Here is a 288358-nt window from a genome sequence, read left to right on the forward strand (position 1 = left end):
CTATAAAGTTTACCTCGAAAGCGCTTAGTTTCTGTGCTATAAGCGCTTAAAGTCTATCCTGTACGTATGCAACCCAACACAGCAAACGCTTGCTCTGACATAACTAGCAGGGGCGCGTGGCAGGGTTGCCACAAGCGTTCCTCGTTAAGAGAGACGACTTAAAAACAACAACTTGGGAGTCTTGCCTGAGCAAAATCGAAAACATTAATGATACTTGCGATGTTGTAAGAAGAAGGATTCACAGTATTTATAAACTGACCAAAACAAATAATGGGCAGATTGAAATTCAAGATTACTCATTCTAAAATATCTTCATAATTGATTGATTGATTTGGCTTATTTTAATTCGCTTTTCTGCCACCTTTGGCTAATCGCGAAGATGAGGATGATAAGATGAAATAACAAATGACACCAATGTCTAAACCAGGATTTAAACCCGAGACACCTGGCGCCGTAGCGAGCTGTGCTAACCTCATCACCACGGAATGTTTCGTACATCATGCAATATCAACAATTGCAAGGGACACGTGATATAGGGGAAATCCACGAACGAACAAATGTAAGCATGATGTGTTTGCTGCCTCGTTTCGAACACGCAGACTGAAATGTAGAAATTTTCAGCGAAAAATGCAGTCTCGACCAGGACTCGAACCCGGGTTATTACAATTTATTTGAAAATTATTCCTATCTGTAATAGCGTTATTGCTAATCGTGTTTGTCTCATAAGAAAATAATTGCGAGTCTCTTTTCATTTAATGATTGATTGATTCATTGCTTGATTGATTTGCTTTATTTTACTTAGCTGTTTGTGTCACATTTTGGCCAATATACGAAGATGGTGATGAGTGATGATATGATTAAATTGATGAATGTACACTCACAAACATACATGCCCAAGTCGGGATTCGAACCCAAGACCCCTAGCTTATTTTAGAAAACAGTGGCAACCTATAAATTTTACCGACAACTGATATGCATGTAAGAAAAATTATGTGTTTCAAAAATTGGTATCAAGAAAATTCCAACGATTATTTGCAATACTAGGAACATGCGAATTAAAAACTTTCTCTCCCCCCTTCTCTCTCTCTCTCTTTCTCTCTCTCTATCTCTCTCTTTCTCCCCACTCAAACTGGTTAATCTTGAATGCTCTATTAAAGAAGTTGTAGGAAGAAATTAATATTTCACTGAAAGGAATTACATTGAGTTCGGTGCATACTTACTGCCTGTACTAGTTTGTTCTGCACTTCACGATATCGTTTGATATTGGTACATCAAGAGAAATCCTCGTAATTTACACTCTTTTCATGTGTGCGAATTAGTTTTCTCATTTTGTGTCTTTGCTTAGCATTCTTATCATGGAACGTGAAAAAAAATAAACAAAAGGAAATCATTGAATACACGTCATAAATTGTACATATTTATCATTCATTGTAGCAACTTGATATCAACATTGAAATGTAAGAGTAATATTTTCGGAAGCCACCAAAATGTCAACTTTTAGTTCACCCTGGAAACAACGCTTTTTAGCAAACGAGCGAGATTCTGACATCTAGATGAATTTCCGGAATAATTCGTGTGAATTTATATTATTCTCATTGTACGTAATTTTCCTACACTTTCGGGCAAATAGTAAATACGAGGACATAAGATTCAGTGACATTTTTGTCCAGGTCGAAACTCGTGTCCGGAACATTCGGTAGAGAGGGATCATGTGTTGATCACTAAACGTACTCAGTCACCGAAATGGTTCAAGAATATTCATCTGCCGGAGATTTTTGTTTCTTTTCAGCCTGCTTTTTATAACGAACTCGATTTGCAATAGCGCTAGTTCACTTTATTTCTAATAAATAAATTGTAATAACATTACAGTCTGCGTGTTTGAAACGAGGCAGCAAACACATCATGCTTACATTTGTTCGTTCGTGGATTTCCCTTATATCACGTGTCCCTTGCAATTGTTGATATTGCTTGATAAAGGAAACACTCCGTGGTGATGTGGTTAGCAGAGCTCGCTACGGCGCCAGGTGTCTCGGGTTTAAATCCTGGTTTAGACATTGGTGTCATTTGTTATTTCATCATATCATCATCATCTTCGCGATTAGCCAAAGGTGGCAGAAAAGCGAATTAAAATAAACAAAATCAATCAATCAATTATGGAGATATTTTAGAATGAGTAATCTTGAATTTCAGTCTGCCCATTATTTGTTTTGGTCAGTTTATAAATACTGTGAATCCTTCTTGGTTCTTAAATTCTTATTTATATTTTATTGCTCGAACCAATTAATATTGCTCAAACAATTACATTACATTTACATGTAAATGTAACGTAATCGTCTATTTCGAGTGTTTTTGTCGATTTGTAGTACCTGAAAAGTTTCAAAAGATGAACAGAATAGTGTGTTAACTAACTGCTACGATCCTAGCTGGAGTTCAATACCAATTCAGGATAACAAAACTGTTGGAAAACAAACTTTGTATCGAAACTTTCCAGGATTTATCCATGCTCTTAAGCCGCGTTTACACCGGGGTTGCTCACACATGTTACCAGCAAATGTTGTTAATATTTCGAAAATCGCTTGTGAATTTCTTATCAACATCTCATGTTTTCAACAGATTTCCCGTGTTGGAAACAGAAATGTTGTTATCCACTAGAAGTCGGTACAGATCAAAGGGCACTTCCCCTACAATTAGCTCCTGTCCGCAGTGAAGGTCTCACCCAGAATCTTCGGTCTTCTCTGTTTCGACAAAATGACATGCTGCCACAGAGAGTACAACGTCCTCCACGGTCGGCATCTTGCAGCCAAAATGTTAACAAAAGTTATTAACAAAAGTAAAGTGAAAGTAGTGTTACGGCTACCAACATTTTGACAACATCTGTTGTTAACCGTGTTGGTAACAAAAGGTTGATAACGTTTGCAGGTAACATTCGGTGTAAACGCGCCTTTATCCATCCCGTCCCCCTTTCTCCGTAACGGTTGCCATTTGGCAGACACTCTTTATTCCTCGAACCCCTCCACATGTAGAATCTTCTGTGGCTAAAATTTATACACGCACGTTGCATAACTGCACTGTCGTGGTTTTTGAGAAAAGAATTGTTGTAGAAAGGACCTTAAAATTCCCGTGATGAGAGTATTGATCGAGGCAGAAACTGTAGTTGAACCTGATACGCTTTGTTATAGTTAGGCCTAGTGGCCGTAGCGGTTAAAAGTTGGGTGATTTGTTAATTACAAAGAAAAAATGTTTTTCGTACTTTTGTACTTCACGCTTTTTTTACTAGCAAATGTCTGTGTTCCTTGTAACTATTCTTTTCTATTCAAACGTACGTAGTTGTGGAGCAAAAAACTGTGCATGATGACTAATTGCGACTTAAATATAGGGAGAAATGCAGAGCTCATCCTCATATTCGCGATTAGTCAAGAGTGACAGAAAAGAAAAGTGAACTACATCAAAACAATCAATAATGTCCAATTACCATCCTTTTCTCCGTTATTTAGTTAACGATACGATAAGCAGTCTCAAGGTCATGTTTCATGATGCCGGGGAAAATATATTCAGCTTCTGAAATATCACTTAAACACGTGGGTAATAGAATTCAAAACTATACGCTCTCCTATCCCTTCCCCTCACACACATATGCAAGCGCAGACTAATTTATTTGGGAGTGTTAAGGGGTGTTTCAGTAGCCTATCTGGACAATGTTACCTTAATTGTCATACGTTCATTTCCCCCTTTCACAGAAACCATTTTACCTTATGGTTTATGGGTATGCATAATCACCTTAGCACAGGTTTTGCTATTATTGTGACGGTATTTATACTATTTATATGTGCCGCCACTGAAAATCGAGTCCGAGACATCTTGATTACGGTGACTGCTATATCAGTTTTGCACCCCCCCCCCCTCGCTGAGGAACTGATTAATGAGGCTATATATAAAACCAGTAGCGTAATTTCTCGTGCAGTTTGTAGTACGCTAAATATTTACACATAAAGAAATCTAATTAGAATTCAGTAATACAATTGTTATGCAAGAAAAACTGCATGCTATGTCGAATAAATTGAATAAGAGGAATATAGTCGAAATTATCTTGTACTTCGCCAAAATGTGTGTCTTGGAGTCTGACCCTGAACTGCATTTATCATACTAACGAGTCTCTGGTGCCTGGGTTGTATCGTCCATATAGGTTTCTGATTGTCACTTCATCAATCTGATCGTATTTCCATCCACCCTCATCTTCGCAAATACCGGCAATGAATATTTGAAAGAAGCGCTGATCCAGAAACTGTCTGTTTTCATTTCTTCAGCTTTGGTTTCAAGTTTGGTCCTGAAAATTGGTTAACTCGGATTTGCAACCAGCCAAAGGGATGGCCTTTTTCCTCTGGCCCATTTCTTTCAAGAACTTTAATAAATAGTCGGGCTGTTTGCTTTGCTTTATATCCAGTGTAAACTCACTTTTCTCGGGGGCCACATATCTTCGCTTACCTACGAACCTTTGAATCCTTTATTAAATCTGTTTACAATTTTAAATCTCCTCTCCTTGCCTTCTTTCGTTTATATTTGAATTAAACTTTCAATTTTACTTCCAGGTTATTAGTTCTTATTAGCGTTGGGCAATATATAGTCACGATATTTTAGAACATATATCGTGTCAGCGATATATCGTCACGGCATTTGGCGATATACCATTTGCCTCCCCCCAATAAATCAAGATTACATTCTGATCTACCAGCAGCCTCTTACGGTTAACAACATTTTACTGTAGTATGCAATTTTAGACTAAATATTTGGTCAAAATTGCCTGTTTTACCCTCAATTTTGCAAAAAAATATTTCTTGCTTGCTTCGATTGTAATATAAACTTTTCTACACGTCACATTATTTTGAAAGAATTTGCGACCTATTCAATTAAAATGTTTCCTATATAGCTATTTCTATTTTTTTTATTTTACGTCACCGATCTATTTCGTAGATGAATCCAGACAATGATGTGGAATGATAAAATGTTGAAGGTAGAATTACGATGTCCATGACTCCATATTATCGAGTCTATTCTTTAGATTTAGCTATACTTTGTATAACATGTATTAACGCAATCTTTCAAACCAGAATTTTGGTAACTGTTTGAGACCCTCAACATTGGCCCATGTACGCAATTGGATCTCCGACGCTGTTTTTTCTTGCTTGTGGGCTAGGGGACGTCAAGGAAGGGGAGGGAGTGGGTGACGCCGTTTTTGGCTGATTCCAGGGTTGTCGCTTGAAAGTACGGAAAGGAGGGAGACTATGCCATTCCTGTTTTCTCTGTGTTGGTACTATTTGAGGGCAATTGACCTGAAAGCGAATGATTGTCTCCAGTCGGATTAAACATTATGGAGACTCGAGTTTGAGCTCCAATCAAAAAATTAACCAGTAGAGCTACGTATTTGAATTTCGTCACGATTGGACCACAAGTTTTTTAATTACAGAATCTCAAAGAGAGCGTAGTTTGAAAAACACCAAAAAAGCGGCATTTTATTTGGTTCTCACGAGGATAAGAAATTGAAGGCATAATTGAAAAAAATAGTTATTATAGCTTAACTCACAATTCAATAAGTTAACTGGTTAATTTTTAATTCGAGAGAAAACTCGAGTAGCCATAATTTTTAATTGGACGGTAGTTCGGCGGAATCTTTCTTTATTGTTTCATTTATGACGCAGTGTTTGTGCAAGAGATCGTGATGATTAGATATAATGAGATATCGCTGTTCGGGAACAGCACATGTTAACGGCTTGTAAAGCAATCGCCTGTTCTCTGTCACCTTAGCACATTTTAAATCTTAGCGCCTTTCAACTCATTCAGAAAAGTGTCATGATGTTTTAACTTGATATATAAATAGCAGATATTAACATATTAATTAGTTTAATAATTTAAATGAATAATAGAAATATGGGTACACATAACACGTACGCAAAATTAAAAAGTATTTAATAAATTGTGTTTCAAATCGGAGAAACTTGAATTCAATTTATCATCATAATTATTTTCTTTCTTTCACTTTCCGATCTCGGAATGTAGTCTTGAGGCTTGGGCCCCCTTCTTTCGCAGTGCGGTGTGTGCGAAGTCACCTATACCACTAACACTGCGTATATTTTTCGGGCGAAGAGAGACAGCATAGAATTGTTGCAGTAATCAGGTCATCTTATCATATTATGCCCTATAACTCCACAGTCCACACTCCCGTGATATTCAGTCATGGCGCAATGCACAGGGAACAGATGTACTTTACTGCATAGACAGGTCCCTAGCTTCCCCCTTCCCTGCATTGAGGGAGCTGCTGCTATGCCACTGGTCACCCCTGAAACCTACTTTGTTCTTTTCTATGTCTTATATTTTGTTCAGTTATAAACCCACGAAATGATTCCCTGTTCAAAAGGGACGTGGGGAAGGGAGTTACGGACTGTTAATTTGTGCAGTTATGGACAGTACGAAGCTTTGACGTTGGCCAGGCCACTGTTTTTTAGAAGTCATTTGTATTTGATATTTATTATTTATTTTACGTATCTTTTCTTCCATTTTTGGCAATTCACGACGATGAATCTTTATTATGTTAAATGGATGAAGAGACACTCGCAAAACAGCCTCGTCCAGGCTGACGGGACTCGAACCCGGAGTGTACGATCACCCAACGCACTCAACAACAGAGTCGAACTTTTATAAATGGAGGAATTCATTTTTTCGCACCATATTTCTCAGGAAATTACGTTACGACTATGCGTCAATCAGTGACTGAAAATATGAATACATGTTAATAATAAGTTGAGATATGATTATTTGTGTGTAAAATATTTGTGTTCGACATAAGAAAGTGAAGAGAAAAAGCTGTACAGTTTGATCGGGTGAGCAGGCTCTTTCGTTGCAGCTGTACGGGATTAAGGGATTAGCGAGCTACCGATAAGTAGGTCAGTGGTACAAACATGGTTCGAACGTCGATCTCTCCTTCTCAGTACGAAGCAGCCGAAATAGGCTGGAATAAAATACTTGAGAGCTGCTTCAATGAACTTTCTTATGAGGGAGCAATAGAATGTAGTTTTTTTTTTATGTGGTACCATATAGGCAAGAGTAGAATAAAAAATTTGACATGTTGTATCATAATGTGGAGGAAAGTAAACGAACCATGAAAGAAATGAGCGTCCGGCTGGAAGATAAATTGGATAAGTTAGAAATTAAAGTATATTAATTGAAAGAGTAATGTAGTTTAATGTAGAAAGATAGGTCCAATGTTCCATTTGTAACATTTTGACAATCTACTCCGTCCGCAGTCAACCACCGGTCACAGGTCTTCTTGTACTGCATTTGACATGTTTAACTCAATGTAGTTCGGCGAAAAGAAAAAAAGAAGCAAGCACTTCTTATCGCTATCTTGCAGGAAGAAGAGGGACAGAGCAGAAACGTTTTTAATCCTCTTAGCTTCTTACAGAAGGCCTGATTTTCCTGCATTTACTTGGGCCTCTCCGATGGCGCAGTGGTTGCGTGGTCGCCTTGTAATCAAGGGGCCCCGAGTTCGATACCGGATGGAGACACACAGTATTTCGGGTTTAAACTTTAGGTCCAGTCCCGATTTGCCTTACTGTGCATAAAGTGGACTTAAAACACCAAATCAATCAATCCTGCATTTACTTGAAAGGCAAAAACGTATCAGCAGCAAAGGAAGTGAATTATCCGATGTATGATTAGACGTCGAACTCCACCTAAAAGAAGTAGATATAATGATTTTGATTTTGATGTTAGAGCTTGAGCAAGATGAGAAATTCACTGGCGCTGTTGCAAAATTGTCAACTGTAAGGGAGTTGCCAGAGCCTGCTTGACGCAATGAGCTCTTTACCATGTAATCCTGCCTCTGCGTTGCCAAAATGTTCAGCATTTTTCAACAGATGGTCGTCACCTTTATTCAGTATTAAAAAGTATAATCATGAAGCTTACGCATCGAAAGTAGAGATGTGATATTTATCGCTGTTGAAGCCTTTGTCGACGAAACATTGATGGAAACTGGCGACGTCTCGATACTCGGGTGAAGGCTATACGGAAGGGAGGGAAAAAAACAATTGACTGTCAGTAACAGACATATTTTGGATCCATCGCAAAACAATACTTAATGTGCCTTCAATGTAAAACACACGTAATTGTGAACTGAAATGCAAAACTTTTACTGCTACTAAGTTTCTTCAGTGTATGTATGTTGTTTGTGTGTGATTTGATTTTGTTATTTTGCATCGCTTTGCTATCACTTTTGGCTAATCGCAACGATGAAGATGAGTGATGATACGATGAAATTACGAAATTGATGCAGGAACACTCACAAAGAAAACATATGTCGTTACCATTGGCGTCGTAAACTCTCCTAACCACTCCGTACGGAGGTCGGCATGTCTGTGGATCTTTTTTACGTAAGTTTTTAAGTCAACATTTATGCACAGATAGGTTAAACGGGACTGGACCTACAGTTTTAAAATAAAATCCGAACCACTATGTCTCTTTACCGGATATCGAACATGGTATGTATATACCTATAGAGAGGAAAGTAGAATTGTAAAGGTAGAGTTTTGCAAAATAATGTGCAGATGAAACTTTCCATAAGTCACTTACGACAGATGTTTAAATATACAATTCAGCTGGAAATGATAGACCAATAACTGGTTCATAATATTTCTACATTTGCGCACTTTTAATTTAATTTGTCAAGTTTTGGGCTGGGTATGCAGTTCTGGTTTTGTTGTATCCACGGGATTTTCGTCCTTTGCTCCGCCTGTCTGTCACAATTACAAGTATTATACATTCATTGGACAAACCATTCGTTATATTAATACTATGCACGTTCTCTCCAATAACCAAGTACGAAAGTTAACTTTTGCATTTCAAACCCCCTCAACCTTTGGCTCAGGGCGGTTAACAATTTGAAATAAGACATTCTTACTTTTGTTTCTTTGCTTGTCCTTGTAAATACAAGATTTAAAAAAATATTTGTAAAATAATAATAAATTTAAAAAAAACTGGGAACGAAATGTTCGATCACAGGCCAGTTTCATAAGTAAAGCGTCAAAGAAAGGCAAACGCTGTCTGGTAGCTATTGTCTTTGTTTTGATTCATAGTTCTTTAATTTGCTATCTCATTGTTGATAACTTTAGCGAAAGGGAAAACTATTTCACTTTGCAAAAGAGCAATTCATAAATAATCTCTAATAATAATCGTCATGTTATATCGCCTGACTAATTATTTTGTTAGACCTTGCTTGTAGCCTGGAGCGAAAATTAGATACCGGTCAAAATAATTTTTACGCACTACTCTGGCAGCCCGATGAGTGGAAGAAGGGGAACGACTTGACGATTACTGCAGCAGATAACACTCACTTGTGCAAGCAGTAGAAGAACTCTGCCGTTGAAATATCGAACTGGGCCATTTGTAGTCACTGGCACTTCTGGGTTGTAATTATTAGGGAACGGAACTTTATGTGCTAAAAAACTCAGAAATATTTATTTTTTATGTTTCATAAATGTTGAAAATATGTGATAAAAACAGGAAAATATGTGACAAAAATAAAAACATTTGGTAACAAAAACAAACTATAACATGCATTTTAAACACCTGAAATCAGTTTCTAAATGATTACCTCTTAGCGACCTATTTTTTGGAAGAGTTGCAGTGGATCACCATAGTTTGTTTCCAAATTCTCCATTGTAAATCTGTCACGATTATCTCTAAATAGCATCTTATATTGTGAGAAAGATCGCTCCACGTCACAAGAAACAATTCTTGCATATTTGAAGCACGAAATGTCACTAACGCTGAAGTTTTCCAAAGCTTCCTCTTCCTCTACTTCACTTTCCAAAACACGTGCAATTTGGCACAAAGTTTGAAAACCTTGTTTTTTCCCAAAAAATTCTGTACATTTAGACATTTGCACTCGTGCGTTAGATCCAGTGAATTCTTTCAGTTTCGTTTCTACTATACGCGGACGATTCAAGCTTTCGTATGGAATTGGAGAGAAAGGACAGGTTTCTTGAGATGTATGCCAATTCGACTTTTAAGGAGGGCTCCATCAACAGTTCTTGCAGAATTCTTCTTTGTGGAGATCATTTACAACAGATACAATTTTTTCAAAGTTCTGGGCATAACATTTGCATCCAACCAAGTGCCCCATCGCGTAACTACAGGTGTAGGGGGAAGGGGAACTTCAGGACATTTTTGTTTAAAAATGTCTATTCTTCTAGACGACTTGATAAAAACTTTCTTCCCATTTGAAACCAGTTCATCGACATTGGGATAAAGAGCTCTTATCTTTTCACATATTCTATGCAACGCATGAGCCACACATGTAACGAGCACCATTTTGGGGTAGCTAACAGCAAGGCCTACTGCATGTAAGCTGCAGCATCTGTCAAGAGAAGAACATTGTCAAATTTTATGCCTTCCGGCCACAATAGCTGCATTGCTTCATTAAAAAGCCTTGCTATCGTTACGTGTAGCCAGCCCCAGCTACTTACAGCTATTTTCTCCCAATAGGATCGTAGGCGAGGTGCCAGAAGTCTGCCAGCGAGGGTGCTTAAAGACAAAACAAACCTAACACTCTCGATATGAAAGAGGTGCGGAGAATAAACATTTTTCCTTCGAGGATTTCGAGGTAGATGAAGTCAATGAGCGATTTTATGCATTTAAAATGAAAATTCGCAAAATATGTATTTACATACGGAAAACTGGAAAATATGTGTTTTTATGTAAAATAAAATTTGCTGTGTTGACATATAAGGCTATGATCAGAATTTTGGCAAAAATGAGGGTCTCTATCTTATCGCAGAAAAAACATTTATTTACCTGAAGTTCCTTTCCCTTAATTATCCAACTGAAAGTCAATGAAATCGTTACAACCCAGAACTGTTAGTGACTTACCATGATGCAACAAAAGACAAGTACAAAGGCATGCTTTTCTAGGATTCGAACCCTGTAACGTTACCCTTGCGTTCTACACGTAAACAAAGACGGACTAGAAGTAAAATCTAGATCTAGCATTTTTGTTTTTCAGACTGTCCAGTATTTGACGAAGAGAAACATTCCTGTTTTAATTTTTTATTGAAGTTTGTTATGAGGAGAGCGTATAAGCAGCAGATCTTTGGCTGCGACTAATGCTAATTCCGTGTTAAAGAAAGGGACATGCTAGTATTAAATTCTGTGAAGTTAGGTATTTTTTCGTGTTAGTGTAGTATTTTTTTTGTCCCTAAGTAACTTGGAGTTATGAATTATAATTTGGCTGTTATATCTGTAGGGCCTCCCCGATGGTGTAGGAGGAACGTCCTTGCCTTGTAATCAAGGGTCCTGTGTTTGATGGAGACACATAGTGATATGATTTAACTTTAAATTGTAGGTCCACAATGACTAGCCTATTTATATATAAAGTGGGTTTGAAATAAAGCTCAAGTCAATTTAACTCACCTGATTCATCTAACCTATTAAGCACAAAACATTAACAACATTTAGGACAGCTGTATTATTCGTAAATCCTCGTAACTTCTTTTTCTCTTAAATTTTACAATTATTTTACACTTCTTCTTACAATCCAGTAATATAGTATTTTTCCCAGTGCTGACATTTTTCTGTACATATATTAATAGTGGACAAAGAACGCTGTCACTTTATAATCAAGCTTTGTAAGCAAGTGGTCCCGGATTGGATGTCAGGTGGAGGCACATAGTCCGGATCCCATCCAGTCCCGATTAGTTTATCTGTTTAAAAAGCGGACTTGCAACAAATATTTAGCTCTTTACCTGAGCAGTAAGTTGTTGATCTGAAATAATTCTACACATGTTTATGTAATTTATTTATTTGTATTAACATCATTAGAATTAAATGCAAAATTAACATTAAAAGTTTTCCTTCTAAATGCTTTGAATTCAAAGCTTTATTCTTCCATAGCATTTGAGCTTCAGAGGGAAGCAGGCATGAGAAGAACGCTTGGCACCTCGAAGTCTGGACAAGACTCCGCGAAGATTAGGGATGAACAAGCGAAAATAACTAACAATTATACCAACACAAAATTAGATTTATTAAATTACTTTAATTTTGTTACTTCCAGTTTCCAAATGCAGCAGTAGGCAAGTTGTCTATCATTGTGAATATTATGCACATTGTTGTATGCAACAAAAAACGAGGATTGAAAGAAAAGCTCTAAGAAAACCGAACACAATATCAGAATGTCAAATAACAGGCACACAGTAGTGATAAGAGAGATGGGAGAAGATAATGTAACGCAACGTGCACACGTCGCGAAAATTGGCTGCTAAGGCCTAAGAGCCTTAAACCTGCCCTCCTAACCTAACAACGTAGGCAGTATTAGAATTATAATTGTAAAAAATATATACCTGCTAGTTGCTTAGGAGTGTAAAGTTTGGTGCAGTAAGCAAATTTTATCATCACTTGATCCCGAGCGGCGTTCACCGACAAGAAAAACATAGACCGGGTGTATTTAGTGCCCACATCAGTGAATTTCGAGTTCAAATTTTGTCATTGTTGACGTGCATTTTGTCTATTTCGTATTTTTTTTTTTAAAAAAAACAACCAACACTGTATAAAATCTCAGGAGCTTAGAGACCACCGTCGCGGGGGCGGCTGCTATGCCACTGTCATAAAGGAAAGAAATCGCTATCTTCAACTCAAGGTTTTTTCCTTCCCCAAAGTTTCCTGGTGGGAACCATTACCAAAGGTACATTCATTGATCTCTCTGTTGTCTTGTATATAGGAAAATGTATTATACGCATATACGAGTATCAATGCTAATATCCCTGCGTAAATATTTGTATGTTGTTTCTTTATATTTTTACTTTGAATGCACACATTTAAACAGAAAGTTCGGCAAAAGACAACGAGTTTTGTGCGCGGCCTTGCCAGCTGGAACTGTGACCAAGGATTATAGAGTATTATAGGAAGAGCATTCCGATACACAGCGGTCTCCCATTGGCCAGGAGCCGCTACAAGCTCTGACGTGACCAAGAGGTATGTCAAGCGTGCGAGTCTCGCGTAGCAAGGCAAACTTACGGGAAATGTATTAAGTTTTAATCGTACATATCTTGGTTCTATCAACCATTTACAGTAGGGTATTAGGCAAAAAGCAAGGAATAAGACCTAGGCAATAATATGAAGAAGTTTACAGCACGTAATAACAATAAATTGCGTTATACAAATCAAGCAAAAATAATCATGACTATCATCAAGTATCAAATATCAAAAAGTAATCACGCTACATTGAAATCTAAAGTTGCTTGTGGGAAAATAAATGCAATTTTACGTATGAAATATTTCGCTACGCCACCAACACTTATTATCCTTCATACCTTCAAATTTCCACAGATGTTTGTTATTTATAATGGCGTGTTCATAATAACTTATATATGTCTAGTATATGTAGGATGCAGCTGTTGATATTTGACGTCGCTTTCTACGTCTTTATGGTAACCGCAACATTAAAAATGAATGATGAAATGATAAATTTGATGGGACCGTAGGCAAGATGAGTGTGGACACTCTGTTCAAATCAACATTTCCCACGTAATTCACTGTCCACAAACTATGGGAAAACTGCAGAAATATTATACCTGAAGTGATTTGTGTTTAGAAAACCTTAACTCAGATATATTTTATTTTTGAAAATTTGAAATATGTTTCTAGACATTGTAAAAGGATAGAATCTAATGTCGTGGGAAAACGTAATCCATCAATAAAAGATTAACTTCCTCCTCCCTTTGTGGATGAATTACAAAGAAACTCGTGCCAGCTCGATAGCCAATGTGGTCAAGTGTTTGATTTTGGATCCCGTCATTAAAGTTCCCGAGTTCGAGTCACTCGTGGGCATGGATATTCTTTGTGACTGCCCTTTCATCAATTTCATGTGATCATCACTCATCACCGCGATTAACCAAAAGTGGTTAATCGCTTGTCGCCTGTTACGTGTCGTTTGTCGCTTCAGTGTGAAATTTCCCTTACAAAGCGAGAAGCTGGAAGCGACAGGCGACAAGCGATATGGAGAATTCACACAGAAGCTGTAAGCGACAAGCGACACCATGGACGGTATTGAGAAAACGGGCCAGTTTGAGCGACACACAAGCTTCAAGCGGCACGTGCGGTTTGTTCTGTCGCTTCTGTTGGAAAGGTTCACTTGATTACTGGGGGTTCGTTTCCAAGCGACTCGTGTCGCTTGTCGTCTGTTGTTTGTCACAAGGTGTGAAATCTCTCTAAAGCTAAACATTCACTGCGAACAACGGACTGAGACAACAGGATTATAAAAGCCCAATTCGAGCAATACGCGAGCGACAAGCGACACAGGCAGCTTCTCTTATCGCGTGTTTCTTTCCTCTCGAAGCTACATTAAGCTATTATTGTATTGTCTTCACCTAAGGAAAGGAAGAAAATGCTTACGCAAAGGCAGTATCCGCAGAACTTTTGCAAAGCCACTCACTACATATTTTCTGTGCACACTCAGTGTGCACTATAATCTACTTAAGCGATCCTAAAAAAAATATTGCTGAAACTAAGTTTTCACCTTTTTCAACGTTCTGAAATGTCAGTCACAATACAGCTGTTAAGATCCTTGCGCCCTGGGCGTGATCAGATTTAGGATACCCTTCAGTCAACTACAATAGATTGATTGATTGATTTGCTTTATTTTACTTTGCTTTTTGTACCACTTTTGGCTACTTTGCGAAGATGGAGATGAGTGATGACATGATGAAACTGATGAATGGATATTCACAAACAACCAAGCCCGAGTGGGATTCCAACCCTGGACCCTTGGCATCGCAGCGCGATGTGATAACCACTTCCCCACTTAACTAAAATTATACCTCTGTTGGAATTATTTGCTTGGGGGAGGAGGAGGTCGCATCACGTGGCTTTTGCAAATATACTATATTTCAACAATGAAAGCGAAGGAAAAAGTCACTTATTTCATTCCTTTTTAAAATGACGATAGTGTTAATTTTAGAAGGCCGCGGTGGATCAGTCGGTAACGCGTCTGACTACCAAGCTCAAGATTCCGGGTTCGATCCTCGGCCGGTTCAAATCCGGGAACTTTTCTAACGTTGGAAGCGGTCCCGGCGCCCACCCAGCGTCGAATGACAGGGGAAAGTGGCATGATGCTGATCACATCACCCACACTCACGACCGGATCAAGAAAGTGTGGGGCGTTACCCCCACACCGCCTATACGCCTTCATGGCGTGGTGCTAAGCACAGGGGAGCACTTTACCTTTTGATAGTGTTAATTTATCAGAGATCCAGTACAGTAAATTTACAAGAATAAAATCGTGTCTCTTAATGGAAATTTCAATAGAATCTTTCATCTCAAACAAATTCAATATTAATTGAATAGTGCATAATTGAATAAATGTTTAATTGAAAGTAGAGAGTATAAACTTGATGTGAAGTTTACAGAAATGTTTGTTTCGCGAGTGGAGCGAAGAAGAAAACGTTTTCTAAATCTCATCCTTTGTAACCACCCAATCACGATAACTGTTGGTCACCTGACCTCTACTTCCACGTCATCCAAGAAATCTGCTGGTGCTTCTTTGGGTCCAAGTTCATAGACAATTAGCCTTTCGTTTTTGCGCCTTTTTTTTACCGGACTCCGCTCCTTTCTTATTTCGGGATTTCTCCCTGCAGTGAAGCACGAGAAATACGAGTTCCACCTGCGCCAAAAGCAAGCATACAGTCACGTTTAAATATCGTGTGTGGATGTCGATCCCCTGTCTCAAACGCGGGATACAATAAAGAACCCTTTTTACCACCTTGTTGCCTCGAAACACTTCATCCTTGCGATAGGCAACCGCAGGGAGCAGGCAAGGTTGAATGAATGAATGATTTGATTTATTTTACTTCCCTTCTTGTGCCACTTCTGGCTAATTTGCGAAGATGGGGATGAGTGATGATATGGTGAAATTGATGAATGAACACTCACAAATATCCATGCCCAGGCCAGGATTCGAACCCGGGAACCTTGGCGTCGTAGCGCGATGTGCTAACCACTCCGCCGGCCGGCGCAGGCAAGGTTGAGACCAACCTCTTCTCAGCCTTTCATATACAAGATTATGAAACTTCGAGTGACGTTATGAGGTAGTAACATTGCAGCAATGTGTCCTCTGCGTCTCTGTGTTGATTCAGTGCCATTTTTCTTTGGAATCTCTTCCCGTCAGCATGTCATTGTAAAATACGAGTGTATTTGTTCTGACAGACAGTTGTAACTCGTGTACAATAAAATATATCACATATTCCTTTATTGTTCCTAGCTTACTAGAAACATACTTTGTACATTTTTCAAACTTTACAAAATATTTCCTCTTTAATATGCTGTTGCAACTTACATTTGAAACTTCTTTCGTGTAATATTCATTTTGTTGCAGCCCCACCTCGCCCGTGGCGGAGTGGTTAGAACATCGCGCTACGACGGCAGGGAACCCGGGCTTGAATCCCGGCCTGGGTATGAATATTTGTGAATGTCCGTTCAATCCTCCGTACTTTCACGTGTCGCCAAAATAGAAAAACGCAAATACAATCTATACTTGGACTCCCTTTTCGGTTGCCGTTTTTGTTGTGGATCCCTCGCTGTTCTTTTGTTTTCAATCCAGCGCGTCGTTAGGTAGTAATATGCAGGTGGGTCCATCATACTTGTTTCGGCGATTTGAAGTGTGACGTCAGCAGGAGTAGGTTATTACATACTTTTAAATATCAAATTCAAATAACGGTTTCACCTTATTAATGTTGTGTTATACAGGGAGTCCATAAAGTCCTGCAAAAAACTAAAACTCTATAACTTTTTAGCTGTTGCGTTTAACAATATACATTTTTTGGGTGAGAATGGTGGAAGTTTAAAGTTTTGTTCTGGCCACACTGCTCAGTGACGCTTGCACTGGTAATCACGTGATCATGTGACTTAAGGTGGCGTCCATCCAGAAAAAGGAACAGTGTGTTCTGTGGTTTGCAGAGTTAAATTCTTGGGTTTCAGTGCAGAGAAAGTTCCAGACAACATTTGCACAATTGTGGAATTTGGGGGGTTGAAAATCCACACGAGTTTTAAGTGCAAATTCGGGGTAGTCCCAAAGTGAATGTGTGGTGTGCGATTTCAATGGACCACATCATTGGTCCATTTTTCTTCGAGAAAGACACATAAATGGCAACAACTATCTGAACATGCTACAGACATTCCTTGTGCTAGAACTTAATAGGTTAGGCATCATCAATGACGTCCACATGCAACAAGATGGGGCGCCGCCGCATTTTGACCTTGAAGTTCGGCAGTTTCTTAACGAACAATTTCAAGGTAGATGGATAACTGAAGCGGGCCCACACCTTGGCCTGCAAGATCACCAGACTTGTCACCTTGCGATTATTGGTTGTGGGGACATGTAAAGACCGAGGTGTATTCACAGAAATCAGCTAATCTGGATGACCTAAAAGAAAAAAATAAGAGATGTGATTCTGAATATCCCAGGAGAGCACCGTCAGCATGCAATTATCGGTTTCACAAAAAGACATCAACAGTATTTGGACGTGAATGGTGCACAATTGGAGGTTTGGCGCTGAACCTAACAAGCAGGAAATAAACTTTGAACCTTGCTGTAAATACACACAAAATATTTTGTTAATAAACTTATTAGTTTTCAAGTTATAGAGTTTTAGTTTTTTGCAGGACTTTATGGACTCAATATTATTTTCTATTTTTTTTTTTATTTTCTACCTATTAAAAAGAAATTGTATCGATAATGATGCATGATTTTTATATGAAGTACACTCACAAATGAACCAACATGTCCTGATCAAGACTCGAACCTTTAAACTACAATTTTGCCCGACCCTGTGGCCGAGTGGTTAGCACATCGCGCTGCGACGCCAAGGGTCCCGGGTTCGAATCCCGGTCGGGCTTGGTTGTTTGTGAATGTCCATCATCAATTTCATCATTTCATCACTCATCCCCATCTTCGCAAATTAGTCAAGAGGCACAAAACGCGAAGTAAAATAAACTAAATCAATCAATCAATTTAAATTACAATTTCGAAATCGCGAGTCGACCACTCAACCAACCGAAGCGACTGCCAGAGGCAGTGGCGGCGATTGGGTTCCAAAATTAGGGGACAAGGTGTAAAAAGTGGGGGTGGGGGCAAGGACAATTTACTTTCCTTTGGTACATAAGATTTAGCATAGTGCGGGTACAAAAAGTTGAAAAAAGTGGGTGGGGGCAACTACATCCCTCGACCCCCTAATCGACGCCACTGGTCAGAGGCTTTTTCGAGTCCCTTACCTCTACCTCATAGCGCTGATGGAACCAGTCGGCTGTTGCCTCAAACATGGCCTAAAGGAATACGTAGAAAGGTAAACTGAAGTGACATCCAACCCAGTCACTAGTGATTCCGTCCATGATATCTGAAATCGTATCCAAGTTAAACGATTTATGCTGAGCCCTGAATGTCTATGATACAGTGATTCGGACCCCATTTTCAACTCTATATCCAGTCCCTATTAACCCCGATTAGTGGCTCTAATCGGTTTGGTGTCTGACTGCCACAAGGGATACAAGAGTTCTATTCCCGGTGTGGGTGATCTAAATTAGGATTTTTTTTCCGGCCTTGTCACCGACTTAAGCGGCTCTGGGGGCTATCCAGCTTCAAATCAGTGTGTACCTGGAGGCAAACCTACAGGTTAAAGGCGGCGCTGGTGCTGATCACAACACCTCCAAAATGGCTGAGATCGAGAATGTGTGGAACCCTAACCCAGTTCCCCTGAATGTGGCACGGTGCAGTATGCACGGGGAAGTTACCTTTACGTTACCAAATACTTTCAACTAGACAGAGATACGAACAGAGGGTCTGTTAAAAAGGTTGTTATGTATTATTACAATATAACTTAATTCCAGTCGGGAAGGACGCGGACGCCTTGTAAAAAATGAGTACCAGGTACGATTCCTGGCGAGACACAATGAACCGTGATTTGAATCCGACATTTGAGAATAAAGTGAATTTGAAACCAATTTGGCTAATCAGAAAGACTAATCCCAGAATCACGTAAAGATTTCTCAAAATTGTAAGGGCAATTACGCTGTAAATGTATGGGAATTACAAATCTATTTATTAATTCTATAATATAACACATGGGGGAAAAATATAAGGACAGATAGAATAGGGAGAAAGAAGGGTGGAACAGAGAACACTGGAAGCTACGCATCTTGATTCTGTGGCGCCATCTTGTCCGAATCGAATAACGTTGCAAGAGGCTCAACGATTTGAGAGATGGTTTGATAAGGTACCATCTGCTGCAGCCTGACTAAGCTTTTCTGTTGTTTGGTGTAGTCACTTCAGGCCACTGGCGTACGCACAAGGAGGGGGCTAAATGGGCTACAGCCCCCGATATTTTTATAAAATAAACAAATGAAAGCAGAAAAGTCGGGAACCCTCCATTAAAGTATTCCCCGATAACCATTGTTGTCTTTTAATAACTTTTAAAACGAAGGTTTAAAATCGTATTTGGAGCTCATATCTGATAAAAAAAGGGACATTATCGAAATTGACTTACAGCGATGTAGTTTATTCTATGATCCAAGAAAAGATATAATCTCTGAACCAGCGTTCACATTCAGCTGTAGATATTGGAACAATTTTGATATAATTCACGTAAACTTTGAGTGACGTGGCAATGTGTTGTGGAGTTTCTTTGTATGTGCGAAGATTGTTAACTACTGACGCACACATCCTTTCGCTTACAAAGTTTGCCTGACATCTCACACACCTTCACAATTATCTAAATACCATGTATGTGCATTTTATGGGACTGTATGCGAAAATATACCTGAGTCTTCAAACCGGCTATTCATATTATTCACGAAAGAAGAAAATGCTTTGGAATATGGTTATCCTTAACTCCGAAACTACCGTCCTTCAAGGTGAATCAATTGTTTTCAATGCGTAAAGAGTAGCCATGTCTAAATATCTAAGAAACTGAACTGACGAGACGGAACTGAACGGTTCCAGATAATCACGAACCGGAAGCCGTTCCGGTCGGCTACGGTCCATTTCGAGCACTGACCTCACCTTATGCTTCGTCTGTGTTTGTAAAATAACAATCTACGTGTAAATATTTTGTGCCAAACTTCCTTTGTTTTCGTTTTTGTAATCGGTGTAAAATGGGCGCACAGTACTGTAGGTACTAGGTAAATAAACAAATAATGTGGTGTCCTGAACTACGTTATTTGGGTTAAAGGTATTTTACCAGTATTGTATGAAAGACGGAATTGTCCATTTCCATCATCAAACTGTGCGCAAGGGCAGGAAACAATAAACTGAGAAAAGAAGAGCGCGTCCAACAGCAAGGCGCCTTGAATTCCAGAGGTTAGGTTACGATGAACAGAAATGTATAGCTTACACTACGTACAACACGGGTTAAAATATTGAAATAAGATATATTAGTATTTTAAACGTAATAGTTTTGTAAGACAGTAAATAAATTCTCAAGTCCGACTTTGCCACCCACCAAACACCCCCTCGGGTCCCAGCTGTGAGTCGCGCCCTATAGGTTGAGAAATGATGCGATCCAATGCCTTATTCCCCTTAGCATTTGAGTCGGACAGAAACAAGTTTGGGAAGAATGCTTCTGCAAGCTGTGTCAGTGCATGGCTCCTGGAAGTCTGGAGAAGGGTCGGCGAAGAGTAGGAATCAAGGAAGGAGAAAGATAACTTTTGCTTCCACAAATTAAACTTGCAGTCAGTGGCGTGCCCAAGGGGGGGGATTAGTGGCGGTTATAACCCCCCGTTTGGCCCAGCATTCCTAAAAGAAAAATGTCAAAGGTAGGAAAATATGACAAAATGAGGTCAGACTGCCAAGACAAAGTATACGTAACCCCTCCTTTTGTAAACTCCTGTGCACGCCACTGCTTGTAGTAGCATACTTTTAGTTGCATTCTCTTATTTTAAGTTTGCAGTTGCACCAGCAGGCAAGTTGTCCTTCACTATGTTTATAACTATGCCATATGCAATACAAAATTTAAGGATTGAAAGAAAATACTGTGTGGGTAAATACCCCCAGTTTCTATAATAATAACTTGGAAAATCGCTAAGGAGACCTAGGACAACGGCAGAATATAAAATTGCACGGCGTACTTCGGCGACAACATAAAGGGGATAAGTTCTATACAACCTCTCACCTCACTGAAAGCAAGTTCAACATAAGTACAATCAATAAACGATCTTTCAAACCCATATATTTTATCTTCATATGTTTTTATGGGTATCACTGTAGTTGAGCCTGTGACATTTTGTAAGCTAAGCCTAATGGCGGCAAGCGACTAAAAAGTTGGGAGTTGTGTTAATCACGGAGGAAAAAAAAAGTTTCTCGTACATTTTTAAAGCGCACACATCGCGCTCTTTTACTAGCAGATATCTGCGTTTCTTATCGCTTTTATTTTCTATTCAAACTCATGTAGTTGTGGAAGAAGGGTTTCCTTTAAATAACAGTGCGTGATGACTAATTCGACTAAAATAACGGGATAAAACTAGAGTTCATCTTCATCTTCGCGATTTGCCAAAAGTGGAAGAAAAGTGAAGTAAAATCAAATCAATTAATCAATTAGTAGTGTGTCATTACCGGTCGAGCATCCTTTTCTCCGTCGTTATTTAGATAACGATACGATACGCAGTATCAGTCATGCATCATGATGCCGGAGAATACATATTCAGCTTCTGGAAATGTCACTTATACATTTGGTTAATGAATTTTTCAAATATACGCTCTCCTTTCTCTCTCCTCCCCTACACATGCGCACGTGCAGACTAATTCATATGGGAGTGCCTAAAGGGGTGTTTCAGGTGACTATCTGGACAATGTTAGCCTATTTGTCACAAGTTAATTTTCCCCTTTCACAGAAACCATAAGGTGTGTGAAGATGAAATTTTAACTTATGGTTTATGAGTATGCGTTTTCACATGAGCACACGTTTTCTTATTTCTGTGAAGATATTTACGTTATTTACACATAAATAAATCTAATTAGAATTCAGTAACGCAACTGATATGCAAGAAAAACTGCATGCCATGTCTAGTAAATGGAATAATAATAAAGAGAATATTGATATATTTTACCTACTTTGTGATGAATACTATAAATGTTGTGAGGTTGAAAAGTTTGTACTTCGCTAAAACACGGGACGTTAGAGATTTTATTGCCACAGCCAATTCCTGACGCGCACTTCTTCTCTGTGGAGGCAATGGAAACTGTTTGAGGAAATCTAATAAAACAGGGGAAAGTCAAAATAGTACTACAAATAACTAAGTTGGTACTTTCTTCAGCATTCCTTGGCACTTTCTATTTCTTTTCAACTGATAGCTGCACTGAGTTCACCATTCGAAGAGAAATGTACAAGAACCAGATAATTATTTATTATTACCCACACAGATTGATTTGATGGCCCCCAACAAATGTCAAACATTTCGCTAATTTCCATCATTGTTGTTTCTACTGCTTGACCACTCTAGAACAGATCCTATTATTTTTTCTGTTTTGACTGAAAATAAAATAAAGTGCATCCATAAAATATTTAGGGTACAATGACTATCTTTCTTAAAAACATCTTGAAGAGCAAGCTCGAAATTATGACTCAAACAGTGTCATTTCATTCAAAGTACACGTTCAGAGGGGGACATTTTCTTCCCATGGTTGGGAATGAAAATATTAATGTAGAGCAGGGCATGGGAAAAATAGAGGGGGGGATACCCCGGTTCACCCCTTCATTCGAATACTGCTTCATCCATCCGATCCTATTATCATTCACCTTCATCTTCGTGATTAACCAAAAGTAGAAGAAATGCGACGTCAAAAAAATCAAATCAATCGGACTCTACTTCAAACCCTGTTTTCTCTAACGTAGACTGTTGCACCACTACAAACATCGCACTGATTACGTAGATCATTTTGCAAATTATTGTGGGTATTTTTAGCATTGTATTATTATTGTTTTGTCAAAATAGTTTGCTTGACCATCGTTAAGCAATCAAGGATTTCCTCTTATCACTGGTGAATCCCGAACGAAGGGTCATCTTTCTAGGCGGATTCCAGCTTTGGCTGCAAGTCGTTTCACTCTTCTGGCTTTAACTTTAGAAAGATGCGACCATTAAAATTCAAATCTCGAGACAGCAGAGGAGACATTATTTTCATTATTATAATGGTTGTTTCTACATTCTTAATTTTTTGAGGAATACATTTTGAGGTGTTCATGCACCACTGGCAACCAACGTGCGCACTCCTATGCCCTCACATATCAATTTTAATTTGCTTCATATGTACAAGACGTTGTTTGAAAGTGTGTTAATATCGGGTGTTTTATAGACGAAAAAGTATATATATATATATATATATATATATATATATATTGGTTACTGGGACTCCCTGTTGGCGTAGTAGTAAACGTCGTCGCCTTGTAATCAAGGAGTCCCGTGTTCGATAACCAGCTGAGACATAAAATGGTTCGGATCCCAGTTTAAACTGTACGTCTAGTCCCGATTAACCATACTGTATGTAAAGTGGACTTAAAACACGAACTCGATCAATCTATCAATTTGTTTACTGAAAGGTGCTATTCGGAAATGAGCAAAGCGTTTTCGTTACTTAAAAAAAAATATCCAACTTTAACCAACAAAATTATAATCGAAACGTTGCTTTATATATATCTCGGCTATGACTGCCTGGAAAAGTTAAAGGACGCCACGATTGTTAAATGTCGGTCAACTCATTATATTAGCACAATAAATTCTGGGTTCGAATTCCTATGTCAGTTTCATCTGTCTATGTGGCAAATAAATAATCAATTAGAGCCAGAGATATACGTATATAAAGAGACAGTAAACATATCATTTTGGGGGGAGGGGTACTGACTGCATTTACGCACAGCATCGGCAGTATTAAAAACAAGGTCGGTAATTGCTTTGATAATATATAAAAAGGTAAATAAAAGCAAACGTTGTTATTCACTTTGTTGATTTCTGGTTAAATATTTTTTTTACTATTTCATTATCGGAAGAAAAAATTCTTACACTCTACAGAAGAGAAATCATGTATTAATTTACGAATAATAGTAACCATTTTATATCATATGCATATCATTAACATTGTTCTGTTAAGCCTTGCATGTATCCTGCAACGAAATAGGACACCTGCCAAAATACTTCATCGCAACCAACGCAGTGACTCAAAGGCCAAGACAGTAGAAATGCATGTTCCAACGAACATCAGTGGCTTAACCGTTATCTGTTTCACTACGCCTGGAGTTGTCTTGCTGAGAGCTCGAGTTTCTGTTTCCCTTGTAAGTGACTGAACACGAGTAGTCCGTACTTATGTATATACACAAGCAACAGTGGCGTGTGCATGGGGGCAATTAGTTGGGAATACAGTACTCCCAATATGATTCAAGTTCGCTGTATTATTAACTTCAACTGCAAATAAAGATGGCGAAAAAGTGTGAATGTTTTCTGCTATCGCAATTGTCCCCAATGGCGTAGTGGTAACGGTATCACACTTAATGGTGCGGTTCGGCGTTTGATCACCATTAGAACCTCAGCGGCTGTTTCCATTGGATGATATTCAGCCAACAACTTCCCCGAAAATTGTTTGCGCGAAATCACACCCATTGCAATGATTACAGCAAACGTTTCTGAGCGTGTTGCAAACACTTTATAGGCATTGCACCTTCAGTGATTGTGGCAGTGATTGAAAGTGCAAATATAACGATTATATTCTAAATGTAGTCCTGCATTTTGTTTAGTCTCTCAACAATGACAAGACTATCTATTAGACTAGATAAAACGATGTGTAGGGCCTCCCACATTCCTCACTCGCGGCTAATTTGGAGGTGCTGTGATGTGAACAAGAAAAAGCATTGATTCAATATTAACATATTATTTTGAGGTTTAGAGAATGATAAAATATGACGTGTGTAACACTCGTGAAATAATTCGTTCTCTATTTATTAATGATGATAATTTTGCAATTATTTGCAACAAAAGAAGAAATTATTCATTAAAAAATTCCTTCTTGAATTTTAATGTTAAAAAGTATCAATATCTATTCATGTTACTGATTGGGAATGATCTACCAAAAGCGCGGATTTTCATAAATGACTAGCATGTGAGTCAATATGGGAAAACAACCGTCTCCTCGAATTAATAGCACGGAGTTAGTGTAGAAACTAGAGCCCCTGGTAGCAGTAGATTTTTCATTTATCCTTTATTAAAGTTCAAGTTGCTGCTTCTCATATAGTACATGCATGCGAAATATTGAGGACAGAGTGCTGAAAACAATTCTCCCCTCTTTCTTTGTTGCCACTAGCATTTCTAGTTTTAGATGAGAGTATTTACGTTTTGAACGAGTTTCCCCCTTCCCTTGAAGCAACAATGCGGCGAATTCAGCAGTTTTTCAACAACCACCCCTTCGCCCTCTGTGATGTCCCCAACTTAAAATATATATTAGCTTCAAGTACATTAACTTGACATTACATTTGTGTGAAAATGTAAAACAATTTACCAATTGATTTTAGGCGAGTTTAACCACAAATATTTAATTTTCGTTAGTTATAACTGCGAAAGTCAGTTAACAAAGCAACACCTTTAATCCACAATCATGCAATTATAATTTATTATATTTTAACTGTTATCCCATTTTTCATATGTCCCTGGTCATTAACACTGTGTTACACATACATATCTGTAAGTTGGACGGCAGAAATACAACAACTTGAAGTATGGGGGCATACATACTATTCACCTTGAAACCACATCAAAGTTACCGATATGGTTGAATGCTCGGCGGAGACCTGAAGGCGCCAATGCAAGTCTTATTCATCTTGCCACTTATATCGTGTGCGTCTCGAGAATCACTCCTGCAAGCACAAAGTATTTCAGGTCGGCTCTGTGGCTGAATGGTTAGCGTAGCGTGCAACAAAACTCGGTGTCCTAGGTTCGCATCCTGGAAAACCTGGACATGAAATTATTTTTGTTCCAACAATCTGTTTCATCATTGATCCTAACCTTCATGTTATATGGGATATCTGCGAGAGGAATCCTCAATTTGAGGAAGACACAGCCATTTGCTGGTGTTATATAGAGATTAATTCGACTAATATTACTTCTCGCTTTTGTCTCTTTTGGTCAATCGCTAAGATTAGGATGGAATTGATGCGAGGGCAATAACAAGAATATATGGGCAGTACGCAACAAACAGACTGAATCTGAGTCTAGACGCGAAAGCACCGATTGTCTGCAAAATGTAGCCCATCCAGAGCGGGATATATAGAATTTGGACTATCCTTCATTTTGGGCACTGTAGACATTTTTATTAATAATTTGTTCTCATGGTACTTAATTTTCACTAACTGCAACATGCTCTGTACTAATAACACTTGTAAAGTTCAAAACATTGATACATCTGATTAAAAATTACTCATTAAACTTCGTTTTCCTTTGAAACAGCCACTTTCAATATATATTTCGCCAGACAACACTAATACCGCACACGCACTAAAGGAAAACGAATCAACACTACCTTATGGTAGCCACACTGCACGCGAACCGGTAAATCGGTAAACAATGATGTTGATTTTGGTCGCCAATATCCCCCCAATTGACTTTTATTTGTTGGCATTCAAAATGTTTACATTAGTTTTTTTCGAGGAACAATTACTTATATTCGAACAATAGAGTTGTACATACTGTTTGTATGATCTAGGTGACGTTTGAAAATAGGCCATGGTGAAATAACTTATTTAATTGCTAGATAGTCCTTCGTTAACGAAATAAGCAAGTAAAAGGATTTGGCATGTTTCAATTTGCCATGGTTTTTACTTCTGCCCCTTCAGCATCTCATTTTTGTCTGGCCCTAGGTTATAGTCTAGGATAGCCTAATGGCAACCCCCCTTCCTCCCTGAGTCCAGGACGTGGAAGAGAGGTTGACATTTAGGCTCTTGCAGGAAAGCCATGCATTACACCCCGCTTCTGTTATCGTTATTTAAGGAACCCTCTCCATTTTATTTGCGGGCAGTATTCCCCACGCTTTCAGTGCCGTACTCACAAATGCAGTAAAGGGATGTGAACATAAGGGGGTTATAAAGGAGTCCCGGGTTCGAATCCCGGTGGAAGCACATGTGGTTCGGATTCCACTTTAAACTGTAGGTCCAGTCCCGATTAGCCTTACTGTGCATAAAGTGGACTTCAAACAACAAATCAAATCAAATCAAATCATAAGGGGTTATCAGATATTTCTTACCACTCCTAGATCATGCCATATTTTCCTAAATTTTATTTTTATTTTATTTTAAGGAAAGTTGAGCAAAAATAAGACTACCTAGTTCTAAAACTCCTTCTAAATACGCCACTGTTCTTAACTTTACAGCTGACATATAATAATACCCATCTATCACCCAGTAACAGAATTCACCTCCGATTAGCGTGAAACACAATAATAGCATGTTTTGTTAATATTTTCTCGCCACTTATATAAAAGTAATCATCTCCATAACAGCTGCGATGAAAAAACTCCGTGGCGAAACGGCCATGAATAACAAAGGCCCTTAAGTGGTTTCCTTATAAGTTGACACGTGGTCAGCACATCGAATCCCTTTGCCGCTGTTATCTTTATTCTTTATTTCACGTAGCTCCCAAATTGCCTTCAAGAAACCGAAATGTTCGGTAATGGAATTGAGTTCTAAGTCTACTTTATGAAAAAAAGATGGGCTAATCGGTGCTGACCTATAATTAAAAGTGGTATGCGAACCACAACGTGCGTAAGTCCAACAGTAAGGGAGTGGTCGGAGCGTGGGTGACGCAAGCAGCTCTTTACAATGTCATGCTACCCCTGCGTTGTCAAAATGTTAAGCATTCTTGAACAGATGGTCGTCGCCTTTATTCAGTGCTAAGCATTTGTATCATCATGAACCTTAGACATCGAAAGAAGAGATGTAATATTTTTCTTTTTTGAAGCTTTTGACAACGTAGCAATGAAGGAAACTGGCAACAAGGCGGTACTCGGCTAAAAGCGATGTGGAGAGGAGAAAACAAATGACTGTCAGTGACGAATCTACATATTTTTGGCCCATCGCAAAGCATTATTTAAGTTGCCTTGAATGTAAAACAAACACACTTGTGAAAGGAAATGATAAAACATTTCCTCCTGTTCAGTTTCTTCTATTTATGTATGTTGTTTGCGTGTGTCTGCAAAGATTTGGTTTTGTTATTTAGCATCGCTTTTTTACCATTTTGGCTAATCGCGACGATGAGGATGAGTGATGATAGGATGAAATTAGGAAATTGATGCAGAAACACTTACAAAGTACACCCACGTCCAGGGGGAGATGCGAACCGTAACCATTGGCTTCATAAACACTGTGCTAAGCAGTCCGTGTGGAGATCGGAGTTTTTTAATGTATAGTTTTAAGTTCACTTTTTTGCACAGATCGGTTAAATGGGACAGGACCTATAGTTTTAAAATGACATCCGAACCACTATGTGCCTCCACTGGATATCTAACATGGTATACCTCTGTAGAGGGAGGTAGAATTGGAGAGGTACTGTTTGGCAAAATCATGTGCAGATGAAACTTTCGATAAGTCACTTGTGACAGATGTTTAAGGATACAATTCAGCTGGGAATGATGGACCAATATCTATTGCATAATATTTCTACATTTGCTCGCTTTTACTTTTAATTTGTCGAGATTTGGGTTGGGTATGCAGCGGTTGTTAGGTAACTAAATCACGTTTTATGGTTCCCAATGTAAATAGTACTTTCGTTCTATCCACGGGATTTTCGTCCTGTCGCAATTATTAATCATTCATTGGACAAACCATTCGTTAACTTAATATTACGCACGTTCTCTCCAAGAACCAAGTACTAAAGTTAACTGTTGCATTTCGAAGTCCCTCCCACGTTTCGTTTCACGCTACGGGGTTAAGAATTTCAAATAAGACGTCCTTATGTTTCTTTGTTTGATTTTTCTTGTAGATACAAGATTTAAAGAAAAATAATATAATATATAATAACGAAATATTGGATCACAGGTCTGTTTCCTAACTAAATCGTCAAAGAAAAGCAAACGCTGTTATTAATTTCGTTGATTCATAGTTCATTCTTTGCTATCTTCTTTATGTTAATTTTAGCGAAAGAGAAAACTATTTCACTAATTAATCTTTAATAATAATAATAATAATAATAATCGCCATGTTATAACACATGAGGTATAATTTTGTTACACATTGCTTGCAGCCAGCAGCGAAAATTACATACCAGTCAAAATAATTGAAAGCACTACTACTCTCGCAGCCTGGCAGGTGGAACAAGGGAGTGTAGATTACTGAAGCAGATAACATCCTTTCCTGCAAGCAGCAGAAGAGCTCTGAAGTTGAATTATATCGATCTGAGGCATTTGTACATCTTATCATGAAGCAAGAAAGGACAAGTGCAAAAACATGCTTTTCTGGGTTTCAAACACTAAAACTTTAACCTTTCGCGCTACACGTAAACAAAGACGGACAGCAAATAGAGAAACGCTCGTTTTTTTTTTATTTAATTTTTAGTTGATCTTTGTTATGAGGGAAAGGGTATATGCAGCAGATCTTTGGAAACACTCATATAGTTTGCAGGTAATGATAATTCCGTGTTAAAGTATTATATTCTGTGAAGTAAGGTATTTTTTGGGGGGTCAGGGTAGTATTTGTTTTGTCACCAAGTAACTTGGAGTTCTAAATTATAATTTGACTGGTACAGTCCGGCCAAGGGAAACGAAACTAGCTGGAAACTACGATTCCAAACGCGAGAAGGGAAGCAGGGAGAACACCACCCTGTGGCTCTTGCTTGCTATAGTAAAACCACAAGCAAAAAAAAACTGCTCAGACCAGCAAAGCCTGTGCACCGTACTCCTGCGAGGAGAGGAGGGGGAGAGTGGACCAGGCTTCCTTATGGCACGAGCTGAACGGAAGAAGGGAAAGCTGTGCTGGGACATTTCGTCCATGGTTTTTTTCCTTGTGGTCGCTCTGTAGGGTTCGCTTGCTGTGTTTATTACTGCTTTCTGTGTTGTGTTTGTGATGTCTCTTACAATTCGTAACAAACCGTTTCGAAGTGGAACAAAGAAAACAAAGACGTATTGGTCCCTGTTGCACATTCTACAAAACACCCTTGATATAATACACAATGCCACAAACCAATCAGTTACTACATGTTCTTTACTGTATTTATAATAGTTTGCATAATAATACTGTTGATACTATTCTGATTACTGCTGTGTACATTTGTGCTAATTATACGATTTACTAAGGATACCAATTTAATTGAATGACCGAAAATGAAGTTCCATGTTTACAAACAAGTTTATCTACTAATGTGACGTAGTGAATACTTTCCTGATATGTTCCGTTTGCTTATATAGTATATGGATGGTTATTTTTTTTAATTCTGTACCCTTACATAATTCGTAAACATCTATACGTATTTTGGCGGCGATGTTACTACGTTTGAAACTTCATTGTTTTTTCAACAGCTGACGATTTTCACGAAACCCGCTTCCTGAACAAAGTGCCCCTATTTTGCCAATGCGCACTTTCGTCCATGGTCTCAGCTTAAGTAGCTAGACAGTATGTCTGTAGGGCCACCCCGATGGTGGCAATCTCTGTGCCTTGTAAGCAAGGGGTCCTGTGTTCGATGGAGACACGTAGTGTTATAATTCAACATTAAACTCTAGGTCCACCATGACTAACCTATTTGTACATAAAGTGGATTTATAATAAAACCTCAAATCAATTTAACTGATTCTTCTAAGCTTTTAGGTCCAAAACATTAACAAAATATAGGATATATATTATTCGTAACTCCTTTTCGCTCTTAAATTTTACGGTGATTTTATACTTCTTTTTTTTAAATCCTGCAATATTGTATATTTCCCACTATTGAAATTTTTCTATACATATATTAATGCTGGACTCAATTTCCAATCAAGCTTTGTAATCAAGGGGTCCCGGATTCGATGTCTAGTAGACACACATATTGGTTCGGATCCCATTCAGTCCCGATTAGTCTATCTGTTCACAAATTAGACTTGCAACAACCCATTATCTCTTTACCTTAATATCCAGGAACAGTAACTTGTCGATCTGAATTCTGATTTGCTAATTCTTCACATGTTTACATAGTCTACGGTATTCTTTTGTATTAAAATCGTTAGAATTAAATGCAAAATTTACTTTAGTTTTCCTTCAAAACGCTTTGAATTCAAATCTTTATTCTTCCATAGCATTTGAACTTCATTGAAAAACAAGCCTGGGAAAAACGCAGCGGGCTGTTTCCATTGCATGCATGGCGCCTCGAAATCTGGACACGAGTCTGCGAGGAGTAGCGATCGACAAGCGAAAATAACAATTATACCAATACAAAATTAGATTATAGCAGTATACATTGACTTGCATTTTGTTACTTCCAGTTTGCAAATGCAGCAGTAGTCACGTTGTCATTGTGCACATATTTTGATTGAAAGAAAAGCTATAAGAAAACCGAGGACAATGTCAGAATGTCAAAGAATACGGCACACAGTAGTGACAAGAGAGAGGGGAGAAGGTACACGTCGCGAAAATTGGTTGCTATTGCTAAGACCCTTCATTCATTTCTGACATTCACTTGCATCCTCGCAATTAGCCAGAAGTGGTAGAAATGCGACGTCAAATAAACTAAATAAACTAACAATAAGTATAAAACAATTGCAAAAAACATGCATGACACTTCGAAATATGGATTTTTGAATTTAGTAATCCTCTCTCAACAGTGGCGTAGCAACATATAGCGAAGCCCTGGTTGAGATTAGAATTCGAGGCCCCAATCCAATGGCAGAAATTAAATGGAAGTGGGGGTGAGCAGTCGCTCCCCTCTTTTTTCAGAACTGTGCTAAACCTTATCTGCCAAGGGAAACTAAACTGACCTTGTAATTTTTGTTTTCTAATCATTGATGCGTGTTTACAAGACATTCCAATTTAGTCGGAACAGTCTATTCTTTCAAATCCCTGTCCCAATATCTTTCAAACTCAAGTCGTAATTTGACTAAATGTTTCGAGGTTTTATTTTGGAGGCGTTAACCCCCATTTAGACATGTTCTTCATTTTAATAATGATTGCTAATTATTAATAATAATTAATTAATAATTATTTCTTCCCGATACTTTGGACCTTAACATTGCAACTCTACAATTCTACAATTAGGAAAGATAATAGTAGACAAATTGTTCACCACCATTTTAATTCTCTCATTACTCTTTAGTGTTGACCATGGGACGAGACGGGACAGGCTTTTAAAAATTCGAGACGAGACGAGATTGACCATGTGTCATAAGACAAACGAATATTTTCGAGACGAGACAGCATTTCCACGAGACTACACGAGACGAGACAGGCCAAAGTCTCGTCTCGTGGGCAACACTACTCTACATCCTGTGTTCTTCTAAGGGGTCATTGATTCTTTTGATGCGAAGCTTATGTTGACTGCGTTTCTATTTCAACCCATTATCATGACACTGTGGAAAACAGACTGAATGAAAATACAGTGGAGATGGACATATTACTTTTACCGTTGGGTGTACACTGAGCACTATACGAGCTACGAGCTAGCACTAGCTCGTACAATAATATTACCGAAACATTGGTGGTCACATCCAGTACTCCCAACAGCATTTCGACGACCAGGGTCGACCACCTGGTTAGCACAACGCGCTACGACGCTGTGGGTTCCGGGTTCGAATCCAGGGTTGGGCATGGACGTTCTTTGTGAGTGTTCCGTGATCAATTTTCATCATATCATCACTCATCCTCATCATCGCGATCAGCCAAAAGTGTCAGAAAATCGACGTAAAATAACCTAACTCAACAAATCCAATAGCATTTCGGATCTTCTCTTTTGTTCCACATTTTCGGATATGTCTCCAACCTCCTCAAAAAAATTCTGGGTACGGGCCTATTCTAGGAAGGAAGGAAACAACGCAAGCGTTTAAATGTCTCGCGCTTGCTTCGTGCCAGTTAGAGGTGTTTGTTGTTAACTTATTAAAATCGGGAATGCAAGGTCAAGATATTGAAGAGAATACAAGAAAAAGGACGTTCTATTCAATGAAAGAATAAATGTGTAAAAATGTCTAAGCAAGTTATCGTAAATTTTTCCTAACTGTTTCACATGAGAAATACGACGATCATTTTTTACTTCTTTCGTGCCCCTTAGACTTAAGACCTGCCTGCCTGTATGTTATGCCTCTGATTGGACGTATTCATTCAAATTATAACGTTTAACTAGAATTTAAAACCAGATAAATACAGAATGTTTTAATATTACTGCCCACAAATAAAATAGCATTTTCCATGCCCCCCTCCACTTCTATTTATAACATTTTTCGTATCAAGCTCCTTTAAGCGCGAAGTCCCGTGCCGTCGCGCACTTCTTCCACCCCTTGCTACACCCCTGCCTCTCAATGCCTTGGATTTCCTCGAAAGTGAATATTCTTTACGTTGCTAAACTAACATTTTCCCCCTAGGATAGTGAAATGATCCACATTAATGAAGCGACTGAAGAATGCGACGTATGTTTACGTTAATTTTAAGCGTTTTTCTACGTCGTAGTTTAATCGTTAATGAGCATTAATGGTGGAATCCGAATGAACACGATGATATATTCATTCCTCACCCAGGATTCAAAAGTAGGGCTTCTGGCTTCGTAGCCACTTCTTTATGGAGGCTGGAAGATAAGTAATGAATACATTTGATTAGATGATTTTTAGCGTCGCTTTTTTCATTTTTGGCTAATCCAAACGACGAGGATGAGTAATAATATGATGAAATTGATGAAGGGCACCGGCAAGGGAACACCATGCCATGTTCCTCCACCGCGTGTCGAACCCGCGACCCCTAGATACATCAGAGCGTGGTGTGTATCACTCATGTATCCTTCACTACGGTAGAGATCGAGAATGTGTGGAGCCATATCATTTGCTCGAATGGTGTCACGGCAGACTGCCATACACAGGGGAGAACTTTACCTCTTGTAGCAGTCGCCACATATATTTTGATTTCATAAAATCTTCGCTGTCCCTTCAAGTACATTTGCTTCTGTAATTTTGTAAATATTGTTATATAAAGACCACACTGAGGGAAGGAATACGCTATCTTTCACTAAACCTGAATACTGTGTGACCATTTACTTCATTGCATTATTAATTATAAAATGCAATCAAATACACGGCTATAAATTATCAGGTTTAGAAACGGGAAGAGTATTTATGTCGTTTACATTTTATTTTGCCATCTAGAAAGTAATGTTTACTACAGTGGATTTAATATTTTCGTTAAGGTCATAGAAGGCAAATATGTTGTTTCCAGGCATTATATAAAAAATTAAATCGATGTCTTCAACTCGAGCTTTTTCCCTCAAAGTTTTCTGGTGGGGAACATTATCAAATGTACATGTCATTGTTCTCTCGGTTGTTTTATGCATAAGATGGCGCAGTGGTAGCGTCGTTGCCTTGTAATCAAGGAATCCCGAGTTCGATAACCGGTGGAAGCTCATAGTGGTTCGGATCCCACTTTAAACTGTAGGTCCAGTCCCGATTAGCCTTATTGTGCATAAAGTGGTCTTAAAACACCAAATCAATCAATCAATTATGTATAAGCAAATGCATTATACGCATATAATAATGCGAATATCTCTGCGTAAGCATTTGTATGTTATCTTTTTACATTTGAACTATGAAAAAACACACGCAAACCGAAGTGACGAGCAGGACACAGTTCCTACTTTGTGAAAATAACGCAATGGAGAGATCAAGCGTAAGATACCGTGACAACAGACACAGGGGGGAAATGCGCGGTGAACTTACTACAAGCAGGGAAGCGATTGTTTTGCCCCTGCGACGTTGTCGGGTGAAGACTTTCCCCTCTCATTTAGTCGCACGTTAAACAGAGCGAGCGAGTACAGAAGACGTCAAATACGTGTAGCATGCAACGTCGCAAAAAGACATCGCAGCTCTCTGTCCACGGTTTCGGCGCGGCTGCAGAGGCGAGAGTGAAAACTTCGCTTCACTTATCAGTGTTGCCAAACACGACTGTTAAAAAAGAACTGCATTGAAATTAAATGTAGTTAAGGATTGCAATCAAGCCGTTAACTTTGAGAAGTATAAACGTTTGTCTTCGTGGTCTACGAATAGGGATCCTATGTTCGAATACCGTACGAGTCTTGGGATGCTTTCAGACCGAAGTGAGAAGCGACACGTGTCTCTTGGAAACAAACACTCAATAATATATGCTATGCTGCACGGGTAGTGTTACTTCAGTGAGAAACCCCTCGTTGCTCGTCGCTTCGTCCCAATGGAACTTTCGTACCGAAGCGATAAATTCACCTTAATATTTCAAATCCCTGACTACTGTCATGAATATCTGATTGTGTGTGTGTGTGTATGTGTGTGTTTTGTTGTATGTTCGTGTGCGTAGGTTAGGTTTTTATTCCCGTATGTATTTTTTTATTTTTTTTTATCATTTTTTTTCTTTCTAATTTTATATTTCTCTTTTTATATTTTAAAATTTTCCTTTCTATGTAATGGTTTAAACGTTGTTGTAAACATGGTTAAGTGGTAGAAAAGGCTACAAAGCCTTAACTTCGCCATGATAAACAAGACGCAATAAATAAATAAATAAATAAATAAATGACTTTGGAAACAAAAATTCTTAAATAAATAAAACTTTCTAACAAATGTGATATGACAAACTACACGTGTCACTTGCATGTTTCACGCACTGGAGACGTTATCGTGTTGCTTCGGTCTGGTGGTCATGCCTACGCATTGAATGCTTTCTTGCAGAGAGATTTTAAACCGAAACGACAGGCAACAAGTAGCAAACGACGGTTGCAAATGACACTGAAGTTCATACCGAAGTGACAAGCGAAAAGAAAGACAAGCCACTTCAATCTTCAAGTAAGCATTCACTGTTAAAGCCCGAATACCAGACCTAGGCGACCCAATTCAGGATATTGACAAACGGAAGTAACAGGTGAAACTTGCTTCTTCGTTTCGAAACGTGTCGCTCGCTTCTCGGCTTCCTCTTCTGAAAGTCATGGATGTCATGCAGCGTGTCGCCTTGGTCTGTTAGAGCATTTGAGAAAAACGCTTGCTTGTAGACAGAGGTATCGTGTCACTTGTCACTTCGATATGAACACCCCCTACCTTTTGCCGGATCGCTTGTCGCCTTGGTCAGAAATCTCCATTCTTATCCTCATCATGGCCGAAAGGAGACAAGTAACGAGTTTCTACTGATAAAATCTGATAACTCTACTCTTTGTTTCCTGGTAATGGAAGAAAATGAGCTTTACAAATGGATTTCTGTTTACCAGTATTATAGTAAAACCCAACTAATAATTTGTTATAGGCACATATAGAAGGGTCACATTTGGAGGAATAAATTCTATTGTAGCATTTTGTTTGATTGCAGGATTAAAGCCGACCCCCGTGGTGGAGTGGTTAACACATCGCGCTACGACACCAGGGTTCCCGAGTTCGAATCCCGGTCTGGGCATGGATGTTGTGGGAGTCGATTCATCAATTTCATGATATCATCACTCATCCCCATCTTCGCAAATTAGCCAACAGTGGTACAAAAAGCGAAGTAAAACAAAACAAATCAATTACAATTACACTTGGAGGGTTAGAAGATAATAGAAAAACAGATCTGGTTCCAAAGTTTTAAGTTGGCAACATTGACAGCTCGGAAGCAACAAGACGGCCAGGCGAGAGGGGAACCCCGTGGGCATTTGCACGTACCTTTCCTCGCCTCTCAACCCCCTGGGATGTTCGGTACCAATACATGCGAAATAGATCCAAGATTTTACACACCCACACTTCCTTGTCCAAGGAGATGCGATTAAACACCACACTTTTACACAGACGTGAAGCTTCCAGAGCTGGCAGAGTTTAACACACACGTTAACACACAAATCGAACAAATAGCGACTTTTTGGTACCTTCGAAATACTTCGCGTACATGTCGAAAGGGGTCTCAGGAGTCTCGCAATGGTCTTTTCTTTGTTGGGACCGGCAAAAAGTCCCAACAATTTTTTTGGTCCCATTAAGAAAGGTCTTTAAACATACGCTGGTTCCCACAAGAATATATCTGCGTACTCACACACACACACACACACACACACACACACACACACATATATATATATATATATATATATATATATATATGTGTGTGTGTGTGTGTGTGTGTGTGTGTGTATTAAATGTTTTTGAAAAAATTATAGTTGCTACATATCGATATTCGGTTTTGAAATTATGATAATTCTGTAAATATAATCCCACATATATTCACTAAAATGCTAATCTCATTTTGCACTACTGTATCGTAACGGTATACTATTGATTCATTTTCATACAAATATGGCGCAGGATAATACCTCTCTCCTCAGTCTTCCACCCTTGAAGTTAAATATTGTATACTGTCTGGTTATTTTACTTACTTTATTTGTAGACTTTTCTTCACTTTACTTTAAATTGAAAGGGATATGGTGGACTCAGAAAAACGTGTTACTCATGCAATTATTGCAGGGAAATAACACCACAAGATTAAAATAAAGTGGTATGGGAAGGAAAAAACTTATGGTATGGAAAAGGATGGAAAGGAAAGAAACCAGGTAAATTGCTGTTGACTGATACTAAAAATCATTTACAAAGAAAATTACTGTATGTATTACTTGCTTCAGTCTCCATTTTTTCAAAGGATTAAACATGGCCACATGTATCAATGCACTCCAAAATTTGAACTCATTCATTCAATATCGAAAAGAACAAGAGTTAAATTTCAGATACATGCCTCATCTGGATGGGAGCTACCATTTAATTTCTATATTTTCTAATTCTCAAATAACAAGAGTTTTTTTCTGACACATAACTGTTTGAATATGTTTTCCCAATCAGGTTGTCATCAGATTATTATTACGTCGTAATATTTCATTTTAAATTCAGCATAACGCACATAGTTCAAATATCTTATAACACCAATATCCATAGAATACACATCAATTCGGGAGAATACTTTGGTATTAATTATTATAAAACGCTCATTACCTCACCTCATAAATCGTGTTGAAGTATTTCGACACACACGCATATATATATATATATATATATATATATATATATACGAGGGGTTAGTGAAATGTTTTGAGCCTCACAGAGAAGGGGTGTTACAGCGACAATTTCTTATTATGTATTCTCTACATAATCACATAATCTCTATAATGACCCCCCAGATCAATCCACTTATGCATTCTGTGCTGCACTTTGCTTACAGTAATCTGGTAGAATGATTTGTCCTGAGTCTCACACCACTGAATGACCTCCTTCGTCCGTGTGGAAGTGACTTCCTCGAATTCTTCATAGCAGGGAAAATATAAAAATTGATGGGGCAGATGTGGCAAATAAGGTGGATGGGGAAGTGCGGTGAAGCCACACTCGACCAAAGGAGACTGTGCAGTGAGGCGTTGTCGATAGAGGCACCGGAGAACGGCCCTGTCGATCACTCTCTTCTCTGACACTTCATTCAATTTCAACCTGACAAAAATTTAGAAGAAAACATGTGAATTTCATAAAAGTTCTCACAGACTGTCCTAAAACTCAAACCTCACAGCCTCCAAAATTTTAACTATCAAACATTATTCCTTCCATGTGAGGTTCAAACCTTTTTACTCTCCCCTCGTACATGCCTAGGTTTTGGATACAGTAATCTTCAAAGAGAAACTTTAAGAATCGAATTTGAAAGAACCTCTTAGAATATGTTTCGAAGTTTCTATTCAAGCGAAATATTCAGAAACAGAAAACGTCTATGAAAAGATATCTAAGCAGATATTTATTACCTTCAGTGTCCGTTGTGGATCTGAAATGGTGGCTAAAGCATAATCATTGTATGCCGTTTCAAATTGTATAACATTACTTGTTTTGTTTATGGTGTTCGTGTAGACCCTTAAAAGTAGAAAAAAGTAGTAAGAATAATTCCACAAATATACACTTTAGTAAAGAATGTTTGAAAGAGAATTGCAACTGAAATAAGATACAAAAATTTGTAGAATCAGGATGAGTTTCTACATTGTTTTGTACCTATACATACTAACCACATCAAATATATTAAGTCAGTGGTTCTCAAACTGTGGTATGCGTATCCCCAGGGGTACAAAAACAACTTGAAGGGAGTACGCAATCAGCTCCGAGAGTGGTTTTTCATCCATGGTGTACCTAAAAAAAAGTACCGAAATAGACTAAATTTGAAGCTGAATCTCCGCTTGAAAGTTCCAAGTGCACAAACAGACATCAAGAAACTGTATCAGGCTATGCAGGCACATCCTTCTCACAAGAAGCTCTCAGGATTTACAATAATATCTCCAAAATCGTGCTTGGCAATTTGTTTACAAATTTATTTTTGTGCTTTACCTTTTTCAATAACACTGGAAAAAAATAAATGAAAATTAAAGCGTTACACATGACAAAAATATTTGAGTACCACTGCATTACGTGATATAGAAACACCTTTGTCAAGCCAATTTATTGTGCTCTATTGCGGTCTATTTCATTGCTTCTAGACATCTGCATTTACTTGCTATACGCTCTAAAGTCATTGTAGTGTTTCGGAACAATACGATATTAACAATAAGGAAAATAACAATCTCGAATTAACGAACAATATGAACAATTCCTCGTAATACAGGGATATTAAAAAAAGACAAAACTTTTTGTGGAAATGCAGATGATTAATATTTTTACTACATTTTTCCTTGTTAGATGCTGAGTAAAAGTGAAAATTTATGTAATTGAGGCTATAAACTGCATAAATAGCTGATTAGGTAAAATTGTTGCTGTAGACATGTGATTAGCTGTGTTTTTTTTGTCTTGTTTTTCCTCGCAGTCGCATCTTCATAACACGTTCTTATGACACAGTGAACAGTGACCGATACATACACATGGCGTGAGAGATTTTTTTTACACTAAACAGGCAGAGAGGTTACACCATACGTGGTTTGAACAGGATAGTGCTACAGCCCATATCGCCAACAACGCAATGGCGTATTTGGTACACTGCTTTCATGGACAAGTAATCTCTGGGGGTCCTGGCCAGCTCAGTCTCCAGATTTATCATCACCCGACATTTTCATGTGGGATTACCTCAACGATGTTGCCTACGTAACACATCCCCACACTATTCCAGAATTGCAGGAACATATTCAAGACTATGTTGATGCAATTTCACAGCAGATGTTAAAAATAGTCTTTATAAACATGATTCGCCGTATTCAACTGTCTGAATCTCACAATGATGAACATTTTAAGCACTTATTGTAAATATTGTATAATAAATCGATTTCACATAGGTAACTTTGCGTCTCTTTTTGATCACCCTGTAGCATGTTCTGCTAGATCCAATTCATACTCAGATCTCTACATAGTTAACTTTAAACTTATCTCAGTAACCAATATACCGTGGTGATAATTTTCACAAAGTTATAACAAAATAGCAATCTACTCCAATATTGTTAAAATGTATAGACTCATTTCATCATTCGTCGCGAGTAAAGCTCCAGTACTTACGCCATAAGAATTCTGGAGTATGTTTACACACGTGTTTTCTTCTCGTCTCGAAAAAGTTAAGTTATCAAGCTAATAAATAATGACAAATTAATAACTGCAATGTCTGTACTTACTGCTCGTCTCCTAGTTCAGTGTTGAACCCATAACATAGACCATTGTCTGTCCATATAACTCTGGGCATGTAACAACAATTAGGAATTGTTAATGTACTTTGAAAATATCTCTCCTCGCCAGTTAACATAACCTAAAAATGAGTAATTGCAAAGTATAGTTATTACTAAATAATAATTCATGTGTCTTCCTGAAGTTAATGTCACCTCCATTATAAAATGATTATTTATAATAGGAACAATGTGAAACTTGGTGCCAAATTCTATCAAGAGTTGTGAATAAGGTACGCCTAATGAAAGTATTGCTCCTCATTTGGTATACATTTCCGCTATCTTTAATCCAATTTTTTAATTCATTTTGGAAAATTTCCTGTGGCAGTAATTTCACGCCACCTTATCACAGCCAGTTAAGCGTCTTCCAAACGTCGAAATATTCCCCACGAAGGGTGTTTTCTGAAGGGTAAACAGTGAAACGTCTGAGGAAGCCAAATCCGATCTGTAAGGGGTTTGGGGCATCACAGACCATCCCATTTCGGCAATAGCCTGTGAAATCCCCATTGAGGTGTGTGGATAGGCATTATCATGGTGTAACACAACATTATGAAGTATAATATCACTTATTTTCTTTCTAATAGCTTCTTCAATGGCTGTACATAGTGGGCGCTGTTTATCGTTGCACTTTATTAAAGTACAGGGTGAGTCGAATGTGAGGAATTATAAGGCAAATGTGTGATGACCATTTTCCGGGGAGGTGAGTAGGTCGGCGAGGTCCCGTTGAGTGGCCCGCGAGGTCCCCTGACCTCACACCAATGGATTACTTACTAACTATGGGGTCACCTGAAGGCAATGGTTTATTCCAACCAGACCTACACATCTGCAAGCTTGTAACGTACGCCGGGTTTACTGAAGGAGGGATGTATGTAAACAAACCGCGAACGTTAGAAGCTTTAAAGGACAACATTTCTGCTGATATCGGGAACATCATTGGTGAAACACTGTAGAGAGTCGCGGCGAATATGCAAACGTGGGTTGAGGCGTGCCTCCTTGAAAACGCCGGATACTTCCAACACATTCTCTGATCACAATCAACAGTACACTATCCAAGGTACGTACGTCATATATGAATTACGTTAATATCTACATGGTATAATTCACATAACAGCTCATTTCGTAGGGCCGGTTCTATAAGAATCACCCTGTATTATAAATAATGTTCCTTTCTGCAATTTACAGGCTGTCAGTTACAACAATTTACTGTCATATACAACAATATAATGAAAGAATGTTTTCACAAGAGACAGTAGATTGATTGGTTGGTTGATTTGGTGTTTTACGTCCACTTTATGCACAGTAAGGCTAATCGGAACTGGACCTACAGTATAAAGTGGGATCCGAACCACTTGTTCCTCCACCGGTTATCGAGCCCGGGACCCCTTGATTACAAGGCAACGACGATACCATTGCACCATCGGGGAGGCCCAAGAGACATTAGAATCTTGTTGACTGGGTAGAGATTTGCCAGCGGAAAAATATTTGATCGGGACGGGATTGAAGAGGGAGCATTAATAATCCTGGCATTCGGGACTGAAAAGATTCGTTATTTCCTGACAAGGTCGGAAAACCTTCTGGACAGGAAATTTTCAAAATTTACTGATGCTGTGAAATTCTCTAATTGTTGCTACACATTATTTAATTTTCAAGTCTTTGTTTTTCAATTCTTGAATAATCACTGTTAACTTCAAGATATTTCAGACACTTACCCTGCAGAAATTATCAAGAAATACCCTACCTTGAATACGATTTTTGGTAATTAATTCTCGTCTGTTCGGGATTACGAAGAGTTAAAAAATAACTTCCCGAAGTCGGGATCTGATCTTGATAACTCACACCCCAACATTTTGAATTTTTCATTTTTTTTACAGTATCCTTCGGCAAGTAAAACATTGATCAAAGATACCTTAAAGGATAGTAAATAAAGTGGTCTCTGTTCGATATCTGTGCTTTGTCAAAGAGTACAAAAATACAACAAAGTCTTCATCAACAAAGTGATAAATGATCGTGGAAAGAAGCAACGTGAATTCAGTTTCTATCTATGCAGCAGACTGGAGTTAGAACTTGTACATAGCACCAAAGCATTTTCAATTTATTTTCAATTTTTTTTATTTTAAAGTACAATAATAATAGAAATAATAAAAAAATGGAACACGTTTCTATGACTCAAGAGCAAGATATGAAATCTTACTCTGAGAAAAAAATTCTGCGGGTGGATTGCTTCATCTCCATAGACTCCCGGAGTTTTCAGTGGTTCTATGGACCCATACATTCCTCTCTTTTCAGAAATGCAGTGATTTCTCTTTGCTTTGCTCTGTCATCCATGTTGTTTATTTGCGAATTTCAAAAAATATATATATATACACAGTGGTAACACACTACATGTCAGTGCAGTTCTATTAAAAACAGTAAAAAAATTCAAAATATATTTATGAGAAGTCATTAATTTCAAGATACTCTTCATAAAATTAAATGCTCTCTGACCAAGGAAAGTACGTATTATCAGTGCTATATCATTTGAAGAACAGAGAAATCGTAGCAAAAATTGAAGCTAACAATGAAATTATAATAAATTCAAATATGAGTTCATTCGATGTTAGCTTCACACAATACAGAAGTAGCATTAATACAGAAAATTGAAGTAACAGTCTATCAAAGAAGCTGAAATAGCCAAATTGTATGCCATCTGGAGAATATATTAATCTTTGTCAACACAACATGAACACTCTTGGGTATTTCCACATTGTGATTCACTGATCAAATTATTGATTTCTTATTTACTACATACAAAAACTCTCTGAAATAGCATTGAGGTAAGATACGATTATTAAATTTTACACTGCATTTATATCAAAAAACACCAGAGCAGATGTTTCATTCCCGGAACGATATGCTAGACAGTATATCTTGTGTTATGAAGTAGAATGATCAAATGATGATGATCATGATTACATGATCAAATGACATTTTTACTTATGTGGTATTTACTATTAGTTTTGACGGTCCTGTGAATCCGCTCAATATAATTATATGTTTATTGAAATTATTAATTTCATATTATACAAGTCACTTTCAAATAACAGTTAAAAAATGTATGATAACTACCTTGTACAACGTTAATTTTGTTTTATGTTATTTGTTGCGCTATACGCTGTATAAATGAAGTAATTTTTGGAATTCTAACGTTGTTATAGCAACGAGAATCAATAGTCACTATGTAGCAATTGATATAATGGAATTGGAAATAGATAATAGTGAACTGCATATTGGTCAGTTATTTTAATAATACTTAGAATCATAGAAGTTGTACCTTCTCCTTCGCGTTATAATTTGGAATATTTATGATCGAAATGTAATCGTGCAAATGATTGACTAGTGAATATCACAGTATAATTGGTGGTCAAGTATTGTGGAACGTTACCAGCACGATCTTGAGGAATGTATTTTGTTTTAGTGTTCACTTACACCAATGTTCTCGTGAATCTAGTTTGTACATAAATTTCAATTATGTACGCATCGACCTATCCTTATAATCTGAGATCCAAAACAAGTTTTACAGCCAGATCTATCAATTGTGGTGATGAACCTGATGACTCACAAAAAAAGAATGGTGCCATGGATATGGTGAAGTGCTGCAAAGTTCCCAATAAGGAAAGGTTGGTAGCTTGTGAAATTGTGGTCATTGGTTTCATATACAATGTTTGGGTTTGTCCGATAAGCATTGGAAATTATATCAGTTAAATGAAAATTATTTCTTTAAAGATTGTGATCCATCTTATGATCCGTTCAGTATTGAAGCTTTCGTGCAATGGAAACGAAGCCAGGAAAATGTTCAAGACATTAACATTCGTCCTTCTGTGTTGACCGAGACGTCAATGGAAAAAGTAATGTGTTCCTTTTCAAATGTTTGATCTGCTTGCAGATTTAAGGAAAATCAGCGAGTCCCAACAGGTGGAATTTACAAAAATTAGGGAAACTCAACAGTCTCAAAAGCTTGAGTTTACTATAATGACGGAAACTCAAGAGTCCATGAGGCAAACTCAAGAGTCTCAACTTGAGTTTACAAAAATCACGGAATCTCAACGGGAAACTCAAAATTCACAACAACTATTAACTGAAGTTGCCGAGTCCTGCAAATTAGCAACACGTTCATTACACCAGGAAATGGAAATGGAAGTGCAAGGGCTAACAGAGAAAATCGAGGAAATCAACACTACTTGTACAGAGAATTCTGCTAAACTTGCTGGATTGAATGATCAGATCACAGAATATCAGAGCAATGTTTCAGGGTTGTCTCGGCAAGTTCAAAGACTTGAAGTCGTTGTGAACAAGGACGAAATAACAAATAACGTGGAGAGGCTTGTGAAGAAAAGATTACTAAATTAACATCTAATATTTCGACTAATGTTGAATCAAGTAATCCTGTACATTTTTATAGCTCTCACGTGAACGGTAACTGTCAACCTAGTATTCCTGCACGGAACCTAACCTCTCTGAAATCATCTGATTCTTCAGCCTGTGATGTTTCTGATGACGAACACAATCGCATAGCTTCTTCACAAAGACACAAATGTTCTTGAATGTATTATTAATTGTTTCCAAGGACCCGCAGAAGGTTAGTATAATACTAATGTTGATTCGTTCACATCGTGCAAACAATTTGTTGACGAATTTCTGAATCACTAGACGTCTTATTCGTTAACTCAGGCTCAATTGACTGAACTTAGAAGCCGTAAATATGATCCTAAATCGACGAATAGTATGGAAGTTTTTGCTATTCGAACGCATTCAGCATATTATAATTTAGTTGATCGTCCAAATGATGCAGAAGTTATTGATATTTTAATCAATCAGTTGCCCACACCTATTGCACAAACTATATTAGCTGCTAGATTAGATAAAATGGATGATGTAATGCGTTACTAAAGAGGTGTTGGATTTAGTGAATTCAAGATCAAACAAGAATCTTAATGTTCATGATAATGTACATGGAAAAAATTTCCGACAGGGTGGGAATAATTCTAAAAGTTTTACCGACAATAATAGTGCAAGGGCAAAACTGAGAGTTCCAGGTGTTACTAAACGTTCATCGTTTGCGAACGGTGATCAATCTAATGAAAATGAAGGTTCAAGACGTAACGTAATACCTAATGATAGTGTTCATTTTGTTTCTTCTAGCGATGAAAATAAAAGAATTAAGATTCCACGTACATATGTTCCATCTGTTGCTGAAACCCAACAATCAAACTCCAATCAAAAGACGAAGATTTTTTACAGGAATAATAATTTTGGGAAACCTAACCTAACTAACAGACCATATAATAGTTAAAGATGTAATGATGCAGGAATTCAACATTTCCGGCATAATAGAAGTCCACAAATCTGTCAATACTTCAATAATAATGGTAGGTTTTTGTGCAACAGTTTCAATGCTAGAAACGAGCAAGAACAACAGCAATTTACACTGCGTTCTAACTCTCAGTTCTCTAACGATAATTTCCACTCATTCCAACCATGCAGTGTATGTGCCAATTGTGGATATTCATCGTCTCAGTTGTCAACGGGAAACTGTTGTAATGCAACTACAGTGTCGAATACTCCATTAAATGAAAATGCTTCATTTTTCGATCTAAGAGAAACTTCTGGTAAACAGTTCATTTCTTCTGCCCCTCAAAAAACATTAAACGAACGTCGCGGGTGAACGTGAACCAGTTTGCGCGCACTAATGTAAAACAGGATCAGTCTAAATCATATCGTAGTGATATGGTACGAAGAAGAACCTACTTGGACTTTAAATGATCCTGGCATACATACTCCTATTACTGATCAACCTCTGATCACAGGAACAGTTTGCGGTATTAGCATACAATGTGCCATTGACAGTGCAAGTCAATGTAATTTGATCAGTTATGAGTTATAGTGCAGCATAAAATTTATTATTCCGACTGCCAAATTGATTGCAGTGGATCAACCTAAGTTACTGCAGTTTGTAGAACAATCTCTCAAACTGCAGTGTTTTGATTTGACGTTATATCATGTCCCAGGAGTTTTTAATAATTTTGCTGATACGTTGAGCAGATTTCCGTCTTGTACTGCTTATTCTGCACTAGATGATAAATTATATATCAATCAAGTAATTGTGGAAGATTCACAAGATGATACTTCTTCTATTTGGTTAAATGCTCAACGAGCAGATGAAAAATGTAATAATATAATTTCTCACCTGGAAGATAGTACAACTGATAAAGACTTTTCAAAGTATCTTCTTCACAACAAAATTATTTTTTATAAACCAAATTCAGATGAAATTTGTAAACTTGTAGTGCCACGTGAGCTTATAACTTTGGTATTGCACAAAATGCATGATTTAAATGGATATTTTGGTTATCAGAAGGTTTTAGCAGCTTGTAGAAGGGCATAGTTTTAGCCGCAGATGAGAAAATCAATTAGAAATTACCTGAAAGATTGAAGAACAATATTTTCAACATTTCCTGTTTGTAATGTATTATTATCAGATTGTGGAAGCCAATTTACAGTCAGTCACATAATTATTCGGACATACAGTAAATTTCTAACGTTTAAGAGCGGGAAGGGAGTGAAATCTGTGTATAGCGTTGAAGTTGATTTTCGTTTAAAAAATGTCACGTTTAGCACAAAATTGGACGATAAAAATTTAATAAACGAACAGCAACAACAATGTAACGAAGGACGAATCCCTACCGTTGCAAAAATAGTGCCACAAAATTATTCGGACACATAGTAAATGTTAACCTAAATTTGCGATACAGTGACAATTTCGATTTACGGATTGATTGATACTCTGATCATATACTTATATTAACTCTGGTTTCCTGTAGGTTTCTATAGCAATTACGAAAGCGTTTTGTTTAACAAAGTTGTGATATAAGAACATTTTCTATGTAGAAATGGGGCGAAAAGGAAAGGAAAATTAGTGATATAGCAGTTAGTGATATAGCACCACGCTAAGGGTAAAACTTACCGTGCAATTGCCTCAATGTTGAAAATGAAAAAAAGTACTGTTGCAGATATTATTAAGCTATTTAAAGATGAAGACAGGATCGATTCCCACGGTCATACAGGGAGACCAATATTTTTTTCCCCCAGAGAAGAGACAGTAATCGTGAGGAAAATTAAAAAAAAATCAAAGATGAGTGTGTGCTGAGGTAGCTGAGGAATGTGGAAAGCATAGTCATCCTGAAACTATACGAAGAGTGCTCAGAAGGGCAAACTATCATGGCCGTGTAGCCAGGAGAAAGCCATTTGTAAGTAAGCCAAACAGGACACAAAGACTGGTGTTCGCAAAGGAACACTTAGGAAAGGATCAGACATGATGGAATCGGGCAATTTTCACTGACGAGAGTAAATTCAATATTTGTGAGTCAGATGGGAGGGTAACAGTGTGGTGTAAACCAAATGAGGAGCTCCGAGGGAATGAAAAACTAAATATGCTGACCAAGGCAGTAATTTATTTTATTAAAAACATAAACTAAACGTAACGTTTCAACCTTCTAGCAAGGTCTTCATCAGACTCTGTATCAAGTACAAAAGTAACAGGATACAAAAACAGGGCATTATATATACACAAACATTACTCCCTCCAGACTATTTAGAAAGTTGTTTGGAACTTTCTAGCTGGTGACTTTCACTTGCCAACTTTACTTTCACCTAAAAGGCTAAACACAATTACTTCCATATAGAATGTGGTTGGACTTTTAAATCTCACGCTCTTTTCCCTTCATTTTTCTTCCTTCTCCTCTCCTCTTTCTCTCTTGTCCTTTCCACTCTTTCTAACATCTTCTTCCATTCTTTGTTTAACTTAAGTCCCCCATTCCAGTTCATTGTGTCTTCTTCACCTTTCTTCTCTATTTCCTTGGCTTCTTTCCATTTTCTCACAAGCATTCTCTTCTCCCTTCCTATCTGCTTAGCCTCATCCCACTGTATGTCATGTCTTGTTTCTCTCGTGTGTTTAAATATTGCATTTCTCTCTCTCTTAAGTCGTACATCATCCCTATGTTGTTTCAACCTGTCTTTCAGCCTTTTTTTCGTTTCTCCTATGTACACACTCTGACATTCTTTACATTTCACTTCGTAGATAATCCCTTCCTCTTCCTCTTCTCTGTTTTCCTTTTTCTTGTTTGCATTCCTCGCTATTCCTAATATGCTTCTCCCTCCCTTCCTGTAAGTTTTAATTCCCGCTTTCTTAAGCACTTTGCATATCTTTTCTGTGGTCTTCCCCATACTCCTTATTCCAAACCATCTCTCTTTTTCTTTCTCTTTCTCTTTTTCTTTCTCTTCCAATTCTTCCCTGCCCGTTTTCTTCCTTCTTCTGTTTATATCCAGTCTATCCTGCTTCTCATAGCCATTCTTTTCCAGCTGTTTCCATAGGCTATTTATTTTGCCTTCTTTTTCACATTCATGCATGCATATTTTCTTGATTCTGTCCTCCATATTCTTTATAAAATTTATTTTTGTCACCTCACTTACATCACTTCTTTTGTGGCAGAATACCCCTGCTGCACAATTCTTCTGATGCCAAGCGGTTTCAATTTCTTGTCCTCTCTTCCTTTTCATCAATATATCTAGAAAACTTTACTTTGTTTTCTTCTTCTATTTCAAGTTCCAATGAACTGGAATGGGGGACGTAAGTTAAACAAAGAATGGAAGAAGATGTTAGAAAGAGTGGAAAGGACAAGAGAGAAAGAGGAGAGGAGAAGGAAGAAAAATGAAGGGAAAAGAGCGTGAGATTTAAAAGTCCAACCACATTCTATATGGAAGTAATTGTGTTTAGCCTTTTAGGTGAAAGTAAAGTTGGCAAGTGAAAGTCACCAGCTAGAAAGTTCCAAACAACTTTCTAAATAGTCTGGAGGGAGTAATGTTTGTGTATATATAATGCCCTGTTTTTGTATCCTGTTACTTTTGTACTTGATACAGAGTCTGATGAAGACCTTGCTAGAAGGTTGAAACGTTACGTTTAGTTTATGTTTTTAATAAAATAAATTACTGCCTTGGTCAGCATATTTAGTTTTTCATAATCATGGAAACAAGGCTTAATGGTGTTATAATCCGAGGGAATAATTTGCAAGCAACAGTGAAGCACGGGGGTGGTCACGTAATGGTTTGGGGCTGCATGTCGGCCCAAGGCGTTGGTAAATTGGCTTTCATCGAACAGACAATGGACAGGTACCGTTACCTTGACATTCTGTAGTCAAATCTAAAGACTAGTGCTGAAATGATGGGCATTCTTTGTAACTTTATGTTTTATCAAGATAGTGACCCGAAGCACACTTCCCGCGTAGTACAAGAATGTTATTGTACAACTGCCCAAAAGTGCTCCATCCTCCACCGCAGTCTCCAGACTTGAACGTCATTGAGCACCTGTGGTGTAACTTGGAAAAAGAAGTGAGGAAAACACCTATAATCTCGAAGGCAGACCTCAAGGAGAGACTTCAACATGAATGGACCAACATATCGTCAGTGTACACCAGAAAATTGGTAGATAGTTTGAACAAATCGTTTATCCGAGGTGTTAAAAATGAAAGGGATGCATACCAGATACTGATATTTCTGTTCGTTGCTTTTCAAGCGTGTTTTCCTGTTTCTCCTTCCATGTGTCCGAATAATTTTGTTTAACACACAAAAAATGTTTGTTTTGTTTAATGAAAATATTTTACTAATATATTATATTAAACATAATTGAAGATAATTAACAGTGTTCTCATATTGTGTTTTGTTTGTTAAATAAATATTAAACATTTATCATCGTATTATATCACGACTACGTCAGTAAATATTCAGAAATCTTATCTGTCCGAATAATTATGTGACTCGCCGTACATCAAAGGAGTGGAAAACCTACATGGATTCAAGGAAAATCAAGCATATTACTACCACTACATACAATCCGAATCCAATCCCATAGAGAGGTACAATAAGGAGATTGTTAGGTTACTGCGGTTATTCTGCAATGATAATCACACTAGTTGGTATCCAAAAATAAATTTATTATTCAGTTACTAAATCATTCATGCTCTTCAGTTACCGGATTATCCCCAACTGAACATTTCTTAATGAAGATATGAAGTACTCAATATTTGAAGAAGTTGGCTGGTCAGAACAAATTAAATCTTTACCATGCAATCGCAAATTGTTTTTAGCAGAAATCAGGACTAGACAATCTAGAATAAGTAGAAAGATTAAGAATGCATTGAACTCTATCAAACTTCAACTAGGAGATTTGGTTATGATAATAAATAGGCAAGTTAGTTCTAAGATTCACAGCCACATTCATAAATTGTTCAATTTGTATATTGGGCCATTCCTTGTCAAGGAAATTAAGGACAATAATGCAATTCTTTATACAATGTAGCAGAAATATTATGACAAGGTGAACTTTTCAAATCTTCGAGTGTTTAACTGTTCAGAAGGAAAGAGGAGTCAACTTTTGTCTGAGAATTAAATTTATGAGAGTAGATAATGGAAAAAGGAAACTTTTCTGTTCATTATTTTGTACAATTGAATGTTGTATTATGTTCTGATTTGTTATTACCTGTTAGGCACAAATATGTTTATGTGCACGTTGTTGTCGAATGTCAGATAATATTGTGCAATTTTAACTTTGTTTTACTTATGTTCACAAACATATGAATGATTTGTAAATGAAAACTCCTCTTCAGTGTTTTGTAGTTTTCATTTTTCCCGGAGGAGGGGAATGTTGTGACGGTCCTGTGAATCCGCACAATATAATTATATGTTTATTGAAATTATTAATTTTATATTATGCAAGTCACTTTCAAATAACAGCTTAAAAAATGAATGATAACTACTTTGTACAAAGTCAATTACGATTTATGTTATTTATTGCGCTTCACGCTGTATAAATGAGGTAATTTTTGGAATTCTAACGTTGCTATAGCAACGAGAATAAATAGTCACTATGTAGCAATGGATATAATGGAATTGGAAAAATATAATAGTGAACTCCATATTGGTTAGTTATTTTAATAATACTTAGACCCATATAAGTTGTACCTTCACCTTCGCGTTATAATTTGGAATATTTATTAACGAAATGTAATCGTCCAAAGGATTGACTAGTGAATGTCACATAGTGTGGCTCCTAAAACGATGTCTTTAATTGATATTGCATAAGCTGTAAATAAATCGAATTGAAAACGAAATGTTTATTGCAAACAGTATTAAACTAATTACACTAACCAATAGTAATGGACTAGCTAAAATCTTCATGTTGGTCAGCAATTACAATATTTTAATAATAATAATATTAATAATAATAATAATTATTATTATTATTATTAATATTTGAATATCGTGCATGGTTTTGGTGTTGATATACCATTTAAGGTATCAACGAATCAAATAATTTTGCATTGCCAAGATTTCTAATTTCAAATATTACACTTTTACACAATTTCATGATTTTGATTACCTGTTTAACCAAATCACCCAGTTGAATTGAAGGTAGTGTCAATTTGCTGGAAAATTCTTGAATAGTCCTTAAACTTTCGGCGTCTACTCTAGAAAGAGCAGTAACAAATCTTCTGTACAAATTTCCATCAGTTTCACTGCTTTTGTCTTCGACTAATGCACTGTAATTTGAAATAAAAAAATATTATTTTACATGTACAAGATATGTGCATGCAAAATCTTTCTTACAAAATGTGTGTCACTTCAAACATTCGAATTTGTTAAAAGTCAGCATCAGGACTAAAATAAGCTCAAAGTCTATGGAGTAAACTATATACAGTTTCACGTTTTACATATGTGTGTAGCTTTAGTAAACTAGATATTTGATAATCGTAGCAAGGAATATATATTTTAGTAATTTCTTTACCACTCACCTCTCTACAAATGCATTAATTTTATTAGCATCGGTGACATTTTGAGGACAGACGGTCAATGAAGGAAATGTTGTGGACCATTCATTGTAATTCTTCTCAATTACAACAATTGTTGGGTTCTCTTCGAATTTTGTCCATGATTTGAATGTAAGTAAAGCAGCAAATACTAAACTTGTGATGAATGTAGCCAACCATAAAATCCTGTTAAAGGTAGACGAAATTAATGTATGTCAAAAAGATATACATGTACAAGTGTGTCAAAAGTCCCTTAACACTCAACGTGGATTGATTGAATCTGGTTGATTTAAATCGCGATTTAAGTCAAGGTTAAAATCAGGTGATTTTTAAAAAAAAATCAGATTTAAATCACTTTAAATAAAACAAGAATTATAGAATAATGTACATAAGGATTTTGTAGATATCAGAATCACTTTTGGTGAAAGTACATTAATGTCGTAATCATTTAATGGTGTTCATTAGGCTCTAAAAAGAAAAAGAAAGGAAAAAATATATGTACTGATAATGAGAAGCTCATACAAAATGACATGAAATATGTAAATTCTTTTGAAATATCGTAGCGTTCCTCTGCACGCGGGGATCTTAAATAGGGATTTAACTTGCCCCTCCCGATTAGTACTTGTTGATGGTAGAGACAGCCCTGAACGGGCAGGTACAAATATCTAACTATTCATTAAAATAGACTCATGATTCGTTTCTAGACTGAAGTGAGCAATGCGAATGGCAGAATGGGTGTAGACTAGCTTACCCTGTTCGGTTTAGAAATAAGACCAGTAGCTCCTGCTTCTCCGATGATTCCAGATTAAAAGACCTCGTGTCGCTCTCATGCTCACGTATTTATTTAAACCCTCGCTTGGCCTCTCGTCACCTCTTGCCAGAGGCCAGTGTTCTTACCATTTCCTGTGAAAGGCTTACCCAACACATTTCTGAGCAGGAGCTGACAAGGTCTGCCAGGGTCAATATTTCTTAATCGAACGGGGTATGGTACGATATATACAAAATACTAATCATGTTAAATCATAAGTAGTGTTATTATCATGAATCTGTAAATAAACATTAGGGTAAGGACGGGGCAAACGGACACCCTAAGCACAATTTTCAAAATAACTGTGAAACATTTTATTGAAGAATGAAAATAACTATTGTCATAAAAGGTGTGATCCTTCAGTTAACACATGATAGCACATAGTATGCAAGCAAATGAACATCTGTCTCAAAATAGTCTGATCAATCCCCGGATTCGGCAGTGTCCGTTTACCCCGCACGTTCGGGGCAGACGGACATTTGATCGGGGCAGAAGGACACGTGATGATTTATGAACTATCATCACTCTCACAATAACAACACACATAATATGGGTCATTTCCCTTTGCCACACAATTTGCATGGAGCCAGAGAGAACACTCTAAGCACTACACCCAATTTTGACCCTGGTTGTACACATCTTTGCATTTACGGCACTCATCACTTGTGGTGCGTTTAAACTTCTTTGATTTTTTGCTGCAGCTTTCAGTTCTTTGTATTTGAGGCAAGCGATGAAGGAAGGATCCCTCAATACATGTGATTGCCCAGTTTTGTGTTTCTTGCTGCAGGTCCCAGAAGTTGATGGCAAGGGTTTAGCTCCTCAAAACTTCCACGAGATGCCACATCCTCTTCTCTTGCTGTAGGCTCTGATGATCGCTCATCTTGAACATGGACAGTTGCAGGAACAAAGACATGCCCAGGCAGTCGTTGTGGATTAACGGGATATATTCCATAAGCATTGGACTCATTTACAGCATTGTTCGTTCTCGATGTCTCACCATCCTGTAACAAGGGCACATTGTATTCGAAACACAAACATTTGAAGGGTACAAAATGCATTCTATATAATTCACACTTGCCATTTCCATTACTGAGTCAAATATGCATTAGTATCTCAATCAAAAAGTACCTAACAATAGTTAAATGCAATACAATTCATCTATGTCCGTTTGCCCCAACGGCAACCTGTCCATCTGCCCCACTTGTAGCCTTTGACTTTACATTCCGAAAAAGTCCACCAGATGGCAGCACAATGTTGTCAACACCTGTGTATATATATGAAGGAATCACTGCCTTCACCACACTTCAAATCACAACTTCGGCGGGACCATAGTAACCTATGCAATCCTTGTGTTCGCAACTCATTTTTTAGTATTCGAGGTTTTGCACGTCCTTTTTCTGCTTACCTGGTCAGGTTTTTTATGCTGGATTCGCGTTTCTTCTTTACGATTTCTTCCGATGCTCAACATAAGCACTGTTGCTAACTTCAAACCGAAAATATTCGTACTTTTCTTAGGGGATGTCCGTTTGCCCCAGTGTCCGTTTTCCCCGTCCTTACCCTATAGTTTCATTAATACACTCAACAAACAATTTCATACTAGGTTCATATATACGACATCAGAAACAGAATAATGTCCAATTATAACACAAATAAACCTTGTTTCCATGATATGAAAAACTCAATATGCTGACCAAGGCAGAAAATTTATTTTAAGACATAAACTAAACTTAACGTTTCAACCTTCTAGCAAGGTGATCTTCAGACTCTGTACCCAGTACAAATGAAACAAGGTTCAAAACAACAACAAGGTACACAGAAATCACTCCCCTCCAGACACAAGATTATTAGAAAGTTGTTTTCTCTCTAGAACATTCCAGCAGGCGGGCTTCCCTTGTCAACTGTACTTCCACATGACATGGCGATTTGGATAAACATTTCCTTTCATCTGGACAGTGGTAGGACTTTTTATCTCATGCTCATTTTCGTTATTCTTTCTTTCTTCATTCCTCTTCCTTCTTCTCTTCTCCTTCGCTCTTGTGCTTTCCACTCTTTCTAACACCTTCTTCAATTCTTTGTTTATCTTCAGTTACCCATTTCAGTTCATTGTGCCTTCTTCTACAAGAAGGTTGAAACATTACGTTTAGTTTATGTTTTAAAATAAAAAAAAATCTGTTTTTTTAGCATATTGAGTTTTTCTAAATAATGTACAGTGAGTCACATAATTATTCGGACATACAGTAAATTTCTAACGTTTAAGAGCGGGAAGGGAGTGAAATCTGTGTACATCGTTGAAGTTGATTTTCGTTTAAAAAATGTCATGTTTAGAACAAAATTGGACGATAAAAAGTTAAAAAACGAACGTCAGCAACAATATAACGAAGGATGAATCCTACCGTTGCAAAAATAGTGCCACAAAATTATTCGGACACATAGTAAATGTTAACCTAAATTTGCGATACAGTGACAATTTCGATTTACGGATTGATTGATGTATGTATACTCTGTTCATATATATTAACTCTGGTTTCCTGTAGGTTTCTATAGCAATTACGATCGCGTTTTGTTTCACAAAGTTGTGATATAAGAACATTTTCTATTTAGAAATGGGGCGAAGAGGAAATTAAAGTTCATTTGAACAACGTCTGTTAGTGATATGGCACCACGCTAAGGGTAAAACGTACCGTGCAATTGCCTCAATGTTGAAAATGAAAAAAAGTACAGTTGCAGGTATTATTAAGCTATTTAAAGATGAAGACAGGATCGAGTCCCACGGTCATACAGGGAGACCAATATTTTTTTCCCCCAGAGAAGAGACAGTAATCGTGAGGAAAATTAAAAAACAAAACAAATATGAGTGCTTCAATGGTGTGTGCTGAGGTAGCTGAGGAGTGTGGAAAGCATAGTCATCCTGAAACTACACGAAGAGTGCTCAGAAGGGCAAACTATCATGGCCGTGTAGCCAGGAGAAAGCCATTTGTAAGTAAGCCAAACAGGACACAAAGACTGGTGTTCGCAAAGGAACACTTAGGAAAGGATCAGACATGATGGAATCGGGTAATTTTCACTGACGAGAGTAAATTCAATATTTGTGAGTCAGATGGGAGGGTAACAGTGTGGCGTAAACCAAATGAGGAGCTCCAAGGGAATAATTTGCAAGCAACAGTGAAGCATGGGGTGGTCACGTAATGGTTTGGGGCTGCATGTCGGCCCAAGGCGTTGGTAAATTGGCTTTCATCGAACAGACAATGGACACGTACCGTTACCTTGACATTCTGTAGTCAAATCTAAAGACTAGTGCTGAAATGATGGGCATTCTTTGTAACTTTATGTTTTATCAAGATAGTGACCCGAAGCACACTTCCCGCGTAGTTCAAGAATGGTTATTGTACAACTTCCCAAAAGTGCTCCATCCTCCACCGCAGACTCCAGACTTGAACGTCAATGAGCACCTGTGGTGTAATTTGGAAAAAGAAGTGAGGAAAACACTTATAATCTCGAAGGCAGACCTCAAGGAGAGACTTCAACATGAATGGGCCAACATATCGTCAGTGTACACCAGAAAATTGGTAGAAAGTTTGAACAAATCGTTTATCCGAGGTGTTAAAAATGAAAGGGATGCATACCAGATACTGATATTTCTGTTCGTTGCTTTTCAAGCGTGTTTTCCTGTTTCTCCTTCCTTGTGTCCGAATAATTTTGTTTAACCCACAAAAAATGTTTGTTTTGTTTAATGAAAATATTTTACTAATATATTATATTAAACATAATTAAAGATAATTAACAGTGTGCTCATATCGTGTTTTGTTTGTTAAATAAATATTAAAGATTTATCATCATATTATATCACGACTACGTCAGTAAATATTCAGAAATCTTATCTGTCCGAATAATTATGTGACTCACCGTATATTTGCATATATTTTTTATTCGCTTTATTGAAACTATTCAAATATTTTACTGCGCCGTTTACTAGAAAAAGCCTCTATAAAATAAACATATAGGCTATCTGTATATATGGTGCCAAAATCCATACAAGCAATATTATTATTTTCCATTTAAAGGAAAAAAAATATTTAAATTTTAAAATATGATCAAATAAAAATCCATGATTTTTATCCACCCTGCTTAACACACTTTATAAAAGGTAAGGGAGTTATGCTGGGTACAAATGAGAATGAGCAGTTCTTGGTCGAGGGGACCATATTTGTGTGTGTCAAGCAGAGGTCCGCCACATGTTTGTCGCCATACTGAATTCAACTAAAAAAAATAAATGTAAAGTGGCTGATGTGATATATCAACTCAGGCTAGAATTTCACGAGAAAAGCCATGGTGAAGTTTTCTTCAATGTATTTTTAGAAGTTACATACATATCTTCCACTTATGCTATCAATTTTCCATTATGCACCTTCAAACGTTTCTTCCATTTACGCAGAACCTGTTGCAAAGAAGCAAATGTGGCAACATATCAAGCAAGAAATATGCACAAATATTTTCAATCTATAATCCATAAATATAATCTAGTCCTCTATAATCGCTAGAATACGCCGAGAAAGTTGTAGCTCTGGTGCTCAAGAGCAGAATTTTGACTGGGCGAGTTTCCTGAGGACCAGCACTTTACAGAGAGCATTTCTGAAGCAATGCACTTTTGAGGGTAAATACAGCGAAATAAGACCATATTGGGTACCATCGTATTTACTGCGTCAAAATTTTGCTCGTGTGCACCGCAGATTGTAGTCCGCGAAAAAAAATATATAAAAATAAAAAGGCAATCACCTGTTATTGGAGCTGCCTTGGTCTAGTCGGGTGGGTGATCTAAGGTAGGAATTTTTCCTGCCTTGTCCCTGCAGAAAGTGGCTCTGAGGCTCACCCTGGGGGTAATCCTTGGCGGTAAAGGCTGACAAGGCGTGGTGCTGATCATATCACCACCAAAGTGGCCGACATCGAGAATGTGTGGAGCCCTACCCACACATACCCTATAAATGTCTTCATGGCACCGTTCCATGCATCACAAACTTTACCTTTTACCCTTACCTTACTCACCTGTTACTTGCATGGTAACTCGATCCATTGAAAACGAAGTGATTTTACTTTGTTTTAATGTTTTTGTACTAAAATAACATTCTTCACCACAATGAAATTAACATTTCTTTATTGTGCATTCAAGTCGAACAGGATCGCGAAACTTACATAAAATTAAGAAAATATTTTTTTTTATTCTTTGCAAAAATATAAAAAATAGCTGCTCCGAGAAGTCATTTGTCTTTGTTTTAAATTTTTGTGTTTAATACGTAACTGACTTGACTCATTTGTAGGATTTATGGAGAGAGAGAGAGAGAATAAAATAATATATTTTTAAATCAAGAGGAATAGATAGGATTACATTTTTATAACTTCCATGAAAATTATTTCCAATTGGCAAAATGCATAATTTACATTTAATACAAAGAGCATTTGAATATAAACCTTACCTCTCTGAAACAAATATACTTTTTTCTCCTGTGTATGATAATCCATGGAAAGACGTTTCTTTCAAATAATCTCTGACAATTTTCATGATGGTCAACTCCAGGCGGAACAACTGTCGACTCAGCTACATGTTCTGTAAGCATTTGTAAGGGATAAAGGCTCTTTGTTAGTATATTTGATATAATAATGTGTTATTTACATACTTAACTGACAAGCTTTTAATTAAGTGATGCATTTGGATTTTTATGAACGAAAACTTTCATTAACACTCTGTTCTCTTAATTCTTAACAAAGTACAAAGTACATATATTCGAGTAGGAGTACATGAACTACTTGAAGGGGGTACGAAATTAGTTCAGAGATTGGTTTTTTATCCATGGTGTACTTATAAACAAGTACAGAAATAGTCTAAATTTGGAGCTGAATCTGCTCTTGAAAGTTTCAAGTACACAACCAGACAACAAGAAATTCGGTGAGGTTATGCAGGCACACATTCATCACTAGAAATTCTGAGTATTTTACAATATAGACTCCACAACTGCTCTTGACAGTTTGTTCATTATATTTTATTTTACTTATTTGGTTTATTTTACTTCGCTTTTCTTCCACTTTTGTCTAATTGCAAAGATCGGGATGAGTGATGATGTGATGAAATTGATGAATGGATACTCACAAACACTCATGCCCAGGCCAGGATTCGTCCCCGGGACTTACTGTTTGTTTACAAATTTATCTTTGTCCTTTACTTTCTTTCAATAACTCTGGAAAAAATATATGATAATCAAAGTTTTTTATTTACTTCTTAGCATCCATGTGTTTCACATATTTTTGTAACTAATCGTAAAGATTGTAAACGTAGGAATACCAAATATAATGATAAACGTAGGATTCTAATGTTTATTTATTTACTGTCTTTCCATATACAGCCAGAATACAACTTTGCTCTATTGCAGATACACGCCTCCAAAAATTTCAAAAATGCCCCACCAATCAAGCAGACAAGAAATTTCCCAAAACCCGCTATTCGGAGAAAACTTGTGGTGAGGTACATTAGACGTTAGACAGAGATTCCAGAGAGTGCCTAGGTGTTTGTTGTTGAATGGAAATCTTGCCTATATTACATTATCCAAATGTAGGATTTGAATTGAAGACCTGATCAAAAAGGGAACCGATGTAATTAGAAATTCATAACAAAATATTTTGTGAAACAAATTCCAGTATTATCGTTTGTGGTGTTTGCTTATACCGATTATCACTTTCAAAGCTCCACCACATTCTCCTCGTTGCATTCACGAGGAGTTTTGCGTCAAAGTGTACCAGACGCTCGGGTCTCGTCATCGGGCAGATAGAACTGGCAACGTTGCTTCCCCTAGCGGGAGATCTGTGTAACTCAACGGAGAAGGCCACGCCTGCGGGCGAGGTTTTCTTCGGAGAGAAAAGCAGTGACAGTTAGTGATGGGTTCAAGCCGTTCATTTGTGTGAGTCTACTCATGAGCGCTCGCTCACTGAGAAGAGTCGTTCAAAAGAGTCGTCAAGCTTCTTTTTCTCGAAACACATGCCTGAAAAGGGGAAAGGGGGTAGGAGGTGTTGAAGCAGATGACTGTATTTAAATAAACGAACACAACGGAACGTATCAGCCTCTGTCCTTCAAGATTAATAAATTGTATTGCATTTTTGTGTATGTGTGTGTGCGTGTAGCCGACTAGATGGCCAAGATTCTGAAGTAATCGACAAAAGATCTTGCGACAGAAGTTCCCGGGTTCTAGTCCCGGTCTGGGCAAGGATATTCTTTACGAGTGTCCCTTCATCTATATCATCACGCATCATCCTCATCGTCGCGATTGCTTAAAATTTGAAGAAAAGCGGCATAAAATAAGAAAAATACAAATACGAGTCTGTGTGTGTGAGGATATACATTTATATGTAAACAGTAAACACACACACACAAACAAAATTTATTGCACATACTTGTTTTCATTACTCTGCCTCATGAGTGAGATTTTCTATATTTGTATCTTGTTTCAGTTTGCATTTCATGCTGCGGATAATGCAAATTATGCAGTACGATAGCACGCACAGAAATGTTATATAATTATATCAACCTTTTATTAGTAATAACGTGCATTTACATATTCTTCCTTTTTTGCATTCGATCACTGGTTTTAATATCGCAACAAATGTGAGAAAGCGAGTCAACAAAACGCACTCCAGATCTGCGCTGCGACACATGCTTGCCGACTCTTTAAACAGCACGAAGGGTCACAGCACAGTCCCACGACTCTTTCCCTATCATTCGTTCACGACTCTCCTGGCAGCTCGAAGAGTCACGGCACAGCGCCACGACTCTTCTCCCGCCGTTCGTTCACGACTCGCGAGTCGGCACGAAGAGTCATTGAGCACCTTAACGACTCGCTCGCCTTAGCGACTCTTCTCCTCCCTCACCGTTCACGACTCTCGAGACGGCACGAAGAGTTGTGGAGCACCTTAACGACTCGCTCGCCTTAGCGACTCTTCTGCTCACTCGTCGTTCGTTCACGAGTCGCGAGCTCTCTTACACAAGGCGCGGCGGCTGCAGTCTCGCCAGCAGACTGGGTCTACAGTTTAAAGTGGGATCCACCCGCTCCCTCTTCGCGGATGGCTAACAGCTGTGTTTAAGAAATTTATATCGCTCTTGAACATTGTCCATGTCCGTCCCAGATAGCTGTCATTCAATATAAGTTTCTGCCAATATCATAATGTATGATCGAATTTCTATAAAGCGGGCTAAATTATACGTATGTATTTTTTTGAATGTTGCTTTCCACTAGTAAAACACCTTAACACGTAGGCTAACCGCAGATGGCCAACAGCTGTTTATATCACTCGTGAACATGACCCATGTCCATCTTACGTAGTTGTTCCTAATTCTGCAGTCATTCAATAAAAGCTTTTTGCAGTATCATGTACGATCAAATTTATGATTAAACTTCTATATTTACTTTTTAATGCTGTTTTCATTAGTAAAATATTTACACGTTTACATTGTCAGACAATGTTTAAAGTTCACTTTATGCTCAGATAGTCTAATCGGGATTGAAGCTACATTTTAAAATGGGGTCTAAATCACTGGGCAAGGTGCCTCCACCGAGGATCGAATCCGAGAGAGGAAGCGATTTCATTACCAGGATTTAACAAGGAATGAAAGGATGGCTGAATAACATAAATAAAACAAACTCCATGGTGCATGATCTTTGTTTTTTGGTTTCTATGTTGGCCAGCTTGAAATAATCTTGGAGTGACAGATAAGTGGTGTCGCCCTCCTCAAAGTAAGCCTATTGACACCGAAAGTTCCGGGTTCGAACCCCAGCCCAGAGATGAGTGGTAATCTGTATTTAACCTCCTGTCAATTACTATAATCCTCCGTCGTTGCCTTGTAACGATACCTGGTGGATCCAACTTTAAACTGTAGATCCAGTCCCGATTAGCCTATCTGTACGTAAAATTAATTCATCCTCGCTGTCAATACTAAGTAAATAGGTATAAAAGATGCATAAAATACAACAAAGCGTGTTAGGCAGTTAAAATATTAAAATTGAATTAATAAATTATAAAACATAATTACTCCATGCTAATTTATAAGAAATTATAGCATTTTGAAAAATGTTTGTTCCTTAATGGGAAAATAACTAGTAGCTTATTTCTTCTGTTCATTCTCATGTTAACAGATTTGTTTTCTTGGATAAATAAAATTGAATGTGTAAATTAAAAGGTTTACATGTGCACGAAGCGGAAGAGCAACTCGATCGGGTATCGTGGTGAGACAAGATGACTTGGCACATCGTTTCAACTCGTGAATGAGAATGCCTATCTTGTTCGCGATTTGATTTCAAGTTAAAAACACCTGTCTGGTCTTGTTCGCTTATCGATTTCTAAAGCATAAATCGGTATCGTTACTCCAATGAGACAAGATTCTCGTACAGTAGATTTTACACAGAGTGTATCTCATCACCTCACCAACTTTGGAAGGGTTGGCCCTGTTTTCATTGCGATTTTGTAATGTCCTGCTACTTGTGAAACTGATTCACTTCCCACAATTTCAGTCGCCTCTGTGGAGGAGTGGTTAGAAGTGCGCTAAGAGGAATCCCGGAATTGAGTGTCACTTCAACAATTGTTTTCTGATTCACCCTAATAGCATACTGGTTAACACTGTCATATATTAAAATGGTTTGCGTGGCAAAAAATGTTATAAGTCCACTTTTATGCTCCAATAGGCTAATCGGGTCTCCCCGATGGCGTAGTGATAACGTCGCCGGTAATCAAGGGGTACCATGTTCAATACAAAGTGGAGGTTCGGATCCCACTTTAAACTGTAGGTCCAGTCCCGACTATTCTATCTGCACATAAAGTGGACTTAAACAATAACAACTCAAAATAGGCTAATTGGAATATTGTAATCAAGAGGTCTCTGCCTAACACCTTCCCAAAATTTTCACAAGACTCCCCTAATATTTTTTACTAACATTTAATTTTTTGTAATTTTAGTGCTAATTTTGTTTGGACATCATAACTGGGTATAGGCTTCCAGAGGCTTGACTTCCGGCGAAGAAACGCAATGGTTTAGCCGAATTTGAATCTACAGGACAAATTTGTTTGCTGTTCTTCGTTGCCCGTCATGGCTTGGGGTTGCGAGCTCTCTCTCTCTGCAAACAACACTCGCGAGCTCGCGAGTCGACTCTTTCCTTCGTTCAAAGAGTCGACTCCTTCCCCTCTCATCGTACACGGCACGTTTCAGCCAGCTTCACTCAACTAGGGGTAGGGAAAAGAAACAGAGAGGACCCCCCTCCCTCTCCTCTCCAGTCCCCATTTGCTGCCCGCAGAATCGACTTGCTTTCTTCCAAAAATTCCGGCCGCCAGGCGAGTATACACTTGGGCATGCGCCTTCCTCGCAAAATTTGTGGAAAGGAGAGGGAATAATAGTTGCTTGGCGGGCGGAGGAGTCGTGGCACACATACGACTCTTTGAACGTGTCGTTCAATTCTGGTGAACGAGTCGTTCACCGCTCACAAGAAAGAGTCGTTACTTTTGAACGACTCGTTCACGAACGACACATGACTAGTGACAGTTGTGGCATACACTCGAAAGGAGCTCTCTTCTCCTTGTTCGCACACAGGTGAAGGTGGTTGGACGCGGGTCTACATGTGGATTTGACCGTTCCTTTTGACTGCTGGGTTTCGACATGGAGTATTAAGTATATTTATATAATTCATTTTTGTTTGGAGTTAATGATCGGTCCGATTTAGTTTATTATGATTTTATGTAATAGCTTAAATTATTCATTTTCGTGCTTCAAGATTTAATTTTTATATTCCATGCAACCACAGTAAATTTCAATAGCTGATTTCTAGAATATCTCGGACAAAAGGACATATCCGATCACCTAAACCCGTGCAAAATGCCAGAAACTTAATTAAATGTGTGCTTATCTTCGTACCGTTTTTTAAATGGTATGTAGGGTAAATGAATTATTTATTGCGCATGTATGTTTTACTATTCTACGTACAGTGATATTTGTGAAGACTTATTTTGCCAGTTGTTTGGATGACAGTTACGAATTGTACAGGCATTAGAATTGTTATAATAAATTTCCCACAAAATTGAAGTCCGACGTTTTCTAAAAGTTATTATTTGAAGACCAATCATTCCAACTATCTGTTGTTTTGGGGGACAAGCGTAACAGAAGTAATAAATGAGGGAAAGGAGATATGTTACGTTCTTGAATAAGATACAATTGTAGTTATAAAGCTTCTTGGTTCTGCATGTTGAATCGAATCCGTTGTCGGGGCTAGATGACCATTATTACGGAAACCGATGGGTAATCGCGACTGTAGAGGAATGGGGAACGAAACTGTATGATTGAGATCGGGTGCTCGGGATCCACGGTATTTTGTTAGTCAGCATAAAAGGGGGCCCAAAACTTGATATCTCTGTGGCTATATCTGGATATTCTATTTCGGATGGATGATTAGTTTGTCACAGAGGTAATATATGGTGGTTTTGAGTAAAAAGGGGAAAGGTTTGCAGGTTTGCTTATTTTCCTACAGATCTAGCTTTAAGACATTTAACTTTTGCTTTACTCTAAATTTGGCCAATGCTGATGTGAGGTGGTCATGAGCTTGGTGGTTTAACAAAACATATTTGTATTTTTGGCTTCCAAAATTTTACCACCTTGTTTCAATGCCACGACCACTTCACACGTTTCATCAATTACAATGAATATGTGTTTATCTTTCAAATATAAAACAATTTAATACTGTATAAATTTCAAAACTTAGGATATATATAAATTGTATTTCTTTTAAAAATGGTATTTAAGGTAAATCTATAAATTAAAAAAATAGTATTTTAAGGGTTCAGTTCATCTACCTTCTTCTAGCAAGCATTTTGGAACCTTACAAAGTATAAAAAAGACTTGTTCTGTTCGACAATTATTAAAACTTTCCAGCAGTTATTCACATAAAATATTATAAATATTGAATTTTCTACAAAACTACTATTTTTGTTCTTCAAAAGGAGATTTGTTGATCTGTATCATAAAAAACTTTACACTATTTGTAGAATTTCTGAAGAAAGTGGAAGTTGACAGGTACACCCCCCCACCCCCGTTCCTGTGATATATCAAATCAAAATTATCTAATATGGCGGACTCTTTTCAAGATGGCGGCCGTAAGCATGAAGATGACGATTTGCTATTCGACTGAACATGTCTTAAGTGGTTCAGTGTCTCTCAAATGCTTTAGGACAACGACATTTTAAACTAGGCAACCCAAATTACGTTAGGCGCTGGTGGGTGGCGTGTAGAGTTAGGCTCAATTTCAGGGTTGCCAAATGCACAATAGATATTTATGAAATACGCGAAAGTAATAAATCCAAGTATTATTGAATAAAAGCCTAACTAAATATTAGTACTACATTTATCGCAAATAAGAAAAACTTTCTGAAAGAAAGAAAATCCATTTTCTAGTATTTCATCGCTGATGAGCCTAAACAAAGAAAAGAGGAGAGAGAAAACGAAAAGAAACAACAAATGAGAGGAGAAAAGAGAGAGCGAAAAGGGAAGAGGAAAAGTAAAGGTGTTAAGAAAAGATTGGACAGAAGTGGATAGGAGAAGTAATGAGGAGAAAAGGAAAAGAAGCAAGGAGAGATGAGGAAAATGGAGCAAAGAGGAGAAGAGAGGAGAGAAAGGGATGAGAGGAGAGGAGAAGAGGAGGTTTGAGAGGGAATGAAGAGACGAGAAGAGGGAAGTTGATAATGGAGTAAAAGAGAGAACATGAGAAGAACGAAAATAAGAGGAGAAGAGTGCAGTGGAGTCGGAAATCTAAGACAGGAGAGGAGATAAGAGGAGTGGAGAAGAATGGGATGTGGACAAGAGGCGAGAACAGGAGGGAAGGCGATATGACATATAAGCAGAGAAAAAGAATGGGAGATAAGAAGGGGAAGGAGAGAAGAAAAAGGAGACTAGAGGAGAGATGAGGTATTTGTAGAAAATATCGTCTCAGCGTCAAGAATTGATGCATTGATTAAAATATCGACATGAAACATTCAATAATATTTTAAAATGAATTGGAGAATGTATTAGATAGGTGCGAAATGTCTTTTGGCTGATTACAGAGCGAGATAAAATCTGCTACGTAAGATCTTTGATTCTACCTGCGATAATACCAGCAAAAATATGAATGTAATTTTCATATTTATAAGAATTATCTAATTTTTCTCCACTTCTCAGTTCGTTGAAATGGAGGTTTTGTTATTTACCTTTCCTCCCCTATCGTTAATTCCAAACACAATCATTTCGTTTCACACTGCGTGGACAATGAACACAATGGAATATGTCTAAAACATACGAAAAATTTATGCCACCTAAGGATTTGAACCTACGACCATCAGGTTGACAATTTACAACGGTAACTACTACCTTTGCTCAGGCAATACTCCCAAGTTATTCCTGGTAGTTACGTCAGAGGAAGCGTTTGCTGTGTTGGGTCGCATACGTACAGGATAAATTTTAAGCGCTTATAGCGCAGATACTAAGCGCTTTCGAGGTAAACTTTATAGGGAAAAGTTACTTGTTTTTATGATACCTACCAGTACCCAAGCGTTGTTGAACGAGTTTTGCGACACTATATCATGTCGGCGATATATCGTCATGATATTTGGTGATAAATAAATATATATATATATCGTGGAGACGATATATCGCCGATATCACGATACGGAAAAGAAGATCGTATCGTATTGTGTGACGATATTTACTTGATGATATATAGCGATATTAAATTTCCGATATCGTCCATTCACTCGAAACAATCCATGAAGGCAGGAAAAATCAATTATAAACAGGGTGTCATTTTAATGGCGCTCACGGGCCACAGAAACATAGAGACGACATCAAAACAGACAACTTTTCTCAGTAACATTTTTCTCGTTTATGCGTCATTTCGACGCTACAGTCGTTCAAAAATGTCTGTTTTGCCGCCTGAAAGTTGGCAACCCAGCATAACATTTGATTGCATTTGTGATGTAATTTTCTATCGTGAAACTGCGCGTGCCAGGGTTGCCAGAAAACATATATTCTTTGAAAAATGACATAGCTACAATCAGCCACATTATGTACCGTAAAACAAAGCAAGAAAACGCGTTCAATGACCAACGGGAAGTGAACCAACAATAAGAAAGATGATAAAAAACAACGTTTACAAAGGAATGGTTATATCGGATTTTGTCTCAGCCTACATGTATAATATTTGCAAATCTCGTTGCCAAGTTAACATCTACAGTTTAGTCTATCTACTTCATCCTTCTGATAGTAGTTGTCTGTGACACACTGAACAGTTGACAAAATAGAAATGAAATATTCCAAAGGTAAGCAACACAATATAATGTACAGTGAGAGTAAAAAGTGTTTAGACACTGCAGTAGTTACGTTAATAATGGATTCTCTTGGCGTTCTGGATGATGGTAGGTGAGCGGGATAAAAGTGTAATGGTTCTATCTCAAATTCTTTCTTTCTTGACACATCAACGAAATAAAAATATCAAAACATAAACAATCCATGAACAATTATAACAAAAATGCCAAATTATGGGCACAGAAAATCTTTGGACGCTTAGTTAAAAACATTAAAAAGGACTTCTATGAAACATGATCAATAAACCTGGACTGCCATACACGTACCACTGACCCCTTCAACCTCTGGGCTCGCAGCTGTCAGTTCGGAAGTCTCAGCAGCTCTGCCTCATTGAACACGATAGTGCAACATGGGTTCCGGAAGGAGAGAGTTCACCGTTTTTGAACGTCGGCATTTTTCCGGCTACACAACCAATGCAAATCGTTAAGGTAGATAACAGGCTTGTCCGGAATTCCTAAATCAACAGTGCACGTGATCATAGATTGCTTTGGCGAAAGAAAAACAGTAGAAAATAAGCCTAGGAGTGGACGACCAAGAGTGCTTTCTATGCAAGACGAACGGTTTATCTTGCGAACTATCAAAAAAGAGCCCAAAACTAGTGCTCCGACGTAGGCTGCAAGCCTTCCAGACCGAGGTAAGCAAGTTTCCTCCAGTACAGTTCGTAATGTATGCCGACGAAATGCCTACCATGGACGTGTGGCAAGGAAGAAATTTTAGGTTAGTAAAATAAACAGAAAGAAGCGCCTCCAATTTGCCCTTATAACCGCAATTACGATGCAGACTTCTTGAACAAGGTCGTTTTTTTCGGACGAAAGCAAATTCAACTTATTTGGGTCGGATGGTAGACATATGGTATGGCGGCAAAGAAATACAGAGTTGGAGCCGCGATAATGTCAAAAACGGTGGCGGTTCACTCATAGTATAGGGTTGTATGAGGGTTGCTGGGGTCGGTAAATTGCATTTCATAGAGGGGACGATGGATCAGTACATGTGCATTGATATATTGAAGAATAATTTGAGCGCTGGTACGGCTCAAATGAACTTGGGTAATGGTTATTTGTTTCAACAGGACAACGATCCTCAGCATACCGCCCTTAATACTAAATGGTGGCTGTTATATGACACCCCAAAACAACTTCACCCCCCTCAATCCCCAGATCTGAACCCCATAGAAAATTTATGGAGTGTATTAGAGAAACAGATAAGAATATGAAACATATGCAGCAAATTCGACCTAAAATTAGTATTTCAGGAAGAATGGAACGCCATTTCACCTCAGATTACTGCAGATTTGCTTAAATCTGTACCAGACAGGCTCCGGGCAGTGATTCGTGCCAAAGGAAATCCAACAAAATATTAAATGCTTTTGTTTTTGCAGAAAATATGGACAAGAATGGCAAGTGTCCAAAGACTATTTGTGTTCAAAATATGTGATATTTTCGTTATTAATGTTTATAGATGGTTTAATTTTTATATTTTGTATTTTCCTGTTGTATCAGATAAACAAGTATATGAGGTAGAATAATGTGGTTTTCATTCCACTCGCCTACCTGCACACACAACACCGAGCGGTTGTAAGAAATGTTGTTTATTTTGATATCCTCTATACGTTTCTGTGGTCCGTGGGCGCCATTAAAATGACACCCTGTATAATTTATAGTTGCTTAATTGGAAGCACCGGCGTATATAAGCTCATAATAAACCGTACAAAAAGGGGCTATCTGTAGCGTCGGACTTCTGGCTACTGTTAAGTGGCAACAGTGATGATCAGCTTACCCAACTGCAAGGATGAGGACCCTCTCACACTCAACGATGCCACACTGAACGCTCTGACAGAAACAGTAAGACAAAACTGTGTTCAATTGTATTAACAAAAGAAGATCGATTTCAGTGTTCTTTGCTTCCTATCGCTTTTGCATACTCACTGCCGTGTTTCGAGGTTTTACTACTTGTTTGTTTTATCTTCAGTAACAATACAAATGCTGGTAAATAATACCTTGCAGATAGCTACAAGACAATGGGAAAACAAGTGATAAGTTCAACCGGAATATTCGCGCATCATGAGGCAAGTGACATAAATGGTTGAAAATACAGGGATATAAGAAGGAGTAAAATATACTCTCCGGCTACTGTGTTTATCTACGCACCGCATGCACATGTAATACTGTAGTTTGCAACTATAAACATGGCAGTATATTCGCTATTGATTCATCGTTAGGTTGTTACTGTGTTTGTACAGTGGGATCCATAAGTAATTACTAAGCAAATTGTCCATCACCACGTTTACTCCCTTTGTTTTATACAATGAGAGCTTCAAGAACTGATACAAAACACCAAGCAATCTGCTTACAACCTCTGAACCAGCATACTTAAGAATATGTGAGTTGTGAGTTGCTGTTTTAAGTCGACTTTATGAACAGTAAGGCTAATCGGGACTGGACCTATAGTTTAAAGTGGGATCCGAACCACTTGTGCCTCCACCGGGTATCGAACCCGGGATCCCTTGATTACAAGGCAATGACGCTACCACTGCGCCATCGGAGAGGCCCTATACGTAAGAATACAGCCCTTAAAATTACGTAGGATGAAGAAAAAAACTAACGAAAATAGTCATGGACAATTTGCTGAGCAATAATTATGGGTATCACTGTACGTGTTTCAGCCGTATTGTAACAACGTGAACCTCGGATACTTTCGTTAACAGAGTACCACAATACCACAGGGCATTCATGTATCATGACACAAACCTGTAGATATCAACCTTGCAACGATATTTGCAAATATATGACATGTAGCTGGGCGTAAACAGCCAGATGTAAGTTGTAAGTCCAATAAAAATTGTTGTTGATGATATTTGAGGGTTGAGTTATATTTGATTTTAAGAGGAAAAATGGCGTATTGGTTCAATAAGCAAGATTATTGGCTAGATTGAATCGAATGTTATGTGGATTTAATTGAAGGACTTGTGTCAGTCCTCCCGCACTGGTGCAAAAATCCGAACAAGGTAAATTTCGGAATTCATTTGTTCGTGCATGAACTAACCAGCTACCAGTCGGCACCACCATCGATGCTAAATCCTAATTTTCTCATTAAAAATTTAGTTTATGTATCTATTAATCAATGATCATCACTTGTACGTGATTTTGTATTTTATTAAATGCCTTTGCCTTCTTAAACATGCATAAGAAAAATCGTATTTTTAAAGTCACTACTTCTACATGACGTAACATCGTTCCATATGATCTGTCATGGACGTACACTAGCTATTTTAATAAGGATGTAGAAGAAAAAAGAAAAACATTGGCTTATTGTGCAGATTTTTATTGTAAAAACTGTCAGAAGACGAATGCAGAGATGTATTTTTTTCGTGTTCCGTCAAATCCTGAAAGGTTAGTTATTTATGAATTCTGCTCGCTCTTTATGTAAAAATCATTTACATGAAGTTAGTTTCCACCTATGATTCCCACGGAGAATAATTCCTAGCATGTATTCGTATTCTGTATTTTGCTTCATTTAAATAAAAGGCCATGTGTTAAAAAAAACGTCTGAAAGGGTAAAGGTTGGATTTTGTAACTTAATGCTATTTATTAGTTACATAGGAGGATAGGAAGGAAGCCAACGAGAATAGTGGGAATAACTTGAAGTTTTTTTGAAGTTCAGAAAAGCTCATTTGTGCATGTTATAATGTAGAAAGTTGCAAGTTATCGCGCTTCTGTTCGCTACTGCATGAAGTTTATTTCTTCTAGCATATAAAACTTTGTCAACATGTACAGGAGATGAAAAAAAGCGTGTAAATATTAAAGCGATGAAACCTAAGGTAACGGTTCCTATCGTTTTATAATTTTTTATAAAATTCTCTAAGCAGGAAGACTAATTATCGTAGAATTTTAGCAATCATTGTCACACGAAATTTGAACATTTTTTAAAGTAATTAGCACTCTTTGGATTTTTTAAAAATAAGTTATTTATGTTGAAAAAACAACTTAAAAATTGTCTTACACAAGCATGTGCGCTTCCCAAGGACAATGTATTTTCCATTGACAAGCGACTGTAAGTATCGTAGACTAGTAGGAATTAATGTAGAAGTAAATCGGAACCTTAGTAGAATTAATTTAGGGAATTTGTTTATAATGTTAAGAGAATCAAACCTGGCCTGCCTAACCAAACCATAAGGAATCGTTAAAGCTCCGCAGTATGTGTTAACAGAAGTAATTCGAAATCGGACCATGTTAAAATTGCATTCCTATCATGATGAAATTACAATAAAACAAAATAAACTTGGGCCAAACTTGACATACTTAAAACGTGCAGATTGGAACATTCCAAAGCACATAGGAACATCAAACTTACTCACATAAGGATGAAGTGTGATGAAAATAAAGTTCTGCAAAGAAAACAAAGTAAGTAATCAGAAAACATCAATATGTACTTATAGACATGAGAATATAATTAATGTACAAAATTCATGTGTGGCATGATGATATTGGAATTTCACAATCAGCACCTTGCTCCCTGATTGAGGTATGAAGTAGCAATGAATGTAAATTCACACCAGATAATATTCTTTCCCTTTGTGCATTAATTTCAAATAAGTTTCTTTACACACACATTTAAATTTGAAATAGACATGCAATTCATATTTACAAGTCGAAAGTAATCACTAATTTTGGAAACCAAATGAGTGTAACTAACCTACAAGTGCAATATATGCAAAATATTTTACCAACATTTACACATGTGTTACTGCAGAGAAAAATTCTATCTCACTGGTGCCACGGGAGGAAGATTTTGTGTTTCAAATCACATTTTAATCTATGTGCTTTAGTCCAACACTACAGAATTATGGATGTTACTCCTATTATTAATAATAATATATTTTGTTGATGGAATCATCTAATTATACCTGTAGTTAATCTTTTTCAGAAATATGTTGTGTCATAACATTTTTCTTGGAAGCACTCCCGGAGTAGTTTCCATGATCCATTCAATGACAAAAATTGCATTGTTAGCCAGTTGTAGGTTAGGCAGTAAGCTTCAGTGACTCTTTCTAAAAAATAATGTGGTAAAACTTTGCTTCATAGGTTAGGAAGTTTAGTGCAATATCTATAATATTTTTTTATTTGCACACTGTATGCTACCATAAGAATTAGTTGCGATGAGAAATAATGTGAAAATTAAGTAAAAATAAATCAACTGAATGGTGACAAGCTCGTAAGATTTTCCGCAATAGTTGGGAGGAGCTATCATAGAATGGACCCTTATACATTTGACACTACTTTATTCAACAGATACAGATAGTGATCTAATGCATATTCATTTCAGTAACTTTTCTCTGTTATGACACGCTTTGACCTTAGCTCACAAACAACTCTTGCATCATGGAATTTATCTTTCTTGAGTGACATAAAATGCAGAATGATTTGTGTTGCATAGTTATATGTTTCTAAAATAATTTTTCATCTTTTATTTTTCTGACTGACTAGAAACATGTGTGACATTATTTACGTAGAAGCTGATAATGAGTAGCAGGAATTTTGTCAATATGTCATCCACTGTGGGTGAAACGTTGCTGTTCATTGGTTCATCTCCAAGTGACATATGTCGCATGTCACTTTGGTGAGAAATCTCTCTAAATTGCAAAATATACTGTTGGTTTCTTTGACATCAGCTTTAAAATGCATGTGCAATATGTATTCTGAATGCATGGATTGTATCATCTTCAGTACTGTATTAAGTATTGAATATGTGAAATACATGTCTGTGCAGGATAAGATGTTTCAGTGGTGTATTTATAATTCCATTGTGTGTGTGTGTATAGGAGTGGGGGGGCTGGGAGTGTGCTTATCTAGCTTGATCCTACATACTCCATGACTGATTTGTTTTGTATTCTAAGACATTCATATTTCGAGTCCAGGTTTTTGTGTAATTATGAAATATGTAATGCCATATGATGAAATTGTAGTCAATATGTAGAGTGGTTCCAGTAAGTAACTTCGAACAAAATTCGCTTGTATGACATGTTCCTACTCTCATTCTAGATTAAAAATTAGGGATGTTTGACAAATACTAAATGAATAAGGATGCAGTGATTAGTTAATATATCTTACAAACATCCACACGTTTTTAGAAATGGGTTGAAATTACTCTCATGCAAACCAGAAAAGTGAAATTTTATGCAACTTCGATTGATTGATTGATTTGATGTTTTAAGTCCACTTTATTCACAGTAAGGTCAATTGGGACTAGACCTACAGTTTAAAGTGGGATCCAAGCCACTATGCGTCTCCATATACAACTTCGAGATGAGGTGGTTGCTATATAGGCATTCTAGGTTAACTTGTGTAAGGTGATAAGAAGAAATAGACTAATAGAATTAAAACAATTACAATTTTATTCCAGAAATTATTCTGTTTGATAACTTCCCCAATGAGCTGTGTCACTCATACCTATTATTTCATTATATTCTCTCATGGCAGATGGCACTGAACTAGTTTCTATGTTGTATTTTCAAAAATATTGTTTCATCTACAGAACACTGAATGTAAGTAAAGTAAAAAAAAGTTAGTTATGATATAAATTAACTGTAGTGGAAAATATTTATTTCACGTACAGCATAACATAACCCATGATTCTACAGAATCGTTTCTCAACCTATAGGGTGCGACCAACTCCTGGGTCCTGAGGGGACATTTGGTGGGTCGGGAAGTTGGGCTCGAAACTTTGTTAACTGGGTCTTAAAAACCTATTACATTAAATTACTTAGATATATTGTTTGAATAATTTAAATTCAGACCGTGCTGTTTTAAAAAAGCAAATATATGATTATAAACTGGGTGCATACCCCTACAAAGTAATTCCGCTGGTTCCCATCTTATGGGTCCCATGAAGTGTAATATCCTTCAAGGTGGGTCCCCGACTGAAAACGGTTAATATCCAATGTTCTACAGCCCTGGAAGGGCCTTGGCCTATCAACTGACTTACAGTCTGCCTCCCACAACCGTACCTAGAGGTGTGGAGATCTTCAACCAGTAATCGGGTGACGTGGGGTCAGCACATCGAACCCTCAGCTGTTATAGGAGATTTCCCAGACTGGGTTACGCTACTCACTTGTAGGTCCCCAATTTTCTCAGAATGGTGGGTTGCCACCAGTCCTATACACAGGCTGAAAACCCAGAGACTGAACCCAGGTGGACTCAAGCTCATAAGAAAAAACTGTGTGATGAAAGCCCCGTTAATATATTACATCACATTTTAAGTTTGGAAAACAAGTACTGATTATATATACAAAGGCTGTTTCCTCGCTTGGCAACACTGCCTATGGTTTCGGCACTAGTCGCGTCGTGTAGGATGACTCATTCTGTTTCGGTAGCAAGTTGTCACATGTTGCGAAACCACGTTAGTGAGCAGCTGTGTTGATTTACGTGGAACGTGTTTCGTTTACCCCTCCAGGTTTTTGTGTATAACATTGCTTTTCGCGATGAGTATTCAAGATGAAAACGACATGCCATAAAATTTTGTTGGCGTTTAGGGAAAAGTGCTGCGGAGCCATATGCAATGTTTCAATAGGCATATGCCGATCAAGACAGACTGAGTAGAGCCACAGTATTACCAAGGAGTCATAGGGACTCTGCGGCAGCACGTAGCAAAAAAGAGGCTGCATTTGAAGAACTCCTTCATATTGCACCACGATAACGCACGCCCGCATACCGCGCGGGCTTTTCAGGATTACGCGACGAAAAGAAAAATAGAAATTTTCCAGCATCCAGCATACAGCCCGGATCTTGCACCCTGCGACTTTTGGCTATTTCCACTTTTAACAAAGAAGTGATCACCGCAGCGCAAGTTTTCTTCAGTTCGCTACCTGACGATGAATTTTCAAAGACATTCACAAAGTGGCAGGAGCGTATGGACACTTGCTTAGCTGTCAATGGTGCATATTTTGAAAAAGATGTACGTCTACTCGATATGGCTGATTCTGAATAAAAATTTTGTGGTTTGTAATTTTTTTGTTTAATTTTAATGATTCTTGGAGGGGTCCATGTACATGCTTGTCTTTTAACTGCTACGCAGTCACGACTTTTTTTACCTACTGCGCTCATTTTAGTCTCAATCAGCAGCTAATAAACCAAATTTTCACCCTAGTACATTTGCTAGCCAATGGAGGTCACTGTTTTCAGTAGTTGTATTCAACCCGCTTCTGCGCCCTTAAGTGAGTCTTAGTGTTGCCAACCCACCCCAAGAAAATTTCACCATATGATATTTTACAGGCGAAGCTAACCTACCAATAGGAGTTGGCAACACTGACTAGTCGCTTCACAAACCTTTTTGTTTTTTTAAACATTTTGCAATATGATATTTCACAGGCGAAGCTAACCTACAAATAGGAGTTAACGCTAACTGGCGGTGCAGTGTTAATGCTTTCTCTTCTTCTTCTCCTCCTATCTATCTTTCCCCTCTTCTTCTTCTCCTCTGTATTTTCTAGCATACTGATCTATTGCATGCTAACCAAACCTCTTGGGAGGCAGGCCACGGGTCCTCCACATGTATGTATGTATGTAATGCGATTTGTGGGAAGAGGGAGCCAAAATTTTTGAACTTACGGCTGGAAACATATTTCTATAACATATTTACGTTCGAAACAAATTCATAGATAGATATTGTTAAATATATATTAATATTTTGCTATTAATTGTAAATATATATATACTTATTGTATTTAGTTTTTTGGTATCGAAAAGCGACTGTCATCGTATTTGAAAGTTATTTTTCCGTGGACATCTAGAAACGACAAATTCGTTCCCTCTGCGTGCTAACAATGTTGACAGAAAACATAAATTTAACAATAGGTAGGGCCTTGGACGGCGGAAGTTATACTTCCTGTTTTTTTCAGTAGCTGAACGATGGAATTCCTCACTGGCCAAAATGTTAACCTTACAGCTAGAAAATGTTTCTATAAAATAACAATGCCTATGAATCTGTTTGGCTTCAGGAAGCAAGCTATGGAAGTGCCCGTCCAGCCTACGTCGTCGAGCTTCAACGAGCTCTTGCCTTCCATGCTATCTAAACTTAACGGTCTGTTAATTATACACTTGAATAGCATCCTGACCCAGTATGACGAGGATGTGGGCAAAACGTTCTATGTATTCAACAACAACTTAAATTATTACCAGTTCCCCATCTCCGACAAACTTAAGTTCAACATGAGTCCCGAGAACAAAGGGGAAGCCAAGGTTTCCTCAGGCAAGAACCTCTATCGCATCAAGCATGATAGGATGGATGCGACTACAACGTACGATGTGTCTGCTGGCGATCGCCTGTACGTGGAGCTCTTGGACGACTACGATAAACTCATCCCTCTTTTCATAGAAATGAAAATCACCTACCCTATAATAAATAACCACAGTGGTAACAATGCCTAACGATATTTTTGGTCACACCAAACGCGACGACCACGGCGAAGAGCTTCTCATGCTCGACGTCAGGGTCAAGAAGTTGCGAAGCGACCTGCAGGCTCTGCAGTCCACGCTCAACTCCAGCCTCCAGTCAGAGATAGCCAGCCTGCAGTCTCAGTGCCTGGACCCCGTACTCAAAATTGACGCCGAACTCAAATCGCTGTTGCAAAAGTACATCGACCTCGCGTCAGTAGACAACTTCGACAACTTGGCACTGAGCGTAGGCAAGCTCCAAAACGAACTCGTGAAGCTGCAGCAAGCGCAAACTTCTGACGTGGAACAGCTGAAACGACACTTGCAGGACCAAACGAGCACCATCCAGACTGAACTGCAAAACATTATCCAGAGTATAAAAACTTAAGATGACTACGATCGCGTGAATGCCAGTATTGCCAAATTGCACAAACAGTTTCAATCGTTCGAAATTCCTACCTTGGAAAGCATCAAGGCTAAGCTTCAAACGGACGCTTTGCATGCACCCATCAACGAAGTTAAAACTAAACTCCAAACGCTACAGGACTTCATCAACAATCTACCTTCGTCCAGAAAGCTGAATGCTATTGCCCGTAGCGTGGCCAACATAAAACTCCAACTTGAGACCTACGAGGATTTCGGGAAGCTGCAAGGTACCATAGCCCATATTGAGGATGCTCTCGCCGTCATCAAAAATGATCTGGCAAACGTACACGAAGCACTGGAATCCAAACCTCCTGGCATCAGGGATACTCTAGCCAGCGTCCAACAGCAGATCACCAAGTTGGAAAATCTAAACACCGAATCCGAGTTGTCGCATTTTCATAACTTGATCGACGACATACAGGCTAAGTTGGAAACTTTGTAACAATCCACCCCCACCCAGGACGACATAACACAATTACAAGAAGGCATACGCGCTGCTGCTGCTGCCTCGGAGTTGGACGCGATGAAAAAAGCTATGGAGTCGCTCCAAAACACGGTGGCCACCCTGCCTACCTCGCAGGAACTGAAAAGCGTGAAGAGGGCTTTCAACCAAATACTCAAATCCGACGACATCAAAAACATCCAAACCGAAATTGAATTGCTTCGGGAGTCTGTTGCAACCTTACCCACCAACCAGAACATAAGCGAGCTACATAGCTTGTTTGCGGAAATTAGAACCCAGGTCCACGACCTCGCAACCCAGAGCTCCAAGTTGACACTCGTGGAAAGTCTACAGCAGATTATCGCCAATGTGAAAGAGCAAATTGGCAGCATCGAAGCGAGCCAGGAATCGGCCATAGCCAATTTCAGTACCCAACTACATGACTTAAACGAAAAATTCAAGAGTCTATTGTCGATGTGAAGATCAAGCCCGGTAACGACACTCTTGTCCGTGCTATCGAGGAACACCTGGAATCGGTGAACGGTAGATTAGAGGATGTGGAGATCGAGGTTCGAACCAATGTAAACACCCTGAACGGCAGCATCGACAGTCTCAAGTCCACTGTTGTCATCGAACTGTACAGCATTCCAAACAGGGAATTTTCCTCGCTCTTCCATCCGGGTGCCAAACTCTACATGCTGACCCCTACCAAAGGCTATCACCAGTTTTTCCTCGCTGGCACACTTCATTTCGTCAAGGTTTCATACTGGTCTTTGCCTCACGCAACCCACTACCCAACCATGACGGTAACGAACATCAGTGACGAGCCTAAAATAAGAGGAGTGGAGTTGGTGGATTTCACCCACCCCGAAACTCGAGAGACTGTATATGCCGAAGATGCCACTCAAATTATCGACATAGAAATAGGTGACAAGCTGTACATAGAAAACCCGGCATTGTCTACAGCCAGAAATCCCATCCAAGCTATATTCTTATTTTCGCGCAATGTCTAGGCAGGCTATTGTGAAAGAGCTACACAAAACTGTACGGCGAAACTACAAACGACTGGCGGTAGTGACCAAAGGCATGGACGACGTGTGGGGAGCTGACCTTGTGGAAATGAGCAGTGGCAACTTAAAAAATTTACATAAAATCAACAAGGGGTACAAGTATCTTCTCACCGTTATAGACACATTTTCAAAATTTGCGTGGGCTTTTACCACTCAAGGCAAAACAGGAAACTGCGTGGTGGAAGCATTCAAAAATATTTTCGATGAAAGTGGCAGGCGACCTCGATTTCTTCAAACGGACAACGAAAATAATTCTACAACTCTGTCTTTCGACAATTTATTCAAAAACAAAATATTCAACATTACTCCACCTTTAGTCACATCAAAGCCAGCATAGTGGAACGTTTCAAACCGAACTCTCAAAACACGGATGAGGAAACAGTTCACGCTGCAGGGGAATTACAAGTGACTCGACATGCTTCCGGAACTTGTTAACAGCTATAATCACAGTTTGCATCGCACGATAAACATGAAACCAGCTGACATCAACAAATCTGACGAGCGACGTTTAATTTCTACGGTTTATTGCCCAAAGTACAAATTTACAAGCAAGAAACCGAAATTCAAAATTGGAGATCAGGAGAGAATCAGTAAAGTTAAGCGTGCGTTCGAAAAAAGGCATCACAGAAAATTGGAGTACGGAACTTTTCACCGTAGTTCGAGTCTTACCCGGAAACCGTCACACGTATATTATAAAATATAATCGCGACGAAATTCTGAAAGGAAGATTTTACAAAGAGGAACTTTCTAAAACAAAATACCCCGACACGTATCTTATTGAAAAAGAATTACATAGAAAAGGTGACAAACTGTTGGTGAAATGGCTGGGACTCGAGGAAAAAAGTTGGATAGACGCAAACGAGGTGATTGTGTAACGGGTGCTTGGGATGTGGTACGGCGACTGCCAGATTTTCCATCGGAACGTCAGGATAGGAAAAAATGGCGATCTTCTACCCGACAACATTCGCTGCCTTATTGTTGGACCTTCTGGATGTGGAAAAACAACGTTACTTATTGTTAATTTTCTTCTTGCACCCAACTGGTTAAACTGGAAGAACAGGCACCTGTATGTTTTCTCCAAAGGTTTCGAACAATCGAAGTATCGCCAGCTGTCGAAACTGTACGAGGGACTAGGCATAGCCATATTTGCTTCTGAAGTGATACCACTAGACTGCTGTCTCGAGAATTCGGTGGTGGTTTTTGACGATGTGATCCTGGAGAACCAGAACGAAATTCGCAATTTTTTTACTCACGGTCGGCACAGAGGCATGGACTGCTTCTACCTTGCTCAGACTTTTTCCAAAATCCCCAAGCAGCTACTCCGAGACAATGCTCATTTTGTTTGTTTGCTTCGTCAAGATTACACCAATTTAAAACACGCTTACGATGATTATGTAGGTGGGGACATAAACTACAATCAGTTTTCCAAATTTTGCTCTTCATGCTGGAACCAAGATTGATATGGTTCGGGGTGAAGGACTTGGTAATGAGGATTAATAACCAGACGGTGAACAATTAATACATTTAATATACACTGGACGTTATGTCCGAAGCATTCAAATACATTGAACCATGATATAACAAACATTACACAGAATATATCTGCTTATGATTTTTCTTCTTCTTGCCGTGAAGACTAAGCCTTGTAGCCATACCTAGACCGTATCATCCCTCCAGGTGTCCCATAAAAAAATCAGATATGCTGATGACCGTATCGATCTGGTGGGCGGCGAACCCTGGTAGACCTTCTCGGAGATGAGTGAGGTGTGCTAGGACCTGGTCCTGGGTATCCGGCTCTGCCTGGGATAGGTTCTGGTACTGTTCCACCGGCGTTTGTTGAATTTCTATTTGGTATTGTAACGTTGAAGTCGTCGTCATCTCCAGTGTCACGTGAAACACGTCTCTTCAACCACCTGGGATGTACCACTCGTTTGATTCCATCTTCCAACATTATCTCGTAGAGGATACTATCCCCAATTCGACGAATGACAACTCCTGGGATGTAATTTGGAGTACCATGCTTAGGTGATTGAACCCAAACTGCTGAGTTGATGGTGAAAGTACCATATCTCGATGAAGAATCGTTCTGAAATTTTGCTGACTTCCTCGGCTTGAACGGAGATTCACTCGACAGAGGCAGATTGTTTGGTTCCCACCAAAATCTTGGTCGGTATTTCAAGACCGAAAGTGCCGGCAGGCTTCCTTTTCCACCCAGTCGCGTGTTCCGAAGGATGAAAAGAAGGTTGGCGATCCCCATATCAAGTTCAAGCGTGCTGAGATTGGGTTTGTCAGTTATAAGCTTGACAAGAGCGGTTTTGACAGTACGAACGTATCGTTCGGCTAAGCCGTTGCTAGGACTGTGATAAGGTGGTGAAGTAACATGTTTGATGCCATTCTTAAGGCAGAAGTTACGAAATTCGAGAGAAGTGAACGTTGGGCCGTTGTCGGATACGATAGTATTTGGTATCCCTAGCGTGGCGTAAGATTGCATAAGCCAGCGGATCGTTTCCTTTGTGTCCAATGTGTGTAGAGGCCATACTTCTGTCCACTTGCTGAAGGCGTCTACTATCAGTAGGAACTTACGCCCTTCAAAGAAAAAATGGTCTATATGCCATCTCTCGTTCACATACGAAGCGAGAGGCCATGAAGAATCGGGTCCGTTTCGGACCTTAGGAGCGTTTGCTCGGCATGTATTGCAGCTCGCTACAAAATCCGTAATCTCTGCTGACATGCCTGGCCACCAAAATCTGGAAAGACACAACTCTTTCATACGAGTTGAACCAATTTGTCCATCGTGTAAAGCTCTAAGAACTTCATTCCGTTTAACTGTGGGAATGATAAGTCTACCCGACCACATGAGCGTTCCCTGCTCGTACGTTAGGTGAGCTCTTCTTTCGAAGAAAGGTGCGAGCTTCTTCCGTTCGGTAGACGTGTCGTGTTGATCTGGCCAACCATTTACTACACAGGAGACAACTAATGAGAGCAGTGGGTCTTCTGAAGTGGCGTTCTGTATTGAGTCTCGAGAAAGAGGAGCTACAGCGTCTTCAATGGACCCGAAATATGCATGAAGTTCTTCTTCTCCAGCTGGTATTGTGTCACGTGTTTGCGTAGGCAACCTGCTTAGCATGTCAGCTACTTCTACCTTGCTGGAATGAATTATATTATATTGGTATGAAGATAAAAGTAGAGCCCATCTCATCAATCTATTGGATGAATGTTTTGAAATGGCTCGATCCGGAGAAAATATAAACTTTACAGCACGTGCGTCTGTAACAATCTCGAACTTGAATCCGAGTAAAAATTTGTGAAATCGCTTGATACCGTGAACTATGGCTAGAGCTTCTCTCTCTACCTGGGAGTATCTCCGCTCCGTCTCACTGAAGGTGGTAGAAGAGCAGGCGATGGTCTGTAGACCGCTATCAACTCGTTTACACAATTGTGCGCCACAGCCGAAAGGAGAGCCATCAGTGATAAGTACAACTGGCTTTGTTGGGTCGAAAGGCACAATAGGATTTATCTGTCGAAGTTCCGCCATGATGCTGTCGAACTCGTGTTGACAGTTATCGTCCCATTTCCAAGAGACGTTTTTCTTGAGTAAAGAAAGTAAAAAGTGAAGTTTCGAAGCTAAGTTCGGTACAAACTTTCGATGAAAGTTGATCATCCCGATGAAGGAACGTAATTGTGATTTGTCTTGAGGTGGGGGAGAATTTAGGATGGCCTCCAAGTTCTTGTCTGAGGGCCGTATACCAGCGACGTCAATCTTGTATCCTAGGTACTCGATAGATGAGGTTAGGAATTGGCTTTTGCTTGCGCTCGCTTTGACATTGTGTTTGGCCAGACGATTCAGGACATCACACGTGCGTGTGAAGCATTCTTGCAATGTTTCACCTCCGATGATGACGTCATCAAAGTAGAAAGAAACTCCGGGAATGTCATCTAGAATCTTCGCTAGGACCATTTGAAACAGATCTCCACTTATGTTTATGCCAAAAGGTAGTCTGTGAGGTTTATATAAGCCCCAAGGTGTGTTGACGACAGTGATGCGTTTGGCAGCTTCAGAAAGTTCCAACTGTCCGTAAGCCATTTGAAGGTCAATTACCGTAAAGTATTTACACCTGGCCAACTTAGAGAAAATATCCTCGACTCTAGCAATGGGAAACTTGACGTTTTCAGTCATTTTATTCACCGTTCCTGAGAAGTCAGTGCAGAGACGAAGTGAGCCATCTTTCTTGGTAACAACGACAAGTGGTGAGGCCCAATCAGAATATCCGACCGGTTCCCATAACCCTACTTTCACTAGATTTTGAATAGAATCCTGAACACGGTCTCGAATACCGTAAGGAACTTCGTAATGTCTACGAAATATTGGTGCAGAGTTGGATCTCAGTGGTATATCGACCAAATAAGGTGTAATTGGCATGGACAAATCACCATCAAAGATTTTCTCGTATCTAGAAGAAATTTCTCGCCTTAGGTCGTCGGCACCAGCGTTAGTAATAGTACCTTGTACTGTGTTAGTTGAAAGAACACTGGCCGTAACTAATAATCGCCTCCAAGATGGTTGAATAATGTCCAACCATGTACGACCGATCAATGGATATAAAAGTTTCTCCTGACAGAGAAAGACAGGTAAAGTATAATCCATATTGTCTAAGTATAGTTTGACGGATATTTGTGCTGTAACACGAACATATCCTTCGTTTACACCTCGTAATCGTAGGCTAGAATTACATTTAACATAGTGTGGAAACAACTGATCAAAATACTTCTCGTTGAAAAGAGTAACAGCAGACCCAGTATCTACTTCACATTTAACAATACACTTATTGATTTGGAGATTTATTATGAAGCTATCCGAACTGATTTGGTGCTCCAAAATGTGTTGAGTAGAAGTAATCAGTGTGGAATGATGACTGAGCGCACAAGTGTTGAGATGGTTGAAGCTGAACGTAGACAACTCATCGGGTGTTGTGCTCCGTGAGGTTGAACTGGACGTTCTATTCACGGCTCTATCTTTTTGCTTCTTTCTGCATCGTATATTCCAATGGCCTTGTCGTTTGCAGTAGCTACAGATTGCGTTTCTTGCCGGACATAGACCTTGTGGGTGATTCTTTGTGCAGTTGCCGCACTGGGAGTGAGGATTTTGCTTGGTAGCAGTTGTGTTCTGAGGTTGATTGTAGCTCTTCTGCCTCGTTTCGCCCGAGCGTGAACTCTTTGAAGCGCCTGTGTGGCGATCTGGATTCATCCGCGTCAAATTTCTTGAGCTGGTGGCAAAAGTCACAGAATCTGCATTGTACTTATTCGAGAATAATTTAACTTCTCGTTCTAATAACTCACAATGCAAAGCAATTTCTTGACATTTAGCAAAGGAAAGATCACTTTCAGATAATAATCTTTTTCGAGTACTGTCAGATTGTACACCAACAAGAAATTGTTCAACAAGTGCCTCATCTAAATACTGCTCATACGCACATTTGGCTGCTTGTTGTTTGATTTTCACTACGAATTGAGTAAGTGATTCTCCTTGAGATTGGATACAATTTCGAAACTTGAACCTCTCTGTAAACTTGTTGGTTTTGGGCCTGAAGTGCTGAACCATTTTGTCGTGAATGACAGCATATGTTAGATTACATGGCATTTCAGGAGCCGTAATATTGCGAAGTACTTGAAAAGCCTTAGGACCTATGACTGCTAAGAGAACTGCTGCTTTTCTTTCATTTGCCACATTCTGGGCGAGACAGAGTTGATCAAAACGCATGAAATAACTCTCGATATCTTCATTTTCTTCAGCAAATTCGCTGAATGTAATGTTGAGAGCCATGTTATCGAAACTTCAAATTACATTAACTGATAGAAATCACTGGCATGTATGAAAGTTACGATGTGTAACTGAAACTTGCATGTAGAAAATTAGCAAACTTAAACGTTACATGTAAGACCGTCTTGTTGATTTGCTACAGAAATCTTACTTGTTATAATCCCGTGCCGATAAAGTCATCCTGACGATACGATTAGAATCCTTCAAATTTTCTATTCACTGTCCACAGCGCCAAATTGATATGGTTCGGGGTGAAGGACTTGGTAATGAGGATTAATAACCAGACGGTGAACAATTAATACATTTAATATACACTGGACGTTATGTCCGAAGCATTCAAATACATTGAACCATGATATAACAAACATTACACAGAATATATCTGCTTATGATTTTTCTTCTTCTTGCCGTGAAGACTAAGCCTTGTAGCCATACCTAGACCGTATCAAAGATGATTTCGGATTTGTCACAATAGACATGACGAGTAAACCCAATAACGGAAAATACAGAAACAAAATTAATAATTTTCTAAACGCTGCAACGTTACAAGAAACGTCTTGATCTATTTTAAATAACTACACACAAAAAGAAATTAAACGCAAACTTGCAGACGACAACCTGAAGATGCGTAGCTACCTGGCAAAACGGTTTAAGGGTTGGAAATCCGAGAATCGTGGAATTTACGAAGAGAAAAAGCGCCAGGACCAACCTATCATCGATGCCATCAGTGGACTTGGTAAAGAGATGAAAGATGTCACCGAGTAAAACAAAGAATTAATCAGCAAGTTTGTGCCACTCACCGCTCAAAATTATACCATACACACACCGATATCCAGCATTCACACTACTCCGTTTGAACTTACTCCGGCTCCGAGACGTCAGGCCCTAGGCAGTACCTCTTCGGACAAGCTAGTCGAGCTGGGTCCGTTGGCGAGGGATTACCTAAGCACCAGGAAATTCGAAAAATACGAGGTGTTCGGATTATACCCGACCATGAAACTTAGCGAGGGTGTGGTTTGGAAAATTGGAAAATCGAAAGTCACGTTCGAGGTTGACGACGTGAAAATCAATTTGGGCGAGAAGAACAGCTGGACTAGGTATCCCGGCACAGTGGGACTGTGGGAACTTATCACTAAGAAGCAACCTAAAAATTATACAGTCGAGGATTACCAAAGTTACACAGAAATTTTAATCATGAGGGACACCCTGTACCAAAACAACGATGCGACACAGAATCGCGTGAAATCTAGCAGTGGAGAAAAGTACAGGAACCTCATCAAGCCAATATGGACCCAGCTCAAGACTGGCAGCGGTGTCAAACTCTACAATACCCTACCTAAAGAGTTTGTTTGGGTAGACGACGTAAGGAAACTTGTAGATCGATTGCTGGTTATCGCAGGCGAAGAAAATGCAGGCAATGGCAACTTCCACAACGAGAAGGTGGGCATCATGGACATGATTAGTACCAAGCTTAGCAACTTCATTGTAAACGACAGCTAAGGTATAGGTTATCTTATCAAAATCATCAACACCCTACCTCCCAAATTCTGGAATGTGGCCGCGGGTCGAGGTCTCGTGAACGATATTATCAACAAGCTACCCTTCGAAATGCACCTGCCAGGTTACCAGTACTGCGGTCCGGGTACCAAACTCGAACAGCGACTGGAAAAAGGAGACAAGGGTGTGAACCCACTGGACCCAGCATGCAAGGATCAGGACATTGCCTACAATACTCACACAGATCTCGACGCACGTCATGATGCCGACAGGAAGTTGGAGCATGCAGCTTTCGGGAGACTCGTCAGCAGAGATGCCTCGCTAGGTGAACGGGTTGCTGCATTGGGTACGACCATCGCCATGAACACAAAACGAAAATTAGAGAGGGGGCTGTAAATAAATAACATCCTGTGAAAAAAAAGCAACATGTATATCCAACCTATCATCACTTTATTGCATTAGGGGGGCAAAGCCTTACCTTTTCACGATATATCACCATGAAGCCCAAAGGTGTCGTTTACCAAATACCCTACGCAAACCTCAAGTCTCTCGGAGCTCTTGATGGATTGCTTAACAAAAAGCAGCGCGAGAAGAAACATTCCTGCTTGGCAAAAGGTCATGGAATGAAATTGCTGCTTAGCATTCCTCAGTTGAGGAGGTTACAAGGTTCGCGAAAGCAGCAGAAGACTGGAGGTTTCATATTCAGCATCCCGGCTATCTTGGCAGCATTGGGTGCTGTAGGCAGCTTGGCAGGAAGCAGTGCCGCTATTGCAAAGACCGTCATCGATGCAAAAAAGAATAAAGCCGAGTTGGAAGAGCAGAAACGCCACAACCTGGCTATGGATAAGAAGGGGAAAGGTGTGACCAAAAAGCGAGAAAACAACCTCGAAGCTTTCAAAAAGTTTTAAAAAAAGAAGAGCCCCTGTCCAACTTCGATATTGAATCTCTGATCGAATTGTTGGGGGTCAAGCACTTCAGGGGCGTTTTCATGTCTGATTCTCTACCTTCTGTTGTGAAGAAAAAAGAGTGTGGTGTGGTTAACCTAGACAGTTACGAAAATCCAGGTACACATTGAATATGCTACCTCAAAGCCAACAACAACAACAAAGCATTTGTTTTCGATTCATTCGGAGACACGCCACCTGCTGGGTTGGGAAAGTATCTCAGTGTTGCCAACCTCTACTATAATGACGAACACATTCAGGGTTTCAGCGATGTGAACTGTGGCCATCTCTGCGTTTCTATGCTTGTCTTCCTCTCGCAATTAAATAACCCAACAATCGAGGATTTCCAGAAAGCATTGTGGCACCTAAAGCACTATGGGAGTATTCCATCTCCCAAGCGAGACTTCGCTTCTGAAACTCACATTGCATGACGATATCATCTATCCTAAATCTATTGCTCTTCGTGCATTCTACAGCATGTACCTGATACCTAATGTGACGGTACACAACAATACCATCAAAATTGGCAGCGAAAAAATCAGCATCACCCCTGGCCAGTACAACATGTCTTCCTTGCAGGCTCAATTACCAAGAAGTGTACTGCTGTCGCAAAATTCTGTAACTCACAGGGTGGAACTGGTGTCTGCCACAGAAACAGTAGACCTAGGTACCATCGGAGAGATTTTGGGATTCAAGAACAACACAAAGCTCGAACCTGGCATCAAGCACATTCTTGCTAACATTCCTAAATCTCTAGCCATCGAGACTCTGAATATACATTGCAATGTGGCAGAAGGTATCATCACCAAATCCTCGGACGGCATCCCAGGGAGTCACAAGCAGACAGGTATTATCGCTACGTTCAAACCAAACTCTGAGTTCATGGAGCCAATTACCTACACCCCCTCCCCACCGATATACTTTCCTGTATCTCGTAATCGCATAGACAACATAGAATTGGCAATTACCAACGAGAAGGGAGAGGTGGTTGATTTTGCAGGAACTACGACCACTGCCGTCGTGGAGATTAACATATAATAAATAACCATCATGGAGCAAATCGAAAGTTGCGAGTTGCAGTCCTTCACTCCCAATCGTCGCACGTTTGCCAACATCAACGAAGCGAATCGATAGATAGAATACGACGTGGACGTCGGGGATGGATTCATTCACCCTCACAGAGCTGATTTGTATATCAAGTTTGATGTTGTGAAGAGAGACAACGGCGAAGCATTCCTTGCCAATGCAAATTTAAGACTTGTAGATAATTTTGTGCCGTACTTATTATTCTCGCAGGTGGAAGTTAGAAAGCATGGCACCGTCATCGATAGGGTTGACTAACCCGGGATTACCTCTACAGCTGTGGGAACACTGAAACTCTCCAAGACCGATGCAGCATACTACCAGGCAGGGGGATTCGAAGCAGGTACAAAAATCAAAACTCAAAGTCAGTCAGTACTGTTTCGCATGCGCCTGCTTCCTGGCTTATTCTCCGACTACACAGAGATTATGTGGAAGGCTGGTATGCGCGTCACTTTTCGCAGAAGCGCAAACGACAACAATGCACTGATGCGTTACAGCACCTTGAGTGCAGACGGTTCAGCACTTTCCAACACACTACCTGATCCTGCCAAGTGCATCATCCAGTCCATGGAGCTGCGCATGCCCGTAGTGGAATACGAAACTAACTACGCTCTCAAGTACGAAGCAGACATTTCGAAGAATCCCCAAGTACCCATCCAATTTTAGGGTTACCAGTGCGTGCAGAAACCTGCTTCCGGCAACCATTTTAATTTCACGTGACCACACAGTTTAACAGCATACGGAACGATATGCCAGAGTTTGTGGTCCTGCTCTTCCAGACGGGGGAGGACAACAACGAAGAAAAAGATTCGAGCCAGTTTGACAATTACAAGATCAAAAACATCTACCTCAAAAATGGCAGGAACGAGATATTCCCGCGTGAGAAATACAACCTGAACAATGCAAACAACGACTACCTGAAACTGTACGAGGCATTCACAGCTTACAAGAGAGTGACCTCCGGCTTCGTGGACGTGTACTACAACCCCAATGAGTTCATAGCTCGCAGACCCATGTTCGTTATTAACACATCGAAGAGAAAGCAGGTGGTTGTTAACGATCGCACCAACATCAAGATTGTCTGTGAGTTCCATGACGCCTTGCCTGCCGATACTCTATGCAGCGTCATTCTTATTGCAGAGAAAACTTTTGTGTATGATGTCAAGAATGAAAGAGTGACCGAACAGTTTTAAGTACAAGAAAAACAAAAAAATTGCATAATTCTATAAAAATTATACTGACCGTAGGTTCAAACATTAGATTTTTTGTTAACCTGCAACGCAGTGTCCAGGATGTTCTGCGAAGAACATACTTCATCATCTTACATTTGTGGAGAAGATTTTTTGAGGATAATCTGGGAAAAAAATTAATTTTGATGCATTTTAAAAGTAATCACACTTGAGTGCACAAAAGAAACTGCCTCTTTTGGCTCTGCGTGTGCCCCATTTTCACACCGTATGGCATGGCAGGGAGTTAGTTCCATAAAAAAATCCTAAACCTCCACCTGTTTGCATTTGAAGATAAACACTATTGTTCTAGTATCTTGGCTATATTAAATTGGAACTTCTGTTGTTGTTATTTTTTTGGTTTTTTCATACATACTATTTACTACATTTGAGGCATGTCTTACTAGTTTCTAGACGATGGTGGCCCCACGGGAGCGTGTGAATCCCACATTTCAGAACACACCTCTTGTCGTCGCGTGCGACCAGGGCAACCTTTCTCAACTCGTTGGTTGTCAACACATGGTCGACACTCTGGATGCGCTTCTCCACTCCTTGAATTAGCGTCCTAGTTTGAAGAGTTTTAACGTAATCCTCGAACTTGAGGTGCTCTTGGACGACCTGCCTGCCCACACCCTTAGCTTTTTTTGTGATGGAATCTTCTGTCCGAATAGCATAGGCTTTGTCGCGAAGACCGGCAAACTCAAGAATTACATCTCCGTCCTTCTCGTCTTTGAGTTTGCCAGGCACCTTCTTGTTGCGAGCCAGGATATTGTATCGGTTCGGCTGAGAATAGCCTGACGTGTCAAAGAGATTCACAAAAGTTGGTACCTTAGCTATATCCCTATATGCGTCGTCCGTGCGAACGTGATACACCAAACTATCTGTGTCCGTGTAGAGTAGGCTGATATTGTCGTTATAGTGCTAGCGTAGTATCCCATAATATATTTGAAACATGTGCAGCTTGCTTAGGTCTAATACTGAGGCACCAACATAGATTGGCTTGTTGAGCATCACCTCGCTCTTCCTCATATGCACCAGAGCAAGCTGCTCATTGTAAATAGTACGTGACTTGAATAACGGGCTTGCTACAAGCTTGCGACATTGTGCATTTTTAGATATTAGCCTCACATCCACACGATTTCGCACATTCTCCATGGTTTTCCCAAACACTGCGTTGTTCATTAACTTGAAGAAACTGCAGCTCCTCAGAGAACTCAAGGTCCACCTCGGCAAAAAACCCGCATTCCACATCGCTGAAACCTTCAACATTAAATTTGGATGTATCAGCCCACCTGAACCCTCCGGAGGGGAGTGGCAACATCATGGAGTGTCCGTAGAGGTTTTTGACGTCTGTGTACATGATGTAGCTGGACGGTTGGGAGGGGTCGTAACCGGTGGCCATGTGGTGATTGTTGGCGTGCGAGTTTCGCTGCGACACCTGGACCATTTCACCCCGGACGGCACCTTCTACAAACAGCATCATGTCCACGTCCGAAAGAATCTCAAGCCTGACTTTTGTAACAAGGAGCATGGCCGACCATGCCAGTCCAGGAAGACTGTAGAAGTATACAGCGTCCAGCTTGTAGATGGTCTTCGCAGTTGCACGAAACGCCTGGATCACATCAGCGAGGAGCGTCACATCTAGTTTTAGGTAGGCATCGTGGTAGTCCCCAAGATTTTGGCAATCCAGCTCGCTCCACATGGACTGAGCATGGTTGTAGTCGTCCTCAGAGATGCCTGAGCCTCGCAGCTTGCTGTAGAAGTTTGCTCGAGGAGGCAGCGACTTCTCCGCAAACTTGGTAGAGTCGGTGATGTATTCGTAGGGGTAGACCCCCTTACGCCTGAAAAGACCGGCGTCCAAGTTTGGAAAGTTGGCAGAGGTGATGAGCATTTCCTCGTCGCTGAGCTTTTTCGCCAGGGCATCGAGGCTGGCCGGGAGGAACCTCAGCGAGTTGAAGAAAACGAAGTTCGATGCGAGAGCCTAATTCTGGGATTCGCACCCACTTGCTCAAGCTAATATAATGCTCCCCGTTCTGCGCCAGGACGTTGATTCGCATGTCGTCGTACCCAAGATGTGGCACCAGATGGTGGAAGTCGTACCCCGAGCCATTGTGGAAAAACACAGGGATGAACCGCGGGTCCTGGGCCAACAAATTACACCGATTGCACCAAGAATCAATGTATCTACCGTTGAAGTGATCATGGTGTTGAACTTTACGGTTGTTGGTGCTAAACTCACAGGTGCACACAGGACAGGTAGTAGCCTCCTCGTGCTCGATTTCGTCGTCAGGAGACAGCGATTCTATAGACTTGGGGGTCAACAGGAACTCCCCTATCTCGTTGGCTTCCACAACCATCCTTTCTAGAAAATGTTTGACTGCGTCGGTACAGCGATACACATAGGGCTCGGGGTCAACAAGTCGGTCTCGCCACACCACAACATAAGCATAACTCGAGGCCTCGTGGAGTTGGTAGGGGGTAGTAGAGGAAATTTTGGGATTGGGATCGCATGTGGAGATAGGTTTGAGGAAGGCCTCGAAATCGGTGATGATGATAGCAGGGTGCTCTACCATGGCACTGTGCATGTGAAATATTTCTACAGTGCCAGGTTTGGGCAAGACTGCCACCCCTATCTCGTTGGCATTGCAATAAAGTTTGTGGCGAGCGAGCTTCTCGACACCAATGTTGGAGCCTCGAACATGTTGCTAATTGCGTTGATCCTGTCCGTCGAACATTGACAAGCACCTGCGACACACCTCGACGTGGTGACTATCACTGCTCTGTTGGCTCGAAACAAGTCTAGAGAGGGAACGAATAAGGGTGTAATGGTAATGGGTCTCCTCCTTGATGAGTAGGAGATGGATTTCTCGAGCATTATTGTTGTCTACGTCGCTTACCCGAATAGGGTACACCATATTTTTCACAGTGAGGCCATAAACATTGATAGCCAACTGCGGGTTGTATGTACGGGCCTCGAACTTGCGAATATCCGAGACCTCCACAGGGTAGTCGATCCCAACCATCGCATCTTCCAGCTCTGGCTCGTACTGCTTGTAGTGGTTAACTCGGTATGGATGTTTTTTCCGGTGGACAGGGTGCAACTCTGCAAGCACCGACCAGAGAAAGCACTTGGCGTCACTGTTCTGAATATTCAGGACGGCCTTCTTTGACACAATAGTGCGTGGTAACGGAACGTAGCTGGACCCGGAGAGAGGCACAAACTTGTTAAGTTTGATACACAGCTCGTGAGGTTCACCACACAGCGAACCTCCTGAACCCACAGCTTGATGCTCCTCCTGCTTGGCCACCAGCTCCTCGGCAAACTCGTTGTAGATGGCCTTTAGGTTGTCGACATCCGCCGGATGCAGCGTCTTCGCCTTGGTATTGTGGTAGAAGCTATGAATTTCATCAGACTGCTTCTTGTATTGGCAGCATAGCGATGCGTAGAATTTGGTGGAGTGCGTTGCAAGCGCATCGCTGAGGATGGAAATAATTTTGGCTTGCACGTTCTCCAAAAAGCTACGCACGTCACATGAGCCCTCCGAAGTGAGGACAAAGTTCTCTAACAAACCCTCGAAAGCAGACTGGTTCGCTTTCACCACAGGCTTGACGCGTTTGGCGGATGGCGGCAAGTCGGCTTTCGCTTTCCTCTTGGTCGAGCTAGTCGACGGTGCTCCGACGACTTTGCATGTTGTTATATGCTTTTTTAGATTACCAATAGTGATTAGTTTATCGCACCTGGGACATGGTTTTGTAGCGGTCCAATGCTTACCAGGTACACAGGTACGGCAGTGTCTTTCAAAATTTTTACTTGAAACACTAGTTTCACACATGGTGCAAATTTTTACCGATTGCATCTTGTTGAAAAAAATATTTGTGGGGTATAGTATTTTATATATATTTAGAGGAGTGCCACAAATAAATGCTTTGCAATAAAAAAAGCCTTGGAAGGCTAATTCACGATGGTGCTGGGTTGGGTGTGTGTTATTTATGCATATGCTATTAGTAGTAGTATTGGCTATAATATAAACCCGAGAAAGTATGAACCCCCCTCAGGCAGATTTGGCTACACTTAAAACTAGCTCAACATGCCCATATGAGCTTTTTGCTCAAGTATGGAACCCTGTCTAATCCAAGATTTTTGTAAAAATGCCTTCGGGAATTTCCCGTGAAAGTATGACCCCCTTCAGATTGATTTGGCTACACTTACAAAAGCTGCATCTGCCAGATTTTTGTCCATCAGCTTGTCAAAAATATGCCCCTCTTGATATTGTTTTGGATACACTTAAAACTAAGCCAAAAAGCCACCCACACCAACCCACACCCACCCAAACATATTTACTTCCGGTCCACTTCCGGTTTAAGTTCAATTGGGCACCAGGCCCAACTTGCATATCTAGTACTAAAACAATGTAATATGCAGAAATCTTCTAGAATTGCTCTGTGACTCTCTCATTTCTTACATCATAAACATATGATTTTTCACCTAAAAGAATAACACTACATATAGTGTCATCAGGGAGTGTATCATGGAATTCACAGATAATTTTAATGTTTGTCCTGTCATTAACCACAACTTGTTTCCTTTTTGAAGTGTTGATGACAAACATGGGTCTCTGTGCTTTGAATTCATCTGCTGTGTAATACATGTCAGTATTGCCAGTAGTGACCCTTTTGTATGCTGTAAATGCTTCATATAATTTGAGGAAATCATCCTTGGACATGTCTAAATTATAATTTTCTCTAGGAAATACCTCATTTCTGCCATTTTTAAGATATATGTTCTTGATGTTGCAGTTATCAAATCTACTTGATTTTTTTCCTGATTATTGTGTCTTCCAGTCTGAAACAGTACCACCACAAAATCTGGCATGTCATATTGTATACTGGAGAATGAGTTTGTAGCATCAAATTCATAATAGGTACCAGTGGCAGGCTTCTGTACACATTGATATGTATAAAATTGTAAAGGCACCTGTGGATTTTTTAGGATATCAGCTTTGTATTTAAGAGCATAACTGGATTCATATTCAACAACCGGGATTCTTAGCTCCATAGTCTGAATAAGGCACTTGCCCTCATCAGGTAGGGTATTAGGCAGAGCTTCCCCTGTAGAGTTTAATGTACTGTACCTCATCAAAGCATTATTATCATTGGCAGCTCTTCTAAATGTGATTCTTAAACCACCCTTCCACATAATATCTTTTTAATCTGAGAAGAATCCTGGCAACAGGCGCATAGGGAACAGCACTGTATGGCTCTTAGATATAATTTTATCACCAGCCTCAAATCCACCTATTTTGTAGTAAGAAGCCTCGGTTTTGGATAATTTTAGTGTGGCCAAAGCTGTGGAGGTAATGCCGGGATAATCCACTCTGTTTATAACAACACCATGTTTTCTGATCTCAATTTCAGAGAACAGATGTGGCACAAAATTGTCCACCAATCTTATATTTGAATTTGCCGGATAATCTGTACCATCGAGCTTTACAACATCAAATTTGATGTATAGATCTGCTCTGTGAGGGTGTATAAAAACATCCCTTACATCAAGATCAACCTCAATCTCTGTGTTGGGTTGATTTAAATTTGCAAAGGTCCTCCTGTTTGGGGGGAATGATTGTAGCTCATAACTCTCAATATTTTCCATTTTTTTTGTATGTATTTTTATTTAAATATTAATCTCTATGATTGCAGTTGTTGTGGCTCCAGCAAAATCAACTATTTCTTCTTTTTCATTAGTGACCATCAACTCAATGTAATCTATTCTGTTATGGCACACAGGAAAATATAATGTTGGTGATGGAGTGTAGATGATGGGCTCCATAAATTCAGAGTTAGGTTTGAATGTTGCAATGATGCCAGTTTGTTTGTGAGTGCCTATGCCATTTGATTTGGTGATCATACCCTCGGCTACATTACAGTGAATATTCAGAGTCTCTATGGCTAAGAATTTAGGTATATTAATAGCAGTGTGTTTAATGGCTGGTTCAAGTTTTGTGTTGTTCAAAGCCTAACAGCTCTCCTATAGTACCCACTGTCTCTGTAGCAGACACAATCTCTACTCTGTGAGTGACAGAATTTTGAGTTAATACTATACCTCTGGGTAATTGAGCATTTAAAGTAGATGACAATGTTTTGATCACCAACTGCAATTTTGTTGTTGTGGTGTGTAATATTAGGGATCAAGTACATGCCATAAAATGCTCTTAGAGCTATTGCTTTGGGATACACTATATCATCATGTAATCTAAGTTTCAATATTGAATTTTGGCTGGTGAGATGGAATACTCCCATGATGTTTTAAATACCACAGGGCTTTTTGAAAATTTTCAATTGATGGTTTATTTATTTGAGACAGATATCTAAGAACAGATAAACACAGATGTCCACAATTAACATCTTTGAAATTTTGAACACGGGCATTATTGTAATAAAGATTAGTTGATTTTAGATATTTTACTAAATTTTCAGGTGGAACACCTCCAAATGAATCAAACACAAGTGCCTCATTTTTTAAATATCTAAGATAACATATCCAGTGAGTGCCCTGATTTTTGTACTTATCCAAATTAACTATGCCACACTCTTTGTTGAGTGGTTGTTCTGGTAAAGAATCAGACATGCATACACCTCTAAAATTTTTGATGCCCAGTGGCTTGATTAAAGCTTCAATATCTTGGTTTGTAAGCGGCTCTTGTTTTTTTAAACTTATTCATGGCTCTCTTAACACCTTTGCCTTGTTTCTCCATGGCCAGGTTATGGCGCTTCATTTCATCTAATTCTGCCTTATTCTTCTTGGCATCTATTACTGTTTTTGCTATGGCAGCTGATCCCCCAGCCAAGCTCCCAACAGCCCCCAAAGCTGCTAAGATGGCCGGGATAGTAAATATAAATCCACCCACATGTGATTTTTTTGTAGATTGCTGTAATTTTTTTAATTGGGGGGTACTAAGTAATAATTTCATACCATGGCCCTTGGCAAGACAAGAATTTTTTTTCTTGCGCTGCTTTTTGGTTAAAAGACTATCAATAGTTTTAAGAGATTTAAGACCTGCATAAGGTATCTGATACATAACACCCTTGGCTTTCATCCTAGGTTTATTATATATATATATATATTCACAACCCCCACCCCAGTTTTTGTTTGGTGTTCATAGCTATGGTGGTCCCCAATGCTGCTATTTTTTCACTCAAAGAAGCATCTTTGCTTACAAATCTACCAAATGCAGCCTCTTCTAATTTCTTGTCTGCAACATGTCTCTTGTCAAGATCAGAATGTGTGTTGTATGCTATGTCATGGTCTCTACAAGCAGCATCTAGGGGATTAACACCAGGGTCCCCTCTGTTAAATCTATGGTCCAATTTTGTACCGGGACCACAATACTGATAGCCTGGAATGTGTAGTTCAAATGGCAGCTTGTTTATGATGTCATTAACCAGCCCCCGACCCTCAGACATATTCCAAAATTTGGGGGGTAGAGTATTAATAATTTTTATAAGATATCCAATCCCCTTAGTGTCATTCACTATAAAATTAGACAATTTTGTGCTTATCATGTCCATAATTCCAACCTTTTCATTGTAAAAATTGTGGTTGCCAGCATTTTCCTCCCCAGCTATGACCAGCAACCTATCTACAAGTTTCCTGACATCATCAACCCACACAAATTCTTTAGGCAGGGTGTTGTATTGTTTGATTCCAGTACCTGTCTTGATCTGTGACCATATGGGCTTGATAAAGTTGTTGTATTTTGCTCCACTGCTAGACTTGACTCTTTTTTGTGTGGGATCATTGTTCTGGTATAGAGCATCTGATTTTATAAATATTTCTTTGTAATGCTCATAATCTTGATCTGTATAGCTGCCAGGCCTTTTCCTAGTCATCAGTTCCCACAAACCAGGTGTGCCAGGATATTTAACAAAACCACCTTTTTCTCCAAGATGAGATTCTGAATATACAATTAGATCATCTCCCATAAATGTTACTCTGAAATTGCCAATTCTATGTATGATGCTACCATCACGCTCTGTGTCAGCATATAAGCCAAAGACCTCATCTTTGTTGTCTTTAGGTGTGCTTAAATATTTTTGAGCAAGAAGACCCAATTCAATAGGATCCTGAGCAGCTTCAATTCTTCGAGGAGGAACAGTACTAGGTGCATGAATACTAGAAAGTGGGGTGATTGGATAATCTAATATGTTCCTAGCAGCTACAGGTACAAGCTCTGTGATCAAATTTTGATTTTGCTCTGTAACAGTTTTGATATTTTTACCTAATTCACTAATAGCATCAATAATAGGCTGTTCTGTTTGCTTGTGTTGTTCATAGATTCCTCGGTTCTCTGATTTCCATCCCTTAAATCTTTTTACAAGATAATCTCTTAATTTAAGATCATCAATGATTGGCCTTTTCATGGTTATTTATATATGTTTCAATGTCTAGAAAATTGTTGATTTTATTTCTGAATTTGCCACTATTGTGTTTCCTTGTCATATCAATTGTGACAAATCCATAACTGTCCTGGTTCCAGCACCTACTGCAAAACTTAGAAAAATTATTGTAGCTCAAGTCCCCACATACATATTCATCATGTATGTGTTTGAGGTTGGTATGATCTTGATGAAACACACATATAAAATTGCTGTTGTCTCGGATCAGCTACTTCGGTATTTTAGAAAAAGTCTGTGCCAGGTAGAAGCAATCAATGTTTTTGTGTCGGCCCTGTGTAAAGAAATTTCTAACCTTGTTTTGATTATCCAGTATAATGTCATCAAACACAGCAACAGAGTTATCAAGACATTCATGGAGTGGCTTAACATCTGGTTCAAAAGTGGCTATATCCAATCCATCATATAGCTTCATCAGCTGCTGATATTTTAATTGTTCCAAGCTCTTAGAGAAGACATACAAGTGCCTGTTTTTCCGGTCTAACCAGTTGGGTGCCAATAAAAAATTATCAATCATTAGTGTAATTTTACCACAAGCTGATGGCCCAACAATAAGACATCTAATATTATCAGGCAGCAGCATTCCATTTCTCTTATTCTGCTGTTCAGGCTCTAGCAGCCTTTTTATAACATCCCAGGTGCTCATAGTATCACTTTGTTTGCCTCGATCCAACTGTGTTCTGGGAGTCCTAGCCATTTCACCAGTATCTTGTTGCCTTTTCTGCGGATGATTTTTTCTATGAGATATGTGTCAGGCTGTTTAGTTTTGCTGAGTTCTTCTTCATAAAACCTGCCTTTGAGAATTTCTCCTCGGTGATCTTTTATTATATATGTGTTAAGGGTCCCAGGTTTAACTTGAACCACTGTAAATAATTCAGTGCTCTAGTTTCTGGTAAAGTCTCTTTTGAATAAGTGCTTATATTTGCTGATTCTTACTTGATCACCTACCTTGTATTTGGCTTTTCTTATTGTTGGCTGGTATCTAGGATAATAAACAGTGCTGATCAATTTTTGCTCATCACATGAAGTTACTTCAGAGGGCTTCATGTTGATTGTGGAATGGACCGAGTTGTTATATTTATGTAGAAGTTCTGGTAGGATTGTAAGCCATTTATAATTACCTTGCAGGGTGAATTGTTTATACATATGATTTTTTAGGGTTTTGTTGAATCTTTCAACAATAGAGGCCTTGAGATCACTGTAACTCGAGTAATGTTGTATTGACTGGCTTTTAATAAATTGTTGGAACACCGAATTATAGAATCCTTTGCCATTATCTGTTTGCAAATAGCGCGGTGATCTTCCACTCTGATTGATGATTGTCCTGAAGGCTTCTGTAACACTTGCTCCAGTCTTGGATTTGAGTGGCACAGCCCAGGCAAATTTTGAAAATGTATCTATGACAGTGAGTAGATACTTGTAGCCCTTGTTGATTTTGTCTAAGGTTTTCAGCTGTCCACTTGCCATTTCCACCAAGTCGCACTGCCATAAATCATCTATGCCTTTTGTAACCACTGGCAGTCTCTTATAATTATGTCTGGCTTGTCTGCGTAATTCATCAACAATAATTTGTCTAGACATGGTTTGTAAACAAGAATATTGCAACTATAGGGTGTTCAGCAGCTGATACTACAGGATTTTCTAAATACAGTTTGTCTCCTATTTGTATATTAAATTCCAGAGAACCATCATCTTCAGCATAAGATGTTTCTAATGTATTGGGGTCTGTAAAATCCTCTAACTCTACACTGGTGACCTTTGCTTTGTTGTCAGCATTTGTTATTGATAAGGTGGGGTAGTGGTGTGCCTGTGGTTGTAGCCAATATTTGATCTTGATTGGTCTAAGTGTGCCCCCAACAAAAAACTGGTAATAAAATTGTGCAGGGGACAGCATATATATTTTGCCACCTGGTGTAAATGGTGAATCATATTCTTTGTTGGGGATACTGTACAATTCAAGAATTACTGTATGTTTAGGATTCTCAATTATACCAGTTATTTCTTTTTCTGCTGTAAGCAATCTACTTGTTACAGATTCAAGGTGCTCATTGATAGTCCTAATAACATCATCATGGCCTGGCTTGATCTTTATGTCCACAACAAGTTTCTTGTATTGTTGCACAATTTCTTGTAGCTGGGTGGCAAAAACAGACAAAGCATTTGCTTGATTGGATTCCATGGTCCCTAGCTGTTGCTTGATATTAGCTACAATTTGCTGTAAATTTTCAACAACTGCCAATTTTGAATTTTGAGCAGTAAGATCATGGACTTGTCTTCTGATATCCTCAAACAGGGCATGCAGTTCATTAATATGTTGATTAGTTGGTAGAGTGGCCACTGTCTGAGTGAGTTGTTTGATCTCTGTCTGGATATTCTTGATATCTTCTGATTTCAATATGCGATTCACAGCTCTCTTAATATTTTTAAGCTCCTGTGATGTAGGCAGATTTGATACAGTATTTTGCAAAGATTCAAGTGCCAATTTTACATCATTTAATTCAGAAGCATCAGCCACACCACGCATAGCATCTTGAAGCAGGGCTATATCTGCCTGAGTAGGTGTTGATTGTTGTAAAATTTCAAGCTTTGTTTGGATATCATCGATCAAGTGATGAAAATGAGATAGCTCAGATTCAGTGTTGAGGTTTTCAAGTTTTGTGATATGTTGCTGGACACTGACAAGGGTGTCTACAATACTAGGCAAGCGGGATTCTAGAGATTCTTGTACATTTGTCAAATCACTTTGCACTGCTGCTATTGTACCCTCAAGATGGGTTATGGTACTTTGAATTTTTCCAAAATCTTCATGTTTCAAGTTGCAGCTTAATGTTGGCAACACTCCGAGTTATTGCACTCAAAGCTTCAGAAGATGGCAAGTTGTTCATAAAATTTTCAAGTGTCTCAATTTTTTCTTTAACCTCGGCTATGGCATTGTTCAGAGGGTCCAGATTAGGTATCTGGAGTGATTGAATCTGTTCCTTTAGAGTGGAAATCACTAGATCAAAATCTTTTTGTTATTTTATGCTTTTGACAATTGTTTGGAGCTGTGTCTGGACATTATTTATCTGCTCTTCCAATTGTTGTTTCAATTGCTCAGAGTTGGTGGCCTGGGTCTTAAATTTGGCTTGAAGAGCTGCTACAGCTTCCTCTAAATTTTGAAAATTATCCAATGTAGCCAAATCAGTATATTTCTCAAGCAGCAATTTGAGTTCAGAATCAATTTTAAGAAGAGGGTCCATGCATTGTGATTGTAATTTTGTAATTGCTAGTTGAAGACTGGCATTGAGTGTGGTTTGTAAAGCTTGCAAATCACTTCTTAATTTTTTGACTCTGACATCAAGCATCAGAATCTCATCACTGTGATCTTAATGTCTTGTATGGCCAAATATATCATTAGGCATTTTGATATAGTGGTTATTTATTATTGAATATCTAATTCTTAATTCTATAAAAAAAGGTATAAGCTTGTCATAGGATCCCGGGACCTCAATATATAAGCAGTCACCAGCAGAAACAGTATATACAGTGCCAGAAATCATGTTTGAGTGCTTTATTCTATAAATATTTCTCCCTATTGAAATCTTGACATTACCCTCAGCGATTGTAATAAATTGTAATTGACCACCTACAGGTAATTGGCAATGATTTAAATTATTGTTAAATATGTACAATGTTTTACCTGTTTCATCATCAACATCTGTAAGTATGCTGTTCAGATGAATAATTAACAAAGCACTTAGTTTAGATATTATATCAGAAGAGGGTTGTGGTGTTGGCAGGTCCATAATAGCCTGTTTTTTGAACCCAAATAAGTTCATAGGCATGTTTATTTATTTCAAATCATGCTCTGTAATTGGGCATTGTTTGCCACTTTTCAAATCACAATGACCCCATGGTAAAGTATGTATGCCACATGACAAAATGCATCTGTTATCATCATGTGGGTCCAGAGCCACTTTTCTTACAACATTTGTAGCCAACAAGTGATCCACACTCTGAATTCTGCATTCTGATGTTCTGATTGTGCTACATGATTTGAGGCAATTTTTGTAATCTTCAAATTCAAGCTCTTTGTCAACAGTTACTCTGCCAATGCCCTTGGCCTTTTTTGCAACAACACCACTACATGTTTCAAAACTGTACATCTTGGCCCTTAACCCAGCAAATGCCACAATAACATCACCAAGTGTCTCATCTTTTAACTTGCCAGGCACCTTTTTGTTGTGGGGTTGAATCTTTGTATGTTCACTGGTATCAAAATATTCAAGCAATGCAGGCTGGGACATATCTTGATAAACATCTTCTGTTTGAATATCAAGGATAAAACTATCTGTGTCCATGTACATCAGTTTTACACAATCACCATAAAAAGGCTTCAACACATCATAATACAATTTTAACATGTGTAATTTGGCCAAATCCAATATCACAGCCCCTACATAAATAGGCTTATCAAACTTAATCTTTGTTTTTTTCATGTCGAAAAGTGCCATATGCTCATCATAAATTCTTCTGTAATTGAAGTTGGGCTTTGCTATCAATTTTTTGCTCCGGCTGGGGTCAGTAATTAATTTAACATCAGTATGTTTTCTGACATTTTCTATGGTTTTGCCATACACAGAATTGACCATCAATTTAAACAAAGATTTATCAAATTGGTTCATTGCAGATGTTCGAAGCACTGTGTTTGTATCAATATATGGATTCAACCATCTTGAGTGCCTGAACCTCAAAACTTTGCCAACTTTGGTCACTTGAACACCATGATGCATCAGGAACTGCAGGTTTTTGTAATATATGACATAATCCTGTTTTGGCTCTAGAGTCATCATCAATTTCTTCTGTTTAGAGCCACTTAACCTCAGGAATTGGGGGAAGATCTGAAAATGTGTTGTGTAAATCATCAGGAATTGTCAGATCAACTTCTAAGAACAGCCCATAGTCATTGTCATCAAAATCCTTAAGATCTTCAATATTGAAATCTTCAACCCACTCAAGCCCTGCATATGGCAATTTATCCATCGTAGCATAACCATACAGGCTGTTTGCATCCACATAAAGTATATAATTTGATGGCAGTGCAGGGTCATAATCGGGAATATACTTGTTATTTGCTCTGGCATATCTCTGAGAACATTGCACCATGCCTCCTCTTATACATTGTTCCATAAACAGATACATGTCCTGATCCTGAATGAGATCCAACTGCATTTTAGTGTTTAAAAACATTGCAGACCATGCTAGGCCTGGAGCACTGTAAAAATACATTGGATCCAGCTTATAATTTTCCATGGAAGATTTTCTAAATGCCTGAAGTATATCAGCTAAGAGAGTGACATCAAGTTTTAAATATTCCTTGTGATAATCACCAAATGTCTGGCATTTTAAATTGTTCCACATCAACTGAGCATGGTGATAATCATCATCAGTGATTCCAGATGCTCTGATTTTGCTGTAAAACTCTTGTTGTGGTGGCAGAGAACACTCATCAAATTTAGAAAAATCTGTAACATAATCATATGGATATACACCCTTCCGCCTAATTAATTTCAGGTCCTGATTTGGAAACAAAGCACATGTGATTTTGAATTGATCATCAGATAATTGAGTGGCCAGTGTAGAAAGGCTAGCCGATAAAATTCTGAATGAATCAAGAAATCTTAAGTGAAAGGGAACACCATTAACTTTAATTTTCTTGCTAATAGCAATACATTTCTCATTATTTTCTGCTAAAATATTTAAATTCTGCTTGTCAAACCCCTCGTACTTGATCAGATGATGGAAATCATAATTGGATGCACCATGGCAAAATATAGGGACAAATTTTGGTCTCTGGATCTTAATATTACAGCTATTAAACAGGGCCATTAAGAATTTACCATCTGTATGGGAATGGTGATGCACCTTGATATTTGTATCTGAAAATTCACAATCACAAACCGGGCATTTTTCTGCATTATTGAAATCTTCAATCTGATCCTCTGTTAAAGGCAACATAGGTTTTGATTTTAATAAGATATTAGATGCTATGTCATGGCACTCATTTTGTATTCTATGTGCAAATTCTTTGATGGCATCTGCTCCCATGTATAAATATTCTTTACTAACCACACCATCCTGTACAATCACATAATAAAAACTAGAAGGTTCATGTAGCTGGTATGATGTACTTGAAGATTCATCAGGATCTGGGCTGCAGAATGCAAGGGGTTTAAGGTTTGATTCAAAATCACAGACTATATATGCTGGGTGGTCCAACAAGGCTTCAAATTTTTTGAATTTGGCATTTTCACTTGGATTAGGCATAAGCATATGAACAGGTTTATGATTGCCACAGTATTTCAGATGCTCAATTAACTTGTTTTTAACAATTTCTGTATTCACTTCCCGAACCCCATTCACCATTTTTCTACCATCAAATACAGTTAAACATCTTCTACACAACTTGAATATTGTCTTAGATTTCTCTAGTTGTGTTCTAATTAAAGCTTCAAGATTATGTATCAGAGTTTAATGGTGTGTGTCATCCCCTTCAATTAAGAGCAGTTCAATCGGAACAGCAGAATCATCATCAAGTGTACTGATTCTGAGAGGATCTATCAAGCAATTGCCACGGCCAGTAGAACAAATAAATACATTAATAGATAATTGTTTACCATTGATATCCCTGGCCTTTTTTTCAAATTTATCAATATTCTGAACTGACATTGGATATTTTAACCCTCCATTGCTTCATCAAAATTGTGTTCATATTGTTTATAAGAAGTTATTTTCTCAGGATGCCTTGAAACTGGAAACAAAGCAGCTAAAATACACCACAAAAAGCATTTCTCATCATTATTTTCTATGTTAACCACGGCTCTTTTGTTTTTAATATTGGCAGGTAATGGCAGATATGTAGATCCTTGTAATGGGCTGAATTCAGAAATATTAACATAGAGCTTGTGTGGAGATCCGCATAGGCTCCATCCTGACTCTTTTGCTGCAAATTCAGAGTGTTTAATATTCAATTGATCTATCAAGCTGCTTATTATTTTGTCTGAATTTGTATTTGAATATATAGCTACAGTTTCTGTTATGTGGGGCTGTGTAAATTTTGTGCCATTTGGTTTCTTATATTGTGTAAACAATATGAGGGACAGCTTATAAGAGCCATTTTGTGCATTTAGAATTGCCTGCACATCAGGATTTATACTGTTCAAAAAATTCTTAATATCACATTTTTGCTCTGATACAAACCGGTAATCCCTAAGTTGGCCATTAAAACTGCTATGGATGGGTTCATAGCGTGTCTGTTTGCCGCTCTAGCATTAACAGTTGCTTCATGCTTCCTTTTCAGACCAGATGTAGATGGTTCTGGGGGCAATGTTGATGACTGTGCAGAACAAGTATCTATATGTTTATATGTGAAATATTCCATGCTATATTTTCTATGGCATTTAGGGCATATTTTTGTGGGAGTTCTGCATTTGTCTGGATTACAATTCTTTTGATGCTTAGCCCAATTGGGGCTGGATATATTCTTTTTGCATTGATTACAATATTTTTGATTTGGCATTTTTGTTGTTGGTTTATTATATAAAATTTCTTGGGGTTCAAATCAAAATTCTATGCTTAATAAAAAATATCAGTTGGGTTCAGCAGTGTGCTTTGTATAATTAGTGTGTGTGTGTGTGTGTGTATGTGTGTTAATATTTTTGGCTTTGGTATTTATATAAAATTTCTTGGGGTTCAAATCAAAACTCTATACTTAATAAACCTATGACAGGTTGTATAAAGCTGATAGCCTACATGCACAAAGATAGAATAAGTACAGAAGCACGGCCCAGCACAAATGCATGTCTACACAGGCATGTCCTAGAAAAACAATGACCTAATACCATGTGTCATGTATAACAAACTGGGGCAGATATAAACCTTTTTCTAAATATGAGTGGATTACAACAAACAAGCAAAATGTGTCAAATATCAGACCTGTATGAGGAGCAATGCAACAACACATCTGTACTCCTCAGCCACTCTCACAATACTAACTGATGTGTAATGCAAAACTCTTGCATCATAATTTGTTGCATAATATTGGGTAATAATTTGTTGCACAACATAATGCCAAAGCTCTTGCATCATAATTTGTTGCATAATATTGGATAATAATTTGTTGCACAACATGATGCAAGAGAAATAAACCAGAAGTAAACATGTGTGTGTGTGTGTGTGTGTGTGTGTGAGGGGTTTGTGGGTGTGTATGTGGGTGGGTGTGGGTGGCTCTTTGGCCTAGTTTTAGGTGTAGCCAAAAAAATATCAAGAGGGGCATATTTTTGACAAGCTTATGGACAACAATCTCACAGATGTAGCTTTTATAAGTGTAGGCAAATCAATCTGAGGGGGGTCATACTTTCACAGAAAATTCCCGAGGGCATTTTTACAAAAAATCTTGGATTAGACAGGGTGCCACACTTGAGCAAATACTCATATGGGCATGTTGAGCTAGTTTTAAGTGTAGCCAAATCTGTCTGAGGGGGCTCATACTTTCTCGGGTTTATATTATAGCCAATACTACTACTGCTATTCTTGCTTCTTAATCAATCCTGTAAATAAATGAAAAAAAATAATTATGTTTGTGTATAGAAAAAACAAAAATATTATGTGTACATAATTCTATTTAAGTTTTTCTACCAAACAATCTCTTTTTTTCTAACCCTCAGCCCTCTTGGCGTATGAAGTATAAATCATAATTTCAGAAAAACAGAGTTATTTCCGGTCCCCATTTTTAAAATCAAACCATGAGCATTATTTATGTTTATAGTATATAGCAGATAAAACAAGAATGGGTTTTCTACAACCCATAGTTTATGAATTACAAAACCTCTTAGAAAATACATCTTGAAATTTTAATCTAAAATAACTCGAAAACAGCAAGCACTAGTCATCATCTCTCCAATAGGTTGTAGAGTACTTCTAATTTTTTATCGAATACTATTAAAATTTTCGAATTAGGGTAAAAACTAAGCCGGCAAATCAAGTTTCTCAAAAAATAAAAAAAATGTCTGTTTTTCCGAAACTTGAGGGGGTAGAATCGATTTTATTTGCTAGTCGAATAGTTCTCGTCGAATCCTATCCAACAAGCCTAAAATCATCATCCTAGCTGAATTAGGAGCCAAGAAAATCAATGTCTTGGAAAACGTCTTAAGATTTTTGTCTTAAGAAAATTTTCTTGACAGACCGGAAGTAACATCTTGAGATACCGGAAGTCGACTTTCTTAAAGATTAAGATATTTGTCTTAAGACGTTTTCCAAGACATTGATTTTCTTGGCTCCTATGGGACCTAGAACCATGTAACTTTGGTCTATGTATATACTAGTACTTTTCCTACATGTTCACTCACCTTACAACCCACCCGACCGAAAAATAAAATTCACCCCTTGCGCGCATGCGCACATGTATAAATTTAAATATAGGCTCGATTTAAAAAAAAATATATCACTTTTCTTCTTCTCTCTGGCCAAGATTGCAAAAAACTGCAGGAATAATACCATAATATTTTAGACTGTAGGTCCAGGTCCCGAGCCAGACAACATATTTTGCACTACAACACACAAAAATAAATTTCATATCTGTGCATATGGGAAGTCCAATACATAGTTGGCAATGTGTGATGTGATCAGCACCAAACATTTAATTTGTATGTATGTATATTTAAGTTCCGTGTTGCAATCATGAAATTAAATTTTAATTAACTTTTTCTATCCATCTTTCTCTCAATCTATATAGCCTGTTGATATTTGGCACAGTCATTGCGAGTCGGCCATTTTGTTTACGTAGCAAAAAAACAAAATACCAAGCTATTTTTTTTTTGCGAATGCTCGCTGTGACCACAAGCTTAATTGGATATAGTTGTCGGATTTTATTTAATTTTAGGTTTAATATCAATAACCGTGCATAAAAACTAAATATTTTAAATAATAATATTCGAATCACTATGTACTTCCACTAGCCTCTGCGATGGCGCAGCGGTAGTGTCGTTGCCTTGTAATCAAGAGGTCCCGGGTTCGATACCCGGTGGAGGCACAAGTGGTTCGGATCCTACTTTAAACTGTAGGTCCAGTCCCGATTAGCCTTACTGTGCATAATGTGGACTTAAAACATCAAATCAATCAATCAATCAGTACTTCCACTAGATATTAAACACACGAATCTCTTCGATTACGCCCCTCCATTTTCTTGCCTTCCTCTAACAATTTAACATATTTTCGACTTTTTTATTATTATTTGTTTGAAATATGCCCCGCACACATATTTCCTACCAACAGCGGCACACAGAAGAAAGAAATATTCCAGCTACCCACATACTGAAATAAGCAATATACAACGAGTTTTAAGAATTCGCGAATATCATATTGCTCACAAATTCTTAAATAACTAGTTGTATATTGCTTTTTTTCAGATTGCCTCCAAATATATAAAGCAGAGAGAGACATGAAAACACCTTCTATATTCTCTCTCTTTGTATGTTTGTAAGTATATTTTCCTCCACAATACATAAGGGCTGTTTGGCTTTTCAGGAAGTTACCCTCCATCCACAATCCCTTACGTCTGTTAGGCTTTTCAGAATCATCTCACAAAAGCAACGCCATATTTATAAATCAAAGCCAACTCATGCAAGCTAAGAAGCAAAGTTACTCACTTTTTGGAAATCCTGCTAAACTGTTCTTCTTCACCGAAGTTCAAAATGAAACAGAACTTTCCACACTAGAGCATTTAGTATTATCCGGTTTCCCCCCTTTCCCCCTACATTTCAGCCACGATTTAAAATGCTATTAAGTGACGTCACTATTTCTCAACAATTGCCAGGGTTACTACTGTAACCCTGTAGCCACATAGCATCGTTTGTATTGAAACATGAACAAAGCAAATTGTATACGCCAGTGAGAAATGCCATATTTATTGTTCAGCTACTGAAAAACCAGGAAGTATAACTTCCGCCGTCCCAAGCCCTACCTATTGTTGAATTTCTGTATTCTGTCAACATTGTTAGTAAACGCAGAATTACGAAGTTGTAGGTTTCTAGATGTCCACAGGTGAAGCATAATTTTTCAAATACGATGACAGTCGCTTTTCGATACCAAAAAACTAAATACAATAAGTATATATATTTACAATTAATAGCAAAATATTAATATTTACTTAACAATATATATCTATGAATTTGTTTTGAACGAAAATATGTTATAGAAATATGTTTCCAGCCGTAAGTTCAAAAATTTTGGCCCCCTCTTCCCACAAATCGCATTACATACATACATACATGTGGAGGACCCGTGGCCTGCCTCCCAAGAGGTTTGGTTAGCATGCAATAGATCAGTATGCTAGAAAATACAGAGGAGAAGAAGAAGAGGGGAAAGATATAGAGGAGGAGAAGAAGAAGAGAAAACATTAACACTGCACCGCCAGTTAGCGTTAACTCCTATTTGTAGGTTAGCTTCGCCTGTGAAATATCATATTGCAAAATGTTTAAAAAACAAAAAGGTTTGTGAAGCGACTAGTCAGTGTTGCCAACTCCTATTGGTAGGTTAGCTTCGCCTGTAAAATATCATATGGTGAAATTTTCTTGGGGTGGGTTGGCGACAGTGAGGCTCACTTAAGGGCGCAGAAGCGGGTTGAATACAACTACTGTTTTCCTATACAGGAATTAGTTTCACCTTCTCTGCGACAGCCATTGTATATATCTTTTATTCCAGTATATTTCATACCTACAAGCCCCCAGCCGATTTGTAATGGTTTCGTTAGATGAATAGCGCTAATGTTCCATCAGTAGTTTTTAATAATACGTTTTATGTTTTATTCTTATTTCCTGAGACAAAAACTTGAAATCCTGTCTTTTGTTTCCCTGGCATTTTCAGCATCAACCCCCCCCCCCTCTCTCAGGGTACTCCACTGATATCAATTGCAGAGAAAGTTAATGCAATTGTCTTTCGTTTTATGAGGCCATAGACAGATGAATGGAATTTTCTACATTGGTAAATCAGAAGTGTCTACATCTTGCGATTGAATATGGTACACAAGGGAGAAAATTACATCCGATTCCCCTATAATACTAGACATTCAGTGGCGGCACTAGAAACAGTTGCTGAAATTAAGTGTGCTGTATCCTGCAGATTGCCACCCACGTTAAACTGTGCTGCAATTGTTATGAAGAGAAATAGACAATTTGGGAAATGTTGCAACATGGCTCCAGCGCCCTTTAGAACACTTTGGGTAGCGCAATGATCCGCTCACCCCACCCTTCCATTCCTGCTTTTATTTTCTGCTAATAATTCGGACATATCTTGTAAGGTTGTAGTATTTATTTCATTTAAGTGCATAAAAATGTTCTACAAGGATAAATACCATTGTTCAGTTAATGCAGGGGTCCTGGGTTCGAATTCCTGTTAGAGCTTTCTTTGTGTCATCAATTTTTCATAGCATCGTCGCGATTAGCCTAGAATTGGAAAAATGCGAAGCTAAATAACAAACAACGACGAGGGAGGGGTAAAATGCATTGATCTACGAACAAAGAAATCGCCGTAGAGTTTACATAAGATACAATCGCGATTTGCCCAAAATGTCAGAAAAGCAACGCATAATAGGGAGAATACGAAATAAAAATACTTATTACCACAGATAATACACGGACCATTTTTCATGCACAACGGAATGATTTACGTGCTGGAATTTCAGGAACTTGAAATTATTTTCATATGTTGTGCTTCTGGGCTACTAATTCTGTATATCTTGTAACTTAGATGTAGAAATCATTTAATCGTAACATGCATTAACTGAACAATGGTATTTATCCTTGTAGAACATTTTTTTGCACTTAAATAAAATAATTAATTCGACCTTACGAGATATGTCCCGAATTATTAGCAGAAAATAAAAGAAGGAATGGAAGGTTGGGGTGAGGGGATCATTGCGTTGAGACGCATTCAACTGTCACTGCCAAGAGTAAGATATGATTGGCGGAGAGGTTGCTATGGCAACGCTTTACGTTTCGATACAGCCGTAGGGTGGCTCCACATGCCCGGTTTGGTATACGCACAGATTACAAAGGAGAGATAGGAAGTAAGCGATCTTATTAATCTGTGCTTGTGTAGTAAGATGAAGTAGTGTTTAGATTATTATCTATTGTGATAGAAAAGGACAAAAGTTGATTGACAATAATCAAATTGATTACAATTTAAGACGTTTAATATCCCTTTTGGATTGTATTAGAGATGTGCTTTAACTGTCTCGTCTATTTATCATAATGGATCAAAAGGGAAGCAATATTGTTGAGGACGGACATAGTGCTATATGTAATAATACTATAACCAGTGATAATATTGATATAATATAATCTGATTCAAAACATGAAGAAAATGATGTAAATGATGTTATGGACATTTCACACAAAGTAAATGGGCCGAATAAAAGAAAGAACAATACAATACAAAATGAAATGGGTAACAAAAGTTTTAAGATGGAACACACTACCAATCATGAAGAAATAATATACCAGTATGACATAGGTGCCAACGAACCCTATTTAGTGATAATAGAAAGTAGAAACCAACAGTTAGGAAATTTGCATCCAGTTAAAGTTGGATATATGTTGATGGATAATAATGTGAAAGTAAAGTATGTAGATCAAAGTGGACGAAATAGAGTTCGAGCATTATTCAACACGTCACAAGAAGCTAATAACTTTGTGAAAAATAAAGTGTTATTAGACAAGTTAGGAGTAAATGCCAGAATTCCTAAATCTTTAGTGGAGAAGGAAGGCCTTGTGTTTGGAATACCCACAGAATTTGAAATGCAGTATTTGGAAAGCAGTATAGAAAGCCCAGTGCTAGTGACTAAGATGGAAAGAATGAAGAAGAAAATATGGCGGAATGATGGGTCATTTAAGCTTGAACCTACTCAAGTCTTATGTGTAACTCTTAGGGGGACAGTTTTACCACAATACATAGCAGTTGGAAAACAAATAGTTGAGGTAGTGCCACGTGTGAAACCAGTGTTGCAATGTAATAGATGTTTCAGATTTGCTCACACAGGTCAACAGTGCAAGGGTAAAAAATTGTGTTATAAATGTGGCCAAGATTATCACGAAGGAAACTGCGAAATGAGTGAAACATGTATAAATTGCAAAGGAGATCATAACGCTTGCAACAAAATGTGCTCAAAATATCAGGATGAACATCATTTAGGTATATTGAGTTTGTCCGAATTTCGTGGTAGACAGCATAAATATTATCAAATACCTCATTACGAGTTAATATATAATTTACATACTAAAGATACAAGAGGTGTAGGTTTATATATACATGAAAGTATAAAATTTAAGAGAGTAACATTACAAGAATTATTAGGGTTGATAAAATTATTTAATGTAGAATTAATAGCAGTGAAAATTAAGATGAATACATTAGAGTGTACAATAATTTCAATTTATATTCCATCGAGTTATAAATCTCAACATATTAAAGTAACACACTTTAATGAATTATTATATACTGTCCACGACAATGTCATTATCACAGGTGATATGAATGCTCATCATTCATGAAGCATGGGGTTGTAATTATAGAGATGCATTAGGATGTAGTATTTTGGACTGGATTAGTGATCGATCATTACATTTCATGAACGATGGGTCAGCTACTCATTATCCATGGAATGGTAAATCACCAACAGCCATAGATTTAACTATTGTGTCAAATAACATAATAAATAAATTGTTTTGGGAAGTAGATTTTGTGAATAGGGGTAGTGATCATTTGCCAATTTTCAGTACACTGTTAAATGATGCACACTCAGTACCTAAAATATATTCATTACCAATTAGAAGGTGGCAGATTAAAAACATCGATTGGGAATTATATTCTGTAATTTTGGACTCTTATATCTCAATGGAAGATATTAAACAGGAACAAAACATAACGTGTCAACGATATTTACAATTAATAACGTATGCAATGGATATTGTAGCTAAACGGAAGAAAATTAATAACAAAAACAACTTTCCTACTATAAGTTGGTGGAATGATGAGTGTGAAGATGCAAAAGAAGAAAGAATAAAATTGTCTGAAATATTTGCTGAACAACCTTTGCCAAATAATTGAATAAATTTAAAACAAGTAATTGCTAATTCAAAACGTATCTTTAATAAAGCAAAAAGGCAAGGATGGGAAGAATTCTGTGAATCATTATCACCATCTGTTAAAACAAACGCAATTTGGAGGAAAAAAAATTTAAAAAAGGACATAAAACTAGAGTTTCACCTATAACAACAATTTGGCAACAACATTTTGAAAAACGTTTACACCTAGTTATGTAAGAAATAAAACCCCCGAGATTATAAATAATATAAGTTCCAGTGATGAATTTTATTCAAAAATATCATTGCAAGAACTAAGAGAAACTCTAAGTAATATAAAATCAACTGCATCAGGATACGACGGAATAACGTATGAAATGATAGGACATCAATCGGACAATGCATTAAAAGTATTTGTAATATTTATAATAATATTCTGAGAAGTGGAAATGTGTCACAAAACTGGAAAACACATCTGATACTACCTATACTTAAATCAACTAAAGATCCGAAAGAAGCTGAATCATATCGACCAATTTCGTTGGCTCCTACAATTGAGAAGATATTTGAAAGATTATTATTATAAAGATTAGAGTGGTATTTTGAGAAAGAACAATATTTTTATCCCTATCAGTTCGGTTTTAGGCAAAACAAGGGTTGTATTGATGCATTATCAACATTAACATTGCATGTTCAAAATGCAATGTATAAGAAACAATATACATTTGCTCACTTTATAGATATACAAGGTGCATATGATAGCGTTGATCCTCATATATTAATTGATATGTTAAATCAGACAAATACTCCGAAAATAATTATGAAGATAATATGGAACCTGATGATAAATAGGAAAATATTGTTTTGGTTTCAGGACACACTAAGTGGGCCACATATCACTTCACAAGGATTACCTCAGTTAAGTCCACTGAGTCCATTATTATTTAATATATATATGAGAGGAATATTTCAATTTCATAATTCTACAATAAAAACAATTCAGTATGCAGACGGCTTGTGTATATTAGGTTCATTTTGTAATCCATATGAAGGTATTCAGAAAATAGAAAATATATTTTATAAAGTGAAATGTTGGCTGGAGAGGATGAACTTTATCATATCACAGAAAAAGTCAGCAGCTGTATGTTTTAATAACAAAAGTGAACATAAATATCCAAATACGTTGACACAAATTGCTGGTATTCCATTTCAAAATAAAATAAAATATTTAGGAATTAATTTTGATAGAAAATTAACGTGGATGGATCATATAAGGTATTTACAAGCTGAAGGTGAAAAAATTTTCAACATGCTAAAAATTTTAGGAAATACTAATTGGGGTACTCACCCAAGAATAATGCTTTTATTTTACAAAAACTTTTTTAGGCCTAAGCTAGAATATAGATGCAGCATATATGGAAATGCTACAGAAAGAATTCTATCTAAGATAGATAGTTTAGAAAGAAAATTCTTGAGGAGATCATTGGGTCTCATGAATTCAGCTCCCAATGTAGGAGTTTATTTAGAATCCATAGGAAAACCTTTTAAGTATAGATGCAAATGGATTACAGATAAATTCGTTTTCAAGTGCTGGGAAACACAAGAACATCCAGTAAATAAACTTATGCAAGACCAATGGATTTTATATCAAGAGAACAAAATAAAGGGACAATATTCAACTTTCTTACAATGTAAAAAAGAATTTCAAGATTTATTTTCTACAATAATAACGCATAGCAAACATCCAATTTATGAAATTTCATATGATCAAATACCGGTAAGGAATGTTTCATTAACAAGTTATACAAATATTCAATTATATTTACAAAATTGGGAGAATTATAGATTCATATACATAGATGCATCAAAAAATAAAAAAGAAGTAGGATGTGCTTTTATTGACTCTTCTAATGGAAATATTAAAAAGTTTAGACTACCTGGAGAGTGTTCTATTTTCTCGGCAGAAGCATATAGAATATATCGTGCATTGATGTACATAAATAATATTCCAGAAAAAAGGATATTAATATTAACAGATGCTAAAAGTGTTTTGTACAGTGTGCAATAGTAGTGTAATTGGATAGTTTCTACGCCACACTTTGTAGGTATGCATTTGTAGCCTCTGTTTTTTACAAATCGAATATCAGTTTTTGACATATTTTGACAATTTTTTGTCGATGATTTTGCGTTTAGCGATGTTTTAGTAAAATTTCCCTTTTTTCCCACTCACACTTAGTAGGTATGCATTTGTAGCCTTTTTTCTTTATCAATCGAATATCAGTTTTTGACATATTTTGACAATTTTTTGTCGATGTTTTAGCGTTTAGCGATGTTTTAGTAAAATTTCCTATTTTTCCCACCTCATACTTGGTACGAATGCCACGATCTTACGTGATATAATTTAACCTATCCTTTTTTTTATTACGTGCTAAACTACACGAGGGCCTCTACATGCTTTGTAGTAGTGGTGATGGACGGGTTGACAAACATTAAGTGAGGATCAAAAAAACCTCAAAAACTCACTTTCTCTCCAGGTTCCGCGCCTCATTTATTGCGCTGGCGATGTTTCACAGCGTAGAAAACAGCACCAAAACTTCAAAAACTCATTTTAATTAATTGAGGTTCACCAAAACCTCAAAAAAAAACAACTCACTCTCTCTCTCCATGTTCTGCGCCTCATTTATTGCGCTGACGATGTTTCACAGCGATGAAAACAGCATCAAAAAACTTTAAAAAAAACTTATTTTTCTTCCACGTTCCGCGCCTCATTTATTGCGCTGACACAGCGTGATGAGTAAATGCACTTTTTCATCTTTGAAGGATGAATGCACCTTATCGTAATTTTGCAAGTCCGGGATCATGTTTCTATATCGTGACCTTTGTAAACCTCTCTGTCGCACACACACATATGCGCGCGTGCCTGTATTGTGATGCAAGCAAACAAACAAAAATAATAATTGTTTTTTTTAGTAGACCGAAATGCTCGCCTTAATGGTTTTTTCTTGTAAGGCATAAGCCTCATTTTCTCGCAGTGTTGCCAACAACTCACTCGATCTCGATCTTACGTGATATAACTTAACCTATCTTACGATTTTTTTTTATGATCTTCAGTGACCTATCATTTATTTTTTTCATTTGCACACCGAACTGTAGTAGACCCAAATGGAGAGAGTTCACCAACCGAAAGTGGGGCTCGACTTAATGGTTTGCTCTTGTAAGACACAAGCCTTATTTTCTCGCAGTGTTGCCAACATCTTACTCGATCACGATCTTACGTGATATAACTTAACCTATCTTACGATTTTTTTTTATGATCTTCAGTGACCTATCATTTATTTTTTTCATTTGCACACCGAACTGTAGTAGACCCAAATGGAGAGAGTTCACCAACCGAAAGTGGGGCTCGACTTAATGGTTTGCTCTTGTAAGACACAAGCCTTATTTTCTCGCAGTGTTGCCAACATCTTACTCGATCACGATCTTACGTGATATAACTTAACCTATCTTACGATTTTTTTTACGATCTTCAGTCACCTATCATTTTTTTTTATTTGCACACCGAACTAACTTATATTATATTTTATATAACCGTGTTGATTTTTTTTTTAGTATGTGGCAATCTTTTAGGATTTTTTTTCTTAAACTGCTCCGTGACCCTCTCGTTCTTCACGTCGTACGCGAAGGACTTCTCTGCGATCAGGATGACGCTGCATAGAGTATCGGCAGGCAGCGCGTCGTGGAACTCGCAAACGATCTTGATGTTGGTGCGATCGTTGACCACCACCTGCTTCCTCTTCGTCGTGTTGATGACGGACATCGGCCTGTGGGTTTTGAATTCGCTGAGCGTGTAGTACATGTCGACGTTTCCCTCGGTCACGCGCTTGTAAGCGGTGTAAGCTTCGTAAAGTTTTAGATAATCATTTTTGGTCATGTCGAGGTTGTAATTCTCGCGCGGGAACACTTCATTCCTCCCATTCTTGAGATAAACATTTTTGATCTTGGAGTCGTCGAATTCGCAAACAAATTTTCCTAAGTCTTACCGTTTCCAAGATAACCCCACTTCCGGTCGCCATTTTGGATTTCCGAGCATAGGTTCTATTCATACTTTTTCTCACATATAGGTGTACGTGATGAATCCGCAAACAGATTTTTCCTAAGTCTTATCGTTTCCAAGATAACCCCACTTCCGGTCGCCATTTTGGATTTCCAAACATAGGTTCTATTCATACTTTTTCTCACGTATAGGTGTACATGATGAATCCCCAAACAGATTTTTCCTAAGTCTTACCGTTTCCAAGATAACCCCACTTCCGGTCGCCATTTTGGATTTCCGATCATAGGTTCTATTCATATTTTTTCTCACATATAGGTGTACGTGATGAATCCGCAAACAGATTTCTCCTAAGTCTTACCGTTTCCAAGATAACCCCACTTCCGGTCGCTATTTTGGATTTCCGATCATAGGTTCTATTCATACTTTTTCTCACATATAGATGTACATGATGAATCACCAAACAGATTTCTCCTAAGTCTTACCGTTTCCAAGATAACCCCACTTCCGGTCGCCATTTTGAATTTCCGAACATAGGTTCTATTCATATTTTACTTACATATAGGCGTACGTGATGAATCAGCAAACACAGTTTTCCTAAGTCTTACCGTTTCCAAGATAATCCCACTTCCGGTCGCCATTTTGGATTTCCGAACATAGGTTCTATTCACATTTTACTCACGTATAGGCGTACGTGATGAATCCGCAAACAGATTTTTCCTAAGTCATGAATTGGAGGGTTCTATGGCAACTTATATTAATTCTCGTAAGAGAACAGAAAACACAAAAAAAAAAAAAAAAAAACAATACTGTGGTCACTACAACAAATAGTCTTCTTCAACCCCTATCCAACAAACCAAAAAAATCATCATCCTAACTAGAACCATGTAGCGAAACAGGTTCGAGAATTAATCGTTTGTTACCTTCCAAGCCTTGTGCTCGATGCGGAAAGATGATCAGCATTGCACATTTAAGTAAACACCTCAAAATTTGCAAACCATCGACCGGACAAGCATCGAAAAGGAAAATCGATGATTCAGAAACGGAAGCTTCCACTTCCAAGCAAATTAAATTATCTAATGAACGCAAACCAATTACATCTGCATTCAACGACCAACTCCAGGATTTTCCAATTAAGTCAGAACCAGGCCGTGACATCCTTAGTTTCTTGGATGAAACAAAAACATCTGTACTAAATATTTTAAAAGATAAACTTGAAAACAACTCTATAAAAGTATACGTTGTTCTGTTTTCTGAATACGAGAAAGTTGATGGCACAACGAGTATTTTTTATCATCGTACAAAAAACCAGACACTTTATTTTGCTGACGTCGAAAATTTGGACAACTTCTATTATAAAGTTTCCAACGAGCTGGTTAAGAAACATGACGATTTCGAGGCTAAAGGGTCGGGATGGTCTCTATGTGGAAGTCCTCACACGTTAACTGTTTACGTGAACCAATTCTCGCCTCTTCGTGCATCCAGCTACGTTCCTCTTCCACCGAACATTCAACACAAGAGGGCTGTGTTAAATATACAGAACAGCGATAAAAAGTGTTTCCTTTGGTGTATATTGGCTGCACTGCATCCTGTTTATTGGTCAAATCATCCAGAACGGGTTTCTAATTACAAACAATACGAGAGCGACTTTCAAAGTGTAATGTCTGACATTGAATACCCGGTGACACTGTCGGATATAACAAAGTTCGAAAATCGTGCAGGAAAACGCATCGCTATTAATGTATATTCCTTCACGTCAGATAAATATCTCGTGCATCCCGTCAGGATAAGCGATATCGACGATGACGATGCTTGTGTAATAAATCTTCTTCTCATTTCCAACGAGGATGTCTATCATTATACGCTAATTCGTTCTCTATCGTGTGAGGACTTCCACATAGAGACCATCCCGACCCTTTAGCCTCGAAATCGTCATGTTTCTTAACCAGCTCGTTGGAAACTTTATAATAGAAGTTGTCCAAATTTTCGACGTCAGCAAAATAAAGTGTCTGGTTTTTTGTACGATGATAAAAAATACTCGTTGTGCCATCAACTTTCTCGTATTCAGAAAACAGAACAACGTATACTTTTATAGAGTTGTTTTCAAGTTTATCTTTTAAAATATTTAGTACAGATGTTTTTGTTTCATCCAAGAAACTAAGGATGTCACGGCCTGGTTCTGACTTAATTGGAAAATCCTGGAGTTGGTCGTTGAATGCAGATGTAATTGGTTTGCGTTCATTAGATAATTTAATTTGCTTGGAAGTGGAAGCTTCCGTTTCTGAATCATCGATTTTCCTTTTCGATGCTTGTCCGGTCGATGGTTTGCAAATTTTGAGGTGTTTACTTAAATGTGCAATGCTGATCATCTTTCCGCATCGAGCACAAGGCTTGGAAGGTAACAAACGATTAATTCTCGAACCTGTTTCGCTACATCTTGCCCTGTGTACCGATAAATTGTTCCTTGAGATTAGCTTCCCACAAGTAACACATTCAGTTTTATCATTTTTACGATTGAAACTGGTGCTGGATGCCATTGCTTTTTCGAAAATCACAGAAATCAAAAAGTCTAGTATATAGCGATACAATTTTCAGGTATGTTATTTATATAGAATTTCTTGAGGTGAAATAGAAAATGCACGATCACGTCAAAATTCAATCTGGTCGAAATTACTATGAAAAACCACGTGAATCACCTTTGAACTTGAAATAATAGATGGTATGTAGCTTCAAAAAAAAGTTAAATACCTATTTTTTTTACAAAAAACGAGGAGCGCTGCAACAGGACGTCCGTACCCTTCGGCTGCTCTCACGAGACTGACTGATCTGCAGTGTATGCCGTCTTATATAATAAAAGCGCGGACCGTATTGAAAACACCTGTAATAATTAACCAATCAGAAGACGCCACGTTAGATATGACTCATCACATTACGTCATAACTTGTTGCAACAGGTTGTGTAATAGTTTACTCCCTTATAGTTAATACAACGAAGGGCATTAGATATGAGTCATCACAATGTTACGTAATAACTTGTTGCAAAAACGTTGTGCAATAGTATACCCTTATAAGTAATACAATTAAGGGGTGCTTAATATGAGTCATCACAATGTTAGTTACATGGTTCTAGTTAGGATGATGATTTTTTTGGTTTGTTGGATAGGGGTTTAAGAAGACTATTTGTTGTAGTGACCACAGTATTGTTTTTTTTTTTGTTTTTTTTTGTGTTTTCTGTTCTCTTACGAGAATTAATATAAGTTGCCATAGAACCCTCCAATTCATGACTTAGGAAAAATCTGTTTGCGGATTCATCACGTACGCCTATACGTGAGTAAAATGTGAATAGAACCTATGTTCGGAAATCCAAAATGGCGACCGGAAGTGGGATTATCTTGGAAACGGTAAGACTTAGGAAAACTGTGTTTGCTGATTCATCACGTACGCCTATATGTAAGTAAAATATGAATAGAACCTATGTTCGGAAATTCAAAATGGCGACCGGAAGTGGGGTTATCTTGGAAACGGTAAGACTTAGGAGAAATCTGTTTGGTGATTCATCATGTACATCTATATGTGAGAAAAAGTATGAATAGAACCTATGATCGGAAATCCAAAATAGCGACCGGAAGTGGGGTTATCTTGGAAACGGTAAGACTTAGGAGAAATCTGTTTGCGGATTCATCACGTACACCTATATGTGAGTAAAAATATGAATAGAACCTATGATCGGAAATCCAAAATGGCGACCGGAAGTGGGGTTATCTTGGAAACGGTAAGACTTAGGAAAAATCTGTTTGGGGATTCAACATGTACACCTATACGTGAGAAAAAGTATGAATAGAACCTATGCTCGGAAATCCAAAATGGCGACCGGAAGTTGGGTTATCTTGGAAACGATAAGACTTAGGAAAAATCTGTTTGCGGATTCATCACGTACACCTATATGTGAGAAAAAGTATGAATAGAACCTATGCTCGGAAATCCAAAATGGCGACCGGAAGTGGGGTTATCTTGGAAACAGTAAGACTTAGGAAAAATCTGTTTGGTGATTCATCACGTACGCCTATATGTAAGTAAATATGAATAGAACCTATGCTCGAAAATCCAAAATGGCGACCGGAAGTGGGGTTATCTTGGAAACGGTAAGACTTAGGAAAAATTTGTTTGCGAATTCGACGACTCCAAGATCAAAAATGTTTATCTCAAGAATGGGAGGAATGAAGTGTTCCCGCGCGAGAATTACAACCTCGACATGACCAAAAATGATTATCTAAAACTTTACGAAGCTTACACCGCTTACAAGCGTGTGACCGAGGGAAACGTCGACATGTACTACACGCCCAGCGAATTCAAAACCCACAGGCCGATGTCCGTCATCAACACGACGAAGAGGAAGCAGGTGGTGGTCAACGATCGCACCAACATCAAGATCGTTTGCGAGTTCCACGACGCGCTGCCTGCCGATACTCTATGCAGCGTCATCCTGATCGCATAGAAGTCCTTCGCGTACGACGTGAAGAACGAGAGGGTCACGGAGCAGTTTAAAAAAAAAAATCCTAAAAAAAATTGCCACATACTAAAAAAAAATCAACACGGTTATATAAAATATAATATAAGTTAGTTCGGTGTGCTAATAAAAAAAATGATAGGTGACTGAAGATCGTAAAAAAAATCGTAAGATAGGTTAAGTTATATCACGTAAGATCGTGATCGAGTAAGATGTTGGCAACACTGCGAGAAAATAAGGCTTGTGTCTTACAAGAGCAAACCATTAAGTCGAGCCCCACTTTCGGTTGGTGAACTCTCTCCATTTGGCTCTACTACAGTACGGTGTGCAAATAAAAAAAATAAATGATAGGTCACTGAAGATCGTAAAAAAAAATCGTAAGATAGGTTAAGTTATATCACGTAAGATCGAGATCGAGTGAGTTGTTGGCAACACTGCGAGAAAATGAGGCTTATGCCTTACAAGAAAAAACCATTAAGGCGAGCATTTCGGTCTACTAAAAAAAACAATTATTATTTTTGTTTGTTTGCTTGCATCACAATACAGGCACGCGCGCATATGTGTGTGTGCGACAGAGAGGTTTACAAAGGTCACGATATATAAACATGATCCCGGACTTGCAAAATTACGATAAGGTGCATTCATCCTTCAAAGAAGAAAAAGTGCATTTACTCATCACGCTGTGTCAGCGCAATAAATGAGGCGCGGAACGTGGAAAAAAATAAGTTTTTTTTAAAGTTTTTTGATGCTGTTTTCATCGCTGTGAAACATCGTCAGCGCAATAAATGATTCGCAGAACATGGAGAGAAAGTGAATTTTTTTTTTTGAGGTTTTGGTGAACCTCAATTAATTAAAATGAGTTTTTGAAGTTTTGGTGCTGTTTTCTACGCTGTGAAACATCGTCAGCGCAATAAATTATTCGCGGAACGTGGAGAGAAAGTGAGTTTTTGAGGTTTTTTTGATCCTCACTTAATGTTTGTCAACCCGTCCATCACCAATACTACAAAGCATGTAGAGGCCCTCGTGTAGTTTAGCACGTAATAAAAAAAAGGATAGGTTAAGTTATATCACGTAAGATCGTGGCATTCGTACCAAGTATGAGGTGGGAAAAATGGGAAATTTTACTAAAACATCGCTAAACGCTAAAACATCGACAAAAAATTGTCAAAATATGTCAAAAACTGATATTCGATTGATAAAGAAAAAAGGCTACAAATGCATACCTACTAAGTGTGAGTGGGAAAAAAGGGAAATTTTACTAAAACATCGCTAAACGCAAAATCATCGACAAAAAATTGTCAAAATATGTCAAAAACTGATATTCGATTTGTAAAAAACAGAGGCTACAAATGCATACCTACAAAGTGTGGCGTAGAAACTATCCAATTACACTACTTGCAATCTTCATATAAAAAGTTAAATAAGGCATCAGCATAGGTACTTTACATAATAAGATTGTATGGTAAGTTAACTACAGAGGGAAGGACAATTCATTTTGCATATGTACCAGCACATGCAGGGTTCTATTATAATGAACTGGCAGATAAAAATGCTAAAGAAGCAAGAATTATGGATCACAGAACGAATATATTATAACAGATATGTTACCAAGAGTTAAAAACAAAATTCAACAAGATTGGGAGATATGGGTTAAACAAAAATTTACATATATGGGTCATTCATATAAAAATGTACTAAATTTAAACAATAAAACTCCGTGGTTTTATACATTTAATATACCCAGAAAGTTTTTAGTTTTAACATTAAGATTGAAATCAGGTCATACGTTTAAATCAACATTTATATAAAATTAATTTAGTAAATTCACCGATGTGCAAGTGCAATCTAGATCAGGAAGATGCTCATCATGTTATATTTCAATGTCCACTTTATACCACTCAAAGGGAGACGTTATTCAAGAATCTAATAAAAAAAGGAATACCTCTCCCAACTTCTTTATCCTGTTTAATATCGTCACCAGATGTAACAATTGTATTTATCATTTGTAGATTTTTTCATGATATTAATATAGACATATGAAAATTGTAAATATTCAAAATGTGTAACTTGATATAGTCACCAGATAAACGATTGTATTTATTATCAATTTTAGATTTGTATGATAATGATGTAGACAAATGATGTATAAGAAAACTGTATATATTCAAAATTTGTAATTTGTGTAACAATATCATACATGACATATTTTAGGACACTTGGTGTAGAGCTGGTATAACAGCTAAAACCAATAAAGTATGAATGAATGGAAGAATGATATTTGACATGTCGGCTGAGACAAAATGCGATATTACAACTTCATTTTGAATGCATTTTTTACCATTTTTCGCATTGTTTGTTCACGTCCCCTTTCCCCTGGGATGACTGCTGAGCTTCTGACAGCTGTGGCGCCAGGATTATTCATCTAGGGGTGCTGAGGGGGTGCGGAAAGAAAATTAGGGGGTGCGATTTTGAAAGTAAGGAAAGCATGAAACACGCATACAATCTTTCAAAACTGGGGAGCCAGGTGCCAAACCTGTGGAGGAAGAGGACAGTTTACTTCCCCTTGGTAGATAAGGTTTAGCATAGGGCGACGGCAAAAATAGCAAAAAGCGGGGTGCAACTGCATCCCTAATCACACCCACGGATTAACATAAATTACTGACTGAAATCAAAATATATGTGTGAAATATAACTTTAGATTGACATTCATTTTCCAGGGATGCTGCCCCCCTCCCCCTGGACGTCCATGATGATATGTATTAAGTCTTCTACTCCAAGAAAGTGGCCATACATTCAGATACACGTTGCAGACTTATTGAACTATGTAGCGAAATATAAAAATAAAATCATCCTGCCCTTAAAAACACAATTGTTGAACCTTTTCAATGTAACCAATGAAGGCACAAAATACATAGTACTAATTTCACTGGACGTGCCACAAGGCAACAGCGAAGAGCACAGCAACTGTGTCATCTTTAAAATCCCTTCTGCCGCACCATACCCAACAACGAACTGTAAAATTTCTTCGTGAACATTGGGCCTCTTCCTAACAGTCTTTGAAAAGTTTGAAATGGTATGTTTACTAGACATGTTACGTGAAACAAATACATAGAACGTATTAAGAAGAAAACTACCCTTCATGTTACAACTAGCATTAAATAATTTCCCGAACACCACCTCGTCAGAGAGACCTGGTGATACCTTAAAAGCAGCTGAAATGTTTACTCCAGTGTAAGGAAGAACAAGTAGGCGCAAAACAAACAGTTTATCAACAATGCATAAAAGACAAAATAACATAACTTGAATTAAGCTATAGGCAATTAAAAAAAAATCACGAACAGGCCACTTGAAGAAACAAAAGAAGATAAAATTCATAACAAAATGCTGACGAATGGAAAAGAAAACGGCCGCTGATCTTTACAGAGGCTGCCGCCAGTAGAGAAAAGTATCGGCACCTCTTTCAATGCTTGCCTATTGGATACAATAATAACGGTCTTTCTTCATTACCTATTATTCGACGCTCAATATGACAACATGACATAAAATTACACATTAATATTAGTGTTTTCAGTTGAACGTAGGGGGTGATGAAGGGGGTGCGAAAGAGAATTAAGGGACGCGCAAACATTTCCTCGTACTCCCATTGCTCCGCCCCTGGCTTCTGACGCTGCTAGGTCGTGATATCCTGGATCATGATACTAAGAGACATGGTAGGCTCATGCGCATCGCCGGGGGTTCCCCGGGGCCACTGTAACGTCAAGCGGTGAGCAACTCGAGATTTCGCCCGCTACATCTGGCAGTGAATCTTTGTCTCTCGCTAAGAAATAGACGTTTCTTTCTTTACTGAGAGTTTTCTTCAAAATCTCTTGTGCTGTGTTCGGATGCAATAACTACAACCGTAAGACTAAAGGAGGAGCTGTTAGGTATTTTAGATTTCAGAGACATGAAAATGTACGAAAACAGTGGATTTCGCTTTGTAGAAGCGTGTGTACTTCACACATACATGTATACCATAGGTAAAATGTGGAGCATTTGGAATTCCATTTTAGACGCGAATATCGAGTTTTTAATATAAAATTTGCCTAAATATTTATTTATTTATTTATTTATTATTTACTTTTTACAATTTATTACTATTTCAAAACAGGTTTCAAGACCAGATAACAATTCCAAAACATTTAAAGTTCTGGAGCTTATTTTGAGCTCATTTTGAATTTAATGGGACGGAAATCATTAGTTTCTAACATGAACATTGCGAGCAAAGCTACATGTATTCATTCTAATGCATTGCTATTTAAAGGAGGTTAGGAGCATTCCCCCTCCTCATTCCAAATCAGGAATAATCATTTCCCACCCACTGAATATGAAAATCATATTTTTAAATATATCGTACTCACAGAATTCCACTTCAGTTGAGTTCATTTTAGAACCCCATAGCTATATATAAAATATCATTAAACTAATTTATGACAGATACTATGTACCGTATGCAGTGCCCTTTAGTCAGACTTCTAGAAGGTGTTTTACAAGTACTAGTCTATCAAATACGAAAACTTTGACGTATATTAACAGGACATTTTGAACGCTTGTTGAAAGCTATAGAGTTGTGTTGCCTTTTTTTAAAAAAAAATCTGAATCGACATGATTCCCGATCAACTCGCAAGAGATCTAACTTTGAAGTATGTGTAAAGCATTTGGCATAGTAATTATTTGTAATGTAATTAGCTGTATCTTATTATGCTGGTCAAGCGCTGCAAGTACTATCATTGCATATGCTAAACTGAAATCCTTCATATCTCCGAGCAAACAAAGTTAGAGGAAAACCATACACTCGAAATGGTTTGAAAAGCTAGGTTTCTTTCGGATATAGTCGTATAGATACAGATACGCGTGCATACGTGTGTTTTATGGTGACATGTTAATTCCTCGTTTATATCAAAAACTGAACTTTAATGTAAGCGAAAGCAAGATTTTCGCATCTACAAAGAAAATTCAATACACATTCCCACCTCACTCGAAGACCTTGTGAATCAAATCTAAATTGTACCGATATCTACAGCTGAGTGTGAAAGCGGTGTCAGTGCCATGAACTTTACCTTAACTGATTAGAGAAATAATTTAGAAATTTTAAACCTGCTTTTTATTTCAATACTTGTAGACTCGCAGTGCATTGTTGCAATGCAGAAAAATTTGCAACAAAATTAATCAAGTCATAAGCATTACAGTGTCCTTGACAAGCCAACTGGCAAATCATCGAACCTGCAGAGTTTCATTAATTTCGTGCATTCAATTGAATAATGTAATTTTCTTACAGTTTGACTTTAGAATTTAACTTGAAATTGTGTTTTACCTGCTGGAAATTTTTTTTTGTAGATTGGGTCTCAACCAATAGAAAACTAAATATCTGCTTGAGCCAGAATTTTCAGATATTTTTTCAGTAAAATGCACTATATACTCCATACAGATCAGCCATTTTATATGGCTTGGATGGCTGTTATCTTAAAATATATTTATTTTATATTTTCATATGCAAGAGGAAACATGAAAAGGTTCATTTTATTCTGTTTAAAGCTTCCCCTTTGCAACAGTTTTTAAGCCTTGTTTGTCGTTATGAAATATCAATGTACTTCATAGCCTTAGTTACTCTTGCTATAAAGTAGTGTGTTGTTGTAGAATATTGTAATTGCAAGAGCTGTAATAGAACACACTAAAAGGTTTTGCTAAAGTTTTAAAAAGCAGAAAAAGCAACTTATTTTTATTACATGCAAAGTTCCCATGTATTCAGTTTCGTTTAACTATGCCTTTTCTATGTACAAAAGGTCTGCATCAGAGTGTATCTGATTTCATGAATACAAGTTTCATAATGTACACAATCACCTCCCACTTGATTTAGAAAACTTGCATTGCGAATATATTTTTCAGTGCTGTTCTATCTGAAATCTTAACCATGTAAATACCTCCAGATTTGGGTACAAATTAAGTTGTAAAATGGCATAATCATGTACTTCACTATGCAAATAGGTTTACTTTACTCATTTGCTCACTGACAGTTCAAACCTATTCATTGGTGTATTGGAAATGTTGCGATCTTGTAATCAAGGGATTGCAGGTTCAATACTCAGCAGAGGCACTTGATGGTTCAGATCCCACTTTAAACTGTAGCTTCTCAGTAGATAAAGACGACCTCATGTCTTATATTGTCGTGTGAGAACCAGAGGAACGTAACTATAAATAAGCCGTGTTTGGAGCCAGATTCACCCATGTCCAGCTTTTCTCATTAGTGGTAAAGAGGATTTAAGTATTTTGAAATTACTGACTTTTTTAGATTCAGACATAATCACTCGTGAAAATTACATAAATTAGAGTTAGGTCCATCTGGTTCTCGTACAAAAATATGTCAATACTCATTAATGGGAGGACGTCTTTGAACAGACTCCCCATTAATATATTAGTCAAATCTTAATTATTTCAACATCAAGGGGACTCTGTATTTCATTTTCAGTCTCTTGAGAGATTTTTTTATTATTATTATTTTACCTTTTGATGCTATATTTCCATTTGCATACGGCATCCAAAATTATTTTTGTTACATCATCTACTTCAAATGGTAAGGGTGATTCCCCGATGGCATAGTTGTAACATATTTGCTTTGCAATCAAGGGGCTCCAACTTTGAGAACCGGTGAGGCATAGTGGTTCGGACCCTACTTTAAACTGTAGGTTCAGTACCAATTAGCCTATCTGTGCACAAAAGTGAACTTAAAACTCCACTCAAAGAGTAAGGGAAATCCCACCCTTAGATTGTCATTATTATTCATAAATCTTTTCTCGGTGCTATAACGACTGAAAATTCCACTTCACTGAATAAATACTTTTGAGGGATTAAAGTTGTTTTACCAATCATTAAATAGCATCTAGGAATACAAAATTTACATGTTATAGACATTATAATTTACTGAAAATGTATGAAATGAAAACATATCTTTGGTATTATGTGCCAATGCTCAGAGTTTCCAAAAAAGTTCTGTATTGTACTCGCATAATTTCCACAACTTGGATCTCTGTGTAAATTTTTATAATGCCAGTTCTGTAATTTCTTTTTGCTGTTAGGCATTAATAAGTTACAGCATACAAAATGTCATGCAATTACTGTGTTCTTCCTGCAATGGAGGTGCCATCTAGTTAAGAATAACAAATGGATAATAAACAATGGATAACTCCTGTATTTTCCAATGTTTGATTTGTTCGTTCGATTTTTCAATTATTTTTTTTTTTTGTAAATAACATTTGGGGTAATAAAACGCTCATACGAAATCAGCCCTCATTCACCAAACCCCACATTACCCACCGAAAATCAATATTCTGCCATTAATTGAGAAGTTGGCAACGCTTCCGAATGTTGAATGATTTTCTTTTCTTTTTTCTTTCTTTTCATTTTTGCAAATTTTATAGATGTATTAGAAAGTAATTTGGAATACTGGAAACAACATGTGAAGGTAAATTTGAAGCTTGGAGAAATGAATTAGCACTGTTAAATTCTACACAAAGATATTATTTTCCTGAGATATTGGATTTTTAAAGTAGCTTACACAAGCACCTGTGATTTGCAGCAAATAGCCATTCTTGGTTTCCGGTTATGTAAGACACGGAGTTTTAGCAGATTTTCATCAAGGTTCAAAGGGAGTTTTGTGCTTGAGACTAGATGTTTTGTTCACTTAGAGATATTGTTATAATGCTAAGAACCCTAAACCTGAATGACCCAACCTTTCAACGAAAGTATTTAGGAATGTTTTATTAATTCTCAGAGCCTTAAATCTAACCTGCTTAACCTAACAACGTAAGACACCAATCACCTGTTTGTATCAAAGACAAGCAAAACATTAATTTTAGGAATATTTATGCATTTTTGCCCTTAAAATTCCTAAAATATTATTTACCAAGAAAAACTGAAGATACAAGCTTCAGTATGTTGCAATGTATATATATATATATATATATATATATATATATATATATATATATGAATGACTTAAGATGACCGGACCCCTCTCCGATTTTCTTCACATTTGGCGTATTTACTAATTGAGGCCTGCTAATGACGAATCTGAAGTTAAAATTTGTCGGAAACGTTTAGAAATTGCAAAATAATTGCGAACCATGGACGCTTACGACACGAATCATTGGCGCTAGCCCCACGAACCATTGACGTGTGGTTAGGTTAGGTTAGTTAAAATTTAGTGTCGTGGTAGTATCAGGATCTAGAAATTGCAAAATAATTACGAACCATTGACACTAGGCCAACGAACCATTGACGTGTGGTTAGGTTAGTCTCGGTTAGGTTAGGCAAACATAGTTAAAATTTGGTGTCATGGTAGTATCAGGAATATATATATATATTTACTTGTGAAACAAAAAAATTCGCGAAAATCGATGGTTTCCATTCCGAAAACTAAAGCCTTATTTTCGCTTATTTTGCAATTTCTAGACGTTTCCGACAACTTTTAACTTCAGATTCTTGATTAGGAGGCTTCAATTAATGAGTATGCCTAATATGAAGAAAATCGGAGAGGTGTCCGGTCATCTTAAGTCGTTTCATATATATATATATATATATATATATATATATATATATACACACACACACACACACACTCCCAAACAATCATGTAGGTATGTATGGAAGGGAAAAATCGTTCTTCACACGAGATGCAGCAAGAAATCACTAAACTATGAAGCATGTGCTAATACAGATAAAAAATCGAGCAGTGTAAAAAATACCTTTGCACCATTAATTTTTAATTTAACAATCGGAACTTGGACCGAGAAGTTACCACATATCTGTAACACATATCATAATAGATTTGAAAGAAACAACCCTCCCTCTCCCTGTCTTCTATGCAGTTAAGTTAAGAAAACTACCATTCCATATTTAAGAAATATCGGCTGGCCATTCATAACATTGTACAACTTTTCTCTTTCTTTTTTTAAGTCTTGACGTTATTAGCTAATTTGGTAAGTGCATAGGTTTGTTTTACATTTACGATACATTTCGGCATTTGTCATGAGACAGTAAACAAACCACAATCGATTTTTAGGAAGATCGATCCATCCTTCGCGCCTCTCGATTTTAATTCTCGCAATCTGATTGGTTTTTTGGGTGTAGCTTCTACGACAAACTTGTTTGGAGTGCATCACAGATTAGGTATCAGTCGTTAACGACCAGTCGGCACTCATTAACGGGCAGTCAGAACTACGATTTTCTCTCCGATCACGAGTTAGGGTGATAACGATATGGCCGTTTCCGTGCTCATGTATTCAGAGTCGGGACTAATCATCCAGAAACGAATCGTTTGCGAGATAATTGCAAATGTATGGTTACGACCTGCCAGTGATTTGATTGTGTATGCACGTTTTTGTGACATAATTGTGAATGTGTGGTTACGATCCACCACTGACTTGATTGTGTATACACGTCTTTGTGACATAATTGCGAATGTATGGTTACGGTCCGCAACTGATTTCATTTGTATACATGTCTTAGTGACATAATTTCGAATGTATGGTTACGATCCGCCACTGACTTGATTGTGTATACACGTCTTTGTGACATAATTGCTCATATATGGCTACGATCCGCCACTGACTTGATTGTCTATACACGTCTTTGTGACATACGTAATTGCGAATGTATGGTTACGATCTGGGTAAAAATTTACTATCCTTCGGACACCTCTATTTTTTTGGTTTCGTCAATTTTTGACATTCATACTTACGTATCTGCTTCGCGGAACATTCCTGAAGGTGTATTAACGTTGTTTTGATGAAATTAATTGCAATTTTTCACATTAGCAGAACATCTTGTTTTTCCTTGCCTGAGACACAATATCGCGAATACACCTTCCTACATAATTGCGCGTCCGGCTTCTCTTTTGCCAAATTTTTGACATTCGAACTTACGTATCTGCTTCGCGGAACATTCCTGAACGTGTATTGACGTTGTTTTGATGAAAGTAAGAGCAATTTTTCACATTACGACTACTTCTTCCTCCTACCTTTCCGTTTGCCTCACACACAACATGGCGCGGACACCTTCGTAAATAATAACGCGTAGGAATGACGCATCGGCCTTTTTTTTCTCTCGATTTTCAATTGTTATGCAGTGTTTCAACCTTCGGAACCCAAGAAATGCCCGTCGACAAACTTAATCATATCTATTTACGAATATTTTTTTCGAAACCAATTTTTAACTATTGAAACCTTTGCGTGGCCCTACTAACCTATCCACGCGCCAATGGTTCGTGGGGCTAGCGCCAATGGTCCGTGGGGCTAGCGCCAATGGTTCGTGGGGCTATCTTTTTCACTATTGAAACCTTTGCGTGGCCCTACTAACCTATCCACGCGCCAATGGTTCGTGGGGCTATTTTTTTCACTATTGAAACCTTTGCGTGGCCCTACTAACCTATCCACGCGCCAATGGTTCGTGGGGCTAGCGCCAATGGTCCGTGGGGCTAGCGCCAATGGTTCGTGGGGCTATCTTTTTCACTATTGAAACCTTTGCGTGGCCCTACTAACCTATCCACGCGCCAATGGTTCGTGGGGCTAGCGCCAATGGTTCGTAAGGCTATATTTTTCACTATTGAAACCTTTGCGTGGCCCTACTAACCTATCCACGCGACAATGGTTCGTGGGGCTAGCGCCAATGGTTCGTGCGGCTATATTTTTCACTATTGAAACCTTTGCGTGGCCCTACTAACCTATCCACGTGCCAATGGTTCGTGGGGCTAGCGCCAATGGTTCGTGGGGCTATCTTTTTCACTATTGAAACCTTTGCGTGGCCCTACTAACCTATCCACGCGCCAATGGTTCGTGGGGCTAGCGTCAATACTACGCACTCATTTCCAAGCTCTAGATCCTCATAATAACACACGAAATTTTAATCGAAACATATATTCCAAAAACTGCACATGGTTCTCCACGCCCGGAAGAAACTTGACCACACACCCACCACACGCCATCCTTCTACCTCCCGTTCCACCGTTCTAACTCTCGTCGCAAACGCAGACAGTTCGAAACACTGGATACCAACAAAACACAATCACGACGCGTCACGACGGTGTACGAAGGTGATGGTGTACGAACGTGATGGTGTAGGAAAATGTACGCGCCAACCGCTATCTCCGTCGGAGAATTAATTTTGAACAAACAACATGAATTTCATCTATGAAACATTCCCACATCACACAAAACACCTTCCCGATGTTCAACAATGCTACAGGAACTAATTACGGTAAGTAGTTTCTTCTGTAAAAATAAATAAATGTGTCCGAAGGATAGTAAATTAGTACCACGATCTGCTACTAACTTGATTTTGGCCTAATGCTTATAGGCTTACCTGATATAGCATAACATGTGCGAAGGTCCCATGTTCCGTGAGTCACTGATGTATCCTTGTGGATGTGCGATTTACGGGATGACATCTATTTAAAGCTTCTTGGTAACCGTGCAGCCTCCTGTGCATCCCCGATAGCCCAACCAGAAATGAAATGCATATCCGCGTATTCTTAGTTGTCACAAGGTTGTTCCATTTTGACTACATCAGCACAACTGACACTCCTCAGACTAGTGACGTACCTGTTATGCCTTACGTTCTGTACAGAACCTACGGTTTGCTTACAACGCCCCCATTCGGCAGTGTTCAGTTTTAAACAAAGAAACTTCGGAGTGCGCAAGGAGACAAGCATACGATATGTACAAACAATCAAGTCAGTGACAGATCGTGACAATACATTCGCATTATGTCACAAAATACGTGCACAAACAATCAAGTCAGTGGCGGATCGTAACAATACATTCCTAATTATATCACAAAAGATGTGTACAACAATGAAGTCAGTGGCGGATTGTAACCAAACATTCGCAATTTTGTCACAAAAGACGTTTACAAACAATCAAGTCCGTGACGTATCGTAACAATACATTTATCACAAAAGACGTGTACAAACAATCAAGTCAGTGGCGGATCGTAACCATACATTCGCAATTATGTCAAAATAGACGATTACAAACAATCAAGTCAGTGGCGGATCGTAACCATACATTCGCAATTATGTCAAAATAGACGATTACAAACAATCAAGTCAGTGGCGGATATTAACCATACATTCGCGATTATGCCACAAATGACGTGTAGAAACAATCAAGTCAGTAACGGATCGTAACCATACATTAGCAATTATGTCACAAAATACGTGTACAAACAATCAAGTCAGTGGCGGATCGTAACCATACATTCGCAATTTTGTCACAAAAGACTTGTACAAACAATCAAGTCCGTGACGGATCGTAACAATACATTCCCAATTATACGTATCACAAGAGACGTGTACAAACAATCAAGTCAGTGGTGGATCGTAACTATACATTCGCAATTATGTCACATGGGACGTGTACAAACTATCAAGTCAGTGGCGGATCGTAACCATACTTTCGGAATTATGCCACAAAATACATGTTAAAAAAAAACAATCAAGTCAGTAGCGGAAAGTCACCATACGTCCGCAATTATGCCACAAGAAACGTGTACAAACAATCAAGTCAGTGGCGTATTGAAACCATACATTCTCGATTATGCCACAAATGACGTGTAGAAACATTCAAGTCAGTAACGGATCGTAACCATACATTACGAATTATATCAGAAGAGACGTGTACAAAAAATGGAGTCAATGGCGGATCGTAACCATACATTAGCAATTATGTCACAAAATACGTGTACAAGCAATCAAGTCAGTGGCGGATCGTAACAATACATTCCCAAGTATACGTATCACAAAATACGTGTACAAGCAATCAAGTCAGTGGCGGATCGTAACAATGCATTCCCAATTATATCACAAAAGATGTGTACAACAATGAAGTCACTGGCGGATTATAACCATACATTAGCAATTATGTCACAAAATACGTGTACAAACAATCACGTCCGTGACGGATCGTAACAATACATTCCCAATTATAATATATCACAAAAGACGTGTCCAAACAATCAAGTCAGTGGCGGAACGTCACCATACGTCCTCAATTATAGAACAATAAAACGTGAACAAACAAATCAAGTCAGTGGCGGATTGTCACCATACATTCGCGATTTTGCCAAAAATGACGTGTAGAAACAATCAAGTCAGTAACGGATCGTAAATATACATTAGGAATTATATCAGAAGAGACGTGTACAAATAATAAAGTCAGTGGTGGATCTTAATCATGCCTTAGCAAATATGTCACAAAATACGTGTACAAACAATCAAGTCAGTGGTGGATCGTAACCATACATTCGCAATTATGCCAGAAAAGATGAGTACAAACAATCAAATCAGTGGCGGATCGTAACCATACATTAGTCATTATGTCACAAAATACGTGTCCAAACAATAAAGTCAGTGGCGGATCATAATGAAGTCTCTTTCTTGTTGACCTCCATTATATACACTTTTTGTTTACTTCTTTTATTAGCTAACTCGATTTTTATGATATTTTTTTTATCCTTGATCACTATCCAACATTTGATATACCTTGATTTGGTAGTTCTCTTATCCACTGCAACTCAACTATTATCAGTAGTCAGTATATTGTTCCTGTAACAGAAAATCTGATCCAGTATACAGATATTGTATGTCCGTATTGTATTGCTTTGTTGTATCATTTTATTGTACTGATTTATGAAATAAGAAAAGATAACGGGGGTACTATAAAATTCCGCGAATATGACGCCCTGATTTATTTCAATGCATCAGGGCATTAAGTGCATGTATGCGGTTAGAGGTTGGGCTTCTTATGGGGTTTCCCCTTTTTCTTCCCTTTCAGATTCGAGTTCAGGCTGGAATTTGAAAGGAGTATTGTCTACTAACAGAAATAAAACCTTTCATGTACCATCCCCCCTTCTTCGGTTTGACATTCAAATCGCCACCACTGGCCTTAAACATACATTTTTCAGGTTGTATATTTACCTCTATATCAATAATTTTACTTCTCCCGAATATTATTCTGAATACGTGCCTGCCTAAGGCATTGGCCAAACTATAGTTGAGTTACTTTTCTTATTTCTGTCTTATAAATAATGTAAGTAGTATTTAATTACTGGAATCTCATATATCAAGGTTGGAGAGAATGACGCAAGTAGATATTCAGATATACTCATTTCTATAGGTAATTAATTTTGCCAAGTAGTGAATATACAGGGTGTTTCATAAAGGAACTTTATAAATTTGTAATTATATATAAATTTATTCACACGGCTCACAGAGCTGGTTTTGATGTCAATTTGTAGCAAAATACATCACGTTTTGACTCACGTAGTAGCTTAGGTCCGAATCACAACACCGCTACTGCTAGCGACTGTTGTTCCAAAGTGGTTTCCAGTGAGTGTTTGCAGAGTTTGCAAACTCACTTCCAGCAAGACGGCGCACCGCCGCACTACCTCAACGACGTCCTCAGTAACCGCTTTCCAAATCAGTGAATAGGTCGAGGTGGGCCGATTGCTTGGCGACCTCGCTTGCCAGACCTGACACCTTTCGATTTTTACTTCTGGGGATTTATGAAGGATAAAGGTTTCAGACCACCCCTACCTGCTACATTCGCTGGTCTCAGAGCACGAATCTACGCTGCAACTGAGGAAGTTACGCCTGACAGGGTGCAGCGGGTTTGGCAATAAATCCACTTCAGATGGGATGTCTGCCACATTACCAATGGAAGTCACATTGAACCTTTAACTTATAGAGTAAAAAACTTGAGTTATTTTGCTACAAAATGACACCAAAACCATCTCTACAAGTCGTGTGAATAAATATATATTTAATTACAAAATTGTAAAGTTCTTTATGAAACACCTGTATTAATAATAAAGAACCTATTTGTTTCAATGTGAGTATATAGGGTGTAAGGGGTGACCTTCTATGCAGTACACCCAATTGTCAACCTCACTTCAACGTAGTATACCCTGGACTGCTTTTGCATCCTAATGAGGCTCTGGCGACTGGCCCTATGGCCAGTATAATTCTGGGTGTTGTACTGTATTTTGTCCTTCTGTGTGCTGAGTGCCCCCTTTAAAGCCTCAGCTTGTAACCTAAGTCAGAATATTTTAAGGTTCTAATTACGCGACGTTACAGTTATTTTATTTGTTATGGTAAGGGGCTGGACCCCGTATAACATAAAGAGTATACAAACATGCTGACGCACCTCAAAAAACTTTTAAATTCAAATACAATGTGAGTATATTATATTATCATATCAACATATTGTTGTAACAAATACCAAAAATCATATTTTGACCCTAGCAATGCCAAGGTATTTTTTGTTACACGGATTACCAAAGGGGGAGGGGGCTCAGAGGCCCATAAATGAAAGTTCAATTGAACTGGGCTGATGTGTGTTTTCTGTTATTTGTACACATAAGTTAACTAATTGGACACTACTTTCATATTTTGTTATGGATTATACATGAAAGATAAATTACATAATGATTTTTAGGCATTTATAGTACATAAATCACTGTAACATTTATTACTTTTCTTCAATTACAATATTTATACTTGGAACTATGGTTAAACTGTGCAAAATTCTAGCAAAGTTTTTTTCTTCTTCTTTTTCTACTACCCATACATTCATTGTTTCGAATTGTTACTATAGTTTAGCAATTGAATATGTCCTCTCGTGTATTGAAATACCTTTAAAACATCATTGCAAATCTTCCCTTAGAATTACCAAGGGGTGGGTCTTTGAGGCCCATAAACAATATCAACGAAATAAAGTAACTTTTTAATGAACTTTTTTGGGAAGAATCACGCGATGTCATTCTAAATATTGCAAAGAACAATTACTATTTTCTATCAATTTTTACATTGATGGATATACATGTAATACGCAAAAAATTAATCAGTGGGCCTAAGATCCGTGCCCCCTTGGTATTGCTAGGGTTAAGGTAGAATTAACACTGAACAGATTTTGAATTTTTCAACTTTTTCTGTACATGGAAAATAAAATATAAAACTAGGTCACAGCGAAATAATTGTGTCATAAGTGTAACTGTTTTTACATTGTGCCGGTTACGGGTGTGTTTATTTATGTTGATGCAGTACATAGAATGCTAACAATGCCGATTGCAAATAGGGCTACAATGGTTAAAACTTTCACTTTGTCCTTGTATTGCATAGTCGTCCAATTGAAATCATAGATGGTTTGAGAATCAGGAAATATATTAGTTCTGCGATACTCATCAGACTAACGCCAAGAATAAGGCCGGCAACTTCTCCCAGCGCCACTGCAATAACAAACATATCAGTTATTACAAAACATAACAAAGATTTATTGCAAGTACACGTTCTTCGACCTGTTTATATTCATATGATGCTATGAGTATACACGGTGATTCAGAATTCCTATTACCCACTTCTAGGGCTTGTATGGGACTTAGTATACCAAGTTTTGATAAGGAACCCTTCTCCGGAAAAGTACCGTTTTGGTACTACACAGATGACAAGATCAAATAATTTTACATCTCCCGCTTTACGGTAGGAAACCCACATTGACAGAAGGCGACATCTTCAGTCACCTGATGTCATGTGTGTTGCTTCCAACGTCCTCTGTTTACAATCTCTTTTCACAGCACATGTGGTTCCAACATGATGGCGCACCAGCACACTTTTCCCATGACGTCCGACAACATCTCAATCAAGCATACGGGGACAGGTTGATAGGTCTCGGTGGACCAACTCCTTGGTCACCGCGATCGCCAGATCAATCTCCTCTTGACTTTTTCGTATGGGGCCACATGAAGAGTCTTGTTTATGAGACTCCTGTAGTGTCGGGGTAGCCACATCGAGCAGCTCTTGTAGTGGCGCAGGTAAAGCGGGAGATGTGAAATTATGTGATCTTGTCATCTCTGTAGTACGAAAACGGTATGTTTCCGGACATGGGTTCCTTATCAAAACTTGAACTACTAAGTCCCTTCTACAACCCCTAGAAGTGTATAATAGGAATTCTAAATCACCCTGTATATATGCACAATCAAAGAACGGATAACCTGAGTGTACTATATTTTCACACAGAATAAATTGGAAGGTGTCTCTTAAGTGAAAGAAGTGGTATTCTGAATTTAATGTACCAAACAATGTTAGAACTTCTTAATTGTTAAGTAAGCCTTGGAATGATGAAAAAACTCTCTCAGGCTAGAAGTTACTTCTACCTTGATGATGAGAGTGATGTTAGCTCTCGAAAGCTTGGAATCCTTTCCACGTCTCACCTTGTCGATAGCCCTAGAGAATCTTTTCAACGTTTTTAACTCTTGTTCTCAATATCCATTATTTCTTTAAGGAATGGTGTACACAAACACACTCACCATTAATTACAAGGCGACGATGCTACCACAGTAACTAGCATTTGTTATTTTATACTGGAATTATACAAATATCGGTATCTTTTGGAATCGGTTAGGGTATCAATATCGCAAATAGTGGTATCGGCTCAGCTGTAAAGTTGACAACATACGAGAGCAGCACACTTTCAACAAACCGTGCTGATACGTGGGCTTGGTTGGTTGGTTGATTTGGTGTTTTAAGTCCACAATGCACAGTATGAAAAATCGGGACTCAACCTACAGTTTAAAGTGGGATTCGAACCACTTGTATCTCCATCGGGTGTGACACGAGGGCGTAGGTAGGGGTGGAGAGGGGCACTGGCGTACTAAGGAATTTTTTTTCGGATTTTAAACCCACATTTTGAGCGTTGTTCATAGACAAAAGTGGTAATCGACTGTCTTTTTAAGAGGGTTTACATTCACCACTACAGTTCTTCCGTAGATCTTTACAGGGTTCATTTGAAAACTTTTGATTTTGAAAGTAAACCTTTGGCAGAGCATTTTCTTGCCTATAGTCTGCCCTATGGTGACGTAATCATTGCTTGAAAAATTCAGCTAATGAATGCTTTCTTCTAATCTGGTAGGCTAATTCACTTTCTACTATTCTACTGATTAACATTCTATTTGCAGGTGTAGGGGCATAAAATGTATGCTCCGTTGAAAATATATTTTAACGCCGCAAGAAAAACTTTTGTGAACTATATGTCTTTCTTAATTTATCATTCTTACTGCGCCCCTCTGCACCGTGAAGCTTTGCTAGGGTGTTATTTACGCCACTTAAACCTTAGGGTTCATAGCATCAGAAACAGAATCCTTCCACCTATCTACTATCCTGGCCAACATCAAGTAAAACTTTCCCACTATTTCCTTTAGGTCCATCTTGACCATGTTATATTTACATATGTGTGTGTGTGTGTGTGTGTGTGTGAGTGTGTGTGTGGTTCAGGTGAAGACAACTAATTACAAGGGTTCCTTTTTGTTCCAATACAAACCCATATCACAATATAAGGTGATAGCATTTTGGTTTCTGATGTAGTATCAATTCTGCTTTATTTGCATATCAGATATTACATAAATGGATGTCTTGTGGTTGCGTCAACCAAGAAGCTCCGTATTGAAAATCATGCGTGTACTAAATCTAGTCACCATGGATATATTTGTGTTAAAATTTGTTTTATTCTTTTGCTATGAACATAAAGCAACAAATCAATCAAACACACAAAGAATTATCTGGAAATTCTCGTGCAATGAGAATGGTAATCTCACCTATAAGATCTAGTTGGCTCCGTACTACCCTAAGTTTGGTCAGTTCCTTTGGCGTCTCAAACATCATTTTGAACTTCTTGTATCCATTGTACATGTTCCTGTAATGTTAAGAATGGCAACATACATCATCTGACTGATTGGATTATTATTTTGTAACTATAGTAGGTCTATATATGCAGAAGGAATAATTTGTATAACATTTATGTTCAAAATACCGCAAATAATGTTGTTTTTGTCAGAATCGGTACAAAAGTCATAGGGAGTACATGAGATACGCTATGATTCGTGACTCGCGAAGTGTGGACTGAGCAGCTTGGAAGAAGTGTGGCAAGCCTGGAGGGTCAGGGGTGTGGAGGAGGCAAGGGGAAACTCTGACCTTGAGCTGACTGTTTTCGTGGCGAGAGCTATAGTGTTTTAACTAAAAGTTTTGGGTTTGGGAGACTAGCTGGCCTATTCAACTCCCTCTGAGGAATTTGTTTAGTGTTCCCTTACATTGTTCCTCGTTACCGCATTTCACTTTTCCTGACACACCCTTTTTTTTAACTTTGAGGTAAGGATTTTAGATTAGAGGGGTTTTCCCCGTTTCTACTGAAGGGTGAATAATGACTGTATGTGCAGAAGCAGTCAAGAATTTTAATTCATCATTACTTCAAATGTATAAGGGAATATACCTAATTACGAATCCGTACAGCCAGCAGCTTGAAGATTATTTTCTGAAATTCATCATATACAGTATGACCACAAGAAGTGAAACTTCTCTATAAGTATTGTATATTCTCGTCCTTATGCGTATAATCAATGTGTATCCGACAAATAGCCAAATGCCTATTGTAACCCCCTTAATTATAACTATTATATTGGTTTCCATATTGTTGAAACTTGAAATGAAGGACTTACTTGATATGTTGATAACGAAGGAAATGAACAGAAACCCTGGTGCAGCTTGATACGCAGTCACAGTAAAGCACTGCTCCGTCATTTTGGGTTGTGTCCACTGGGTGTAGGAACTCTGTGAAAACGGGAAATATAATAGAAAAGTTCAATTCTCTCTCTTTCTCTCTCTCTCTCTCTCTCAAACACACACACACACACACACACACACACACACATACACACAAATGGCTTGTTGTTTATTGATTTGGTTTATATTACTTTCATTTTCTGCCACTATGATGGAAATTCATGGAAGGGACACTCACAAAGAACACCCATGGACAGTGCGGGATTCAAACACATGACCTCTGGTGTCATTGTCTCTGTGCTAACTATTCTGCCAGGGATGTTACCACACACCTACACAAATACGCATACATTGGGGTTACCCTTTCCAAGATTCCCAAAGGTCAACTTCATTTTCTTGGATTGCATTTTGCGGACTGACGAGGCACTACGTCTGGTTACATGGCCTCTATGGGACTTGGGTTGTGTGGTTCTATGTGTGTATGTGTTTGTGATTGTCCCATTATCTATTTCATTTTATAACAATTCATCCTTTCCTTCGAAATTAGCTAAAAGGGACATAGACCCGATAAAAACACACTCACACACACACACGCATACGCATACATTTATAATATATATATATATATATATATATATATATATATATATATACACACACACACACACACACACATATACACACACACACACACACACACAAGTGTATGTATCCAGTGGCGGCGATTTGGTTCCAAAACTGAGGTTGGGGGCAAGGTGCCAGAACTAGAGGGGCAAGGTCAGTTAACTTTCCCTTGGTACATAAGGTTTATGATAGTACGGGGGCAACTGCATCTATACGCAACCCTCCCCCTAATCACATACACTGTATATATTAGTAACGATTTAAGGATTTGCAAGCAAACGTGTTACAATCTTTGGAACTTCATCTTTCGCATTAGTTAGCAACAGTAGATGTGCTACAGATTCAGATAACTCGGTACCAGACGAATATCGCTTGTTGCTAAGCTCCTTTCATATTTATGCAAATGTACTTGAAATATAGTGCTATAAAATCTTCCAGTTATGAAAAACAATGAAGCTCCAAAGACATGTGAGAATCTTTTCGAAATTACCATTTGTGAATGGGTTTGAAATCAAAAAGGGTGCAAAAGAAAGGAGTGTTAAGTTAAAAATAAGTTGTTTTTTTCGTGCAAATATAACAACTAAGAGTTCAGTACAATATAATTTAAATCAGTGTCGATTACCAAACTTCAAACACGTGCACGAAACTACAACGTATGGAATAACTCACATTCACAATTTATGTTTCAAAATAGGTATAAATGTGAATGTTAAGTCCATTATCAAAGAACTGAATTGCTGAACATGAACTAGATATTTTGCTTTCCACGAAAGTATTCTCAGAAGTAGCACTTCAGGGACTTATTTCTGCATGCTACCAAAGTGAGCAACTTATACCTGAATAGTGTGTCCTGTTATTCAGCAAATATGTTTCTATATGGAACAATCACAATCTCGACTGTTGTGATGAAAAGTAGTTTAAAGTTTTCTACGTGCGAAGGAAAGTTAAATACACAAAAATTATTTAAAACATATTGTTAGCACGGCCTGATTGCGTTAATACTTTAATATGTCTTTTATTTTGCAGTTAAAAACGCTTCAAATTAAATATTATCATACCTTCATGCATTCTATAGCAAGGGTCAACCACCTCTATTTCCTGGCAGAAATTGTCGAATTCTGAAAATAAATGTTATTCAACATCAGAAACTAATCATGCTAGTGGAAATTTTTCATGTTATGTCTTCATTTCAAATAATTTGTCATAAAGTATAATTGGTACGTTTTGAGAGCATAATGTGCAAGTAGTTTAGTTTTCATAGTAAAAAAGGTACTTGATAAGAACCAGTATGGCTCTGCTAAATGTAAATCATTAATGTCATCAGTAGAGCAACATTTTATATAAAACAATATGTTGTTCACTGAGATTATAAATGCTCTATATCCATTTTTTTTTTTCTCAGGAGAGAACTTTAAAGTTTGACATGATATATTTTTAGAATCTTTCTTACCATTGTGCTGAAAGTTTGTATCGTTGCAAAGGATGATATGTTGAATTATCTCTAGAAAGCAGAATTTGTTTCGTTAGGTACTTATGCTGTAATTAATTACTGAAATTTAATATAGAACAATTGCACTCGACACAATTTTGGTTTCAGAGTGCCAGTGTTCTATCTACCAGATATAATATTGAATTCTGGAAACGAGAAGGAGATGAAACAATTTCATTATAAATTTGTCCTTCGGTAGCAAAATAAAATAAATAATTCATATTTTGGAAATGAATTAACTACTTTGATTCCACAATTATTCAAACTCTTTGTCTATTAACAACAAAAGTAAGAATCGAAGACCACTACCATTGTTAAGCAGCTCCCACAAGTGACGGAGGTAAGAATGCAAGTGGTTTATATCACACTCGGATGGCTCATCTAGTTGGGTGAGGAAATTGTAGTACGGTTTCATGGCTGTACGAGTTTTCATTCTCGTGGCTGCTTCCAAATTCTGTACATTGGCTAAAAAGACTCTCAATATATCACTATTGGTTGTATGTAGGCATTAGATAATAGCCGAGAGGAATCAATTGTATCCTAAATAGACCACAGCAAAAATAACTCGATTTGCTTACAATTTGGAGATAAAATATTTGCATTCTCAACGGACGATGTTTTATATCTTGATGTAAGCAAAGCATTCGATTAAGTACATTACAAAATATTATTATGCAATTTTTTTTTTTTTCAGAAAATGTGTGCAGATGGTTTGGCAGCTACTTGCAAGGAAGAATATGTAGGGAAAAATACAATGAATGTTTTTCAGAAATAGCACACATGAAAAGTAGAGCTAGACCATTTCTACTTTTATTGTTTATGGAGACAAATTTATGGTAAATAAAAAGTGAGGAGAGTGGTAAATAAAATGTTAGTCAGCGGTATATACCAGCGGTGGAAAATAAATTGGCACACACTTTTTCATCATGAAAGGAAACAACATACAAAGGAGCTATAAATTGATAAACTACTTCATTTTTATATACTGTTTACATACACACTTAGCTGTCCAACCAAAAAGAAAACATCAACACAAAATCACTTCATTTCTATATTTGGGGGAAGAATGGAATGCAGCTTGACAGGGAGCGAAGTTTTCGAACTGAGATTATGTGCATGGGAAATCCCAATTTGCAACGTCTTCCTGATGTGATCGAAGGTAAAACGTTCTTCAGCTGCAAGTGGTAGGAAACTTTTGGGAAACGTTTCGTTACAAATCGACAGTTTGCGCGCACAACCTTGATTGCCGGTTTTCGCGTATTTTCTACTTAATTTGATGATATTTGACGGTTATTTCGCGAAAAACCGTTCATTTCGTGAAAAAGCACACATTTCGCATTACTTCGCGGATAAAACTCAAGCATATTTCATCATCGGGGGTGTAGTTACGTGCAGAATGTTCAAAATTGCATCTTTTTTCAAATTTCGCGATTTCGCACATCGCGAAAATTCAATGTCCCTAATTATTGATAAAGATGTATTGGAAGCTGTTACGTACCCAATAGGACCAAGTAATGTGAATAGTTTGCCAAAGACGAATAGAGATGTCAGCACCAGGCGTGCAAGGTTAAGAATTGGCATAATATATATGAATAACTATAAATAAGAACAAAGGAAATTGGAAAGATGAAAAAAAATAGAATATATTATAAGAAGACAAAAAATAAATATGAAAGAAGTAAATTAATATATATATCTTATAAATGAAATCAATGATCATATGTAAGTTAATATGAAAATTAAGGAAGTCAAAGCAATGATACAAGTTTGTGTCTTTGAACAGATATTGCATCTGTTTGGTTGATTTACCATTCCCGTAGCGGAAATTTTGTTTACATCAGTGGCGAGCGCGTTCCGATCGACGCCCCACAGCACTTTTTGGTTGCGCGGTTTAACCGTAGCACCTACTTGGATGCGCATGTCAATCGGCTGCACCAAGTATACACTCTGTTGTACCTAGTTAGTGGTGGCGCGTTCCAATTGCAGCCCTAAGGGAGGATATTAGTATTATTCCCAAAGCTTAAAGGAAAAGGTTGGTGAAGGATAAAGGAATTCGTTAATTAGTCAAAACCTAAATAAATTGAAATCCAGAGGGAAGTTCACAAAGGAGACAAGAAGGAAGTCCAGATCCAGACCGTCCATTGAGAAGGAAGTCCAGATCCAGACCGTACATATTGAGAAGGAAGTTCCGATCCAGACCGTCCATTGAGAAGGAAGTCCCGATCCAGATCCTCCATATTGAGAAGGAAGTCCAGATCCAGACCGTACATTGAGAAGGAAGTCCCGATCCAGATCTGCCCATTACAATGAAGGAAGAAGATTGAGATGAAAATTGACTGTAAACGAGAAAATTATAGAAGAATGTAGCTTATCATGTAAAATTCTTACTCCATGTATCCTGTGTTTAAATAATATATTCGCTTAAACGTCTCCATTGGAAGGCATCCTGTCTGGTTTCGTTGTCTACAAAGAACCCTACCCTGTAGATAAGCTAGCTGAGTTTTAAGTTTAAGGTTTATGTACCTTTGCACCAAATGAAGGTAGCAAAGCTACTTACAGTTACTTTTTAGGTTCAAGTAACTATTACTTTTTAAAATCATTGCAACTAGGGCTCGGAAGTTGATGACCTAACAAATCTCAAACAATGACCTGTAGAATGACCAAAAATTGTAAATGATGACCTAGAACTTGCAAAAATACCCTAAAATAATTCTTACTCTTAAAATCAAAGCTTGATTATTCATATATTACAAGAGTAATATATAAATCCATTCCTTGGTGGTCCCAACTCCTGAAGCAAAGGGAGAAAAGCAATTAAGTGCTAATGTATTTTGCAGGGGGGCCTTACACGATAGAGTAATAGGTCTGCATCTGAAAATACAGTACATCACATTATATACAAATGTATATATATATATATATATATATATATATTTTAAAATATTATGAATAATTCTACTTTAAAACCACAGATGAAAGTGATCAGAGTGGTCAGTAAAGTAGGCGTCACACAAAGTATTTTAAATTTTGTGGAAGAAAACTAAATTTACGACAATTAATAATTTACTCCATTGCCAAACCTTTGAGATAAAAATTATATTGTGCTCTTGCATTGAAAATATTTTCGATTGAGGGCGAACTAGCTGCAAAGATTAATTGATTCATTTGCTTTATTTTACTTCGCATTTTGACCCCCTTTTGGCTAATTTGCGAAGATAGGGATGAGTGATGATATGATGAAATTGTTGAATCACCACTCACAAACATCCATGGCCAGGCCGGGATTCGAACCCAGGAGCCCTGGTGTTTTAGCGCGATGTGCTAACACCTCCACCACGGGTGCCGGCTAGCTACAAAGACTATGCCAGGAAATTTTAATATTTAACTTATGCCAGGAAATGTGGATAAAGAGTGTAAGAGAGAAATAAACCTCAAAAATGAAGAAAAATGCGACACAAAATACTGAAAAATGACCTGAAACACACAAAGCCGAAAAATGAAAAAAAATGCAAGATTAGAACAATGTTTTTTGTTTCTAGCTGAAGGGAAACGGACTGATATCAGGTTTAGCATTGTTTTAAAGGCTCAGAAAAAATAGTTGTTCCCTAGTTCTAATTAACTCACAGTTGCATTTTGAACAGAATACAACTACTTCTAAAATAATTAACTTTTCGAACAATGAATAGTAGTAGTTGAAGATTAGACACACACACAGGAAATGTACTACGTAGGAATCTTCAGCGAAAAATGTAGGCTCGACCAGGCTCGAACCCGGGTCTCTGGCATACCGTGATGTTGCAATGGTGCCATTGCTCATTCCACTTTTTTTATTATTTACAATTTGTCTTTCATACAGTAATTTTACAGTTTTTGGATAACAATAGTTCTTTCTACTTTAACATTCAATCAGCACCTTTAAAAAATGTGCGAATAATATTTTTCTTTTATCTTGATTCACTTTATGATATTCCTGTTTCACATATATTAAAAATTGATCATGAAAATCTAGACCTTTATATATGCAGACAAACAATATATAATGTCCAACCTGCCATTGCACACATACGCAATTTAGTACATGGAAAATACGAAAACGTAGGTAACATTATGTTATGCACAGTAAACGCATTTGGATGGGTGAGACAACATTTTCCTAATAACACACATAGATATTTCGATGTTTCACGTGTCCGTATGCATTCACTTAGACAGTGTGAAATCGAACCATTTTGTTTACACCTACCACATAGTGGGTCTTGTAACAGTTTTTATTTATGTAGTTTCTCTTCCGTTTCCACTATATCCTGTACCACACAGTACCACGCAGATTTTACCAAGGGCGATAAATGTGGTGCTTCAAAATTGTTCCATATCTTGTAAAGATGGATCTATTATTACCATAACAGTATTGATGGACACAGATCATTCTATCCATATAAGGCAAAAGACGACGAAGTAAACATCGTGCAAAAATTTTATAATCTGTGCAAAACAAGGATATAGGTCTATAGATTTTTACTACCGTAGGGTTAGGAACTTTGGAAACCAGGACAATTACACCTGTATTGCTCGTCCTTCCATAGCAGTGTTGATTATATACTGCATTTGTCCAGTCTGTCACCATATTACCTACAAGTGACCAAAATCTTTTATAAAATTCTATGGGAATACCATCTATTCCTGGCGATGAGTTATTCTTCATTCCTAGAATCGCTTCGTACACCTCAAGAGCTGTAAAGGTCTTTTCAATCCGCAAGTCCGCAATTTCCGGAACTTCTTGTAAAAATATTTGTTCTTGGGCTGGATCATAACTTGTTCCTTGATATCTAGCGTAATAATCGCGGTAAAAGATTTCCATTATGTCAGTCACATTACTATGTTCAGAATTACCTTCGTATATTATCTTATGAATCGTTTTGCGTTTTTTCACGATTACGTTCATGTAGAACATGACTAATATTGGCCATTTCAAGAGAGTCAAAAGGTAACAGTTTACTACGTATTTTACACCCACTTCTTTTTTGCGCATGTAATTGCAACAATATTGCCTGTACTTGTTTAAGGTTCTGTTGCACTTTTCCCCCTCTTACCCCTTCATCAGTTTGCTCTCTCAACACTTTATAATAAAAATTGTATTTATTATTCCAATCCTGGTTCCGTTCTCTACTATATTGTCTAAAAAATCGTGTGATAGCTGGCTTTAGATATTCATCCCACCACATAATTATATTTATTTGTTTCGCCCTTAATCGTTCCCAATACTTCCATTTCTCTTGGAATTTGTCAGCAAAAAGTGGATCATCAAATAAAGATATATATTCATTTTCCAATATCCATACCCATATTATATATTTGGCAGTTGCATTTTTACCGCTATTATAATTGCACTATGATCTGAGAAGCAAGTTGGCACCATATTAACATTAGTGATATTAGTGATAATTGATGGTGAAACAAAATCTATCTAACCGTGAAGCACTCCCATCCTTTACATATGTGAAGCCTGCACTTGATGGGTGCAAAGTGTCCCATGCATCTTTCCATTGAAATCCAGTTACCAACTGTTGCAGCGCATTGGATGTATTAAATCCAGAGCGCTGGTCTTTTGGCAACAAATCACAATTAAAATCGCCTCCACAAATAATATGTTGCTTATTACCTTGAAATTCCGTCGCTACTTCAGTTGCGAAAAATTCATTGCGTTGCTGCCTTTGATTACTGCCAGAAGGCGCATACAGATTACATATCCTCAGGTTTTCCACTTGTACAGTTGTAATTCTACCACTCGGATGGTATTCTACATTTGATACAGGTATATTTTCTCGAACTAATACAGCTGTTCCTTGCACTGAATAAGTGGAATTATTACAGACAATATAACTAGAGGGTAACTCATAATTAGTTATTGCTACTTCTTGAATGAGAGCAATATCTATAGCGAACTGAATTAGAAAGTCCCCTAATGCACTTTGTTTTGTTTTGTAGTTTGTTTATGTTTATACTAGCAAGTCTAATGGTGGTAAGCATTACTATGGATATGTAAACACTTGCTTTTACAATACTGTTAAATATATAAATTGTTTTACTGTTTTTAGGTCTACCATACGCACAAGGATTCTTAAAAGGAAAAAATAGCTATATGTTATACTCTGACTATGTATGGAATATTTCACACCAATCACCTGATCAAACATAATATACCTTTACTCATTTTACACATACTATTTCTGACTTGCATTTTTACTTGCACCCACACATTCACTAGACACACTAGGGGAAACACTGAATTTCAATCCGATCACAGGTTGTAAATGAACACTCGGGGGCAAATTTGTCACACTTTGGGATCTGGTTATACGCACTGGGGAGGGGGCTATTGCCTGCTGCTTCACATTCTTCTTGTGGTGGATGTCAGGTGCCACATTTTGTTGGACTTTTTTCTTCTTCAACTTCTTCTGTTCCTGGAGTATCTTCACATTTGATTTTCTTTTGGCAGTGTCCTTCGTTCCTGTTGTGGTTTCACCAAACTGAACCTTGCTTTGTTGATCTTCCAGTGTATGGGATCCTCCTGCTTCGTACATTTCAGTATTCATTTCACGATTATTCGTAGTGTCAGACTCGAGCATCTGTTGATCAGTTGTTTCCAGACTGTCGTTCACTAAAACGTTATCCCGTACATCACTGTGGCAGTTGTCTAAAGATGCCACCTCTTCCGCCCACGATTTGCTGTGGAGAGACACAGGTATAGGTGTTTCCTTGGTGGGATCCATTTGGTTTTCTAAAACATCAGCTTGTTTCGGATCTATTTGCAGATTTTTATCACGTTCATTGTTCACAGTTTTTTCTTGCAACTGCATAGGAATTGGGAACACTGTAAATTGTGTGTCAGCCTTTTTTCATGCGCTGAACTTTGGTAAGGTGGTCTCTGTACCTTTGCTGGATATGACTGCTTAGGCTGTATTTCTACAGGAGTAGCACATGCTCCAATATTATCTTGTATCACTCGTTCACCCATAGCACCACGTCGTTGTGGACAAAACCGTGCTGTGTGTTGAGTGTCTTCACATATTTTACAGGTAGGTTTCTGTCCATAATATGTTGCCCAATATTGTATGCCCTGTATTGATACATAGGACGGGTTTGGCTTATTCAGAACCATTCTCACCAACTTAATGCCTGTACGAGTTTTATAAATATGCTCATCCGAATATCGCTCGTCCACCGGAGGGGTCTTAATTTGACCATATTGCGCAAGCACTGTACGGATATGGCTGTCGGTTACTTCCATTGGTATAACATGTAATCTCACTAGTGTAGTTGTCCTATAAGCCGTGTATAATCTAATTTCATGTTCATCATCGTCATCACAATACACAAACTTCCTTTCAAATTTATTAATTAATTGTTCGCCTAAAAGACGCGTCGCTAGATTAATATATACACACTTACGGTATTGGTTCAGTTTAATACTTAATACCTGGTCTTCGGTCAATGCAAGAGTATCCCGTATCCAACGATGAAGCATCAACGATGATGGGCACTTCTTCACACTTGAAAACCATAGCTTTAGCGTATTTACACGACGAATTTCCATTTTTCTTTCAATTTAACAACTTCACGTAACTTCCAAATTTACGCGTCTCGCGTGGTCTAGCACTCCAGAGTCCCGATGACTCACCGGTTCACAAGCAGAGGCACGGCGATGTTGCTCGCGCGAGCACTTCCGCTGAACTCACCACTGAGCTACCGAGCCGGCCTGGCCTCGCCTGATTTTTTGCTGTCGCTGTTTACCTGCGTGGAATCGTCTAAGCCAGTACTACCGCAACGACATCTGTTGACTTTGAAACACAGCAGACTTCGACGTTGCCTGGTTCCTCCCAGAGTAGAGTTGTTAATTATTGAAGATTAGGCACCCAGGGAGGAACCAAGCAACGTCGAAGTCTACTGTGTAATTTGGCTTTGTAGCTCAGTAGTCTACCTCCGTGGTGGAGTGGTTATCACCGCACGCTACGACGTCAGGTGTTCCGGGTTCGAGTCCCGGGTAAGACATGGGTATTTGTTTTTGTCCAAATGATAAAAGCTGAAAATTGAGGAAAACTGAGAAATGAAAAACTGAGAATAAAGTGAAAAACGGGGAATAGCTACTACCGCTTAGGGTTATTCCTTTATTAAAAAACAAAGTGGTTAGAGCAATAGCACTGTATGCCAGAGACCCGAGTTCGAGTCCTGGTGGAGCCATAATTTTTCGCTGAAAATTTCTAAGTGAATAATAGTAGTATCTTCCATTATAATAGTTTCTAGAATATTAGTTCCACGTACCTCTGCTTCCCAAGTGCCAATCGCTGCAGTTACAGAGCTCCAACATTTTCTCCAATCGACACTCAGAGACGCAAGCACTGAAGCTGTACACGGGGAAAGCCTTTATTCCCTCATTCTCCTCGGGGAATCGACAGTTCCTTGAATCAAGTGGAATGTTTTTCACTTCATCTTCAGCTACGACCTCGGACAATCTGAACCAGTAGTAATAGGCTCTATCAACACTGAACCCTTCGGAGAAGCCGTCTTTATTGTAGTACGGAAGTTCTTCAACACCCACTGCATACACCTAACGTAGAGTTGAAACAAATATATTGTGACATCGAGATGTTAGCTTCAGTTTGAAGTTTGAGCATTCGATAATTCAGTTTGAATCTCTCTTTAATTTTAGCCAGCAAAATGAATAAGATTTGGTCACAAGCAGTTTTAACATTGTCTAATGTGCAGCAAACTGCGGTCTCCATAAGTAGGTGTTAAAATCCGTTTCTGCCTTCATCGTTTGAAGAGATTTGATCTTTTGAAAAAGGGCGTGGCCTAATAGTAAATAGCATTCTGATTGGCAGAGAATTTGGTCAGAGTGTTTCTATTTGTATTTGCTGGTGTTCAATTTGGTGCAATGATATAGTACCTGTATAACCAAATGGTTCGTCGAATAAAATCTGTGGAGTGAGCGAAGGATAACAAGTATCTGGGCAAGTAGCGACGCGAGACGGCTCGACCAATGAACACGTGCGAAGGAACGTGATTAGGTTAAGGGTAAAGCGACTATAGTTACCAGCCTTGGCAGAAGCGTGTACTGCTTAAGCTTCGCTCATGCACCTTCTCCTCTTCTCTGCCTATATACGCGACTTTCATCCAGAGACTTTGGGAACAGAGTATATAATAAGCAAAAGGTGTGATCGAGAAGAAAGTATATTAAATTTCAACCCGTACCCTAACGTTGGGGTGTTAGAAAGTTTCTTCAAGAAGTCTACCTCGAAACTTATTTCGAGTCAGGAACTTCAAATCGTATTGATTAATGAAAATAAATCTATGAATTTTAATACACAATTGTAAAGTAATTTTTACGTAATTTCCTCAGTTTTAAATGCTCATAATTTTAAACAAATACTCATGTGTTAACACAAATTAGATACTAAATTCAGCTCAACTTCTACTCATATTAATTTGATGTTATTTTATGATAATAAAATGTTGTTATTATTAATAAAAATATTTTATCTCTTGAATAAATACTTACGACAATGAATATTTACGCAGGTACCAGGTGGTTATAATTAAAGTGACGGTGTTGAGAGTGGTACAGCACAGGCTGTAATGAGAGTAGCAGCCTGAAACTTCGTAGATATGCTAATGAAGCAATGCGCTCGCGAATTATGAAAAAAAAAAAAAAAATAGTTCCAATTCTCGCCACCAGGGTAAAAATGGCGCTGTAAGCAGTCAAAACGTGGAATTTTCCGTAACTCTGACGTCAGAGTCGGTGACATTGCCTAACCATTGTGTGAGCTCCCTGGTTTTTGTTGGTGACAATTGTTGCTTTTTCCTTTAGTAATGTTCATGTAATTCGAATAGTGAAATTGTAGCGATATTTTATTAGAAAGAGTATTGTTTTCTGCGATTTATAGTGCTTTTCCTGTAACTATACCAAGTTTTGACTGCTTACAGATTCATTTTTTACCCTGGTGGCGAGAATTGGAACTATTTTTTTTTTGCATAATTCGCGAGCGCATTGCGTAATTAGCATATAGGAAGTTTCAGACTGCTAATCTCATTACAGCCCGTGCTGTACCACTCTGAACACCGTCACTTTAATTATAACCACCTGGTATATCCAATAATTATGTAAAATTATGAAAAGTAACCTATTCGTAGGATATTTACAAACTATACAAACACATTTGAATGCATTTTGATCGACTTGTAATAAGATTGTGATACAGTAATGTTCGAGTTGCAACTAAATAAAATTGAAAGATGTGGAAAAACTTCTCGAATATCTTGTGTTCAAGGGGCTTACCCTGCAGATTACATAACTTCATGCATTCCGTGCATTTGTCATGGAGATAAACCATGCCTTAGCTTACAAATTTACATACAAAAATAGCGTGTTACATTTATATACCATGAATATTACTTCCTTGAAATCACAATTCTATCAATAGAATCATTATCTTATGCTATAACACCAGATATGCAATGCGTTCTAAAGGAACATTAGTATATTGGAAGTCAAGAATAGAGTATAACTCACCCTGATACTGCGTAGAGACGTGTCAAAATCAAGAACTCCACTATTTCCCGCAGATATCCTAATCAAGTCGTTACCATTTCTGAAATGATTAAGTTATTTATGTCAAAAGTATATAAAGAAGTAAGGAACATTTAAGATGTGCCGCTTATAACTCACACAGGCATTGTTCTTGATTTATTCACTTCATGTTCCTGATTAGGAAAATGATTATAGGTTTGTTTCACCTTCGTCACATACTGTTGCATTGGGGCCTCGAGCAGCCGTGATTGAGGCCTCTTCTTGTAAGCATACGGAATTCAAGCCGGTGACCGGAAGATACGAACACAGATATTCTTCAAGAATTATGTAATGATAATGGTATAAGATTGATTACTTTTGCAACCTCAAAGAATGTAATTGTGAAAACTACCACTTTTAAACATAAAGATATCCATAAATATACCTGGTCTTTTATAGATGGTAAATCTCATAATCAGATAGATAAATTCTCATTGATAAGAGAAGGCATACTAGTATAATTGACGTTCGTATACATAGAGGTGCTGACTGTGCCAGTGACAATTATTTAGTAATTTCTAAATTGAGAGAAAGACTCGTAGTGATAAATCATAAGCAACAAAATCTGAAAGTTATAAAATTTAATACAGGAAAATTTGCTGATGAAAGAATTAAGAAAGAGTACCAAATTAAACTGTCAAATGGATTTGATGTTTTGCAGGATTTAAATGATGATGAAAATATAAATGAAACAGACGTAAATAAGAATTGGGAGCACATACGTAATGCAATAGAATCAGCAGCTAAAGAAAGTATAGGATACCATAAACCAAGAAAAAGTAAGCCATGGTTTGATAATGAATGTCATATCTAATAGAAATAAGAAATCACGCTAGACTTAGGTGGTTAAATAACTCTGATGATACAAATCTAAGCAATGATAATAGAATAAAACGAGAAGTTAACCGCAAGTCTATAAGTAAGAAAAGAGATTACTTCAAAAACAAAATTAACGAAATTGAAACAAACAACATAAACAAAAATATCAAAGTTTATATAAAGTTGTAAATGAATTTAGAAAGGGGTGGCAACCTAAAGTAAACTTGATAAAAGATAAAGAAGGTGATTTTCTAGCTGACCCAAGCGATATTGTAAATAGATGGAAGAACTACTTTAATGACCTTTTAAATGTTCATGTAGGAGATAAACACGGCAGAACATTTAGTTCCAAAACCTAACTTGACTGAAGTTAAAGATGCTATTAAGAGACTAAAGAATAACAATGCACCTTTCATTGATTTTATACCAGCTGAGTTAATTAAATATGGTGCAAATTCGTTAATATGTCAAATTCATAAATTGTTTAATATTGAATAAAGAAGAAATTCCTCAACATTAAAAATAATCCATAATTGTTCTGTGTTTAAAGAAAGTGATAAAATGAACTGCAATAATTACCGTGGAATTTCTCTACTCTCAACAACATATAAAACATTATCTAACATTCTTTTAACAAGACTAACCCCATATGCTAATGAAACTATAGGTCATTATCTATGTGGATTTAAACGTAACAGATCAACTACAAATCAAATTTTTCACATCAGACAGACACTTGAAAAAAGTTGGAATATGTTCAAAGTGTCCATCAGCTATTCATTGATTTCAAAAAGCATATGATGAGGTCAAAAGAGATAAATTTTACAATATATTTGTCGAGTATGAAATACCTAAGAAGCTTGTTAGTATGATAATAGTATGCACCAGTGAAACAGAAAGTAAAATTCGTGTGGGTATTAATGTGTTTGAAAAATTTACAATTCATGATGGGTTAAAATAAGGAGATGCATTATCTCCATTGCTCTTTAATTTTGCCTTAGAATATACTGTTAGGAAGGTAAAAGAAACTAACGAAGGACAAAAATTAAAGGTTATGACTCAGTTGTTAGCATATGCAGATAATGTAGACTTATTAGGGGATGATATAAATACAATTAAGAATAATGCTAAAATATTTTTCAAAACTGCTAAAGAGGTAGGTTTGGAAGTTAACAAAGAGAAAACTAAATATATGCAAACAGACCGAAACCAAGTGTTAGGTAATTATCAAAATCTAATTATTGATAACAACTAGTTTGAATCAGTTTCCAAATTCAAATACTTAGGAGTAATATTCGTTGTTGCCTTGTAATCAAGCGGTCCATAACCGGTGGAGGCGCGTAGTGGTTCGGAACCCACTTTAAACTATAGGTCCAATCCCAATTAGCCTTACTGTGCATAAAGTGGACCTAAAACACCAAATCAATCAATCAATCAATTACGAGTAATATTAACAAACCAGATATTATGAGAATAACTAAATCAAGAAGACTTAGGTGGGCAGGCCATGTGGCACGAATGGGAGAGGAAAGAGGAGTTTACAGGATTCTTGTTGGGAAACCTGATGGTAAGTGATCTGTAGGAAGGCCAAGACGAAGATGGAGAAACAGCGTTGAGATGGACCTAAAGAAAATCGGTAGGGATGGAAAAGAGTATATAGATCTTGCTCAAGATAGGGACAGATGGAAGGCCTGTGTTGCTGCAGCCATGAAACTTCGGGTTTAAGAAGGCTGGAGAGTTAGTTAGTTATACATTCTTGATATAAATCAAATATGGAGTTGATGTCGATGTAACGAATGCTACGTGGTGGCTATTTCTTTGAAAATGACAAATAAAATTAGCCGCAAGCAGTGGGGTTGTGCTCATCCCGACGTTGCATGAAACCAACCCACCTATAAAGAGGCACGGTACAGCTGTACAGGCATTGTCTATACAATCACCTCGAACCTAATTCTTAAGAATTTTATACGTAGGAGAGTAACAATTAAAGATATTGTTGCTGGAAAAAAAATCCTTAGTATCATAAGGGTTTTTCGGCACGTGTTGATCCTTTAGTTTTACATAATTAAATTACATTTGTACTGCAGTATATGTAGAGATTAATATATGACACTAAACATGAATAGTAGAAACAAAGTCTCACCTTGTGTGAAGGGAATTCAGTGCCAAACATGGACCCCACTCCGCCCATATTGGTCTGAATCGATCGCAACAGTCAAATGGTTCCTCATTCCAGAAACAGTCTCTCAAAATTTCTTCGCATGAAAACATTCTGTAACTTAATAAATAAATACGCATATATCCTTTCCATGATTTTTATGAAATACTTGTCTGAATATTAATCAAAATGGTGCTTCAGAAATATAAAAATTTAATTATACATTGTCTGCATTACACTATACTAATTATAACACTAAGTTTCAAGAAATGTCAGAATGGAAATGAAATTTATCCTATTGTGAGTTTAGATACAGTAACTTAAAGCCACTGTTCTGATCGATTTTGTTATTTTTCTTTTCCTTATGTGTGTGTTTTATGTGTTAATTCTTTCCCCTACAAAGGATTAGTATTCTTCTGTGTCATCTCTTCAACATTCAACGAAGTTACACATGCAATTCTTACGGAATTTTATGAATATTTCTGGTTTATTGTTTGATACCATATTCCCATTCGTTGTGCTAAACGATTTTTTTTATTTGATTAGATATATTTTATTTTACTTGGCCCTTCTGCAACCTTCGGATAATCGCGAAGATGATGAAAGTTGATTATATGGAATTGGTTAAAAGACAATCACTAACACATATACACGGAACATTACATAAGCTCCAGAGAGGATTATGCTGACTGTGAGTCCAGACGCTGGAACCTCGTTAGTCCTTATGATTCAGTCAAGGTTGTAGGTGAGGAAGTTCACCCTGGTATTACATACAACATAGACTGCATTTTGAGGAATACCCTATCTTCTACGGTATGGTATCCATACTCTGAGTGTCTGGAAGCGTCTTGTGTGTTACGTTCACTGTGAATGGATTACGTAGAAAAATTAGATTGTTTTATACCAGATAACTCTTTATTCTTTAGTGAAATGTGTGTGTCAGAGCTAAGAGAGTAATACTCACAGGCGTCTGTTGGAGCAAACGAAGACAGCAGGCAATGTGAAGTTCCAGTTTCCAATGTCCAATTCCACTGAATAGTCGACAGATTTGTGATAAAATATGTCCCACAAACACAATTCCACGGTGATGGTAAAGCCAATGAACGTGATTATTATCATTGTCCAGAACAACCTGAATACAAACATTTCATGAAGTCATTTGTAAGCAATCGTTCATGCGGTAACGCTTTGCTTTGAAAATAAGATTAAACGTAAGAGTAAAATATTTTTATTTAATCAATTTCATAAAAACGTCTTAACAAAATAATACAGCCTAGTTTATTTCAATATTCATATATTCAAGACATGGTGGTCATTAAATTATTTTACTCTTTAAGAATTGATTACCAACTTTCTTGTCATTAGTAATCATGCACCAGAAGTTCATGATAACGAAAAATAACTAGCTGGCAAAAACGTCAACTTACAAAGACGTACTTGGACATGAATTCTTTTAACAAATTAAACGTACTGATATTAACATTCGGAATGCGCATCTAGACAATATTTTAATTAAGTAGACAGAAACAAACAATGATATATCCTAAATTTAAACACATCACAATTAATATAATGGAGCTAAACACACTTCAGTAGCATTCCACTCATTGCAAATAGATTAGTCTTAGTGCTAATTTTCCATTACATTTTCTACTACGTCCACTTTGCACGAATCATTTTATCAAAGCTTCAATCTGACAAAGGGTCATTCACTTATTCTACTAGCTGCCTACTCCTCTTAGGTATTTCAGATATGCAAAGTCAAACAGAGGAGAATGACACTCTTTTGATTGACTTGGAATAGTCAGGAGCAGCTTTTCGTTTTCTCTGCAAACAGATTGAGTCTGCCTGACTCAGCCTGACAAGGAAACTCAATGCAGACTTACACTCCGTTTTTTGATTTCATCTTCAAATTTCACGTTAGACAGGTAATTATCCTACCTTAACATGAATGATTTAGGTTCGAAGGTTTTAAAATCCAAGTGTTGACTATTTGTCATTTCTAGTTCTTTATTAGTGTATATTGTTACAGTAGTACCTCTTGCACTTTAGCACAAAGCTCACCATGAGCAGCAAGTTGCTCTACCGTAAAGGATGAATGATTAGTGAGCTACATTGATTGACCCAATAAGATCACACATACCTGAGGGTATGAGACGTTGTCATAATAACACATATTGCAATTGTACAATTTTGTGTAATGGTCTTTTTTGTATAAATCACTAATAATTACTTTATTTACCTTTCAAATCGTGAAGATTGATTTTTGGAAAGGTACTTCATTCCATGGAAAGATGTCCTTTGTGTGTAATTTGCAAATATTTCTGAAAGATGTTTCGACAATGTTCCACAGATGTTTTTAATCCTGAAAATAACCAAGGTATGACATTTACGTTAGCAGATATCTTCCTTTTGTGAAAGAGAAATTAAGATGGGTGGCTATTTTGTTTTCGGTGCTGGTTCCTAACGTGCAGTAAGATAACTTCAATGAAGTATTCATGACTTCCCAAGATATCGTAACTTCACCGGCCATACCCGGAAACACTATCCTAAGCATTTCTCAACTCCCGAAAGAACTATAAATAGGGTTAACAACCTGCCTCAGGAGGAGAAGCCAACAAACCGTGAAGGATCGAGATCGGGTCGCGGAAAGCGCGACAGTGTCCGACGGGGAGAATCGTCTACAGGACCGCCCAGAAGCCGCGGGGCTCAAACCAGGGCCTGTCCAGAGGCGAGACGCCTCAGGCCAGCCAACGGGACCAACGCCCAACCGACCGTTCCAGCGTCCAGGTGATCCGGAGATAAGTATCTGCCCCTTTATGATGCTAATCCTTCTCTCCCAACTTCTCCCTCTTAATAATCTATTGGAGTGCTTGCCAAAATAAACTCAGTCACTTAACTGTTCAATTAATTTTTCTTTAATTTAACTGCTCTACCTCTGACTCGTCCCTAGGTGATCAACGGGTCCTACCCTCTAACACAGAGGGTGAAATCCGTTACGACTAAGGTTCCAACGCCCTCAATTGTGTCTCCAGGGAATAGCCCTGGGACAGCAACCCTAGCCCGTAACTTTAAGAAACTTGAAATATTACAGTTTAAAATCTTCCAATTAATAAATGAATATTTGAGAAAATAAATGTGTTCCCTTACTTGCCAGAGAAAAAAAAGGTGTGACAAAATTCTAAACTATTTTTATTGATGGATATTACATGTTTCTAATACAGGACTTGATCCACTCTATATTTGCCAGACAATATTATTAGAAAGGGTTCCAATGTCCTCTACGTTGCTCAATAAAAGTAAGACTTAAGTTGAAAAGCGACTATAATGACTTTCATTACTCGCATGAGATACGAGGGTTGCTATTTATGTATCCGCAATAACAAAAAAAAATATTTATAATTGAAAATGGTTTTATTGTTTTTCAAAATATTCTCCATAATGATCGATGCACTTTTGAATACGTTTGAACCAATTCTCATAGCACTTCGTCCATTCCGATTGAGGTATCACGAAAACTTGCATTTTGAAAGCATCAATTGCTTCTTCTGGCGTCGAAAATCGTTGACCTTGTAGCTTATTCTTCACGTACGGGAACAAAAATAAATCATTGGTTGCTAAGTCAGGGCTACATGGCGGATGATCCATCAATTCAATGTTTTCACCTGCCAAATACTGAGTTGTTTGGACCGATGTGTGAGAACTCTCATTGTTATAGTGAAGAATGATTCTTCGTCGCTGGTTGTTTTTTCTGATTTCCCCAAAGACTTCTGGCAAACAAATGGTTGTGTACCATTCAGAATTGACGGTTCTACGATTCTCTAGTGGCACTGTAGCCACATGCCCATTTCTCCCACCAAAAAAAGGCGACCATTTGCTTCGAAGTGCTTCTTGCACGAACAATGTTTGTTGGGTTTGGCTCATCTTGGAACACACACACGGTCGACTGCTGTTTGCTTTCGGGCTCATATGCATAGATCCAAGATTCGTCACCTGTGTAGATGTTATACGCGGCTTTTGAAGCACCACGATTGTATTTTGTGAGTGTTCGTTTGCACCAATCGACACGAGCCTCCTTTTGAGCGATTGTAAATTATGCGGGATCCAACACGAAATAATCTTCTTCACGGCTAAATGTTCATGCAATATCTTATGTATGCTAGTCATACTAATGCCCAGGGATGCCTCAATCTCACGATATGTTACATGACGATCTTGCGTTAACTGTTCTGGCACAGCATCAATGTTTTCTGGCACAACAACCGATTTTGGACGACCTTCTTTAGATTCGTCCGTGAGCGAACGACGGCCACGATTGAATTCACTAAACCAATGATATACAGTGCTTTTAGATGATGCTTCATCGCCAAAAGTCGAAGTGAGTTGATCGATGCACTGTTGTTGAGATAATCCACATCGAAAGTCGTGGAAAATCATTCCTCGAAAATGTTCTCGAATTAATTCCATTCTTAGCCTCCGATGAAATTTCCAAGTCTCTGTAACAAAAAAAAATATCATCCGTAAGCACAACGTTCTGGGTACATATACCATAGAAATGTCCAACTTTACGATGGATATATTATATGTTACCTAGCAACATTAGTGTTGCCAGTTCCGGATACATAAATAGCAACCCTTGTATTGATTGATTTGTATAATCTTGCTTCACTTTTCTTGAAACTTTTGACTAATCGCAAAGAAGAGGCTGAATGTTAATGGGATGAAGTGGAGACCGTTACATACAAAGATGAACATAACACTAGACAAACCTCACAGAGTATTATACAATTCCTATATTTTGATTTCCTTGCATGTTTATTATTTCAGCTGAAATAAAATTGAAGCACTTTTCAATTTGCCCTCGTATATTGTTGGTGTTATATGGGCAACTTTAAATAAATATTTGAAATAACTTAGGACTTCAAATGTTCAGGGTATCAGTAAGAAGAAATGTTTAAAGCAGGTCCTTGGTACCGAATTCAAGGAGGCTGGTCTATGTAGTCCTAACGTGGGTATAATATAACCAAAGAAGAAGGCCCCTACCTTTATTTTTTATTTTATATCTAGCATTTAGATTTAACTTCAACATCTCCTCTCTTTGGAAATAAAATTAATAAAATGAGTATTAGTAAAGTTAGTTGAAAGTACACACTTTTACATCGCATAATTTTATCTTTCTTATTTAACTAATCTAAAACTGGTGCTTTACCACAGATCACACATGATAAGCAAAATTCATACCTGATCTTAAGTTTACTTTGAAGAGTTTGTGTAAAGTTACCATGTAATGGCTTTGGTAGATGAGGAATATACTTCCAGGGGGCGCTGGAAAAACTTATATTTCGATTTCCAATAGGGAGGCCATTCAGTCCAGCTAAACGTTGCCTCTTCCCTTGTTTGGTTTTGAACAAAGCACAGAAAGGGTGCAAAGTGAAGAAGTATAGAAGCTCCACCAAGGAAATAAGACTTCCTCCGACAAAAAAGCTGAATGTTCCACCTAAGGAAGCTGAAAGTAGAAATAGAATTGAATGGCATTATTACAATTTGATATACAAGTAAGAAGCCAACACTCCAACACTCAGTCCCGACACTCGAATTTCTTGTGCATAAGATGGCTCAATTTATATTAAATGGGTGCAGTGTAGTTAGTTGTCTAGGGAAACCTATTAAAAAAACGACAGTGATTTTGACTTATGCAGTGCAAAACAGAATGGAAAGTGAAGAAATAGTGAATTTTGATTTTCATACATACTCTCTCTCTCTCTCACTCTCTCTCTCTCACACAAACACACACACACACACACACACACACACATATATATATATGTGTTTGTGACGCTATTTCTGATGCCATTAATGTATATTTTAAATTCAAACATTCATGGGGCATGAAAATGGCTAGAGGCAGTAGAAGTTTGAATTTGATTTAAATTAAAAATATAAGTGTGAAGACTAAAACGAACAAAAGGCAGTCCTAAAGTTTTGAATAAGTCATGAGATCTAAATGTTACGGTTAGCTCTGATTACAATTGTTTCACTGGCTACTTTATATTTTTCTTTCATTTCACTTCAGTTACTCAGTTATTGAAAGAACGATTTGATTATCATATTTTTCTTCTACAAGTACTATATTAAATATACTGTGCTGTTCATAATTTTAAAATTCTGATATTGGTACTCTACGCAGAGGCGTCTCCTGAACGCATGCGGTGCATGCTGCGCATGAGTCAATTGTGGGAAAAATGACAGCTTGCTCTGCTACGACATTAATGAGCATCTCTACGTTCTAATTTCTTGATAAGAGAAGTATTTATTTTACACGAGACCGCTCAACTAAGCTCATATTTCATTTCTTGGATCTGAAGTGACGCATGCGTCAATTTTGGGAAAATAATTATTAATTTCTTTCACTTTAGATCCAAGAAATGTAATATGAGCTTAGTTGAGCGCTCTCGTCTAAAATAAATACTTCTCCTATATAAGAAATTAGAATGTAGAAATTCTCATTAATGTCGTCGCAGAGCAAGCTGTCCTTTTCCCACAATTAACGCAGGCGCAGCATGCACCGCATGCGTTCAGGAGACGCCTCTGACTCTACGTATGCAATAATCTGACTCTTGATTTCTTTTTGGTGCCTTCTACAGGAAATACTTTCCCAAGAACTCGATTAAACTAAGAATTTGAATTAGCTACAGTTTCATTAAATCTAAAACTTCATTTGTGGGAAATTCTAAAAAGAAAAACTCACTCAGATACTCGCTTAAAAAGGTGCGAGAGTATATTACTATATAGAGCGTTCGAAAAGTCCCCGAACTCGAAGTTTGATATTTTTTTTTGGTTATAATTTATTGAACTTGTCAACGTAATGAATACACACATTAATTTGTAAACTAAATGTGATAATGCTGCAAAACTCTGAAATAGGTAACACACTGACAAGACGGCAAACTGCTTTCCGCGCGTTGAAATACACGATTAGAATATTATTATTATTATTATTATTATTATTATTATTATTATTATTATTTATTATTTCCACAGGGTTACAATTAAGCCATACAACATTTCATTTTGAACAAAATTAATACAAATAATGACTTGATGCCCTATATAGTAAAAAAAAATATGCAAAAGCTACATCTAAGGAAAATGTGATGAATTTACATTAGTATATATAGTGTTCTATATTAGAAATGAAATAAAGAAAGTTTAAGAGTTATACACATTTAGAAGAAAAGAAAGTGTAAAGGTGTGTGGGTTTGGATATGAGTGTGTGTGGAATTGCTGTTCGAAGTACAAGGATGAAAATTTTAAAATATATGTGAGTGGGTGGCGATGGTGAGGAGGGGGGGGGGGTAAGCACAAAATAATATTGCTGGAGTTAGAATTTATAGACATGTGAACGTAGAAGACGACAGAACTGCGCTTTGCTGGTACTGAGTTTGATATTCGTCCGGAGTGAATTCCAGGTTACCGCTGCTAAGTACGAGAAAGACTTCTGACCAAATCTGCTTTTGTTGGGTTTGGGGATTACAAGGTCTCTATGTAAGGACGATCTGTTTTTTCGGGTGCTGAACTCTGAGCGGAGCTTAATCCTATGATGCAATGGAGATGATTTGTTATGTATGCTATGGAATACCTTATTCAAGTAGATGTAGTGTATTCTCGAAGTGACTGTAGGTATATTGTAAATCTTGCGCAATTGTTGGGAATTATATTCTTGGGGGTGCATGTGTATGATTCTTAAGCAATTGTTTTGGATAGTTTCAAGTTTCTTCAGATGAGTTATGTTACCGCCAAATATAAGACTAGCACCATACTCGAATACGGGACGAATAAATGAAAGGTAGAAATGTCCACTCAGATTTCTATTAAGATATTTACGAATTTTTCGAAATATGTAAATATGGTGATAGATTCTACGAATATAGTTATTTATTTGATAATTAAAATTTAGCTGAGGGTCGATAATGATTCCGAGATATTTTAAATGATTGCTCAAAGGTACTCTGGCGTCATGCATCGTTTTAGCCGGGATTCCCTTAACCGGTGTGAAGCACCATGGCCTTCGCCTTTGCAACGTTAATTTCAAGTTGTTCATGTTGTACCACGTTAATACTTTAGGGAATGAGTTGTCCATTTTCTCCTTTACATCCTGGTACGTATCTCCAACATGGACGAGAAGGCAGTCATCTGCGTACAGAGAAATCGATAAATCTGAATTTATTAGTGTGATATCGTCAAGAAATAGGTTGAATAATTTTGGGCCAAGTATAGAGCCTTGTGGAATTCCTGCAGACACTGACTGGTCGGTGGAAAGTGAACATCATACTTTCGTTGATATTTTTCTATTTGCGAGAAAACTTTCCATCAAGAGAATTGTTTTGCTATTGAAACCAAATCTGTTCTTTAATTTTTCTATTAGCAAATTGTGATCAACGGTATCGAAAGCTTTGCATACGTCCAGGGAAATTAATCCAACTAGGGAATTGCTTTTCTTGTCCAGTGTCTCGCGCCATTCATTAATTAAACTAAGTAATAATAATTGCGAGGATACATCCTTCCTGAATCCATACTGTCGATCAGACATCAGATTGTTGGCTTCCAGGAAAGTTGTCAGTTGCTTCTCTATTACTTTTCCCATAACTCGGCTTAATGTTGGGGTTAAGGAAATCGGCTTGTAGTTACACGCTAGGGTAGGAGATCCAGATTTGTGAATTGGGGTTATTATAGAGTGCTTCCAGCTCGTTGGAAATTGGCCACGTTTGAAGGACGTGTTTATTATGTCGGCGAGGGGCTCCGCTATAAGTGGGGCCAAAACCACCAGAACGCTGTTGGGAATGCCGTCCGAACATCCTGCCTTTTTTACGTTTAATTTATTAAGAATTGCCAAAACTTCATCGACCGTAACAGATTTTAATGTGAACTCTTCAATTTGTTGGACAACAGCTGCATTGGGGTCTAAATTTGAAACAATCATCTATTGCGGTCTTAGCTGGTGTCGGATCATCGGGATTTTTCCACACATCTTTCACATGATATACTCAAAATGGGCTTCCAACATAGCGATTTGCTGTGTGCGCGTAAATCTTAACGTACACTGAGATACAGATCAACGCGGCAACAGTTCTGAACAGTTTCGCTTCCGGCGTCTCAGTTGGCAATAACCCTTATGATAACCTGCAGACTTCTAACAGGAAATTCCGTGCTTCGGTTCCTCGCGTTTCCCTGTAGTTGGCGTTACACCATTTGGTTTCAATAGAAGCAGACAACAGAAGTTGTGTTGCCGCATCTCTCCGGGTTTCTCCGTGTCTCAATGGGCGATGTGCATAAAAGGCATTGTTGGCCAACATTTATTGTAAGTCTCACACCCAGGACTGTAACAGCGGCACTGCTCTAAATATAGCAAATTCGTTCTTCAAGGTTATGCCAATCCCTACAGGCAGGCTTGCCAACTCAACCAGATGAATGCCTTATTTTCTTTTTTTATTTTAGTATGAAACGTGAGACTCAAGATTCCAGAGCAAATAAAAAAGAAAACAAGACTATTAAATAAAAGAAAACCTCCAGCACAGAACTAGTTTCAAAATGTTAGAACAACACAAACCTATGAAATGTTACCAGTCTTAATACATTTATAGTGTTTAGAGTTTAATCCATTGTCTCTGGTAGTAGTAGTTCAACCACAAAAAAAGAATTCTAGGATCATCTGTACGGACTTCTGAATCAATTAATTATTGGGATCTTTACTTGGAAAATATCACAAAGGGAAAGCACACGCGGCCTAGACTTGTCACATTTTCCAATGACACTTGAACAGTATTCAACTGTGAGAGGAATCCGACACACAAGCTTTGACATGTAAGGCAACAAACGTCGGTTGATTAACTACCACTGTGGTGAATCGGGACTTGTATATCCCGTTTCGCCACATTCTTCGGCCCACCCTGTATAGAGGAATTAGACCGATGCGCGAGATTGTCAGTTCGCGGAGAAACTTTGTTTGTTTTCAAAGAAACTCGCATGGCGGCGACTAGACTGCCACCTAGCGAGCTTCTCGTAGTTCAAGTTTCCCTTGTTGAGCGGACCAGTGTTCTCTCCGGGCCGATTCCGATAACAACAACTCCAGCAACGGTGTTCCACGACGTGATAGCAGGCTGGGTCAAAGTGGCGTGACTCAGCTCTTATCTTCCGATACACCTGAGAGCTTTGACTAGCACGTGGAATCCTTGCAACACGGAGTTAAGTATTATTACAAGAATGGTTTAGTTATCGGGTTACTTTAATAGACATTTTTTTTTTAATAATTCATCTTTTTTTATTTAAAGTTTTTTTTTTGGCGAAACATTCTAACTTCATTTTTTTTTAATAATTGCCCCGAGTCTAATTCCTCCAAAGTAAAAAGTAGTCAAAAGAAGGATGCAAGTGATAGTGGCAATCCAAAGAAAAAAAGAATCTATGACGTAGATCGTCATTGTAAAAAAAAAGGTCGTTGTGAAAATCTGTTAAGAAAAGGGGGGGTAATTGGTAACTGTTCTTTTCTGGAGAGAAACGAGTTTTAAATGAAAATACATTGTTAATACTGTTGTAACTAATCAAATAACTGTGCCACTTGTTAAGCAAAAATAAAAGGTATTTGTTGAGAAATTATCTAACTTTACTTTCATGTAATTACGCAAAGCGCGGGGCGCTTTTTAAGATAAGTCCACCCCTCTTTCAACATAACTTCTTGTGTAGCAGATTTATTATATTTTCTTTTGGCAAAGGGTCATAAAAAGGGGGGGAGTCGTATTTTTTTTTTTTTTGATTGCTCATATACATGTCAGTTCGTCGGGAGTGGGACTAGACGAGCCCGCTATAAAACTCCCGACCAGCTGGCGGTATATGGAAGATATTGGAGCGACGCACTACTTAACACCAAAAAAAGGTAAAACTGGGATTAGTAATTTTGACTTGTGCCCATTTTGATGGTTAGGTCCTTTTGGTTTTCTCCCTACAGCACCGAAGCCACCCGAGGTTGAAAAACTTAATATATATATATTGTAAGTATATTCTTTTGTGGAGGGTGTGTTATTTCTTTGTTTTACAGGGAGATAGCCAGGCAAAAAAAAGCACGTACTTCCAAAAAATAAATAATGGCTTCTGACGGATTGTTCCAAACAACACCGAAAGCGAGCAAGACGTCACAAACTATATGGTAGCAGGCACGGCCACGTTTCCCGAGGTGCTTTCGCTCCAGTGTTGGACTTCCGCCTTTGACCAACTGCCTTTAGTTCTGTTAAACAGGTTTGCAGTGGAATTTTTTGGGGGAATTGAATTTATTAGTGATTTGTTGCTAACTTAAATGTATTGCCTGCCGAATTGCAGAATTTTCCTACACCCACTATCTTTGATTATTAATAGATTTTTTTTAAGGGTTTTAAATTGTTTACATTTCAGTTCCGATTCCCATTATTTCCTTAAAGTTTGACCTTCTGTGATTTTTTTCATTATGTCACAGCTTCGAGGCAATGTCCAATTGGACCCGTCCACTACACCCAAGCGGGTGGATTATGTCAAGGTGCCTAAGGTCTTGTTTGTTAGCCCCGAAAGCGGGGGAGAACCTACAACGGACGGCAAAACGGAGCAGTCTGTTTCTCAACCTTCTTCTTCATCAGATAAAGTTACCTTACGTAACCTTGATGCAGAAATTGATGAATTGCCTTCATGTGATGGGGAAAATGTTGATTTTTTGTTTGACTTTGTTTTACGTTTGCAATTACTTTTTAGTTTCAATATATATCCTGACCAACTTGTTCTCCGTAATGTTATTAGAAAGACTACTGGACTTTTGAAGACGCTTTGGCGTGAGGCACTTGCCGCCTCCGCCTCTTGGTTTGCTCTAAAATGTCACATATGGTCAACCCTGGTTCCATCAAATACTGTATCTTTACTTATTAATTCTCATGTTTGCAGAGTACAACACGCTACAGAATCATTATCTGCTTACGTTTCTTCGGTCATTGATTGTGCCAATGCCTTGAATTTAGTCTGGGAAGAAACACTTTTGATTGATGAAATTTTTCAAAATTTACACCCGAATACACGGGGTTTTCTTTTATTTCAAACCAAACCAAAGAATTTAGCTGAATTGCTCAAATTGGCACGGGACATTTCTCCCATGGAGCGAAAATTTTATAGCGCTCCGCCATCGGATGAAAGGAAAATGAATGCAAATACACATAGGTTAATCGCGACGACTTCAAATAATCAATTGGCTTCAGGCACCAATTTTAGAGGTGGTAATTATAATGTAAGTGGTATGTCTAGGCGTAATGTTCAGTGCCGTCGCTGTTCGAAATGGGGACATGTACAGGCTACTTGTAGAGTTCGTATGCCTAATGAAACCCCCCAAAATGTTCGACGATAAGAGCAGTTTTGTTAACTTATATGTCTTGCTCTGTAGAATCTTGTCACCTTTATCTGTTCAATATTGTTTTCCAGAGTGTATATATTTTTTTTCTCTATCTGTTCTCTATCTTTTCTTCTTTCTTCCCTTTTCTAATTAGTAATTTTGGTTCTTTTTATTTTTTGCATGTACATTTCCTGGAGAATTTGATTTGTTGATGTGGCTTATCAACCGGTTGTCAGTGATCAGTGCCACTAGATTCTGCATGCTACGCTGCGCCTTCTGTTTCCACCTGCTTCTCGTCGCTGCTATGGATTTTTGCTTCAGTACATCTGTACGCCCCTGCTTCCTGGTATACTGCATGGATATTGCATGTTTGGATCTGGACTGGATTTTTGGATCTCCGCCTGGAACGTTATTTTGGTGTTCATGGATTGCACCAAACCGATGAATTTTTTGGGAATTCAGGTATGTCTGAAGGAACGCCTGTGGTTTTTATGTGTGAATTTTGGCTCGTACTCTCCTTGGAGTCACACAAGTGAATATTTAGTGCTTCGATCGTGGTGGTGATCCACCTTCTCCTGTGTTTTTGGGCAGTGCTACTTATATAAATTTTTGCCCTGGTTATTGTGAGAAGAATTTTCGCATCTTCGTCGTTGCGATCTTCAGTATGGTGTTTTGGAAAGTGTATTATTGTCTTGTTTCCTTCGACATGGTTTGGTCGAAGCTTGACTAGATTTCCAGCACCCTTTATGTTCTTCGTCTGAGCGTTGCTCTACGTTGTTTTGTTCGCAAGATGACGCTGGACTTCCATATTTATTTACCTTTGCTGCGGGATGCGCGAAGATGATGGAAAACCAGATCGACTGATAAATTCTTCATCCTTCAATGGATTCACCATGGTGTGGAATTTTTGGGACTTGAATGCCGACCCTGTGGGTGTGTTTTGGTGGTCACCGCTGGATAGTTCTGAGATGTCATTCATGCAGAAACTTTACGGTGCACTGGACACTTCTTTTCCTTTTCAGGTGGATCGTGCTACTTTGATGATATAATATATATCCATATATATGTGTGAACTTAGATATTTGGCCACAATTTGTTGTTCTCCCTTGGAGCTTTTTCCTTTTGTTATTGCTCCAGGACGATATTTTAATCAGAGTATATATTATGCATGTAATCTTTGTTACTATCATCATGTTTTCGTCCAAGTGTCAGTTTTCAGTCTCATTATGTGTTCGCAAGGCCCTTGCTTCATTTGCATTTATCATATTTATTGGCATATTTTTGTGTTCATTAGTTATATTTCTGCCTTGGTATTTTTTGGTCTCAACTACTTTATATTAATGGTTCCACTTATGCCTATTTTCATATTTATTGGATATATATTCCATTATTTATTATATCTTGTTTCATATTAATTTTTTAATTGGGCTAATCGGGATATAACAAAATATTGGAAACAAAAAGTTAAAAAAAAAAACAACATCGAACAAAGAGTTTTTTGAAGATATATGCTACATGGCTATGGGTTTATACGCCTTTTTTGGCTTTGGTACAAGTGTATTGTTTGCTATTTGGTGCCTGAGTTTTTCTTTTTCGAAGGTGGGGGAGGTTGTGGTGAATCGGGACTTGTGTATCCCGTTTCGCCACATTCTTCGGCCCACCCTGTATAGAGGAATTAGACCGATGCGCGAGATTGTCAGTTCGCGGAGAAACTTTGTTTGTTTTCAAAGAAACTCGCATGGCGGCGACTAGACTGCCACCTAGCGAGCTTCTCGTAGTTCAAGTTTTCCTTGTTGAGCGGACCAGTGTTCTCTCCGGGCCGATTCCGATAACAACAACTCCAGCAACGGTGTTCCACGACGTGATAGCAGGCTGGGTCAAAGTGGCGTGACTCAGCTCTTATATTCCGATACACCTGAGAGCTTTGACTAGCACGTGGAATCCTTGCAACACGGAGTTAAGTATTATTACAAGAATGGTTTAGTTATCGGGTTACTTTAATAGACATTTTTTTTTTAATAATTCATCTCTTTTTATTTAAAGTTTTTTTTTGGCGAAACATTCTAACTTCATTTTTTTTTAATAATTGCCCCGAGTCTAATTCCTCCAAAGTAAAAAGTAGTCAAAAGAAGGATGCAAGTGATAGTGGCAATCCAAAGAAAAAAAGAATCTATGACGTGGATCGTCATTGTAAAAAAAAAAGGGCGTTGTGAAAATCTGTTAAGAAAAGGGGGGGTAATTGGTAACTGTTCTTTTCTGGAGAGAAACGAGTTTTAAATGAAAATACATTGTTAATACTGTTGTAACTAATCAAATAACTGTGCCACTTGTTAAGCAAAAATAAAAGGTATTTGTTGAGAAATTATCTAACTTTACTTTCATGTAATTACGCAAAGCGCGGGGCGCTTTTTAAGATAAGTCCACCCCTCTTTCAACATAACTTCTTGTGTAGCAGATTTATTATATTTTCTTTTGGCAAAGGGTCATAAAAAGGGGGGGAGTCGTATTTTTTTTTTTTTGATTGCTCATATACATGTCAGTTCGTCGGGAGTGGGACTAGACGAGCCCGCTATAAAACTCCCGACCAGCTGGCGGTATATGGAAGATATTGGAGCGACGCACTACTTAACACCAAAAAAAGGTAAAACTGGGATTAGTAATTTTGACTTGTGCCCATTTTGATGGTTAGGTCCTTTTGGTTTTCTCCCTACAGCACCGAAGCCACCCGAGGTTGAAAAACTTAATATATATATATTGTAAGTATATTCTTTAGTCCGAAGCAAAGTAGAATATGCAGCAGAAATATGGGCTCCACAGGACAAAAAGTACACGCATAAAATAGAAATGCTACAGTCTAAATTCGTAAGGTACGCTACTTATAAAGAAACAGGCATATATCCCCGATACGAATCATACACTTCCCTCTGTAAACACTACAACCTGCCTTGTCTCAGCAAAAGAAGGAAGATGAAATTGATCTGTTTCTTATACAAAATCATGAACAATAATATTAAAGTGCAACATCTTCTAGAACAAATACACATACGTGTTCCTATCTCCAAGACACGATCCAAAGGGGGCCTCTTTTACTGTAGTAACAGAAGATCGAACATTATAAATAAATCACCTATCAGGAGAATGTGTGAACTGTACAACAGATGTTCCGAAAGGGAACCAAAATTAGACATATTTCACATGCCTATTGGGACATTCAAAAATGTTATTCAAGGAATGGAAGAATAAATGTCAACAATGTAAACATAAACGCAATATTTGTAAATATATATTTATTTCGTAGTTTATACTCAATTACATATATGTACGTACTTTCTAGTGTGTCAATTATTTACAGGTCATTTATTACACACATAATTAATATATTTCTTTAATGTAAATAACTTCTATCCTTGATTTATCCTTGTTTATTTTATTTCCATATTTTATGTAATTTATAATATATTATATCAGTATCTTATATATATTGTACATGGTGGTAAAGATCTGAAATACTGAGTGTAAAGATAAATAAGAAATGTAGAACACTGTAATTGGGCATTCGCCTGTTGTGTTTAGTAATAAATAAATAAAGGATGGAATTTCAATTCCGTTGATCTTGCAGAGGTGATCTACCGAAGTGTCAAGGGTGAGTTGTGAGTTGAAAGCCAGAAACTAGTTATTTTCTATAAACATTTTTCTTATAGTAAAATTGATATTAGGTCTAAATATTTCAATATCTATTCTTTTAATTTAAACTATTACCGGATGTGATTTTTATAAAGACAAGCCTGCCCCCTTCATTTAATATTGTTTACTTAAAAATTATACAGGGTGTTTCAAGAAGAATCGTCCGATTTCGGAAGGCTATGTTTGGGAAACCAAAGAACATAGAACCTTGCAGTAAGTTGTAAAATACATGCTGGAATATAAAGTTTTACTTACAACAGGTTTTACTTTGTTGAGGGTAGGTGCCTTTCTGGCGCAGCCCCAGCAACGGAAGGCATTCTGCGTGCTCTGCTTCAGCAAGTGTGAGTTTGTTAAAGTTGTGCAACGTCGAATACTGTGAGCAGTAGGTGGTGCAGTACCGTATTAACAGCAAAAGTCATGTTGCATAGTTGTGGCAAGCTCATATTTGTTGGGGCGGAGCACGCAGAGTGCTCTTTGTTGATGGGTTGCTATCTTGACGCGAACTAAAGACTGAACTGTTCATTGGTTTCCTAAGTGTGGCCTTTTGGGGTCGGATGGTTATTTTTGAAACACCCTGTATATTCAGTGCTTCGGCTATCTAAATGGTCACCGCACCACACTGCTACACTTTTGACATGATCTGTACACATAAGATTACGTGCAAAAAACACAGGCGTTGGCTTTGGAGGAGGCTGAGCAAGGCACTTTCTGCTTCCCAAAATTCCTCAAGAGGTAGGTGTGTGTGTGTGTGTGTGTGTGTGTGTGTAGAATAACGTTCACATCAGTCCCCCACATCTCCAATTTATTTGAAGTTTCCGTTACTAGCAAAAATACCACTTGCCCAGTCATTTATCCGCACTTCTCTGAACACCCCGCCCACAAATTTTCTCAACGCTGCCCCAAAATTTTCACAAACGCCCAAGTTTTGGTCATTTTGTCTCTAAATTTCTAAACACCCTCCATAAATACGAACTTACACCTAAACATCCCCTAAGGAAAATTCTGCACTCATACTGCTAACCGCAACGTGATTCTACATCAACAATTTTACAATCAAGGAAAACTTGAACAAGGACTAGTTAAGAATAAACATCTTGCGTGCGGAAAATTCAACTTAACCTTTGACACTACTGCATCATAATTTTTCCCAATGATGACCTTCATTTCCTTTACTTTGCATCAAATCAACATAATAAGAACTAAGGGTTATCAAATAATGACGTAATGATGTAACCAGATTTCATGCTTGGTAAGATATCCCTTCAGTGAAAGAGTTCTCTCCGAAGAATACAAATGGAGGGATTTTTGTAGTAGTGATTTCTGTTGTAAATACCAGGTACAGTATTTGCATTTACGTTACTTCAGAAGTAAACGTCACTAGTTACGAGGATTTTTAGTTAATTATAGTAGCGGGTATAATCATGCAGTGGTTGCAAAGAAAAACCTACTGGATCACTTTTGAGCATATCGCCCCATGAAGGCGCTCCGAAACGCAACACCGCCAAGAATTTTTCCGTTGTCTACTTCCTATGAAATCAAATGTTAATAGTGTGCCTTTCTGAAACACGCAGTGTTGAATTTCCATGCGAGAAGTATGGAGGTTTCTACAGAAAACCTTTTTTTTTCCAATGGCGTCGCCTCTGAAAGCGCTCTCGCATCATTCCGGATGTCTTCGTGTAGTTCCGGCATTATTTTTAATCAAAAGGAAATGCTATATTTCCAAACACACAGCGGTTGGGTGTGGTGCGTTATGTGGGTCAAAATCTCTCGGAAAGAGGCAGAAAATATTCCAGATGCCACCGCAGTTCGGGGGCCCATAGCCCTACTACAAGATGAAATTACGGTGTGTAGAACTAAGTTCTAAAATAAGTGGGATATATAACGCCATGGCTCTGTGTCTCTATCAATGAGAGTCTTGTTGTTGACAGGGATGCCGGCCCCCGTGACGGAGTGGTTAGCACATCGCGCTACGACGCCAGGCGTCCTGGGTTTTCGAATGCCGGCCTGGACGTGGATGTTTGTGAGTGTCCTTTCATCAATTTCATCATGTAATCACTCATCATCAACATCTTTGCAAATTAGCCAAAAGCGGCACAAAAAGGCAAAGTAAAATAAAGCAAATCAATTATTGACAGTGTTAGTAGTCATATTGTCGCCTACATCATATCCCAAAAATAACAAAATATAAATATAAATATATAGTTTTTTTTGTTTTGTTTTTAGTTTTTATGGCCAAAATTACTACCTAAAATGAAAAAAGAATAATACTTTCCATCTAATGAAAATTAGTTCCAGCATTTAGTAAATCACATTTATGTAGAAGATATGTACTAAGTTTTGCCAATATGTTCTTTCAGTGATGGACTGGCAATTGTTAGAAGGGTTTATTTTTCCCAGATAAATTTTGGGGCAGTCTTGTAGAGATAAATGTGTTGTGTTCCATGTAAAAACATTTATCAGTTACGTGTAGGCTGCACAAAAAAAAAAAAAAGGTTCAAGAATTGTATTAACTGTGAAAAGATTATTTTGATAGATCACCATCAAAAACTCTAGCATATTTGCTAGATAATAAATTAGCTCAATTTCTCAATGATATTGAATGATCAAATAGGAAGTGGATAAATTGATTTTTCGCTTATCTCTGCGAGAAAGGCTGAATTTGAATTTTATTGGCTGAAGACTAGGAGGAATGATGCCATGGAAATTGGCCCTCTGCTTCCCCCTCTCAAGTTTTTGCGTGGATTCACCCATGAATATCATTCTTACGAACGGAAGATTTAAAGAATTAAAATTCTTATTCCTTCCTTTATCACTTTCATCATATCATCACTCATCTTCATCTTCGCGATTAGCCAAAAGTGACAGAAAACGAAGGTCCACTATTATTTGGGTATATACATATACATTTTTTTGCTATGTGTTCTACAGCTCTCAAAGTTTTAATAAGTAGTAGTATATTGTTCCTCCATTCATATCGGGGGTTAGGCGTAGAGCTGACAACTCTGCACTGTAAAAAGACATGTCAAGAAACAGAAATATAAGGCCATGGATGTTCCCAAGGTAAAATATTATGGAGGTAAAATAGTCCCCCGTTCGGATCTCCGGGTGGGGACTACTTTGGGAGGTCCCTGGACTAAGGATAAGATCTACGTTAGGAATAAGGATATTAAATTAGGCACCTGGAATGTTCTGAGCCTTTACCGGCCTGGGGCATTTCAGTGTACAGTTAATGAGATAGTCAAGTATAAATTAGATGTAGTAGCTGTCCAGGAAGTTAGGTGGCCAGGAGAAGGAAATTGTAAAACTAAAAATTATACTTTTTTCTATGGTGGTACTGAAAATCATAATTTTGGAACAGGCTTTTTCATAAATAATAGAATTATCTCGGCTCTTAAAACAGTAGAATTTATTAATGATAGGATATCATATGCAGTTTTACAGGGTAGGTGGTGTAAAATTATTTTAATAAACATACATGCACCAACGGAAGATAAAGATGATAATACTAAAGATGATTTTTATACAGAGTTAGAACAGGTCTTTGATAAATTTTCTCAGTATGATATGAAAATTCTGTTAGGTGACTGTAATGCACAGATTGGCAAAGAAGATACATTTAAACCCACGATTGGTAAAGAAAGTCTTCATGAATTAAGTAATGATAATGGTATAAGATTGATTACTTTTGCAACCTCAAAGAATTTAATTGTGAAAAGTACCACTTTTAAACATAAAGATATCCATAAATATACCTGGTCTTCTCCAGATGGTAAAACTCATAATCAGATAGATCATATTCTCATTGATAAGAGAAGGCATACTAGTATAATTGACGTTCGTACACATAGAGGTGCTGACTGTGCCAGTGACCATTATTTAGTAATTGCTAAATTAAGAGAAAGACTCTCAGTGATAAATCATAAGCAACAAAATCTAAAAGTTATAAAATTTGATACAGGAAAGTTTGCTGATGAAAGAATTAAGAAAGATTACCAAATTAAACTGTCAAATAGATTTGAGGTTTTGCAGGATTTAAATGATGATGAAAATATAAATGAAACAGACGTAAATAAGAATTTGGAGCACATACGTAATGCAATAGAATCAGCAGCTAAAGAAACTATAGGATACCATAGACCGAGAAAAAGTAAGCCATGGTTTGATAATGAATGTCATAATCTAATAGAAATAAGAAATCAGGCTAGACTTAGGTGGTTAAATAACTCGGATGATGCAAATCTAAGCAATTATAATACAATAAAGCGAGAAGTTAACCGCACGTTTAGAAGTAAAAAAAGAGATTACTTGAAAAGCAAAATTAACGAAATTGAAACAAACAGCAAAAATAAAAATATCAGAGATTTATATAAAGGTGTAAATGAATTTAGAAAGGGGTGGCAACCTAAAGTAAACTTGATAAAAGATAAAGACGGTGATTTTCTAGCTGACCCAAGCGATATTCTAAATAGATGGAAGAACTACTTTAATGACCTTTTAAATGTCCATGTAGGAGATAAATCAGAAGTAAATGAAGTCCACACAGCAGAACCTTTAGTTCCAGAACCTAACTTGACTGAAGTTAAAGATGCTATTAAATGGCTTAAGAATAACAAAGCACCTGGCATTGATTTAATACCAGCTGAGTTAATTAAATATGGTGGAAATTCATTAATATGTCAAATTCATAAATTAATTTGTTTAATATGGAATAAAGAAGAAATCCCTCAACAGTGGAAAGAATCCATAATTGTTCCTGTGTTTAAAAAAGGTGATAAAATGAACTGCAATAATTACCGTGGAATTTCTCTACTCTCAACAACATACAAAATATTGTCTAACATTCTTTTAACAAGACTAACCCCATATGCTAATGAAATTATAGGTGATTATCAATGTGGATTTAAACGTAACAGATCAACTACAGATCAAATTTTTCACATCAGACAGACACTTGAAAAAAAGTGGGAATATAATCAAAATGTCCATCAGCTATTCATTGATTTCAAAAAAGCATATGATTCGGTCAAAAGGGATAAATTATATAATATATTAGTAGAGTTTGGAATACCTAAGAAGCTTGTTAGTATGATAAAAATATGCACCAGTGAAACAGAAAGTAAAATTCGTGTGGGTAATAATATGTCTGACAAATTTATAATTCACGATGGGTTAAAACAAGGAGATGCATTATCTCCATTGCTCTTTAATTTTGCCTTAGAATATGCTGTAAGGAAGGTAAAAGAAACTAAAGAAGGACTAAATTTAAATGGTGTGACTCAGTTGTTAGCATATGCAGATGATGTAGACTTACTGGGGGATGATATAAATACGATTAAGAATAATGCTAAAATATTTTTCAAAACTGCTAAAGAGATAGGTTTGGAAGTTAACAAAGAGAAAACTAAATATATGCTTACAGGCCGAAACCAAGTGTTAGGTAATAATCAAAATCTAATTATTGATAACAACTCGTTTGAACCAGTTTCCAAATTCAAATACTTAGGAGTAATATTAACAAATGAAAATTATATTAAAGAGGAAATAAAAAGTAGGCTTAATTCAGGAAATGCATGTTACTTCTCTCTTCATAAACTTTTGTCTTCTCGTTTAATATCTAAGAAACTAAAAGTTAAAATATACAAAACAGTAATTTTGCCTGTAGTATTATATGGATGTGAAACTTGGTCCCTTACATTAAAAGAGGAACATAAATTGAGAGTATTTGAAAATAAGATCCTTAGGAAAATCTTTGGACCTAAAAGGGATGAGGAGACAGGTGAGTGGAGAAGGTTACATAATTTAGAACTACATAATTTGTATTCATGTCCAGATATTATTAGAATAATTAAATCAAGAAGACTTAGGTGGGCAGGCCATGTGGCACGAATGGGAGAGGAAAGAGGAGTTTACAGGATTCTTGTTGGGAAACCAGATGGTAAGAGACCTGTAGGAAGGCCAAGACGAAGATGGAGGGACAACGTCGAGATGGACCTAAAGGAAATCGGTAGGGATGGAAAAGAGTATATAGATCTTGCTCAAGATAGGGACAGATGGAAGGCCTGTGTTGCTGCAGCCATGAACCTTCGGGTTTAAGAAGGCTAGAGAGTTAGTTTTTAGTTATATTCTTTTGTGGAGGGTGTGTTATTTCTTTGTTTTACAGGGAGATAGCCAGGCAAAAAAAGCACGTACTTCCAAAAAATAAATAATGGCTTGTGACGGATTGTTCCAAACAACACCGAAAGCGAGCAAGACGTCACAAGACATGAAAAACTTAAGAATGGCACTTACGATTCAAGAAAGATTTTTCCAAACTATTCCTTAATTTCACAATGTACAACGATAATATTAGCAATTAGGAGACTTGCTGTGAAAGCCAAAAAAACAATTCCTGCAATATCAAACAAAGTTTCTCACGCAACTTTACAAGGCTGACATTATCTGTATATAATATTATCAGCATCACTGAAAAGTCAGACTGCTGAACGACCCAAAGATTTACAGACAAATTTTAGCCTATTCCACATTAGTGGTCCGAAGAATCCATCTGACGTACTTTTGAAGTTTTTAATGCCTATGAAGCATTGAAAGATTGCATGGTAACAGGACCTCGGATTTCTTAGACACTTTGGACAGTATCGAACAAGAAGAGAGGACATAGGTTGATGCCTGGAGAGCTTCAAAAGCATTTTCAAGTAGAATCTGAGCTGTTGCTGAGATAGCCATCATATATAAAGTGATCAGTGGTGGAATCAGGAATGTTATTCCACGGTTTCTTTTCGAAGACCACGTTAAATAATTTCAAAGATCCGATGAATCCCTTTGTTTCATACAAAGGGGTGATCCTATTGCTGAATATACGATCATGTTTGAGTAGATAATTCCACAGCAAAGGTTGCATATTTTTCAGTCAGTTAGATACAATAAATGAGTTGTCTGTTAACCTCTCAAGCATCATTCCATAGCTGGTCGAACTTAATAACTACTTATATAGAAAAGGTATGTTCGATACCCGGTGGAGGCACATGGTCGTTCGGATCCCACTTTAAACAGTAGGTCCAGTCCCGGTTAGCCTTACTGTGCATAAAGTAGACTTAAAAACACCAACTCAATCAATCAATCAGAAAAAGTATTTTTCACTAATGACATTGCATTGACGGTATTAACAAACTACACTTATAGTTTACATGCTTGTTGCTTTCGAAGATGTTACACGAAGTTTGATTAAAATTACATCGGATTATCATATTTAATCATGATTATGACTTAGAATGTGTTACATACTTACACATAGTTTTGATCTAATTTGATTTATTTGCATTCGTTTGATCAAAAGTTTTAAGCAACAAATGCTATGGAACATGCCATTTTGATTGAAATAAAAAATAGTACAACCATTGATTCAATAAAAGTAATAAAAAATATTAAATAGATAAAATTTTGAAAATACATATTTGAAAAAATTCAAGAAAATTACTCACCAAGAAGCTCCATAGATCCATACATGACGTCTCTTTTCCACCTGGTTTCAGCGTATGGAAAGTATTTTAGTTTAATTGTGATGTGATGTTCAGAATTTCTGAAATATAATTTGACATAATTAATATTGTCACACTGAACGAAAAGTGTGCGGTTGTTATTTTCCATTCTGTTTTTTAATGTGAACAGTTTATTTTTTCTAGAAATTGTTCATAATAAAGTTTTGAACAGTCGTATGTATTACTAACTCTATGATATGAATATTTAAAATTAAATTTTCTTTCTTTAGGAACTCCACAAAACAGAAGAAATTGATTTGTTATTCAAAGCTATAGCAATGTTAATTAATAAAGTATAAATTTTCCTTCAGTAAACATAATCAACATCTCTTCAGAAATTTCTATTACACATTTTCAATGTAATTTTACGGAAATATACTGTGATAACAAAATTATTTTATATGTAAACTTCATAAAACATGACAGCGATGATCCGAAGCCATTACACCATATAATAATTACCATCATTATCAAAAATATTAATACGTGTGTGGTTTATACGGTGATGCGAATCACTCCTTAGTTTTCTTTTAACACAAGAAAGTTAACTAGAATCGCCTATGTCAGAGGCCGAAAATAACTTCTCCCCTAGATTCGTCGCCGACCTCCATGACGGAATGGTGAGAACAATGCGCCACGATGCCAGAGGTCTCGGCTTCAAACTCCGGCCTGTGCATTCTGTGTGAGTCTCCCTTCATCAATTTCATCACTCATCCTCGTCGTTGCGATTAACCAAAAGTGTCAGAAATGTGACGCTAATTGACATAATTCAAATCAAAATTCTAAATTTGTTAGTTTATTTCATGTGCTGTAAGCTAAGTTTTCCCACATGTCTATCACTGTGAGCTTATTAACTTTCTAAAATATTGAAAGAAAATATTTTGTTGTCTCCGTTAAGGTTCTGGCTACATGATTGCAATGTAACATAATACAATACAATTTTCATCTACATTGGTGACGAATGTGCACAGAGAAATCTGGTCTATGTAACGAATGTATCAATTCAAGTCGAATACTTCACTAGTCAATAGATCGGATCATCCTTTTCCTGAGAAAAGCACTTCTACGTTTTTAGAATGCCATGACCAGTTCACTCTGACTTTAAGATATGTTTCCACAAATAGAACAACAAAAACTTTCATTTTGTGCTGAATGTTTTTCTCCGTTCAATACATATATGATTACAGATTCCTTATTTAACAGTATTCTCATGAATACGTCACACCTCTGTTAGGAGTATTTTATGACAATAGATTTAATCTTGAAACTTAAACTATCTTAAACTTTCATTTTCTGCTGAATGTTTCTCTCCCTTTAATGCATATATGATTACAGATTCCTTATTTAACAGTTACGAGCTTTTGTAAAACTTTTTTGTTAAAAGACATTAGTTGACATTACTTACTTGCTCCTATCCCATGGCTCCTCGTAAGCAAAATACCGTTGTTCTTCACAAGTTTGGTAACATATGCCGTTAATTTCTGCTTCATTATGTATTAAATCTGAAACAGAATTAATACATAATATAATGACGATGTTACATAATGTTTGCAGTAAACGCAATAGTGTCAGTTCTTGCATTTAAACAAGTATTTTATTTAATATCTTCATTCATTCAAATATGAAGGAAGCATAATTGAGAGAAGTGGAGGAATAGATGAGGAGGTAAACAGAAGAGGACAAATGGGTGGTGGACTATATCAAAGCGTTCGACGGTTAGTATGGAACAGGGATGCATGTACCTATGTAATGCAAGAAGGTAATATATGAAACATACTATGTGCAAATAATTATGTTTGGAGGAGAGACTTGGACAATGACAGAGAGAGACAAAAGAAAGATGCAGGCAGTAGAGATGAAATTCTTAAGGAGTATATTGGGGAAGACTAGAAGGGATAGAATAAGGAATGAGGAGATCCGACAGACAGTGGGTGTGGTGAAGCTTCAGGACAGGATAGATCAGATACAGATGAGATGGTTCGAACACATGAAGAGGATGAATGCAGAAATATTACCAGTCAGAGCTTACCATGCACAAGGAGTGGGAATAAGGCCAAGGGGGAGACCAAGATGTCGTTGGAAAGAGCAGATGGTGGAGAATGTTAGGAGAAGAAGAAAAGATTGGAACACCTTGGCAAGAGAGGAATGATGGAAAACCAGGAAGATATGGGGAGGCTTGACTTCTGCCAGAGGCAGGAAACGGCGAAGGATGATGGTGATTTTTTATTCAACCCCATCATGTTTGATATACACAACATCCACTTTTGAAGTCCTTCAGATTTATGTTTCTTCCCCCGAGCGCAAAGGGGACAGGTTAGAGATACTTTCCAACCATTGGCATACGCAGAGGGGGTTCTGAAGACACTGCAGCCGCAAAATTAGAAAAGAAAATTCAATTGAAAGCAGTAATGAAACCTTTAAAATGATCACCGATTGCACCATCCAGTTTCACATGTTCAACCTCCCCGAAGAAAATTATGCGTACGCTGATGTTTCCAACGTAGTCCTTGAAAATCAACTGCAAGAGACAACATTAAACTTGATGTTCCGTTCCCGTAACTGCCAGTTCGGCATATTTTACGGACTATGCAGCCCTATCTCCTAATGAATGAAGATTGTATCTTTATATGTTGGTTTTGGTGAAACATCCACCAACTCGCTACGTACAGGAAGTAGATTTGTTGTCCACCGACAACAGTTTCCAGTATCTAGATGCTTTGATTGCATCTAAAAGCGAAACAAAAACATGTAACCATAAAGAGTTGAGTTGGTGTTTTAAGTCCACTTTATGCACAGTAAGGCTAATCGGGACTGGACCTACAGTTTAAAGTGGGATCCGAACCACTTGTGCCTCCTCCCGGTATCGAACCCGGGACCCCTTGATTACAAGGCAATGACGCTACCACTGCCCCATTGGAGAGGCCCGTAACCATAAAGAGAGGGGGCGGGTGAAGAGGGGAATCTTTCGATAAATAACAGTGACCGTTTTTTTATTCTTTCGTTTTTTCTTTCTTCATCCTGTCTTTCGACTTGGCAGTCAATTTTAGGTGACAGTAAGCATTATTCATCCAATTGATTAGAAAATATGACATCACATGAGCCACAAATTTTCTTCATCATGTTTCAGAGATCGAAAATATAGAAAAAAGGATCAAGATACGAAAGAATTACCGAAATATGTTGTTTCACGTAAAATAATTTAGCAAATATGTAAAATATATAATATCCTGGCAAATATATAAAAATATGTAACATACAACTTAAGCAAAATCATGTTAGTTATATACTTCGTTGACGTTTTCCTGTTCAAGGTATGTATCTAGAAAAGAATGGAATATGTAATTACATACAAATCCAGGTTCTAAAAATCATGAACACCATTTAAAAATTTTACTTTTAAATAAAACCTAATTAAATTAAATAAAAGCAGAGAAAACATTAAGCAAATGTGGACTTCTTTCATTACCAATGCTTTAAATGTGATCATTTAAATTTCTGGTCGCCAGAATACAACGACTGCTTTAAAGGAAAATAAACTCTTCAGTTCTGTTCCAAGGATTTTCTAAAAGTAAGAGAAGTTCAGTACCCACCTTGATTTTCTGCAATACATAATAATCCATTGACATCGCATTCCTTGACGTTCCCTAAAAATATTATGTTTGTGGATAAATACAAATAATCAAAATATATTCTACACATTAGTTACTTACAATATGCATTAAAATGTTAATGAAAATATTTTTCCTCCATACAGAGTTCGTATTGGCAGCCAGCACTTGACACTTGGTGTCTTAAAGATTTTAAGTGGTCAACCAAAGTTCCCACGTTCAATTCCCGGCGTGGGTATGGGTGTTCTTTGTTTTGATTGATTGATTGAATTTAATTTAAAATTTTGGTTGCGTCAGCACATAGGCTATAATATTATAAGTTATTGACAGGCTTCATTGGTAGACATATGCACTACATTCGTGACACAAGTTTATATCGATTTAGATAAGGCATTGCTTACACCACATGCCATCATTTCACTAAGTATTGAAGACCAGTTTTGGCATGTACTTAGTTTGTTCTCAAGCTTTCACCACATCATGTGGCTTTCTCAGGAAAAGTTTGTCCCTCAGACAAAGCAAATTTCATATGTGTACCAACTTGCCAGCCAGAGTTGGAGTAGGATAGAGTTCCAGGGTACTGCTTCGTCTTTTACCTTTTATCGTATTTTTATCTTACCTTTTTAACCTTTAATTTACCTTCCCATGTCTTAAATCCTTACTATACTTGTCCTATCTCCTGAGGAAGCCTCATGATGTGGTGAAAGCTTGAGAACAAAGTAAGGACATGCCAAAATTGGTCTTCATTACTTAGTGATATCGTTTTGTTTGTGAAATAATATGCAATTTATATTAAATATAAACTTTAAGATCAACAAATGAAGCCAAGTTAATGGTCTTTGAAATAAGCAATATGAAGAATAATATACAAATATAAAGATAACAAATTGGAATGGGAACAGTCATAACAAATAAGAAACGGTTGGGAGGACTAATTATACAAATTATTATACAAATAAGCAATAACATACATAGCTTTAATAATATTACTCTATTCTGTTAATGTTAAATGTACCCAAATTTACACTTGATCTATATTGGTAAATTTTGATTTTTACGAAATTGATTATTACAGAATGTTATTAAAATTGTTAAAGATGTTAGAAAGAATAACATTTTCCTTCATCATTACTGTTCTGTAAGGATAAATTATTTAATACGTACAGCACATACGAATTGATAACAATTATCTGCTTAAAATTTAGCACTTAGAACTTCACAAACTGTAAGATTTTGCCCGAATAAAATTCAGTATCAGAGTTCAAAGTACGAAAGTAGAAAATAACTGCAATGGTTTTGAAATACTCTTTTGCAAGGCACAAAGGAAGAATACAGGAAATCAAGACTACCTTCAAGGGGTTTTCTTTTAAGGAGAAGTAACCAATAATTTATATAAAGAACAGTGACTACTCTTCAAACTAATCTTCAGGCACTGCTTGAATATCAAATTCTGACATTCCTGTTACGAACGAATATTAATTCTACTTCAATTTATCAGTAAAACTACAATAATGAATATAATATATCTTGATTGCGTAATTTTCTACTGGTATTCACGTTCTAAGATAGCGGCACGAAACTAGTTTGTTTTCTTCATGGACTCCTATCAATGATATAATCCTACTTTAAAATACTGCAAAAATAACAAAGTAGGGAACATATAAAAGACAGAATTGTCTGGTTGCCATATCTAACATTTAAAGTTTGTAAGCAGTAACCTGGAAATCGGCATGGTGGTTATAAGAAAATTGGAAAATTTTGGAAAAACGACGAATGTGATGTTGCTATATTTAACTTTCTGAGTCTAGAAAGCCAGAAAACGTATTACGTATAAAATAAATATTCTCTTTTATTGAGTACTTTGTACACTGCAAAGTGAAAGCAAGTTTTCAGTAATGAACAATGTTTAGTCAGCAAATAAGTAGAAACAAGATGTATAAATCTTCATAACCGTGATAAACACAAAATGTAATATTACCTTCTTGCATAGGAGCATATCCCCAATTTTATGGTTTCATTTTGAAAAACAGGGCTGCGAACAATGCCTTACCGATGGCATTTGATTTGATGTTTGTTACTTAGCGTTGAATTTTGGCCATATTGGCTAATCGCGACGATGATAATGAGAGAATTGATAAATGTGTAATGACAAGAAAAACATGATGTAGCGCGCTGTGACTCGATAACATAGTGGTAACAACGTCGCCTTGTAATCAAGGGACACTTGGTTCGATACTCGATGGAGGGACATAGTGGCTCGAATCTCACTTTACTTAGGATTTAAACTGTAGGTCTATTCCCGATAGCGTATTGTTGAGTCTTAAATCCACCAGAAGTCCATAACAAAAGGCATCTTTTCAACATATGTTGAATGTATAATTGCAATGTATATTGTGATAAATTAATCTTTAAGCAAATATAAATTGTTAATTCTTTTTAACAATAAGAGACATTACTTTCCTTTATATCTATTCACAAGAGCATAAAAATACAACTTGGAAATTCATTTCCAAATGAACAACCTCTTATTCATATACAGGGTGTACAAAAAGTCAAATTACGCCTTATTTGAATTGTAGACAAACCTGCAAAATGTTATTTTAACTGCATGCGTATGATGAGAGGATGGTATACCATTAAATCAGACCAATGGCCACCATTTACTCTGTGTGCACACCGCCATATTCATGGCACAGTATTATTCGCCTCCAGATGCGATGTGAAATCCTCCGTAACTTGGCTGGCGTGAAGGAAGCAAACGCACTGCGAACAGCTTCTTGAAATTCCTCAGTTGTCTGATAACGATTATGGGCGACTTTCTGTTTGATTTGCCCCCATGGTGCATTATCACAAGATGTCAGATTTGGACTTCGGGGTGGTAAATTTGGCGATCTTCGTCCAATTCGTTTGTCTCTGAACACATCATTGAGGAATTCTCTTAAAATGGCCACCCCGAAATCCAGATCTGTCATCTTATGTTACGGAGGATTTCACATCACAACTGGAGGCAAATAATACTGTGCCAAAAAAATGGCTGTGTGCACACAGATCATCTGAAGAATATAGTGGTCATTGGTCTGATTTAATGGTATACCATCCTCTCATCATGAGCATGCTGTTAAAATAACATTTTGCAGGTTTGTCTACAATTCAAAGGGGGGGGGGTAATGAGAATTTTGGTACACCCTGTGTATGTGTGTGTGTGTGTGTGTGTGTGTGTGTGTATGTGTGTGTGTGTGTGTTTTTTCTGAAATCTAGCATCTAATCATATATTCACTTCATAAACGTCTATTACATGACAAAAAGTATCATTTCGTATACAATATCAGAGGAGTAACGAATTCCATATATGCAATATTCCTGAGGGCTCGTGGACGTGAGTTCACCTCTCAACGCCTATTGGTGCTGGTTTGAGTCGCGTTAATGGCATTGGTGTTTCCATTGTGTCTGTTTCTCTATCACAATATATTTATTTCCCATAGTTTTAATAATTTGTTACCCACTTACCTAGGATTTATTTAAAAGTAAGGATCATCAGAAATGTACGAATGAAGGCAAGGTAAAGTTAATTGAACAGGAAAATACAAATTGAAACTGATAGTTAGTTGAAAGGACAATTGGTCATTGTTTATTACAATTATAGTAATAACTTGATCGAAATACTTAGTTTGGTTTTACATATTTTTTTGTAATTCTTTTTGTGCACCTTTCCATTTCTACTTGAACAGGTATAAATGAAAACTCGGTATGATTTCCTTCATTATTTCAGTATAGACTTTCCATGATTATCGAGGCTTATGATGCATAGAACTAGCAATTAAGGATTTTTCTATGTTGTTGTTGTATATTGATTTAATAAATCTAGTCATCTTATAATTCCATTAACTGAGACTGGTTGGAATGATTTCTCCATACGAATGGGCGTATGGAAGGGACGTAGAAAAGCTGGGCCACGCCACCCGGAAATGAAAGTCGATCCAAAAGTACATATTTCAAGCATATAATTTCATTTAAGTCACAGCAATATACGTTAATTATTACAAGGGCGTTGCAGTAACATGATAACTTCAAACTGAAGCAATTTTGTAAAGGGAGAAATACTATTATGGGGAAATTCTGCCCCATTGTCGTCGTCCTCCCCCCTTCTCCCTTGGAAATATACCTGGCTTGTTCCTTCCTGAAAAAACCTGAAGACGTCTATGTATTAGCGCTAAAAAAATCAATAAATGTCCATATATCACCGTTGACAAGCACACATAATATACACGTAATGATACAAAAGAACCAGCTTTCAAATGCTTCTTTTTATGACAGTGAAGAGAAGAACAACAAACGTAAGTAATGAGTTTAAAAGAGAAAAATCTAGCCAGAATTGGTGTAGAATAAATCCAATACAACTGGCAACACTGGATCTGTCTGGCAAAGGCGATGTATCTGCTATGTGCGGATGAGACGTCGGACGCAACGTGCAGCGCAGCGAAGTTCTCAACCCTGAAAGCACAAACAAGCTAAGTACCAGTTTCACCCTCCTCCCCTCTTCAAACGGGCACAAGACCAATGCGCAAGCCGATTCGACTGACGTCAGTCAACTGCAAGTAACACGGACAGTGGCGTACGCAAGGTGGGGGGGTTACGGGGTTTAAACCCCCCCTTGAGCTTGTGAAATATTATGAAAAATGATGTGTAAAAAATTAAATGGCCAATTTCTCACAGTCAAAGATCTGGGACAATAATATTACTATTAGAAATTATTCTACTACTACTACTACTACTAATAATAATATAATTTGAATTATTATTTCCATGCATCATGGAGAAAAGCACAGCATTTTAAACACACGCGTCTTTCAGAGTGATGCCTTGAAAATAATCACGAGTTTATGAGGTTAGGTTAGGGTAACTATGATTTAAAAGAGAAAAAAATTGTTTTGTATCTCAGTTGCAACAATGTTCAACACACTGGAGTACAAAGGATTTTTTTTTTCGGAACGGGCTGGAATAGTAAATTTGTATAGCAAATGGCTTCGATTTGGAGGGCAGGATAAATAATAAAATATTTCGTATTTTTGGAGGTTTTCAGTCTATTAAAATTGTATTCAAAGACAAAAATGGTAATCTGGATTCACTTTAAAAGAGGTTTCGCATTTACACATTATGATTTTTTAAAGCTTTTAACGGATTTTTATTTGAAAATTCTGATTTTATCAAAATTTCGGTAGGGGCTGAGTAGTATCCATCCCCGCCAGTGGCTGTCGCTATTTAATATTCGCAATTCATTTGCACGGGTGTTAATTAATTTGCACGTACTTAGAACTAATTTGCATGTACTTAGAATTTATTTGCAAGTACTTAGAATACTTTACATTTATGTATTTGCATGTTTATAACTTTTTATGAATATATAATTATTTATTTTATGAAAAATATGTATATAGAAGGTGATTAGAGGTACTAAACGCTATGCATAAGGTTTTATATTCATTACTGCAAAGTATGTAATGTATGAAACTATAATATTAATGTTTATAGTATTGAAAATAAGTTTTCTATGTTTTTTGAACCGCTATGAACGGTGGTAATGGGTGTAGGTACAGGTTCAATTACGATTGGGGACGGTCCCGGTACTCGAACCCTCGATATGTAATATTATTAATTAGTACTATGTAATAATGTATGTTATTATTGTATGAAAGACGATGGTACGACACGCCAGACAGAATACGGTCTCAGAATCTCGACTCCGCTCTGATCCCAGACAGAGAGAATGAATTAATATTCAGCGCAGGTAGAGGAGAAAGGAATTTAGGGAGTGTGCGTTCAAGGTCAAATGACGTCACAACGTCAGGACAAAGAACGAACCTGATTGACCAATCAGAGAACGCGTCGGTAGGTTATCAGAACCAGTTTTCCCAAGGTCAACTAGTACGCAAGAACAGGGGAAAGCTATGCAATACTGTAGGGCAGGGGAGGGATTGATCCAGACAACAAAGGATGTCTGAAGCTATGCGTCGCTTGTAGAACCGGTTTCAGCCGCCAATTAATATTCCGCTCAGGGTTTCCCCAAGGCACAGGACGCTTTAGCGCAGGGTTTTCTTTATCTGTACTAAGAAGAAGGGAGAGCTATCAGGGACGGGGCCTACAGTTTTCACCATTTGCTTTTATCACGGGGAAACGAACCTAGGACCCTTTGATTATTGATTTAGGTAGTAAATGTATGTTACTGTGTGCTATTTAACTTAATTTTGAGTTTATTTTTTACCAAACTTTGACTTTATGTCAAATCTTTTACAAGTTTTTATGTATTTTTACAAAAATAACACTATTTATACTATTCAGTAAACATTTTTTATAAAATTTTGGACTCACAAAGATATTTTTACAACTTTTTAATTTATTATTTTACAAGTTTTTATGTATTTTTACAAAAATAACACTATTTATACTATTCAGGAAACATTTTTTATTAAATTTTGGACTTACAAAGATATTTTTACAACTTTTTAACTTATTATTTTACAATTTTATACCTATTTTTAACCTAAATAACACTATTTATACTATTCAGGAAACATTTTTTATTAAATTTTGGACTTTCAAAGATATTTTTACAACTTTTTAATTTATTATTTTACAATTTTATACCTATTTTTAACCTAAATAACACTATTTATACTATTCAGGCAACATTTTTCATTAAATCTTGGACACACAAAGTGTGTCTTGTCAACTTTTAACTTATTATTTTACCAAAATAATACAATTTCATCTGTTCAGGAAAGACTTTTAGTTGCTTTTTCGACACACAAAGGGTGTGTTCTCAACTTTTATATGTTTATTTCACAAATTTATACCTATTTGTATCAAAATAACACTATTTATACTATTCAGGCAACATTTTTTCATTAAATTTTGGATTCACAAAGACATTTTTTTCAACTTTTAACTTATTATTTTACAACTTTATGTTAATGTTTTATCAAAATAACACTATTTATACTATTCAGGCAACATTTTCTATTAAATTTTGGACTCACAAAGATATTTTTACAACTTTTTTAATTTATAATTTTACAATTTTATACCTATTTTTACCAAAATAATACAATTCAATCTGTTCAGGAAAGACTTTTAGTTACATTTTCGACACACAAACTGTGTGTTCTCAACTTCTATCTGTTTATTTCACAAGTTTAGGCTTATTATTACCAAAATAACACTATTTATACTATTCAGGAAAGACTTTTAGTTATATTTTCGACACACAAAGTGTGTGTTCTCAACTTCTATGTGTTTATTTCACAAGTATAGGCTTATTATTACCAAAATAATACAATTCAATCTGTTCAGGAAAGACTTTTAGTTACATTTTCGACACACAAAGTGTGTGTTCTCAACTTCTATCTGTTTATTTCACAAGTTTAGGCTTATTATTACCAAAAGAACACAATTCAATCTGTTCAGGAAAGACTTTTATTTATATTTTCGACACACAAAGTGTGTGTTCTCAACTTTTATTTGTTTATTTCACAAGTTTAGCCTAATATTTACTCAAATAACACGATTTGAATGTGTTTTTTTTATTACATTTTGGACTCTCAAAGACACACACACACACACACACACACACACACACACACAGAGAGAGAGAGAGAGAGAGAGAGAGAGAGAGAGAGAGAGAGAGAGAGAGATTTTTTCCAAGTTTACAGGATTATTCTCTAGTTTACACAAAAAACACAATTTAGATGTGTTTTGAATTATATTTTGGATGCAAAAGTATGTTTTGACAAGTTCTACCCTTTTATTTTACAAGTTTAGGCTTATTATTACTCAAATAACACAATTTAATCCAGTCAGGAAGGATTTGTTATTATATTTTGGATGCACAAAGAGAGGTTTTCAACTTTTTTATTGATTTTTTGCAGGGTATGTATTAATTTTTATTTATTTTGTTTTGTATCATATATACATTTACAAATTTTTAACTTAGAGTTTAGTATTTATTTAATTTTTTCAAAAACACTAAAAAAAGTACTTTTAGATAAAATGTAAGCCACAGAATATATTATTATTATTATTATTATTATTATTATTATTATTATTATTATTATTATTATTATTATTAGGGTTTACTGATTTCCACTATGCTATTTTTGGTTCTGTATTTCTATATGTATTTATTTAGGGCATGTTACGCCTGCTACGTAGGAAAGTTTGTTTATTTTAGAGTTTGCTGAGTATTTTGTTACTGTTGTACTAGGTAAAAGTTTTCTAAATATATCAGATAGGGCTCTGTATATTTTTGTTTTTGCTATTTTGGAGATGATGCGATGAGATCAGCACCACTCTTCATCTGCTTTTTTATTTTATGTACCCTAATATTATTTTGAGGCTTAGTGAATTCTAGAGCCTATTTATGCAGGAGAGAGGGCTTGAAAATTTTGATTTCAGATAACCCACAACTATTTGTCAGAGTATTTTAAAGGATATTTTATATTTATTATGTGCCACTAGAATATCAAAGCTTGCTTAATTTTTATGTCTGTAACGCTGTTATTGTATTTCTAGCTAAGGCTTACTGGATAAAGTACACGAAATGTTTATCATTTCAACTATTTGCTTTTATACGAAGCCAAATTTTTAGTGTAACGAAAATTATTGTGTGTCTATAAAGACTGAAATCCCTTTCCCGATGGGTCCATAACTGGACGCTTACGAACATTGTTCCTTTTATTTTAAAAAAATATAACCATTTATCAATATATTGACAATTCACAGGACAAGACGAAGTTCACAGACGACTGACTATATGGACCATAGGTCCACTTGCTAAATTTTTTTCTATGCTAGAAGAATAATTTAGCCTTATAGCCTTTTTCAAGGTATTTTAGAAGTATTACTGGGTTTTTTGGGTGCATCAACACTTGGGTTATTTCCATTTGGTTTATTATACGAGGCTACAATCACTATCTGAACACTGAAATCCTCAGATTGAAACTTAAAGCTTAGGCTGTAACTAGGGACTTAGTATGTATATAGACAATTTATAGGACAACACGAACCTTACAAAGGATTGTAGGTGACGTAGGACCAGACGCCAGAGCTTTGTTAATCTTCAAGAAGCATTTACAGCTAATATTACGAGGAAATGAGGTTGATTTTTACTGTTTCACAAGAATGCTATCTTTTATACACCCAATATTTGCTTTTTCAAGTAACTACATGTACCAGAAGTACTTACAGGCCAACCCTAACTAGACTTTGACTTATTCTATATCAGGTGCTAAATTTATAAAGAACTATGATTGTGTATATTTCTGAGGAAGTACGCAAAAGCAGATTACCCGATTAAAGTATCTGAAAAACAGATTTTTCTATGTAAGTATATTTTTATTGACTGGATTATTTAACAGATCAAACAGGAGGACTGCAAAATTCATTAAATGTAGTTGTATAGTATAGGTGCTTTCAGAGATATAAAAAAACAAATATAAGATTTCGCTTTTTTTGCTTCTGAGGCTAATCGCGACGCTAAGGGTAAATGGCGAGGAAATGTAACGGAGGAGAAACACTCCCAAAAGTTATGGGCTGCATGTAAGTTAATACCACAGAGATATTACAGTAGGTGTAGGTTCTACCACCAGAACTTTTCTATTATAATAATACTGGTTATGCTGTACTGTTAGCTAAAGATGCTGATATTTGAGAAACTTAAAAGCTTATTTGCAAAATTTTAGATAAATAATAATCTGTTAGACTGTAAACATATTTTATATCCATTCTGCTAAAGATCCGATGACAAAATTTAAAAATTGTAATCGCCCAGACAGGGACTCGAACCCTGGACAGATAGGTTAAAAGCCTAATGCTATACCAACTAAGCTATCTGGGCACAAGGTATTTTTTTCTTGAAAAGTTAGTTATGTTAAGAAATATATTGAAACATTTGAGAACACTTTTGGTCTGGTTCGACAGAGAAGGAGACAACATTTCCAAATTTTTACAGACTGGGTGTATTTGCCACTATAGAGGCCTTCACTATATGTAATTCGAAACGCTAAAGTTCAGCTAGCTTCCAAAATCCAAAATTGAGGTAAAGATTGTGTTTGGCGAGATTAACAAGTTACAATTATATCCAGTTACGGACAAATAAAGCTAAAACTCTCAGATTTACTGTACTAGCCAAGTTTTAGTAACATTTTCCTTCACTATAGTACTAATACCAAAGAAATAGGTATATTTTATTTATAATTTGACAAAATGTACTAGTATTTAATTCACAAAGTTAGGTAAAAAAACAGTATTTTAAAAAACTATTGTTGCTGCCTTCAAATTTTATGTTATTTAGCCACTAACAACTGGTTTACACTGTTTGACATCCTTTAAATAGCAAAAGAAGGAATTATTTGTTTAGTATTTTTACTACTTTATATTTATTTAAGAAAACAATTGTACAGTTTAACTTAATTTTTAACAAATTGTTACTAATTTATATATCAAAGTTATGTTATTTAGAGTGTTTGAAGGCGTATAAAGTTAATATTTGTACTTATCAGTGCAACTAACAATTATATTTTACACACAAAAGATAATGTTTACAGTTAAATCACTTGAATCAGAGAATAATATTTTACAGTAATTGATTCATTCAGCACTAGTCAGTACTTTTATGCATCAGAAAGTTTTCTTAATTTTCTATTATGCATGCTATTTTGTGCTATTCTTAAAATGTATTTCTAAGGCAAACTGGTTTAATTTTCTGCTTATAATGGAAAGTTGACATCGTTTTCGCACAATGCTTTGTACATTTGTTATATTCACTACTTACAATTCAAATATTATGCTTATTTAATGTATAACTAACTAACTCTCTAGCCTTCTTAAACCCGAAGGTTCATGGCTGCAGCAACACATGCCTCTCATCTGTTCCTGTCCTAAGCAAGATCTATATACTCCTTTCCATCCCTACCAATTTCCTTTAGGTCCATCTCTACATTATCCCTACTTTTTGTTTTGGTCTTCCTATTGGTCTTTTACCATCAGGTTTCCCAACAAGAATCCTGTATATTTTTTTTCCTCTCCCATTTGTACCACATGATCTACACATCTAAGTCTTCTTGATTTAATTATTCTAATAATATCTGGACATGAATACAAATTATGTACTTCTAAATTATGTAATCTTCTCCACTCATCTGCCTCCTCATCTGTTTTAGGCCCAAATATTTTCCTAAGGATCTTATTTTCAAATACTCTCAATTTATGTTCCTAGCTTATACTGTAGTTATTATATCTTTTTCTATCAGCTTATTTTGAAATTAATATTATTAGGTATAGTCTTTGATTTATAACTATATTGCTTTTTTTTATCAATTTATCTAAGAGTACACACAGACAAACACATGTGTACACACTTTTATGTAAATAGATATGCCTTTTTTCAATATTTTAGTATGAAGATTGCACTTTAGCTATTTAAGCAAGGGTAGGAAAGGTAGGATTTCTGAGAATTTGTTGCAGGATTTTGTTGTCCAAGTATAGATGAGAACTGAGCTGGGAGACTGTTTTGAACCTTTTCATGAGAGTTTGCATGTGAACTGTATGCAAATTGAGCACTATTGACTGTGCATGCTTCTAAGTTTTGCTGTTATTTTACATCAAGTCTGTGAGACTGTAGTCAGTTTTCCCATTTCAAGTAGTTTTTATTGATTGTATTTGTATATGTTGTGGGGACTTAGCAGTTTTATGTTATGAGGCACTTTGTTGTAGAATATTTTTACATGATTGCTTTGAGATATTGAGTGTCTGCTGTTTTACTTGTAATTATTTTCCTTCTTGTGTTGTGTATTTGACTATATTTTGTCCAAGTTCGTAGTATTTAGAATAATTGTTATTGACTTGTAGATGTAGGGAGTAATAATCCTTTGCAAGATGCCCTATACTTTAGTCTGAACATTATTCTTAGTGTTCACTTTTGAAGCCTTAGTATTCTGGTAGTATTATTAATGTAGAGGTAAATTAGGCTGAAACGTAGGCATTTTTTCTGATAAATTATACTCACTTAGTTGTTTCAGCAGGTAGAAGTTGCATGATGGTTTACTGCTGATGATGTTCATTTGCTCTTCTTATGTACTACGTATGATGTAGCTTATTTGAGTAATTGGAAATATACTACTGAAAAAAAGATTGCTTGTCTATTTTATTCCTATGTTGTTGAGTTTGTCCATAAGCAAGCCATGTTTTTACTCTATTCTATGCCTTGGAAGAATCTAGATATATTGTGTTTGCAGTTTTATGTTTCTCTAAGGTTTCAGCTATGTAGTTTTTTAAACTGTGCTATGGCTTAACTATTGATTTCTCTTTCTGGATGCCATGTTGGTTTCTGTGTATTCCTCTTGCTGCTTGAATTTGACTTAGGTTGTTTGCTTATTTTCTTAGATCTTTATTTGTTTATTTGTTCAGTATTTTTTATTTTTTAAATATTCTTTTACATAAAAAAAATCAAAGTACATTGTTAAAGTCCAAATGTGTTAAAATTCAATTTTTCAAAGTTAAAGTTTTAAAAATACAATTTTATAAAATTAAAAGTTATAATAGTATATTTTGTTAGTAGAAGTTTTTATACTAGAGTAAATTATACTAGGGTAAATTATTTTGTTGTTAATGTAAAATTTGTTAGTTAATGTAAAATTAAAGTAATTAAAAATCAATTTTTCAAAGTTAATGTTTTAAAAATACAATTTTCTAAAATTAAATGTTATAATAGTACATTTTTGTTAGTAAAAGATTTTACACTAGAGTAAATTCTTTTGTTGTTAAAGTAAAATATGTTAGTTAATGTAAAATTAAAGTAATTAAAATTAAAATAATAACAAATGCTGAACAAATAAACAAATAAAGATCTAAGAAAAAAAGCAAACAACCTAAGTCAAATTCAAGCAGCAAGAGGAATACACAGAAACCAACATGGCATCCAGAAAGAGAAATCAATAGTTAAGCCATAGCACAGTTTAAAAAACTACATAGCTGAAACCTTAGAGAAACATAAAACTGCAAACACAATATATCTAGATTCTTCCAAGGCATAGAATAGAGTAAAAACATGGCTTGCTTATGGACAAACTCAACAACATAGGAATAAAATAGACAAGCAATCTTTTTTTCAGTAGTATATTTCCAATTACTCAAATAAGCTACATCATACGTAGTACATAAGAAGAGCAAATGAACATCATCAGCAGTAAACCATCATGCAACTTCTACCTGCTGAAACAACTAAGTGAGTATAATTTATCAGAAAAAATGCCTACGTTTCAGCCTAATTTACCTCTACATTAATAATACTACCAGAATACTAAGGCTTCAAAAGTGAACACTAAGAATAATGTTCAGACTAAAGTATAGGGCATCTTGCAAAGGATTATTACTCCCTACATCTACAAGTCAATAACAATTATTCTAAATACTACGAACTTGGACAAAATATAGTCAAATACACAACACAAGAAGGAAAATAATTACAAGTAAAACAGCAGACACTCAATATCTCAAAGCAATCATGTAAAAATATTCTACAACAAAGTGCCTCATAACATAAAACTGCTAAGTCCCCACAACATATACAAATACAATCAATAAAAACTACTTGAAATGGGAAAACTGACTACAGTCTCACAGACTTGATGTAAAATAACAGCAAAACTTAGAAGCATGCACAGTCAATAGTGCTCAATTTGCATACAGTTCACATGCAAACTCTCATGAAAAGGTTCAAAACAGTCTCCCAGCTCAGTTCTCATCTATACTTGGACAACAAAATCCTGCAACAAATTCTCAGAAATCCTACCTTTCCTACCCTTGCTTAAATAGCTAAAGTGCAATCTTCATACTAAAATATTGAAAAAAGGCATATCTATTTACATAAAAGTGTGTACACATGTGTTTGTCTGTGTGTACTCTTAGATAAATTGATAAAAAAAAGCAATATAGTTATAAATCAAAGACTATACCTAATAATATTAATTTCAAAATAAGCTGATAGAAAAAGATATAATAACTACAGTATAAGCTAGGAACATAAATTGAGAGTATTTGAAAATAAGATCCTTAGGAAAATATTTGGGCCTAAAACAGATGAGGAGGCAGATGAGTGGAGAAGATTACATAATTTAGAAGTACATAATTTGTATTCATGTCCAGATATTATTAGAATAATTAAATCAAGAAGACTTAGATGTGTAGATCATGTGGTACAAATGGGAGAGGAAAAAAAATATACAGGATTCTTGTTGGGAAACCTGATGGTAAAAGACCAATAGGAAGACCAAAACAAAAAGTAGGGATAATGTAGAGATGGACCTAAAGGAAATTGGTAGGGATGGAAAGGAGTATATAGATCTTGCTTAGGACAGGAACAGATGAGAGGCATGTGTTGCTGCAGCCATGAACCTTCGGGTTTAAGAAGGCTAGAGAGTTAGTTAGTTATACATTAAATAAGCATAATATTTGAATTGTAAGTAGTGAATATAACAAATGTACAAAGCATTGTGCGAAAACGATGTCAACTTTCCATTATAAGCAGAAAATTAAACCAGTTTGCCTTAGAAATACATTTTAAGAATAGCACAAAATAGCATGCATAATAGAAAATTAAGAAAACTTTCTGATGCATAAAAGTACTGACTAGTGCTGAATGAATCAATTACTGTAAAATATTATTCTCTGATTCAAGTGATTTAACTGTAAACATTATCTTTTGTGTGTAAAATATAATTGTTAGTTGCACTGATAAGTACAAATATTAACTTTATACGCCTTCAAACACTCTAAATAACATAACTTTGATATATAAATTAGTAACAATTTGTTAAAAATTAAGTTAAACTGTACAATTGTTTTCTTAAATAAATATAAAGTAGTAAAAATACTAAACAAATAATTCCTTCTTTTGCTATTTAAAGGATGTCAAACAGTGTAAACCAGTTGTTAGTGGCTAAATAACATAAAATTTGAAGGCAGCAACAATAGTTTTTTAAAATACTGTTTTTTTACCTAACTTTGTGAATTAAATACTAGTACATTTTGTCAAATTATAAATAAAATATACCTATTTCTTTGGTATTAGTACTATAGTGAAGGAAAATGTTACTAAAACTTGGCTAGTACAGTAAATCTGAGAGTTTTAGCTTTATTTGTCCGTAACTGGATATAATTGTAACTTGTTAATCTCGCCAAACACAATCTTTACCTCAATTTTGGATTTTGGAAGCTAGCTGAACTTTAGCGTTTCGAATTACATATAGTGAAGGCCTCTATAGTGGCAAATACACCCAGTCTGTAAAAATTTGGAAATGTTGTCTCCTTCTCTGTCGAACCAGACCAAAAGTGTTCTCAAATGTTTCAATATATTTCTTAACATAACTAACTTTTCAAGAAAAAAATACCTTGTGCCCAGATAGCTTAGTTGGTATAGCATTAGGCTTTTAACCTATCTGTCCAGGGTTCGAGTCCCTGTCTGGGCGATTACAATTTTTAAATTTTGTCATCGGATCTTTAGCAGAATGGATATAAAATATGTTTACAGTCTAACAGATTATTATTTATCTAAAATTTTGCAAATAAGCTTTTAAGTTTCTCAAATATCAGCATCTTTAGCTAACAGTACAGCATAACCAGTATTATTATAATAGAAAAGTTCTGGTGGTAGAACCTACACCTACTGTAATATCTCTGTGGTATTAACTTACATGCAGCCCATAACTTTTGGGAGTGTTTCTCCTCCGTTACATTTCCTCGCCATTTACCCTTAGCGTCGCGATTAGCCTCAGAAGCAAAAAAAGCGAAATCTTATATTTGTTTTTTTATATCTCTGAAAGCACCTATACTATACAACTACATTTAATGAATTTTGCAGTCCTCCTGTTTGATCTGTTAAATAATCCAGTCAATAAAAATATACTTACATAGAAAAATCTGTTTTTCAGATACTTTAATCGGGTAATCTGCTTTTGCGTACTTCCTCAGAAATATACACAATCATAGTTCTTTATAAATTTAGCACCTGATATAGAATAAGTCAAAGTCTAGTTAGGGTTGGCCTGTAAGTACTTCTGGTACATGTAGTTACTTGAAAAAGCAAATATTGGGTGTATAAAAGATAGCATTCTTGTGAAACAGTAAAAATCAACCTCATTTCCTCGTAATATTAGCTGTAAATGCTTCTTGAAGATTAACAAAGCTCTGGCGTCTGGTCCTACGTCACCTACAATCCTTTGTAAGGTTCGTGTTGTCCTATAAATTGTCTATATACATACTAAGTCCCTAGTTACAGCCTAAGCTTTAAGTTTCAATCTGAGGATTTCAGTGTTCAGATAGTGATTGTAGCCTCGTATAATAAACCAAATGGAAATAACCCAAGTGTTGATGCACCCAAAAAACCCAGTAATACTTCTAAAATACCTTGAAAAAGGCTATAAGGCTAAATTATTCTTCTAGCATAGAAAAAAATTTAGCAAGTGGACCTATGGTCCATATAGTCAGTCGTCTGTGAACTTCGTCTTGTCCTGTGAATTGTCAATATATTGATAAATGGTTATATTTTTTTAAAATAAAAGGAACAATGTTCGTAAGCGTCCAGTTATGGACCCATCGGGAAAGGGATTTCAGTCTTTATAGACACACAATAATTTTCGTTACACTAAAAATTTGGCTTCGTATAAAAGCAAATAGTTGAAATGATAAACATTTCGTGTACTTTATCCAGTAAGCCTTAGCTAGAAATACAATAACAGCGTTACAGACATAAAAATTAAGCAAGCTTTGATATTCTAGTGGCACATAATAAATATAAAATATCCTTTAAAATACTCTGACAAATAGTTGTGGGTTATCTGAAATCAAAATTTTCAAGCCCTCTCTCCTGCATAAATAGGCTCTAGAATTCACTAAGCCTCAAAATAATATTAGGGTACATAAAATAAAAAAGCAGATGAAGAGTGGTGCTGATCTCATCGCATCATCTCCAAAATAGCAAAAACAAAAATATACAGAGCCCTATCTGATATATTTAGAAAACTTTTACCTAGTACAACAGTAACAAAATACTCAGCAAATTCTAAAATAAACAAACTTTCCTACGTAGCAGGCGTAACATGCCCTAAATAAATACATATAGAAATACAGAACCAAAAATAGCATAGTGGAAATCAGTAAACCCTAATAATAATAATAATAATAATAATAATAATAATAATAATAATAATAATAATATATTCTGTGGCTTACATTTTAGCTAAAAGTACTTTCTTTTAGTGTTTTTGAAAAAAATAAATAAATACTAAACTCTAAGTTAAAAATTTGTAAAAGTATATATGATACAAAACAAAATAAATAAAAATTAATACATACCCTGCAAAAAATCAATAAAAAAGTTGAAAACCTCTCTTTGTGCATCCAAAATATAATAACAAATCCTTCCTGACTGGATTAAATTGTGTTATTTGAGTAATAATAAGCCTAAACTTGTAAAATAAAAGGGTAGAACTTGTCAAAACATACTTTTGCATCCAAAATATAATTCAAAACACATCTAAATTGTGTTTTTTGAGTAAACTAGAGAATAATCCTGTAAACTTGGAAAAAATCTCTCTCTCTCTCTCTCTCTCTCTCTCTCTCTCTCTCTCTGTGTGTGTGTGTGTGTGTGTGTGTGTGTGTCTTTGAGAGTCCAAAATGTAATAAAAAAAACACATTCAAATCGTGTTATTTGAGTAAATATTAGGCTAAACTTGTGAAATAAACAAATAAAAGTTGAGAACACACACTTTGTGTGTCGAAAATATAAATAAAAGTCTTTCCTGAACAGATTGAATTGTGTTCTTTTGGTAATAATAAGCCTAAACTTGTGAAATAAACAGAGAGAAGTTGAGAACACACACTTTGTGTGTCGAAAATGTAACTAAAAGTCTTTCCTGAACAGATTGAATTGTATTATTTTGGTAATAATAAGCCTAAACTTGTGAAATAAACACATAGAAGTTGAGAACACACAGTTTGTGTGTCGAAAATATAACTAAAAGTCTTTCCTGAACAGATTGAATTGTATTATTTTGGTAAAAATAGGTATAAAATTGTAAAATAATAAATTAAAAAAGTTGTAAAAATATCTTTGTGAGTCCAAAATTTAATAAAAAATGTTGCCTGAATAGTATAAATAGTGTTATTTTGATAAAACATTAACATAAAGTTGTAAAATAATAAGTTAAAAGTTGAAAAAAATGTCTTTGTGAATCCAAAATTTAATGAAAAAATGTTGCCTGAATAGTATAAATAGTGTTATTTTTTTACAAATAGGTATAAATTTGTGAAATAAACATATAAAAGTTGAGAACACACCCTTTATGTGTCGAAAAAGCAACTAAAAGTCTTTCCTGAACAGATGAAATTGTATTATTTTGGTAAAATAATAAGTTAAAAGTTGACAAGACACACTTTGTGTGTCCAAGATTTAATGAAAAATGTTGCCTGAATAGTATAAATAGTGTTATTTAGGTTAAAAATAGGTATAAAATTGTAAAATAATAAATTAAAAAGTTGTAAAAATATCTTTGAAAGTCCAAAATTTAATAAAAAATGTTTCCTGAATAGTATAAATAGTGTTATTTAGGTTAAAAATAGGTATAAAATTGTAAAATAATAAGTTAAAAAGTTGTAAAAATATCTTTGTAAGTCCAAAATTTAATAAAAAATGTTTCCTGAATAGTATAAATAGTGTTATTTTTGTAAAAATACATAAAAACTTGTAAAATAATAAATTAAAAAGTTGTAAAAATATCTTTGTGAGTCCAAAATTTTATAAAAAATGTTTACTGAATAGTATAAATAGTGTTATTTTTGTAAAAATACATAAAAACTTGTAAAAGATTTGACATAAAGTCAAAGTTTGGTAAAAAATAAACTCAAAATTAAGTTAAATAGCACACAGTAACATACATTTACTACCTAAATCAATAATCAAAGGGTCCTAGGTTCGTTACCCCGTGATAAAAGCAAATGGTGAAAACTGTAGGCCCCGTCCCTGATAGCTCTCCCTTCTTCTTAGTACAGATAAAGAAAACCCTGCGCTAAAGCGTCCTGTGCCTTGGGGCAACCCTGAGCGGAATATTAATTGGCGGCTGAAACCGGTTCTACAAGCGACGCATAACTTCAGACATCCTTTGTTGTCTGGATCAATCCCTCCCCTGCCCTACAGTATTGCATAGCTTTCCCCTGTTCTTGCGTACTAGTTGACCTTGGGAAAACTGGTTCTGATAACCTACCGACGCGTTCTCTGATTGGTCAATCAGGTTCGTTCTTTGTCCTGACGTTGTGACGTCATTTGACCTTGAACGCACACTCCCTAAATTCCTTTCTCCTCTACCTGCGCTGAATATTAATTCATTCTCTCTGTCTGGGATCAGAGCGGAGTCGAGATTCTGAGACCGTATTCTGTCTGGCGTGTCGTACCATCGTCTTTCATACAATAATAACATACATTATTACATAGTACTAATTAATAATATTACATATCGAGGGTTCGAGTACCGGGACCGTCCCCAATCGTAATTGAACCTGTACCTACACCCATTACCACCGTTCATAGCGGTTCAAAAAACATAGAAAACTTATTTTCAATACTATAAACATTAATATTATAGTTTCATACATTACATACTTTGCAGTAATGAATATAAAACCTTATGCATAGCGTTTAGTACCTCTAATCACCTTCTATATACATATTTTTCATAAAATAAATAATTATATATTCATAAAAAGTTATAAACATGCAAATACATAAATGTAAAGTATTCTAAGTACTTGCAAATAAATTCTAAGTACATGCAAATTAGTTCTAAGTACGTGCAAATTAATTAACACCCGTGCAAATGAATTGCGAATATTAAATAGCGACAGCCACTGGCGGGGATGGATACTACTGGGCTGAAACACCATCGGCCATCCCTCTACGTACGCTAGTGTTCAACGAACATGTATTTTTGTGTGTGTGAACAATGAGAATTAACTAAATAAAGTTATTGGTACGTTGTAAGAGGCTAATGTATAGACAAAGGCTAGGCGGACAAGAATACAGTCACTAATTCGCCTTCCCATTATATTGTTTACCACATATCGTTCGAATGTCTGTCTTTAAAATGTCGCACCTTGTTGACTAGACAATTATTAAAAAGACAATAAGCTTAACTATTGTAAAATGTTTTGTTGGTAAGAACAGCGAGATAATCCAGATGTGAATTATCGGCGACATTTATGCGGGGGAAAATCCGGAAAAATTACAACTAATTTCGGGAATCGAATCCGGATCTCCCGCGTGATTGTCACTTGTCAGACGCTCTACCGACCAGATGAGTTCCATAAAGGTAAAGTGCTCCCCTGTGCTTAGCACCACGCCATGAAGGCGTATAGGGGGTGTGGGGGTAACGCCCCACACTTTCTTGATCCGGTCGTGAGTGGGGGTGATGTGATCAGCATCACGCCCCTGACCGCCTTTACCCCCCAGGGTTTCCCCCAGGTACCCATGTTATTCGACGCTGGGTGGGCGCCGGGGCCGCTTCCATCGTTAGAAAAGTTCCCGGATTTGAACAGGCCGGGGATCGAACCCGGGACCTTGAGCATGGTAGTCAGACGCGTTACCGACTGAGCCACCGCGGCCAACCAGATGAGTTCCATACTTTGATTATTTCAATTTATTTTAATATATTTTCTTGTATTTAAGGATCTTCTTCACCCTTGAAATGTCTCACCTCGTTGACCAGACAATTATTTCGTAACAAAGAAACAAATAATGCTCCCAGGATTTGATAAAAATCGAATGACTAGAAAGTAATTTCGTTCTATTGTTTTCATAAATACTATATTTATGTAGATCTCTATTACTTAATAGTAGTAGTAGTGGTATTTGTAGTATTATTGTTTAATTCAGCTAATTTATTAATTATAAGTATTATTAATTGTAATTATTATTATTTAATTAAAGTATAATAAAACAATGGTAATGTGAATTTGGAAAAAAGTTCTAGAAATAACACCCCCCTTAATGAAATCCTGCGTACGCTACTGAACACGGAATACGGCACAAAACGAAGCTGTTGTATGGGTGAGGTGGGTCGGACAACTCCGCAAAGCAGGGAAGCCGATTGCTTGAAATGATTCGTAACCCATTCAACACATAACATTCAAACTATATATCTAAGAGCCACAATACAAAATAGTACATCTCAATACAGAAATACTATTTACGTAATTCATATTTCAACTGATATCAAATGAAGAATTTACGTACTATTATAGCTCTCTCTCTATTGAGCCAAAACAGCATTCTTCACAGAAAAAAACTGGTTTGTTTGGAATTACCAAAAAAGTTTGGTTGAGCTGTTTGGTTATGCTTTTTGTTTCCGATGTCCAAATGTTGCTTGTAATTACTAAATATTTTTGTTTAAGAAAACCAAAAAATTTGGTCAGACAAAATATGGTACTCGTAAACAAAATGATACATATGTAAGTAAAGAGAAACAAAACGTTTGGTTAAATTTACTATATGTGCGTGAGCGTGCTATCGAATTTGAAATAACGATTGTCCAGTTTCGTCGAGTGTGGCATGAAAGTCCCTTGTCGAAAATTGAAACTGATGTAGATAGGTAATTACTCGAAGCGAGTCTATATGTTGCTGTGTAACCTAATATTCTGAAAAAAAGTTCAGAATATACTTACTTTATACTGAGTTTCCTACACCGGCCGCTAGATGATTCTGTCAAAATGTGTACAAGAAACATAAGTTTCTGTACTACAAATAATGGTACGTTTGATCATAATCATAGTGAAAAATTTTGCTTTAACATTTTTCGAAAGATATGTGAACATCAAAGCTACAAATTAAAGAAGAAAATATACTGCAGTGAATAAAATTGAATCTCCCATGAGCAACCTTTTGATTCTGGACTGTATAAGTAGAAGGTAAGTGTGCCCAGAAAAAACAAACGCTCGAAAATTGGTTAGTTCACGTGAATTTTCCATTCCAAATGTGTATTTTGAGATCAGTTAGTTTCTACAAACTATCCACACTAGCTAAAATTAGCCATATAATAACATAAGTAATTATGAATAAATTATTTAACAAATCGTTTGGTAAATTTGACTAAATTATTTGGTTTTTCTAAACAAATGGGCTACATTTTGTTACATTTACCAAAATAATATTTGGTTTTGGTAACCAAAAAATTGTTTAGGACAAACAAATAGAACTTGACCAAATCTTTTGGTAATGGTGAACAATTGTGCGGTTGATGCCTATTTAAACAAACGTTTTGTTCACTACAACCATTTTTTTGGTTAATCCAAACAAACATTTTTCTCTGTGTTTATTGTTTTACCTATGTTTAATGTGTATGATTGATTGATTGATTTAGTTCATTTTACTTATCTTCTTTGTCGCTTTTGGCTACTCGCGAAGAAGGGGATGAGCGATGTTATGATTAAATTGATGAAGGGACACACGGAAAGATTGTACAAGCCTGTGCCGGGATATGAACCACCCCACGGTGGTAGGGTGCTGTGCTGTAGAGCGACCACAAAGAAAAACGATTCGGCCCAAAGTACCCGCGCACCTCCCCCTTCACCCGTTCCACTAGGGCCATAAGGAAGCATGCTACACTCTGTCCCTTCCTTCCAAACAGACAAACCACTAGAGTACGATGCACAGGAGTGTAGGCTCTTTTGCATGTGCTTCCACTATAACCACTCCGTCACGGAAGTCGGCTTTAATGTACTGCACATTCCCATTATTCATACTTGCATTACAACATTCGTGTATAAAAACCTCTTAACCGGATCAGAGCGCGCTGTCAAAAGCACCAAGCTCCGGAGCGGAGTGCTGTTGTTTCAGGATCCGCTCCGGATCGGAGCGTGTGTCATAAAAAGCCGAACCACTCCGCTCCGGAGCGGAATGCTGTCGTACCACTCTCCGCTTCAGAGCGATGAGCGGAGTAGAAGCGACGCTTCGGAGTCGCTCCGGAGCGCTCTTTTAGTACGCTCCGCACGCCGCTTCGAAACCCATGAAAGATGAGTACTTACCTTCACGTTTGTAAAAATGAGGTGCACAACCACAGTATTTTAAGTTCATATTTAATTCCTGGTCCATCTGGCAAGCTTTGTAAGAATAGTATTTACTGGCTAGCAGCTTTCTTTCATCTTTGAAGTAGCATTTCCTTTGTTCCGGACGAACATTTCTCACTGCTGGCGTGCTCACTATTGCATCCACTGTGTAGTACCAAGTTTTATGCATGTAACCTTGTATGTGTTCCAGGAGATCTGTCGTCTTTGGATAATCAAATGGTGTATGCAAAAAAATCTGGAAGATATTTAATGTACAATCGTGGCTTTATGGTGAAGGTATTTTTTCCATGACTAGTATAATGCACATAGCATAACAATTTGAAAATGTATACTTGTATCAATTTACTACAGAGGACTTAGAGAGGGACCTTAGGGCATCCGCCCTAGGCGCCGCGTTCTTGAGGGCTTCGGTCAGATAACAGTTGGGCTGAAAAGTTCGTAGGCTGACTCATAGATGGCGTTACTAGAATTAAATCCATGGGATTTTTACTTAGTACTAACCTTCAAAAGATACGTGTATAAATTTCACAGCTGCCGGATAATTAGTTCCAGAGATATAGCATTGTGAGTGAAGCAGCTTTTGTTATTGTGAAAAAATGGATAAAAAAGAATTTTGTGTGTTAATAAAGCATTGCTTTTTGGCGAAAAAAATACTGTTGAAGCCAAGGCTTGGCTTGATAAGCATTATTCGGACTCTGCACCAGGAAAATCAACCGTTGAGAAGTGGTTTGCTAAATTTAAACGAGGCGAAATGAGCATCGAAGACGATGCACGCAGTGGACGCCCCAAAGAGGCTGTTACCGACGAAAACATCAAAAAAGTCCACAAAATAATTTTAAATGATCGTAAAATGAAGTTGATCGAGATAGCTGAGACTTTAAAAATATCAAAGGAACGTGTTGGACATATTGTGCATGAATATTTGAACATGCGAAAGCTGTGTGCAAAATGGGTGCCGCGCGTGCTCACAATCGATCAAAAGCAACAACGTTTTGATGATTCGGAGCAATGTTTAGCGATATTCAACCGTAATAAAATTGCTTCCCCATCCACCATATTCTCCAGATCTGGCCCCCAGTGACTTTTTCCTGTTTGCAGACCTTAAAAGAATGCTCGCTGGAAAGAAATTTAGCACTGATGAAGAGGTAATCGCCGAAACTGAGGCCTATTTTGAGGCTAAAGAGAAATCGTACTATAAAAATGGCATCGAAAAATTGTATGACCGCTATAATCGTTGTATCGCCCTCGAAGGCAACTATATTGAATAATAAAATCGAATTTTGTCAAAAAAATATTTTTTACTATGTTAGCCTACGAACTTTTCAGCCCAACTGTTAAAAATACTGTTTATTACGAGTTTATAACACGCTGGTGCTTCTACTTGAGAAAGTTATCAGATTTTCCCTGACCTTTAAAATGTTTTTGGCATAATTAAAAATGTCCAAACTAATCAAATAATATTCTAAATAGTATTACCTACATAAATTCGTGTTCAAACATTTCAGTCAAAAATACTTAATTTGCACTGTTTGTTAAAGTATAGAATGAAATTATGATGTGAAAATGAAATCATGTAAATTTATTACAGCTTCAAAATTCAATGAAAAGTAAAGATGACAAATTACCACTTTGCTAGATTAAATTATAGTTTGTTAACGAACACACCTAGTTTTGTATTTAATTATATTAATATCGCACTAATGGCTAATCGGAAATGAAAAGAAACTTTACTTTAGAAAATTTTATTAGCCACAGAAAATTCTCAGTTTTAACCTTCATGTTCAGCTTATTGCTCAATAATATTATATATATGTATGTATATATATTAAATGTAATCATATTTATGTTGTGATTATATAGGACAACTATATTTAATAATAATAATTTCTTCAGACTTTTGAAAAATTTTGATTACTACATATTGATATCCGGTTTTGTAATTATGGTATTTACGTAAATATAATCCTACATATATTCACTAAAATACTAATCTAATTTTTCTCCAGTGTATCATAACTTCCCAGTTTGAGAATTAACAGCCTATTATAGATACTATATTGATAACCAAAAATTCAATATGCTGACCAAGGCAGAATTTATTTTATTCTAAAAGATAAACTAAACGTTACGTTTCAACATTCTAGCAAGGTCTTCTTGATAGTGATTTTTGTGTATATGTTTCTTCTTGTTTTGTACCTTATTTCATTTGTACTTGGTACAGAGTCTGAAGAAGACCTTGCTAGAAGGTTGAAACGTAATGTTTAGTTTATGGTTTAAAATAAAATAAATTCTGACTTTGTCAGCATATCGGATTTTTGGCTATCATGGAAAAAATGCTTAATGGTGTTATAATATTGATTCATTTTCATCAAATATGGATAATTCCTCCTTTCCCTAGCTTCCATTCTAGCATTTAAATAGTGTGTACTGTCTGTTTATTTTACTCATTTTAATTGTAGATATATTTCCACTTCCCCGTCAACTTATCATGGACTGTAAAAGCGACTGCAAGAAGTCCTTTTTTACTCCACTCAGAAAAAGTGTCTCTCTGCGTAGTACTAGCCACTCCAATTCAACTCCAACTACCCATTCAATTACTGCAGAGAAATAACATGACAATTTAAAATGAAGATGGTATGGTAAGAAACAACTGGTGACATGCGATAGGATGGTAAGGAAAGAAACCAGATAATTTCCTGTAGATTAATGTTGAAAATCATTTACTATGGAATTCACTGTTTGTCATATTTGCTTCATATTTTCAAATTATTAAACATGGCCACATGTATCAATGCAAAAATGTTAACTCTTTCATTCATTATCGAAAAGATGGTGGTGCATTTGCTTTATTTTACTTCGCTTTTTGTGCCACTTTTGGCTAATTTGCAAAGATGGGAATGAGTGATGATATGATGAAATTGATGAATGGACACTCACAAACACCCATGCCCAGGCCGGGATTCGAAGCCGGGACCACTAGCTTCGTAGCGCGATGTGCTAACCACTCCACCATGGGAGTTAATTATCGAAGAGAACAAGAGTTGCGTTTCAGATACATGCCTCATCTGGATGGGAGCTACCACTTACTTTTCTATATTTTCTAGTTCTGAAATAAGAATAGTATTTACCCGCATCATTTTCTTACACATATAACTTTTTGAATATGCCTTCATAATCAGGTGTGCAGCCAATTATATTATTTCATTTCAAATTCACCATAACACGCATAGTTCAAATATCTTATAAAAACCAATGTCCATAGAATACACATCATTTCTGGAGAATACTTTGGTGTTAATTATTATATATCGCTCATTTCCATACCTCATAAATGGTGTTGAACTATTTTGACAAACATATACATACATGTTTAGGATTTGGACACAGTTATCTTCAACGAGAAATTTATGTAAGAATCGAATTTGGAAGAACGTCTTAGAATATGTGTCGAAATTTCTATTCCAGTGAAATATTCAGAAACACAAAACGTTTTTGAAAAGATATCTAAGCAGATATTTATTACCTTCAGTGTCCGTTGTGGATCTGAAATGATGCCTGAAGCATGACCATTGTATCCCGTTTTAAATTGTATAACATTGCTTGTTCTGGTTATGGTGTTCGTGTAGGCCCTTAAAGGTAGAAGAAAGTAGTAAGAATAATTCCACAAATATACACCTTAGTAAAGAATGTTTGAAAGAGAATTGCAACTGAAATAAGATACAAAAAATTGTAGAATGAGAATGAATTTTCCATTTTGTTCTGTACTTATACATACTAACCACATTAAATACATTGAGTCAGTGGTTCTCAAAATGTGGTATGCTTACCCCCAGGGGTACATAAACTACTTGACGGGAGAATGCAATGAGCTCGGAAAGGGGTTTTTCATACATGGTGTTCCTAAAAAGAAAACAAGTACCAAAATAGACTAAATTTGAAGCTGAAACTCCGTTTGAAAGTTCCAAGTACACAACCAGACATCAAGAAACTGTGTCAGACTATGGAGGCACACTCTTCTCACTAGAAGCTCTGAGGATTTACAATAAAAACTCCAAAACCGTACTTTACACTTTGTTTACAGATTTTGTTTTGTGCTTCAGTTAGGTGGGCAGGCCATGTGGCACGAATGGGAGAGGAAAGAGGAGTTTACAGGATTCTTGTTGGGAAACCTGATGGTAAGAGACCTGTAGGAAGGCCAAGACGAAGATGGAGGGGCAACGTTGAGATGGACCTAAGGGAAATCGGTAGGGATGGAAAAGAGTATATAGAACTTGCTCAAGATAGGGAAAGATGGAAGGCCTGTGTTGCTGCAGCCATAAACCTTTGGGTTTAAGAAGGCTAGGGAGTTAGTTAGTTAGTTTTACCTTTTTCAATAACTGGAAAAATAAATGAAAATTAAAGTGTTCACACGAGAAAAAAGTTTGAGTACCACTGTGTTACGTGATAAAGAAACAAACACCTTTGTCAAGCCATATTTTGTGTTCTACTTTTCATTGCTTCTAGACATGTGTATGCTCGTGCTATACGCTCTAAACTCATATTAGTGTTTCACAAAAATATGGTAATAACAATGAAACCACTTTAACGATCACGAATTAAAAAAAAATATATGAACAATTTCTGGTTATACACAGTGATCAGAAAGAGACACAACCTTATGGGGAAATGCAGTTGGTTATTATTTTTAATACATTTTTCTTGTTAGGTGGTGAATAAAAGTGAAAACTCCATTAATTGAGGCTATAAGCTGCATAAATAGATGATTAGGTAAATTTGATGGTGTGAGAGTTTTTTGACACTGAACAGGCAGAGAGGTTACAACATACGTGGTTTGAACAGGATAGTGCCTACAGCTCATATCGCCAACAACGCAATGGCGCATTTGGTACACTGTTTTCATGGGCAAGTAATCTCTCAGGGGTCGTGGCCAACTCGATCTCCAGATTTATCATCACAAGATATTTTCTTGTGGGATTACCTCAAAGATGTTGCCTACGTAACACATCCCCACACTATTCCAGAATTGCATGGACATATTCAAGACTGTGTTGATGCAATTTCACAGCAAATGTTAAGAATTGTCTTTATAAACATAATTCGCCATATTCAATTGTGTGAATCTCACAATGATGAACACTTAAAGCACTTATTGTAAATATTGTACAATAAATCGATTTCACGTTGCGTCTCTTTTTGATCACCCTGTAGCATCGTCTTCTAGATCCAATTCATACTCGGATCAGTAGTATGATTTGTGATACAACCAGTGCGAGAAATGATGAACCCCCCTCAGGCAGATTTGGCTACACTTAAAACTTGCTCAACATGCCCATATGAGCCTTTTGCTCAAGTGTGGTACTCCGTCTAATCCAAGATTTTTGTAAAAATGCCCTCGGGAAGTTCCTGTGAAATGATGAGCCCCCTCAGATTGATTTGTCCACACTTACAAAAGGCACTTCTGTCAGATTGTTGTCCATAAGCTTGTTAAAAATATGCCCCTCTTGATATTTTTTTTGCCCACACCTAAAACTAAGCCCTAGCATCATGTTATGCATCAAATTATGATGGAAGAGCTTTTGTTTTATGCAACAAATTATGATGCAAGAGTTTTTGCATTGTGCAACAAATTATGATGCAAGAGCTTTTGCATTGTGCAACAAATTATGATGCAAGAGCTTTTGCACTACACATCAGTTAGTATTGTGAGAGTGGCTGAGGAGTACAGATGTGTTGTTGCATTGCTCCTCTTATTTTTTTTTAAATATCGCAGATTTGTATAAATTGAATTATAGCTTTGTTTGATTCAATATATAGAATATTCTAATATATTGAACAAAGGGTTTATATTTGCCCTAGTTTGTTATACAAGATCAATACATGACACATGGTATTAGGTCAAAGCCTTTCCATGCACATCACGACATGCCTGTGCAGACATGCAATTGAGAAAGGTCAGTGCTTCAGTGGATCAATACTTATTCTATCTTTGTGCATGTAGGCTATCCTGTACAACCTGTCATAGGTTTATTAAGTATAGAGTTTTGATTTGAACCCCAAGAAATTTTATATAAATACCAAAGCCAAAAATATTAACACACATACACACACATATACACACACTAGGTATACAAAACACACTGCTGAACCCAACTGATATTTTTTATTAAGCATAGAATTTTGATTTGGACCCCAGGAAATCTTATATAATAAACAACAAAAAAAATGCCAAATCAAAAATATTGTAATCATTGCAATAAGAATATAACCAGCCCCAATTGGGCCAGGCATCAAAGGAATTGTAATCCAGACAAATGCAGAACTCCCACAAAAATATGCCCTAAATGCCATAGAAAATATAATCTGGAATATGTCACATATAAACATAAAGGTACTTGTTCTGCACAGTCATCAACATTGCCCCCACAACCATCTACATCTGGTCTGAAAAGGAAGCATGAAACACCTGTTAATGCTGGACCAGCAAAGCAGCCATGCTATGAACCCATCCATAGCAGTTTTAACGGCCAATTAAGGGATCACCGTTTTGTATCAGAGCCAAGATGTGACATTAAGAATTTTTTGAACAGTATAAATCCAGATGTGCAGGCAATTCTAAATGCACAAAATGGCTCTTATAAGCTGTCCCTCAAATTGTTTACACAATATAAGAAGCCAAATGGCACAAAATTTACACAGCCCCACATAACAGAAACTGTAGCTGTATATTCAAATGCAAATTCAGACAAAATAATAAGCAGTTTGATAGATCAATTGAATATTAAACACTCTGAATTTGCTGCAAAAGAATCAGGATGGAGCCTATGCGGATCTTCACACAAGTTATATGTTAATATTTCTGAATTCAGCCCATTACAAGGATCTACATATCTGCCATTACCTGCCAATATCAAAAACAAAACAGCCGTGGTTAACATAAAAAATAATGATGAGAAATGCTTTCTGTGGTGTATTTTAGCTGCTTTGTATCCAGTTTCAAGAAATCCTGAGAGAATAACTTATTATAAACAACATGAAAATGATTTTGATGAGGCAATGGAGGGTTTAGAATATCCAATGTCTGTTCAGAATATTGATAAATTTGAAAAAAAGGCCAGGAATATCAATGGTAAACAATTATTTATTAATGTATTTATTTGTTCTACTGGCCGTGGCAATTGCTTGATAGCTCCTCTCAGAATCAGTACATTTGATGATGATTCTGCTGTTCCGATTGATCTGCTCTTAATTGAAAGGGATGATACACGCCATTATACTCTGATACATAATCTTGAAGCTTTAGTCAGAACACAACTAGACAAAACTCATAGAATATTCAAGTTGTGCAGAAGATGTTTGTCTGTATTTGATGGTAGAAAAATGGTGAATGGTGTTTGTGAAGAGAATGCAGAAATTGCTAAAAACAAGTTAATTGAGCATCTGAAATACTGTGGCAACCATAAACCTGTTCATATGGTGATGCCTAATCCAAGTGAAAATGCCAAATTCAAAAAAATTTGAAGCCTTGTTAGAACACCCAGCATATCTAGTCTGTGATTTTGAATCAAATCTCAAACCTCTTGCATTCTGTAGTCCAGATCCTGATGAATCTTCAATTACATCATACCAGCTACATGAACCTTCTAATTTTTATTATGTGGTTGTACAGGATGGGGTTGTTAGTAAAGAAGATTTATACATGGGAGCAGATGCCATCAAAAAATTTGCAGATAGAATAGAAAATGATTGCCATGACATAGCATCTAATGTCTTATTAAAATCAAAACCCATGTTGCCTTTAACAGAGGAACAGATTGAAGATTTCAACAATGCAGAAAAATGCCCTGTATGTGATTCTGAATTTTCAGATACAAATATCAAGGTACATCACCATTCTCATACAGATGGTAAATTCTTAATGGCCCTGTGTAATAGCTGTAATATTAAGATCCAGAGACCAAAATTTGTCCCCATATTTTGCCATGGTGCATCCAATTATGATTTTCATCATTTGATCAGGTATGAGGGGTTTGACAAGCAGAATTTAAATATTTTAGCTGAAAATAATGAGAAATATATTGCCATTTTATTCTGGAGGTGATCAACAAGGAAATCGTGGTGTGGGAATAGTGCTAGGACCACGTGTGAAACATAAAGTTATAGCAGTGCGTTATGTGGATGACAGGATTATAATGGTGAAACTTCAAGGAAAGAAGAAAGACTTAGTGTTAATTCAAGTGTATATGCCACATAGTGGGTTGTCAGAAGAAGAAGTGGAGGAAAACTATGAGAAGATAGAGGAATTGATGGAAAAAGAGAGAAGGGGATCGTGCATTATCGTAATGGGTGATTGGAATGCTGTAGTAGGAGAAAGGCAGGATGGAAGTACAGTAGGAAGATATGGATTAGGCGAGAGAAATGAGAGAGGGGAAAGCCTGGTAAATTTCTGTAAAAGAAACTCCCTAATTGTTGGAAACACACTGTTCCAGCAACATAAGAGAAGGAGTTACACCTGGATATGTCCAAGAGATTGTAAAAGATACCAGATAGATTACATACTGGTACAAGGAAGATTTCGAAATTGTTTGAAAAATGCGAAGACATTGCCAGGAGCTGACATTAATTCAGACTACATCTTGCTAATAGGAGAAATCAATCTTACATTGAAGAAGATAACCCAAAACCAGGTCAGCAAGAAACCCCATTTAGAGAAGCTAAGGGAAGAAGACGAAAGACAAGAATTTGCAGAACATTTCCAAGGAAACTATAATAAGTTTAAAGCTAGTTGTAACAACAAGGATGAGATGTGGGATGGAATAAAAAGCTGCTTACAGAAGACAGTGGATGAAACAATAGGCTACAGGGAAAGGAAAAGTGCAAAGAAACCATGGATTACTGAAAGTATGCTGGAAAAAATTGAAGAACGGAGAAAATGGAAGAATGTAAATACAGAAGAGGGAAGACATAATTACAAGATACTGAATAACCAGCTAAGAAGAGAAACTGACAGGGCAAAAGAACAATGGATGAAACAAAAATGTGAAGAAATTGAAGAACTGGAAAAAAGAGGAAGGTATGACTTGATGTATCGTGAAGTATACTGCTTGGGCTTCCAAAAGAAGAAATGGAAAACAATGTGGATGATAGAAGACGAGGAAGGATGTGAAATCACAGACAAAAAAGGAATATCGAATGTGTGGGGAAAGTACGTTGAAGAGCTCTACCAGAAAGAGAATCGCCCAGACAGTCTGAATGTAGAAAATGAAGACGACGTGCCTGATGATGAGAAAGGATACTATATCTTGAATGAAGAATTTGAGCAAGCACTCAAAGAAATGAGGAATGGGAAAGAAACGGGCACTGATGAAATTCCTGTTGAACTTATCAAATGCCTGGAAGATGGAAAAAGAGAAATACTGCACTTATGCAATGAAATCTATGAGAAAGGGGATTGGCCACAAGATTTCACGGAGACTGTTTTGGTACCTCTGCAGAAGAAAAGCTGCCAGAAAATGTTCTGAGTACAGGACAATCAGCTTGATATCTCACTCAGCAAAAATTATTCTAAGAATTCTGAACAGACGCCTATACTCGAAGGTCAGTGGCGAGTTAGAGGAAGAACAGTTTGGTTTCAGGAAAGGAAGAGGTACAAGGGATGCAATTGGTTTACTGAGGACCATTGGGGAAAGATATTTAGAGAAAGGAAAGGAGGTGTTTGTAGTATTTGTAGACCTGGAGAAAGCCTTTGATAGAGTGAATTGGGTTAAACTTTTAGAAATTCTGAAGAAAGTTGGTGTAGATTGGAAAGAGAGAAGACTTCTAAGCAACTTATACATGAATCAACGAGTTAAAGTGAGAACAGGAGATGAAATGACAGAAGGCTGTGAAATTGGAAGAGGAGTACGACAAGGATGCTGCCTATCGCCTACTTTGTTTAATATCTATTTAGAAGATATAGTGAAAACTTGTTTCCAGGGCACAGGAGGTGTCAAATTGGGAGGAAGAAGAATAAACTGCATAAGATTTGCTGATGACATGGCATTATTCGCTGAGGATGAAATAACCATAAATAGTATGTTAGAAGAGTTAAACAGCAGATGTGAGCAGTATGGGATGAAGATTAATGTAAACAAGGCAAAGGCAATGGTCATAGGACGGAAACCAAGGAATATTAATGTAAGAGCAAACAGTTAAAGAAACCCTGAAAGTGGATAGCTTCAAGTACCTCGGATGCACTATAAGCAGTGACATGAGCTGCAACCAAGAAGTGAAAATGAGAATCGCAATAGCAAAAGAAGCTTTTAACAGAAGAAAAAATGTTTTTTGTGGACCCATGGACATAGGTCTAAGGAAGAGATTAGTGAAATGTTTTGTGTGGAGTGTAGCACTATATGGTGCAGAAACATGGACGTTGAGAAGAAATGAAGAGAAACGACTCGAAGCTTTTGAAATGTGGACATGGCGAAAAATGGAGCGTGTAAAATGGACAGACAAGGTAAGAAACGAAGCCGTACTGAAAAGAGTTGGTGAAAAAAGATCTATACTGGAGACTATCAAGAAGAGAAAAAGAAACTGGTTAGGACACTGTCTAAGAAGAAACTGCCTGCTAAGAGATACCTTGGAGGGAATGGTTGAAGGAAGAAAAGTCTGTGGAAGAAAGAGATATCAGCTTATGGATGATATTAAATTAACTGGGTCGTATGCTATTACGAAGCGTAAGGCAGAGAACAGGGAAAGCTGGAGATTGCAGTGAAAAACCTGCCAATTAGGCAGAAAACAATGAATGAATGAATGAATGAATATTGCCATTAGCAAAATAATTAAAGTTAATGGTGTTCCTATTCACTTAAGATTTCTTGATTCATACAGAATTCTGTCTGTTAGCCTGGCTACACTGGCCAGTCAATTATCTGATGATCAATTCAAAATCACATGTGCTTTGTTTCCAAATCAGGACCTGAAATTAATTAGGCGGAAGGGTGTATATCCATATGATTATGTTACAGATATTTCTAAATGTGATTAGTGTTCTCTGCCACCACAACAAGAGTTTCACAGCAAAATCAGAGGATCTGGAATCACTGATGAAGACTATCACCATGCCCAGTTGATGTGGAACAATTTATAATGCCAGACATTTGGTGATTATCACAAGGCTTATTTAAAACTTGATGTGACCCTCTTAGCTGATATACTGCAGGCATTCAGAAAATCTTCCATGGAAAATTATAAGCTGGATCCAATGTATTTTTACAGTGCTCCGGGCTAAAACACTAAAATGCAGTTGGATCTGATCCAGGATCAAGATATGTATCTGTTTATGGAACAATGTATAAGAGGAGGCATGGTGCAATGTTCTCAGAGATATGCCAGAGCAAATAACAAATATATTCCTGATTATGATCCAGCACTGCCATCAAATTATATACTGTATGTAGATGCCAACAGTCTCTATGGTTATGCCATGATGAAAAAACTGCCATATGCAGGGCTTGAGTGGGTTGAAGATTTCAATATTGAAGATCTTAATAATTTTGATGATAGTAACTATGGCCTGTTCTTAGAGGTTGATCTGACAATTCCAGATAATTTACACAACACATTTTCTGATGTGCCCCCAATTCCTGAGGTTGAGTGCTCACCTGGCTCTAAACAGAAGAAATTGATGATGACTCTGGAGCCAAAACAGGATTATGTCATATATTACAAAAAACTCCAGTTCCTGATGAATCATGGTGTTCAAGTGACCAAAGTTGGAAAAGTTTTGAGGTTCAGGCACTCAAGATGGTTGAAGCCATATATTGATACAAACACAGAGCTTCGAACATCTGCAATGAGCCAATTTGATAAGACCTTGTTTAAATTGATGGTCAATTCAGTGTATGGCAAAACAATTGAAAATGTCAGAAAACATATTGATGTTAAAATAATTACTGACCCCAGCCGGAGCAAAAAAATTGATAGCAAAGCCCAACTTCAATTACAGAAGAATTTATGAAGAAAATATGGCATTTTTCAACATGAAAAAAACAAAGATTAAGTTTGATAAGCCTATTTATGTAGGGGCTGTGATATTGGAATTGGCCAAATTACACATGTTAAAATTGTTTTATAATGTGTTGAAGCCTTTTTATAAGGATCGTGTAAAACTGATGTACATGGACAAAGATAGTTTGGTTCTTGATATTCAAACAGAAGATGTTTATCAAGATAAAGCACAGCCTGAATTGTTTAAATATTTTGATACCACTGAACATTCAAAAATTAAACACCACAACAAAAAGGTGCCTGGCAAGTTAAAAGATGAGACACTTGGTGATGTTATTGTGGCATTTGCTGGGTTAAGAGCCAAGATGTACAGCTTTGAAACATGTAGTGGCGCTGTTGCCAAAAAGGCCAAGGGCATTGGCAGAGTGACTGTAGACAAAGAGCTTGAATTTGAAGATTACAAAAATTGTCTCAAATCATGTAGCACAATCTGAACATCAGAATCCAGAATTCAGAGTGTGGATCACTTGTTGACTACAAATATTGTAAGAAAAGTGGCTCTAGACCCACATGATGATAAGAGATGCATTTTGTCATGTGGCATACATACTCTACCATGGGGTCATTGTGATTTGAAAAGTGGTAATCAATGCCCAATTACAGAGCATGATTTGAAATAAATAAACATGCCTATGAACTTATTTGGGTTCAAAAAACAGGCTATTATGGACCTGCCAACACCACAACCCTCTTCTGATATGATATCTAAACTAAGTGCTTTGTTAATTTTTCATCTGAACAGCATACTTACAGATGTTGATGATGAAACAGGTAAAACATTGTACATATTTAACAATAATTTAAATCATTACCAATTACCTGTAGGTGGTCAATTGCAATTTATTACAACCCCTGAGGGTAATGTCAAGATTTCAGTAGGGAGAAATATTTATAGAATTAAGCACTCAAACATGATTTCTGGCACTGTATATACTGTTTCTGCTGGTGACTGCTTATATATTGAGGTCCCTGGATCCTATGACAAGCTTATACCTTTTTTTATACAATTAAGAATTAGATATTCAATAATAAATAACCACTAAAACAAAAATGCCTAATGATATATTTGGCCATACAAGGCATGAAGATCACAGTGATGAGATTCTGATGCTTGATGTCAGAGTCAAGAAATTAAGAAGTGATTTTCAAGCTTTACAAACCACACTCAATGCCAGTCTTCAACTACAAATTACAAATTTACAATCACAATGCAAGGACCCTCTTCTTAAAATTGATTCAGAACTCAAAGTGCTGCTTCAGAAACATACTGACCTGGCAACATTGGATAATTTTCAAAGTTTAGAAGAAGTTGTAGCAGCTCTTCAAGCCAAATTTAAGACCCAGGCCACCAACTCTGAGCAATTGAAACAGCAATTGGAAGAGCAGATAAATAATGTCCAGGCACAGCTCCAAACAATTGTCAAACGCATAAAATCACAAGAAGATTTTGATCTAGTGATTTCCACTCTAAAAGGACAGATTCAATCACTCCAGATACCTAATCTGGACTCTCTGAACAATGCCATAGCCGAGGTTAAAGAAAAAATTGAGACACTTGAAAATTTTATGAACAACTTGCCATCTTCTGATGCTTTGAGTGCAATAACTCGGAGTGTTGCCAACATTAAGCTGCAACTTGAAACATATGAAGATTTTGGAAAAATTCAAAGTACCATAACCCATCTTGAGGGTACAATAGCAGCAGTGCAAAGTGATTTGACAAATGTACAAGAATCTTTAGAATCTCGCCTGCCTGGTATTGTAGACACACTTGTCAGTGTCCAGCAACAGATCACGAAGCTTGAAAACCTCAACACTGAATCTGAGCTATCTCATTTTCATCACTTGATCGATGATATCCAAACAAAACTTGAAATTTTACAACAATCAACACCCACTCAGGCAGATATAGCCCTGCTCCAAGATGCTATGCAAAATGTGGCTGATGCTTCTGAATTAAATAATATGAAATTGGCACTTGAATCTTTGCAAAATACTGTAACAAATCTGCCTACATCACAGGAACTTAAAAATATTAAGAGAGCTGTGAATTTATTATTTATTATTATTAAAGTAGAGTTACAATTAAGCTTACATTTTTTTACATTGATTCCGAACAACAAAAACAGCTTTTTGCCCTACATGAATTAATATACAGTTGTGCTATTTGTTTATAAGTATACATACAATGGAATATTATAAATTTATATAATTGAAAAATATAAGAAATAGACTAAAATAAACATTTTTTGCAGCTACGTTTTATGAAGGAAGAAATGAGGTAGAATAGGCACAGTGTCAGTATTCATAAATTAATGTCCTAATCTGTTGTTTAAATGTGGCCAAATTTCTCTCCTTTCTGCAATTTACAGGCAGTTGATTCCACGCTTTACTTGCCAGTGATGACAGGGATTTTGATCCGTATCTTGCCTTGTTACATTTTGGTACTCGGATACTGTTGGTGTTGTTGGATCGCAGATTGGGATAATTTATATTACTAGATATCATTACTTTGTCCTTTAATAAGTGGTGGTGCTTGTTAATTGCCTGGTGAATTTTTAGTAGAAATGCATATTTTCGTCTGGATTCCAGCGTGGGTAATTGGAGTTCTTCTCAAAGATTCTTCTCATATTGAAATCAGAAGATATCAAGAATATCCAGACAGAGATCAAACAACTTACTCAGACAGTGGCCACTCTACCAACTAATCAACATATTAATGAACTGCATGCCCTGTTTGAGGATATCAGAAGACAGGTCCATGATCTTACTGCTCAAAATTCAAAATTGGCAGATATTGAAAATTTGCAACAAATTGTAGCTAATATCAAGCAACAGCTAGGGAGCATGGAATCCAATCAAGCAAATGCTCTGTCTTTTTTTGCCCCACAGCTTCAAGAGATTGTGCAACAATACAAGAAACTTGTTGTGGGCATAAAAATCAAGCCAGGCCATGATGATGTTGTTAGGACCATCAATGAGCACCTTGAATCTGTAACAAGCAGATTGCTTACAGCAGAAAAAGAAATAACAGGCATAATCGAGAATCCAAAACATACAGTAATTCTTGAATTGTACAGCATCCCCAACAAAGAATATGATTCAACATTTACACCAGGTGGCAAAATATATATGCTGTCCCGTGCACAATTTTATTACCAGTTTTTTGTTGGGGGCACACTGAGACCAATCAAGATCAAATATTGGCTTCAACCACAGGCACACCACTACCCTACCTTATCAATAACAAATGCTGACAACAAACCAAAAATCACCAGTGTAGAGTTAGAGGATTTTACAGATCCCAATACTTTAGAAACATCTTTTGCTGAAGATGATGGCTCTCTGGAATTTCATATACAAATAGGGGACAAATTATATTTAGAAAATCCTGTAGTATCAGCTGCTGAACACCCCATAGTTGCAATATTCTTGTTTTCATATTATGTCTAGACAAATTATTGTTGATGAATTACACAGACAAGCCAGACATAATTATAAGAGACTGCCAGTAGTCACAAAGGGCATAGATGATTTATGGCAGAGCGACTTGATTGAGATGGCAAGTGGACAGCTGAAAAATTTAGACAAAATCAACAAGGGCTACAAGTATCTACTCACAGTAATAGACACATTTTCAAAATTTGCCTGGGCTGTGCCACTCAAATCCAAGACTGGAAAATGTGTTACAGAAGCCTTCAGGACAATCATCAATCAGAGTGGAAGATCACCGCGCTATTTGCAAACAGATAATGGCAAAGAATTTTATAATTCTGTGTTCCAACAATTTATTAAAAGCCAGTCAATACAACATTATTCGAGTTACAGTGATCTCAAAGCCTCAATTGTAGAGAGATTCAACAAAACCCTAAAAAATCTTATGTATAAACAATTTACACTTCAAGGTAATTATAAATGGCTTAATATTCTTCCAGAACTTCTACATAAATATAACAACTCGGTTCATTCCACAATCAACATGAAACCCTCAGAAGTAACTTCATCTGATGAGCAAAAATTGATCAGGACTGTTTATTATCCTAGATACCAGCCAACAACAAGAAAAGCCAAATACAAGATGGGTGATCAAGTAAGAATCAGCAAATATAAGCACTTATTCAAAAGAGGCTTTACAAGAAACTGGAGCACTGAATTATTTACAGTGGTTCAAATTAAACCTGCGACCCTTAACACATATATAATAAAAGACCACCGAGGAGAAATTCTCAAAGGCCGGTTCTATGAAGAAGAACTCAACAAAACTAAACAGCCTGACACATATCTCATAGAAAAAATCATCCGCAGAAAAGGCAACAAGTTACTTGCAAATGGCTAGGACTTCCAGAACACAGCTTGATCGATGCAAAGTGATACTATGAACACCTGGGATGTTATAAAAAGGCTGCCAGAACCTGAACAGCAGATTAAGAGAAATGGCAAGTTGCTGCCTGAAAATATTAGATGTCTTATTGTTGGGCCATCAGCTTGTGGTAAAACTACACTAATGATTGATAATTTTTTATTGGCACCCAACTCGTTAGACTGGAAAAACAGGCACTTGTATGTTTTCTCTAAGAGCTTGGAACAATTAAAATATCAGCAGCTGATGAAGCTATATGATGGATTGGATATAGCCACTTTTGAATCAGATGTTAAGCCACTTCATGAATGTCTCGATAATTCTGTTGTTGTGTTTGAATACATTATACTGGAGAATCAAAACAAGGTTAGAAATTTCTTTACACAGGGCCGACACAAAAACATTGATTGCTTCTACCTGGCACAGACTTTTTCAAAAATACCGAAGCAGCTGATCCGAGACAACAGCAATTTTATATGTGTGTTTCATCAAGATCATACCAACCTCAAACACATACATGATGAATATGTAGGTGGGGACTTGAGCTACAATGATTTTTCCAAGTTTTGCAGTAGGTGCTGGAATCAAAACAGTTATGGCTTTGTCACAATTGATATGACAAGAAAACCCAATAGTAGCAAATACAGAAATAAAATCAACAATTTCCTAGACATTGAAACATATATAAATAACCATGAAAAGGCCAATTATTTATGATCTTAAATTAAGAGATTATCTTGTAAAAAGATTTAAGGGATGGAAATCAGAGAACCGAGGAATTTATGAACAACACAAACAAACAGAACAGCCTATTATTGATGCTATTAGTGAATTAGGTAAAAATATCAAAACTGTTACAGAGCAAAATCAAAATTTGATCACAGAGCTTGTACCTGTAGCTGCAAGGAACATATTAGATTATCCAATCACCCCACTTTCTAGTATTCATACACCTAGTCCTGTTGCTCCTCGAAGAATTGAAGCTACTCTGGATCCTATTGAATTGGGTCTTCTTGCTCAAAAATATTTAAGCACACCTAAAGACAACAAAGATGAGGTCTTTGGCCTATATGCTGACACAGAGCGTGATGGTAGCATCATACATAGAATTGGCAATTTCAGAGTAACATTTATGGGAGATGATCTAATTGTATATTCAGAATCTCATCTTGGAGGAAAAGGTGGTTTTGTTAAATATCCTGACACACCTGGATTGTGGGAACCGATGACTAGGAAAAGGCCTGGCAGCTATACAGATCAAGACTATGAGCACTACAAAGAAATATTAATAAAATCAGATGCTCTATACCAGAACAATGATCCCACACAAAAAAGAGTCAAGTCTAGCAGTGGAGCAAAATATAACAACTTAATCAAGCCCATATGGTCACAGATCAAGACTGGAAGTGGAATCAAACAATACAACACCCTGCCTAAAGAATTTGTCTGGGTTGATGATGTCAGGAAACTTGTAGATAGGTTATTGGTGATAGCTGGGGAGGGAAATGCTGGCAACCACAATTTTTACAATGAAAAGGTTGGAATTATGGACATGATAAGCACAAAATTGTCTAATTTTATAGTGAATGACACTAAGGGGATTGGATATCTTATAAAAATTATTAATACTCTACCACCTAAATTTTGGAATATTTCTGAGGGTCGGGGGTTGGTTAATGACATTATAAACAAGCTGCCATTTGAACTACATATTCCAGGCTATCAGTATTGTGGTCCCGGTACAAAATTGGACCATAGATTAAACAGAGGTGACCCTGGTGTTAATCCCCTATATGCTGCTTGCAGAGACCATGACATAGCATGCAACACACATACTGATCTTGACAAGAGACATGTTGCAGACAAGAAATTAGAAGAGGCTGCATTTGGTAGATTTGTAAGCAAAGATGCTTCTTTAAGTGAAAGAATAGCAGCATTGGGAACCACCATAGCTATGAACACCAAACAAAAACTGGGGTGGGGGCTGTGAATATGTATATAATAAACCTACAATGAAGGCCAAGGGTGTTATGTATCAAATACCTTATGCAGGTCTTAAATCTCTTAAAACTATTGATAGTCTTTTAACCAAAAAGCAGCGCAAGAAAAAAAAAATCTTGTCTTGCCAAGGGCCATGGTATGAAATTATTACTTAGTACCCCCCAATTAAAAAAATTACAACAATCTAGAAAAAAATCACATGTAGGTGGATTCATATTTATTATTCTGGCCATCTTAGCAGCACTTGGGGCTGTTGGGAGCTTGGCTGGGGGATCAGATGCCATAGCAAAAACAGTAATAGATGCCAAGAAAAATAGGGCAGAATTAGATGAATTGAAGCGCCATAACCTGGCCATGGACAAACAAGGCCAAGGTGTTAAGAGAGCCATGAATAAGTTTAAAAAAACAAGAGTAGCTTACAAACCAAGATATTGAAGAATTAATCAAGCCACTGGGCATCAAACATTTTAGAGGTGTGTACATGTCTGATTCTTTGCCAGAGCAACCACTCAACAAAGAGTGTGGCATTGTTAATTTGGATAAGTTCAATAATCAGGGCACTCACTGGATCTGTTATCTTAAATATTTAAAAAATGAGGCATTTGTGTTTGATTCATTTGGAGGTGTTCCACCTGAAAATTTAGTAAAATATCTAAAATCAACTAATCTTTATTACAATAATGCCCGTGTTCATAACTTCAAAGATGTTAATTGTGGACATTTGTGTTTATCTGTTCTTAGATATATGTCTCAAATAAATAAACCATCAATTGAAAATTTTCAAAAGGCCTTGTGGTATTTAAAACATCATGGGGGTATTCCATCTCACCAGCCAAAATTCAATATTGAAACTCAAATTACATGATGATATAGTGTATCCCAAAACAATAGCTCTCAGAGCATTTTATGGCATGTACTTGATCCCTAATATTACACACCACAACAACAAAATTGCAGTAGGGGATCAAAAAATTGTCATCACTCCAGGGCAATATAATCTGTCCACTCTAAATGCTCAATTACCCAGAGGTATAGTATTAACTCAAAATTCTGTCACTCACAGAGTAGAGATTGTATCTGCTACAGAAACAGTGGATCTGGGTACTATAGGAGAGCTGTTAGGATTTGAGAACAACACAAAACTTGAACCGGCCATCAAACACACTGCTATTAATATACCTAAATTCTTAGCCATAGAGACTCTGAATATTCACTGTAATGTGGCCGAGGGTATGATCACCAAATCAAATGGCATAGGCACTCACAAACAAACTGGCATCATTGCAACATTTAAACCTAATTCTGAATTTATGGAGCCAATCATCTACACTCCATCCCCAACATTAAATTTTCCTGTGTGCCATAATAGAATAGATAACATTGAGTTGATGGTCACTAATGAAAAAGAAGAATTAGTTGATTTTGCTGGAGCCACAACAACTGCAGTCATAGAGATTAATATTTAAATAAAAATACATACAAAAAAAATGGAAAATATTGAGAGTTATGAGCTACAATCATTCCCCCCAAACAGGAGGACATTTGCAAATTTAAATCAACCCAACACAGAGATTGAGGTTGATCTTGATGTAGGGGACGGTTTATACACCCCCACAGAGCAGATCTATACATCAAATTTAATGTTGTAAAGCTCGATGGAACAGATTATCCGGCAAATTCAAATATAAGATTGGTAGATAATTTTGTGCCGCATCTGTTCTCTGAAATTGAGATCAGAAAGCATGGTGTTGTTATAAACAGAGTGGATTATCCCGGCATTACCTCCACAGCTTAGGCCACACTAAAATTATCCAAAACCGAGGCTTCTTACTACAAAATAGGTGGATTTGAGGCTGGTGATAAAATATTATCCAAAAGCCACACAGTGCTGTTTCCAATGCGCCTGTTGCCAGGATTCTTCTCAGATTACAAAGATATTATGTGGAAGGGTGGTTTAAGAATCACATTTAGAAGAGCTGACAATGATAATAATGCTTTGATGAGGTACAGTACATTAAACTCTACAGGGGAAGCTCTGCCTAATACCCTACCTGATGAAGGCAAATGCATTATTCAGACTATGGAGCTAAGAATCCCAGTTGTTGAATATGAAGCCAGTTATGCTCTTAAATACAAAGCAGATATAATAAAATATCCACAGATTCCTTTACAATTTTATACATATCAATGTGTACAGAAGCCTGCCGCTGGTACTTATTATAAGTTTGATGCTACAAATTCATTCTCCAGTATACAATATGACATGCCGGATTTTGTGGTGGTTCTGTTTCAGACTGGAAGACACAATAATCAGGAAAAAAATTCAAGTAGATTTGATAACTGCAACATCAAGAACATATATCTTAAAAATGGCAGAAATGAGGTATTTCCTAGAGAAAATTATAATTTAGACATGTCCAAGGATGATTTCCTTAAATTATATGAAGCATTTACAGCATACAAAAGGGTTACTACTGGCAATACTGACATGTATTACACACCAGATGAATTTAAAGCACAGAGACCCATGTTTGTCATCAACACTTCAAAAAGAAAACAAGTTGTGGTTAATGACAGGACAAACATTAAAATTATCTGTGAATTCCACGATACACTCCCTGATGACACCATATGTAGTGTTATTCTCATAGGTGAAAAATCATATGTTTATGATGTAAGAAATGAGAGAGTCACAGAACAATTCTAGAAGATTTTTGCATATTACATTGTCTTAGTACTAGATATATATGAGTTGAGGCTGGTGTCCAATTGAACTTAAACCAGAAGTAAATGTGTGTGTGTGTGTGTGTGTGTGTGTGTGTGTGTGTGTGTGTGTGTGTGTGTGCGTGTGAGGGGTGTGTGAGGGGTGTGTGTGGGTGTGTATGTGGGTGGGTGTGGGAGAGGGGGGCTTAGTTTTAGGTGTGGGCAAAAAAAATATCAAGAGGGGCATAATTTTAACAAGCTTATGGACAACAATCTGACAGAAGTGCCTTTTGTAAGTGTGGACAAATCAATCTGAGGGGGCTCATCATTTCACAGGAACTTCCCGAGGGCATTTTTACAAAAATCTTGGATTAGACGGAGTACCACACTTGAGCAAAAAGCTCATATGGGCATGTTGAGCAAGTTTTAAGTGTAGCCAAATCTGCCTGAGGGGGGTTCATCATTTCTCGCACTGGTTGTATCACAAATGATACTACTCGGATCTCTACAAGTAGTGCAATAAACCCGGTTCAGAAACATCTTGTGGTGAGCTGAAGTGGTGAGCTTGCCTTAATGGATTTCTCTCGTAAGGCAAGAGCTTTATTTGATGGCGCAGTGTTGCCAGCTTCTTACTCGAAAAAATCACCAAGGTTTTTGGGGTAACCTAACCTAAAACAAGGAGCTGGCAACCTTTTTCTTGCAGTGTTACCAACTCCTCACTCGAAAAAATCACCAAGGTTTTTTTTTCTTGGTCTAACGTAACGTAAAGCAAGGAGCTGGCAACCTTGCTTGAGGCTTGCCTTACAGTGCATAAAGCAAGGTTGCCAACCCACTGGTACTTTTACCATAGCCTTTTACAAGAAAAAAAAGAGAGAGGGAAGAGTTAAACAACCGACAGCTTACCCACAGCCTTTTTTGCTCTAACCTAGCCTAAAGCAAGAAGCTGGCAATTTTGCTTGTGCAATCAACCCGGTTGACCGCCCTCAAGTAAAAATCAGCGCTGCCAACTCCTCACTCGAAAAAAAAATCACCAAGGTTTTTTTGGTCTAACCTGGCCTAAAGCAAGGAGCTGACAACTTTGCTTGTGCAATCAACCCGGTTGACCGCCCTCAAGTAAAAATCAGCATTGCCAACTCCTCACTCGAAAAAAAAATCACCAAGGTTTTTTTGGTCTAACCTAGCCTAAAGCAAGGAGCTGACAACTTTCCTTGAGGCTTGCCTTACAGCGCATAAAGCAATTTTTGCCAACCTACACACACTAAACAAGGAGAGCCGACAACAAATATGTACTGCCGTAAAAGAGAGAGAGATGGGTGGATGGTAATATAGTATGTGTGTGCGTGTGCGCGTATAATATGTAGCATTATTAACTAGAGTGTGTTGGCAATTTACTTACAACTAAAAAAAAAATAGAGATGCCAACTTTGCTGTAAGATGAAGAGAGAGAGAGAGAGAGATTTATGGGTGGCAACAGTAACGAGCGAATGCGCCATATCGTAATTTTCCAAGTCCCGGGGGCCAATGTTTGTATATTGTGATTTTTGTAAACCTCTCTCGGGGGGAACGATGTGCCACACACGCGCGCATGTATTGTGACGCAAACAAACAAACAAACAAAATAATAATTGTTGTTTTTTAGGATTCCTGGCCCCTATAACCTCGCCAGGAGTGCGTGGTGCCCAACCAAAAAAGTAAAAGGTTTTCCCGTACGGCCTTCGAACGTAAAATTGATTGACGTAGGGGCAAATCTCTTCGGGGGTGTCTTTCAATTTGTACATTTACCTGTGCATACTATTTATTATTAATTTAGCCGTGTTCTGTTTGGCGTTTATTTCGAGCAGTTTGCCCGGCGGTAAAGTCTTATCGTTTTTTTAAATTTTTTGATTTTTTTACGCAGGGCCATGATCTTGCGTATGCACGTGGCGTTGAGCGTGTCCTGTGAGAAATACATGTGAAGATCAGCTTCCGTGCAGCCGGTTGGATTCGTGACGCCGCGATAAACATTAACTTCCGTACCGGGCGGAACGTCCGTTCCGGCGGCGTGGAATTCGCGCCACTCCCAAGTTCACGTTGAAAGGGGAGAGGCCAGCTGCTACCATGACGCTCGGGTAGAGTGACGTAAAATCCAATGTCAAAATAATCTCGTCCTCTGTTTTGTTTTTGAGTGCCACGTTCATGTGAGGGTTACGGTGTACGTACGGTGTACGGTGGAGAGTTCTGCGACCGAAAGTGAGGCTCGGTGAGGCTCGTCTTAATGGTTTGCTCTTGTAAGGCATAAGCCTTATTTTCTCGCAGTGTTGCCAACATCTTACTCGAAAAAATCACCAAGGTTTCTCTCCACGTTCTACTGCATAGGGTATCCTCGGGCAAACGCATGGGAAAGAGCACCGTGTGACTTCTCGTCGATATTTTGGTCCCGGCTTCGAATTTTCCTGCCTGGTAGTACGCTGCGTCCGTTTTGGATAATTTCAACGTTCCCACTGCCGTCGACGTGATGCCTGGATAATCTATTCTGTCGATGACGGTGTTGTGTTTCCTCACCTCCACCTGCGAGAACAGGTGAGGCACGAAGTTGTCCACGAGTATCAAGTTTGCTGCTGCGGGAAACGCGTCTCTGCTTTCCTTCTTCACCACGTCGAATTGAAGGTAGAGGTCCGCTCTGTGAGGATGAACGAACCCGTCCCCTACGTTCACGTCGTATTCGATCTCTCTGTTCGCTTCGTTCAAATTTCCGAACATAGGTTCTATTCATATTTTTACTCACGTATAGGCGTACATGATGAATCAGCAAACATATTTTTTCTAAGTCTTGCTGTTTCCAAGATAGCCCTATTTCCGGTCGCTATTTTCGATTTCCGAACATAGATTCTATTCATACTTTTTCTCACATATAGGCGTACATGAAAAATCCGCAAACAGAATTTTCCTAAGTCTTACCGTTTCCAAGATAACCCTATTTCCGGTCGCTATTTTCGATTTCCGAACATAGATTCTATTCTTACTTTTTCTCACATATAGGCGTACGTGATGAATCACCAAACAGATTTTTCCTAAGTTTTACTGTTTCCAAGATAATCCCACTTCCGGTCGCCATTTTGGATTTCCGAGCATAGGTTCTATTCATACTTTTTCTCACATATAGGCGTACATGAAAAATCCGCAAACAGAATTTTCCTAAGTCTTACCGTTTCCAAAATAATCCCACTTCCGGTCGCTATTTTGAATTTCCGAGCATAGGTTCTATTCATACTTTTTCTCACATATAGGCGTACGTGATGAATCACCAAACAGATTTTTCCTAAGTTTTACTGTTTCCAAGATAATCCCACTTCCGGTCGCTATTTTGGATTTCCGAGCATAGGTTCTATTCATATTTTTTCCCACGTATAGGTGTACGTGATGAATCCCCAAACAGATTTTTTGCTAAGTCATGAATTGGAGGGTTCTATGACAACCTATATTAATTCTCGTAAGAGAACAGAACGTGTCCCACGGGGCAAGTTAAGGGGCATGTGCATGGCCAAAGGGGAAGTTTTTTTGCGCGCTCAAGCATGATTTAATTTTATTATATTTTCAGATTGACCACAAAACAAGGTGTTGACAGGCAGTGTGTATATATATTGTAAGAAGATGTTTTATTATCAACTTCTACTTCTTGCAGTACATCCTGGACACAGCGTTGCAGGTTAACAAAGGACCTTTGGTTAGTATATTATTTTTTTTTAAAACTGTTCGGTTACTCGCTCGTTCCTGACATCATACACAAAAGTTTTCTTCGCGATGAGGATGACGCTACACAGAGTGTCGGCAGGCAAGGCATCGTGGAACTCGCACACAATCTTGATGTTGGTGCGATCGTTAACAACCACCTGCTTTCTTTTAGATGTGTTGATGACGAACATGGGTCTGTGAGCTATGAACTCGTTTGGATTGTAGTACACGTCCACGTTACCGGAAGTCACTCGTTTGTAAGCTGTGTACGCCTCGTACAGTTTCAGGTAGTCCTCTTCTGCGATGTTTAGGTTGTAGTTCTCACGTGGGAAAACTTCGTTCCTACCATTTTTGAGGTAAATGTTCTTAATCTTGCAGTTGTCGAACTGGCTTGAATTTTTCTCCTGATTGTTACCCCTTCCTGTCTGGAAGAGTACGGCTGCAAACTCGGGCATGTCGTACCGAATGTTGTTGAATTGCGTGGTTACGTCAAATTCGAAATGATTGCCGGAAGCAGGTTTTTGCACACACTGGTAGCCATAAAACTGAATGGACAGTTGAGGATTCTTCAGGATGTCGGCTTTGTACTTGAGAGCATAGTTTGATTCGTATTCTACCACTGGCACGCGCAGCTCCATGGACCTTACAATACACTTGGCAGCGTCGGGTAGTGTGTTGGGAAGCAAGGTAGTCCCGTCCGGGCCCAAAGTGCTGTATCGCATCAGTGCGTCGTTGTCGTTGGCAGCTCTGCGAAAAGTGACGCGCAAACCGCCCTTCCACATGATCTCCTTGTAGTCCGAGAAGAAACCGGGCAGCAGACGCATGGGAAATAGTACTGTGTGATTTTGAGTTTTGATTTTTGTACCTGCTTCGAATCCCCCTGCCTGGTAGTATGCTGCATCGGTCTTGGAGAGTTTTAGTGTTCCCACGGCAGTCGAGGTAATCCCGGGGTAGTCAACCCTATCGATGACGGTGCCGTGCTTTCTAACTTCCACCTGCGAGAATAGGTACGGCACAAAATTATCTACGAGTCTTAGGTTTGCGTTGGCAAGAAATGCTTCGCCGTTGTCTCTCTTCACTACATCAAACTTGACGTACAAATCAGCTCTGTGAGGGTGAATGAATCCATCCCCGACGTCCACATCGTATTCTATCTCTCGATTCGCTTCGTTAAGGTTGGCAAACGTGCGACGGTTGGGAGGGAAGGACTGCAACTCGTAACTTTCGATTTGTTCCATGATGGCTATTTATTATATGTTAATCTCCACGACGGCAGTGGTCGCGGCTCCTGCAAAATCAACTACCTCCCTCTTCTTGTTTGTCACTGCTAATTCTATGTTGTCTATGCGATTACGAGATACAGGAAAGTATATCGGTGGGGGAGGGTGTGTAGATAATTGGCTCCATGAACTCAGAGTTTGGTTTGAACGTAGCGATAATACCTGTCTGCTTGTGACTCCCTGGGATGCCGTCAGAGGATTTGGTGATCATACCTTGATTATTTTTTTACAGAGCAGTTCGGGTAGGTTGTTATTTTTTTTGTTTTGTGTTCATGACGATGGTCGTACCTAATGCGGCGACCCGTTCGCCCAGCGAGACGTCTCTGCTGACGAGTCTCCCGAAAGCTGCGTGCTCTAACTTTCTGTCAGCATCATGACGTACATCGAGATCGGTATTGGTATTGTAGGCAATATCGTGATTCTTGCATGCAGCATCCAGGGGATTCACACCCTTGTCGCCTCTTTTTAGTCGCTGTTCGAGTTTGGTACCGGGGCCGCGGTACTGGTAACCTGGCAAGTGCATCTTGAAGGGTAGCTTGTTGATGATGTCGTTCACGAGACCTCGACCTTCGGCCACGTTCCAAAATTTCGGAGGTAGGGTGTTGATGATTTTGATGAGGTACCCTATGCTTTTGTCGTCATTCACAATGAAGTTGGCAAGCTTGGAGCTAACCATGTCTACAATTCCTACCTTCTCGTTGCGAAAGTTGCTGTTGCCTGCATTCTCCTCTCCTGCAATAACCAACAACCTGTCTATGAGCTTGCGCACGTCGTCAACCCACACAAACTCTTTGGGCAGGTTGTTGTAGAGTTTGACGCCGCTGCCTGTTTTGACCTGGTTCCATATCGGCTTGATGAGGTTCTTGTATTTTTCGCCGCTGCTAGATTTGACGCGATTCTGCGTAGCGTCGTTGTTTTGGTACAAGGCATCCGTCATGATCAAAATTTCCTTGTAACTTTGGTAATCTTCGTCTGTGTAATCTCTTGGTTGTTTTTTTTGGTGATGAGTTCCCACAGTCCAACCGTGCCGGGATACCTGTTCCAGCTGTTTTTCTCACCCAAATTGACTTTCACGTTGTCACCCTCGAACGTGACTTTCGATTTTCCGATTTTCCAAACCACGCCCTCGTTGAGTTCCATGGTTGGATACAATCCGAAAACCTCGTTTTTCTCGAACTAAACTCAACGGCCTGTTGATCAATCAATTTTCGGAACGCTGCTCTTCTTGCTGGAACAGTGACGATTTCGGATTCGCGACGATCGACATGACGAGGAAACCCAACGACGGAAAATACAGAAACAAAATTAACGACTTTCTAAACGTTGCACCTCAGGCCGCTGATCTCCCGAAGATGGTCCTTGAGAACCATTTCACAAGGGATGCGAAATTCCGGTGTTGTTCTTGCTATGATTACAAGTTTTTTTACATCCTCACAATCTCTGTTTACTGCGTGTTTAAATATTTTACATAGTAGCTCGGGCGGCAAATCAGTTATACGAGACATGTTGTTATTATTATTATTTTTCACTCTATGTTATTTATATACCCCACCCCAATTTTTGTTTTGTGTTCATGGCGATGGTGGTACCTAGTGCGGCGACCCGTTCACCCAGCGATGCGTCTCTGCTCACGAACCTTTCGAAAGCTGCGTGCTCTAACTTTCTGTCTGCTTCGTGACGTGCGTCCAGATCCGTCTGCGTGGTGTTGTAGGCGATGTCGTGATCTTTGCATGCGGCATCCAACGGATTCACACCCTTGTCCCCTCTCTCCAATCTTTTCTCGAGTTTGGTGCCCGGTCTGCAGTACTGGTAGCCAGGTAAATGCATCTCAAAAGGTAACTTGTCTGGACATTGCAACGTTCGCCTCCGAAATAAAACCACTCGACGATTGTCGTGAAAATTCAGTCGTTGTGATCGACGACGCCATCCTGGAAAATCAAAATGAAATTCGCAATTTTTTCACGCAAGGTCGTCACAAAAAAAATGGATTGCTTCTAGCTCAAACGTTTTCCAAAATTCCAAAACAGTTACTACGCGACAACGCTAATTTCATATGTTTGTTTCGTCAAGATCACACCAACCTCAAGCACGCGTACGATGACTACGTAGGCGGAGACATGAACTACAATCAATTTTCGGAACGCTGCTCTACTTGCTGGAACGGAGACGATTTCGGATTCGCGACGATCGACATGACGAGGAAACCCAACGACGGAAAATACAGAAACAAAATCAACGACTTTCTAAACGTTGCAACGTTGTGAGAAACGACGTATATAAATAAACGTTTATTTATATACGTCGTTTCTCACAACGTTGCAACGTTTAGAAAGTCGTTGATTTTGTTTCTGTATTTTCCGTCGTTGGGTTTCCTCGTCATGTCGATCGTCGCGAATCCGAAATCGTCTCCGTTCCAGCAAGTAGAGCAGCGTTCCGAAAATTGATTGTAGTTCATGTCTCCGCCTACGTAGTCATCGTACGCGTGCTTGAGGTTGGTGTGATCTTGACGAAACAAACATATGAAATTAGCGTTGTCGCGTAGTAACTGTTTTGGAATTTTGGAAAACGTTTGAGCTAGAAGCAATCCATTTTTTTTGTGACGACCTTGCGTGAAAAAATTGCGAATTTCATTTTGATTTTCCAGGATGGCGTCGTCGATCACAACGACTGAATTTTCACGACAATCGTCGAGTGGTTTTATTTCGGAGGCGAACGTTGCAATGTCCAGACAAGTTACCTTTTGAGATGCATTTACCTGGCTACCAGTACTGCAGACCGGGCACCAAACTCGAGAAAAGATTGGAGAGAGGGGACAAGGGTGTGAATCCGTTGGATGCCGCATGCAAAGATCACGACATCGCCTACAACACCACGCAGACGGATCTGGACGCACGTCACGAAGCAGACAGAAAGTTAGAGCACGCAGCTTTCGAAAGGTTCGTGAGCAGAGACGCATCGCTGGGTGAACGGGTCGCCGCACTAGGTACCACCATCGCCATGAACACAAAACAAAAATTGGGGTGGGGTATATAAATAACATAGAGTGAAAAATAATAATAATAACAACATGTCTCGTATAACTGATTTGCCGCCCGAGCTACTATGTAAAATATTTAAACACGCAGTAAACAGAGATTGTGAGGATGTAAAAAAACTTGTAATCATAGCAAGAACAACACCGGAATTTCGCATCCCTTGTGAAATGGTTCTCAAGGACCATCTTCGGGAGATCAGCGGCCTGAGGTGCAACGTTTAGAAAGTCGTTAATTTTGTTTCTGTATTTTCCGTCGTTGGGTTTCCTCGTCATGTCGATCGTCGCGAATCCGAAATCGTCACTGTTCCAGCAAGAAGAGCAGCGTTCCGAAAATTGATTGATCAACAGGCCGTTGAGTTTAGTTCGAGAAAAACGAGGTTTTCGGATTGTATCCAACCATGGAACTCAACGAGGGCGTGGTTTGGAAAATCGGAAAATCGAAAGTCACGTTCGAGGGTGACAACGTGAAAGTCAATTTGGGTGAGAAAAACAGCTGGAACAGGTATCCCGGCACGGTTGGACTGTGGGAACTCATCACCAAAAAAAACAACCAAGAGATTACACAGACGAAGATTACCAAAGTTACAAGGAAATTTTGATCATGACGGATGCCTTGTACCAAAACAACGACGCTACGCAGAATCGCGTCAAATCTAGCAGCGGCGAAAAATACAAGAACCTCATCAAGCCGATATGGAACCAGGTCAAAACAGGCAGCGGCGTCAAACTCTACAACAACCTGCCCAAAGAGTTTGTGTGGGTTGACGACGTGCGCAAGCTCATAGACAGGTTGTTGGTTATTGCAGGAGAGGAGAATGCAGGCAACAGCAACTTTCGCAACGAGAAGGTAGGAATTGTAGACATGGTTAGCTCCAAGCTTGCCAACTTCATTGTGAATGACGACAAAAGCATAGGGTACCTCATCAAAATCATCAACACCCTACCTCCGAAATTTTGGAACGTGGCCGAAGGTCGAGGTCTCGTGAACGACATCATCAACAAGCTACCCTTCAAGATGCACTTGCCAGGTTACCAGTACCGCGGCCCCGGTACCAAACTCGAACAGCGACTAAAAAGAGGCGACAAGGGTGTGAATCCCCTGGATGCTGCATGCAAGAATCACGATATTGCCTACAATACCAATACCGATCTCGATGTACGTCATGATGCTGACAGAAAGTTAGAGCACGCAGCTTTCGGGAGACTCGTCAGCAGAGACGTCTCGCTGGGCGAACGGGTCGCCGCATTAGGTACGACCATCGTCATGAACACAAAACAAAAAAAATAACAACCTACCCGAACTGCTCTGTAAAAAAATAATCAAGGTATGATCACCAAATCCTCTGACGGCATCCCAGGGAGTCACAAGCAGACAGGTATTATCGCTACGTTCAAACCAAACTCTGAGTTCATGGAGCCAATTATCTACACACCCTCCCCCACCGATATACTTTCCTGTATCTCGTAATCGCATAGACAACATAGAATTAGCAGTGACAAACAAGAAGAGGGAGGTAGTTGATTTTGCAGGAGCCGCGACCACTGCCGTCGTGGAGATTAACATATAATAAATAGCCATCATGGAACAAATCGAAAGTTACGAGTTGCAGTCCTTCCCTCCCAACCGTCGCACGTTTGCCAACCTTAACGAAGCGAATCGAGAGATAGAATACGATGTGGACGTCGGGGATGGATTCATTCACCCTCACAGAGCTGATTTGTACGTCAAGTTTGATGTAGTGAAGAGAGACAACGGCGAAGCATTTCTTGCCAACGCAAACCTAAGACTCGTAGATAATTTTGTGCCGTACCTATTCTCGCAGGTGGAAGTTAGAAAGCACGGCACCGTCATCGATAGGGTTGACTACCCCGGGATTACCTCGACTGCCGTGGGAACACTAAAACTCTCCAAGACCGATGCAGCATACTACCAGGCAGGGGGATTCGAAGCAGGTACAAAAATCAAAACTCAAAATCACACAGTACTATTTCCCATGCGTCTGCTGCCCGGTTTCTTCTCGGACTACAAGGAGATCATGTGGAAGGGCGGTTTGCGCGTCACTTTTCGCAGAGCTGCCAACGACAACGACGCACTGATGCGATACAGCACTTTGGGCCCGGACGGGACTACCTTGCTTCCCAACACACTACCCGACGCTGCCAAGTGTATTGTAAGGTCCATGGAGCTGCGCGTGCCAGTGGTAGAATACGAATCAAACTATGCTCTCAAGTACAAAGCCGACATCCTGAAGAATCCTCAACTGTCCATTCAGTTTTATGGCTACCAGTGTGTGCAAAAACCTGCTTCCGGCAATCATTTCGAATTTGACGTAACCACGCAATTCAACAACATTCGGTACGACATGCCCGAGTTTGCAGCCGTACTCTTCCAGACAGGAAGGGGTAACAATCAGGAGAAAAATTCAAGCCAGTTCGACAACTGCAAGATTAAGAACATTTACCTCAAAAATGGTAGGAACGAAGTTTTCCCACGTGAGAACTACAACCTAAACATCGCAGAAGAGGACTACCTGAAACTGTACGAGGCGTACACAGCTTACAAACGAGTGACTTCCGGTAACGTGGACGTGTACTACAATCCAAACGAGTTCATAGCTCACAGACCCATGTTCGTCATCAACACATCTAAAAGAAAGCAGGTGGTTGTTAACGATCGCACCAACATCAAGATTGTGTGCGAGTTCCACGATGCCTTGCCTGCCGACACTCTGTGTAGCGTCATCCTCATCGCGAAGAAAACTTTTGTGTATGATGTCAGGAACGAGCGAGTAACCGAACAGTTTTAAAAAAAAATAATATACTAACCAAAGGTCCTTTGTTAACCTGCAACGCTGTGTCCAGGATGTACTGCAAGAAGTAGAGGTTGATAATAAAACATCTTCTTACAATATATATACACACTGCCTGTCAACACCTTGTTTTGTGGTCAATCTGAAAATATAATAAAATTAAATCATGCTTGAGCGCGCAAAAAAACTTCCCCTTTGGCCATGCACATGCCCCTTAACTTGCCCCGTGGGACACGTTCTGTTCTCTTACGAGAATTAATATAGGTTGTCATAGAACCCTCCAATTCATGACTTAGCAAAAAATCTGTTTGGGGATTCATCACGTACACCTATACGTGGGAAAAAATATGAATAGAACCTATGCTCGGAAATCCAAAATGGCGACCGGAAGTGGGGTTATCTTGGAAACAGTAAAACTTAGGAAAAATCTGTTTGGTGATTCATCACGTACGCCTATATGTGAGAAAAAGTATGAATAGAACCTATGCTCGGAAATTCAAAATAGCGACCGGAAGTGGGATTATTTTGGAAACGGTAAGACTTAGGAAAATTCTGTTTGCGGATTTTTCATGTACGCCTATATGTGAGAAAAAGTATGAATAGAACCTATGCTCGGAAATCCAAAATGGCGACCGGAAGTGGGATTATCTTGGAAACAGTAAAACTTAGGAAAAATCTGTTTGGTGATTCATCACGTACGCCTATATGTGAGAAAAAGTAAGAATAGAATCTATGTTCGGAAATCGAAAATAGCGACCGGAAATAGGGTTATCTTGGAAACGGTAAGACTTAGGAAAATTCTGTTTGCGGATTTTTCATGTACGCCTATATGTGAGAAAAAGTATGAATAGAATCTATGTTCGGAAATCGAAAATAGCGACCGGAAATAGGGCTATCTTGGAAACAGCAAGACTTAGAAAAAATATGTTTGCTGATTCATCATGTACGCCTATACGTGAGTAAAAATATGAATAGAACCTATGTTCGGAAATTTGAACGAAGCGAACAGAGAGATCGAATACGACGTGAACGTAGGGGACGGGTTCGTTCATCCTCACAGAGCGGACCTCTACCTTCAATTCGACGTGGTGAAGAAGGAAAGCAGAGACGCGTTTCCCGCAGCAGCAAACTTGATACTCGTGGACAACTTCGTGCCTCACCTGTTCTCGCAGGTGGAGGTGAGGAAACACAACACCGTCATCGACAGAATAGATTATCCAGGCATCACGTCGACGGCAGTGGGAACGTTGAAATTATCCAAAACGGACGCAGCGTACTACCAGGCAGGAAAATTCGAAGCCGGGACCAAAATATCGACGAGAAGTCACACGGTGCTCTTTCCCATGCGTTTGCCCGAGGATACCCTATGCAGTAGAACGTGGAGAGAAACCTTGGTGATTTTTTCGAGTAAGATGTTGGCAACACTGCGAGAAAATAAGGCTTATGCCTTACAAGAGCAAACCATTAAGACGAGCCTCACCGAGCCTCACTTTCGGTCGCAGAACTCTCCACCGTACACCGTACGTACACCGTAACCCTCACATGAACGTGGCACTCAAAAACAAAACAGAGGACGAGATTATTTTGACATTGGATTTTACGTCACTCTACCCGAGCGTCATGGTAGCAGCTGGCCTCTCCCCTTTCAACGTGAACTTGGGAGTGGCGCGAATTCCACGCCGCCGGAACGGACGTTCCGCCCGGTACGGAAGTTAATGTTTATCGCGGCGTCACGAATCCAACCGGCTGCACGGAAGCTGATCTTCACATGTATTTCTCACAGGACACGCTCAACGCCACGTGCATACGCAAGATCATGGCCCTGCGTAAAAAAATCAAAAAATTTAAAAAAACGATAAGACTTTACCGCCGGGCAAACTGCTCGAAATAAACGCCAAACAGAACACGGCTAAATTAATAATAAATAGTATGCACAGGTAAATGTACAAATTGAAAGACACCCCCGAAGAGATTTGCCCCTACGTCAATCAATTTTACGTTCGAAGGCCGTACGGGAAAACCTTTTACTTTTTTGGTTGGGCACCACGCACTCCTGGCGAGGTTATAGGGGCCAGGAATCCTAAAAAACAACAATTATTATTTTGTTTGTTTGTTTGTTTGCGTCACAATACATGCGCGCGTGTGTGGCACATCGTTCCCCCCGAGAGAGGTTTACAAAAATCACAATATACAAACATTGGCCCCCGGGACTTGGAAAATTACGATATGGCGCATTCGCTCGTTACTGTTGCCACCCATAAATCTCTCTCTCTCTCTCTCTTCATCTTACAGCAAAGTTGGCATCTCTATTTTTTTTTTAGTTGTAAGTAAATTGCCAACACACTCTAGTTAATAATGCTACATATTATACGCGCACACGCACACACATACTATATTACCATCCACCCATCTCTCTCTCTTTTACGGCAGTACATATTTGTTGTCGGCTCTCCTTGTTTAGTGTGTGTAGGTTGGCAAAAATTGCTTTATGCGCTGTAAGGCAAGCCTCAAGGAAAGTTGTCAGCTCCTTGCTTTAGGCTAGGTTAGACCAAAAAAACCTTGGTGATTTTTTTTTCGAGTGAGGAGTTGGCAATGCTGATTTTTACTTGAGGGCGGTCAACCGGGTTGATTGCACAAGCAAAGTTGTCAGCTCCTTGCTTTAGGCCAGGTTAGACCAAAAAAACCTTGGTGATTTTTTTTTCGAGTGAGGAGTTGGCAGCGCTGATTTTTACTTGAGGGCGGTCAACCGGGTTGATTGCACAAGCAAAATTGCCAGCTTCTTGCTTTAGGCTAGGTTAGAGCAAAAAAGGCTGTGGGTAAGCTGTCGGTTGTTTAACTCTTCCCTCTCTCTTTTTTTTCTTGTAAAAGGCTATGGTAAAAGTACCAGTGGGTTGGCAACCTTGCTTTATGCACTGTAAGGCAAGCCTCAAGCAAGGTTGCCAGCTCCTTGCTTTACGTTACGTTAGACCAAGAAAAAAAAACCTTGGTGATTTTTTCGAGTGAGGAGTTGGTAACACTGCAAGAAAAAGGTTGCCAGCTCCTTGTTTTAGGTTAGGTTACCCCAAAAACCTTGGTGATTTTTTCGAGTAAGAAGCTGGCAACACTGCGCCATCAAATAAAGCTCTTGCCTTACGAGAGAAATCCATTAAGGCAAGCTCACCACTTCAGCTCACCACAAGATGTTTCTGAACCGGGTTTATTGCACTACTTCTACATAGTTAAATTTAAACTTATATAAATACTTACACTTATACAAATACAAAATAACAATCTACTCAAATATTGTTAAAATGTATATACTCCTCTCATGACTCGTCGCGGGGAAAGCTTCAGAACTTACACCATAAGAATTCCTGGAGTATGTGTACCCACTTGTTTTCTTCTCGTCTCGAAAACGTTTCAGTTATCAAGCTAATAAATAATGACAAATTAATAACTACAATGTCTGTACTTACTGCTCGTCTCCTAGTTCAGTGTTGAACCCATAACATAGCCCATTTTCTGTCCATGTAACTCTGGGCATGTAACAACAATTAGGAATTGTTATTTTACTTTTAAGATATCTCTCCTCGTCAGTTAACATAACCTAAAAATGGATAATTGCAAAGTATAGTTATTTCTAAATAATAATTCAAATGTGGTTCTGAAAGTAATGCCCCCTCAATCATTAAATGTTTATTTGTAGTAGGAACAATGTGAAACTTGGTGCCAAATTCTTTAAAGAATTGTGAATAATCTAAGCCTAATGAAAGTATTGCTCCTCATTTGGTATACATTTCCGCTTTCTTTAAACCCATTTCTGAATTCATTTCGGAAAAGTTCCTGTGGCAGTAATTTCACCCCACCATATCAGAGCCAGTTAAGCGTCTTCCAACCGTCGAAATATTCCCCACGAAGGGTGTTTTCTAAAGGGTAAACCGTGAAACGTCTGAGGAAGCCAAATCAGAGCTGTAAGGGTTTTGGGGCATCACAGCCCACCCCATTTCGGCAATAGCCCGTGAAATCCCCATTTAGGTGTGGGGGCGGGCATTATCATGGTGCAACACAACATTATCAAGTATAATATCACTTATTTTCTTTCTAATAGCTTCTTCAATGGCTGCACATAGTGGGCGCTGTTTATCGTTGCACTTTATTAAAGTGCAGGGTGAGTTAAAGTCAGGATCCATAAGACTAATGTGTGATGACCAGTTTCCGGGGAGGTGGATAGGTCGGCGAGGCACCGTTGAGTGGCCCGCGAGGTCCCCTGACATCACACCAATGGATTACTACCTATGGGGTCACCTGAAAGCTATGGTTTTTTCCAACCAGACCTATACATCTGCAAGCTTGTAAAGTACGCCGGGTTTACTGAAGGAGGGGTGTATGTAAACAAACCGCGAACGTTAGAAGCTTTAAGGGACAACACTTCTGCTGAAATCAGGAACATCATCGGGGAAACACTGGGAAGAGTCACGGCGAATATGCAAACGCGGGTTGAGACGTGCCTCCTTGAAAACGGCGGATACTTCTAACACATTCTCTGATCACATTCAACAGCACACTATCTAAGGTACGTACGTCATGTATGAATTACGTTAATATCTACATGGTATAATTCACATACCAGCTCATTTTGTCAGGCCGGTTCTATAAGAATCACCCTGTATTACAAATAATGTTTCTTTCTGCGATTTACAGGCTGTCAGTTACAACAATTAACTGTCATACAACAATATAATGAAAGAATGTTTTCACAAGCGACATTAGATTGGTTGGTTGTTTTGCTTGATTTGGTGTTTTAAGTCCACTTTATGCACAGTAAGGCTAATCGGGACTGGACCTACAGTTTAATGTTGGACCCGAAACACTTGTGCCTCCGCCGGGTATCTAGCCCGGGATCCCTTGATTACAAGGCGACGACGCTACCACTGCGCCCAAGGTACATTAGAATCATGTTGACTGGGTTAGGGGTGCGCGAGCAGAAAAAACAATTGGACGGGACGGGGTTAAGGAGGGATCATTAGTAATCCTGACATTCGGGACTGAAAAGATTCGTCATTTCCTGACAAGGCCGGGAAATCTTCTGAACGGGAAATTTTCAAAATTTACCAATGCGGTGAAATTCTCGAATTGTTGTTACACATTATTTTCTTTTCAAGTCTTTGTTTTTTCACTTCTGTAATAATCACTATTAACTTCAAGAAATTGCAGACACTTACTCTGCAGAAAATATCAAGAATTACCCTATCTTAAATAAGATCGTTGGTATTTCTCGGTTGTTCCGGATTACGAAAAGTTAGAAAATAACTTCTCGAAGTCGGGATCTGATCTTCATAGCTCATACCCCATCATCTTGTAACGATTGAAAAATTTTTGGCAAATCTTTTTAATATTTAATAGCCCTCGAATAAATTCATTTGGAGTTTTAATCTTTTGAATGTACATTTTTATCTTTTATCTTTGTTAACATTGTAACGCAGTTTCGACCCAACGAGAAAGAACGCAAAGCAAGTAGAAGCTTGCGTTGTTTTTCTTCCTTAACAACAATGAGTTCTTTTCGTTCGGCGCTGCGTGGGTTTGTAAATAAGTTTAGCTTGCATTGTGTTTCTGGATATGTCTTTTGGAAAGGGTAATTGTTAGATGCTAAAAATAACTTTTCAGTTTGTCGAAATCTTTTGTTGAGAAATAGGATTGCGCAATCTCGCAAGTATAAATATCAGCGTTCTCGCTGGCAGAGTAATTGAGTGTAGCAGTAGATTCCGGAATCGTTAGGTGATTAAATCGCTTGTCGAGGTCCAGGGCTGGGAGAACACAGGCGTTGTGAGGGGAGTGGCTGGTCAGCTCTCCCTTCTACAATGTCCTGAGTTTTCCGTAAGCCACCTTTCTGGATTTGTGCTGGTCAGCATGATCCTTAAAGGGGATTTTGGCAGGCTTATAAATAATTTGATTCATACATATTTAATCTTAATAATTTAAAATTTTGATTCATAAATTCTATCGAAGTTGGCACTGGTCAGTGTGACTCCGGTATAAATTCAAGTTATACTTCCTTCTCGTCGAGTTATTTGTTTTAATTCTTAAATCATTTTGAATTCTCCTGGTCAGGAGGTTCATTTAAATAAATTTGTTTCTTTGATACTTAAATCCGAGAGCATACCTCTGGTCAGAGGATGTCTCTTAAATCTAATAACTTTTATAGTTTTACGTCCGTTTCTAAAGTCTGAGTATCCGGAACGTTTAATGGGTTTTCTTATTTTGGTTTTATGTTAGATATAATTTTGAAACAGTTATAATAGGTGACCGGTCGAGTAAATGTTTTTATAGAAATTCGTTTTATGTAAAAGTCTATTGTTTTGCTTTTGCAATGTAAGTAGCCAAAGAGGGTAGACAGTGTCCCCTGTTATGTTATGGAATTCCAAGCGAACATTTGTAGTTTGTGGCCGAGAGATGGCTTTGGTAATTGGGTAGAGACAGGCTCCCCTTATCTTTAGTTATGAATGTTATTGGAGGTTGACCCCGATGAGGGTAGTATACCTCGAGAGTTATAAAGAACATAATACTGAAGTGAAAATATGACAGAAGCACAAATAGATATTTACGGAAAGAAGTTTATGTAATTTTCTTTGGTTTTGGTTAATGGAAATTGTCGATCATTACTGTTAATTTGTCACCTGTTTATTGAAACCAAGTTAAGCTGGGATATGGACGATATATATATATATATATATATATATATATATATATATATATATATATATATATATATATAAGAGGGAGCTCTCTGGATTGTATTTTATGAGAAAGCAAGTTTCAGTCTATGTTTTTCGGAAGTTATTTGAACAGAAATTAAATTTTGGCATTGTAAATTTTTCTCGATCTGAAGATTGTATACTTTCTTTTATCCTAACATATATATGGATTAGTAAATAAATTTATAATCGTTATTTGGTATTTCTTTGAAGTAAGTTTGCCTAATAAGTATAAATTAACTGACTTCCTTTTGGTTGGAGAGGTGTCCCGCCGTTACTGGTCAGTGAGGCGGAGGCCTTATCAATCCAAAGGACGCCAGAATTGATTATGCTGATTTCAATCGCGAATCGTATGCGTATCCTCACTGGTCAGTGGGATGCGGGTGCGATTGCGGTGGAGTTCAAGCATGAGAAAGGGCTAATATAATTTGAAGTCTTGGTTATGTAAGTGTAAATTTAACTTTTGATTATATTATTATCTTGAAACAGACCCTTACCCGAACTTTGGGATGCGGGGTCTCATGCCCCGCAGGAACTGAGCGTAGTCGTGGCATTTATATTTTGATAACAGAAAGATATTTGGTAGGCAGCGACGCCCGGTCTTTGTCTGTCGAGGGGACCGAGCCGGTGTGTCGTGTGTCTTGGTAACGGGCTATCCGCCTACTTGTTGCAATCTTTAATTTTTTCATTTTTTTTATAGTACCCTTCGGCAGGTAAAAACATTGATCAAAGGTGCCTTAAAGGATAGTAAATAAAGCGGTCTCTGTTTGATATCTGTGCTTTGTGAAATAGTACAAAAAGACAACAAAGTCTTCATCAACAAAGTGAAAAATGATCATGGAAAGGAAGCAACATGAATCCAGTTTCTATCGAGGCAGCAAACTGGAGTTAGAACTTGTACATAGCACCAAAGCATTTTCAATTTATTTTCAATTTTTTTGATTTGTAAAGAAAAAAAATAATAGAAATAATAAAAAAATAAAACACGTTTCTATGACTGAAGAGCAAGATATGAAATCTTACTCTGAGGAAAAAATACTGCGGGTGGATTGCATCATCTCCATAGACTCCAGCATTTTCAGTGGTTCTATGGACCCATATATTCCTCTCTTTTCAGAAATCAAGTAATTGTTCTTTGCTTTGCTCTGTCATCCATGTTTTTTATTTGCGAATTTCAAAAATAAATATATCTACACAGTGGTAACACACTACATGTCAGCGCAGTTCTATTAAAACCAGTAAAAAAATCAAAATATGTTAAGGAGAAGACATTACTTTCAAGATGATCTTCATAAAATTGAATGCTCTCTGACCAAGGATAGTAAGTATTATCTGTGCTATATCATTTGATGAACAGAGAAATCGTAGCAAAATTGAAGCTAACAATGAAATTATATTAAAAATCATATATGAGTTCATTCGATGTTAGCTTCACACAATATAAATGTAGCATTAATACAGAAAATTGAATTAACAGTCTATCCAAGAAACTAAAATAGCAACATTCTGTGCCATCTGGAGAATATATTAATTTTTGTCAACACAAGATGAACACTCTTGATATTTCCATATTGTGAGTCACTGATGAAAGTATTGATTTTTTACTACATACACAAACTCTCTGAAATAGCATTGGGGCAAGAAACCATTAATACATTTTACACTGCATGTATATCTATAAACACCACTGCACATTTTGCAATTCCGGAACGGTATGCTACTCAGTTCGTGTTATGAAGTAGCCATGTTCAAAATAAGAATGTATTACATGAATGTGGTATTTACCAATTAATGTGGCTCCTAAAAATATGACTATAATTGACATTGCATAAGCTGTAAATAAATGGAATTGAAAACGAAATGTTTAGTGCAAACAGTATTAACCTAATTACACAAACGCAGTAGTAATGGACTAGCCAAAACCTTCTTGGTCAGCCATTAAATTATTATTATTATTATTATTAAGATATCGTGCATGATTTTCGTGTTGATATACCATTTAAGGTATCAACGAAACAAATAACTGAGCATCGGCAAGATTTCTGTGTACACAATTATGTGATTTTGTTTACCTGTTTAACCAAATCACCCAGTTGAATTGAAGGTGGAGTCAATTTGCTGGAAAATTCTTGAATAGTCTTTAAACTTTCGGCGTCTACTTTAGGAAGAGCAATAACAAATCTTCTGTACAAATTTCCATCAGTTTTACTGTTCTTGTCTTCGACTAATACACTGTAATTTAAAATAAAAATTAAACATTTTACATCTACAAGATATGTGCATGATAAATCTTTCTTACAAAATGTGTGTTACTTCAAACATACGGATGTGTTGAAAGTCAGCACAAGGACTAAAATAAGCTCGACGTCTATGGAGTATACTATACAGGGTGTCGCAAAACTCTTTCAACAACGCTTGGGTGCTGGTAGATATCATAAAAACAAGTAACTTTTTCTTATAAAGTTTACCTCGAAAGCGCTTAGTTTCTGCGCTATAAGCGCTTAAAATCTATCCTGTACGTATGCAACACAACACAGCCAACGCTTGCTCTGACATAACTACCAGGGGCCTGTAGCAGGGTTGCCACTAGCATTCCTCGTTAAGAGAGACGACTTGAAAACAACGGCTAGGGAGTCTTGCCTGAGCAAAATCCAAACATTAATGATACTTGCGATGTTGTGAGAAGCATTGACAGTATTTATAAACTGACCAAGACAAATAATGGGCAGACTTAAATTCAAGATTGCTCATTCTAAAATATCTTTATAATTGATTGATTGATTTGGTTTATTTTAATTCTCTTTTCTGCCACCTTTGGCTAATCGCGAAGTTGAGGATGATATGATGAAATAACAAATTACACCAACGTCTAGGTCAAGATTGAAACCCGACACACCTGGCGCCATAGCCAGCTGTGCTAACCACATCACCACGAGTGTTTCGTGTGTCGTGCAATATCAACAATTGCAAGGGACACGTGAGATAGGGGAAATCCAACGTCATCCACAATACGAAGAAACCTTCGTGGTTGGTGTCAACAACGCCCGCGTAAGAAACATAGAGCAAACCGTTATGTGACCAAGGTCACAAATAGCCAACATACAATACTTATTTTAGAAATCAGTGGCAACCTATGAATTTTAGCGACAACTGATATGCATGTAAGAAAAATTATGTGTTTTAAAAGTGGGTTTCAAGAAAATTATAATGATTATCTGCAATACTAGGAACATGCGAGTTAAAAACTTTCTCTCTCCCTTTCTCTCCACTCAAACTGGTTCATCTTGATTGCTCTATTAAACTAGTTGTAGGAGGAAATTAACATTTCATTGAAATGAATTACTTTGAGTTCGGTGCACACTGCCTGCACTAGTTTGTTCCGCACTTCACGATAACGTTTAATATTGGTACATACATCAAGAGAAATCCTCGTAATTTCCACTCTTTTCATATGTGGGAATGAGTTTTCTCATTTTGTGTCTTTTTTTCGCATTGTTATCATAGAACGTGAAGAAAAAAATCAAAAGTAAACCATTGAGTACACGTTATAAATTGTACATATTTATCATTCATTGATACCGACATTGAAATGTAAGAGTAACATTTTCGGAAGGCACCAAAATGTCAACTTTTAGTACACCCTGGAAACAACGTTTTGTAGCAAACGAGCGAGATTTTGACATCTAGATGAATTTCCGGGATAACTCTTGTGAATTTCTATTATTGTCATTGTACGTCATTTTTATGCACATTCAGGCAAATAGTAAATACGAGGACGAAAGATCCAGTGACACATTTGTCCAGGTCGGAACTCGTGTCCGGAACATTCGGTAGAGAGATCATGTGTTGATCACTAAACGTACTCAGTCACCGCAGTGGCTCAAGAATATTCATCTGCCGGAGATTTTTGTTTCTTTCAGTATAGAGGTTTGCCTGCTTTTTATAACGAACTCGATTCGCAATAGCGCTAGTTCACAACTTTCTAATAATAAATTGTAATAACATTGCAGTCTGCGTGTTCGAAACGAGGCAGCAAACACATCATGTTCACATTTGTTCGTTCGTGGATTTCGCCTATCTCACGTGTCCTTTGCAATTGTTGATATTGCATGATGCACGAAACACTCCGTGGTGATGTAGTTAGCACAGCTCGCTACGGCGCCTTGTGTCTAGGGTTTCAATCCTGGCCTAGACATTGGCGTCATTTGTTATATCATCATATCATCCTCATCTTCGCGATTAGCCAAAGGTGGCAGAAAAGCGAATTAATATAAACCAAATCAATCAATCAATTAAAGAGATATTTTATTTCCTATTTGATCTCGGCAGAACACCTCTCACTCGTTTATTTCGTCATTTTTTCACATTCGTACTTACCTATTCTGCATTGCGATAGATTCTTTAAGGTGTAATTTTGCTTTTTTCACGAAAATAATTTGAATTTATCACCTTAAAAGTAATTATTGTTCTTCCTTTTTTCGCTTGCGTAACATAAAATATGGCGGGAGCAGCTTGATTAGCGTTTTGGAACATATGGGTATGCAGTGTTTCCAACCTTCGTAACCGAAAAACCTGAATAGCCCCACAAACCATTGACGGATAGCCCCAAAAACCATTCACGGATAGCTCCAAAAACCATTGATTGATGGCCCCGAAAACCATTGACGGATAGCCCCAAAAACCATTTACGGATAGTCCCACGAACCATTTCCGGCAATGTTAGGTTAGGTTCGGTTAGGTTAGGCAAGCATAGTTAAAATTTTGTTCGTAAAACAATGCGACACAAATTTTAAAAAAATCAACTTACATCACCTTCATTTCTTGCAAAACAACGACGTGGTTGGAAGCACTGACAGGGGACTACGTCATGAAACGTACGGAACATCCGGTTCACTTAGAGGAAGCAAATACAAGCAAAGGCAATTGTGCGTCGGAGAGATATTTTTCTTCAAAAATACATGATTTCCCGGTCGAATAGATTACACGATCGAAGAAAATACTTCCACGAACTTTCAGAATGCTACAGAAACTCATTTCCGTAAGTAGTTTCTTCTGTAATAATGAAGAAATCCGTTCAGCCGAGATGGAATAGTTACCGATATTTTGGAATGACTAATCTTGTATTTCAGTCTGCTCATTATTTGTCTTTGTTAGTTTATAAATACTGTGAATGCTTCTTACAACATCGCAAGTATCATTAATGTTTTGGATTTTGCTCAGGCAAGACTCCCTAGTTGTTGTTTTGAAGTCGTCAGTCTTAAAGAGGAATGCTAGTGGCAACCCTGCCACGCGCCCCTGGTAGTTATGTCAAAGCAAGCGTTTGCTATGTTGGGTTGCATACGTTCAGAATAGATTTTAAGCGCTTATACCGCAGAAACTAAGCGTTTTCGAGGTAAACTTTATAGGGAAAAGTTACTTGTTTTTATGATATCTACCAGTACCCAAGCGTTCTTGAAAGAGTTTTGCGACACAATGTATACAGTTTCACATTTTACATAGATGTGTAAACTATATATTTGATAATCGTAGAAAGGAATATATATTTTAGTAATTTCTTTACCACTCACCTCTCTACAAATGCATTAATTTTATTAGCATCTGTGACATTGTCAGGACAGACGGTCAATGCAGGAAATGTTGTGGACCATTCATTGTAATTCTTCTCAATTACAACAATTGTTGGGTTCTCTTCGAATTTTGTCAATGATTTGAATGTAAGTAAAGCAGCAAATACTAAACTTGTGATGAATGTAGCCAACCATAAAATCCTGTGAAAGGTAGAGGAAATAATTTTACATCAAAGGCATGCGGATATACAAGGTGAGTCAAAAATCCCTTAACACTCAACGTGGAATGATTAAAGCAGGTTGATTTAAATCGCGTTTTAAATCAAGATTAAAATCAACTGATTTTTTTTTAAAATCAGATATACGTAAATCACTTTAAATAAATAATTTATAGAATTATGTACATAAAGATTTAGTAGATATCAGAATCACTTTCGGTGAAAGTACATTAATCTTATTATCATTTAACTGTGTTTATTAGGCTATAAGAAAAGAAAGGAAAGGAAAAAAATATATGTACTGATGTTCATAAGAAATTGTAATATGTAAACTATAAACACACTTCAATTTTTCTTGATATAAAATTTAATAATTTTTTATGGGCAAGAATAGCAAACATTTCGTGTTGAAAAATATACAAGATACTAATCATGTTTAATTGTAAATACTGTTATTATCATGAATCAGTAAAGAAACATTGCGGCTTCATTAACACACTCAACAAACATTTCCATACTAGGTTCATATATACATCAGAAATAGAATAATGTATAGAAAAAGGCTCTCTATATAAAAAAAACGTATAGGCTATCTGTATATATGCTGCCAAAAACCATACAAGGAATATTAGTGAGTGATTTCTTTAAGAAAAGGAAACGATTTAAATAAAAAAAATCATAAAATAAAAATCCATTATTTTTAACCACCCTGCTAAACACACTCTATAAAACGTAAAGAAGTTATAGTGGGTACAATTGACCAGTTCATGGTTGAGGGGACAATAGTTGTGTGTGTGTCAAGCGGAGGTCCGCCAAATGTTGGTCGCCATATTGAATTCAACTAAAAAAATGTAAAGTGGGTGATGTGATATATCAACTCAGGCTAGAATTTCACAAGAAATGCCATGGTGAAGGTTTCTTCAAGGTATCTTTAAAACGTTACACATATATCTTCCACTTATGCTGTCAATGTTCTATTATGCACACTCAAACATTTCTTCCATTCACGCAGAACATGTTGCAAAGAAGCAAATGTGGCAGCATATCAAGCAAGAAATATGCAGAAATATTTTCAATCCATAACATAATCCATAAATATAATACGCCGAGTAAGTTATAGCTCTGGTGCGCAAGAGCAGAATTTTGACTTAGCGAGTATCCTGAGGACTCGCACTTTACAGTGAGCACTTATGAAGCAATGCACTTTTCAGGGTAAATACAGTGCCATATGATCATGTTGAGTTCCAGCGTATTTGCTGCGCCAACATTTTGTTCGTGTGCACGGAAGATTGGAGTCAGTGAAAAAATAAATATTAAAAAAAAAAAAAAAATGCACTCACCTGTTATTGGAGCCGCGCGGTCTATTCGGGTGGGCGATCTAAGGTAGGAAATTTTCCTGCCTTGTCCCTGCAGAAAGCGGATCTGGCTCACCCTAGGGGTAATTCTTGGCTGTAAAGGCCGCCAAAGAGTGGTTCTCATCACATAACCTCAAGAATAGCCGAGATCAAGAATTTGTGGAGGCCTACACCCCCATCCTCCAAATATGCCTTCATGGCACCATTCTATGCATGACAAACTTTATCTTTTACCCTTACCTTACTTTACTTATCTGTTACTCGTTTCGTAACTCGACCCGTTTAGAAAGGGCGTTTTTACTTTGTTTTAATGTTTTTGCAATAAAATAACGTTTTCCACAACAATGAAATGGTGCTCATGTTCTCAATCGCAAATCAACATTTCTTTGAAGTGCATTGAATTCGAATAAGATAGAAAAACTTTCATTAAATTAATAAAATAATGTTTTTTTATTCTTTGCAAAAATATGAAAATAGCTGTTCGAAGAAGTCACTAATATTTTTTACTAGGAATAGATAAGATTACATTTTTGTAAGTTTCATGAAAATTATTTCAAATTGGCAAAATGCATAATTTAAATTTAATACAAAGAGGAATTGAATATAAATCTTACCTCTCTGAAAGAAATATACTTTTTCCTCCTGTGTATGATAATCCATGGAAAGACGTTTCCTTCAAATAATCTCTGACAATTTTCATGATGGCCAACTCCAGTCGTAACAACTCTCGACTCAGCTACGTGTCCTGTAAGCATTTGTAAGGGATAAAGGCTCTTCGTTAGTATCTTTGATATAATATTTTTTTACATACTTAATTAACAAGCATTTCATTAAGTGATGGATTTCGATTTTTATTAACGATTACGTTCATTAACACTTTGTTCTCTGAATTCTTAACAACGTAGGCCTACTATATGTCTAGAAAATACAGGCTCGGTGGCTGTGGCTAAATCTGGAACTAACGATGGTATGAGAAATTATTTGCAAGATGAAACAATGCCCCTTCCCATTTACAATACCTGAGCAGGGCCGGATTAAGACGAAATTGGGTCTGATGCTGCAAACCGTCGATTTTTTCTGTACAACTAACTTTCAAGGTTAAAAATTTACTACCTGTGTCTAGGCGTCCGAAACTAAGGCTCCAAATTTCATTGTAAGATTTGTTTTCAGGTTAGTATAGCAAAAGAAAACTGTTCAGCTTTCAGAAAATTCTCTTCTGTTTTCATCTTAGCCTATTTCAGGAATGGGCCTAATGCTACAGCATTAATAGCACCCACCTTAATCCGGCCCTGTACATGAGTTTTGTAACAGGAATGTAGACGGGAGAGAATAAGTTGCCACAGAAGTCTAGTTCTGAGTTGCAGACTTTAAGTGTATTCCAGCTTGTACAAATAAACTAGTGTATGTGAACAAAGTTTGCAAGATTGCTGACGATCCTTAAGACAAAATTTCAAGTTAGTTTGTTGGAGTGGTAAAGTGGTAAAGACCTGGCCCAGTTGTACGAAGATCGCAGGTTCTAATCTTTTTTAGATCCGATTATTTATTTTATTAAGTAGAATTAGTGTAGAAGCAAAATCCGATAAATCTAATTCCTCGTCGATGACACTTAGGATGTATTTTTCGTGTAGTTTCTCCAATACTAAATTACTTCTAACAGGAGGTAAAAGGGTGGACAGAGAGATATCGGCAAAAATCTTAACCCTTTGAGGTCCACCCTATCAGATAATATATGGGTTGATTGTTTTTAAACAAAATAGAAGAACAATTACAACCCATATTCCTAGTGGTGTAGCAACATATCGCGAGGTCCTGGGTGAGATGAGAACACGAGTCCTCAACCTGTTTTAAATTTGAAATCTCAATGTGACCGCGGTGGCTCAGTCGGTAACGCGTCTGACTACCATGCTAAAGGTCCCGGGTTCGATCCCCGGCCTGTTCAAATCCGGGAACTTTTCTAACGGTGGAAGCGGCCCCGGCGCCCACCCAGCGTCGAATAACATGGGTACCTGGGGGAAACCCTGGGGGGTAAAGGCGGTCAGGGGCGTGATGCTGATCACATCACCTCCACTCACGACCGGATCAAGAAAGTGTGGGGCGTTACCCCCACACCTCCTATACGCCTTCATGGCGTGGTGCTATGCACAGGGGAACACTTTACCTTTTTTTTTTTACCTATGTGACAAAATCTCAATGTGACAAAATGATACAAAATCTTCAGAGATACGTCATCAAATTATCATATTTATATAACAAATTATTGAAGAAAAATATATTTAATAATTTCAGTCACTCTAATAACGTCTTTCTTTGTTTTCCGGGAGCTGAAATATGAAGTTGTAGGATGGAAATAAGAACTGCTTATATTATCCATTGCCTTCTTGAGTTTCAAACTACCCAAGCATTTAAATGCCTCGCACTTGCTTCGTGGCAGTTGGAGGTGCTTTATTGTTAACATATTAGAATCGGTAGTGCAAGGTCGAGAGAAAGAAGAAAAGACAAGAGAAATTGCATTTTATTCAAGAAATGAATAAATGGGTAAAAATGTCTACGCAAGTTCTCGTGAATTTTTGCGAAAATGTTACACATGAGAAATATGGCAATAATTTTTAATTTTTCCGGGCCCCCTTAGGCTTAGAGCCTGAATGTTACGCCCCTGATTTGACGTATTATAACGTTTAAATAGAATTTAAAGTCAGATAAAAAAAAATGTTTTAATTTTACTGTCTACAAACATTAGCCTTTTCCATCTTTTTCCCGCCTCACTTACATTTAATACATTTTTTGTATGAACCCCATTAGACGCGAGGCCCCGGGCGGTCGCCCACCCCTTTATACGCCACTGCATAAACACCCTTTACAAATTCTTGGGCACCCCGCTGCAAAACAACCAAGGATGACGTCATACTGCTGAGAGAACCTTCGCGTTCACTGTGTGAATTGTGGGCTCAGACAGAGATCACGAAGCTTGCGATTGGTAGAACTGCGCATGCTCAGCTCGCAGGCTTCTTAGGTAGACTGTTGAATCATACACGACATGGCCCATCCTATATGTGACCGAATTCTAAATGTCCTCGTTTACAATATGTAGAGTTAACAAGAAAACATTATGTTTCGTATTTTTGAGGAACACTGACTGTATTGTAATATACTTTTTATGAATAGCAGATGCAATAGTGCAATACGATTTCAAAACATATGTAGAAGCATATACGTATACGCGATAAAACAAGAAGGACTGTGTGGTCCGGTCACTATGATACCTACTGGCCACACGAAGGGTCCCCGGTTCGGTTCTCTCCATAGCACTGTTTTTTAAAGGAGAGAATGCCAACTAATGCAAGCCTGTAAACCTTTTCATTGCGTATTTGATGACAAATGTATTTACTATTAATAGAAATTGCAAATAATTTTAAAACTGCTCAATACAAAACTACATTAATAAAGTTGAAACCATAAAATGAAACATTAATAAAGTAAATGTAATAACAGAAAAATGTAAATAGTGTATTATTTAAATCTAGTGTTTGCATAGAATTGATGTAACTATATTATTTTCTTCTGCATCATGAGTTTACTGATGACGCTATGTTATTAAATCTTGCCTCTAAATCCATAAACAGACGCAAACGTTAATGTTGTAATTGTTAGTAGGCTCGTGGGAAGCTGTCATTTGATAAAGTGATGTCTCTTGCAATTTTCCATTTATATTTCTTCAGTTTCTATTAAAATAAATGATTTATGTTGTTTTTTATCTTGAAAAATATGTAGTTTTAGGCGTTGATGCAGTGAGCGAATAAGATATCGACTTTGTATAACTGCACTCATCATTCCTTATCCACATACAAACGTTTCTTAAAAATTGAAAGAACATCATCACCTCTCTCCCTCCCCACCTGACAACCACATCACTTGCTTACACAATTACTCGTCTCTCCACTTCACGGAGTTTGCAATTGTGGATCCACATGATCGAACAAAGGTGTGACGTCATATAGTCATATATCGTATCGTGTTTGCTACACGTTGAGGCAGAGACCACTCTTCCACGGCCCTTTGGGTAACGTCCTTTGCAGAGCAATCAAGGAACTAACTTCCTGTGTGTGAATTCTATCCCGCACAAAACAGGCTTTTCTGTGCATGATCTCTACTTCCCTACACTTCCCTTAAATACCTAAACTTGCAATTATTGTCGAATAACATATAAAGTAGCATAATGTTTTTTACAGAAACCTAAGTGGACAAATTAAATGCTTTGTGAAAGTGACATTGTGGTCAAGTCGGTATGATAACTTCCAAACATACCAATGGTTCTGTGTTCGCCTCTCGTGAAAGGCAGATTTTTTTTACAGTGCAGTGCCAACTAGTGTATACCTAGGATGGAATTAATTAGACATATCGGCAAGACTGTTATTTTTAATAAAATGTAATGGGTTTGAGAGTAACTACTCGATATTAATCTTCTTACAAAATGTGGAAAGGAATGTGAACGAGACATACAGTTCTTGATTTGCATATCACGCAAGTAGTTATGCACCCGCGTTGAAGTCGATAAATCAATTGATTGGAAAAGATCGATCAAAGATCAATTGATGACCAAGCCGTGTGGGCAAGCAAGGGTGGGTGTTTTGAGCGTTTTGATTGGTTGATGAGGGAAAAGGGGCGGGGCTTAATGATATGGATTTCCTGTTGTGAATGAGGAGCTTGATAAGTGGGGGGCGTTTTCGGGACTTTGATAAGATTGCGGGTTTCCTGTTGTTATTGAGGACTTGATAAGGGTTTCCGGTGTTGATGAGATATATGTCTATTTTTGGGGGGGCGTTTCCCGTTTGAGACCGTTGATTCCTGGAAATGTGTGTAACGGTTTTCTGTCTGAATAGAACATGTCCGAACATGTTTTGGGCGTAGGTTTGAATGAATTTGCAATTTCTGAGAGTCACGTGACTGTGACGTCACAAAATGGAAGTCACGTGACCAGATTATATTATTAAATATTGTAATATTATTATGAATTGTTTTAATTTCTGTGACGCCATTTTGTTTTTTTACGCTATTTTGGCGTGTGACGTCATATATAAATTGGAGTACGTGTTTCCGGTGTTTGAAAACAGATGGCGTTGATGAGTCTGAAATTCTCCCGTTTTGAGACCGTTGATGAGTCTGAGATTCCTGGAAATGGCTGTAACGGTTTTCTGTCTGAATAGAACATGTCCGAACATGTTTTGGGCGTAGGTTTGGATGAATTCGCAATTTCTGGGTGGTGTAACGTTTCTGTGTGAACATGTCCGAACATGTTTTGGGCGTAGCCTTGTAGTTTGAAGTCTGTTTAACGGAAATGGTGACGTAGGAGGGAAAAGGGTATAAATAGAAAGGATGGAGGATAATAGTATCATGTGAGGATGGATGTAAGCGGTACACGTTTGTCTGATAATGGTGTGAATTTCTACGAGATCAGCTACGAAGAGTTCTGGGAACTTGTTCGGTCTTGCGGCGATCTGGACAGCGATCGAACGGCCCTGGATCGGTTGCTGAGTTATTTCCCGTTTATGTATGTAGCGATACCTGAATCTCCCTGGTGTGGATGTCACGTGGTCAACGGTTCAGGAAAAAGACTTCACCGTCGCTGCGAGACTTTGAAGGAGATAGAAGAGAGGAAAAGAAGAGGTGACGAGAGAACAGGATTTCCGAGTCACGGGTGTATCTGCGAACTACGTCGCAGGAAGGAAGAGTTGGGCGAAGCTTTGAAGAAGAGAGTGAAAGAGTGGCTTTCTTTGCTGGCAGACAGAAATTCCGTGTGGTGTTCTGGCTGTGATCGTCCATTGTTATTTAACTTAGAAGGTCATCCTTGTTTCCCTGTGGTTCCTCCCGAAGGTTTCGATTTTCGCAGACGGCTGTTCCCCGACGATCCTGAGGATATTCTGGCTGAACCTTTATCGCCGATACCGAGGACCCCGTCACCTACAGTATCTGATTTTGAGAATATTCTGGCTGAACCTTCATACCCGATACCTACAGTATCATACGAGTTTTCTTTGTTCGACATATGAGAGTGTATACTTACCATACTCGTCTGATAGCAGGCGGTCCTTTTACCACCGATTATATGTCGGTGAATGCGAGATACAAGACTTACAGAAAGTGGCCAATAGGATTACGTCAGACTGCTGAAGAATTAGTCACTGCAGGTTTTTATTATTCAGGATTCAGTGATAGGGTAATATGTTTCCATTGTGGGTACGGAGTGTGTGATTGGACATCCGAAGATTGCCCGATTCTAGAACATTACCGGGCAATACCAGCCTGTAGTTACATACAGAGTGTTGCAGCGTTACACAGTGATTCGAAAAGTTGCAAATATTGCGACAGTGTGGAAACTACTGAAAAAACATCCGATAATCAGAGTGTGGATTCTGTGCTACTTTGTAAAATATGTTTTGAAAACTCTTGCAGTGTGGTAATTCTTCCGTGTCGACATTTTGTAGCCTGTGGTCTCTGTGCCTCTCAATTGGACAAGTGTGCCGTATGCCGGGGCAGCATTGAAGATACCTTAACTGTTTTCACCTGTTGAACAAAATGGATGCCTGTTTTTTGGACATTCAAGGTCTTCGCGGAGCAGGAGGAGAATTTGTGTGGAAAGAAGTGGGGATTTTAAAATTTCCTTTCGACAGCGCATTTGACTGTTTAGTGAAATCTCCATATGGTTTTCACTTGTTGAGTGAAAAGTATCGCCGGGTGAATTACTGGCTCCGTACCAACAAACACGGTCTGAACTGGGGAGATGGGTGGCTACCGTATGAGAAATTAGGAGACGTTTTATATTTTATGCTTGTGAATCAGGAAGTGTACGTCAAAGGTATGGAGAAAATTAAATGGTTGGAAAAATTACTTGGAGAAAAACGTATGGGTAAAATATCTGTGCGCAACATGGAAGAACTTGAATGTCCAAAGTTGGATAGTGTGAAAAAGACTGCAGGAAAATGCAGAGAACATAGTAAATGTGAGAACGTGAAAAAAAATTGTGCAGTTGAAAATGTCTGGAAGATGTACAGTTTCTATTGTAATAAGTACAAGAAATAAAAAATTTTTTGAACATTTACAAATGTTTTATTTATAATTGTAGATATAGGTTAACAATATGATTCGATCACGATGTGAAATATATTTACATATGGACATCGATAATGGTAATTTTACATAATACATAAAAGTAACAATGGTTTATTTACAATATGAAATACAATGGATAGTTTACAACAGCAAATATATAACAGATTTTATTTACAATACCAATGTGTGTCCAAGATTGTTCTCAAGATATATTTCAATCATAAGTTCGTTGTACCAAAGTACATAAAAATAGTTCAATACATCGGGTACTTCTTTTTTTTCTGAAACCATATTCTTTTTTATACAATATACAAAAGCCTCCATTTCGGGTTGTAATTTATGATAACGTTCGTTCATTAATTTTTGCAGAGGTCTGAAAAGATTACACATAAATAAATGTAGTTCAGAGGCTGTGAAAATGAAAGCATCCGGTGAATGATGTTGATACATCGAGATGCAACGTTTCCCGAAAAAATTTACACCACTAACGGTGATATTTCCAGTAACCAAATAATTGAATCGTCGACCAGTGTCGACGTAATTCAGTAAGTCAGATTTTGAAGCACACAGTTCTCTAATCTGTTTAGAATGGATGCGTACGGGCGATCTCCCCTGTTGCGAAAACTCCCACACCAAATTGAAAGGGGATTCCTTTTCGAATCCTATGGCTACGTATTTGTTTTTTTCCTTGTTCAGAAAATATGTGTTTGCAAGATAGAGATCTAAACATGCATCTACGTCATGTAGTTTAGGACACTCGATTTTGTCTGTGGAAAAACCAATTTCCCTACGTCTTTTTATGAAATCACAGTCCGTAGTCACATCCATTCCTTCGTCAGCCGCCTCGTTCTTGATAGTAATGGTTTCTAATTTAATGGGTTGCACACGTTTTCGAGGTTTACGTTTGGAAACACCATCCTGATTAGTCATGCGCGTCACAAGTTTGTCGTGTTTCTCCATTATAGAAACAGCAGGAGGTTCCATGATGTGTTCACTAGAACTGTCTCGATGGCACTGAGAGAAAGATACGCAGCACACATTTTAAATAGATTTCTTCATGACACGAGCCTGGATCGTGTGGATAGAACAACACGTTTGTTCCCCTCTGGGACACTTGGAATGTGGTAAACATTTGAAGATCTGACGAAAACGGTGCAGGATATATCCATCTTTACTGATACCTGGTGGAAATGTCTGGATGAAATCCTTGGTTGTAACGTGACGTGCTTTGTAATAAGCATACACGCAACAGTAAAGACCGCATGTTGTGGCCAATATCCCCTGTAAGGGAATGCTGTTGTAAGTCCAGACCGAGGAATGACTGTTCAGGAAAGTTACGAAATCTTGATAGAAAGGATGAAATCCGTATGAATCGAAATACTCTGCCACATTGTTTTTGTCGAAATAGAAGGCCACCCAGTGTGTACCCCGGGAGTCGGACTTGTCAGTGTTTGCAATGACCAAGGCCGGCTTAGGAAACGTCCGAGGTAAAAGATCTCTCGGGTAAACACCGTAAAAAATGTTTCTGGTGGAACAGTTTCGAGATAGAATCTGTCTGATCTGCGACGTGTTCATGCTGCTTATGTTTTCAATAATGTATAATAATGTGTCTGTTTTTGGTCATTTCTATGCTTCCTGGGCTGTTGTCAAATAGTTCGGGAAACAATTGTATGTTCACAGGTTTTGAAGTTGTCACTTTCGAAGAAACACTACTATGCTTAATAGTACGGGTTATCACTTTGGTGGGTTTTTCCATCACAAGCAGTATAATGTTTACATAAGAGCTATTTCGGTAACACTGGGAGTCAGAAACACAGGCACACATATTTATGGAAAATTAGGTCTCACTGATGGAGGATGACACTTCTATCTTTAGGTATATCTACTGCAGATTCAAATTCAGCATACAAAAGGCATGTTATATTTTCCGACAGCTGAGGAGAAAACTGCATCTCGGCTCCGATGATGCCTTGTTCCTGGAGACTGGTGTGCGTGTCGTTTCCTGAAGAGTCTGGCGTTATGTCGTAAATCAGGAAAAAGAATCCGTTCTCGAACATTTTCCGTGTGATCTGGTGTCCGTAATTGGCGTGGTGAATGCCTGTACCGGAAAATAGAGTTTGATAGGCACGTGTTATCAATCCGTTGTTTCCTCCTGTGGTGATTTGTAAAGGTTCGGAAGGTACGAGTTCTCCATTTTTCACAAGATGGAAAGAAGATAGGTTAAAACTTCTAAAGTCGAACGGATTTTTCTTACTGTCTCCGAGAAAGCTGGCGGTGGATACCATAGCAAAAAGAACAACATTCGGAAAAGGACCTTGAAAAGCATTATCGATCGAAATCTGCTGCGTTCCGGCGACGTAAGAATAAGCTTTGATGACACTTCTGGTGAACGGATAATGAGCAGGAGCGTAAGTGAGTGCTCTGTCTATGGCCAAACTGGTGGTAGGAGTAGGAATGATGTGATTTATTTCGAGAACAGCCTTTAAAATTTTTATTCTTACTGTAGGTGATGTCTGGTCTCCCCAGATGTAAAAAGCGTCACGTGATCTAGCTAGATCGATGCGTACTTCAACACCGTTGATCAGGTATTTAGACTGGTGGAAGAAATCTATGTGAAGTTTTCCCATAAGGTCGACCACGGCTGTCACTTCCGTAGGATTTCCGATCGTCGGAACATACTGGAAAAATTTTTTTCTTGTGGTGAAACCTGTGTTGTCGGCTGTGATTTTATCTTGATGTTCAGGTGTGTCCAAATACCATAGGGCATTCGTGAGATGCGTGTTTGCGGCATCGCTTCCGTAATTGATAGCTGCTTCGAAGATCGCTTTATATGCGTAATTGTTATCGGCGGTTGTTACAGCAATGCCGTTGAGAGTCACTGTACATTGGGAAAAAAGTGAATGGAGAAGATAATTCACGACCCCGCAGTTTTTTGTGAGGGCATTTTCTGTTTCGGAAGCACTCATGGGACTTCCATCCTGTTTAACCATTTGCGTTTGCAGACGAAGATAGGCAGATGAAAGATCGAGAAAATCAGTTCCTGCCGCCGGTATGACAAACTGAATTATATTCTGATTATCGATGGAAGCGATAGGTTTGTAGGTGGCTGTGTACGTTTTTTCCACATTTTGCTGAATAGGTTTTTTCCGGAAGAGGTCGAACTGCGAGATCATGCACATGTTATCCGCCATCATTATCCAAAAATATCTTTCCCTGAGACCTTCTGTTTGATTTTTCTTTTACGTGTTCTCCTAGATTTTGCAGATGTTTTTCTTCGTTTTTTGGATGCTCGTTTTTTACGGATCGTAGATGTTCTAATACGGGTGGCTGAACGTTTTAACATCAACTGAGCAATTCTTGTTGCAGGTTTGGTTCTTATACCAGAACCTACCAGAGAGTCGATTTTCCGTTGTGCTTTATTTTGAAGATTTTGACCTGCTTCACGTACCCGTTGACGAACAATAGTTTTCGGAGTTTGTTGGGTTGTTGCAATGTCGGTGATAATGTTAGCTCCTGTTTTTAAAGCTTCTCTTCCGATTGTTTTTGCACCGCTCCAGAGTAGAGGTTTCACCATTCTAAACAGTCCTGCGAAAAGTGACCCCAATCCTCTTCCTTTCTGATTTCTAGTTGAACGGTAGATGGGCCCAATTCCTCCACGGATTTGGTTACTATAATATTCGGTCTGCGAATTCATGATGATTCATTCGCTTTTCGACAAAGACTGAGAGAAATAGCTGTCTACTGTTTTTTAAAAGGACTTTGCTTTTCTACGAAAATGTAAAACAACGATTGTGGGTACGGACCCAGTTCTCAAAGGTAAGAAATTTCCTTTTCTATTGTACAACGCAATTTCTATTGTTTCGAAAGAGGCTTTATCCAGAGGAACGTAATGAATCGGGTCGAATGTTTGATGGGCTACGGGTACTGTGCAAGAGGTATTTGTGTCCGAACACTGTTTTCGGGTAAGACGCAAGAGACGTACCATTTCTCCCCCGACCAATTGTTGTTTCACCAGATCAGAGTAAATAAATATGTATGGGTTTTTATCCACAACACTATTGGACATTGCGTGCGTAGAATAAATAGATTTCAATATGTCATATCGAAATTTAGCATAGTCATCAGTTTCGTCTATGGGTGTAACGGTATTTGTTGGAGCATCGTCAGGTTCAGGCTTCGGAACCCCTATCACGGATAGATGTTTGTACACTGCCTGTTTGAAGAAAAACCTGAGATGAGTAGGAACAGCTACATTAGCAGGGTCTGTTTTCAGGAAATAAATCAGATCCTCTATCGTATATGTTGTTGCAGGAAAATAAAATGGTTGTTCGTTAATATAGAGTGTGTTATCCGTACAGGTAGTAGATCCAAATGTTCCCCATTGCGGTTCCGTCAAAAAATGCCAGAATTTCTCGAGAACGGATCTCCTTATTTCCAGGTCGTCGGGGAGAGATTCGATGATGGTAGAGACTAGGTCCTCAGCACTTGCATATGTCCGAACAGGAAGAGTTAACATTCCAGAATCAGTTTCCAAAACATTGTCGTATAGAGTTGAATAATGTAGTTCTGCCAATCCGACTTCCCACAATTCTGGAGACAGATCGATCCGTTTAGCAAGTTTTACGGTGAAATGGGTGAGTGTGTTGTCTGGAAAATATTCCTCCGATGCAGATGATAGGAGGTAAACGTAGAAATTATCATCCATTCTCGCCGAACACAGAAGACTCACTGGATCGCAGTACCGTTATATTTTGATATAAATATGTTTTGGAAATTATTTTCCCGATAACTGTTTTACGGAAGATGCCTTGATCCATGAATCGAAACTAGGCGGATATCCGAGCCAACGAACCAGGTATTCCAAATTTTTTCCTTTTCCCCGGGTGTTCAAAATTTTATCAATTTTATACTCTTCGTCAGGATCCGAATAAACTTTCTGCAGTTCATGTTTGTAAAATGTACCTTTTACTGGTTCTTCATTTAAGTCGTCTAATATGTATACAGGTACAGGTGTTCGCTGAACAAGGGAATGGATTTTGAAAAGTTCTCGTGACCACGTTTGTTCGTATCCTTTCTCAAAATGTCCTTTGACGACTGAAATTCGTACAATATCACCTACATTAAGATCTGAAGACGGCTGTGAAACATGTTTGTCAGGTTTGTTGAGACGTTTCCACACAATGTAAACGTTTGTTTCGTTGACATCTCGAGGGGCCATTCCTATGGAACTGTGGATTGCTGTATTGTAACCTTCGAGAAGTTGCGGTAAAATATCTACATAACGTCTTGTCTGTTTTGAGGTGAAATATTTCCACATCCGTTCTTTTAATGTTCTGTTGAAACGTTCCACTACACTCGCTTTCACAGGATAATTTGTTGCTGTCGAGAACTGTACATGTTCATTTTTTAAAAATTTCTGGAATGTAGAATTTGTAAATTCCGTTCCTTGGTCGGTCTGTAGTGTAACAGGTTTCCGTCTGTTTTCTTCGAAAATAGTTTTGAAAGCTTCGGTTACCGAATTGCTTGTTTTATTTTTTAGCGGTAATGCAAAGGCATATTTTGAAAATACGTCGATCACTGTCAGAAGATATTTGTATCCGTTGTTATGTTTTTGTATCGATGTCATGTCGTTGAGATCGGCTTCCCAAAGCATGTCTATGTTCCATACGTTGTAATGATTTCGAGGAAACTTTTTTCTCGCAGGTTTGTGGAGAGTGTAGGTTTCCTGATGCATCAACCATTTTTTTACCGTATCGCGGGATATATTTTTATCCCGTACCGCTTTCCACAGACGATCTACAGATGAGAATGAAGCATGGTGTCGGGGATCGTAATATATTTTGGTGAGAATTGTATTGTGTTTCAACTTAGAGACTCCCATGACCGATCTCTCTGTCTACGGCTTTTTCTCAGAGGAACCAGTTTGTAAGCGTCAGGTGTTCTCAGAAAAGGTGTAGTTTTCCTGGAAACACGGACGGTCACTTTCTTCTTCTTCTTCTTCTGTCGATGAGACGGTCCAGGGCTTTCCGTTGGCGACGATGAGAAGTTCAATGTTTTCGGATCCGGAAGTGTTTTTTCCTGACGTTCGTCTATCAAATGTTGTGCCGTGGATTGGTACTCATCGATGATATTCTGTAACTGATGACGTGTATTACGGGGTAATGTCTCTGCCAGATTCTGAGGAAAATACGGCGATTCTGGTGAAATAGTAGAAGAACCGTCGTTATCTTGCACAATAGGAATCTGTAATGGTTCTTTGGATTTTCGACTCAACCATAAATACTCGTCCAGTTCCTTTCTGTAAAGACGCCATTTTTGATCGTCTGATATATTTTTCATTTTTAGAATATCATTCATCTTCTTATCTAGAACGGATAATTTTTGAGTCACAGACAATTCGGAACCACGAATACGTGCTAACTGTTCCGGTGAAAGGACGATCATTTTTTTGTAAGAAGATGTCATTTCTCAATGAGGAATGAGAGTACCGAGAAGACCCGACAACAAGGAGCCTAGAAGTAAAGGTAGAAATCCTCCTTTCTGAACAAGAAGCTTTCTGCGTTTCTCGATGTTCACTTTCGGTTTCACTAGATTGCGTATGACCGACTTGTAAGGTGTCAGACGACGTTTTGCGGACGGTTTAATTTTCACGTTTCCTTTTAAAACGTTCAGACAGCATTCGCTGATGAAACGTATGGTCTTTTTCGGAGCACTTTTCAATAATGATTTACGGATTTTGGGCGGTGAATTTTTCAACACGTGCAAGAAAGGTGAATGTTTCTTGAAAGAAGTGGAATGTCTATTCCTGTTAGAACGTGAGTTGGTACGTGTCTTCCTCGTTTTCCTCATCTCGATGTTTTAAACATTCCTGAGGAAGATATACAGTTGAGTAATTCTGGTTGAAAACGTCTGTCTGATAACGTAAAGGATCCGGTGTTGACTGTGAGAGATCAATATACAAATAACTGTAAGGTTGCGTGGTAGCATCTATATATACTTTTTCGAGTTCCTTCATGCGGTGAGGATGAAGTTGTCGTGCAAAAACAGTGAATTGGTTCATATCTCGAGGATTTTTAAAAATAACAAAGTGCTTCACGTTCAACGAAATGTCCCTGCAATTTTTTCCTTGGTGAAAAAGATTCTGTGTTATGAACACCACCGAAATGTTTTTGTGATGGCTGCCTTTTGTGAAAAGGTCGGCGATTTTTTCCCCTTGTGCAACCATCATAAGATCATCCAGGATTATGAGTGTAGGAGTTTTTCCGTTCCACGACTGCCAATCGATGATACCTTTATGATATTGCACATCTCGAAGACTTTGTGGAATACTGTTCTCCTGATCGTAACACCATATGATTTTCTTGACGAATCCTTCTACAAGATGAACGATGGAATCGACCATGTTTGTCACAAAAGTAGTTTTTCCGCTTCCTGATGCTCCGCAAACCATCATGGTGAAAGGATGAGAAAGTTTAGGAATCATGCTGAAGAAACGTCTTACAGATTCTGAAGAAAAATGAAGGTCTGTCAGTCTGCGAACACGTTTTATATCAGCCCCGAAGGGTTCGAACTCTGGACCGTTACAGACATATTTTAGTGTGCACAGTATCCGAAAGGAAACGATAAATGTTTATGGTCGAATTGTCGTTTCAACAATACTGGCTGAAACAGCTTTTTTTCATTTGTACTGATGACTTGGAACTGTTTTGTTCTTCTGATTCTGAAAATATTTTCGACCATAACTTCAGGTTTCTCATTGTTTATCATGTCGCACATGGTATCGAAATTAATCAATTCTGATGTGGAGGTATTCAATGTAATCCCTTTCACTTTACAGATATACCGTGCTTCGGAGAACGGTTTTGTTATTTTCATGCTGTAACTTTTCGGTCCCGTTGAAACAAACTGTTCACAAACCGCATCGGTGCCGAAATCTGCCAATTCATCTGTGAGTTCTCCTAGTGCGTCACCTGTCTGGGGATGGTATTCCATTTCAGCACTATCTATGTAAATTACTGAATCTGTATCACAATAACATACCCTGTCACCCAATTTTTCTAGAAGTTCATAAAGTTTCAGACGAGCATGACATGTTGTGAAGGCAGCGATAGGAACGTTTACTTTCCTGTTCTGACTGACTGCCTCTTCAACATATTTCCAGTTCACTAAAACGGTGTCCTGATTGATGAATACGACTCCTCCGATTATGATATTTGGGTCAGTCATTTTATCGAGGAAATCCTTCGATTCCTTGATGATGGTTGTCTGGGAAAGATTGTCCCGTTGGCAGAACTTGCCCCATAAAGAATTGAGGCAGAGTTTAGCCAGAGTACGTTTCCCGGGATTGACTTCGATACTGTTTTCTTCCAACAGAATACCCTCCTTATCGAAATATTCCTGTATGTATTTCTGCTTATCCTCGTCGTTCTGACACCATGAAGGCCACCCGCTCGCTTCCTGTTTTATTTTCAAGAAGGTGTTGACATAACCAGAAAAAAGTCCTCCAGTTTTTGTGACAGGGTCGTACATCGATGTTTCATACTTCCACACTTCCGACACGGACATCATTTTGTAGCCTAAACTGCAAGCTTTACGCACCTCGGCTATGACCCAAGTTCCTGAAAGTATACGCTGATCATCGGAATGGCTGCATGTACCTTCACATTTTAATCTAAAAGCACATTCCTTGCACAATACAAACATCAGTTTTCCGTGCATTTTTGTAGGTAAAACAGGATGTAAAAGGGTTTTCGGTGGCAGAATAGTACATTTGATGAGTCCCTCCATGTTCAAAACCTTATTTACCGGAGGAATAGAATTTCCTAGAAATATTGTAGGATGTCCGACAGGATAGGCACAGTATTTGTTAACATAAGGGTACAAACTTGTAAAATCGTTGTACTGCAATTTCTCGTTTTCCTTGATTTTGTAATAAGTCCTGACTGTTTCAACTCTTCCTCCATATAAGGCGTCTCGTGGATTCAAAGGAATGCAGCAAACAATAGGATGTGTCGATAGATATCTATTCAGTTCAGGATCTGCTTTCAATATTTTGTTGAAATCGCATTCCCACATAGTGACGACATGGTATCCTTCAGAACGTAAAGCCGCAAGTTTACGACATGTTGTCTCGTATCTGAAGGCTGCAGTGTTCAACATGTCACTGTGTTTCTGACTGTTACTATCCTGATCGGTTTCATCGTCATCTTTTGGATACATATCCCTGTTAACGGATATGCAACGTTGACAACCATGCCAGTAACAGCCCAGGGCCTCATACACTGTTTTCGTCTCCTCGTGATAACCGTCCACTCTGTAACGTCCTCCTATGACATATTTTTCACGAGTACGTCCGCCGTGAAGAAGTATTACATCATTCTGTTCTTCAACGTAGGTTAGCCATTTCAATGCAAACTTCGACATCTGATCTGCATGATGGTAACCTCCTTTAGGAATTATTCCTATAGTGTTAGCAGGCATAAATTTCTGTCTGTAAATTAGTGAACAGGCAGATGCTATTGTGAGGCAATCCTTGAAAATGTCTATTTTGCATATGTCTAGGAAATTCTGTCTCAGCTTCAGACATCCTTGTCTCAACAGGGTAACATCCTTGATGCAGTATTGGAGAAGTTGGTTTCTGTTGTTGAAAGGTATGTTTCGCATGCATTCGACGTCATACCAAGACATGAAACGGTGTTGATCTTCAACTGTTTTCATGTATTCATAACCGTATGCAGAAGGAGGAGGCATCGGTCCGATGTAATTTCTGTTCTTGTAGGTGTTCCACAAATGCGGATAATATCCTTTCTGAACAGGCAAACCGAAAAGTTTCGAAAAGCCTGCAAGATTTGTCTGAACGTAGTTGAGACTGTCCACAAAATGAAGATTTTGGTATGTCATGCTGATGATTTTGGTACCATCTAAGATGACACGAGGTTTCATTTCTCTCTCCAACATTCTCCGTAATAAAAATGTACAATCGTAACCTCGTGCATTATGTGCACAGATGATTATGTCGGAAAACTTATGCTGCAATTCCAGATAGGACAGAAATGTGTCTACAGGGTCATCCCAGAATATAAACTCTCTTGTTCCACAAACAGAACACGGAACTGTTAAATCCTCTTTTTTGTAACATGCGTGACAGGCCGTCTGCACCACGATAAGATTCGGAACGTGAAGAAAAGTTTTTTCTTTCTCAAAATAAGGAATGTCAGTGTAGCATTCAAAGTCGTAAAACACAAATAGAAATTTTGAGTTTTGTTTAGGTTTCGGTATAGACATGTAACAGAAATGATTTACAGGTTTCACACAATTACATACCGTACAATATTTCATGTTGCATCTATGTACTTTCTCATATCTATTGTTCGTGAGAATAATTCTGAAACATCGGGGACACTGTTGGATTTCGCTGCAGACAGTACCGTTTCGGAACGGTGTAGAAACATGATTTGTGAAGCAGTTCTCATTTTTGAAAATTCTGTTACATGTTTGACATATTCTACGAACACCCTGTTCAGGCACACACGGTGGAGTTGAACGGCACATACAACACAATTGTTTACACAGATGGTTATGAGCTTTTTGAAATATGAGTTCGTTACACCCGCGACATTCTTGTTTTGCCGCAAATGCTCCAACACGGTTCACTATTACATCATAATGCTGTCTGGTATTATCATAGAGAAGGTATATAAATTTGGAAGCGTTTTCAACCAGTCCTTCAAACAAAACATCTTTAACATCACGAAGATTGTTGTATACAATAATCTTATATTCAGGGAGAACTTGCTGAAATTTTCTCAGTTCCGGAATTCCACTTCCAGTACACGTATTGTCTGTCAGATCTACATCTGCTTTTCGCATCAGTTCGAAAACAGGTTTAAGAAGATTTCTGTTTCTTCTATATTGAGTATAGGACGGGTCTTTATCAGCATGGGCTTTCCCTATGACCAGAGCTTCAGCTAAACAGAGTGGTTTTTTTCTATTTGGCACACCGACAATACTTCTTTTTCGAGTGCTTAACATGTAATTAGGTAGACAATATGTTCGAGTACCCCCACCCCCTCCAACAGGTATATTGACATGGTCCGCTCGTAAAATTAAGCGATCTGTAGCAGTGAAGGTTTTTGCACTTTGCAATATTTTGTACATAATGTTCCACACCATATCACTATGTAACTGATCACATCTATGCCACCCGATATAAATATCTTTCACAGTTGGGTCAGATATGTTAGACAGAGTTAAACCTATTTTGTCTTCTTCCTTGGTGTCCTTTTTAACGTAGGTGAGAAGATTTTCAACACCTTCGCGAATCCAAGTGTGAGGATCGACATTCTCTGGAGGGTGTGAGAAACTGAATTCAACACGTCGTCCCTTGGAACGGAATTTAGGATATTCACGTTCTTGAATGTTATGTAATGTTATATTCCCTATCTGTTCACGAGACACTGAAGCACGTTTCCTTTTCTTACCTTTCCCATTTGATGGCTGTTCTGCTGGGGGGTCCGGTCTCCATGACGGTCCTGGCAAAGGCTCCGGGTGTGATCTGGATGCAGCGTTTGTAGAAGTTCCTGTGTCGGATGCCTGCGCCTTCTTGGTGACTCGGGATACAGAATCAGGTGTCGACGGGGGGCCGGGGGACTCTTCGGGAATATCTGTCCATCCTCCTCCTGAAAGATCGGGTGCGGATGTTGTCACTGTCCGTAGTAAGTGGTCATACTCCTCGACCAAAGAGATACTTTCTCCCGTGATGATTTTCTGCGCAATAATCGCCAACACTTCCCGTAATTGTGCAGATGTTGTGTAATATCCGTCACGATATAGCACTAACAGATCGTCAGCGGATAAGTGTACGTCCATGATCGTACAATGATTATTTCACGAAGACTGTTTTGTGGAGAGAACGCCGTTCTTTATATACGCAAACATGACGCAACAGTTATCTCCGATCCTAACGGTTCTACTGACCCTATGTGGTTATCCCGGAAATGATTAACAGTCTTCACCACATGTTTTCCTCATTGATATCACTATGTAACGGTTTTCTTGTTTATCTGTAAACAGAGGAAACAGGATGTAGATAAATTCTTAACGAAGGAACGTGTGAAATGTTTATCTATCGACAAAGGAAGAAGGACATAGATAAGGAAATAGCTCGGCTCCTAATTGAGCTAGACCGGAAGTGATGACAATTTCGTAATCTGCACGTCGAGACCTTTCATTAGAGTGGTCGGAAGGGGGGTCTACGATTGAAAATAAAGAAACTAGGAAACCGCTGGTCCTAGAACAATGAAACCTGGTTCACCGGAAAGAGGACTTCACTCCGAGTCCGACAAGCTATCAATCATCCTCCTAGCTCAATTAGGAGCCGAGTTACAGCGATTTTAAGTTTTCGCAAAAAAAAAAAAAAAAAAAAAAAAAAAAAAAAAAAAAAAAAAAAAAAAAAAAAAAAAAAAACCGGAATTTTTCAAAAGGCTCTAGCTCCTCCCCTAATTGACGTAGAGCGAATCTGATTACATATTCGTAATCTGCACGTCGAGACCTTTCATTAGAGTGGTCGGAAGGGGGGTCTACGATTGAAAATAAAGAAACTAGGAAACCGCTGGTCCTAGAACAATGAAACCTGGTTCACCGGAAAGAGGACTTCACTCCGAGTCCGACAAGCTATCAATCATCCTCCTAGCTCAATTAGGAGCCGAGTTACAGCGATTTTAAGTTTTCGCAAAAAAAAAAAAAAAAAAAAAAAAAAAAAAAAAAAAAAAAAAAAAAAAAAAAAAAAAAAAACCGGAATTTTTCAAAAGGCTCTAGCTCCTCCCCTAATTGACGTAGAGCGAATCTGATGACAATTTCGTAATCTGCACGTCGAGACCTTTCATTAGAGTGGTCGGAAGGGGGGTCTACGATTGAAAATAAAGAAACTAGGAAACCGCTGGTCCTAGAACAATGAAACCTGGTTCACCGGAAAGAGGACTTCACTCCGAGTCCGACAAGCTATCAATCATCCTCCTAGCTCAATTAGGAGCCGAGTTACAGCGATTTTAAGTTTTCGCAAAAAAAAAAAAAAAAAAAAAAAAAAAAAAAAAAAAAAAAAAAAAAAACCGGAATTTTTCAAAAGGCTCTAGCTCCTCCCCTAATTGACGTAGAGCGAATCTGATTACATATTCGTAATCTGCACGTCGAGACCTTTCATTAGAGTGGTCGGAAGGGGGGTCTACGATTGAAAATAAAGAAACTAGGAAACCGCTGGTCTTAGAACAATGAAACCTGGTTCACCGGAAAGAGGACTTCACTCCGAGTCCGACAACATATCAATCATCCTTCTATCTCGATTAGGGGCCGAGCTATTCAAATTTGAAATATCGTACTCAACATGGGTGCATAACTACTTATATAAATGCGAAAAATTTAAACAGCCGTCCTGCCGGTCCTAATTGAGCTAGACCGGAAGTTATGACATATTCGTAATCTGCACCGCAAGCCCTTTCATCTGAATGTAACATCAAAGATCTCCGACCGGAAATAAAATTTAAACAGTCGTCCTGGCGGTCCTAATTCAGCTAGACCGGAAGTTATGACATATTCGGAATCTGCACGGCAAGACCTTTCATTTGATTGTAACATCAAAAGTCTCCGACCGTAAATAAAGAAAATAGAAAACTGGCGGAGGATGAAACCTGGTTCATCTGAAAGAGCATGTTTTTCTGAGTAAAATAGCGTTTGAATTATCCCTCTACCTCAATTAGAAGCCGAGATATTCGAATTTGAAATTTTCAAGGTCAAGGTCAGGTCAAAGGTCAAGGTCAATCCCAAGGTCAAGGTCAAAGCTTAAGGCCAAGGTTAAGGTTAAGGTTAAGGTCGAAGGTTAAGGTCAAGGTCAAAGATCGAGGTCAAGTTCAAAAATTATATATATCATATATTATATATATATGTTATACTTATATATATTCCCTGTGAAAGCTTATAGAAGTTCGGATCCCACTTTCAAACTGTAGGTCCGATCCCGATTAGCCTTACTGTGCATTTTCCTGTGAAAGCTTATAGAAATTCGGGTCCCACTTTAAAACTGTAGGTCCGATCCCGATTAGCTTTACTGTGCATAAAGTGGACTTATACCCCCCAATCCTATTATGAAACATATATAACCAATATTATAAAATACATCTTTATTATGGGAGACACCTGCCTCAACTAATAACATCCATATTTGTAGACTTTTCCTGCCGATCGGTTCATAACATTACATTGGGGAAACAGAAAGAAGGAACTTTATATTAGAACAGTTTATCTCAACACTTCTCGACAGGGCTGTCAGACAGCTGTATATTTAATTAGACCCTTATTATTTTTCTATCAGAGTCTGCCAAGGAATTAACCACATGCAGCAATTAGATATCTCGCAACTGTTGACACCAACTTGATATGATACTGCGGTCCAAATTTCCCGTATATGCCAATTAGCCAGCAGTGACTTCATCTCGCAAGTGTTGACACCAATTTGATATGATAATGCAATCAGAGTTTACCGGATATACCAATTAGCCAGATTCAGCAATCAACTTACTATCTTGAAAAGCGATATGATACTGGAATCTGTGTTTGCGGCAGCTGCATATGTTTCTCTACGATCATTTCACACTTTGAAATTGTTAACGAAGAATCAGAATGGAGAACGGGGACGATGTAAGTACCTTATATTAATTTCATTTTGTCAAATAATAAGTTCATATTTACACATCGCAACCTTTATTGGTGTCGATCATCAGTTTACAAAATTACACGTAATGAAACTCTACAGCTGAGTAATTATATAATATCAGTGTTGCAACAAATCAATAGTGCCGATCATCGGTTTACAAAATATATACACAGAAATTGTTACACATAATGAAACTCTACAGGTGAATAGTTGTATTGCAACAAATCAATAAACTTCCCATCTATCTCTTCGCATGCAACCGCAGAAAATTGAACAGTGTGTTAGTGTATTAGTAATGTTAGTTCTAGCTGTTCAATTTTCTCTTTTTCAAAAGCTCCACCATTCTCTTCTCCATTCCTTTCTCCTCGTCCCCCATTTTCTCCTCTTCTTTCTGCTGTCTGACACCTTTAAATAACTCCATCAATTCAAAGCACACTCGAAGAGATAGATGGGAAGGTACATACTGCCCACGTTTTATATTTTCAACGAAATCCCCGAATGCCGCAGATTTTTCTTTTTTCCCGATTATACATGAAAATATTTTTATGAGATTGTCGATTCTTACTTCCATATCTTTGCACACTTCTTCCAGATTTTTTAACAGATCTTCCGCTAAGTTGTTTTCTTCGCAAAAGTCGACGTAACACGCAATATGTTTCTCCGCATGCTTAGCCTGGTTCTTATTCCATAGGTTTCTTCTTTCTCCCTTCTGATTCTCGTTCTTAAGGTCAGCATACAAAAGGTCGAAATCAAAAGGTAACAATGCCATCTGAAAATAAAAGAAAAACTGTTATTTATGCACACGTCAGTATTATACAATTTACATCGAAATATCTTTCTTTTCAGCAACAATGGATGAATTTCATAACAAATTATTTGAGACATGTCACAAGAACCGAAATGGAACAGGCCGTCGCAGACATACGTGCCACCATGCTGCGACACCTCGAAAACCAGGAGGCAATTAGCAGGCGTCAGCACGAGTTTGCTACTCAGCAGAGCACCAGAATAGTCGCTGCTGCTGAAACGCTCGCGGACCTTTTTCGCGAGCTTTTTCAGCAGGGCGAGCTATTCCGTGCGGAGATGCTCCAGGATAGAAGAAGAACTGCCGAGCAGATCGACGAGCATTGGAACAGGTATCTATTTTTATATTTTTTCCATTTCATAATTTTTTAACAGACTATTTTTTTCAGACTTCGTCGTTCAAGAAACATCTCAATACATAATATTTTATTTTTCTAATTGCTGTTATTATTATTTTTCAGAGTTCACCAAGCAACTCTTGATGCCGGTGCTCGTCTAATCGGCGACCTGCCCCGGCAACTTTTCCAGCACCAAATCATCGTAGCTGCTGGGGCAGGAGTTCCTATCCCTGGAGCCGCTCCGCACGAAGAAGTTGCTGACCCTGCGCCTCCTGGCGGAGAGGTAGTGCCTGTTCCGTCTCCTCCACAAATCCCCCAGCAGGAGGAGGAGGAGGAGGAGGATTCACCGTCTTCTTCTCCATCTGTGGTGGATTTGGTGGAGGATGACGACGACGAAAATTTCTGACGTCCTCGTTCTCCTAAATAAAGAACATGTACAGAATACAGGTAATATTTTTTCTTCTTACCTTAGACCCCTCTAGTTTTCTTCAGCTTCGGAAGTATCCGTCTCCTCTATGATGGTCGGAAATCGACGTGTCGGAGGACTCAAACTTCGACTGAATTGATCTTCAACCTTGAAGATGCTAGAAAGAAAATCATATTTTCTGCTTAGGTCACTTCTTCTTACAGGATTAACACTGTACTCTGATAGCTCCTCAGGGTCCAGAACACGACCTTTCACCCCCAACATTACGCCTGTCGGGTCTTCCAAACCTATGCCGCTCTTGAACCATTTAAAAATTTCGTTCAACGTTAACACAGACTCTCGATAATGTTTTCGAAACATCTGCATCAACGTCGAAACATCGCAGTAATCTACAATCATGTACAGGCTGTGGCATCCTACCCGATAGAGACGTGGAATTTCGTCATTTAACAATTCTTCCAAATTTTCATATCGAACCAATTCGATTCCTGAAACAACACGATTCAGTCTCTCATCCGCCATCATCAGATATTTTTTTACCTCACATTTTGGAGGAACATGTAGATAATCTATATTTACATGTTCCGAATTTAATTCCGATTCGTTCTCTTGGCATATACAGTCAAATGACGAAATTCCTGACAATACGGCGAAAGGTCCTGCATTGTACCCGTGAGCAGCTATCTCATCTACCACACGGTTCGACCACACACCGTATGGTAGGTGGCAATATACCGGTGCTCTTTCGTAAATAAAATGTGTCTCGCATAATCCATGTCTACGGTTCTTGCAAAAATACATGTTGATCGGAAAACCGTCACTTTCCATTTCCATATATGTTTCCGATGGTAAATCTTTATTATAAAAAGTAACCAATAGAGACTCCCTGTACCTCACAGGAGCATCGAAAATTAATAATTTTGCACCGTTATTTACAGCCTTCTCTGGTTTAACAGACTTCATTTTTCCTCGACCAGAAACCGTAGCAGGATATGCCAGACACATCGTCTCACCTGGAGGACGTTCCGTATATCCATATAAGGGATTGCACGTTAGATTCTTGAACACAGACTGCTTCCTTTTTCTCAAAGGTTCACCAGCACCGTCGATACAGTTTCGCTTACGCTGTTTTTTTACTTTCTCGTATGTATGATGTGCCGCATTTCTTTCTTCCCACGATTTACGAAATTCTTCTTCACTGATCCAGCTCGGCACATCCGTATTCTTTTCCGTACTCACACCTGGACGTATCGGCGGCTCTGGTGAACATTGAGAAGTAGGTAGCGGCCTACCATCCGTTACCGGTTCAGGTGGGGATGATTTTCCAATCATCCCACCGACAAATGACAGCATCCAGGATACGAAACCCATAGTACTCACCTCGGAATACAGATTTTTATACCTAGCTCGTCCAGAAACAAGTGGCAGCAAGGGCGTCCAGGAACAAGTATCAGCAAAATCGCAGATGATTACTACCTGATAGCGTACAGTCTGTCGAACTGTGTAAGTGAAACACGGTAAAACTTCTTATATACCTACCTACCCCTCCTCAAATTCCCTGATATTCTCTGCGCATTCTCTCGCGCAAGGCATCCAACGCCCACGTGCCTCGTCGGTCCTCCTCTTTTCCCGGTATACTATGAATCTCCACCTCCTCCGAGAACACAACTTTTTTTATTCTATTCACGTGCTGCCTCTCGGAAACTTTTTTTCCTTTTTGCCCGCTCTCCATTCCGCCGCCTACTAACGTATCCTGCACACAGTCATACCTTATCAACGTTCCCACAAACTTCCACACGCCCATTCCAAGAAACATCCGACATGTCCCAACACGTGTTCCACAATCTCTCCATATCACTTCAACATTCCAACACATTTCCTTTCCAACTCCTTTATCTTCTCACCCCCCAACCGAAACGGAAACCCATATCATCAATCCCAGAAAACTAACCGTAGTCACTTCCTCATTAACAACAGGAAACCCCAACCCATATCAACATTCCCAGAAAACCGTCACCTCATCATTAACAACAGGAAACCACTTATCAATTCCCCAACCGCCACCGACTTTTCCTCCTCCCCCCCCAAACCGTCACCTCATCATTAACAGGAAACCATCTTATCAATTCCCCAACCGACTTTTCCTCCTCCCCCCAATCAAAACACTCCTCACAAATTAATCACAACCCATTCAATGACGTCACACCAATCAAATCCTTCCTTACAAAATAAACCCCACCCATTTATGACGTCATCACTCAAAACCAACACCCTTGCTTGCCCACACGGCTTGGTCATCAATTGATCTTTGATCGATCTTTTCCAATCAATTGATTTATCGACTTCAACGCGGGTGCATAACTACTACGCAAGATCAAGAAACAGTGAAACGTTAATGTGGAAATTCTTAGCAGTCACGTCAAAAATTCGAGCTTTTATTGAAAAAAATAATTTAAAACGAAAAGTAGCTAAAAGCATATTAGGTTAATTGAGTCGACAGATTTAGTCTAGATCTTAACATTGTAATTGTATATATATATATATATATATATATATATATATATATATATATACACACTGCTGTATATAATAATCCGACTGAGGGACGGCATGGGTTCGAGTCCGCCTGGGTTCTCGGCCTGTGTATAGGACCGGTAGCAACCCACCATCGTGAGGAAATTTGGGAGCTACAAGTGAGTAGCGTAACCCGGTCTCGGAAATCTTCTATAACGGCTGAGGTTTCGACGTGGTGACCTCATGTCAACCCAATACCGGTTGAAGTTCTCCATACCTCTAGGTAGGAGTGTGAGAGGAAGGCTGGCAGTCGTGAGATAGGCCAAGGCCCTTCGAGGGCTGTCGCACCATGGGTTATTTATTATTTATTTATTTATGAAGGAAAAATCTAAAGTGATTTTCAAAATTAGCAGGTGAAATCCTGGATAAGGAATGTATGTGCTGTGGTTACGGATTTAAAAAAAATCACTGTCTATATGTGGATTGAAACACTCACATGTTGGTGCCTCATTGGCAACTAAAAGAAAAAAATCTATAACCCCGCTCGAACAAGCATCCTTAAGAGCGTGAAGCCATATCACTAACCACTCACCTACACCTTCTATTGGTAGATATTAATTACTTGTCATGTAAGTTTTCGAATTGTTTCACTGCTGGCGACGTGAATTTCTTCTACGTAGCTTATTTTCTTTCAGATGTAGTTGTTTTTTCAGACCGATACATTATTTTTATCTTGTGCCACCCATGGAGATCTTTATGGAATACATTATTGGGATGCAACTCACCAAAAAGCTAATACTTTAGTTTAAAAAACTGAGGTGGGAATGATGTGTTCAGTCACACATTTTAACTCAAAAGTTTTCAACTTTGAAGTTTTGCTTAAAACGCCACCATCAACCGAGCATTTATTTTCTGGACATATAGTACATAGTATATATATTTGTATGGGTTAATGAACTACTTGGAGGGAGTACGCAATTAGCTCAGAGAATGGTTTCTCATTAATGGTGTAAAAAACAAAAACAAGTACAGAAATAGTCTACATGTGGAGCCGAATCTGCGCTTGAAAGTTTCAAGTGCACAACCAGACAACAAGAAACTCTGTGAGGCTATACAGGCACACATTTTTCACTAGAAATTCTGAGGATTTACAATAGAAACTCCACAACTGCGCTTGACAGTTTGTTGATTTTATTTTGTTTATTTTACTTATATTTTCTGCCACTTTTGGCTAATTGCAAAGATCGGAATGAATGATGATGTGATGAAATTTATGAATGGACACTCACAAACACTCATGCTCAGGCCAGGATTCGAACCTGGGTCTGGCAGTTTTTTAAAACCTAATTTTTGTCCTTTACTTTCTTTCAATAACTCTGGAAAAAATATATGAAAATCAAAGTTTTTATTTACTTCTTAGCATACACATACTTTTGTAACTAATCATAATAATTGTAAACATAGGAACACCCAATAAAATAATAAACGTAGGATTCTAATGTTTATTTATTTACTATCTTTCCACATACAGCTTGAATGCCTCCAAAAATTTCAGAAACGCCTGTAACGTTTCCGAATATTACATATTCGCAATCCTTACACAAGGAAAAATCGAACTCTAATAACGCTAAAAATCAGCTTCAAGAAGTTCAATTTTCGGCCATAAGATGGTGCCCCCATCTGATAGCTCTTTTTTGTGCTGCCTCAAGTTGTGACCTTTCGTACTAGTTGGCTTGCCGTAAATCCGGTAAATAGTCTGCTCACTTCATCAGGAGGAATCGGCAGTACACGACACGTTTTGCAGCTTCTCCAACTACTTCCTCGTTCAGCGGAGTGACGTGCCTGGCCATGGTCCGGTCGATCTAATCAAATAGAAGGCGGCCGTTTGCCTTCCAGCGAAAATGGGACACTACTGAATGGAAAAGGACCATAAGGTCGAGCATGGTGTTTTGGGCTTTCGACTGAACACTGTACGCTAGGTACGTAAATACTCTGCTGTGGCATTAGGAATGCAAAAATGTAGTATCAGACAATTGCTGCACTTCATATTCTGTTTTATGCTGCATTGAGGCGACGATTCATTTTTGGACCTTCCCCCTCCCCCCTTTGTGTCTCACGAACAAAACCGAACCAATAACAGTTTCTGCTCAAATGAACTCGTGCAAATAGAGCCAAGCGAACTAAAAATCTAAATCACGCTTATGATGCTTTGTGCAATACATATTCTTGTTAGAAGCCAGGTGGACGTGGTTAAAGAACCGCCGAGCACGTGGAGGCAAAATTAACGGACACGCAGGTCGTGTTCGAGAATCAAATAGTGCCGCGATTGCGCGATAATTGGACCCTTACTTTGTAATACAGAAAATTGTGACTAATCGGGCAAAACTTGAAAATAACTGATAATACTTGAGAAAACCCTTTTAATTCTAGTAGAATCATTTTTTCACGTTACCCCTAACAGTAGCATTAAGAACGCTAGAATCAGCATCAAGAATTAGTGTACGTTTAAACGTTTTAATGTTCGTTGTTAAACATACATATGTATAAATTTCTGCTCTGTGATTGGTGCGAAATTAATTATGAATGTTTCGTAAGAATACACGCAGGACGTGTGGTCAATTAGCAAGCGTTGTTTGACGCATTGAGCGTTTGTCTCTTTCTGTGTAAATAGATTTAAATTGTTAATCTTTTCATGCTTTATAAGATGTCCTGTTGATGATATACGCAATAAATTGCACGATTCATTGTTAAAATTGACATTTTTGAAATAGTATCGTTTGCAAGACCTGCCTTCTCAATCGTATGTAGATTGTAAGAAACGTACAGCCATGTTCAAAAAATCTGTCGCATGTATTTTTTCTAAGTCCAACGTTTTACGAAATTATGTTGGTTGCTCTGAAACAAGGAAGTGTTGTGAAATATACGATCCTTCAATCAGAGTGAAGTTCGATTCGGAGGAGCAGGAGGCGTGACTCACGGTCTTGTCCACAGGAAGTTCAACCAATGCAGCATTTCCAAATATGAGATAACGTCCCCATTGGTTAAATATTGTTTCAATAATGCGAATCAGCAGAAAGATTACGCAAAAGTTTACTTTGTCGTTTTAATGCCTTTAATCGTTTCAAATTAGTATTAAATTGTCCCAATTATAGTTCATGAGCTTAATATAATGTATTCATGTATGTGTTTGACAATCATATATCACTCATTAGAACAATTTTCACATTGTTTTCACTACGTGAGATGACATTTCATTTACATTTACGATAAAATAGTGGTTTGGGTGTAATAACAGTTTTCATTAATTAATTTAGAGATGCATTTTTATTTGTTGAGTTAATGATTAGGTTAATTCGTTATTTCTCGCGAAAAGAGGGAACCACAGCTGAAAGAAAATACACAACTTGTATTATTGAGGTCAACATCACTTTTTACACACATAGGCTAATCACGACTCGAGATACATTTAAATTGAAATCTGCATCATTATGCGACCTGACTGGAACTCGGAAAAGGACACACTGATTACAAGACGTCGATACATTACCACTTGGTCTGGCGAACGCCAATAATAATGAGGGGTTGTGGGAGTGGGAGAGGGGCGACGGAAAGTAGAAAATAAATAGTATTTTTGGGGGTTTTAATGTTATATTTATACACATACCAACCTAAGAAAATATTTATTTTGATACATGTGTGTGGGGGTGGGGAAGGGGAAAAAGAGAGGTACAGAAAGATATTGGGAGATATGGGATGAAGAGGTGATTGTGAAAATGTTTTATTTGACGTTCAGTAATAAAAACAATGAAATCAATGATGATTATCTTATAAATACCATATTTAATGTAAATTTGTTTTAAAAATGGGGACGGGGAGCTGTTTGTTTTACGTTCAGTGCAGGATAACAAGTGGAGACACATAGTGGTTCGTATCTCACTTTGAACTGTAGGTCCAGGCCCCATTAGCCTATCTGTGTATAACGTGGATTTAGAATTCAGTAGAAAATAACGTCGATCTAGTATTTTGGATTTTAGATGCGTTGAGACCACTAAAATTTCCAATTCTTATAATAAGAAACCTGTCCTCATATTACCATTTTGAAAGAGAGAGAGTTAATTGTATAATCTTTCGTTGTTAGTTTCAAAGAAGACTAATTCAAATAGTAACAATGGGAACGAATAAAGCTTACTTACTCCAATGAAACTTTTGCCTACTGTTTTCAGTAGATCAATAGGTGTTTTGAAACATCTACTATGTCCAGATTTTCAAAAAGATATAAATACAAAAAATAATAAGGGGGTATGAAATTAATATTTACAGCCAAAATATTAACTTAACATATTATACACTATACTGAATAAATTAATTTCACTTGCAGTTTCTCTACTGTACTGGTTTCAGTATATCAATAGGTGTTTTGAAACATCTATGTTAAGATTTTTTAAATTTGAATTACAATTTGTGTGCCTGAAAACCTAGGGTATTTTACACCCGTCACGCTATACGGGGTCCAGCCCCTTATCATGACAAAAATAAAAGCGTGTCTGAAAATTAAAATAAATCCTTACCTGGGTTAAAAGCTGAGGCTGTAAAGCGACAGACAGTCAGCACAAACAAGGACAACACACACGCAGTCCTACAAAGATTATACTAACAGTAGGTCCAGGCACCAGAGCCTCGTTAGTCTGCAAAATGCAGTTCAGGGTGTACTATATGGAAGTGAGGTTGGTTTAAATTTTAAATAGATATAAAAACAAATTGTTAGTGAGTAGGAATAAAAAGTTATATTTACAGCTAACATGCTGAGCTAAACACACTACAAGGGTGTAAGGGATGACCTTCCACGAAGTATTTACACCCAATTATTGCTTCCACGTAGTACACCCTGGACTTCAGTTTGCAGACGAACAAGGTTCTGGCGACTGGCCCCATGGCCAGTATAATTTTCTGTGTTGTCCTGCGTTTGGTCCTTGTGGGTGCTGAGTGCCTCTTTACAGCCTCAGCTTTTAACCGAATTCAGAATATTTTAATATTTTAGTTACAACACGACGTTACAGTTATGTTATTTTAGTTCTGGTAAGGGGCTGGACCCCGTATAAAGTGACAGGTGCAAAATAGCCTAAGTGCTGACGCACACAAAATTTTGAATTCACATTCAAACACAGTACATGCAATATTACATGTAGTACTGAAGAGAATATTTCACTTGTAGTTCCTCAACTGTAATTACACATTAGGCCAACTGAAAGTGTTCAGTAGGAAATCATTGATTTTGAGTAGATTTCCGAGAGACACAGTAGAGTACTACAATTGTTAACAGTAGATTCTGTCTACTGTAAACAGTAGAAATTACTTAAGTTTATAACGACGATGAGAATGAAACAGAGGTAAAAACAATGATAATTAAATGCAGAAGCGACCTGGAGCAAACAGGAACGTAGAATGTCTGGCAGCGAGACGCAAGAGTTGATCAAGCGATTGTAGCGTCAAATTTAGCTTAGAGCTCATAATTGATATTTCTACATGAGCTCAACATACAAGTTACATACAATGAGAGAATTGAATTGAGTTTACATCTCACGTGATATGAGTCGAAACTATTGTTGCACATTGAACTGTTAAGTGAATCAATATTCAATTCGATTAACTAGTGAATGGTGATGTGCTGAGATTTTGTAACGAGATGTGCCAAATGGCTGACAGTATAAAAAACGTATGAACAAATTGATTTAATATATTTGAACAATCTTATAACGTGCGATTTTGCATGAAATTTTATTAATTGAATCTACATCACTTCATTGCAAAGGCTATAAGGCATTTTATGGGTTGTAAAATTCTGTGTTCGATTCACCGTTCGGTTAACTCTGCGATTTTTATTTCTTATTAAACCGAAAAATTATTTATTGCATTTTACTTATTACGAAAATTCGTATATTATTTGCTTTGCGAAATGTAGAGAATATATTGTTTTTCATGCTTTTTACAAGAATACGACTATGCATGGTGAACAAAAAATAATGTAAAATAAATACTATTCACAAAAGGATGTCAATAGTATTTATTTGTTTTGTTTCTTGATAATTTTCCCTTAAATAAAAATGTATAACGTTCGCTGTACATGACATTTCGTTGAATATGACACATGGATCATTTTTATGCAGATCCTAGTAAAATGATGAGAAATTCAAAAACATATTCTGAAAATTTATTTTAAAAAATAACATTGAAAAATCATTAGAAGGGAGTGTTATTTTTTAAAATATATATATAACATTTTTATTTCTTTAAATTATTAATTAAATACAATACTTAGTTGCTATATATAATAATAATAGGGGTAATCGAACAGAAGTCAAACCTATAATCTTCGGCGTGTAATACTGATAGCCTATCCCCGAACCAATTTACCATCATAAAAAAAATTGAAGTTTTTTTTCTCGGAAATTACTGGCTAGTAAAGGCTGGAACCTTGCCATACGAATATCTACCCTACCACTACAAGAAGCCACTTCACAACCTCAATTTTCGAACCTGTAGCCTCTCCATGCGTCGTAAATATAGTAGATTTTGCTTAAATGTTTTGTGACATTCATACCACCTTTATTTCATTTGCTACAAAGGAGCGTTTGGGTGTGTTGTTTATAAAGAGGCGGGTGGGGATTATATTTCTAATGCATATTGAACGAATTGGTCTTAACTCATAATCAAGCCGTAAGAAGAAACGAATTCGTGGGGTAGTGCTTATTGCACTGGGTTGTCACTCTAATGGTCGTAGGTTCAAATCCCCACGGTGGCAAAAACTTTTCGTAAGCTTTATTCGTTCCCATTGTTACTATTTGAATTAGTCTTCTTTGAAACTAACAACGAAAGATTATACAATTGTCTCTCTCTCTTTCAAAATGGTAATATGAGGACAGGTTTCTTATTATAAGAATTGGAAATTTTAGTGGTATCAACGCATCTAAAATCCAAAATACTAGATCGACGTTATTTTCTACTGAATTCTAAATCCACGTTATACACAGATAGGCTAATGGGGCCTGGACCTACAGTTCAAAGTGAGATACGAACCACTATGTGTCTCCACTTGTTATCCTGCACTGAACGTAAAACAAACAGTTCCCCGCCCCCATTTTTAAAACAAATTTACATTAAATATGGTATTTATAAGATAATCATCATTGATTTCATTGTTTTTATTACTGAAGGTCAAATAAAACATTTTCACAATCACCTCTTCGTCCCATATCTCCCAATATCTTTCTGTCCCTCTCTTTTTCCCCTTCCCCACCCCCCACACACATGTATCAAAATAAATATTTTCTTAGGTTGGTATGTGTATAAATATAACATTAAAACCCCCAAAAATACTATTTATTTTCTACTTTCCGTCGCCCCTCTCCCACTCCCACAACCCCTCATTATTATTGGCGTTCGCCAGACCAAGTGGTAATGTATCGACGTCTTGTAATCAGTGTGTCCTTTTCCGAGTTCCAGTCAGGTCGCATAATGATGCAGATTTCAATTTAAATGTATCCCGAGTCGTGATTAGCCTATGTGTGTAAAAAGTGATGTTGACCTCAATAATACAAGTTGTGTATTTTCTTTCAGCTGTGGTTCCCTCTTTTCGCGAGAAATAACGAATTAACCTAATCATTAACTCAACAAATAAAAATGCATCTCTAAATTAATTAATGAAAACTGTTATTACACCCAAACCACTATTTTATCGTAAATGTAAATGAAATGTCATCTCACGTAGTGAAAACAATGTGAAAATTGTTCTAATGAGTGATATATGATTGTCAAACACATACATGAATACATTATATTAAGCTCATGAACTATAATTGGGACAATTTAATACTAATTTGAAACGATTAAAGGCATTAAAACGACAAAGTAAACTTTTGCGTAATCTTTCTGCTGATTCGCATTATTGAAACAATATTTAACCAATGGGGACGTTATCTCATATTTGGAAATGCTGCATTGGTTGAACTTCCTGTGGACAAGACCGTGAGTCACGCCTCCTGCTCCTCCGAATCGAACTTCACTCTGATTGGAGGATCGTATATTTCACAACACTTCCTTGTTTCAGAGCAACCAACATAATTTCGTAAGACGTTGGACGTAGAAAAAATACATGCGACAGATTTTTTGAACATGACTGTACATTCACTAGCGAATAGCAAGTGCTGGTTGAACTAAAGGTGTGACGAAAACAAACGTCACGCGTCGACCGTTTGGGTTAATCGCGACGGTTTGGCGTACGGATGGTGATTTAAACAGCACAATAGGATGTGTTATTAATCTCTAGGTTTTTTTTTATTATACACAGTGGGCAGCAAGTTTAAATCTAAAGTTGTCGTTGGATATTGCAGCGATATTTCTGGAGAGGGAAGACGTTAATTTAACTACCAAGCAATGATTGCGATGGAGAAAGCATAAAAGTGCCATTCATTGCCGGACCCTTCGATATATTTTTACAGGGCCTTTGCCTCGTGCTTCTCGCTGATTTAGTCCGTAAACGCCCGCACTATTAAGGGAGAAGTATGACGCATAAAAATAATTTGTAATCTCTAGAACGGGTTATTCATTCACTTCTAGTTGCTGTTGCTAATAGCCGCTTCCAGCTTAAATATTGTTGGCAACTGCAACTGACCCTAGTATAGCGTTACACGCCCAACCATTCAGGCAGCCAAAACTCACTATTCGGGGAAAACCTGTTTGTGGGGGTACATTAGACGTTGGACAGAGATTCCAGACAGAGTGTATAAATGTTTGTTGTTTAATGGAAACCTTGCCTATATTACATTATCCAAATGTAGGATTAGAAATGAAGACCTGATCAAAAAGGGAAACGATATATTTAGAAATTCATAACAAAATATTTTGTAAAACATATT

The 288358-nt window shown here is 37.6% G+C and overlaps 1 protein-coding gene across 1 annotated transcript; it reads right to left on the reverse strand.

The window, feature by feature from the left end:
* Positions 1 to 39228: 39228 nt before the first annotated feature.
* LOC146004614 (uncharacterized) lies at positions 39229 to 162670 on the reverse strand. Its single transcript, XM_083143487.1, has 12 exons — positions 162598 to 162670; positions 159599 to 159721; positions 158321 to 158488; positions 154323 to 154401; positions 152075 to 152360; positions 143325 to 143384; positions 138286 to 138320; positions 54295 to 54542; positions 52719 to 52919; positions 52307 to 52466; positions 40792 to 40922; positions 39229 to 39331 (listed from the first exon to the last, which is right to left on the reverse strand). Exons 2-12 carry the CDS (start codon positions 159637 to 159639, stop codon positions 39229 to 39231), a joined length of 1512 nt encoding a protein of 503 aa, XP_082999613.1. The 5' UTR covers positions 159640 to 159721; positions 162598 to 162670.
* Between the last annotated feature and the right edge of the window lie 125688 nt (positions 162671 to 288358).

Source organism: Lepisma saccharinum, chromosome 22, assembly GCF_977018435.1.
Source record: "Lepisma saccharinum chromosome 22, izLepSacc3.1, whole genome shotgun sequence".
NCBI classification, from domain to species: domain Eukaryota; kingdom Metazoa; phylum Arthropoda; class Insecta; order Zygentoma; family Lepismatidae; genus Lepisma; species Lepisma saccharinum.

Coding starts and splice junctions, on each gene's coding strand:
- LOC146004614 (XM_083143487.1), bottom strand. CDS start 159,639: ATGAAGTACCTTTCCAAAAATCAATCTTCACGATTTGAAAG. Junction 152,361..154,322: donor CGTCTCTACGCAGTATCAGG/GTGAGTTATACT, acceptor ACTCTACGTTAG/GTGTATGCAGTGGGTGTTGA. Junction 40,923..52,306: donor TGGGTGATTTGGTTAAACAG/GTAATCAAAATC, acceptor ACTCATTTTTAG/GTTATGTTAACTGGCGAGGA.